Raw genomic sequence first — 231,902 nt, forward strand, 5'->3', positions numbered from 1 at the left:
TATTTAGTGTAATAGTGTTCTAGCATTTTATGAACAGTAAAGTTTTATGAGGAGGTAAGACCAGACACTACCTGACAGTAATCACAGCAGTAGTTTTTGGATCCATCTCCTAAAGCAAAGGAAACAAACATAATTGGGACCTAATTAAAAGCTTTGCACAGCAAAGGAAACCATCAACAAAACAAAAAGACAGCCTGCTGCATGAGAGAAGATATTTGAAAATGATATGACCAATAACGGATTAATGCGTGTGTGTTAGTTGCTCAGCTGTGTCCAACTCTTTGCAGCCCCATGGACTGTAGCCCGCCAGGTTCCTCTGTCCATGGAATTCTCCAGCAAGAATACCGGAGTGGGTTGGCACACCCTCCTCCAGGGGATCTTCTCAACCCAGAGATCAAAGCCAAGTCTCCTGCATTGTAGGCGGATTGTTTACCTTGTTTACTGTCTGAGCCACAAGGGAAGCCCCAAGGGATTAATATTCAACCTATATATACAGTTCATACAACTCAACATTAAAAAAAAAAAAAAGTTAAAAAATGGGCAGAAGAACTGAACAGTCATTTCTCCAAAGAGGAAATGGTAAGGCCAACAGGCACATGAAAAGATGCTCAACATCACTAATCATCAGGGAAATGCAAATCAAAACCACAGTGAGGTATCACAGCTGTCAGAATGACCATCCTCAAAAAGAACAAAGGAACACTGAAAAATGTTGGCAAGAAAGCCTCCAAGTTTTCTTGACCAAAGACACTGTTGGTGGGGATGCAAATTGGTGTAGCCACTGTGGAAGACAGCCTACCGTATGACCCAGCAATTCCACTCCTGGGTAAACATCTGAAAAGAACCTCACTATCTGAAAGACACATGCACCCCAATGTTTATAGCAGCATTATTTACAATTGTCAAGACATGGTAGCAACCTAAGCGTCCATCAACAGATGAATGGATAGAGAAGATGTGGATGAAACACTCTTCAGCCATAGAACAGAAGGGAACTGCCGTTTGCAGCAACATGGATGGACGTGAAGGGCATTATGTTAAGTGAAATAAGTCAGAGAAAGACAAATACTGTATGATATCATGTGGAATCTAAAAAATACAACAAACAGAAAAAGTGAAAAAGACATAAACTAGTAGTTAACAGTAGGGAGAAGAATGAGGGGCAATAAAGGGGTGGGGGAAAAGGTTATGGGATTATATGAAATCGTGTGTGTCAAACCTGAAAATTGCAAAGCATTATAGAATTTAAAGAATCATTCAATTAAAAATCAAAGGGTACTCTTCTGTAAAAACTGATATTTTGCTTTATATATCAGTATTGGAAATTCTGAAATGAACATAGAAAGCTAGCAGAAGCTGGCAAGGACAGTATTCAATGATAATTAAGCAGGTCAGGTCAAAAATATTAACAAGATTAAAAGTCACATTTTCTAAATTATATCCTGCTGCTAAGTCACTTCAGATGTGTCCGACTCTGTGCAATCCCATAGACGGCAGCCCACCAGGCTCCCCCGTTCCTGGGATTCTCCAGGCAAGAACACTGGAGTGGGTTGCCATTTCCTTCTCCAATGCAGGAAAGTGAAAGTGAAGTTGATCAGTCGTGTCCCACTCTTCGCGACCCCATGGACTGCAGCCTACCAGGCTCCTCCATCCATGGGATTTTCCAGGCAAGAGTACTGCAGTGGGGTGCCATTGCCTTCTCTGAAATTATATCCTTAGGATGAATACAGAGTTGTTCAGTCGCTCAGTCCTGTCTGACTCTTTGCGATGCCATGGACTGCAGCACGCCAGGCTTCCCTGTCCTTCACTGTCTCCCAGAGCTTCCTCAAACTCATGTCCGTTGAGTCAGTGCCATCCAACCATCTCATCCTCTGCTGCCCCCTTCTCCTCCTACCCTCAATCTTTCCCAGCAGCAGAGTCTTTTCCAATGAGTTGACTCTTCCCATCAGGTGGCCAAAGTATTGGAGCTTCAGTCCTTCCAAAATATTCAGAGTTGATTTCCTTTAGGATTGATGCAGTGAGAATAATATAATGAAGAAGGAATGTAGGAAACTGTGAATCCTTTGTAGATCTTAATGATATTTCCTTTTTAAAACCCATATTAGGGGACTTCCCTGGTGGTTCAGTGGTTAAGAACTGCATACTCCCAGTGCAGGGGACACAAGTCCAATCCCTAGTCAGGGAACTAAGATCTCACGTTTGCCTCCCCCACCCCCCCCAAAACAGATAAGGTCCGATTAAGTACTTAATAAAGTTTGTAGGAAAAATGGAAGTTTATTCTGTTTAGTGACTGTTTATTCTACCATCCCAAAAGAATATAGTGTGTTATTTCTTCACATGACACTTTTATTTGGGAAGAACAAAAGCAACTTAGCATATTAACTCTTCAGACAAGCTTAATATTAGTTTTAACAGCTGATCTTTTTATTCTCCTTGGATTTATGTTAATTTTTTTATTGAAGTGTAGTTGATTTACAGTGTTGTGCTAATTTCTGCTGTACTGCAAAGTGGCTCAGTCATACACATACATACATTCTTTATTTTTATATTCTTTTTCCATTATAGTTTATCCCAGGAGTCTGGATCTGGTGCCCTGTGCTAGACAGTAGGACCTTGCCGTTTATCCATTCCGAATGGAATAGTTTGCCTCTGCTAACCCTGAACTCCCAGTCCGTCCCTCCCCGTCCCCTGCCTCCTTGGCAACCACAGGCCTGTTCTCTGTGTCTGTGAGTCTGTTTGGAGATACATTCATTTATGCCATATTTTAGATTCCACATATAAGTAATAGCATGGATTTCTCTGACTTCATACGATCTCTAGTTGCATCCATGCAGCTGCAAATGGCAGTATTTCTCTTTATGGCTGAGTGGCAGTCCATCGTATATATGTGCACTTTCTTTACCCATTCATTTGTCTCTGGACATTTGGGTTGTTCCCATGTGTTGTTGGCTGTTGGGAATAGTTCTGCTCTGAACATAAAGGGGCATGTGTCTTTCGGAATTATAGTTTTGTCCAGGTGTGTGCCCAGAAGTGGATTGCTGGGTCATATGGTAGTTCTATTTTTAGTTTTCTGAGGAACCTCCACACTTTTCCACAGTGACTGCACCAACTTCGATTCCCACCCACAGTGTAGGAAAGGTTGCCTTTTCTCCACATCCTCTCCAGCATTGATATGTAGACTTTTTAATGATGGCCATTCTGACTGGTGTGAGGTGGTACCTCACTGTAGTTTTTATTTATATTTGTCTCATAATTAGTGATGTTGAGCATCTTTTCATGTGTTTCCTGGGCATTGGCATGTCTTCTTTGGAGAAATGCCTAATAAGGTCTTCTGCCACTTTTTGACTAGGTGGTTTTTGTTCTTGTTGAGCTGTATGTGCTGTTTATGTATTTTGGAGATTAAGCCCTTGCCTGTTGCATCATTTGCAAATACTTTCTCCCATTCTTTACGTTGTCTTTTTGTTTTGTTTTTTATGGTTTTCTTTGCTGTGCAAAAGCTTGTAAGTTTCACTAGGTCCCACTGATTTATTTTCATTTTTATTTCTATCACCTCGGGAGACTAACAGCTGATCTTGAGATGCACACATTGCCAGGTTGGAAGGCCCTCCCTGTAGACGGGCTTCCAAACGCACAAGGACTTAGGCAGTGGGGTTATTTTAAAATAGTTACTCCTCAAGGACAGGGAATGTCTGGTCCTTTGCCTTCTTGTGTTCTCCAGGCAAGTACCCCTTTTAGGAATGCTCAGCACTTCCAAAGCCCACCCCCCACTCCATGACCTCAATTTGATAAGCCGCATACTTTCTCTCTCCCTCTGCTTCTGCTCCTTCTTCCCTTGTTGTGAAGTCTGAAGCCTTAGAATCACCACCACAGAGACCTCTTCCTCCCCGGAAGCCAGGCTTGGGTGACTGCTACTCTAGTGTCGTAGGATGCCCCAGACAAGAGTCCACAGTCCGCTCTGAAAGCACAGGGTCCATGGGGGAAGTACCCTCTTCCTCCAGTTACCCACTATTTGGGGTAGCCCACCATTCCTTTCCAGCCTTTGCTGCAGGTGTCTGGAAGGCCCTGGAGTCCTGATGAACCAGGTGGTACACAGACTGGCAGCATTGACTTCACCCGGGAACCCATTTCCAAACTTGCTGAGTCAGAGTCACACATCACCAAGTTTCCCAGATGATTCTTAATGCTCATTAAAGACGAAGAAGAACTTCTGTGGAGGAACCACCCTGGGGCCAGCGAGAGAAGATTCAGGGCTTGGAGAGCTAGGGGGGTAGCCAATTAAGAGATGAGGGTCTTCCCAGCAGTCCTTCTGAGGCTGTTATTCACCCTGATGCCTTTCAGGTTGTGACCCCACACTCTCCAATTCGAGGAGAAACCTGGGGGTTAAAGACCATGAGATGGCTCTGGCGTTCCATGAAGAAGCTTCATAATACCATCCAGTCCAGACAGGGGCAAAGACACCTTCACCAAAATAAAACCTATCTCATTCCTGCACAAGAAATAGGATCAAAGTTAGCTTAAAAAATTTACAACTTCTGACATGTCCCACTTCACAGATGGGAAGCACAGAGCTGCCCTGGCCAATGGCTTCCTGCAACTCAGAAAAAGGTGGCAGATACTGGCTTTGCTACTGGTCAAGGCCTTTGTCTGAAGAAAAAGACGCCTGTCCTAACAGGACTTTAGCCCTCGCTCACCCTTTCGGCTGGATGTCACAGGGAGCAGTTGCCGTGGGCGGAGTTCCTCACGCTGGCCCCCAGCATCATGGCAAGCAGTGACCTGGAAACCCACAGCACAGAAAAGAATTGGCGAGGCAACAGGGTGGCGAGGTAGATGGCTGCTGCCCGCAGATCATGAGTCCCCTTGGACTATGCCAGTCAGGTAAACTGCTTCATTTGCTGATCTTACACTACTTTGTGACAGGACTCAGCCTGTTGTTATTGCGTCAGAATCATCACATGTCCACTTCTTATTTTTAAATGTTAACTTTGTCCTTTTAAAAGCTTTATATTACAGAAAAATTTTTAAAATATTAGCCATCACTTCACGATCCTCACCCCAAAATCAGAATTTTGGTGTATTTTGGGCAAATCTCTGGTGTGTTCTGCAGTTCCGTGGATGTCCCCTGGCCCAGTGAAACATTCCAGGCAGTCAGCAACTTAGGCTCCCATCCCACCTTGTGACACACACATACACCTCCTGGTTGCCAACATGCTTGCTCCCCAGTAGCCCATGCCTCATAAGACCTGCAGACCTGGAGAGAATCACCACTTGGCTTAATTCAGAACCCAGCTCACCATGAACTCTACATTCTTTAAAGGGTGCAGTCCACAGTCATTCCCTCCCTGCCTTGAGTCCAGAGGATGGAATATGGATCCATTTTCCCTTATGTATATATTACGTTACTTAATTTCTTTTTCCTTGACCCTGTGCTTTAAGTCATTTCAACTTTGGGGTCTCAGAAGACCAACAGCCTTCACAGCAAGTACCCAAACTCTCCTTCCAGTTTTACCACCCTGCCTTCTTTGCAACCACCGATCCTCTGTTTCAAGATAGAATTGTTCTTTTTGAACTTAACAACTGTGCCTGGTTTCTCTGGCTTCCAACTGTCATCTCGCTTTAAAAGATTTCATTCTGGGCTCAGGTTACTCAAGTTGCTAGTTCTGCCTGTTGTAGGCAATCCCAGAAGCAGACCTAGTCTTAGCTAGGTCCTGGGGTGACTGTAATGGTAGTATCTGCTGGTGGTGTGATATATGCAGTTTTCTATGTTGCCCAGTGTTGACTTAAAAAATCACAAATTTTGATGACTGCACTTTGCCTTAATATCATGTCATTTACTTAGCCATTTTTACTCAGCCATTTTCCTACTGCTGGAATTTAGGTGGTTTCCAGTATTTTGATTATCTAAATAATACAATGATGAATAACTTGTACAGAGGATTTGGGATTATTTCCTTAAGAAACATTCCTACATATAGATTCACTGACTTAATATTTTTATGGTCCTTGATATATGTTTCTGAAATTGGCACATGAGTTTGAGCAAACTCCAGGAGATAATAAAGGATAGGGAAGCCTGACGTGCTGCAGTCCATGGGGTCACAAAGAGTTGGACACGACTGAGTGACTGAACAACAACAAAATGATGGCAACAACTGAAAGTCCATCAGCAACGTCTAAGTGTACCAGTTCCACAGTACACTGACCAGAGCGTCTTCATTTCATTGTTCAACTGTATTAGATATGGGTTAGCGTTTGGGGAGATAAACACAAAATCCTTGCGGCCACAGTGCTCAGATTCCAGGGCAGAAAAGAGATGTCAACATGATAAGTATCATAAATGTAAGTATTTGTAACATGCCACGTGAAAGAGGAGGGAAGGATGTCCCTGGTGGTACAGTGGATGGGAGTCCGCGTGCGCCAGTGCAGGGGACATGGGTTCGATCTGCAGGAGAGCAGATCCCATAGAACCTGGCAGTTTTCTGGTGGGGTATCTGAATTTTATCACAGAGTCAATGAGAAGCCACAGAAAAGTTTTAAGCAAAATAATTTCATGATTTGTCTTCATTTATTCTGATAAATGAATCTCTGGTATCTATTTAGAAGGGTCAAGGGAACAATTGGCAGGAGTTTGAACTGGAGTAGGGGTGGACCAAAGGCAGAAATCTGGGTAAAAAGTTGTCTCAACATAACCAGATGAAAAATGAGGGGGTCTCAACTACTGAGGTTGCAATAGATGGAAAATAGAAAAACAAAGGAATCTAGCAGGTTGAGTTGACAGGAGCTAGTAAGTGGTGGTGTTTGGGAGGAAAGAGAGGGGATTGGTCAACCCATTCACCAAGACAAGCAAGAGAAGAAGGGTCAAGGAAGAGCATTGTTTGATTTTAGAGTGTAGAAGTTGAGTCCATGCAAGTAGCAAGGAAAAAAAAATAGGGTCGTGATAGAAATTTGGTCATTTGTATAGGAGGTAGCTACAGCTTTCACTATTCTCTCTTACTAATTATCTCACACATCCTTTGCCTTATTTATCTTCCAGGATCTTAATGTTTTTCTGATACATTTGGATGAACTTATTTTATAATAAGGGCCTCCCAGGTGCCACAATGGTAAAGAATCCGCCTGCTAGTGCAGGAGACAGCAGGTTCAATCCCTGGGTAGGGAATATCCCCTGGAGTAGGCAATGGTAACCTACTCCAGTATTTTTGCCTGGAAAATTCCATGGACAGAAGAGCCTGGCTGGCTACAGTCCATGGGAGTGCAAAGAGTCAGACGCAACTGAGCATGCATGCATTTTATAATATTGTCTCTCATACTGGTTGAAAACTAGGTGTCTTTTTAAATTGTTCATTTCTATTTTTAATCCTTTCATATTGAGCAAAAACAAAGATTTGATAAATTATTTTTGTCAATGGGAATAATAAGTAATGTGAGCAGTAAATATGGAGACAGATAGGAAATAACCATCAACATATTTTAACCAAAAAAAGCAGGAGAGATGAAGATTTACAGTATACATTTTACATTTAGCCACAAAAGAGAACAAATCAACATGGAGTGACACCAGTTCAGGGCATAGAACCAAAGGTGTTGCCGGCAAGTTGGATCCTGTATTCTCAATCAAGGGGTGGCACACTGAGATAGGAGTTTATGGAGCAATCAGACAATAACATGACAACCTACAGCTTGCTTCTCTCACCTTACTTCTCTCGTGGTATCATTGGCCCCACACACAGGGGTCCCTGGACCTTCACTTCATTTTTATTCCTCTGCTCCAGTGGGTATATCCCTTTGCTCCTCCAGTGGTGTCTAATGATGTGGAAAGTTTGGATAAGGAGGTAGGACCATGGACTACTTGTATTTTAATAGAAGATTCTTTCCTGAGCAAAGTTTTCATCTAAACATTGTATGTTATATATATATACATATATATGTATTAATGAGAAATAAAAATTTATATGTATCTTGGGCTTCCCTGGTGGCTCAGATTGTAAAGAATCTGTCCGCAATGCAGGAGACTTGCGTTTAATCCCTGGGTCGGGAAGATCCCCTGGAGAAGGAAACAGCAACCCACTCTAGTATTCTTGCCTGGAGAATCCCAAGGACAGAGGAGCCTGGAGAGCTACAGTCTATAGGGTCGCAAAGACTTTACAGATCAAACAAAATTTCAAGATTAGAAACATATATTAACTTCTAGTTCTGTTTAGTAAAAGTTGTAGGACAACATCACTCTAACAATGAGGAGAAGGGATCTAAAGTTAAAAAAAAAATCATGTGTTTTATAAACTCATCAGGCAGCTCAGGTCACAAAGAAACCTAAAGGAACTAAATTCCAGGAAATGATGCGTGCTTCTGAGGACGAAAGAGACCTATGACCACTTTCACTCTCTGCATAGTGACCAGAGCAGGAGGAACCTGCCATAGATGCAGAAGTCAGCCCAAGTTTGCACAAACTTTGATGGCCATGTGTGGCCTGGCACCACGGGCTGAACTCCATTCACCCATCAAATCTGTGCCCATCTACAGGCCTTCACCAAAGTGCCCAAGGGCAAGAAGCTGGAGGCTGAGGGCAGGAAAGGAAATTGAGAAAGATCCTGCTGAAGCATCTGGGCCTGCACATGGCACAATCTGTGACCCTCCAAAGGCTGGGGGCAGGCAGATGAGTGTAGTGGCCTGAAAAACTGGGCGAGGGCAGCAGGATGAAGAGAGGCCCCTAACATAGAGACCCAGGAACAGGACTTAAGGAGAGGGCCCTCCAGGAGCCCCAAGGTGAGCAGCAGGCTGCTGTTTAACTTACAGCACACACATCTGCAGTTCAGGAAGGAGGATACACATGTCTCTCTATGTATATATATATATATATATATATATATATATATATGTGTGTGTGTGTGTGTGTGGGTGTGTGTGTGTGTGTGTGTATGTATATATATATATATATATATATGAAGGATGGGGGCTTTCCAGGTGACTCAGTGGTAAAGAATCCACCTGCAATACAGGAGACCCAGGTTCGATCCCTGGGACAGGACAATCCCTTGGAGAAGGAAATGACAATTCACTCCAGAATTCTTACCTGGAAAGTCTCATGGAGAGAGGAGCCTGGTGGGTACAGTCCATGGGGTTCCTAGAGTCAGACATGACAAAACCACAACCATATACATAGGATATATGTATAAAAGAAATACATACATATAACATCAATAATGTTCAAACTACCATACCATTGCACTCATCTCACATGCTAGTAAAGTAATGCTCAAAATTCTCCAAGCCAGGCTTCAACAGTACTTAAACTGTGAACTGCCAGATGTTCTAGCAGGATTTAGAAAAGGCAGAGGAATCAGAGATCAAATTGCCAACATCCATCGGATCATCAAAAAAGCAAGTGAGTTCCAGAAAAGCATCTATTTCTGCTTTATTGGCTATGCAAGAGCCTTTGACTGTGTGGATCACAACAAACTTCAAGAGATGGGAATACCAGACCACCTGACCTGCCTCCTGAGAAATCCATATGTAGATCAAGAACCAACAGTTAGAACTGGACATGGAACAACAAACTGGTTCCAAATTGGAAAAGGCTGTGTATTATCATCCTGCTTATTTAGCTTATATGCAGAGTACATCATGAGAAATGCCGGGCTGGATCAAGCACAAGCTGGAATCAAGATTTCCGGGAGAAAAATATCAATAACCTCAGATATGCAGATGACACCACACTTATGGAAGAAAGTGAAGATGAACTAAAGAACCTCTTGATGAAAGTGAAAGAGGAGAGTGAAAAAGTTGGCTTAAAACTCAACATTCAGAAAACTAAGATCATGGCATCCAGTCCGATCACTTCATGGCAAACAGATGGGGAACAATTGATACAGTGACAGACTTTATTTTGGGGGGCTCCAAAATCACTGCAGGTGGTGACTGCAGCCATGAAATTAAAAGGCGCTTGCTCCTTGGAAGAAAAGCTATAACCAACCTAGACGGCATATTAAAAAGCAGAGACATTACTGACAAAGGTCCTTCTAGTCAAAGCTATGGTTTTTCCAGTAGTCTTATATGGATTTGAGAGTTGGACCATAAAGAAAGCTGAGTGCCAGGGAATTGATGCTTTTGAACTGTGGAGTTGGAGAAAACTCTTGAGAGTCCCTAGGACTGCAAGGAGATCCAACCAGTCCATCCTAAAGGAAATCAGTCCTGAATATTCATTGGAAGGACTGATGCTGAAGCTGAAACTCCAATACTTTGGTCACCTGATGAGAAGAACTGACTCATTTGAAAAGACTCTGATACTGGGAAAGATTGAAGGCAGGAGGAGAAGGGGACAACAGAGGATGAGATGGTTGGATGGCATCACCGATTTGATGGACATGAGTTTGAGCAAGCTCCGGAAGTTGGTGATGAACAGGGAAGCCTGGCATGCTGCAGTCCATGGGGTTGCAAAGAATCGGATATGACTGAGCAACTGAACACCAATAATATATAACAAGAATAATACATCATGACCAATTGAACAATACTTGAAAATCAATCAGTGTTGGGAATTCCCTGGCGGTCCAGTGGTTAGGACTCTGTGCTTTCATTGCTAGGGTCCAGCTTCGATCCCTGGTTGGGGAACTAAGAAAAATGAAAATAAGTCAGTGTAATTTATAACTCACTGCATTAACAGAATACAGAAGAAAAACCATATGAGCACTAAATATATGCAAAAGGGTATTTAATAAAATTTAACACTCATTCATCATAAAACTCTCCACAAACTAGGAAAATATGGGAACATCCTCAGTATGATAAATGCATCTATTGAAATAAGTACAATTTACATATAATAGCAAAGACTGAATGCTATGCTATGCTATGCTAAGTCACTTCAGTCGTGTCCGACTCTATGTGACCCCATAGACGGCAGCCCACCAGGCTCCCACATCCCTGGGATTCTCCAGGCAAGAACACTGGAGTGGGTTGTCATTTCCCTCTCCAAGCATGAAAGTGAAAAGTGAAAGTGAAGTCGCTCAGTTGTGTCCGACTCTTAGTGACCCCATGGACTGCAGCCCACCAGGCTCCTCCATCCATGGGATTTTCCAGGCAAGAGTACTGGAGTGGGGTGCTATTGCCTTCTCCGAAAGACTGAATACTTGCACCCTAAAACTAGGAACAAGCAAGAATATCCACTATTACCACTCTTTGTTATTTTTGGTTGTTTGTATCTGACTCTTTTGAAACCCCATGAACTGTAGCCCACCAGGCTTCTCTGTCCATGGGATTTTCCAGGCAAGAACACTGGAGTGGGTTGCCATCTCCTTCTTCAGGGGATCTTCCCCACCCCAGAGATTGAACCCCCATCTCCTGCATTGCAGGCAGATTCTTTACCACTGAGCCACTAGGGAAGCCCCTTTGCCATTCCTACCTAACATTATACTGGAAATTTTAGCTGAAGCAATTATTCAAGGAAAAGAAATCATAGGCATGCAGACTGTAAAGCAATAAGTAAACTGTTGTATTCACAAACAAGATGATGTGTATGTTGAAAACTTTGTGAGATATTTTAAAAAAACAACTAATAAATAAGCAGTCACAGGATGCTAGATGAATAAGCCAAAACCATTTTTTTTCCCTACATACTAGAAATGAAAAGCTGAAAAATGAAATTTTAGGAATGCCATTTCCAATAACATGAAAAATATAAGTTGCCTAGGAAATAGATCTGTTCCCGCATGCCTTGCAGTTTCCTCACACGTGAAATGAAGATGACAGGAGCCCTCCCTCATACGATTGTGAGAGTGAAATGAATAGCTGTATTTAAGTACCTAGAATATTGCCAGACAGGTCAAAAGTCTTCTGTAAATGTTAACCAAACTCTCAATGCAAACATCAATTATAGGGTAAATGGGAGATGTGACAGGGACCTTTTATTAATAAATCAGCACTTAATGCGAAATCTTTCTCCCTGCCATCCCTGCCACAAAAAAAGGAATTTGTGACTTACTGACCATGCAATACTGTGTTACAATTGTTAAAAATTTGAATCTTGACCAGGAGTTGGCTATCATGATACTGAATAAGTTATTCCAGCAGGAGGAGCCCTGACCAAGAGTTTTAAAAGCATAGACGCAACGCGCTTTTCTCTCTGCTTTGAGGACCCAGATTTCCACGCCCTCGAATTTGTTCTTCCTTGCTCCCTGTGTCACGTTAAGTGAAATAAAATGCTGTGACAAACTATATTCTTTTTTTCTCCTTAGAAGCAGTACATTGGAATAAATGAAGTAGATTTGGATTTCAGACAATTTCTACTGGAGAAATAAAGCAATTATCTTATATTGGCAAAAAAGCATAATTTCCTATTTTAATAACATTCCACATTTGGATATTACAAACAGTATCTATCTATCTATCTGTCTATCTATCTATCTATCTTTTCCTTCTTTTAAGACCACTGTATAGAAAGCTTTACAAAGGTTTTCTTGTCCTCAGACCTAAATTTACCCTTAAGTTTCCACACTCCCTTTACTATTAAGAAAAAAAAAAAGAGCCCCCCCCAAACACACTCTGGAAAGGTACACCTTCATCACCAAGGGCTATTTTTTGTAGCTGTGTTTTAATTTTTATTAAATTCAAAATATTTTTCCTATTTTATTTTGACTGGTTCTTAACCTATGTTGTCTTTAGAAGTAAGATATTTTTGTTTTTACTGAGGTATATTTGACAGTTAAGAGTTGTATATATATATATGTTTTTGGTGTACAATATGATTTGATAAACCTATATATTGTGAAATAATGCATTCAAGCTAACATATTCAACTCTTCAGATAGTTACCACTTTAGCAAGAGACTTTTTAAATAAGAGCGATCACTACAGGGAAAAGAGAGAGTGTTCCAGGGTAAAATTAATATTTTCTAAACTAATCTCTACATCCTAATATGTGGCAACATACCTAGCTTTGTTCCTAAAGCTCATTGCATGGTGCTAGCATTGCAAGTTCTCACATGTTTTCATTTATCTCATAGTTGCCCTTGAAGAGCCTGATTTAAAATCAAGTCAATGAAAGAGGATATGTCTCACGATTTCAGGTTGCTAAGCAGCAAGTCTACTTTCCATAGCATCTCTTCTTTGGTTCAGGAGATGCTAGAAGGTTAGCAAAAAGTATGTACCATTTAACACAAAAATATATATAATATTTAGTTATAATGATCATATTTAATATACACTATATTGATTATATTCATATATAACAAACAGATCTATTTTTCAATAGAAAAGTTTCTAGGAAAACTATCCCTTCTGTGGACTTTGTGTTGTCTTATTTCTCCAAACCAACTGTCTATTCAATCTTGCAACCTTATTAAGACAAATGATATTTAGAATTCTCCTTTAGAGAAATGTCAATGCATACGTTCTCTCTAATCTCTAAAAATGTTCATATAAGACTTAAGTTTTTCAGGAGTTACCTGGTGGCCTAGTGATTAGGATTCTGGGCTTTCAGTGCCCGTGGACTAAGTTCAATCCCTGATGAGAGAACTGAGATCCCGCAAGTTGTGCAACATGGCCAAAAAAGGAAAAAAGATATGTTTTTCTTAAAACTAATGTCAAAAACAAATATCTTTCTTATTGTCATGCCAATTGATATTCATTATTATCACTGTATGTGTTTAGGGTTGCAAGGCCAGAACACCAGAAGTTGATGACTTCCTGTAGGGTAGCTTGCCTATTACCACATGTACTTAAGTTATAATGATTACTTTGGGATGTGATGAAAACCATTAAAAGATATGGATTTCTCATCTCATATACTTCTTAAAATAATAAAAGATAAAAACAGTACTCATTATTAAAATAGATAAATGTAGAATCTTAGCTACTGTATCTAATCACTCATTTTAAAGATCAGAGAATAAAAAGATAAAACTCATGGTCCGACCACCTTTCTAAGCTGAACCTTCTCTACCACCTCTCACAAGCCTGCCAAGTGATTGCCCAGTCTACTTATTCTTTAATGCCTCCAGTTATTCCTTTACTCAAAATATCCAGAAATAAATACTAGTTAACATGTGAACCATAATGGCAACCCACTCCAGTATTCTTGCCCAGAGAATCCCAGGGACGGCGGAGCCTGGTGGGCTGCCGTCTATGGGGTTGCACAGAGTCGGACACGACTGAAGCGACTTAGCAGCAGCAGCAGCAGCAGCAGCAACGTGTGAACCTTCCCCACAAATACTTAGTGTTATTCTATTCCAAACTATTATAGTTTCCACATGAACACAATATTTTCATGCATCATCTGTCCATCCATTGATTTGTTTGTTCATTCATTCATCCATATGTAACTGATGAACTGTGGTGTTGGAGAAGACTCTTGAGAGTCCCTTGGACTGCAAGGAGATCCAACCAGTCCATCCTAAAGGAAATCAGTCCTGAATATTCATTGGAAGGACTGATGCTGAAGCTGAAACTCCAATACTTAGGCCACCTGATGCAAAGAACCAGCTCATTGGAAAAGACCCTGATGCTGGGAAAGACTGAAGGCAGGAGGAGAAGGGGACGGCAGAGGATGAGATGGTTGGATGGCATCACCGATTCGATGGACATGAGTTTGAGTAGGCTCCGGGAGTTGGTGATAGACAGGGAAGCCTGGCGTGCTGCAGTCCATGGGGTCGCAAAGAGTTAGACATGACTGAGCCACTGAACTGAACTAATTCCTACCTGCTACCATTCCAGGCACTGGAGACAGGCATACAATAGTAAATATGAAATTTTCTCTTTTTTCTGCTAAAGTAAAAAATTTTCTGATACTTACTTAGAGCTTCAACACTTCAAGGTAACCCCGCATCTATTATATGTTAACGTTGTTGTTATTTTAGTCCCTAAGTGGTGTCCAGCTCTTTGAGACCCCATGCATTGTAGCCCACCAGGCTCCTCCATCCTTGGGATGCTCCAGGCAAGAATATTGAAGTGGGTGATTCCTGTCTCCAGGGGATCTTCCCGACCCAGGGATTGAACCCTGGCCTTCTGCATTGGCTGGAGAATTCTTTACCACTCAGCCACCAGGGAAGGTAATGTTAACATTAACTGTAGTATTTAAAGGCTTTAAAAAATGAAATTTATTTTGTACTCCTTTAGCAGTCCCATGTAGGTATTTCTCATTGGCAATCAACTCTCTATCATAAGTGATTCAGAAATCCAGGCTCTTTGCATCTGGTGGCTTTGTTCCCTGGGGCCTCATGTTCTTTGTGTTGAGCTGGCATCCAGGGGAAGAGACAGGATGGAGAAACACACCCATTTCTTAACTGCCTTGGTCAGAAGTGACGCATGTTTACTTCTCACATTCTACTGGTGAGCATCAGGCATATGGCCCCACTTAGGCAGAACGGGGTTCTGGGAAATGTGGTTCCTGGGTGGGAAGAGACTTCCTAGTTGCAGCCCTATCACGTGATAAGGCTTTCGGTGGACAACTAGCCATCTCTGCAACAATATCCCAAACTCTTGCATTATTTTGCAGGTGTGAGTAAGGTTACTGCAGTAAAATCAATGGGGATCACTTACCTATTTCAATGTAATGTTCAATGTAAGATTGCTAGTTCAATCTCTTCTATAGTCTTGTGCTTAAACGGTGAACGCTTCAGTCTTTCGGAGCTTTGGAGGTTATTTTTTGTTTTGGTTGTGCTGGGTCTTCACTGCTGTGCTCCGTCCGGCTCTCTCTGCTTAGGGTGGGTGGGGCTACTTTCCAGTTGCAGTGAGGGGCCTTCTGTCACCACGGCTTCTCTTGCTGCAGAGCACGGGCTTTAGGCTGGGGTACGTGGGTTTAGTAGCCCCATAGCATGTGGAATCTTCCTGGACCAGGGGTTGAACCCCTGTCCCCTGCATTGGCAGGTGGACTCTTAACCACTGGACTACTAGGGAAGTCCTCTAGTTTTTAATATAACAAAAGTTATTTTTTTTAATTTTTATTTATTTATTTATTTTTATAACAAAAGTTATTAAGTATCTAATAAGTGATTCTCATTGGAGCAGTGCTTAATTATATAGGCATGATGATATTTGTATTCATCTGTCTTATTGCTAAACATCAGTTTAATCAGTCTCTGATTCTCCAAATTTGCCATTTTAAATCTAAGCTTTTTACTGAACTAAACTGAAAATGGCTAGCATTTACATAAAAATTATTATTTTACAAAATAGAGACTGTAATGGTTTAAGTTCATAGTCTTAGTCAAGAGATTTGCTTTCCTAAATGTGTGTGAGTTCTCGTATATTCTCACTGTGATTTGGCTGTCTCTTCGGCATCTGCTTTTTTAGAGTGCTGATGATTTCTGTTAACTTCCTGAATGACAGCTTTATCACATTTTTATTCTCTATTCTTTTTTAAGTTCTGTCTCGGGGCTTCAGGGTCTTCATTTGGTAGATAATGTCACTGATCCTGTTTATGGAAACGTGAGCAAAATGGATGTAAAGGTCATTGAAGTCAGACTTCCCTGACAGCCCAGTGGTTAAGAATCCAAGGTACACCGGTTTGATCCCTGGTCCAGGAAGATCCCACATGCCTTGGGGCAACTAAGCCCATGTTCGACAACTACTGAGCTTGTGCTCTAGAGCCCAGGAGCTGGAACTACTGAAGTCTGAATGCCCTAGAGCCTGTGCTTTGCAAAAAGAGAAGTCACCGCAATAAGAAACCCACACACCGCAACGAAGAGTAGCCCACGCTCGCCACAACCAGAGAAAGCTCACGTGCAATAACAAAGACCCAGTGCAGCCAAAAAATAAAATAAAAATAATATATATATTTTTTAAAAGGTCATTGAGGTCCTCAGAGCTAAATGTAAATTACAATGGTTGGGAAGATTGTTTCAGCTGGTAAGAGGAAATTCAACCAAAAACTGTTTATGCAAGAAGGGGATTTATTATCTCAGAGAGTAAGTAAGACTTTTAAAGATGGTGAAAGCTTGTAGAATACATAGTAGGGTTGGAGCTTCAGAGGGTCAAAGCGGCCTCACAGACTCTCTGCCCTACCTTCCTGGCTGTGTGACTGACTCCTCATGGTCACAAGATGGCAGCAGCAGCAGCAGCCACAGTATCCTTGCCCCAAGGAGAAGCCCTCAGACTTTCTCAGGATTTATCCTTTACATTCTTAAGAATTAAGAACTCCAAAGAGCTTTAAAAAATAATAATATGGGTTAGAGCTATCGATGTCTGTGTGTGTGTGTGCTCAGTTGCTCAATCATATCTGATTCCTGGCCACCCCATGGACTGTAGCCCGCCAGGCTCCTCTGTCCAGGGGATTTTCCAGGCAGGAATACTGGAGTGGGTTGCCATTTCCTTCTCCAGGGGAATCTTTCTGACTCAGGGATCAAACCCACATCTCCTGCATTGGCAGGTGGAGTCTTTACCACTGAACCACCTCTATGTTTACCATTCATATAAATTAAAATAGGAATTTAAAAAACATGTATTAGTTCTTAACAATACATCTTTATATGTTGATAAAAATCACACATATTTTATGGAAAAACCAACTATGTTTTCCAAAACAACAACAACAAAATCTTGTAGGAAGAGTGGCATTGTTTTTATTTTTTATGTATTTGCTTTTTTTTTAAAAAAAACAAATCTCTGTAATGTGTTTTTTATTAGAGAACAAGTGGGCTCTCATGTCTGCTTTGGCACCCAATCTGTTGTGGAATCGACATTTCCTGGAACCTCTAGAGAAGACCAGTGTACATTTATGAGAGAATGAGAACAAAAATGTAAATGATGTTTTAGTATTATTAATAAAACAGAGCCCACAGACTCCCTAGAAGAATGTCCTTATATTTCTTTTTAGGAGCTAAGTAGCTGTTTTCAAAGGCTTCCCTAGCAGACTAGCACTCAGGTTTAACTGGCCAGAATGGGATCACTTGCCTATTTCTAAGGGAAGAGAGTAGAATGGTCAAGATTGCCTTAAGAGCAGTGATTCTTCCGTGTGCCTCAGATCACCTGTGGGGTGTCTTACCACACAGGATGCCCAGCCCCCAATGCTAGGGTTTCCATTAGGAAGTTTGAGGTGGATCTAGAAGGTGTGTTTCTGACAACTCGAAGGTGCCACGGTGGCTGACCTGGCATCCACCGTGTGAACCAGTGGCTGAGACCCCGGTGTGGGTGGGCTGAGGCCAGGCTTCTGGGAGCACCGGTCTGTGGAGGACGGGGAGGATGTGGACAGGCTTAACACACGGGGCTCTTGTTAGCGAGCAAGAGGGGAGAAAGGTGGTTGGTTCAACCGTGTTTGCTGTGTTTATATTCTCAGAAGATTTATGGCAGACCTCTGCAGAATAGACAAGTACTTGAACACGGGTCCTGTTAGTGATTTCGTCCTGGCGACCAAGTATATTTTGGATTCATGGTCAAGGGAAGAAAAGGGTGAGTAAGGGAGCAGGGACACAGAAAACGAAAGGATGGGGTGGAGGCAGAAACATGCTTTTAAAATGCTCGTCCCTCTTCTACTGCCTTCCCAGCTTAACAAATGTAATTTGGGTGAATTGGATGTGGAGAAACTAAGGCTCAGGGTTAAAGAAGCCACATGCCAATACTGGAGATGGGAGCTGAATTCCTGGATCAGGAAGATCCCTTGGAGACAGAAAAGGCAACCCTCTTCAGTATGCTTGCCTGAGAAATCCCATGGACAGAGGAGCCTGCGGGCTATAGTCCATAGGGTTGCAAGGAGTCAGACATGACTTAGCGACAAAACACACACATACACACCCTTTGCAAACTCATTTTGGCACTTTATACTTTAACAAGTCCACTGAGGTCTAAAACTACATGCAGCCAAGCCCCCACCCCTGTGCAGCCCGCCCTGTTCTTTCCTTTCATATGGCCCAGTCGAAAGAAATATTCCTGACAGGTTGGTATGAATAGTCCAAACTATAGACAAGTCGCAGGTTAGGACAGGGCCCTATGTCTTTCTATTAACAAATCTGTTCGAATGCGCTATGGAACTTTAGAGTCCAGAAGAACTAGGGACCAACACCGCCAGCCCCTTTTACAAGCTGAGCAGTGAAGGTTGGAGAAGTGGAGAATGAGTTCAAGCTCACTGTCACCAAGTGATGGTATGGAGATAACCCTGGGCCTTGTGACCATGTCTGTTCTTCTCATGTTCTGACTAGTTCTTCCACGTGGTGGCTACAGCAAAAGCCAAAAGAGGATATAACAACCAGGTTATATAGGCCAGAGTAACAGCTAAGTGTTTGAGGTGTCTGATGTTTGCGTGAAGTCACTTCTGCTGTTATATTTCGGATTACAGGATTACCCCCTGGTCATCCACAGTCCCAACACGACAGCCCTCAGCTCCCAGCTCCATGGCTCTCCTCCCCTGCAGTTTCCCAGGGGCAGCCAACCTCCTGAGGTTCGAGTCCAAACTGTCGAGCCCTGGGTGTGCGCGTAGCTGCCCCTGCCCGGCTCCAGGTGTGGCCACGATGCCATCTTCTCTGCTGTCTTGGTGCCTTCACTTTGGAGGCTCCCAGCCATGGGTGGCCTCTCATGGCCTTAATACAGAACCAGGAAAAAGTTGTAAAGGTCACTGACCTGAAATCACTCCTCTTCCTTCCCAGAGACCAATTCTGCATATCAAGAGGTGGGGCAGTTTTAGGACATCACCAGAAAAAAAAGCATCTGCTTGCCTCAGCAGTTGCTTATAGGGCCACTTTGGTGCCTTTGGAAGACCACTGACTCTTCTGCTTATAGAAAAATATTTGTACACAACTACAGTTACCTGCTCGGACAGGGTCTGGTCAGCACTCAGTGCTGCCTGAAGGCCCCTCAGCACTGGTAGGATTGGGAGTGAGAATGAAGCTTCAAGTGCAGGCAAAGTGTGTAGCTCACTCACCTCCTCTCTACTCCTGGATGTGGTGAAAGGGGTGATGATGAAAACTCTCTCTTCCTTTTCAAAGCCATTTTCTCCTGTTGCTCAGTTGCTAAGTTGTGTCTGACTCTTTGAGGCCCCATATTCTGCAGCATGCCAGGACTCCCTGTCCTTCACTGTCTCCCGGAGTTTACTCAAACTCCTGTCCACTGAGTCAATGATGCCATCCAACCATCTCATTCTCTACCACCTGCTTCTCCTCCCGCCCTCAATCTTTCCCAGCATCAGGGTCTTTTCCAATGAGTCGGCTCTTCCCATCTTTTCCTTTCCAGAGTGAGTTAAGCAGTACTTTTGGTCCTAGATGTTGCATCAGGCATTACCTTTGCTCTGGAGCACTTAGTGGGGTGAGGAAGAAAAAGCAGTGAGCCGAGCAGAGGCTCCAGGCTGTGGGGCTGAGAGAAGAGGAGGATCTCACAGTAGCTCCCTGAGTGTCCAGCCCAGCTCCCCAGAGTGAAAGGAGAAGCATGGGCAGGCTCCAGGCCACTTCACAAGGCTGCCACTTCCCTGATGGACCACCCAGTTAGAAGGCTCTTGCTTATCTGAATCAAGTTCTGCTTCCATATTGCACACACATCAGTTCTTGATTTGGACCATGTTTGGTCCAAAGTAGGATCTCAATAAATAATGAAAAAGGACTAGAACTCTCACCACATGATCATACTCACTAGCATAGTCTTCTGTTTCTTTTAGGTTAAACATTCCTATTTTCTTCAACAGCTTTGATAAAACAGTATAACATTATAATGGGCTCCTCAGATGGCTCACTGGTAAAGAATCCACCTGCCAATGCAGGAGCTGAAGGAGATATGGGTTTGATCGCTGGGTCAGGAACATCCTCTGGAGGAGGAGATAGCAACCCACTCCAGCATTCTTGCTGGGATAATCTTAGGGACAGAGGAGCCTGGGGTGCTACAGTCCATAGGGTGGCAAAGAGTCGGACACGACTGAAGCAACTAAGCTCGACTGCGCACATAACATTATAATAGGGCTTCCAGAGTCCTTCCATCCTGGTCACCTTTCACCGGTTGTGCTGCAACTTATCAAGGTCCTTCTCAAAATGTGACTGGTGGGACCCAGGGCAGAGAGAAACAGTCTGGCTGGGCTGACTCTGCAGAGGATAGTGGCCCATGGGTACACCTCCCCTAACTCTGAAGGCTACATTTCCCTAAGGAAGCCGAAGCTAGCACTGGCATTTTGGGCTCTTGGGACATACTGAAAGACAAAAGGCTTGCATCTTATTCTCCAAAGGCTCTAGCTCCTGTGCTATGGACATTTCCTGTCTCCCTCTATCTAGACCCAGGTTCCCATTCCCTGTGCTGAACGTCTTGGTGCAGAAGGGCTTGCAGCAGCAGAAACTCTGGGCTCTGGATTCTGCCCTGGTTAGGAAGGAGGGGAGATGCTGGGTGTAAGGCAGGCAGGAAGGAGGCCTTGAGGGGCGAGCTTCTGGATCTTCAGCATCTGGATGTCTAAGAGCAATGTGATGGGGAGGGAGGGGTGTAGAGAAACAGAGAGGGTGCAGAGACCCACCCAGGCACCCAGTTCTGATTTCTGATCCTTATGTCATCAGGCCCAGCCTTGGACCAGTACAGTTGTGCTCAGCCATCACACTAGCCGTGCTCTCCTTCACGGGTGCACAGCCAAACACTGATGAGTGTAATATATTTACATTGTCACGCAGTTGCCATAGTGATACCAGAGCCTATCAGATCCAGTTTGAGTTTTAAGCTCATTGTGTGACCCAAGTCAGGTACAAGGATAGTGTAACTTTCAAAGAAATGTCATGTATCTCTCAGAGCTTGCAGGTACTTGGTCAGGGTAGTAAGAAGTTTATCTCACACTTGAACCTAGAGCTAAAGGACAGCCAGTTAACAGAGTCACAATCACGAATGTCATAGGAGAGACACTTTCCTTTAGTAATTATCATTCAACAGTTATCAGGGATTGATTTAATTTCTTCAAGTGTGTTGCCGAATTGTCTAATATTTAAAAGTATTTTAAGCACAATAAGATGAGAATTGTTGGACCAGTGGATTCCAAAGGCCATTGGTAGGGTCCCTATTGCCAAATCTCCTTCTTAATTGCCCCCAGTTGCCTCAGATTTTAAATAATTGGTAATTTTTCATAAAAAGTTTGATTTTTGTTAAGCCTAAAATGCTGATTTACAACTGATTCAATAGACCTCTGTAGATTAGCCTTCAAGTTAAAATGTCTTTTTAAAAAATAATTAATTTGGCTGCGCCAGGTCTTTGTTTCGGCCTGCAAACTTAGTTGTAGCACATGGGATCCAGTTCCCCCTGCACTGGGAGTGCAGAGTCTTAGCCACTGAACGAGCAGGGAAGTTCCTCTCAAACGTCTTGAGGAAGCCATTTTCATCCTGAAAAGGCAGAGAGAGGGAATAGGGAAGGGGCTGGTGGAGGGGAGGGCAGGGAGACAAAGGACACCCACCCAGAGTGACAGGGAGCAGAAGGAACAGTAAGAACCAACAAGACGTAGCATTTGGCTTGTGATAAGTATTTAATAAACCTGAGCTATTATTTGGGGTTGAGTACCTATTTTATGTTATCAGGCACTATACCAAGTGCTTTACATAAATTATTTCATTTAATTCTTTCAGCAGCCCTGTGAGGTAGATGCTGTTACTTGAATGTACTGTTAAAGAAACAGTGGTAAGCATATTGTTCTTGTTAACACTTGTTCCTAAGCGGTAGAAGCAGGACTTCTATGAAGATACTTGCTTCGAAGATCATTTATATCGCTGCTCACGCAGTGGCAAACTACAGAGGTGAAAGTGAGGCCTGAGAGCCTTTGCAGTTTTGCTGAGAGCTAGCTGTACCTGTGCCCACAGTACTTGCATAAAAGAGAGTTTGCACATGTGAGCCATAAGGAAAACTATAGTATTATGACGAGTGGTTTCAAGGTTAATATTTTTTTCATTTCGCAGAAGAAAGAACACGCACGTTGTTCAGTCTTAATGGTATGTTAAATCATTGTTAGACTGTTACGTTCATTGCATTTGTTAAGTCAAGAAAGTTCTTCAACTGCATATTTTCGTCTTTACTCCTTTGGCTAATTCTTTAAGGTCTAATAGTCAGGGTAATATTTTTCAAAATTTTCTCCAGGTCCTGATTGCCTGATCCAAGTTAGTGCACACACATGCACGCACACACGTGTATGTGTGTGAGGAAGAGAAACAGACTTTTAAAAAATGTATATATTTTAAATAATTCTGGTTAGAGTCTGTACATTTTGAGAGTAAGGGTCATATTGTATATACTTCCTTTGGTTGCTCCACAGACTTCAGTATAAAATTTAGCCCTCAGTTGAAGCATAATACTCATTTCACTGAATGAGTATTATCTTTTATGTTAAAGGTATTCTAAGACTTAAATGTAGCTTTACTTCTGAAAGGTTTCAAAATTAATTTTAGGGATGTTACAAAATGTGTATGCTCATACTTCTCTTGAACACATTTTACTTATGTGCATATGATCGTGGGGCAAATATTGTTTAAAAATTAACTTTTAAAAATTTAAAACAATCTAGGCAGCACTTGCCAACATTTGTGAAATCATAGGCACGGAATTTCAGAATTTAAAGACTCTAGCCCAACCCTTCTTTTCTTTCTGACAACCAGAAAATCACAGACGCCAGAATTCTTAAAGCTGAAGCTGATTTGAAAAATTTGGCAAATAGGCAAAAATCGAAGAAAGCGGCAAGGCTTGTAAAGATTGGCTGCTACATTTAATTATACAGGGCATGTTCAGACACGACTGAGCAGACTATGCACGCAAGCAAGCTTCAAATAAAGAAAGAAAAGATGCCACTATCGTCTTTTTTTTTTTTTTTTTTAAGCTACACATACGTGAACAGTCACCCAACCATCAACGCTATTTCTGGGTACGTGATGGAAAATGAAGGACAGGTGTATCAAGTTTGTGTTCCTAGCAGGACATCAATTTAAGAGGGGGGGAAAGGCTCTGGATGCGTTTTCTCTGTGCGAGTTAAAATGAAGCTATCGTCTTTTCCCCATAAGACTCACTGAAAAAAAGAGATACAATGTCTCCGAAATCATCACCATCAAAGGCACTTCAGTGACTGTTTTCACGGAGACAGACGGTGGCTCCCTGCAAGAAGCAACGTGCGCTTTCTAGAGACTTTCAACTCCAGACCGAGTGTGACATCCACGTCCGGCTCAAATGAAGTTGAGACGGCACCCGAACCTATTCGGTTCCCGGCTTAGGAAGGATTCCCTCAAGGGAGCGCGGTTCAGACTGGACTAGGTCCCCGCTGTTTTCACTGCTGCCCAGGCGGTGAGACGGCTGCCGGAGGGACGCGGGCTGCGGGATCTGCGCGTGTGACACGTGCGTGGGGCTTGAGTGTGCGGGCCGGTGGGCTGTTCGGGGGTGCGTGTGTGAGCTGAGGGAGCGCCCGTGAGTGTGAGGGGCGGGGGCCGGCGAGTCTGCGGAGACGGGGGCTCCGCGCGTTGGCGGTAGGCGGCCGAAGAGCGCGAGGCCAGGCCGGCGAGGCCGGCGGCGCCCCTCGGCCCGGAGCCGGCGGGCGTCAACGGTCGGGACGCGGGTCCCCGGCGGTGAGGGGCGCGAGGGGGGCGCGCGAGGGCGCGAGGCCGGCCGGGGGGCGGCGCCTGCCAGCCGCCCGGGTCACGTGGCGCGGTCACGTGGCGCGGAGCCGGGCCCAGCGGCGGCGGCGGCGGCGGCAACGGCGGCAACGGCTGCTGAGGGAGGCGGAGACTCGGCGGAGACGCTGAGGGGAGGCGGCTGGCGGCGGCGGCGGCGGCGGCGGCGGCGCGGGGCTGCTGGAGGCGGAGAGGCGCGGAGGAGCGCGGGGCCGCCGCCACCGGCGCCTGGAGGTGAGGCGGGCGCCGGGCTGTTGTCACCGCCGTCCCGGCCCCGGGCGCTGCCGCCCTCGAGAGGAGGAGGCGGCGGCGGCGGGCCCCGAGCGCCGGCCGGAGCGCCCTCGGGAGCCGGGGCGGGCGCTCGGGGCCCCCGGCCTGGCCCCTCTGCCGGGGCGCCTCGGGCGGGAGGGCCGGGGCGCGGCGGGCGGGCCCCCGCCGTGGGCTCTCCGGAGGGCGCGGTGAGAAGACGGTGGCCGACACCCGGGCTCCGGGCGGCGCTGGCTGCCGTTTAGCGGTTTGAGCCTTTGTTTCAGTTGTCTCAGAAAAATGGGGCGATAGAGGAGCTGGGTGCGCGCGCGCGTGAGTGTGTGTGGTGTGTGTGTGTGTGTGTGTGGTGTGTGTGTGTGTGTAAATCAGGAGGCGTTTGGCTTGGAGCCATTTTTCCCCCTCTTAATTGTGGAGACAGAAAACCCCTTAAAACGGTTTCCCCCGGGGACACGGTGCTGCCCCTCTTCCTCCCCGGAGCCTGAACCGAGTGGATTTCCCTCCCGGCCTCTTGCCCACCTTTCACCCCCGCCCCCCACCTCCGTGGAGCCCCCCGAGCGAGCGGGGGAGTCTGCAAAGCGGCCCGGTCACCTGTCGTGGCAGCTGCATGGAAAGGCTGGCGCGTGTGCTGTCTGGTCGGTGCCGTTTCCTCTGGCAAATCACGGGGATTCCGCTCCGAACGCCAACCCTTCTTCCCCTCTTGCCTGCGCTAAAAACAAAGTGCAGGATGCCGCCTCTGAAGTTTGACCCGTCTGGACCGTTAGTAGGGAGAGGTGTCTTACTTTTCCTCGTCATACCTCTTCAAGGTTGGAAAGGTGAGGTTCTTCTCGCCTTGTGGAAGGAAATTAGGGTGACACAGCCCTGTCGGGGGCGGATGTGACTTACCTGCTAAAGGGCCGTGGTGATCAGAAAGTCTTGAAACACTTCTTGTGGACAGTCAACTCCCCTTACAGGGAGCTCGGCCATGGGTTTCTCCCCCTTGAGGGCTCTCCTCTTTGTATTTTGCGGTAGTGCAGCAGCACCTTAAGGATACCTAGTTGGGCAGGTTCTTTAAAAAAAAAAAAAAAAAAGCAGGGAAAATAATTTGTTATTGAGGTTTTGCAGAATGTGAAAATTCACCTGGGGGTCCCTTAGCGTTGTGTCTCAGGTATCCATTCCTTGGAGTTGAGTTCTTGCAGGCAGGGCCACTGGGAGTGGCGCTGTGGCCCTGGAGGATGCTCACCTCTGGAGCCAGGGAGCTCGGTTTGCTGGGGTTTGGAGTTGGGATTGATGTGAAGAGACAGGGCACCTTGGCACCTAGCTGCTGCAAACAAGAGGCGGCCTCCTGGACTGCCGATCTGGCCGGGTGGTTTGGAAGCTGATCTGAACACGGTACAGTGATAGCCACTGCTTGTGTTGAGGGGATCTCAGCCATCCCTTCTTATTTCTTGATAGTTTGCTGTTGTGCACGTAAGTATATGAATAAATCTGTATGGCAAAATCTAGTGTTTAGTTCCTGAATTATAGCATAGTACTTAATTTGTGTGAGAGTGGCCGGAGGATGTGAATTTCCTTGGAGAATAAGTGCTCTATTTTAGTAAGGGCTGTGAAAGTAGCAGTGTTTCCATGTGCTGGGGGAAGTGTTGACCTCTAGAGTTAGAAGTATGTAATTCTGAGTTACGGATATAGGCAGATATATAGGGGGATTTTTTTTTTTTAAAACACAGTGGAGCTTTATACCTGGGAGAAGAGTAGAGAGCCAGTTACTTCCTGTGACTGAGAAATAGTAATGAATTTACTACTATTTATTTTAGAACTGACTTCATTTAGAAAAGATGTATCATATTGAACTTCCTAGTTTTCATATGGAGCTGTGCGAGTGGCAGTTTGATTATTTATGTTTTACCCACCACAACTCCATACTTTGGCCACCTGATTCCAAGAACTGACTCATTGGAAAAGACCCCAATGCCGGGAAAGATTGAAAGCAAAAGGATAAGGGGGTGGCATTGGATGAGATGGCTAGATAGCATCACTGACTCAGTGGACCTGAGCAAACTCCAGGAGATAGTGAAGGGCAGGGGAGCCTGGCGTGCTGCAGTCCATGTGGTGGCAAAGAGTCAGAGATGACTTGATGAGCAACACCACCAAAACTCTGGAAAAAAGGTTTTGTTTTTTTTTTTAATCCATGAAAGGATACATGGTTCATGAAACCTGTTTTACACTGAACCATCCAACATTAATGCTGAGATTTCCCAGTAAGGAAAGAACAGTGACAACACAGCAGCCTTCTTTCAGGATGCATTTCAACGCTCTTGCTGTGGTGGTCTTGAGGACTGAATGAGAAGCTCAGGTGGTCTTTTGATCTTGCCGAAGGTTCACTGAATATCTGGATTTCTAAAAAGTTTTTCGAGTGCCTACCGTGCACAGGGCTAGGCTTGGACATTGTTCTTCATCTGTTTCACTGCATTTACAATATCAGTTATAGACTCCTTCCTGTTCTCTTCTGTAGATGGAGAAAGACTGAAGATAGATTGACCCAGCTGTGCATGTGGTTTATCACATGCTTTAAAAAACTCAGTAAAACTTCTGCTATGAAATGTCTTGATTTAGTTATTTCATTGGTTCCTAGTTAGGACCCTGGGAAGTATTATCAGTATTACCAAAAGCTTTCGCCAAATTGTACATTTGCCCTTAGTGAGACTGCAGGGATTATGTAATTCAAACATCAAATGTCTTTTAATCTGGCTGGGATAAAGTTAATTTAGTTAACTAAACTTTTAAACATATTAAACATTCTAAGTTTTTTGTGATGAAATATGCATAATGTAAAATTTACTATGTTAAGCATTTTAAAATGTAAGATCAGTGACATTAAGTACATTCACCTTGTTGTGCAGCCATCACCACCAGCATCTCCAGAACTTACTCATCTTCCTGAACTGAAACTTGTATCCATTAACTTCCCATCATAGTCTGTCCTCCTCCTCCCCCTACTCCTGAACACCACCCTTGTACTTTCTTTCTCTAAGTGTTTGACTACTTTAGGTCCTTTATATAATTGGGATCATCAGTAATTGTCCCTTTGTGACTGGCTTATTTCACTTTACATGTTCTCAGGGTTCATCCACTACTTCCTTTTTAAGGCTGAATAATATTGCATTGTGTGTGTATGTGTGTGTGTGTGTGTGTGTGTGTGTGTATTACATTTTGTTTATAAACATTCTAAATTTTAACACTGAACGTTAGCAACCAAGGTGCTTTCATGATGATCCAAGAGCTCTCACTGAAAATTATAGATACCTTTGTTTAATGAAAACAAAATCAGATTAGTTGTTTTTCTAGTGCTCAGTACCTTTAAAAATATAGGAACAGTGGGGGATAAAGCTAAGATGTACATTATATCCTTGGTGGGTCCTGTAATTTCCCTTCCACGTGTATAGTGACATATGGTGTATCTTTCTGAAATTTGCAGCTGATGAAGATGATGTTTTTGTTTCCCACCTAATATAGTGATGATGTATATGGAAGAACATGAAGGACTTGTCCTGAGGTATAGGTTGTATGGTGGTGGTGGTTTAGTTGCTAAGTCATGTCCGACTCTTGAGACCCTGTGGACTGTAGCCCACCAGGCTCCTCTGTCCATAGTATTCTCCTTGCAAGAATACTGGAGTGGGTTGCCATTTCCTTCCCCAAAGGATCTTCCTGACCTAGGAATTGAACCCTGGTCTTCCTGACCTAGGAATCAAACTGACTGAGCCATGAGGGAAGCCCTATAGATTGTATAGTTAGTTAGTGAAATCGCTCAAGTCGTGTCCAACTCTTTAGGACCCCGTGGACTGTAGCCCACCAGGCTCCTCCATCCATGGAATTCTCCAGACAAGAGTACTGGAGTGGGTTGCCATTTCCTTCTCCAGAGGATCTTCCTGACCCAGGGATCGAACCCAGGTCTCCCGTATTAGAGGCAGACGCTTTAACCTCTGAGCCACCAGGGAAGTATAGGAAGATTTATTTCCCTTTATTTACCACTTTCTAGGGCTTCCCAGGTGGCGTTAGTGGTAAAGAACCTGCCTGCCAACGCAGAAGACATAAGAGACCTGGGTTCCATCCCTGGGTTGAGAAGTTTCTCTAGAGGAGGGCATGACAACCCACTAAAGTATTCTTGCCTGGAGAATCCCATGGACAGAGGAGCCTGGCAGGCTACAGTCCATGAGGTCCCAAAGAGTTGGGCATGACTGAAGCGCCTTAGCATACCGCTTTTTAAAATCATGTGTTGGTTCCCTGACATTCTCCAGTGGGGATGGAGGAGGGTTCTGTTCTTTTTTTGCTAAAGATCTTTATGAACTTCTCTGTTTTAACGTATATGATGTGTTTGAGTTCATTTCAATTACTGTCCTTTTGATACTCAAATTGCCGTATCTCTAGTCAGATAGACATATTCAGTTTGGCTCCGAGTCCTTACGACACACCTCCAGTGGTTTGTAGTAGCTTTCTTGCTTTCTGGTGTGACGAAATGTTCCAGGCTTATCCTGTACTCTTCCTGTTCCAAGGGAAGGGAAAGTAAGTGACCAATAAATATATTAAAATGTTCAATTTTACTAGTAATTAAAGAAATTAAAAGCAAAAATAAGGGACTTTCCTGGCACTCCCAATACAGGGGGCACAGGCTCGATCTCTGGTTGGGGAACTGAGATCCCATATTCCACACACTGCAGCCAAAAAAAAAAAAAAAAAAAGGCAAAAATAGATACCATTTGTAATAAACCAAATGTTTCTCCCTCAAATTCTTATGTTGAAATCCTGTCCCCCAGTGTGCTGGTATTTGGAGATGGGGCCTTTGGGAGTTAATTAGGGTTAGGATGGAGCCCTCATGATGGGATTAGTACCCTTATAAGAAGAGACAGACACCCAGAGAGCTCACTAACCCTTTCTGCAACACTTCCTTCCCCACCCCCACCATGTGCAAAAAAGGGGTCATTTGAGCCTATAGCCAGATGGCAGCCACTTAGAAGCCAAGAGGAGTCTCAAATGAAATTTACCTTGGCATCTTCATCTTAGAGTTTTCAGCCTCCAGAATTGTGAGAAATAAGTTTCTGTTGTTTAAGCCACCTCAGACCTGTGGTATTTTTTAATGGCAATCTGAGCCAACTAAGACACCATTTTTCAATGATTGTGTCGGCAATATAATTTAGACTCAATTTAGACCTTAATGGACGTGAAACAATTGGTAAAGCTTAATATAAGGTATTATATTATTATGATTACTTCTGGTTTGCCTCCTCTTGGTAGGTAGTCTTAATATTTGGGCATTTCCCAGTTTGGAATGAGAGTAAAGATGATAGTAATTCTCAGTGCTGGTGAAGATGAAGGAAGTGTGTACTCTTGGTCAGATTTATATGTAGATTTATAAACAGATGCACTCATTCTAAATAGCTACTTAGAGTGTAGAGTGTTAGTCACTCAGTCATATCCTACTCTTTGTGATCCCATGGACTGCAGCCCGCCAGGCTCTTCTGTCCATGGAATTCTCCAGGCAGGAATACTAGAATGGGTAGCCATGCACTTCCCCAGGGGATCTTCCTGACCCAGGGATCGAACCTGGGTCCCCTGCATTGTAGGCAGTCTTTACCATCTGAGCCACAGGGGAAGTCCACAATAGTAACTGTTATGTATCAGAACATAAAATTCGCATTTAACTCAGCAATTCTATATTTGGGAATTTATCCTGAAAAATAATAGGAAATGTTAACAAAGATATGTATATAGTAAGAACTATTTACTGTGTGCAGTTATTTCGTAAGTAATCTGAGTAAAGAACTGATTAGAGTACTTTGCATGCATTGAAAATAATGATATAAGTCTGTATTAACCAGTCTGGAAAGATGCCCATTATAAATAATTGAGTGAAAAAGGGAGGTTACAGAACTGTAGGCATAGAAAATGCTGGACAGCTAGGCTTTGGAGGCCAAGAATCATACCTACAAGAATTTAGGCTCCAGGGACTGCTTAGTGAGCAATCTGTTTCAGGTGCCATGGTCTAGAAGATAGCACCCACTGATTTCATTCTCGTGTCATAAGATTTCATTTTCTTGGAGAGAGAATATGATCGTCCTTGTTAGGTAGTTTGTCAGTTGCTTGAAGTTGACAGCACCACAAAGATGGAACTTGTTTTTAGAGTCCAGGAATCAACAAGGTAGGAAAGCTTCTTGATGAAAGTGAAAGAGGAGAGTGAAAAAGCTGGTTTAAAACTCAACATTCAAAAAACTAAGATCATGGCATCTGGTCCCATCATTTCATTGCAAATAGATGGAGAAACAATGGAAGCAGTGACAGACTTTATTTTCTTGGGCTCCAAAATCACTGCAGATGGTGACTGCAGCCATGAAATTGAAAGATGTTTGCTCCTGGGAAGGAAAGCTATGACAAACCTAGACAGCGTATTAAAAGCAGAGACATCACTTTGCCCACAAAGGTCTGTATAGATAAAGCTGTGGTTTTTCCAGTAGTCATGTATGGATGTGAGAGTTGAACTGTGAAGAAAACTGAGCGCCAAAGAATTGATGCTTTTGCACTGTGGTGTTGGAGAAGTCTTTTGAGAGTCCCTTAGACTGCAGGGAGATCAAACCAGTCAATCCTAAAGGAAAAAAGTCCTGAATATTCATTGGAAGGACTGATGCTGAAGCTGAAACTCCAATATTTTGGCTGCCTGATGCGAAGAACTGAGTCATTGGTAAAGACCTGATGCTGGGAAAAATTGGAGGTAGGAGGAGAAGGGGACGACAGAGGATGAGATGGTTGGATGGCATCACCGACTGGATGGACATGAGTCTGGGCAAAATCAAGGAGTTGGTGATGGACAGGGAAGTCTGGCATGCCACATTCCATGGGGTTGCAAAGAATCGGACAGGACTGAGAGACTTAACTGAATCAAAGATAAGTTGGGGTGCTTTTTTATTAAAGAAAGGGATGATTCCAGGAAGACAAGGAGATAGACACCTGCTTCACATTCAAGTGGAGCTTCCCAGGTGTCACTAGTGGTAAAGAACCTGCCTGCCAATGCAGGAGACACAAGAGACTCAGGTTCGATCCCCTACAAAAGGAAATGGCAGCTCTCTCCATTATTCTTGCCTGGGAGAAATCCTATGGACAGAGGAGCCTAGCAGGCTACAGTCCATGGGGCTACAAGAGTCTGACACGACTTAGTAACTAAACCACCACCACACATTCAGGTAAAATTAAACACATTGTTTGATCAGAAACATTGAATTAATTACTACGTCTGCATAAAAGACTACAAACTCTGATAAACTTGGTCGTTCTTTTCCTTTTAGCTTTTGTTTTTGTCATAACAAGTGGATCAACTCTATTTGATTTCTGTCTTTCATAGAAAATAATAGGTCAAAATTAAAATTTTGGATTATTGGATTTAAAAAATTTATGCTGTTTTCCCTTTAAATGTGGTTAATTCAAGATCAGGTATATTTCTCTGATGTCAGCAAGCAGAAATAGAAGTCTTTGCATTTGTGTGGTGACAAGGATACCCACCTTTCAGAGAAAGAGTATTTTTAGAATAGAATGGAAAAGTAGTGTTTATTGAAAACCTCCAATAGTAATGGAATAGTAGGTTGTAGAGTGTAGAAAATTATTTTGTAGGTGTGCAGAGGTCTGTGCAGATAATATAGCCTTACTTGAACATCTTTCTTACTGTTACTATTTTTAATCAAAAGCACAGTTACAGTCAACATGGAAAGAGCTTTGAGAAAGATAAAACTGTACACACACTACAGTTTAAGATTCACAAGTTCTCACTTTTTAAAAATTAAAGACTTAATTTAGACCTTAATGGATGTGAAAAGATTTGGAAATGCATAATAGAAGTTATTATGTTGTTACAGTTATTTATGCTATTTCTCTTTTGGTAGTCTTAATACTTGGACATTTCCTCCCTGTTTGGAATGGGCATGGTAGAGGTCCTGGGTTAAAGTTTTGGTTGTATGAGATCTGTTCATGTCTGATTAAGACTAAGAAGTTGGCCTTTTTCAGAAATAATTTTTATGACAGCCTCAGCCTTTCCATTTAAGTCTCAGCTGTTGATCCCAAGCTTTTTACTAGTTGGGACACTCAATTCTACAGGCTCTTTGGTATCTGCCTTCTAAAAGTGTTGCTCAGTGTTTTCAAATTCTACTTAGATATAGACAAATGTTACTGGGTTCAGAATTTTTTCATCCAAATTGAATGTTTCTTTGACCAGTTTCTTGCAAATAATAAAGGGAAGATTAGTTTAGACTTCTGAGGCAGTTACACATGATGTGAGTGTGTTAATTTTTAGCCTCTGTCAAGAGAAATCAAGGGTCTTATGTGGAACATACTCTGAGTACTGTGTTGTTGTCCCCATACTTAGCTTTCCTTCATCTTTGGCTTTTGAGAGTATATGATACTGTCCTGGGGAAACACATGGCACTGTCAGTGATAGCCGTGACAAAATAGTGTTGTCAGAGGCCCTCCATGAGGCCCTCCATGAGGTCCTCTCCATGAGGACATGCTGGTTAGTACTGGAATTGTTTTAATATTCCTGAAAAGTTGATCAGTAGTGATGGTACCTTATGCTAAGAATATACAGGCTCATCTTCACCCATAAATTAGTTTCTTAAGCTTCAGACAGCCTCTTAGCTGGATGGGCAAATTCAGCTCCAGCGGATAGAATATCAGAACATGCATGATAAGAAGTTAGGCTAATGCTGTGGATGAAAAGCCTGCACACCCAGAGCTGACATTTCAGCTGACATTTTAGTTACCGTATGTAAATGTTAAAACATCGGAAAATTTGTGTCCGTCTTAACATCTGAAAATTAACATCTGTCACATATAAGAATGCCTTAAAAAAAGTCATACCTGGAATTAACTTACCTGAAAGAAAGGAGTTTAAGGAGGTGGATCATGGGACGGGTAGGTGGGTGAATGTGGCTTAACTCAGGTCACGTTTTCCAGTGCCTACCAATAGTTTGAATCCTTTTCATTTTTGTGCATGCCGTAAAGATGGCAATGAGAAATGAGAAACCCATGGCCCATGAAATGAGCAACCCAGTCTGTGCTTCCTGTGTAGGAGGTTAACTTTTTAGAATTTTCTGATACCTGAATGATGAAATTCTGTAATATTTGAAATGTTTGGAATAAAACACAGCAACTCTTAGTAAAAGATAGCTCACAGTTTGCTTATTCCAGTAGTAATAATTTTTAATACTTTGATGGAGTGAGTGTGTAAGTGGCATACACATTACTTTGATTCCTCACCCAACGGTGATTCTGAGGGATTTGGGAATAAATTAAGTTGTGTCGGATTGGGGTGCTGTCCAGAATCTATCCACTGTGGCTTACTCGAGCATCAGTTCCCAACCTTTTTGAATTCATAGCATCCTGGTTGTGTTTGATTTTGCATCTCCCTCCTCCTGACCATTCTTAAACAGCCATGACAGCCCAGATCTCTGTTATAAGTGGAGGGCAAAGTGCTGATATATGAAGTCCACAAATTATTGCCATAATTCAATTTTATCTAATTATGTCAACCTTTAATTTTAACTCATCAGTACTGAACCTTTTCTGGATGATTAACAAGCTGCGTGATCACAGTGCTGTATGGAATATAATTCTTTAGGTTTTTGATCAACTCATTAATGTTGTTTTGAAAAATTTTGTAATACAGTATAGTAAATAGGGGGTTTCCCAGGTGGCGCTAGTGGTAAAGAATCCGCCAGCCAGTGCAGGATATGTAAGAGACGCAGGTTCGCTCCCTGGGTCGGGAAGATCCCCCGGAGGAGGAAGTGGCAGCCCACTCCAGTGTTCTTGCTTGGAGAATCTCATGGACAGAGGAGCCTAGTGGGCTACAGCCCATAGGGTCATGATGAGTTGGACACAACTGAAGTGACTTAGCATGCAAGCACAAAGTGAATAGGACTTGTATCTTATATGTATTGATGTGCAAGCAAAGGGATAGAGAAACCTTAAGTACCCTCCATTGTAGGTCCCTCCTAGGCTAAAAATGCTTTTCTTTACTGAAGTATGCATAGAAACAGTAATGTTTATGAGGTGCTTTGGAATCAGCTTTCTATGAATTTAGGTTATAAACTTATTGTAAATAAGTAGAGAAGCCTCAGGAGTGTCCCATGGTTCAGAAATGGTGTATTGTTCTTAATTCTGAGAGTCTGGGATACCCCATTCCCTTCCTTTTCTTTGCTGTCTGTGATTTGCAAATGATGGTGGTCTCCACTGATTAATGGTCATAGAAATGGAGACTCCTTGGCTGTCCTTCTCCTGTGTTCAGATGGTGAAGTTTTTCTCTTTTGCGAGACACAGAAAGATGCACATGCTTGGCTTTGGGGAACAGAGCTGTTTCTCTGGTGTATGCAAGACAGCTGGAACTTTGTGGAGGGGAGGTAAGCACTGTCACGGATGGTACCAACAATCACTGGAGGTCAATTTAAGCCAGTTATTTCATCCTTATAATTCTGGGCAGTTATCATCAGTCCTTTTACTCGATGGTAAATGACTAGCACATTTGGTTTGAGTTGAACCTCCTTTGGTGGTGATGAGCAGTAACATGGACCCAAGGTGAAATGTCTGAGGAAGGAGGCATGCTGAGGGGCTTGGATTCATTCATAGATTAGATCATGAATGAGCTTCCAGAAGTTAAGGTTGAGTTTAATTCTTCTCCTCTCTTTGTATCTACCTCGCCTTAAGCACTGTCTTAAGTACTTAGTGTTATTTTGAGAAGTGAACCATCTCATAGCATAGGAAATTCTAGGTAAGTAGGGCAACAGAAAATCTGCAGAAGGTTATATATCAATATATAATATAATTATATCTTATATTGGAGAATATAATCAACTGGGATGCAGACTTTTAGCTAATGGTTTTTTTTTTTTTTGCAAAGAACTCAGCCTTTTATTATATGTGTTCCTAAAGAGGTTTAGTCAAAAAGACCAGCACCCATGTCATGGTCAGACTCTTCAGATTCTTTTCTGGGCTTCTGCTTGCTTGTTCTCACCCAGGGCAGCAGGGGTGGAGGGGGCAGGACCTCCCTCTGGTGGAGCACCAGCTGCTGGTTCAGGCCCACTAGCCTCCGCCTTGCCAGTGAGGTCTCCGATGTTGACACTGGCCAAAGCCTTCGCAAACAGGCCTGGCCAGGAAGGCCCAGTGTTTACACCAGCTGCTTTAACGAGGGCATTGATCTTGCCCTCCATGACCATCACCTCTTTGTTGTGCAGGATGAGGGCCTAGTAGATGCAGGCAAGCTCCAAGACGGAGGCCATGGTGTGGGCGAGTATTGAGGGGGCTGCTGGGCGAGGTGCTGCTCACCGGCTGAAGTGAGGGCTTCACCCCCGCGCAGCCTGAGCTCCCTCCAAAGGATGGAGCATCTTAGCAGCAGCTGTGGAAAGAAGCTCCTGAATTTTTATCTAGTGGTCTTAATCATGGTCACACTGTTATAAGAAAAGTATTTTGTTTCTTGACCTCTATACTGCTTTATGTGTGAAACTTCAGTGTTCTTTTTGCTTAATTTTGATACGATAATATGACTTACATTAATTCTTAATATGATTCTAACTCTGACATAATATAAACTATGCATATGTGAGGACATCATTTTAAAAGAATTTGCTTACTGATTGACTTTTGCCTGACCTCAGTCTTCGTTGCAGTTCGAGGGCCTCTCATTGCAGTGGCTTCTCCTGTTGCTGAGCATGGGCTCTAGGGCATGTGGGCTCAAGTAGTTGTGGCTCATGGGCTTAGAACCCTGCGGCATGTGGGATCTTCCCCGACCAGGGATCAAACCTGTGTCCCCTGCACTGGCAGGTGGATTCTTAACTACTGGACCACCAGGGGAGTCCTGGGGACATCTTGAAAGAAATATATTCTTTCTTCAAATGCTCTAGTCCCGTTCTCTAAATTTAAAAGCACAAAAATAGCAACCACCAAAAGATTACTAAGATAGGTTCTAATGTAAACTGCTGAGTTGTTGTAATATTTTATTTTTAAAAAGATGCTTTTCTTTGAATATGTGAGTCTTTCTAGAAGTCCAGGTACATGGGGCTCCCGGTGGGAAGTGACTGCCTACCTGTGGTGAATGCTTTTCTGATTCCTTTTTTTCTGATTGGCTGGTGCTGAAATTTGAATCTGGTTTTGACCTGTGGAGGTCTTTGCACACCTTAGTCTTCTCTCAGGATTCCCTCTTCTCATTGTGGTTGGACCTATTTTCACTATTAAGGGCACCAAGTAGGTAACCTTAACATATTGGGCTCATAGAAGAAAAGAGTTGTGGATTCTAGAAGGGCACTTTGGTTGGGAGTGGTCTAAGAAGTTAAACGGAGTTCACTGCTTATGGGGAAGGCTGCACTGAAGTTCTGCTTTCTACAGCAGAGCCCCCAGATGTGGGAGGTGGGGTGGTCAGAGGTGGTGGGTGGAATGGGGAAAATATGGGGTTTAAGGAGCCCAGATTCGAGTTTGGACGTACTGATCTGAGTTGTGTGAAAGCAGTTGCAGCAGATGGAGCACTTAGGCATGTGGCCTTTTCTTTCTTTTAATTAAAAAAAATTTACTGTGTTCTGTATATGTATCCCTTTTCTTGTGTATCAATGATTTCCTTTCTTGGTTGCATTTCAGTTCCAACTCTGTTCATAGTACATTTTATGTATAAAAGTTCAAATTGTCTATGTAGTCAAATCTGTCTTTTTTCCATAGTTTCTGCTTTGATCATTTGCTTAGAAAGTCTTTACCTGTGGAGTCCTTTTCTTTCTTTCTTTTATTAAAGCAGTCAGGTGTTTTAAACTTTAAAATAAGCTTTTAACCTTGGATTTACAGAAAAGGTACAAAGATACTTTGTACAGAGTTCCTCAGGCTCTTCACCCAGCTTCTTCTGATGTTACCATCCTATAGAACTATAGAACATTTGCCAAAACGAAGAAGTTAACATCAGTGCAAGTGCATTGTCATTAACTTAAGCTCTAGACTTCTTTGCAGTTGCACCAATGTTTTCACTGATGTCCTTCCCAGGGTACCACGCTGCTTAAGAGGGGAGAGTTTTGAAGAGGCAGGACCACACATGGCAATATGTTCTATGGAGTAGGTGAGCTCCAGACACTGCACTTGTGTGAAATGTGGCAGCTTTATGGTTTACAGAATTCTTTCACACACACATAATTTAGATGGAAACTATTCTTTTTCTAAAGAATTCATTTTTGGCTGTGTGGGGTCTTCGTTGCTGCGTGCGGGTTTTCTCTGGGTGTAGTGAGTGGGGGCTACTCTGGAGCTGCGGTGTGCAGGCTGCAGTAGCTGCAGCACGTGGGCTCCAGAGCCCGGGCTCCGAGGTTGCGGTACCTTGGCTCGGTTACTCTGCAGCATGTGGCATCTTCCTGAATCAGGGACCGAATCCAGGTCGCCCACATATCAGGTGGATTCTCTACCCCTCAGTCACCAGGGAAGCCCGAGGGAAAATATTCTTGATTGTCAGTCTTATTAGACACACCTGCTCCTAGGAAGCATGTGTCTTGGGAGTGTCTTCTGCATTTGTATGGCCATGTGGGCATAGAGGTACCTCTGAAACTGTCCACACTGTTTCCCTGCATGGTACTTCCCTAGAATGTCTTTGCTCTCACACTGTTACCTTGTTATTTTGCCTGGACTGGAGTGAAAAATCATATGTTGTTGATTTTTTTAAGTCTCAGAAAGGCGTCCTCACCATGAGGAATCGAAAGTTCCTCGACATCAAAGTAAGCCCAGAATATCACTCTTTCATCTTCCAGAATTGTGGTGCTAGGCACTGCTGGTCTTCTAACTTTATTGCCCAAATGGTGTTGTATCTAATGAGAAAAAAATGTGGTTGGCATAGACGAACACATGTTTTACTCTTTAGATGGGTTTGAGACTCTGGGGCTTGCTCGCCCATCTCTACGCCACTGTGAGTGGAGACAGATGAATGAAGTCAGAGGTGGGGAGGGCAGACAGGAAATTAGGTGTAGAACACAAGCCGTGTTGGGTGACTCCATGCCCACACTGCCTGATAAAAATAGCATGAGCAGGGAGGCCTTAGATGCCTCTGTACTTGCTATCTATAGGCATCACGACTCACACGCCTTCACGTGAGCTGGGCTGAGCTTTCTCGTGGGCGACCTCTGGCTTCTACGGTGCACTCAAATCAGTCCCCTCTTCTGACTGAAAACACATTTTCCCAGCCTTTTCTGACTTGTGAAACACCACCACCCTGCCTTTCAATTTAGAAAGCAGTGAGAATATGATTGCCATGCATGCTTGGGGAGAAGAAATCAAAGAAAAAGCTGAGAAGAGTACCCTGAGCTGGTTTTCTGCAGACCCCTGACATTCTTGGTAGAGTTGTTCTATTCTATCTCAGCTCTTAGAGAAAATCAGTAGGTCACGTTGGAAAGCCTCCACCCAGGTCACAAGAAAATCAATAGAAATGTAATTTTTAAAGCATATGTCCATTAGTAGATTATACCTGCTTCAGTTTGGCCAGAGTTAGCCTCCCCACACCCTCCCCACCTCAGAATTTTTCTTGGTGGCTTGTTACTTTTTCTATGAGTTTTAGTTACAGTCATTGCTTTTACAAAGCCTTTTTTTTTTTTACATCAGCCGTTTTGTCTGGGCTTCACAGCAACCCTACACATTAGGTTAAGCATGTATTTTTCATTTTATGAGTAAACTGAGGTCTGGGGGAATGCTCATGGCCTTGTAACTGTTAGACAGAAGTCTTGAGACAAGTCCGCACCTGCTGATCGAAAGGCCTGCATCTCTTCTCTTCTGCCCTGTGGCCTCCCCTCCAGACTGTTGGCACTGGTGTTATAGACACAGGTGGGCGAGGCCAGTGGCGGTGTCTTCTTGGTGACAACCGGCATATCTCAGACTGGTAACTAGCTGCCCCTGTCCTTTTTTCCCTTTGTAAGGGATCTGGGGCTTTGTTCAGATACCCTCCCCATCTGCATGACTCTGTCCCGGTACAGGGGTTTGTCCTGGTCTGTGTCAGCTGGTCATGCTGGCCCTGCTCACTGCTGGTGACTGCTGTGGGGATAAGTATGAGACCTAGTTCTGTTCTACCAGGAGGTTCTGGAAACCGTCTCAGTCTTAAAATGACAATGCTAGGAAAGATAGTCCTTTTCTTCTGAGCATGGTCCTGGCTGAATGTGGTGCCTGGAGTCTGAATGTTCAGACTGTGTTGCCTCAGTCTGAATGTGAAGCTGGTGCTGGGGAGAGGACAGAGCCTAGAAGAGAGCAGAGTTCCTGAGTCCAGCCCCTACTGCTTTTGGACTTCTCGTGCGAAATAAATTTCCCTCTTGTCTGTGTGAAGTAAATTTCCCTGTTGTATAAGGCAGCCTGAGTTGAGAGTATCTGTTACTTGTACCGAAAGACACGGTGTTTCATTCATTCATAATTGTGAAGAGAGTTGATCTGGTCAGAAGATCAGAGATTGCTTCCTTGAGGAAAGGCACAGGCCTTGGTGAAAGAGATCCATTTTGTGCTGGGCTTCCCAGATGGCTCCCATGGTAAAGCGTCTGCCTGCAATGCGGGAGATCCAGGTTTGATTCCTGGGTCAGGAAAGTCCCCTGGAGAAGGAAAAGGCAATCCACTCCAGCACTCTTGCTTGGAAAATGCCATGGACGGAGGAGCCTGATAGGCTACAGTCCATGAGGTCGCAAAGAGTCGGACACGACTGAGCAACTTCACTTCACTTGTATCCCATGCTTAAAGGTTTTGGTCTTTATTGCAGGAGCAGAGCCATTGAAGGGTTTCATTACTGGAGAGTGGCAGGAGAACCGCGAGCTATAGTTCATTCAAGCTGCCGCTACTAAAGAAAACCTTGGCTTAACATTCCAAAGAATCCTGTTTGATTTGCTGAGCAGGCAAGGAGCAGTCAGTGGTTAAGGCCCTGGTGATTAGCACATGCGTCCACAAAACACAGAGGAGCGTCTCTGCTTGGGGTCTGATGACGTAAACAATCTACTTTTCCTTTTCTCCCTCCTGCTCGTGTGTGTGTGTGTGTGTGTGTGTGTGTGTGTGTGTGTGTGTGTGTGTGTGTACACATGCTGCATGCAGAGGCAGCTCTCCTGTTTTCTAATTTGGGCATAATTCGTGAACAGTCTCGCATTCTCTTAGTGTTTGATCATTTAAGTTAAAAAAAAATTGCAGCTAAGAAGCCTGTGTTGGAGTTATAAAAACAAGCTGGATGGTTTCATTGTAAATAAAGTGTTAAGGATGTATTAATGTGTCTGAAATTGAACTTTTAGCATCTCCAGAGGTTTTTCTCCAGGTTTGGTGGAGTAAGATCTGCTCTGATTCTCATACATATGGATACATTAGAAAACTGGATTCCATCCCAGTGTAATCAGGCCGGGAACCAGCCTGAACTGCAGAGTGGAACTGCAACGAAAGCTGCAGTCTCCTGTAATCATATTAGGATGCGATGTGGTCCCTCTTTATGTTTATTAATTAGTGGAGTTGTAATGAGACTCCCCCCCTGCTTTTAAGGATGCTGATCAGTGGGCATCTGGGCGGGATTGGAGTTGTGTTTGGGAGCCTTCTGCGTGCAGGTGGGAGGGATCAGTGTTTCAGGTGGTGGCAGGTGAGCTTCCCAGCAAGTTGGCATAATGGGAACAGGACTCTTCTGGGTTGCCATCTGTTTGTGGCTGATAGGAAACCAGCAGTGACTTCTGAGGAGTTTATGTTGAAATACTTAGGAATTAGAAATAGTAAGATCGTGCTGATCAGGTCTTAGGAGGTGGGGGAAATAGACTGTGGAGTGAGTTTTCATCACTCCTCATTTTAGGAGAAAGCGGCCTGGGTTCAGCAGTCCCCACTCCCACCTCCCCCAGACCACAACTCTCTTCTCCCCACCCAGACAACCTCTCAGGTCACTCCAATTCTGTCCTGAGTTGCCCATGGTAAGGGGACACATTATTTACATGCCTGTCGCAGTTAACACCATATGTGGTGTTTGCTACAGGGTGGGGGATTTAGTCTGTCTCTGTGACTCTTGATGTATCATGTTTTTTTGTGGTGGTTTTAAATTGTGGTAAAACATGCACAATGTATTTTACCATTGTAGCTCTTCAGATTGTGGACAGTTCAGTGACAGTCCATTTTCACAGTTGTGTGACTGTCACAATGGGTCATGTTTTCACCAAGTACTTTGATGTACATAAGAAATAGTGGATGTTTCTTCTCTGTTTACAAAATGTATGGGTAAAAACCATCAGTATGCTCTGTCTGATGGGTGTCCCTCTGGTTTTAAGCTGGAGTTTGCTTCCCTTTTGCATGGGAGTTGACTCGATGGGTTAGAGGTATTGTGCCCCTCTTTCTCTGGGTTGGCTTTGCTGTCTGGCAGCTGGGAAGCTCTGCTCTAAGGCACAGTGCTTTGTGATGGTGTTCTCTTGTGAAGCAGGGGTGTGGGGTAGGGAGTAGCTCACTTCCCTTTGAGCCTGGCATTACTTGTTGGTTAACTGGAGGGGCTGACCTCAGGTGGCTTGCTGAGGATGCATGAGGCAGCAGGCAGTCATCTGCTCAGCCACTGCCACCCGTGCAGGTGCTGAGGCGCTGCCTGCCTCCCTCTGACTTGTAGACCTTGCTGGGTTCCCTTTGCCTCCTGCAGGCTTCTATCTTGTCTCTTTGAAAACAGTCAACAGAAAGGACCATGGAGTCTGCTGTCGGTTAGGGGACTCTTGGTTACAAGTTAGAGAGATCTAAGTGAACTCAGTCACACATGAAAGGCGATTGGAAGGATTTCAGGTTGTCTCCTGGAATCTCTGCAGGGCTATAGCTGGGCTACAGACCAGAACCCAGAGACTGGAACGCTCTGTGGATGGGCCTGGGAAGCTTTTGCTTCTTTCTATCCCCATCCTTAGCTTCCCTCAGTGCTTCTGAGCTTTCTGTTTACAGACCGGTGTCCTCTACTCCCCGGTCCATGTGGCAGAGCATGGCTGTCAACACCCCTGTTCTTCATGTCGTGACCAGAGAGTGTTTCTCTGTTGCAGTGTTTTCTGGGAAGAACTGATGAGGGGTCACGGAAAATGGAACCAGGCTGTGAATGCGCCTTTAAACAGAAGAGTAAAACCCCAGATGAAACCAAAACAAAATACTACCACCCCTACTACTCTACCAACAAAAAATTCCAGTAAGTTAAGGAGATGAACCTGATTAATTCTAGAGTTGCCTTTTTTAAAATTAAATTTCTTTTTTAGTGAAATAAATTATAGCCTGTTTTTCTGTCAGCATTGTTTGAACTCAAGAGAAATTGTGGCTGAAGTTTAATTAATGTGGGAGGTATGTTCCTGAAAACCGGAGTATAAATAAAATATTTTAAATTAAATTATATTTTTAATATACAAGGAGAGTCAGTGGTTAAGGCCCTGATCCCCTGATATCAGAAGGGATCCTTTTGTGATTTTTTTTTTTCTAAAATCCAATAATTTTAAACTTGTGAAACTGAATCTTCCTATATCACATTCACTGGATCAAGGTATTCCAGTGGATTATTCATTTTTGCTGTTGTTGTCTTGTTGGGGTCACTGGTTCATTGGCACATCAAGTACTCCACCGATTTCTGAAGTTTTGAACAACAGCAGTCCTCTTTTAGTTGTTAGGTTACACATATAGGTCATCCCCTGTATGAATCTGGGAGCCCTATATGAGTTGGAATTAAGTTGGGATTGAATACGCTTTTGAATTGCAAAGCTGTACACAATAATCGATGCTTTTGAACTGTGGTGTTGGAGAAGACTCTTGAGAGTCCCTTGGACTGCCAGGAGATCCAACCAGTCCATTCTGAAGGAGATCAGCCCTGGGTGTTCTTTGGAGGGAATGATGCTAAAGCTGAAACTCCAGTACTTTGGCCACCTCATGCAAAGAGTTGACTCATTGGAAAAGTCTCTGATGCTGGGAGGGATTGGGGGCAGGAGGAGAAGGGGATGACAGAGGATGAGATGGCTGGATGGCATCACGGACTCGATGGACGTGAGTTTGAGTGAACTCCAGGAGTTGGTGATGGACAGGGAGGCCTGGCGTGCTGCAGTTCAGGGGGTCGCAAAGAGTTGGACATGACTGAGCAGCTGAGCTGAACTGATGCAATAATCCAAGCAGGTTCGAAAGCATCACCTAGTGATTGCAAGACAAAGACAGAGCAGTCTGATAATCCTGAGAGTTGTTCATAGTGCAGTTCGAGGGTTTGGGAATTGGTCATCTTCTCAAGTGTGCAGGATCTGTTGTGTTTGCACATCAGTCACAAAGGTGGTTTATTACCCATTTGACTTATTAGTGTATTTAAAATGAAAACTCGAAACAGTTTTCCCCTCCTTAGAAAACGTGGCTTGTGAGGAAGCTTGAGTATTACTGGCTTTGTGGGGAAGGACATGATGAGCACCTGCATAAATGGTGCTGCAGTAGAAGACCACACCCTCTGGAAGGCTGCTCTGTCTGACATGCCCCTTGCTCTACTGAGTGTCCTACCTTCTGAAGGACATTTATTATTGCTTTAAAAGATTTATAAGCCCCTGGTATTCTAACGCAGTGCTAAAGGAGCCCTGCTGTTGAATGAAAGTTGGGAGTGCTGCGTGTGGGTTATGGGAAACCTTTTATTCTGTATGACCTTTTTCTCCTACACACCATGGGGGATGCCTCTGACATGTCTTATCTGAAATAGAACACGTGCAGCCATCCTTCTCTCTCAGAACTGCAGAGCTGGGATGCTCTGAGGACTGGGGAGACTCAGTGATTTCAGAACAGCAAGTTAGAAGTAATACTGTAAAAACAGAAAAGCATTTACAAGAAGGCCAATTTCATGCGGTGCTTTATGGCAACCCAGAAAGAATCAAATTAGTATCGTAAATTTGACAAGGCACCCCACTTTTTAGTTTATAAAGCACATTACATTCTTCAGAGCATTTTTATAAACGTCGTCATTTTTAATCTTTATAGTGTTGTCAGTAAAGGTGATAAAGAATGGAGCAAATCACCTCTTCGTTCACAGATGGGAGACAGTCTGGGAGCAGCTGCGCACCCCCAACTAACTAGCGCTGCTGACCTGTCCTTTTCACATTTCACTTTTTCTGACCCTCCCCCCCCCAACATTTTGGCTGCACCTCACAGCATGTGGGATCTTAGTTCCCTGACCAGGGATTGAACTTATGCCCCAGCAGTGGAAACTCAAGAGTCCTAACCCATGGGCCACCAGGGAAATCCCTGAAAACATTTTTTATGTTACATTCATATTTGATCATTATAAGGAACTTTGAGGGAGGGAAGGATTAGGTAAACACATGGATTCATTCATCACTTTAAATTGATTCTTATGTGTTTGGTTCTCCCATTTTACTGAATTCTCTTATTAGTACTAATTTCATTCAATTCTGTTTTGCAGATGGAAAATTATATTATTTATAAATAAGGATGATTTTTCCTCTTTCCATTTTTGTATGACTTATTTTCCCTGTCATAATGCACTTCTTGGAATTTGTAGAGTGATACTGAATAACATTGTTGGTGAACATCTTTGGCTTAATCTTCATGTTAGCCAAACTCCCTTTAACACTGTCGATTTTAGTCACTTTCTGCATATTGCCCATTGCTTTTTGGAAAGGGGAACTTGGTATTGAGTGTGTGTGTCACTTACGGCCGCACCAATGTTGAGTGCCCAGAGTGTTGCCACAGCTCTTCCTAACCTATAGTTCTGTCATGTTAACATTAAATTTGAGTTTTGTCATTGGTTATTTCCTCTAAACATTCTGGAGTCCTTGAGAACAGCCAGAGTTGACCTTACACAGCTTTCCCTTCCTATTCTAAAGCAGCTTTGGTATGGAGTGGAAATTACTGTTGTTATCCTGGCGACACAGTTTGGTGGAGAAAGTGTAGGCCTTGGAGTTAGATATCAAATCATAGCTCTGTCACTAATAGCTTGATGATTTTTTTGATAAGCTTAACGTAAACTCTTTGAATCTTGGTTTAATCATTTATGAACTAGGAAGAGGCTTTGAATGTGGAGGAAGGTGCACAGTGGGCTCTTAGTGATGTAGAGGTCACTTCCTGATCCTTGCCTCTTCTCTGCTCAGTGGTTTATTAACATGCTAGGGCCATTCAGCAGGAATTGGCCAAGATTTTGATAGACTTTCATTTTATTCAGAGATAAGTTTTACTCCCCATGCCTCATGATTCTTTGTCCCTGACTTTCCCATTGAAGTCAGAGTGAATGATTATTTTTACATTTTTAAAAATAATTTACTTTATTCCAGTATTTAAATTGCTTAATGGGTGTAATGTAAATAACATTACAACAGCAATGTCTAGCATTTACTGAGCAACTATAACTGTGTGATAAGCGGATAATTAAAGTACTTTGTGTATGTTCATTTAATCTTCCCAGCAGTCCTTTGTCACAGAAGCTCAGACAGGTCTCTGAGCTCAGGAGGGTGACCCAGGCTGTACTTCCTGGCCGTCTGACTCCTGAGCTGTCCTTCTAACTGCTGCTGCCCTGGACTGCCATTGTGGCCTTGAAGGATTTGTTCCCTTTATTCTTTATTCCTAAAGCCCATTCTAGTATGTGTATGTGTAGAAACAAGTCCTCATTTTTGAAAAGGCTACATATTATGAAGTTAGATATCAAGTGGCCAATATAGAGCACTTGTATCTATTGAATATATTAATTCTAATCTGTTAGAAGTCATTAAAACTTTTTCCTTACCTAGGCAGTATAATTTGATTTATCCCCCTTGAAATTGCCATACAGATCTGAACGTCTCTACTTTATGTCTAGAACCGTGGTTTAGTTTTGTCCTAGATTATTATAAAGTGTTTGTTATTGGGATATTAAAAAATAATTATTAAAAATACACATAAATACTTACCATCTTAATCATTTTTAAGCTGCAGTTCAGGGATATTAAATACACTTATAATGTTGTGCAGCTGTGACCACCATTCATCTTTATAACTTTCTTCTTTCTGTAAAATTGAAACTCTATACCTGTTAAACAGTATTCTCCCTGAAGCCCCTGTCAACCACAATCCCACTTCCTCTCTCTTTGACCAACCTAAATAGCTCAAATAAGGAATTGTATAGCACTTGTCTTTTTGGGACTAGCTTTGTGTCACTATCATAGTGTCCTCAATGCTCATCCAAGTTAGAACATGTGTCAGAATTTAAGTGTCTAAGACTGAGTAACATTTCATCATATGTATATACTACATTTTGCTTATCCATTTCTCTACTGATGGACTCTTGCCTCCATGTCGTCATCTGGACTTGCTTGTCAATATGTTTCTTGTCAATAAGTTCTCCATCCTTTGGCTCATGGTTAAGGTCTCTCTCTCGCTTTTTTTTCTTCACTGTTGTGCTATCTCCTTAAGCTCTTACACTGACTTTATGTTGCCAGGATCAGTCATTCAGTCAAGATTCTCTCAGCTCCGCCCCATTGCACTTTGTTGGCCTGCATTATAGCATATCTCTTGTAACACTGACTTTCATGTGTTCCACCCATCCTCTCTGATGACACAGGGAGCAGCTCTGGGCAGGGGCTGGATTTCACAGTGCGAAGTCCCCGCATGGGTATCTTGGGCTTGGGTGGTGGGTGTCCCTTGGCTGCTTTTCTTGTTTCATGTCTCACCTTGGACTCTTGCAGCTAAAATTAACACGTCAGCTATAAATAAAACTGTGGCCACCATAGTTTTTACCATTATATTATTTTCATTATTTATCCACTTTGTCCCCAGAATTTCTCCCTGAAATTCTTGATTCTTCCCTGACAAAACATCTCCTGAGTTAGAGGTAGTTTTTATCCTAGCTTCCATTGTGCCCAAATAGTGGCATCTTTCAAGGCTGCTTCCACTTTTGTCTCAGTTTATGTGCCAGCCTATTATAATCGTAGACTGTAATAGGTTTATTTAATGTAAGCAGTTTGTGATAGTCTCTGTCCTATTTTACTTTGTTTTCACTTGTTGCTTATCATGTGGTAATCACCAAAGTATTTAATCTTCCGCAGGGGGATAGCTGTTCGGTTCCCCTTCCTCAGTGTTGTGTCATGAGGCCTTGATGAGGAGGATGGGAAGAGAAACCTCTAACCCACATATGCTTTGTGTTTTAGCTGAGAGAGAGTTTTGTTTTTCTTAAATTGTATTGCCCTTTAGAAATTTTGAAAGGAAGTTATAATTTAGGTGTAACTATCCTCCCAAAATAAAATAAAAAGTTCTCTTCAGTTGAATTTTTTAAAGTTAGAAAGCTCCGAGAATGTATCTGTGTGGGGAAAGATTCCCACGTTTGGGAATCTAGGATTGTGCTTGAGGTGAAATAAAGCATGTGCGTCAAGCGTTGGAGGGGAAGGTCCTTGAATGAATGAGCAGTGGAGACCTTAAAAGTATTTGCAGAAACAAAAGGTTAGAATCTTTGATTTTTGAAGAGAAACTTAGGAGTGGATTTTAGGAGTAAGATGGCTGAATTCCAAGAGATTAGCTCAAGAGTTGCTGCCCTCTGGGAGGTTACAGTCGGGGGCAGGAGGGGCAAAGCTACACCCACTAGGTTTAATTCAGGGAAGATGCTGAATGTCATATGATAGGATGGTGGGTGTATTTCAGGCACCCAGAAGAGGAGTTTCTGTGTTGGGGGTCATCGGTGGGCTAGTGGTCACCATAGCTTTCACCATTACATTCTTTTCATTATTTCTCTCCTTTGTCCCCAGAAATGACTGTGATCTTATTAATAGCTAAGAACTTCCACTTAGTCAAATAGCTCAGTTGGTAAAGAATCTGCCTGCATTGCAGGAGACCCCGGTTCGATTCCTGGGTTGGGAAGATCCCCTGGAGAAGGAATAGGCTACCCACTCCAGTATTCTTGGGCTTCCCTTGTGGCTCAGCTGGTAAAGAATCTGCCTGCAGTGTGGGAGACCTGGGTTTGATACCTGGGTTGGGAAGATCCCCTGGAGAAGGGAAAGGCTACCCACTCCAGTATTCTGGCCTAGAGAATTCTACGGACTGTATAGTCCATGGGGTTGCAAAGAGTCAGACATGACTGAGTGACTCTCACTTCACTTCACTTTACTTAGTCTGGAAAATAATGATATTAATAGTTCTTACTTGTTAGGTAGGTACTTAATAATGAGCACGGTGAATGCAAACATTCCAGGTCTGGCCAAGGTGGAAGAACCAGCAAAGGAGACAGAGAAAGAACAGTCAAGAGGGAAGAGGAAGGCCGGCAGGGAGTTCCTGCCAAGATCTTACATATGGGGAAGCTGAGACTCTGAGTGGTTAAATGACAAAGCTGTCTGTAAAGTCACGACTGAGGAGTGAGTGATAGAGTGTGCGTTCAGACACCAGCGTCCCCCCTTCTTAAGCTCTTCTGCTTCCCACATTTACAGGTGTTAGCACACCCAGTTACAATTTCAATGTAAAACAAAGAAATGTGACAGTGTAGTTTCTGTAACTTAATCTTCAGTTCAGTTCAGTCACCCAGTTGTGTCTGACTCTTTGTGACCCCGTGGACTGCAGCATGCCAGGCTTCCCTGTCCATCACCAACTCCTGGAGCTTACTCAAACACATGTCTATCGTGTCGGTGATGCCATGCAACCATCTCATTCTCTGTCGCCCTCTTCTCCTTCTGCCCTCAGTCTTTCCCAGCATCAGGGTCTTTTCCAATGAGTCAGCTCTTTGCATCCGGTGGCCAAAATATTGAAGCTTCAGCATCAGTCCTTCCAATGAATATTTGGGACTGATTTCCTTTAGGATTGATAGGTTTGATCTCCTTGCTGTCGAAGGGACTCTCAAGAGTCTTAATCTTAGGGAGATGCATAGCTCTCAGTGTTTTACATTTGTAGACTGAAAAAAAAGCAAAGCCTATAATTTGAGAATTATGATTTATTTGGTGAACAAAACTGAGGACTTAGATCTAGAAGACAGCCTCTCACATAATGTTGAGGGACTACTCTGAAGAGGAAGAGAGGAGCCAGGATATAGAGGGGTTTTTGCGACAAAAACCAAGTGGTCGGACCATCAAAGGATTACTGTTAATTAAGTTAATGAATTCAGCACTTTTCTCTGTATGGGACGATGTCAGAGTCTGGGCTTACTGAAGTCGTTCCTTCAACATGCACCTTAACTATCTAGGGCTGATATCCTGCTTTTCTCCATCTGGGGGTGGTGGCTGCAGTGGCTGCTGGCTTGATGGCTGCAAGCCATTTGTTTGCTGATGTATTAGGCAGGAAGTAGTTTTCATCCACATACTTTTTCTTAGCCAAAAGGCTGAGACGTGATCAGTACATGTTTTAAATATAGAAAAATAGCTTATGGACTTTGATTCATGGGTTTTAGATGCCTGGGGAACTCATTACCTGTGTTTGGGAATCTGGTCCAGCCTTGCCATTTTAATTGAGGAGAGATCAGACACCCTTGTTGAGGGATTTACTCCAGACCTCACTGGAATGGACTTCAGTCTACTGACTTTACTGCACATTGCTTTGGAACACATGTTCTTTTACAGATAGTGTTGTAAATGGAAGTTAAGTAGAGTTGAAGTGAATACATAAGATGCTGTTAATAAAAATGCTCTCATCAGAACCACTGGTGTGACCTCCATGGGGCCCCATCCAGTGTCTTCATCCAGCCTGAACTCCCAGCAGACCTCCTGGCTCCATTGGTAAGACTCCACCCCTTGTCGGTCCCCTCCTCCTCTTGCCTCTTCTTTCTCAGTTTTGGCTCCTCCGCTTGGTGTGGCCTCAGTGTTGCAGTTCCATAGCGTTTGTCACTGGACCCTTTTTTCTCCTTCATCTTTATTCTCTCCCTCATGGACTCACTGTTTTTTTATAGTTAACTCATCTTGATGTAGCTGACTCTGGAATTCATACTTCTAGTCCAGACTTCTCCTCTGAGCTTAGGATTTATGTGTCCAGCTACTTACTTGACCTTGACATTTAGATGTTTCACAGAAACTGCAAACTTAACTTGCCAAATGAAACCTCTGTACCTGTTCATAGCAACCCTGTCCTGTTCTTCAGTTATTGCCACGCCAACTGGGAATCAGCTGTGATGATAACAGTAAGAGCTGACATTTATTGAGAATTTATTATGTGCCAGGTACTTCGTTAAGGGCATTACATGAATTAACTTGAACTGTGTAGTTCTAATGAGAATACCATGAGGCAGGTGACGATAGTGTTACACTGGTCACAGTGAGTGAGATGATTTAGCTCCTAGCGTATACCAGCCATTGTTCTTGAAGCACATTGTAAATACTCAGTGAATTCTCAGATCACCGAGGTGGATACTATACTATCCCTGGTTGACAGATCATGTCAGAAACTGGAACACAGAGAGATGACTTACTTTCCACCACCCTGCAGGTCCTCCGACTAGTGACTGGAGCTGGCCCACTGCCACAACCCCCTGCCTGTGCTTTCTGCTTTGTTTCTGTCCCCCGAGGGCTCTTCCACAAGGCAGCCACACTGGCCTGAGCCTGAAAACCAAAATGTTTTTGTCTGCTGCAGAAAGCTCTTCAGGGGCTCCCTCTGTGCTCAGAGTTAGATGTGTGCTCCTCTCTGTGGCCCTCAAGGGCCCCCATAAACCTTGTCTCTCCTCGTGGTCTCTCCCAGGGCACTCAGCTCTTCTTGAGCAGCAGCAGGACCCGTAATGAACTGGGGAGACCCTTCTTCTGAAGCAACAAAAGCAACATGTTCTTAGTTGACTGTGAAAGAGCACACACGACCCTGATCAGTGACTGCCTCGGCTGCCCCCTGGTCCTCAGTGCACAGTTTACGCAGGCAACAGTGGTGTAGAGGGTGCTGACTTGTGACCCGCATACCTTCCGATCCCCTGCCCACAGCACTGTGGGTCTTTAATTTGGAATTACTGGGAAGTAATGGGTGTAGGGCAGCACTCTCTGCTGACATCCCAAGGCATTTCTGTTGTGCAGATAGGCCCTAAGCTCTTAGGATCTGTAAGTGTCCTTTTGCCTGGCTCCTCCTGGTCCCAGATGCCCCCTTTACAGTTCTTCAGCCAGAGAGGTCAGGGAAAGATGGAGATGGCTTCATGGACATTAAAATGTGCGTGCGTACGTGTGTGTAGGGGAAGTACTGTTGTATTAGCCCAAGTCCATTGTGGGGCATGTGACTTATGGACTAGCCTGTGTGGCAGTGATAATGCTTGATGTCACTTTGTTAGGATTGTGTAGTCAGAGTTCAGTGTGAGAGCTGACGGGAAAGTTTGCAGCAGGGCCACACAGGCAGGAACAGCTCCTCCTCCCTGTCCTCTGCTGCCTTCCTGGTGTGGGGGAGCTCAGGGTGGGCTGGGTCGGATCTCATTGTTCATGTCAGTTTTGTGTTGGGCCTTCTCAGCGAGAGGCAGGGGCTCCCTTCCTCTCATGCTAAATTCATCATCATAGTTGTGGAGTGATGACTTCAAGGGATCTTAAATATGTTGATTGTCAGTTAAGTGGACAGCACTGTATTTGCTTTAGATGAAGTACTAGGGGAAGGGTAGAGTCTGGTTTCACAGCTCATTTCAGACTCTTCAAGGTGTCCGCTCTTGGTGGATTTTATTGACAATGCAGCTTCATTGTCAATAGAGGAAGAGCCATTGTTAAGAAAGAGCCAAGTTCAGCTCCTGATCTTTCCCTTTGTGGCTTTAATATAGTCTTTATCAAGTCTTTATTTAATACATGGCTTAAACTATGGGAAAATATCAGTAAGTTTCAAATGATTTCATCAGTGTTTAACTTCAGATAAACGTTAAAAAAGAAAAGAAACGAAAACTCTCCCCCTCCCAGCCCAGTCGTTTGACACTAGCATGACGAGGACCGTGTCCTGGCCTGTCTCCTTCCCCAGCCTCTGGAATGGTACTGAGGCACACAGCACACAGACTTCTTTTTCTTCCAGAAAGTTCTCAGATGCAGCAGACAACTGTGAACACTGGGTACTTAACTTGGCCTGGGATTAGCTCATGAACTCTTCTACCTAGACAGTCATTCCCTAGAACATAGGCCGTTACTTCAGAACCATGTTTGAAACTGGGTGATATCTCCTTATGAGCAGACTCAGTGTGAGACAGTAACCGTATATGTGGATAGACAGAGATGCCTCATGGCAGATGTATGGGTTTGGCTTTCTCAGAAACTGGGGAGTCGAAATTGATCATTTGGTAAGTGAGAAAATGGCATATTTTTAAAATATATTTTCTCTTCACTTCCTTCTATTGATCAACTTCAGTGCTTGTTGTTGAGAGGTAGGCCTTGGGGTGGATTTTAATTAGAACTGCACAACATTAATCTTGTGATAGCAAGCCTAGTGTAATATGAATGCATTTAAAAAGAAGCCTTACGCATTATAAAATGAATAACTGAAGCTGTGTCAAGTTCTTGGTACTATGCTTTTGTGCCTTTGTATCTTTTTTTGTGTGAGAGTGTTGCTTTTTTATTAATAATACTTTCCACTGGTCATTTATTACTTTATCCTCCCTGGTTACTTAAAATCAGCTTTGTTAATTTGGGGGGGGGGTTCATTTTCTTAGCTTTTTGGGGGTAAGTGGCTGCCTAAATGTAGATTTTGTTTTTCACCGTAAAGATTAGTTTCTTATACAAAGTCTTTAGTGAAGTTAAACACTGCTTCACACCAAAGGAGAAAGCCGTGGTCCTGAGGAGACCTGCGCGACCTGCTTTCCCCTTCAGTGGCTGCCTCAGTGCCTCTGTAGCTTTGAAAATGGTTGGGACAGCCCCTGCTGGCTGTGGGAACAGAGCTGAATGCCCGCTGTCCTCAGGAAGGTGGCCGTAGTCGGGTGACCCTGTATCTGAGGCCCAGGCTGTCGACGGGTTTGCAGGAGACAGTTGTACATCCTAATAGTGTTTGAAAGGTGTGTTCTTAGGTGCAGTACACATTTTAACTGTTTAAATTGGGAGAGGGAAACACTGTCATTTGTCTTCTAAATTGGGAAGTCAAGGATGTGTTTTATTTGTAGTTTCTTCACTGCTTAGCACAGAGGCTGGGGTGTAAGATGCTCAAGTTGTCAACTGAAAAAAAAAATGCACAGCCTAGGAATTGAGAATTATGTTTTATTCGGCCAATTTTCTGAGGACTGAAAGCCCAGAAGACAGCCTGTCATATCACTCTGAGAAACTACTCCCAAGGGTAAGGGAGGAGCCGGGATGTAGAAGAGTTTGTGCGGCAAAAGCCAAGTAGTGGGAACATCAAAAGATGACTGTTGATTCAAGGAAACCAAACCTCCTAAGTTAAGGAATTTCACATTTTTCTATGTATGGGAAGCTGCAAGAGTCTGGGCTCACTGACATTGTTCCTTTGATGTGGAATCATCCCACCTTAGCCATCTGGGGCCAGAACCATCCTGAGTTCCCTCAGGTCTCACTGTCAGGAAGGAGAGGGTTGGGGGGCCTCTAGTGGCTGATAGTTTGATGGCCACAACCTTGGTTTGCTGATACGAAGGCAGCATTCTTAGTCTACAGGTGTTTGTTCACTGAACTAATAGCAGGACAGGTGTATGGATAAATGAATTTAGTTGTTTGTATTTTTAAAATATTTTATTTAGCAGAAACAGCAGCTGTGTTAAATCTGAGAAAAAAAAATAGTCCGCTTTGAATCCTCGGTGCTCCCAAGTGTTTGGGAAGTTGGCTGGGAAGGACATGGATCATTGCATAGGGCCTGCTAGAGCTAGCCGCCTCAGCTCAGGAACCTTCTGGGCAGGATGTTCAGAAACAGGAGAGGGACACAAGCTCCTCATTAGTTTCCATGCATTTTACTGGTGTCTGACTTTGGGGTCCCTGGGTTGAAGTCCTTGCCTTAATTTCCTTATTTATAGAACCAGGCTAAGGAGAGAGGTCTTTTTTTCCCACCCTGGTTTTTAATCCTTTCATCAGCCCAGGGGATGAAAGGGACTGCTGGCGGATCTTCACGAGCCAGGGGCCGGCCGGAGGTGGAGTGTATGTATGCTTTAGTCCCCTTTTCTTAGTCAGGCTAGTCTGATTAAGAGTCAAGTTTTCAGGAAGGCTGGAAAGGACCTATTCTCTCTTAATAGCACATTTCAAACCACAGTACCCTGGCACTCCAAAAACTGCTGTAACCTTTTATTCACGTTTTACTATTTTGTTGTCCAGTCACTAAGTGGTGTCTGAGTCTTTGCGACCCCATGGACTGTGGCACGCCAGGCTTCCTTCACTATCTCCCCAAACTTGCTCAGATTCTTATCCATTGAGTCAGTGATGCTACCAAACCATCTCATCCTCTGCTCCCCTTCTCCTCCTGCCCTCGATCTTTCCCAGCATCAGGGTTTTTTCCAATGAGTGGGCTCTTTGCATCAAGTGGTCAAAGTATTGGAGCTTCAACTTACTATAGGAAGTAACTGTAAATCTTTTACATTTGTGTGAGATTGTTACAGACGTATCTTTTCCATCATCTGATGGCCTTTCTGCAGTGCTTTGATGTTGAAATTTTTTTCAGAATACAGTTAGAGGGGGAAAGTTTCTTTCCTAGGTAATAGTTTCCTCATTTCTGACAATAAGATTTACATAAGCCATCCTGAGTCTCCTTCCGCTCTGGGTGCAGGCATAATTAAGGCCAGGTTTTTTGTGCTCAGTGTCAAACATTTTTGCTGTCTCCTTTTTCTTTCCTGTTTTAAAATTGTTTTATAAGGTGATAATCTTATTTTGTATGCACTTTTTATCAGATGCTTTAAATTCTTTCTGCAGAGATTCGTGCTTTTAATAGATTCATTAAAATAACAATGCATATTCATTATTCATTAAGTACTTGCTTTGACTTTATACTTGTACTACAACCTTCTTTTCCTGCTAACTCCAGTCTGTTTTTCTTTCTTGTTTAGTCCTGGGCCAGGCTTTTCCATGTATTGGTATACAAATACTGTTTTATTTAAGATCTTAAGGTTGCAGTATAAGAACTTGAAGGAAATAGAAATGATCTGTATCTTCCAAAAGCTAAGCGTTTGATGAATGACTGTGAATCCCTTCTGAGCACTTGGGTGATATAAATCATTGCCTGAACCTAAGATTTGTATTCGTTATCTCCAGCTGTGATTATTGCCCTTGATTGAAATGTGGTTTATGGGAGGTTTGGATCATTATCCTTTTTCCTGTTACCCAGTGTCTTCTCTTCTATTTGAGGTAATGCTGCTTTTTGGGAAGAAGTGCTACTCCCCTGATTAGAGAGAATCATATGAAGATGAAAGTTCTGCATTTAATTCTTTCATGTTTTATTTGCACACCTACTCAACAGTACTGTGAATTAACTGATTTTTTCCCCCGACACTTTTCACTTTCATTTGTGTCACTGTGACAACAACTGTGGGAAGCAGGTATATGGGTCCTCTAGAGACACAGATACCTTCCTTGATGAATCTCACTTCAGCTTTTTCTCAGTTTTGAATTCTTTCAGCTGTTTCATATATGGAACATTACGTTACGTGAAAAGCTAGAGTTGTGTGCCCTTAAGTGCTGAGATGTAGTGGTGTGACACTGAATCCTTATCTAGCTGCTTTGAGCATCATTTTTGCTAATTATCACACTTTCCCTTGTATGGTTATTGTTGTAATAAAAAGATAATAAAAAATCTTGAAGCATTATGCCTGGCTACATTCAATAATAATTGAATTAGAATAATAAACATTTCCAAGCCCTTGGTGATGGTCCGCTTATTCCCCAATCTATATAACCAAATTTCTGCGTAAGATATTGCCTTGATATAGAATGTGACAAGGTTTGGCTTGTGCTGTGAATCTTATGATTTGACAGTAGCATAACACAACTGATAATTTATTTCCAATAATGGAACATCCACTTCATTCATCTCATTTCCTGTATGTGGGGCTTCTAACCGTATCTCCTACTTGAATTAACTAGATCTGTGTACTTGAATTATTTTTTATGAATAAAGAATGTAAAAAATCTCAATCTTTATTAAGTAGTACATGTTGAAAGGATAATATTTTGGATATACCTGGTTAAATAAAGCACCTTTTGTAAACTAATTTTCTGTGATGCATGGCACCTGTTTTTCTTTCTGCATGACCACTGGGACTCTCTTTGCAGGGGGGCAGGGGGTTGTGCCCTGTCCTTGCACTGACTTTGTGTCCCTGAGCACAGAATGGAAATGTTGGGGTCCTCCACTGGACCCCAGCCTGAGTCCTGGGATCCCTGGTGAGCTAAGAGGTTAGGACAGTGGTTCTCTCCTGGTAGGGGTACTGGGCCACGTCCAGGAACATGTGGTCGTCACATCCAGGAACATGTGGTCATCACACTGGTAGACTCCAGCATCGAGAAGGTGGGGCGGGGAGCTACTCCACCCCCCACGGCGCCTGGAGAACAGTCAGGCCCTAGTGCCAGTAGTGCTGGGAAGGTCAGAGGTTGAGAAACTCTGGGTGGGAAGCTGCTGGTGGGTGAGTTGGGAGTCTCCGCGTGCCCTGCCTGTGAAGCGGGAGGGCTTGGGCTGGGATCACCATCAGTTCCCTGGAGCAGACCCCTCAGAGAAGTTCTCTGGCCATGGAGCCTGTTCGGGTACAGGGTCTGCACCTGTGAGCTGAATGGGACCCAGGAGGATCTGAGCCTGGTAGTGAGGGCTGGGTGATGAGGGCATGCAAGTTCAGAGCCCTGTCCAGGTGGGATTGGGGATGGTTCTGCAGGGAGGGTGGGAACTGGGGGTGCAGGGCTTTGCCTGGTATCTAGGGCAGGGCTCTGTAGTGGCCAGGCTTTGTTTAGGGTTGCTGAGTAGGGAATGGGGCCAAAGTTTAGCATCCACGGCTGAGACTCACCCAGATAAGCTGGGTCCCCAGCAGGGAGAGGGTCAGGTAGGAGCTGAGGTCAGGGTCTTTCAGGGGCTGAGGGTTAGAGGTCAGGGCTGAGGGTCTGGGTCCTTGGAGGCTGAGGGTCAGGGGTCAGGGCTGAGGATCATGGTCCTTCCAGGGCTGAGGGTCAGGGCTAAGGATCATGGTTCCTTCTGGAGCTGAGGGTCAGAGGTCAGGGCTGAGGATCATGGTCCTTCCAGGGCTGAGGATCTGGGTCCTTGGAGGCTGGGGGTCAGGGGTCCAGGCTAAGGATCACAGTTCCTTCCGAAACTGAGGGTCTGGGTCCTTGGAGGCTGAGGATCAGGGGCCTTCTGGGGCTGGGGGTCAGGGGTCAGGGCTGAAGCTCATGGTCCTTCTGGGGCTGAGGGTCTGGGTCCTGGAAGGCTGAGGGTTAAGGGTCAGGGTTGAGGGTCTGGGTCCTGAGAGGCTGAGGGTCAGGGGTCAAGGCTGAGGATCATGGTCCTTCCAGGGCTGAGGGTCAGGGGTCAGGGCTAAGGGTCTGGGTCCTGCTGGGGCTGAGGGTCAGGGTTCTGGGCTAACGGTCTGGGTCCTGATGGAGCTGGAGTTCATGGTCCTGGAGTTGAAGGTCAGAGGTCAGGGCTGGCCATTCTTGGTGAGGAGCTTCTCTGCCAGCAGGGTGGGGCAGTTCAGCTCTGCTCAGGCCCCAGCAGGCATAGGCATAGGTGCCCGTGTCCTTCAGCCGGAAAGACAGGAAAAGACAGGAACCTCTGCATTCCTGCCCCGCCGCCCAAAAATGTGTTGTTCCCTGTCTTGCCTTGTTCTGCTGGACTACAATTCCCGGCATTGTATTGAATTTTTTAAATTGTTATATATCTGGAGAAGGGAAAGGCACCCGACAGGAAAGGTGGGTTCAAGCCCTGAGTGGGGAAGGCCCCCTGAAGTAGGAAATGTCAACCCACTCCAGTGTTCTTGCCTGGAGAATCCTATGGGCAGAGGAACTAGAATCCATAGGTTTGCAAAGAGTCGGACATGACAGAATTGACTGAGCACGTATATGATGAAGTGAACGCCTGCATTTTGTCCCCTGTAGTCACCACACCCTGGGGCCTACACTTGCCGAGCCGCCCTCACTGCATCTCACGTGGGCCTGTGTGTTTCCTTCGTCTGCTCTGGGTGTCTCCTAGTTGGACCGCTCACCTGATTTCAGCTCTTGCTCACCTTAGGGATGATTTCCAAACCCACAATGGAAGGTGGTAGAGGGCAGAGTGTGGACCACTCCTGGAAATGGAAGCTACCAGATATTCTGGAAGCTGTCCTGCTAGAAACACTTCCTGAAGAAAATGAGAATAAACACCTGTAGAAAATGAAACAAACACCCTTTTATAATCCTTATTATAAGAAAGTGAGAAATCCACAGGTGGGGAAAAAGGTAAAGAAGAGTGAACGTTTCTGAGACAGAGAGAGAGGATCTAAAACTATAGTGGGACATGATAGTGAATGGACTTCTACTCATTCTGGGGACCTAGATTTCAGGAGATGGTTTCAACTGAACCTTGTTGAAGGGCTAGGCTGGGTGCGTGCGTGGGGCAAGAACATCCATTAGCAAAGGAAGGAGATATTTTCTTAGCTCTAAAAAAGAGAGTTCCTTTTGAATCTTGTTGGATTTGGAATTTGAATTTATGCTACCTGCGTAGTTTGGAAAACCCCAGGCTGAGAAGCTCATCTCAGTGCATCTGGGTTGAAGTGCCCAAGGGCTTGGTAGAAGTAAACACAAATCCTCTCTAGAAGAATGCCATCCTCACCCCGCTGATTAAGAACTCTGAAATATGAACAAACAACAAAAACTCGACATCTAAGGAAATGAGCCACCATGAGGGAGAGTCGCCTTGAAGCCCATTGTGTTGTGCCATTTGTCCCTCCGTTCACGCCTCTCGTTTTATCTCGTTTCATTGTACGCTAGGTGCTCTTCTCAGTGCTAAGTTTATAACAGCCAGGTATTCAGTGGGGAAGTGGGTGTTGCTGTTGACTCTAGAACTTGGTACGTTTGCCCCAGAGTCCTGCCCACTTCAGATTTCTGAGTCACTTTGAGGAAACTAGTGCTTTTCCTTTGCCAATTTGAAGTTTGTTATTTTACAAGTGAAAAAACTAAGACCACTGGTTAAGTGACCTGCCCAATATAATGAACCTTGGTTTCCTTGTCTGTAGAATGGAGATAGTACCTAACTCTTGGGTGCTGCCATGATGAAAGGTTAAACCACACGTCATCTGCCACAAATATACCTTTTCTCCTTCTCTGTGCCCATGATAGTCACAGACAGTATGGACTCAGCTCTGATTTTCAGGCAAGACTTTCTACAGAGGTTCAACTCCCAAGAGGTCTTTGTTCAAGCCCATACAAAATCCCACACTTCACTCTTAATCGTTCTCAGATTATTTCATGGTTGTGAGTTAGACAGTGACCTGTTTAAGGTCAGGGACCAGATCTTGTCCAGATTTTTATATTAATTTTGTATTATCAAGTCTTGGGCTAGTTACTTGGTGGTGGTGGTGGTTTAGTTGCTAAGTCATGTTCGACTCTTGTGACCCCATGGACTATAGCCCGCCAGGCTCCTCTGTCCATGGGATTCTCCAGGCAAGAATATTGGAGTGATTTGCTATTTCCTTCTCCAGGGGATCTTCCTGATCCAGGAATCGAACCCAGATCTCCTGCATTGCAGGCAGATTCTTTACTGACTGAGCTACGTGGGGAAATGAATGGTTACTTGGTAGATGTTTTATAATAATTGTTTATTGTTGCTTGATTGAACATGTAGTGCCATTGTTACGAGGAGTTGAAAATATTTCTGTCCAAAATGTCATCATGGTCATAATGTGAGAATGACTCAGTGGTAAAGAATCCGCCTGCCAGTGCAGGAGACGTGGGTTCAATCCCTGGGCCAAGAATATCCCTTGGAGGAGGAAATGACAGCCCACTCCAGTGTTCTTGCCTGGAAAATCCTGTGAACAGAGGAGCCTGGTGGGCTGCAATCCATGGGGTCACAGAGTTGTACACGACTAAGTGACTGAGCGTGCACGCACACATACACACACACACTCTTGAGAGTTTTGACAAAGTAAGAAAATACTTTTGCTGGCTATATGTTTATGATGTAGACATGTATATTCTGCTCTCTGTTCCTGATGGATAAGATGATTCCTACCTGGCTTCATGCTGCAGTGTCCTTTATAGCCCAGGACTGACTGCTCATTCGTGCTTGCCCAGGCATGTGTGTTGGTATTGCTCACCAAGCTGGGACTCTGTCTATGGACTGGAAATTACTGAACACCCATAGCTGCTTCTGTGTAGCCCTGAGCTCGTGTTAGGATTGGAAATGTGTCCCCTTGTCTGAGCACTGGGCCATCAGTCAGCTCTGGTCCCCTGCCTTCCTGCCCTGCCCTCTGCACCAGGATACCACCTCAATGGACTGTCGGGCGTGCTCTGTGTGTCTGCCCTGTCCATCTATTGCCCAAGGGTCGGGCATTCTTGCTCATCATTGGAACCAGGGAGGGAGCACTTGGAAGTTATCCTTCCCATAGAATCCAGCTGAGGCTGGGCCACAGCCAGCATTTCTGCTCTCTCTCAGCTGCTGGCTGCATTCCAGCACCCATTTGAGCCCTTGCTATATGAAAAACATGAAAATGCCAGGGGATTATTTCTGCAGGTAAAAGAGATGGCAGCAGACGCGGAAACAAATGGATTCATCATGCTGTAAAATGATACTTGTTTTCATCTTAGTTTAACAGTGTATAGGTATTCATGAAAAATGAAGAAAAAGAACAAATTGCCTTTATCTATTAAAATCCAGGTCAGTTAGTGTTTTGGAAAGAACTTCAAGTTGTAAGTTTAAAAAAAAAATTACTGAAATTTATGTTAGTATTGAAATAAGCTTTAAAGTTTTAAGTAATCCCAGAGATGTGTTAAGATTCAGATTTATTGTAATCAGTGTCCCTTTCATGGAGATAGAACCACTCTCAGGAGTGTGGGAGATAGAACCACTCTCAGGAGTGTGGGCCTCTGAGTAGAGCTGATGCCACAGTTGTTTTCCAAATTCTTCGCTTGACTCTGACAGTTTCTTCTTTTTTGTATGGGAAGCGGCTGACATTTTATATTTCCTTTCAGGCATGACCAAGAGGGTGTTTTCTCCCCTAACCTAGACTTGTTTATTCTTCTGTATGTACTAGCCCGGAGCTGGTTGGAGCGTCCTGCAGTGTGGTGAGTCTGTGAAACGACCCTGAGTTATTGGTGTTCCTGTCAGCCTCTGTGTGGTGACATCACCTGAGGGGCCTGGGGGATGTTTTTAGCTACTTGGAACTTTGAATCGTAATGGTGTTTATTAGTATTTCAAGAAAAACTAATTATCTAATTGTATTCATGCATTTACTGTCATCCAAGGCTGTAGTGTCTTAGATGACTGTAGCTTAACCTATTAAAAGTCCTAAGTTTCCAGCTCTTTTAATGGAAAAAAAAATAAGCAATTCCTTTCTTATTTAGAGGATTGTTGTTGTTCAGTCACTAAGTCATGTCCAACTCTTTGCGGCCCCATGAACTGTAGCTCGCCAGGCTCTTCTGTCCTCCACAATCTCTTGGAGTTTGCTCAGATTTATGTCTGTTGAGTCAGTGATGCTATCTAATCATCTCATCTTCTGCCGCCCCCTTCTCCTTTTTCCTTCAGTCTTTCCTAGCATCAGGGTCTTTTCCAGTGAGTGGGCTCTTCGGATCAGGTGGCCAAAGTGTTGGAGCTTCAGCATGAGTCCTTCCAATGAATATTCAGGGTTGCATAATAATCATAGTTCTTTTAAATTCCTGGTCTGATAATTCCAGCATCCCTGCCATTTCTGAGTCTGGTTATGATGCTCGCTCTGTCTGTTCAAACTGTGTTTTCTGCCTCTTAGTATGTCTTGTAAGTTTTTGTTCATAGGTGGATATAACATACTGGTTAAAAGGAACTGCTTTAAATAGGCCTTTAGTAATGTGGTGGGTAAGGTGTTGGGTGGGGGAGGTGTTCTGTAGTCCAGTGAGTACGTCTCAACTGTGTGTGCGTGTGTTTGTGAACACAGATTTCTTTTTTATTGTGTTGAACAATGTATAACATGAAACAGCATCTTAACCATTTCTAATGTGCAGTTCTGTATATTAATATATTCACACTCTTGTGAATGAATATATGGCTGTCTGGAGACAACCAGTCTCCAGAACTTCCCCTTGCAAAATGGAAACTCTGCACCTGTTAAACAGTGACTCCCCTGTTCCTGCCTCCCTGGAGCCCCTGGCAGTCACTGTTCTACTTTCTGCTTCTACGGATATGACTGTTTCACATGCGTTGTGTAAATGGAGTACACAGTAGTTGTCTGTTTGTGATTGTCTTATTTCACTTAGCCAGATGTTTCCGAGGTTCATCCATGTTGTGGTGTGTCAGAATTTCTCTCCTTTTTAAGGCCAAATAATGTGCCTTTGTATGTGTATGCCATGTTTTGTTTGTTTATTCATCTGATGATGGACACTTGCTTTGCTCCCACATCTTGGCGATTGTAAATAATGTTGCTGTGAATCTGGGTGTGCAGGCCTCTCTTCAGGATCCTACTTTCAGTTCTCTTGTGTCCATCTGGAAGTAGAATTGCCAGATCATACGATGGTTGTTTTTTTTTTTTGGAAACTTCATATTCCATAGCAGCTATACTATTGTGCAGTCCTGTCAGCAATACGTAAGCATTCCGGTTTCTCCGCATCCCTGTCAGTGTTTTTGTATACTAGTTGTCCTGTTGAGTGTGAGGTGATGTCTCAGTGTGGTTTTGGGTGTGAACAGTTCCCACACTCGCACTCTTTCAGGTTTCTCCAGAGCACTGTGTTCTCTTGGCCTTCGCCATGGTCTTAGCACATGCTGTCCCATTTTGCTTGTGATTCTCCCTTTGCCTCCACCATCTCCTCCATCGTGGACCTGACATCTCCCTTTCCTTCAGGTCGCAGCTGTCAGAACAGCACACACCTCCCCTTTGTGGCTTCTGTCTTTGCCATGAGCATTTGATTAATATCTAACCTGCGTCACTGGGCTTGTTGGCCCCTTGGTGGTAGGACCACATCTCTATTTGCTCACCATTGTGTTTTCAGCACCCAACTTAGTGCCTGATACGTAACAGTAGCAACATTAATTGGAGAAGGCAATGGCACCCCACTCTAGTACTCTTGCCTGGCAAATCCCATGGATGGAGGAGTCTGGTGGGCTGCAGTCCATGGGGTCGCTGAGGGTCAGACACGGCTGAGCGACTTCACTTTCACTTTTCACTTTCATACATTGGAGAAGGAAATGGCGGCCCACTCCAGTGTTCTTGCCTGGAGAATCCCAGGGACAGGGGAGCCTGGTGGGCTGCCGTCTATGGGGTCACACAGAGTTGGACACGACTGAAGTGACTTAGCAGCAGCAGCAACATTAATAATCATCACTAACACTGTGTAGCATTTACTCTGTGCCAGACACTGGTTTTCAAAAGTAAGATACAATTTATATACAGTAAATTCACCTGTTTAGTGTATAGCTCTGTGCATCTTGAGAAGCATAGCGTTGTATAACCACCGTCATATCCACACGCGGAGCAGTTCTGTCACTTCCAAGTTTCCCTGTTCCCCTTCCCCTGCCCTTTTCCTGCATTTCTTTATTTTTTCTTCCAACGTAATTGACATAACGTTGTATAAGTTTAAGGTGTATAGGGATGATGTGATACACTTACATATTGCAGAATGTGTGACTTAACACCTCCATCACCTCTCATAATTGGCATTTCTGTTTCGTGGTGACAGCATTTAAGACTGATTCTTAGCACCTGTCAGGTCTATAATGGAGTGTCGTTACCCGTAACGCCTGTGCTGTCCGTGACATCCCCAGGACTCTGGGTCTGTCTGTGTGGGCCGTTAACCTCTGGACCTTCTTCAAGTATTTTTCTCTGTTCCCCTACCCTCTGCTTAGGTGGAGCAGGTTGGCCAGGGTGGTCTGGAATTGGGTCTGTCTCTGCTCCCAGGTCACTTCTGCTCTTAGAAAATCCTGATTGGTTAGGCCCTGGTTAAATAGTTTTTCAGGAGGGTGAGCCTTGTTAAGAAGAGCAGAGTGCTCTGCTGTATTTCCAGGTGATTCCTTTTCCCCTTCCTCTGCGAGAAGCCAGGACGTTTTTCTTCAAGATTTATTGTGAGGACCTGCTGAGCTCCTGGAGGTAAATGTTACTGAAGTGGGTCCCCCTGAGACTTTTCTCTCTCAGACTTGCTCACTCTGAGCCTCTGACACTTCATCCCTTACAGTTCCAGTTTCCTTGGGGCAGCTTTGACCTCCGCTGTGGGCCCTGCGGAATGTTGGTCCTTCAGGTTCAGTCTCTCCACTTTGAGGCTGGGCCAGAGTTCAAGTACCTGAGAGTGTGACCAGCTGCTTGGTTTGCCCAGGACTGAGGGGTTTCCTGCGATGTGGGATCTTTAGTGCTGAAAGTGACACAGTTCCAGGGAAACTGGGACATTTAGGCACCTAATTTTGATTCCACTGTTTATATCAGCATCAGTCCAGACAATTCTGGACAGATATGTATCTTATGTCTGCATTTGCTGGATAACTCCAGCTTTCTCCTGTATTTGTGTGTGTGTGTGTGTCTGTCTGTCTGCGCCCGCACGTCCATGTATGCCTTCCTCAGAGATCTCTCATGCTTTCCTGTAAGTCCAGCACAAATTTTGTTTGTTGTAATTTACTCAAGATCTAGTTATATAGTAGTGGGCAGGCCCTACAGAGCTGTGACCTGTGATTTCACTTTTTACCTCTGCTGTTGAGAGCACGTTACCATGTCACTCCCTGGTCATCTATAATATAGTTACTGGTGGGTGCATATTTCTCTGCCTTATGTCTTTACCAACATTTACTGAACTAATATCCCATTTTGGACATAGAAGTTAACTCAAAATTTTCTCTTATAAAAATGCTGTGGTGGAAACCCTTATAGCTATATCTTTGTAGAAGATTATTTTCCTTTGATAAATTTCCAGAAGTAGAATTGCTGAATCAAATGGTTTGTCGCATTTTAAGTCTTTTGAATTATATCACCAAATTGTCTCTCATTTCTCTGCATCCACGTGACGCTAGGAATGATTGTTTCTTGGTCCTTGTCACTTTGATAAGTGAGATGCTCTCCCTTTCTGGTGAAGGCACTTGACTTTTGATACCAGGGAGCCCTGTAAATGGTGCCTCAGTATTTTAGCATCTAAGTTTCAGGTGTGGGTTCATCCTCCGAAGTATCTAACTCCTGCTCTCTTTTCAGCTTGTAATCAGTCTGTCTTGCAGTCTCCATGCCCTCCTTTCTCTGTACAGATGGTTCATGTTCTCAGAACTGGCAGTAGAAATCAAGCGCAGAAAGTAAATAGGAGTAACCTTCCCCGAAAATGTCTCTCTTCCCTGTTCTCTGAACACAGCCTCGGACCCCTGCCCTCTCCTCAAATTCTTTCACTCGCCTGGGCTGCAGTGCCTCAGGCTCGCAAAAGGCTCAGATTTGAATGGTTGGTGTTAATGACTGGGTTTATGAAGAGCATTCAGTCAGCATTTATTGCTTCTTTTTTTCTTAGAAGACTGTTTGGGGCGCTACACTGTACCTAAAACTTTATTGAACACTTCACTAAATGCACTACTGGTGGGTACTGCAGGTGAGAGAGAATTGTGGTTTAGTAGGTGTGATGGATTACACAGAAAAACAGCTGTACCACGAGCAGGGAAGACTCTTGCCCTGTGAGTCTGGGCGGTGCTTCTGTGTACTATGAGTATCGAAAGGAGCTAGTGCTGTTTGGACTAAGACAGCTTTTCTGTGGAAGATGTCTCTGAAGTGGACAGTCAACAGGAAAATGTAAGATTGCATCTTGTGAATAAGCCTGGGCCCAAGTGTGCATTCAAGTCTTTAGTTATCATCTCACTAGCATGTTTTGAGAATTAAGAGCTAAAGAATAACAGCAAAATAATAATTTAAAATAATTTAATCATTACTGAACCCCACTGTCTCTGCAGTGGTGCCCTAGGTTTTTCATGCGGCAGCCAAGAGACAAGTGACTGCCGAGGTACCCCTGTCTCCAGCCCTCCCCTCCTGCCCCACAGACTGTTTACCATTGATTTTTTTAAAGAAATGAAGCATAGTTGTTTTATAATATTGTATTAGCTTCAAGTGTACAGCGTAGTGATTCAGTATTTTTATAGATTATGTTCCATATAAAGTTATAATAATATAATGGCTGTATTTCCCTGTGCTGTACATTGTGTTATCCTTATTGCTTGTCTGTTTTATAGATAGGAATTTGTACCACTCAATTCCCTACCCCTGTTTTGTTCCTCCTCCTTCCCTCTCCCCACTGGTAAATGGTCTGTTAGTTATACTGTGAATATGCTTCTGTTTTGTTATATACATTCATTTTTTTTTTAGATTCCACATATAGGTGATAATAGATGGGGAAACAGTGGAAACAGTGGCTGACTTAATTTTGGGGGGCTCTAAAATCACTGCAGATAGTAATTGTAGCCATGAAATTAAAAGATGCTTACTCCTTGGAAGGAAAGTTATAACCAACCTAGATAGCATATTCAAAAGCAGAGACATCACTTTGCCAACAAAGGTCTGTCTAGTCAAGGCTCTGGTTTTTCCAGTGGTCATGTATGGATGTGAGAGCTGGACTATAAAGAAAGCTGAGTGCTGAAGAATTGATGCTTTTGAACTGTGGTGTTGGAGAAGACTCTTGAGGGTCCCTTGGACTGCAAGGAGATCCAACCAGTCCATCCTAAAGGAAAACAGTCCTGGGTGTTCATTAGGACTGATGTTGAAGCTGAAACTCCAATATTTTGGCCACCTAATGCAAAGCACTGACTCATTTGAAAAGACCCTGATGTTGGGAAAGATTGAAGGCAGGAGGAGAAGGGGACGACAGAGGATGAGATGGTTGGATGGCATCACTGACTCAATGGATATGAGTTTGGGTGAACTCTGGTAGTTGGTGATGGACAGGGAGGCCTGGCGTGCTGTGGTTCATGGGGTCCCAGAGTCAGACACGACTGAGCGACTGAACTGAACTGATAGGTGATAATGTATACCGTGTTGGTTTTTCTCTTTCTCACTTACTTCACTAAATGTATCATTCTTTAGGTTCATCTGAGAGTTTACCTTAAAAGCAGTGTTGGAAGGCAAATTTGAACTAAACTCAAGGCAACTATTGAAACTAATTAGTAACCAGTTAGAACTGCCTTGGGCTCCTTTGATACTTGTGGGTTGTGGAAAATTCCCCAGGGAGAAGAGTGACTGTAATTAGAGGCAGGTCACTGTAGTTAAAAAAATGTGGAGTTCAGGCTCCATTGCTGTCTGTGGAAAGGTGACAGCCTAGGAGCCCTGGGGTGGAGGAAGCCACCCGCCCTCCACCCTGCCTGGAGCCAGGTCCGAGGCAGCAGGCAGCTGAGGCAGCAGAGCTGCCATCCAGGGAGTAGAAATTTATTGTTGTTCAGTCCTGTTTGACTCTTTGTGACCCCGTGGACTGTAGCAGGACAGGCTTCCCTGTCCTTCACTATCTCCCGGAGCTTGCTCAGACTCATATCCATTGAGTCGATGATGCCATCCAATCATCTCATCCTCTGTTGTCCTCTTCTTCTCCCTTTTATCTTTCCCAGCATCAGGGTCTTTCCCAAGGAGTCAGTTCTTCGCATCAGGTGGACAAAGTATTGGAGCTTCAGCTTCAGCATCAGTCCTTCCAATGAATATTCAGGACTGATTTCCTTTAGGACTGACTGGTTTGATCTCCTTGCTGTCCAAGGGACTCTCGAGTCTTCTCCAGCACCACAGTTCAAAAGCATCAATTCTTCGGCTCTCAGCTTTATAGTCCAACTCTCACATCCAGACATGGCTACTGGAAAAACCATAACTTTGTCTGTACAGACCTCTGTGGGCAAAGGAATGTCTCTGCTTTTTTAATATGCTGTCTAGGTTTGTCATAGCTTTTCTTCCAGGGAGCAAGCGTCTTTTATGACTGCAGTCACTGTCTGCAGTGATTTTGGAGCCCAAGAAAATAAAATCTGTCACTGTTTCCATTTTTCCCTCATCAATTTACTGTGAAATGATGGGGCCAGATGCCATGATCTTTGTTTTTTGAATGTTGAGTTTTAAGCCAGCTTTTTTACTCTCCTTTTTCACATTTATCAAGAGGTTCTTTTCTAGAAATTGGGGTGTGTTTAATTTATATCACCAGTCAGGAAAACTCATTTTTTTTCCTCTCCTCTTCTTTTCTCAGACCCACAAACAAGTTTATAATCACAAGCTTCAACTTTAGCTTGTTTGGAATATTTCATTCAAAAGTTTCTGCTTTGTTAATTTTATCTTTCTATTTGGGATTCATCTAGCAACATCTGTATGTTTTTTCCCCAAATCTACTTTTTGCTTCTCATTTCAATCTTCTGCTTAACTCCTGTCTTAAAATTTTATACTTTAAAGAAATAGAGCTTTATTCTGCAAATTTCTTATCTCCATTTGTTACTGTTAGTATGTATTTTCTTTGTGGACACTTTCTTAGCTTGAGAACTAGAATAGCATTTTTTTATTCTTTATTGGGATTTTCTAGATTGAGAGAATACTCATTATAACTAAAAAAAACTCCTTAATAATTGAATTGTCTAAAATCCCCATCCTATTGAGCCTTTCTGGTGCTCAGGGACTCCTGCCCACTCTCAGCTGGTGCTCGGCGAGATCCTTAGCTCTGAAGAGCTCTGAACATGTATTCCTGATGCATCTGTGGAGAGAGAAGTACTCCACGCCCACCTGCTCCTCCACCATCTTGTCATCCCCTTTATCTAAAAGCTTCAGAGGACTGATGCCTAATACAGTTCACAGGTGTTAAATCTGTTTATTGTCAGATATACCATCCATGTAGAAAAATACGTCAGACACAGAGGTCGTAAAGAACAATGACAGAGGGAACACCCCCAAACTGCAGCCCCGATCCAGACCTGGACTGTCTGGCTATTGTGCACCTGCCAGACCATGCCTGTGCCCTTCCCTAATCGCAGTTTCCAGCCCCCTCTCCTTTTCTGGTAACTAGTCTACTGCTTTGTATTTGCCTTGCTTTAAAAATTTTACTTGTACTTATGCAGTCTTAAGTGATAAATTAGTTTGGCTGTTTTGAACTTTATGTAAATGAATTCATGTTGTAAGTATTCTTTCATAAGGTCCTTCTGTTCAGCATTGTGCCTGTGAAATTCCCTCCTCTTCTGTGTAGTGCTTATTTACATTGCTGTATAGAATTCTGTTGTTTGAGTATACCACACACGATCCATTTAGGTTTGTTTCAGTGTCTGGCTAATGTAAATGCCGCTGCTGCTATAAATGGCTGTTTATTTATTCCCTGGAGAGTTTGAAGGATCTGTCTGGTGCACATATTCAGGAGAGGAATTGCTGCTTGCAGAGCATTCACGTCTTCAGTAGTACTAGCTAACACCAGCAGTTTTCCAGAGTCATGACAGCCTTATAGCTTTTAATGAATCCATTTCTATCAAAATTGTCTAAATGAAAAACATCTTCCCCAATTTATATTATCTCTGATGTTTAACATTAATTCGGATGATTTAAAAAATAACTGAAAAATGTGTTTTTAATCCCCCCCCCATAGTAAATTTTATCCTTGTTGGTGGAAAGTAGGAATCAGATAAACCAGAATAAACCGTAGTGAGATAATTCTAGTTAGAAAATAGAGTCTCTGACTGGAGACAGGTGGGGCAGCGTGTGTAGCATGGGGCCTCCTGGGTGGTAGGTGTTCAGTTAAGGTTTGTTGGTCAGTTAATCCAGAAGTGCCTATAATTAGTATAGGATTTTTTTTTAAATGATGTACAGTTCTATCCGTAAGTTGTACTTTCCCAAATTCTGGGACTCCTGATTTATCATTAGAACTGGATGGTGTGGAAAGTTAGAGTGTGAAGCATCTTACAAGTTTACTGTCTCCTAGGAGATGGTTGTCAGATTGTTAATTCAATCAGGCACATGTATTATTTGCTCTTAGATTGTAATCTCCTAAAAGCAGGAATAGATTTTTCAGTGATTTAATATAGGAATAGTTTAAAAATAAGCTGCAGTTAACAAAAGCATGTTTGGGCCAGAATTCAGATGTTAGCATTGTTTATGTCTAATGAAAGATTCAGGGGTGGCTCATGGGCCTGTATTAATAGTTTTAAAGTAGAAACATCATAATGCTAAAACTATGCAATCTATTACTGAAAAACTTTGTATGAATAGTTGTTTTTCTCACCTGATTTTAAAAAACGAGGTGAGATATATTAATACATAACGAATCTATCATGTTAATCATTTTTACCTGTACAGTCCAACGACAATGACCTTAATAGAAGTACATGCACATTTTTATGCAACCATTACCACTGGCCAGGTCCAGAAATTTTTCTTCATCTCAAACTGAAAGTCTGTACCCATTAATTAAGAACTCCCCAATCTCCCCTCTCCCAGCCCCTTGCAGCCACCATTCTACTCTGTCTCTGAAATTGACTGCTCTAGATTCTTCATATAAGTGGAATCATACTTATATATATTTGCCCTTATGTGTCTGGTTTATTTCACTTGGCGTAATGTCTTCAAGTTTCATCCATGTTGTAGCATGTTTCAGACACAATTTCTTTTTAAGGCTGAATAACATTGTATGTGTTTCCACATCTTGTTTACTCACGCATCTGTCTGAGGACACTCGGGTTGCCTCCACCTTCAAGCTTTTGTGAATAGTGCTGCTTTGAACATGGATGTACATGTGCAAATATTTGTTTCAAGTCACTGCTTTCAGTTGAATAGTTGCCTTTTAACCTTTTTATACCAAACCCTTTTACTAGTGCTGATTTGAAAATCAGCTTCCCCTAGAAACTGATCAGTTATATCCTTATTTTCTCCTGAGAAAATAAGACAGAAAGAAGGGGAGCATCCCACATCGCCTGTTTCTGTTAATGGTAGCACTAAGACTGGCGCCAGCCTGGGCCTTGCAGGTCATGGGGTTGCAAGGAGTCGGACACAGCTTAGCAGCTGAAAAGCTGAGCTTCCCTGTGGCTCAGTAGTAAAGAATCCACCTGCCAGTGCAGGGGACATGGGCTTGATCCCACATGCTATGGAGCAACTAAGCCCGTGTGCCGCCGCTACTGAGCCGGTGCTCTGGAGCCCAGGAGCTGCAGCACCTGAAGCCTCCAGCCCTAGAGCCTGGGCCCCGTAACAAGAGAAGCCGCCACAGCGGGAAGCTGGCTCACTGGAGAGCAAACCCTGCTTGCTGCAACTACAGAAAAGCCTGAGCAGCAATGAAACCAAAACTAAAGAACTACATGGAGTTAAGAACAGCAAAGAGTTAAAAAATAAAAGATAGGCACCTGCTTTCAGTAATTAGGAGACTATAATTGTGTTCTTTTGTTGTTAGATTTTGATATCCACTATCCGTTTGAGAAATAATAAAGCTGCATGCCATTTTTCTTTAAAATAGCTGCCTTATTTGTCTAGCATATATGGAACTTTTAATTTTAAAAGTTTGGTTTAAAACCATAGCAACATACACAAAATGAAACACTTTGATCTGTGCTTTTACTATGGAAATTTATCCTACATACTGACACTTTATTTCAATAGTTATTTAAGGCTTCCATTCTGGAGAGTTGGGATGTCAGTGATTTTTAACCTTTTTGGTTTTAGGGCCCCTTTGTATCTCAAAAATTTTTGAAGTCCAAAAAGAGCTTTGAGTATGTGGATTTTGGTGCTCATTTGCTTTAGTCGTATCCGACTCTGCAACCCCATGGACCATAGCCTGCCAGGTTCCTCTGTCTATGGGATTCTCCAGGCAAGAATACTCCTCCAATGTGGGTGTGAGCTGCTGATTTACGATATTAGAAACTAAAACAGAAATAAAAAAATTTACTAGCTCATTTAAAAACAAACCTAAAAATTATAAATAATCTATTTTCTATGAAAGAATAGCTGTACTTTCTAACTGAAAACTTTACTGAGAAGAGTAGCAATATTTCACATTTTGGTACAATATCTTCAGTGTCTCAGTTCAGTTCAGTCACTCAGTCGTGTCTGACTCTTTGTGACCCCATGAATTGCAGCACGCCAGGCCTCCCTGTCCATCACCAACTCCCAGAGTTCACCCAAACTCACGTCCATCAAGTCGGTGATGCCATCCAGCCATCTCATCCTCTGTCGTTCCCTTCTCCTCCTGTCCCCAATCCCTCCCAGCATCAGAGTCTTTTTCAATAAGTCAACTCTTCGCATGAGGTGGCCAAAGTACTGGAGTTTCAGCTTTAGCATCATTCCTTCCAAAGAAATCCCAGGGCTGATCTCCTTGCAGTCCAAGGGACTCTCAAGAGTCTTCTCCAACACCACAGTTCAAAAGCATCAATTGTTCAGCGCTCAGCTTACTTTACAGTCCAACTCACATCCATACATGACCACTGGAAAAACCATAGCCTTGACTAGATGGACCTTTGTTAGCAAAGTAATGCCTCTGCTTTTGAATATGCTGTCTAGATTGGTCATAACTTTCCTTCCAAGGATCAAGCGTCTTTTAATTTCATGGCTGCAGTCACCATCTGCAGTGATTTTGGAGCCCCCCAAAATAAAGTCTGACACTTTCCACTGATTCCCCATCTATTTCCCATGAAGTGATGGGACCAGATGCCGTGATCTTCATTTTCTGAATATTGAGCTTTAAGCCAAGTTTTTCACTCTGCTCTTTCACTTTCATCAAGAGGCTTTTTAGTTCCTCTTCACTTTCTGCCATAAGGGTGGTGTCATCTGCATATCTGAGGTTACTGATATTTCTCCTGGCAATCTTGATTCCAGCTTGTGCTTCTTCCAGCCCAGCATTTCTCATGATGTACTCTGCATAGAAGATAAATAAACAGGGTGACAATATACAGCCTTAACGTACTCCTTTTCCTACTTGGAACCAGTCTGTTGTTCCATGTCCAGTTCTAACTGTTGCTTCCTGACCTGCACACAGATTTCTCAAGAGGCAGGTCAGGTGGTCTGGTATTCCCATCTCTCAGAATTTTCCACAGTTTATTGTGATCCACACAGTCAAAGGCTTTGGCATAGTCAATAAAGCAGAAATGGTCTAAACATACTGAAAAGATAGTTATATTCCCATATCTGCATCTGTATTCAATCTGTTGCAATATGCTGTTTTGTTGTAATGTCTAAAGAAAATCTGACCTCACATAGATATGTGGTTGGAAAAGGGAAGAGTATTTTAATAGTCTTCTCAGCTAATCATGGATATTTTTGTTACTCCACTAGAACTCAACAAGTGGTAGTTTCTTAAAGGTTAGTACCAATGTGGAATTTTAAATGTATTAGTGGGCCCAGCACCTAGAGTCCTGGCCTCACTCTTTCCTCGAGAACAAACATCATGAGCTTCAGCGCCCAATCCACCTTCTCCAACTACCGGTCCCTGGGCTCCGTGCAGTCATCGGGCCACCGGGTCTGACTGGCCAGCAGCGTGGCCAGCGTCTATGCAGGCGCCGGGGGCTCGGGCTCCCAGATCTCCGTGTCCTGCACCACCAGTGTCCGGGGCGGCTGGGGGTCCAGGAACCTGGGCGCCGGGATGGCCAGGGGTCTGGTGGGTGTAGGGGGCATCCAGGGCGAGAAGGAGACCATGCAAGACCTGAATGACTGCCTGGCCTCCTACCTGGAGAAGGTGAGCCTGGAGGCGGATAACCGGAGACTGGAGAGCAAAATCCGGGAACACCTGGAGAAGAAGGGACCCCAGGTCAAAGACTGGGGACACTGCCTGAAGATCATTGAGGACCTGAGGGCTCAGATTTTTGCAAATTCTGTGGACAGCGCCCGCATTGTTCTGCAGATTGACAATGCCCGTCTTGCTGCTGATGACTTCAGAGTCAAGTATGAGATGGAACTGGCCATGTGCCAGTCTGTGGAGAGTGACACACATGGGCTCCGCAAGGTCATCGATGACACCAGTGTCACCCGGCTGCAGCTGGAGACTGAGATCGAGGTTCTCGAGGAGCTGCTCTTCATGAAGAAGAACCATGAGGAGGAAGAAAAGGGTCTACAAAACCAAATTGCCAACTCTGGGCTGACCGTGGAGTTGGATGCCCCCAAACCTCAGGACCTTAGCAAGATCATGGCAGACATCCGGGCCCAGTATGACGAGCTGGCTCAGAAGAACCGAGAGGAGCTGAACAAGTGCTGGTCCCGGCAGATTGAGGAGAGCACCGCAGTGGTCACCTCGCAGACCGCGGAGATAGGAGCTGCTGAGATGACCCTCACAGAGCTGAGGCGCACCGTGCAGTCCCTGGAGATCGACCTGGACTCCATGAGAAATCTGAAGGCCAGCTTGGAGAACAGCCTGAGGGAAGTGGAGGCCCGCTACGCCATGCAGATGGAGCAGCTCAACGGAGTCCTCCTGCACCTGGAGTCAGAGCTGGCCCAGACCCGGGCAGAGGGGCAACGCCAGACCCAGGAGTACGAGGCCCTGCTGAATGTCAAGGTCAAGCTGGAGGCTGAGATCAATACCTACCGCCGTCTGCTGGAAGATGGGGAGGATTTCAGTCTTGGTGACGCTCTGGACAGCAGCACCTCCAGGCAAAGCATCCAGAAGACCACCACCCTCAGGCTCGTGGATGGCAAAGTGGTGTCTGAGACCTCAGACACCAAAGTTCTGAGGCACTGAGGCAGCAGAAGCAGGGTCCCCTGGGGGGCAGGAGGTCAATAAAAGTTGAGACATTATTGCAAAAAAAATAAAAATAAAAAATAAATGTATTAGTGACTTTTTCGTACTTGTTTATACTAAAATCCATTTCTCTTTTTTGCACTTTGAATGATTCTGTAAAGCATAATTGTTATCAATATGCATTGGTCATTTGAAAAATGTTGCTTTAAGCTATGTGAATATTCCAAATACTGACACACTATGAAATATGAAGTCTGCTATCAAAAGTTAACCTTTATCAATACCACCTTCTTTTGCTTGCAGAGTGTCTTTAAATCTTGGCATTCTATCAAGCACATGATGATAGATGCTGTTTTTCCCACAATTTTAATTTTAACTTGAAAACTCTACTTTTATTATTGGCAACAAATACCATCAGTGACAGCTCAGTTTGTTCATGTTAAAGAAAAATGTCTGCCAAAGACCCAAGCCTGAATGACCATGATTTGTCAGTCATTCTTTCCAGTAAACATGGTGTTCCATGAAGAAGGCGGTGTGCTCAGCCCATAGCTTAGACTAGCACAAGTGCTTCTCCTCAGTTGCCCCATGGCGCTGCAGTCTGCACAAGGGCTGTGTGAGAGCTCACTGTTTGAAACAGAGAGCTGAACAACCATGGCCTCAAGGGGTGAGATTGAATAATAATCATTTTTACTGCTGCATTAAGAACATCCTTAAACGTGGACGGCATGTTAAAAGGTCTGACGAGCCCTGGTACCGGCTGATGCTGGGCCTTGGTCTGTGCCATTGGGCTGGCGGTTGCCCCCGCTGTTGCTTTTGCACAATTGAAAGAAATTGTGATGCAGTGAAGATTTATAATGTCTTAGTGTTATTTTGAAAGTAATTTTGATGTTATGGACCACCTCCTGTCTGGGGAGGATGTGAGGGAATGGATGGTATACATTGTCGTGTTTAATGTGGGTTAAACATTAGTAATTGCTGGGTCTTGAGAAGGTGCTTTTGCTTTTCCTCTCTGGTGCTCGTCTACAGGCCAGGGGTAGGGACTAAGGGAATATTGTACCATGGTGTTAGGATTTCTGGAGGAAGAACATAGCATTCATTTGAATTTGATAGCATTTGTTTTTACTTTTTCCCCCTTAGGTACAAGTGCTTCCTCAGAGAATTGAATTGTTTTGATTTTAGACACAAAGGAAGTATATGTACTGTGACTCATTTGAATTAGGGTATCTCAAGGAAGTTATTTGTAGCTTCTGCCTTGCCTTGGCCTGCATCCTCTTAGAAACTTCCATTGAGTAACTTGTTTGTGCTAAGTTCTGTGACAGGGATGAAAAGCGTAGGTTCTCAGCCTCTGGGAGTGCCGGGAAGAGAGTCAGGATGAAGCGAGATGAAGGCTGTTGGCGGGTTAGCATGGGGTCTCTGGGAAGCTTCCCAGGAAAGGTGCTGTGTAGTAGGTGTTAGAGGAGATGTGGGCCTGGCTTGGGAAAGGAGCACAGGCCATGGCAACAAGAAGGAGAGGGGACGCAGTCTAGGGATTGGCCAGAGGGTGAGGGCTGAACACAGGCCGGGTGCGGGGGCTGTAACAGAGGAGGACACGTGCCATCAGATCGCGAAGGGTCCTGCTGGCACTTGATCTCATAGGCCAGTGGCTCTGAGAGCTGGTTCCAGACCAGCAGCGTCAGCGTCTCTTGGGAACTTGTTAAAGATGCAGATATCCAGGTCCAGTGTCAGGTATGGGGGTGAGGTAGGGCTGGGCTGTCCATTTCAGCTAGCTCTCTGGGGGTGGCCTGGTGCCGGGGAGGTGAGAGGACAGTCCAGGCTCTTTGAGCAGCCTTGAGTTTTAGAAAGATCACTCTGAGGGTTCTCTGGAAGGTGGGACGGAGGGGGGAAGTTAGGGAGCAAGTCGTCCAGTGTTTCTGTGGATGTGATGTGGAGCCGGACCAAAGGCAGCAGGAAGGAATGGGTTTGCTGGAGATAGATTCTCTGAAACTTTATTGCTAGTAGACAACGTAAAAGCCGACAGCTGGGCTTTGCTCTGTGACCTGCTGGCAGTCATGAATGGAGAGTTTTAAAGGCTCTCGCTGCCTTGTGTCTTCAGGGAAGAGCTTTTACTGAAAGTGAAAACATCCCTTCAGATACTTGCTGGAGCCTCTTCCATCTCCTTTTTGAGGATGTCGCTTAGCTCAAGATGGTGACCTCTGGCCGGGAAGTGCGCACATTCAGGGCTCCCAGTCTCAGAAGGGACAGTGCAGTGTTGTTTCACTCACTCTGCGCAGCCACTGGCAAGCTTAGTAAATGGCACATGGCATCCAGCTCCTTACGGTGCGTGTTGCCTGTGAGTCGGCGTGGAGTGCTCTTTTACTATTGAAATCTTACCAGTGTGTAGCTCCATTTGGTAAACATGTGTGTCCAGAGGGGTCTCTGATTTCAGTTACAGCGATTATTATGTTATTGTATTATGTTTATCTGTTTACTAGTAAAAGTGTGTTAAAACCTTTATTCTTCAGGATTTTAAATTCTTTTTCTGTGTGTCCCATTTTGTCTTACAGATTTGTCAGACTCCAGGGCCTTCAAGCTGTGATTAATCTGATGGTTCATGAAACAACTGGGAAAACAGACGTTTTGTGTGCCGTTTGAAGAGTGTGTGTCTATGTATATTTAAAACTTTCTTTCTATACATACACATTTACACGAGAAGAGAGGCTCATTCTTGTGCTCTCTTGAAGAGTTTTACAACTGATGAAAATTAATTTAAGAATCAGATGGAGCAACTTGACACCACTGGGCTTGGGAGCCCGGGGAGAGAAATACATCACTAATGGCCAGTTTTCCATATGGTCTTCACGGGTAAAGAAAGTTTGCAAAAAGAAGAGAAAAAAAAGCTTGCACAGATCAAGCCTCAAAAATACCTCTCCAGTTTAAAGAAGGAACTAAATGAGAAGGTGACTGAGGGGGAAGTGTGATTTCAAGCCTTGCAGGTGGGAGTGTGCCGTGCTTTTTGCACTTTATTTTTCAGTGGGTCTGGTGATTTGGACAGACGTTAAAATTCAGGACTGAAGGGTGGCTCTCACTGTGTGCTTAGGACTGGAGGAAAGCCAGCCAGGTTGTGATGGGGCAAGTTTGAACAATGAACTGATTTCTTTGCCTTTTTAAAAGTCCAGAAATTTAAATTTATTATTTCCCTTTTCCTTGCCTGTATCTGTAGGATAGTTCCTTAAGGTAGCAATTGAAACTGCTAATCACAAAATAATTATCAAGGCACATCCTTGTAAAGCTTCTTTCCTTGGACTGTACCCGGGGCATTTGGAGACGGTCTTTGAAGGTGGTCAGGAGAGTGCCCTTCAGACAGCACAGTCACTCTTCAGGGAGACAGTGAGAAAAGAACCCGACTCTTGCCTATGTTTCCACTTTAAGGGGTTCTCTCCTGTGTTGAGTCCAGGCATACTTGCATGTAAGAGGGGGACCAATTTATGGACTTAATTCTGGGATTAGTTTTTTCCTTTCAGGATGGAAAAACACGTCATCCTTAGGAGCAGAAAGGGGAGGAGTGACTAGGGGAGGGAGTACGGAGACCTGTAGCCCAGCTGGGCTGCCCTTTGTCAGCACGTGTGTTTAGATTTGCTGGAGGCCCACGTTCCTGTTGAGCCCTGGAACCTCCTGGCTCTGCTAGGGGCAGGGGCTTCCTCGCTTGCCTCTATGGCCCCCAGGGCTGCGTCAGCCTGTGTCGCGGCCCTCCCTGGGGACACAGCCACCTGCTGGGAAGCCCGGTTAGGCTCTGAAGTTGGAGGTTTCTGGCTCTGAACAGCGAGGAAAGAGTTTTTTTTTCCTCCTAAAATTTGGACTGCTGTCTGCACAAACTCCAGTCTGTTTTGCACAGTTTGTGTGCCTTTTTTTCCCTTTATGCAATCTTCTTCAGCTTTAGCAGCAGAAATTGGTGTAGCTGAGAAAGCAAGCCCAAGGGTGGCTTCAGAAGGAAGATGATCCCGTGTGTTCTGCCTCTGTATCTGAACTTTTGAAGGGGACACTCCAGCTCGAGGGATTCTTAAAGCCTTAAGTTACTTGAAATCTGTGTATTTGCAGCCCTTTGTGTCTGGAATCACATTACACTAAACTGGAATCTCAGGCTGAATAAGAAGAACCAAGTGAAAAGAACACTCAGTTTCTTTATCACCACTTGTCGATGATGCTCTTTCTCCAAAGGGTCACCCGGCTCTTCCTCTAAGGACTTGAAAATAAAAATGGACCCCACGTTTTTTTTTAAGCATTATCTTTTCTTAGCAGACTGCCATCATCTTTTATAGAGGAATTTTTCACTATGCATTTGGTGGAGCTTTATAAAATACTGACCTTTTAATTAGAACGAGGTCAGTTTCAATTAAAGGGGGTCGGGCAAAACAGCACAAGCCAACAACAGAAGTAACACCAGTCAGTGAGAGCAATTGGTTTAAATTTTTCGGCATTCAGCCTTGCTCTTTAAGTAAAACGGTTCTTCCAAAAAAAGTATGTATGCAGCGGTGGAGCATGGGCCTGTCCTGTGCAGCGACTCCAACATCCTCTGCCTGTCCTGGAAGGGCCGCGTCCCCAAGAGTGAGAAGGAGAAGCCCGTGTGCCGCAGGCGCTACTATGAGGAGGGCTGGCTGGCCACGGGCAACGGGCGCGGCGTCGTCGGGGTGACCTTCACCTCCAGCCACTGCCGCCGGGACAGAAACACTCCACAGAGAATCAACTTCAACCTGCGGGGCCACAATAGCGAGGTGAGCGGGCTTCTATTTTGCTTTCGGTCTGGTCACGGGTGGTGTTTGTAAGCCCTGCCCGGCATGGACCCCAGGTCCTCAGACTTGCTGCCAGGGGAGACTTCTCAGACTTGAACCCTGTCTTCTGTGTGTGTTCCCAGGGAGACCCTATTCCCGGTGGCCTGTGTAACCTCTCCAGCATCCCTCATTCTTTTGCCGTGGTTGGTGGGGCCCCTCGGCAGGGACCCCAGAGTGGCGTTCTGACCCGGTGTGAGATTGGATGAGATGCTCCTAACCTGTCTGTCACGCTCTGAGCCTTATGGTCACCTTTATCCAGGCAAAGTCCCTGCCCTGGGGTCAGATGGGCCGTGCTGACCATGGACATGGTGCTGTCTCGGTCATGCACAGTTCACATCTGCGTGCTTGGTGGTGGCCTCACACCTAGCGTGTATTCTCATGTCGGAGGTAGATAAAAAAACTAACTGGACGGAAATGAAGGGAGTAATTAATAGGACAAGAGCCACGAGTTTTCACATCTGCTGGCTATAGTATATTGAGGACATTATGCTATGTATACCTGTGTATAGACTCCTTTGGGCTTCTGATAAACATAAATGTGGTCATTATCTTTGAAATTCCTTCAACCAGCATTTAGTGAGCAGTGTGCTTGAAAGAAGTGTACTTACATAGCCTGTTAACCATATTCATGCTGCCCTGTCCACTAGTTTCTTATGAGGAATCCACCTTATATTGTCATTAGGTGGTTTTGGGTAGTTCTAAAGGGAAAGAATATTTTTGAAGGGTCAGTTCAGTTCAGTTGCTCAGTCGTGTCCAACTCTTTGCGACCCCATGAACCGCAGCAGGCCAGGCCTCCCTGTCTATCATCAACTCCCAGAGTCTACCCAAACCCGAATCTACCCAAACCCATATCCATTGTGTCAGTGATGCCATCCAACCATCTCATCCTCTGTCATCCCCTTCTCCTCTTGCCCTCAATCTTTCCCAGCATCAGGGTCTTTTCAAATGAGTCGGCTCTCTGCATCAGGTGGCCAAAGTATTGGAGTTTCAGCTTCAACATCAGTCCCTCCGATGAACACCTGGGACTGGTTGGATCTCCTTGCAGTCCAAGGGACTCTCAAGAGTCTTCTCCAACACCACAGTTCAAAAGCATCAATTCTTCAGCGCTCAGCTTTCTTTATAGTCCAGCTCTCACATCCATGCATGACCACTGGAAAAACCATAGCCTTGACTAGACGGACCTTTGTTAGCAAAGTAATGTCTTTGCTTTCCAATATGCTATCTAAGTTGGTCATAACTTTCCTTCCAAGGATCAGGCGTCTTTTAATTTCATGGCTGCAATCACCATCTGCAGTGATTTTGGAGCCCCCCAAAATAGAGTCTGACACTGTTTCCACTGTTTCCCCATCTGTTTGCCATGAAGTGATGGGACCAGATGCCATGATCTTCGTTTTCTGAATATTGAGCTTTAAGCCAACTTTTTCACCCTCGTCTTTCACTTTGATCCAGAAGCTCTTTAGTTCTTCTTCACTTTCTGCCATAAGGGTGGTGTCATCTCCGTATCTGAGGTTATTGATATTTCTCCTGGCAGTCTTGATTCCAGCTTGTGCTTCCTCCAGCCCAGCATTTCTCATGATGTACTCTGCATATAAGTTAAACAAGCAGGGTGACGATATACAGCCTTGACGTACTCCTTTCCAGTACTCCTTGGAACCAGTCTGTTTTTCCATGTTCAGTTCTAACTATTGCTTCCTGACCTGTATACAGGTTTCTCAAGAAGCAAGTCAGGTGGTCTGGTATTCATATCTCTTTCAGAATTTTCCACAGTTTATCGTGGTCCACACAGTCAAAGGCTTTAGCATGGTCAATAAAGTAGGAATAGATGTTTTTCTGGAATTCTCTTGCTTTTTCCATGATCCAGCTGCTGCTGCTACTGCTGCTAAGTCGCTTCAGTTGTGTCCGACTCTGTGCAACCCCATAGACGGCAGCCCACCAGGCTCCCCCGTCCCTGAGATTCTCCAGGCAAGAACACTGGAGTGGGTTGCCATTTCCTTTTCCAATGCATGAAAGTGAAAAGTGAAAGTGAAGTCGTTCAGTCGTGTCCGACTCTTAGCGACCCCATGGACTGCAGCCTACCAGGCTCCTCCGTCCATGGATTTTCCAGGCAAGAGTACTGGAGTGGAGTGCCATTGCCTTCTCCATATGACCCTGCAATCCCACTCATGGGCATATATCTGGAGAAAAACGTGATCTGAAAGGATACATGCACCCCAGTGTTCACTGCAGCACTGTTTACAAGACATGGAAGCCACCTAAATGTCCACTGACAGAGGAATGGATAAAGATGTGGTATATATATACAATGGAGTATTACTCAGCCATTAATAACAGCAGATGTTGGCAATTTGATCTCTGGTTCCTTTGCCTTTTCTAAAACCAGCTTGAACATCTGGAAATTCACGGTTCACATATTGCTGAAGCCTGGCTTGGAGAATTTTGAGTATTACTTTACTAGCATGTGAGATGAGTGCAATTGTGCGGTAGTTTGAGCATATTTTGGCATTACCTCTCTTTGGGATTGGAATGAAAACTGACCTTTTCCAGTCCTGTGGCTAGCATGTGGTAAAAGTGCATTAACTTTAAGCATACACCCCAGTGATTATTTGCATATGCGATCTGAGGTGTAACCATAAGCCAGATTGGGGTGCAGGGCATTCCCGGGATCCCTTCGCAGGCCCTGCACCCCACTGCGAGGTGACTGAGACTCTGGCTTGTGTCGTCACAGACCAGTCGCGCCTGTGCGTGACCTTGCTGTGCGTGGAGTCATTCCTTTGGCTCTGCGTCTGGCTCCTCTCCCTCAGCGGTGTCTGTGAGGGACGGCCCTGTTGTGTGCTGGGCGTGCGCGCTCGTGCGGCCTTCAGTCTCCCCCTGGAGGAGGGCACCACGGTCTGTTCATTCTGCTGGTGGGCATTGGAATGCTTCCAGTTTCTGGCCGTTTTTGTGAGACGTGCCTGTAACACTCGTGTGTGTGCCTTCTTGTGGATCTCTGCCCTCTTGACGGGTTTCTGGGCCATAGGATGGGCACGCGTTTAGCTTTAGTAGGAATTGCCTGGAACGATTTTCCAAAGTGATTGTGCCATTTGATGCCTCTGTAGTCAATGTATGGAAAGTGTCAGTTGTGTAAGAAACTTAATTTGGATTTGAATTTTTCATATTAAAAAGGTGATTTTATGCAAGGAATTTCTGTTTATAAACAGATGCTTGTGTTCTTCATACACACACACACACCTGTAATTTTGAACTGGATGCTCTCTTAGAAAACATATTTTAGATTCTGCATAACAAATTACCATGGACTTAGTAGTTCCCAGCACCCACTTCTTATCTCACAGTCTGTAGGTCTGCAGTCCTGGCTGGGTCCTCCGTGTAGGGTCTCAAGGATGGGAAGCAGGATGGCAGTAAGGACTGTGAGCTTTTCTGAGGCTGGGGTGGCCCTCAGACTCATTCATTTCTGTTGACAGAAATGAGTTCCTTGCCGTTGTAGGACTGAGGCCCTCAGCCCTGAGAGCTGCCCAGGCTCCTGCCTCGTGGCCCTCTCCACAACATGGCCACCCGTGTCTCCACGGCCGGCAGGAGAGCATCTGCTGTAGCTCCAAGTCTGACTTTGCACCTCTGGAGAGGGCTCATCTCCATGTGAGGGTGTCGTCCAGGGTGTACACACCAGGGACTGCTGCTTTAGAATTCTTTCTACCACCAGAGAGGTGATAAAAATTCCCAGTGGCATGCATATTTCACCACTGAAACTATTTCATGTGGTTTTTCCATTTTGTAATTTTATTTTTCATTTCTATGTTTTTTAAAAAATTGAAGTACAGTTGATTTATAATGTTGTATTAGTTTCTGGTGTACAACACAGTGGTTCAGTTATCCACACATATAATACTTTTTCATTTATTTTCCATTATGATTTATTATAAGATACTGAATATATCTTGGAATATATATGGGAAAAAAAAGATACTAACTATAGTTCCCTGTGCTACTTTCTGTTCTTGATGTTAGAATAGTTCCTGTTTACTGGGCGCCTGCCAAGTAGGGTGACCAGCCATCCTGGTTTCCCAGCGCATGAGGCTCCCTGTGCTAGAATTGGAGAGGTCACGGGCAGACTGCCGTGGTTAGTCACCCACTGCCCAGGGCCAGACTTGGTTCCAGCTGCCTTCCAACCGCAGTTTCTCATGGATGTCTGCAGCAGACTTAGGGGTAGATACTATCATTCCCATTTTACAGGTCAGAAAGCTAAGGTTTATGGACGTTAACTGCTTTGCCTTGGTTCATACAGCTCGTATGGAGGACAGCTGGAATTGGACCCCAGAGTTCTGCCACTCTCCTTCAACATATCTTTATTTTCTTAAAACTTGTGGTATGTGTGATTTCTCAGTCCTTAATCCAGAGTTGTGAAATCTCAGGGTTCTGAAAAGGAAAAGATTTTTCAGGCAAGACCTGAACTGATGTGAGGCTTTTTATTGTCACCACCCTATCATATCAGCTGCAGAAATATTTATATTTTATTATAGGCGTTACCTGGACTCTGCTGGGGTTGTCATGTATTGATGATGTCTGCTGTTTTCAGCATCTAAAATTTCAGAAACTCTGAATTTCAAAACCTACCTAAGCTGCAAGGATTATTCACTGCAGCTGAGTACTGCAATGATTTACTCATTTTGAGTAAATGATTATGGAGCTGCATTTTTCTTTAAGGGAATCATGAAAGGCAACCTCCAAAGACTTTTATCTTTTTTCCTTTTCAGGAAGGATGACATTTTGGTCATCTCTGTCCATTGCTCATTTTCCTTGTCTTCACTGCCCTTCCACACAAGGCGCACAGTCCCCTTGTGCCTGCCCTGACACACAGATACCCTGAAGACTCTAGTGAAGGGCTGTGGTGGGATTTTACTCTTCTTTCTGGCCACGGGATAACTAGATTGCAGACATCAGATGTAGTCGTCGGCTGATTTCACAACTGAAACACTTGGGAAGGTTTTTTTTTTTTCCAGGAAAACAATTTTTTACAGTTATTATTGATGTCATCCAAGTTAGTCACTTATTCTTTATTTAATGAAATTTTCTTCACTTGAGAGTGGACAGGCATTTGTCCATGCTTGGTGGGATTCATTTCCTTATAGGAATACGTCCACTTGAGAACAGTGTTTCCTGGGTTCTTGGATCTTGTTACTTTTTCACCGAGAAGCTTTTTCTGATCCTCTGCCCTCTGCACGCCCCACTTCCCACCCCAGGCTCTTCGCTGTACACTGAACAGACTGCTTGCACTGGTAAGGCTTTATTACAGTTACCTGCTTGTGTGGGTTGGTAAAACTTAACTGAAAATGGTCTGTTCTTGTGGTCTTAATTTCCTCGCCTCCCACTATTTTAAATATCATTCATTCATTTTAATTTCCTCTAACTTGTCAGCCTGCTTCAGTGGGGCTTCTTTCCCCACCACTCCACTGAGGTAGTCATGTTCCCAATGATGCCATGTTGCTGAACCTGTAGGCCACTTTATTGTTCCCGCTCTCTTGGAAGCTTCCCAGGACTCCAGGCTCTCTTGATCTTCCTCCTACCTTTCTGGTCTCTGCTTTCTACCCTTCTTTGCTGGCTCTGCCTTTTTTCTCCTGGTCTTTCAGTGTTGGAGGGCCCCATGCGTGCCCCTGAATTCTAGATCATCTCTCTAGGTTGGCAGGTGCCAGATCTACCTGTACGCTGACGATTCTCAAATTTATGTCTTCCACCTGCATCTCCTTCTGAGAAATTCCAGATTCTGTTCTTCAGTTTGTTGTCTGAGATATAGAATTGGACATCAGTCATTCGGCTTCTCAAACACTAAGTCCTCTCTGAGAGCCTCTTTCTCCACTGCCCCCTCAGCTGCGAAACCTATCTCACCATCTGTTTTCTCCATCTCAGGAGATGGCCCCACAGCCAGCCAGGGGGTCACACGGCCAGCACAGCGCCTCCCTGCCCTTCCTTCCTTGTTCCCATTTGTCAGCAAGGCTTCGCAGTGTCTTCGACGTCTATGTGATGTCCAAGCCATGCCTTCCTCTCTCTTTGCCATCATGCTGGACAAGCCTTTTCACAGATCTTTTGACTTAAACTCTGTTGATAACCCATTGTGGAGGGCTGTGCTTAACAGGGTATCTTTGGTTTCTCAAGTATTGTTAAACTATTCTAAAGAATTTATATCCAGTGTACTTTAGTTATCCTTTCTCTTTCCTGAAAGTACTGCATGACATAGGTACCAAGAGGAGCTGGTATTTATCGAGTGTGTGCTGTGTGCCGGCACCATTTCAACCTGCTGTTGCCATCATCTTCCAGATGAGGAAACTGAGGTGCAGGGGCCTCGAGCAGCTCACCTGCGATGACGCACCTGTGCTAAGTGATGGAGCTGAGACGGCGCCAGAGCCCCTCAGACTCACACTCTTAGCCTCTCAGAAAGTGACTCTTGTTTTCAGTCCTTATTGTCTTCTCCATGCTCAGTGGTTTCAAGACTGGTTTCTGTGGTTCACTCTGCCTTCAGGTTCCAACACAGCGAGTGAGCAGTGCCTGGGGACATCTCTGCTGACCCTGAGGAGGGGAGCATAACCCGGCTGCGCGGGTGCTCACCCAAGCCCTCCGGTGTCCTCCCCGCCAGCTCCCCTCCTCTCACGGTGTCTGAGCCTCGTCCCTGAGCCTCCCCAGGCTTCCTTCTCCTGGGACCTCTCTACAGGCACTCTGTTCTGTGAAGCCAGTTGCCACCCTCCTGCACTTTCTGTCTTCATGTGCTGTGGTCTGGGCTTCTGTGTGTGTTTCCATGCTCCTTGTTTGAAGATGATTTCTAAGAAATGGATTAGGATAATTTTTATTTTGACATGTTTTTAAAAGATTCTTAAAGACATAAGATGCAGATTTATTTTCCCTAGACAAAACCCAGAATATAATTTAATTATATTTTGTTAAGAAAATAGAATTTGTCAAAATAATGGCATTGTTCATTTTTTTGCTCTAGCGATTTGGTTTGTCTATTTTTTTTTCTCTCAATAGGAATAAGTGATCATGCCTGAAAGTAATGTAGACACATGGGAAACTATCCTTTGAGTGTATATTTGCTGAAGAGAATGAGAAAGGGATGAGGGTACAAGACGGTATTTTTTTTGGTAACAGCCTCCTAGGGAAGCAGCTGCAAGCTTTATCATGTCAAAGTGAGAGCGAACAAGAATGAGATTATTATTGAAGTCTGGGAAAGAAATATTTCTTTAACTCTTGGGAATCTGTGTTCATGATTTATTAGTAGCTGAACCTATGGATTCTCAAGCCAGGCAACTTGGGTGTGAGCTGAGCCCCTTTCTGCACGGGTTGGGACACGTGTGTGCCTTCTGTCTGCTGTGTTGTTTGGTCTCCAAGGGAACACACCACCTATCACCTGAAAGGGTGGTGGTGGCCCACAGAGGTGACCCACAGACAGGGCACATAAAAGAGCTCTAGTTTTGTTCTTGTTTAATACTGTTAGATCGTCATCCTTGATGTCTGACCCATCTGCGTTTCCTTCTGAAGGTGGAACAGTGGAGCCACAGCTTCTTTGCTGAGATTGCATGAGTTGGCCTCTCAATTGTAGAATATGGGAATGGAATGTGAGGTGGGAGCAGGTTGAGGGGTTAGGAACAGGATGGGAGGTACCCCAGCTAAGGGGTGGGGGAGGCCAAGCTTGTGGCAACAGTTTTGTTACAGGTGTGGGATTCTGGGACTTGGGGCACCTCATCTGTGTGAGGTTCCATATCTGCAAGGCATCCTTGACTGTCTCAAGCAGAGCTTGCCCGTCCTGTTGACTGCTGTCCGAGTCCACGGGACAACGCAGGAATGGATCCGTGTCCCCTGGCAGTAGGTATCACATTCTGCAGATTTTTGTCTAGTGTTGATCAAAGTCATCTCTCTGGGCTGTGGCCTGGGGTGGCTGGGGAGGGTGCAGGTCAGGAGAGCGAGCCTGGAAACCTGTGCTCTGCATCCCTTTGATGTTTCTAATTGGCTCCATCCACGTGTGCTCAGTCGTTTCTGACTCTTTGCTTCCCACAGACTGTAGCCCACCAGGCTCCTCTGTCCATGGGATTTCCTTCAGGAGTTCTTCCTGTAGGAAAGAATGCTGGAGTGGGTTGCCATTTCCTTCTCCAAGGGATCTTCCTGACCCAGAGATCGAACCCTCGTTTCCTGAAACTCCTGCGTTGGCAGGCAGATCTACTGAGCCACCTGGGAAGCTGGCTCTATCCACATGCTTGACTGCAAACTTCCAAAACAAATCCGCCTACGCATGTTGCTCAAGACTGTACTGCTGGGGGGTTTTATCAGCCTCCTGGCAACCTACATTTGGTTTCTCTTCCTAACTGTTCCTTTTGTGTAGAATTCTTACTGACATTTGTTTTCTTCACTTGGCTTAGTTAGATTTGGTCAAATAAAATATAGAGGAAAGAAACTGTCTCTGTCCCAGGGACCTTTAGTTTTCCTGAAATAATCCTGTCTAAACTCATGTCCAGCCTTCCTTTCTCCTCCTTGTGTATAATCCCTAAAACAGTGTTTCAAGCAAAAGCAAATTTTGTCTGTCTTAGCTTAGTGCTTCTCTTTATTTCCTTCTTATACCTTTAGAGTTAAGGAAGAGTTTGTTAATCAGAAAGTTAAAATAGAAAAATAAATAACCTTGAAAATAACATTGTTGTCAGTAAAGTTTATTTTGTAAACTTCTTAGTATCAGAAGTAAATGTTTAAAGGTTTTGTTTATTCTCTGGTGGTTTAGTTGCTAAGTTATGTCCACTCTTGAGACTCCATGGATTGTAACCCACCAGGCTCCTCTGTCCATGGGATTTCCCAGGCAAAAATACTGGAGTGGGTTGCCATTTCCTTTTTCAGAGGATTTTCCTGACCTGGGGATCAAACCTGCATCTCTTACACTGCAGGTGGTTGCTTTACTGCTGAACCACCAGTGAAACCCCTGTTCATAACATGCTATAAGTTAACTTTTAGGACTTGGAGATTAATTTTATTCATACAGAGTTAGAAAACAGAAGTGTGAAAGCCTTTCTGTTGTCTCACCGTTCTCTTGATATTTTCATGATTTGGGGATTTTATTTTTTTCCCTCTTCAGGAAATTTACTACAGATGGGATTTGTGGCTAATTAGAGAATTACTTAAGCAACATGACCAAAGAGCTCTTCTCTCCAAGGCCTTAAATATTTATTTTCCCTTAATTAAACCTTAAAAAAATCTAATTATCTACTTTATTTCCAAGATCAGAATCACCTTAGGGAAGTCAGAATCTGTAATGTTAATTGACATTTTTCTCAGGTAACAAATACTTGTTTAGGAGATCAACATCTCTTTAAAATTAAAAAATTTATTATATATTAGATCAGCACTGTAAGAGAAATATAACATGAAGCACATGCATAATTTGAAATTTTCTAGTAGCTGTAGTATAAAGTAAAAATAAAAAGTGAAATTAATTTTAATCATATATTTTATGTGTTCAGTATGTCTAAAATATTTCAATACATAATCAGTATAAAAACTATTAATGGGATAATTTGTCTTCTTTTTCATATTACGTCTTTGACATTTGGCACTTCTCAATTTGTATCAGTCACATCTCAAGCACTCAGGAGCCACATGTGGCTAGCAGCTACCATGTTGAGCTGCATTGTTTTGGACAGTAACTGTGGCAGGGCTGCAGGTCTACCCCGGAGAGCTTATTAATGTATGACTTAGAACCATGGATAAAAGGCATTTTAAAACCTTTTTATTTGGAAATAATTTCAAACATACATAAAAGTTGCAAGAAAGTTAAATTCCGTCTTTTCTCAGTTTGACCTGTTGTTTACTTGTGCGTGCTTGTGTGCTGTGTGTGTTTGTGTATTTCCCCTCCCAAACTGTTTGAGAACATATTTCTTGATTTTTTACCCTGATATATTTCAATGTATGAATCCTAAGAATAAGGACATTCTGTCACATAACCACAGTGGTACAGTTAACCGCTTTCAGGAGATTTAACATTGATTCGATGTGTTAACATATTGTTTTTGTTTCTCTTTCGTCAGAATTTTTCCTCTAGTACAGAATCTAGACTCACAGATTGGATCAAACCCACATTGCAGGCAGATTCTTTACTGTCTGAGCCACCAGGGAAGCCACCGTTATGTATGTTTAGACCCCTTTAATCCGGAACAGTTCTTGAGTTTTTCTTTTTTTCCATGTCGTTGACATTTTAGAAGAATATCCTTTCCCCTCTCTCTGCAGTTGGGGTTTTAAAATTCAGGTTAATTGTCCTTAGCTGAGTAACTTGTAAGTGGTACTGGTGGAGGCTCATGGTATCTAGTATCTGTCTCCCTCATTGCTAATGTTAATTTTGCTCACCTGGTCAAAGTGTCGTCCAGCTTCTCTTACTGTGTGGTCACTGTGTTTTTCCCTTGCATTTGACAAGTGTTTTATGGGAGGATATTTAAAACCATGCACATAGCCTTATCAGCATTTTCTCCATTTCTCATCCATTAATGTTCCTAGCTTGAGCCATTTTTTATGGTCATAGTTGCAAAGCCCCCACCTCCCACACCTGGTGTGCATACTGAGGTGTAAATATTCTTAATTGCTTGGATTAATTCCCCTCTGCTCTTCTTCAGTGTGGGTAATTTATGTGAAGCACAGTTGAGTTTGTTTCAGTTTTACTTTGATTTTTGGAGTGTTTCCTCTTTCTGTTCTTATTGATTTTATGTTTTGAATATGTAGAATGTTAATATGCATTCAGACGTGAAAACCACATAAGAACGTCTAGCCGGAGAACTGCACTCCTTCCCTTATCCTGTGCACTCCCTCCGTCTGACTTCATTCTTTTTTACTTTTTCTCTCATCTTACCTAAAGATAAGCTTGTGTGTATGTGTCTATATATATTTATAATGTTTCCTTATTGTCTCTTCTTTCTGTGACAAAAGAGCATGTTATATATTTGGTTTTTTCTCTGTTTTATTGAGATATGATTGGCAATATTGTATTAGTGTTAGGTGTGTATATGTGCTCTTTTGTACCTTTGTGTTTCTGCTTACCAGCATCTAGAAGCGGCTCCATGTCAGCTCATGCAGACTGTCCCAACGGTGCTCCATTGTGTTTGTGTACCAGAGTTTATTTGAACAGTGTCCAAGTTTGCGTGTTCAGAGAGTTTTCTGTAGTTTGTAATTGTAACTAGTTCAGTTCAGTCGCTTAGTTGTGTCTGACTCTTTGCGACCCCATGAATTGCAGCACGCAGGGCCTCCCTGTCCATCACCAACTCCCAGAGTCCACTCAGACTCGCGTCCATCGAGTCAGTGATGCCATCCAGACATCTCATCCTCTGTTGTCCCCTTTTCCTCCTGCCCCTAATCCCTCCCGGCATCAGAATCTTTTCCAATGAGTCAACTCTTCGCATGAGGTAGCCAAAGTACTGGAGTTTCAGCTTTAGCATCATTCCCTCCAAAGAAATCCCAGGGCTGATTTCCTTCAGAATGGACTGGTTGGATCTCCTTGCAGTCCAAGGGACTCTCAAGAGTCTTCTCCAACACCACAGTTCAAAAGCATCAATTCTTCGGCACTCAGCTGCATTAAATAACTTGTGCATGTATATTTTATATTGTTGGAGGTGTATCTTCAGGATGAGTCCTCGGAAGTGGGATTGCCGCTTTGAAGTGTGAAAACATAAGTCGTTAGATGTTGCCAGTCTCCCTCCTGTGGTGTTTGAACCGTTTTGCATTCCCAGCAGCAATATAGGAAAAGACCCCTTTCTCCCACAGCTTCATTAAAACTTGTGCTAATCTGCTAGGGGAGAAGTGGTAACTCAGTGTAGTTTTGATCTGATATCCTTTATTATGAGTGAAGTCAGACATCTTTTAAAATATCTATAGGCCATTTTATGTCTTATAGTTGTCTAGTCACAGTGTCCATTTTTCTATAGGATTTTTGATCACTCTGCTGTCTTTAAATTTTAAAAGGTCTTTGTGTACTGGGGATATTAGTCTTTTATTTGTGATATATATTGCAAATATTTTGCCCAGTTTGTTATTGATCTTTTTAACTTTTCTTATTAAATTTTTTGTCATACAGAAGTTTTAAAAATGTTATCTGGTCAAATTTATCGGTCTTTAATTGCATCTGGATTTTTGAGTCAGTAGCTAGAAAGCCTTTTTATATACCTTGGTTGTAGAGAAATTCACCCATGTTTTCTTTGGGTTCAGGAAGACCCATCACAGTGTACTGGTATTACAGAAGAAGTCAGCACATACTTTGTCCTTGCTGTGTACTCTGTCATCCATGGCTTCCTTGCAGCAGGACAAATGGTAATTATGAACTCTCAGACTTCACAGGCAGTTGGGTTTTGAACTCCTACAAATAGATAAGCTAAAGAACAGAGAGACCATTCGGGATAAGTTAGAATTTCAGTTAGTGACAGAATTGAGACTGTCACTTATTTTCAAAAACTCTTTTGTGTTCTTCCTCTGTTTTGAGTTAGTTCCTAAGACCAATCTACGGTTTCTGAGATTCTTATCTGTTAAGTGGGTCCTTTTGTTAAAGGTGGTTTCTTACTGATTTCATAGGGTGTCTTGCCAAGTCTCCTTGACGTCTTAGAGCTCTGTGTGTCTTAGCACAGGGAAAGGTTACCCGGAGAGCAGTTACGGCCGTGACATTTCTTAGCCGTCCTTTGTGATCCCCCCGAGGAGAGGCTTAAGATATGATCACCTGTATGTGTGCGGGGTGTGTGTGTAGAAATCAGTCCTCACAGCCCTTTCTTGGTAGAGATTTGTATGAGAGGCCCCCTCCGCAGTCCAGAGGCTGGAGAGGGCAGCTTCCCTTTACTACCAAATCGATGAAAATAATGCTGTCGTGATTCCTTTCCTTAACAGTGAAGAAGGAGAACCAGGCCAGGGAGCAGCAGCAAGTAGATGCTGAGGCCTGGGGTCTGAAAGCCCTCTGTGATCCCTGATGGATGGTGTAGTGGGAGGGGCCCTGGGTTCTACTCCGGCTCACAGTCACTCAGGTGTGACTGGCGGCCAATACTTTCTGATTTCTAACTTTCTGTATCTGAAAATCAGGTGGTCTCTAAGAACTTCCCCAATTCCAGGTTCTTAATTCTTCCAGTGTCTTTTAGTTCTACTTTAATCTAGTCCCCAAAACCGTAAGCACTTTTGAGTCCTTTATTCTTTTTTAAATTATTCACTTCCTTCTAAAATTTTCTTTTTTAATATTCTTAGTTTTAAGAGTATTGCTCAGGGACTTCCCTGGTGGTCTAGTGATTCGAAATCCACCTTCCAATGCAGGGGACATGGGTTCAGTCCCTGGCTGGGGAGCTGGGATCACACATGCCAAGGGGCAGCTGAGCCCACACCCCCACAACCTCTGAGCCTGCAATCTCTGGAGCCCACGGGCCACAACTAGAGAGAAGCCTTGGCACTGCAACTAAAGATCCCTCATGCCTCACTAAAGACTAGATGCAACCAAATAAATAAACAAGTATCTTTTTAAAAAAGAGCCAGAGAAATAAGAATTAAATAAAAGAGTATTGGTCTGATAAGTTGATTTGTATTTGACATTTTGTCATTTCTGTTTGAGTGTAAGCTGCATGGGAACAGGGACTTGGCTTTAGCACTCAAAAATAAAAGATCATGTGTTTCTTCTTGGCGTGGCGTGGTTTTCGAAGGGCATTCAATTCTAGGCCTTAACGTTTCAGGTTTATTATCATATACACCAGTAATCTGCCTTTGTTTTAGGGTCCTAGGTTGTACCCTTTCATAACTATGACCAGAGATCATGAAAATTCATTGTTGGGTGCAAAAAGGATGGAATTGTTGCTTAATCCTTGCAGATCCATCCCAGTGCCTTGAAAAACAATGCAAAATGCAGTAATGAATTTATACTGAAGCCACATTCAATATTAGTTCCCCCTACTCCTAGCTTATGTTCTGCTGTTTCACTTGTATAATGGATTTCCTTCATGTCTTAAGAATGGGGAATTTAATTATTACAAAGAAAATCCATTCTCACTTGGTGTGACATTTATAAAAAACATTTGGCCCTATTGTTGAGCAGCTATCTTATTTCTCTTATGTGGAAAAAAAGCCAATTAAATTTTCAAAGACGTGACCCAGAGCCAGATGTTCTCTTGAGGTAGCCCACGTCCCTTTTGTAATGATCAAAAGTATAAAGCAATTCATGTTGCCACGTAACAGTGGTTATCATAGATTTAACTTAATCTGGAAGGAAATGCCAAGACTTTTGTGTAACATAAAATTCATTTAAACTCCATGGGCTTATAATTATTACTATAAATGGAAGTCTTCTCTTCCAGTATAGATTATGTCTGGAAAATAAGCTTTTCATATTTTTTCCTAGTGAAAGTGAGTTGTGGTGACTGTTTTACTGTTGAAATTTTAAAAGATAAAAATACCCATGTAGGGCGTTCCCTGGTAGCTTAGTGGTTAGGATCCTGGGCTTTCACTGTTGGGCCCTAGGACTGATCCCTGGTTTGGGAACTGAGATCCTGCAAACTACAGCAACATGGCCAGAAAAAAAGAGAGAAGAAAAAAAGACATTGTGTGTGTGTGTGTGTGTGTGTGTGTGTGTGTGTGTGTGTGTGTGTAAATACCAGTGTAAAATATTTTGATCCTAAGTTTTTATTCAGTTCATTTGAAAAAATATTAGGCATCTCCTGTGTGCTAGTTGCCATGCTGAATGCTGTGATTATAGATAGCTTTTATTGATTATGATATATTTGGTTGCAGGCACAGGAAACTTACTCTTATTGGCTTAAGGAGGTAGTGAAAGGACTGTGCTAACTCATGGAACCGAGAACATCCAGGGAATATCAGGTGTGAGGAGTGGGCCTGGTGACTCTGTCTCTCTTCTTCTGTGTATATGGGCCTCGCAGGCAGGCTCATTCAACATGGTTGTCCTTGGCAACCTAGTTCTCACTCTGATGGAAAGAGAGACTCTTCTTCCCCAATGAAAGTGTTGAGTTTGACTCTTACACCACCCTTAAGCACAAGCTGGAATCAAGATTGCCGGGAGAAATATCAGTAGTCTCAGATATGCAGATGACACCACCCTTATGGCAGAAAGTGAAGAGAAACTAAAAAGCTTCTTGATGAAGTGAAAGAGGAGAGTGAAAAAATTGGCTTAAAGCTCAACATTCAGAATACGAAGATCATGGCATCCGGTCCCATCACTTCATGGGAAATAGATGGGGAAACAGTGTCAGACTTTATTTTTGGGGGCTCCAAAATCACTGCAGATGGTGATTGCAGCCATGAAATTAAAAGTCGCTTACTCCTTGGAAGGAAAGTTTTGACCAACCTAGATAGCATATTCAAAAGCAGAGACATTACTTTGCCAACAAAGGTCCGTCTAGTCAAGGCTATGGTTTTTCCAGTGGTCATGTATGGATGTGAGTTGGACTGTGAAGAAAGCTGAGTGCTGAAGAATTGATGCTTTTGAACTGTGGTGTTGGAGAAGACTCTTGAGAGTCCCTTGGACTGCAAGGAGATCCAACCAATCCATTCTAAAGGAGATCAGTCCTGGGTGTTCACTGAAAGGACTGATGCTGGAGCTGAAACTCCAATACTTTGGCCACCTCATGCGAAGAGTTGACTCATTGGAAAAGACCCTGATGCTGGGAGGGATTGGGGGCAGGAGGAGAAGGCGATGACAGAGAATGAGATGGCTGGATGGCATCACCGACTCAATGCACATGAGTTTGAGTGAACTCTGGGAGTTGGTGATGGACAGGGAAGCCTGGCGTGCTGCGATTCATGGGGTCGCAGAGGGTCGGACACGACTGAGCAACTGAACTGAACTGAGCTGAATGTGGACCTAATTGTGTGCCGGAACCTGAACCTGTCACTGTGGCCAAAGTGAGGCAGTGCTCTGACTGGCCAGGCCTGAGCCAGGTGGAGGGAGTCAGCCCTTTTCTAGCAGGAGAGTGGAGAGTAGGGAGTGGTGGTTCCAGGGGGAAATGAGGGCTCTGCCTTGGGGCTCCCCAGATGGCGCCTAGTGGTAATAACCCACCTGCCAATGCAGAAGACACAAGAGACGCGGGTTTAGTCCCTGGGTCAGGAAGATACCCTGGAGGAGGGCATGGCAATCCATGCCAGTATTCTTGCTTGGAGAATCCTATGGAAGGGAAACCTGTTCATAGGGTTGCAAAGAGTCAGACAAGACTGAAGACGCACGCATGACCTAGAAGCAAGGGGTGAAAGCAGTCAGCAGTGACCATTTTCTACCTTACAGCCTAGTAGAGCAAGATGGACTTTCAACAACAGAGACCTTGAAGAGTGGTAGTGCTCTGATAGAGGAAACACAGGCTGCCGAGGGAACACCCAGCGGAGCGCTTCAGGATGAATCTTTCTTTAAAGTGTAATGAATAACAAAAGCAGACTTTAAAATTACATGTTTGAAGGACATATATATATATATATATATATATATATATATATATATAATTTGGTGATGGAACATGGCAATTAACCCTGTTTGGGACATTTTCAGGCAGAAAACCTGTTGAGTCGGTGCCTGGCTGGGCCAGGTCTCTGCTGCAAGAAGACTGGCTGAGTGGTGAACTGCCCCCAGGCTGCCAGGGCAGTGACCTCTCATCCAGTGTTCCCTGCCGGTGGTGAACATCCTGCATTTCCATGTGTTGGGGCTGGTTCAGTGTTGTCACAGTGGGACAGCCACCTTGGTTGCACCTTCAGTGAGAGAGAGCCAAGTGAACTACACAGTGAGGTCTGCACAGGGACCTGAATCACTGCCCCTGTGATGGAAGAGGGAACTTGGGGATGGAGGGGTGATTACAGAACACTTCATGGACAGCATGGTTTTGAGATAGGCCATGATTATGCGAAGGTTCCTTCTGACTGTGGGAGACCTGCCTCATTTTGTCTGCTGCTTCCCGTGTGGCAGTCCCTGAGGACTTCTCTTCTCGTGGAGGTATAAGCATTCCTGGGTGGGTGGGCATTCCCCGCACTCACCTGGAAGAACTTCCTGAGAAGGATCACAGAGCTCAGATGGGCAGTCATCCTTACCCTCACTTGGGAGGACTTCCTGAGAGGGATCGAAGAGTTCAGATGGGCGAGCATCCTTACCCTCACATGGAGGACTTCCTGAGAGGATTGCATAGTTCAGGAAACATCAGTTCAGTGGCCAGGTGAGTGTATTTGAGGTCTATCTGCTCCTGGACACTGAAACTCTCTTGGAGTTTGCTCAAACTCATGTCCATTGAGTTGGTGATGCCATCCAACCATCTCATCCTCTGTCATCCCCTTCTCCTCCTGCCCTCAATCTTTCCCAGCGTCAGGGTCTGTTGCAGTGAGTTGGCTCTTTGCATCAGGTGGCCAAAATATTGGAGCTTCAGCCTCAGCATCAGTCCTTCCAGTGAATATTCAGGGTTAATTTCCTTTAGAATTGACTAGTTTGACCTTGCAGTCCACAGGACTCTAGAGTTTTCTCCAGTACCACAGTTTAAAAGCATCAGTTCTTTGGTGCTCAGCCTGCTTTATGGTCTAACTCTCACATCCATACATGACTACTGGAAAAACCGTAGGTTTGACCATATGGACCTTTGTTGGCAAAGTGATGTCTCTGCTTTTAATACGCTGTCTAGGTTTGTCATAACTTTTCTTCCAACAAGAGAAGCCACTGCAATGAGAAGCCCACGTACCTGTGAAGACCCAGCACAGCCAATAAATGTATTTTAAAAAAGAGTTCACCAAGTTTTAAAATAAATGCATATTGGGCTGTTGTGAGGACTAAACAGGACAGTATATATTTGTCTCATTTATGAAGTATCTGGTACAGAGTTTGACCCTGAGAAGATGCTCAATAAATAGTAACTGCTAGATTTCCTGAAATGAACAATGAGATTAAAACTAAGCTGTATGTTTTGGGGCCAAAACTTAAATTTGGAGATACTTCTTCACAGTTAGGGCTTCCCTTGTGATGTAGCTGGTAAAGAATCTACCTGCAATGCAAGAGACCTGAGTTTGATCCCTGGGTTGGGAAGATCCCCTGGAGGAGTAAAAGGCTACCCACTCTAGTATTCTGGCCTAGAGAATTCCATGGACTGTATGGTCCATGGGGTCGCAAAGAGTCAGACACAAGTGACTGACTTTCACTTCACTTCACTTCAAATAAAATCACTTCACTTCTGATAAAATCGTCAGAATAGTGGTTTGCTATGCAAACACATACAACCATGTGTCTGCTGCCAGGCCACTTCCTCTAAGACTGCTGCTCCAAACCAGCCCCAGGTGACAGGGGAGATGGACCCACTGCAGCAGGGGAGGTGGCAGGACTCGCCCAAGGCTCGCTCCCAGCTGACCTGGGAGAGGTAGGAGTCGTGCGCAGGCTGTGCTCACACAGGTGTGTGTACCTTGGAGCTGCTGGCAGGAGGGTTTGCGCTTTGTGCTTGTCTGTGAAGGGGAGGAGCTCTGACTCCAAAGGTGAGGCCTTGTCTTGTCCCATCAAAGGGCTGAGCTAGAATAGTCAGATCATGATTGGAATGGGGCCTAAACTGATGTTGTGATGTAGCCTGTCCACACTTCGGCTGGGTCAGTCATTGTACGTATGCTGCTGCTTTCTGCTGTGTTTCTAACCAAGCAAGACACAAGTCAAGTTATTGCTGAAAACATGGTGAGCCAAAGAGTAAATGCTCTTCACTATTTTTTTTCTTTTTAATCTGTGAAGACAAATAGTTGGACTTGAAAATAATAATAAAATGAAGTACATAGAGAAAATCATAATAAAATTAACTATGTGAATGTTTCTATCACTTCTGTTTGTTTAGCTTTCTGAATATAAAAATGATCTGTCATTTCATACCTGGGCTTCTTTTAGTACTTAAAATCCATTATTTTGAGTTCTAAAGGTTTACAGGCAGAGTATTTTAATGAATTAAGATTGGTCTAGACTTCAAGCTTCTGCTAAAGAAAACCCTGATTCAGTCACTTCTTACCTTCCTTCTTACCTAAAATATAAATTGGCTTCCATTTCTCATGGAAGCTCTTCCCTCATGACTGAATCATTATGATTCATAATTCTCTGATCTCTGCTACATGCTAACTTGGCATTGAACTTTAATGCATGCATATCACAATTTGGATGTAAAATATGATCACAGCTGTAGCAAACATGCAAGATAAAGTGCATTATGAAATTCCAGAATGTAGAAATGTAAGGTAGGTTTTTTTTTTTTTTTTTTCCTTCTGGCAAATAAATTTTTGTTTTACTTTTTTTCTGAAATAAGCCATTACAATAAATTATAGTTTGTTTAGCTTTAAATGAATTGGAAATCCTATTCTTCTGCACTGCAAGGGTAGTTGACATTGATAATATGATCCTAAGACATTGGAGAAGGAAATGGCAACCCACTCCAGTGTTCTTGCCTGGAGAATCCCAGGGACGGAGGAGCCTGGTGGGCTGCCATCTATGGGGTCGCACAGAGTTGGACACGACTGAAGCGACTTAGCAGCAGCAGCAAGACATTAAGATATTCCAGAGTTTTACTGCATTTTAATTGAAAAATAGAGATCTGCTTATATCACATATATGGGCACTTCTCCATTTAAAAAGTAATACATGATCCATTAATATATATGTATCATATATACATATAGCTATAAATATAAAAGTAGTAAATATGTGCATGCATCCCTAATCCAGTCACTTCTTCCCATTCTGCTGCTGACCATGGTCTGAGCTACTGCCCTCTCTGATTCTGGTTACTGCGCTGAGCTAGCTGCTTACCCGCTTCTCCTCTGGGCGTCCCTTCAGTCCACACGTGGCCAGAATCACATTTCCAAGCATTAGATCCCTTCGCCTGTCTGCCTTGGTTAACACCTACTTCCTCCTGCCTCCCTGAGGTGCCGACCTCCCTCTGCAGGCTTAGGGCCTGGCTATACCCAGTTGGGCCCCCACCCATTTAGTGCCGTTTTGCACTCAGATTCTACCTTATTCAAGGTTGCTTCCTTTGATGGGCCTTTCCTGACCCCTGAGTCACAAATTACCCGTTCTCTAGCTTTCTTGCCTATCCTGATCAGATATTTTTCTCAAGGAACATTTGTATTAGATGGGGGAACAGTGGAAACAGTGTCAAACTTTTATTTTGGGGGGCTCCAAAATCACTGCAGATGGTGATTGCAGCCATGAAATTAAAAGATGCTTACTCCTTGGAAGGAAAGTTATGACCAACCTAGATAGCATATTCAAAAGCAGAGACATCACTTTGCCAACAAAGGTCCGTCTAGTCAAGGCTATGGTTTTTCCAGTGGTCATGTAAGGATGTGAGAGTTGGACTGTGAAGAAAACTGAGCGTCGAAGAATTGATGCTTTTGAACTGTGGTGCTGGAGAAGACTCTTGAGAGTCCCTTGGACTGCAAGGAGATCCAACCAATCCATTCTAAAGGAGATCAGTCCTGGGTATTCTTTGGAAGGACTGATGCTGAAGCTGAAACTCTAATACTTTGGCCACCTCATGTGAAGAGTTGACTCATTGGAAAAGACTGATGCTGGGAGGGATTGAAGGCAGGAGGAGAAGGGAACGACAGAGGATGATATGGCTGGATGGCATCACTGACTCAATGGGCATGAGTTTGAGTGAACTCCGGAAGTTGGTGATGGACAGCAAGGCCTGGCGTGCTGCAATTCATGGGGTCACAAAGAGTCGGATACGAACTGAGCAACTGAACTGAACTGAACTGAACCTTTCAGGTTAAGAATCGAGAAGTGGGGACTTCCGTGGTGGTCCAGTGGTTAAGACTTCGCCTTCCAGTACAGGGTTGCAGGTTCGATTCCTGGTCGGGGAGATAAGATCCTACCTGCCTTGTGGCCAAAGAACAAAAGATAAAACAGAGGCAACATAGTAGCAAATTCAATAAAGACTTTAAAAATGGTCCACATCTAAAAAAAGATCTCTAAAAATGATTTTTAACAATAAAGAATCTAGAAGTGTGTTCTAAATGGCTTATTTCATCAAATGCATACTCTCACACCTGGATATTTTTCTTGGTTTGCGCTCTCATTTGAACATTTATGTTTTATACAGTAAACTTAGAGTTCCTTTCATTGCTAAGATGCTGTCTCTAACAGTCAGTCATTTAAACAGCATTTAAACTGAGCTACAAGGGAATCCTCTCAACAGCATAACCCTGGATATAAATGTCATAAATCCTCAGTGCTGAATACATGTATATGCTTGACCCTGTGCTGTGGTCTTACTCCTCCATGTCTGGGGGCTTTCTCAGAACTCGGGGGTATGAACTCATCCTCTGGTACTGAGCCACACATGCTCGCACTTACACAGGCTCCTGGGAGAGGGGAAGGCTGGGTGCTTGGTTAGGCTGGTGCCCTCACTGTCTCAGCCTGCTGCCCAGCCCCTTGGATCCAGGTGTGCTCATGCTGGTGTTTGCACCTGCCTCCTCAGCGCCATGTACGGCCTGTTCTTGAGACCCAGGCTGAGCAGGACTTGGTGTGTCTCAGCTCCGTGTGGAGGAGGCTCAGCAACCTGCTCTGGGAACCACAGCAGTGAAAGTAAGGCTGCTGTTAGCTGAACACTGTGCTGTTTCATTCACAGTGTAGGGTCATGTGTGTTGTATTCTTAGGAGCTGAGGAGGTGCTGGTAGTGTTTCCCGGGAAGAGCCCTTGGTGGACGTGCCTGCTTTATGACTGTGGCCTAGTGTTTATGGACCTGCAGACATAGCTCCCGTGTAACTCAGGGAGTGTTTGCGTTAGTTCAGCCGAGTTTGTCATCTGTGATGATTAAGTAGCATCTTTTCATATGACTGTATTATGATTTGTTTAATCATTTGCTCATTGGGTATACTTAAAAAATATTTTCAAGTTTTTCTTAGAATAAATAGTGTTAACATACTCTTTGTAGAAATTCCTTTGGGATTAGTTTTTGGCACTATAATCTTAAAAGGGGGATTAATAAGATTAATGACTTGGGTAATTTAAAATTTTTGTTGTGTATTTCCAGATTTTTTTCCAGAAGGATTGGCAAGTGATGAATCCTAGATTTTTTAAAAAGAGTTCTGGAAGTGGTAAATCATACAGAGTCATAAATTTTTTTTTTTATAACTAAGGGGTAAAGTAATATGTAATATATATTATGATTTTTGGTTTAATTTCTTCATTTATATATGTTCATGTGCTCAATCATGTCTGACTCTTTGAGACCCCATGGACCACCAGGCTCCTCTGTCCAAGGGATTATTATCCTGATAAGAATTTTGGAGTGGGTTGCCATTTCCTTCTACAGGGGATCTTCTCATCCCAGGGATTGAACCCATGTCTCTTGTGTCTTTTGCACTGGTAGGCAAGTTCTTTTCCACTGTGCCACCTGGGAAGTCTGTCATCATTTATGAATTAGGTTGAAATTTTAAAATAGTATCAGTTTAAAAGCTGCTCAACATCACTCATTATCAGAGAAATGCAAATCAAAACCACAGTGAGGTACCATTTCACGCAATCAGAATGGCTGTAATCCAAAAGTCTACAAGCAATAAATGCTGGAGAGGGTGTGGAGAAAAGGGAACCCTCCTACACTGTTGGTGGGAATGCAAACTAGTACAGCCACTATGTAGAACAGTGTGGAGATTCCTTAAAAACTGCAAATAGAACTGCCTTATGACCCAGCAATCCCACTGCTGGGCATACACACCGAGGAAACCAGAATTGAAAGAGACACGTGTACCCCAATGTTCATCACAGCACTGTTTATAATAGCCAGGGCATGGTAGCAACCTAGATGTCCATCAGCAGATGAATGGATAAGAAAGCTGTGGTACATATACACAATGGAGTATTACTCAGCCATTAAAAAGAATACATTTGAATCAGTTCTAATGAGGTGAATGAAACTGGAGCCGATTATACAGAGTGAAGTAAGCCAGAAAGAAAAACACCAATACAGTATACTAACACATATATATGGAATTTAGAAAGATGGTAATGATAACCCTGTATGCGAGACAGCAAAAGAGACACAGATGTATAGAACAGTCTTTTGGACTCTGTGGGAGAGGGAGAGGGTGGGATGATTTGGGAGAATGGCATTGAAACATGTATAATATCATATAAGAAACTAATCACCAGTCCAGATTCGATGCAGAATACAGGATGCTTGGGGCTGGTGCACTGGGATGACCCAGAGGGATGGTATAGGGAGGGAGGTGGGGAGGGGGGTTCAGGATGGGGAACACGTGTACACCCATGGCAGATTCATGTTGATGCATGGCAAAACCAATACAATGTTGTAAAGTAAAAAATAAAAGTGAAAAAAGTATCAGTTTGCCATCTATATGGACTAATATTAATTCTTTAACTTTTTAGATATAGTGTATTTTATTGCTTTTTTCCACCCATTAAAATATTTTTTTAATTAAAGTCCATTTTATCTTTAATCATATCCTTCATATCTGTAACAGTCACATTGAGCTTTATTTTACAACTAAAATAAGTACATAAACCCCTTTATTCTAAATATTATGACTTAAATAATAAAGGAAAGGCAACTAAGATATTTTTCCGTTAAAAGTGTTCTTTTGTATTTGTGCCAACTTTATTTTTCTAGCAGATTTTACTATCATTTTTTAAAAAATTCATAATCATCAGGGCTGCAGAGAACAGGTTCTAGCTATGGGAAAAAAAAAGACTGGGCCCCAAACCCAATAAGGTTGAGCCAGCCGGAAATTTCTGCATGGAACTGATGTTGCTCTGTGGTGTGTGGTCCGTCTGCCTCCCAGACTGGTTGGCTGCAGTAACGTGTCTGCTGCTGTCACTCCCACTGCCTGTGACTCTGCCAGGAGATTTTATCAAGTTTGAAAATGCTTCAAATCTACATGTTAACTGGGCCCAGGTCTCCATCGTTGCATTTAGAATTCCAGTGAGAATGCTCCAGTGTCTTCCCATTTATCTTTATCTCCCATTAGGATTTTATAATTTTCTTTAAATAGACTGCCTTATGTCTTTCTTTAAGTTAATTCCCCTGAGTTACTCTTAGTGCAAATGATACTACTTTACTCATTTTGGTCCTATAGCAGTATGTACTTTCTTAAAAATTTGAGGCCACAGAATGACAAACATTCAGTATGTATATACATTCAATTCAGTCGCTCAGTCGTGTCTGACTCTTTGTGACCCCATGAATTGCAGCACGCCAGACCTCCGTGTCCATCACCAACTCCCGGAGTTCACTCAGATTGACGTCCGTCGAGTCAGTGATGCCATCCAGCCATCTCGTCCTCGGTCATCCCCTTCTCCTCCTGCCCCCAATCCCTCCCAGCATCAGGGTCTTTTCCAGTGAGTCAACTCTTCGCATGAGGTGGCCAAAGTATTGGAGTTTCAGCTTTAGCATCATTCCTTCCAAAGAAATCCCAGGGCTGATCTCCTTCAGAATGGACTGGTGGATCTCCTTGCAGTCCAAGGGACTCTCAAGAGTCTTCTCCAACATCACAGTTCAAAAGCATCCATTCTTCAGCGCTCAGCCTTCTTCACAGTCCAACTCTCACATCCATACATGACCACTGGAAAACCATAGCCTTGACTAGATGGACCTTAGTCGGCAAAGTAATGCCTCTGCGTTTGAATATGCTATCTAGGTTGGTCATAACTTTTCTTCCAAGGAGTAAGCGTCTTTTAATTTCATGGCTGCAGTCACCATCTGCAGTGATTTTGGAGCCCCCCAAAATAAAGTCTGACACTGTTTCCACTGTTTCCCCATCTATTTCCCATGAAGTGATGGGACTGGATGCCATGATTTTCGTTTTCTGAATGTTGAGCTTTAAGCCAACTTTTTCGCTCTCTTTCACTTTCATCAAGAGGCTTTTTAGTTCCTCTTCACTTTCTGCCATGAGGGTGGTGTCATCTGCATATCTGAGGTATTTCTCCCAGCAATCTTGATTCCAGCTTGTGTTTCTTCCAGTCCAGTGTTTCTCATGATGTACTCTGCATATAAGTTAAATAAATTAGGTTGGTACAAAAGTAATTGCGGTTTTACATTGTTGAACTTTGCTTGGAATTTGCTGTTTGGAATATATTCTTAAATAAATGTGGTTATGTAATATATCATTTTAGTGTGCATTTCTCACTTTTTTTTTTTTTTTTTGCTAGTGACTTATTACTTATTTTAGACTAGGGAAATGATGTTCGACGTAAAGCAGACTTGAGCAGTTTTTTAATATGAGTTCAAAATGGGTCGTAAAGCAGTGGAGACAACTCGCAACATCAACAACGCATTTGGCCCAGGAACTGCTAATGACTGTACAGTGCAGTGGTAGGTTCAAGAAGTTTTGCAGAGATGAAAGCATTGAAGGTGAGTGCAGTGGCTGGCCATTGGAAGTTGACAACGACCAATTGAGATGATCATTGAAACTGATCTTCTTATAACTACACAAGAAGTTGCTGAAGAATTCGACATCAGCCATTCTGTGGTCATTTAGCTTTTAAAGCACACTGGAAAGGTGAAAAAGCTCAATAAGTTGGTGCCTCATGAGCTGGCTGCAAATCAAAAAAGTTGTTTTGAAGTGTCATCTTTTCTTACTCTGTGTAGCAACAAACAAACCATTTTTCAGTGGGATTGTGATGTGCGATGAAAAGTGAACTTTATATGACAACCAGCTCGGTTGTTGGACTGAGAAGAAGCTCCAAAGCACTTCCCAAAACCAAACTTGCACCCAAAAAAAGTCATGGTCACCATTTGGTGGTCTGCTGCCGGTTTGATCCACTACAGCTTTCTGAATCCCAGTGAAACCATTATATCTGAGAAGTATGCTCAGCAGGTCAGTGAGATGCACCGAAAACTGCAATGCCTGCAGCTGGCATTGGTCAACAGGATGGGCCCAATTCTTCACCATGACAACACCTGACCTCACATCGCACAAGTGACACTTCAAAAGTTGAACGAGTGGGTTATGAAGTTTTGCCTCATCCGCTGTATTCACCTGACCTCTGGCCAGCCTACTGTCACTTCTTCAAGTATCTCGACAACTTTTTGCAGGCAAAATGCTTCCATAACCAAGAAGAGGTGGAAAGTGCGTTCCAAGAGTTTATTGAATACTGAAGCATGGATTTTTACACTACAGGAATAAACAAACTGATTTCTTGTTGATAAAAATGTGTTGATTCTAATGGTTCCTATTTTGATTAATAAAGATATGTTTGAGCCTAGTTATAATGTTTTAGTATTCTTGCCTTGAGAACCCCATGAACAGTATGAAAAAGCAAAATGATAGGATACTGAAAGAGGAACTCCCTAGGTCAGTAGGTGCCCAATATGCTACTGGAGATCAGTGGAGAAATAACTCTAGAAAGAATGAAGGGATAGAGCCAAAGCAAAAACAATCCCAGCTGTGGATGTGACTGGTGATAGAAGCAAGGTCCGATGCTGTAAAGAGCAATAGTGTATAGGAACCTGGAATGTCAGCTCCATGAATCAAGGCAGTCAAATTGGAAGTGGTCAAACAGGAGATGGCAAGAGTGAATGTCGACATTCTAGGAATCAGCGAACTAAAATGGACTGGAATGGGTGAATTTAACTCAGATGACCATTATATCTACTACTGTGGGCAGGAATCCCTCAGAAGAAATGGAGTAGCCATCATGGTCAACAAAAGAGTCCAAAATGCAGTACTTGGATGCAGTCTCAAAAATGACAGAATGATCTCTGTTTGTCTCCAAGGCAACCCATTCAGTATCACAGTAATCCAAGTCTATGCCCCAACCAGTAACGCTGAAGAAGCTGAAGTTGAACGGTACTATGAAGACCGACAAGACCTTTTAGAACTAACACCTAAAAAAGATGTCCTTTTCATTATAGGGGACTGAAATGCAAAAGTAGAAGTCAAGAAACACCTGGAGTAACAGGGAAATTTGGCCTTGGAATGCGGAATGAAGCAGGGCAAAGACTAATAGAGTTTTGCCAAGAAAATGCACTGGTCATAGCTAACACCCTCTTCCAACAACACAAGAGAAGACTCTACACATGGACATCCCCAGATGGTCAACACCGAAAGCAGATTGATTATAGTCTTTGCAGCGAAAGATGAAGAAGCTCTATACAGTCAACAAAAACAAGACCAGGAGCTGACTGTGGCTCAGATCATGAACTCATTACCAAATTGAGACTTAAATTGAAGAAAGGGAAAACCACTAGACCATTCAGGAATGACCTAAATCAAATCCGTTATGATTATACAGTGGAAGTGAGAAATAGATTTAAGGGACTAGATCTGATAGAGTGCCTGATGAACTATGGAATGAGGTTCATGACATTGTACAGGAGACAGGGAGCAAGACCATCCCCATGGAAAAGAAATGCAGAAAAGCAAAATGGCTGTCTGGGGAGGCCTTACAAATAGCTGTGAAATGAAGAAGAGAAGCGAAAAGCAAAGGAGAAAAGGAAAGATATAAGCATCTGAATGCAGAATTCCAAAGAACAGTAAGAAGAGATAAGAAAGCCTTCTTCAGCGATCAATGTAAAGAAATAGAGGAAAAGAACAGAACGGGAAAGACTAGAGATCTCTTCAAGAAAATTAGAGATACCAAGGGAACATTTCATGTAAAGATGGGCTCGATAAAGGACAGAAATGGTCTGGACCTAACAGAAGCAGAAGATATTAAGAAGAGGTGGCAAGAATACACAGAAGAACTGTACAAAAAAGATCTTCACGACCTGGATAATCACGATAGTGTGATCACTCATCTAGAGCCAGACATCCTGGAATGTGAAGTCAAGTGAGCCTTAGAAAGCATCACTACGAACAAAGCTAGTGGAGGTGATGGAATTCCAGTGGAGCTGTTTCAAATCCTGAAAGATGATGCTGTGAAAATGCTGCGCTCGATATGCCAGCACATTTGGAAAACTCAGCAGTGGTCACAGGACTGGAAAAGGTCAATTTTCATTCCAGTCCCAAAGAAAGGCAATGCCAAAGAATGCTCAACCTACCGCACAATTGCACTCATCTCACATGCTAGTAAAGTAATGCTCAAAATTCTCCAAGCCAGGCTTCAGCAATACGTGAACCATGATCTTCCAGATGTTCAAGCTGGTTTTAGAAAAGGCAGAGGAACCAGAGATCAAATTGCCAACATCCGCTGGATCATGGAAAAAGCAAGAGAGTTCCAGAAAAACATCTATTTCTGCTTTATGACTATGATATAGCCTTTGACTGTGTGGATCACAATAAACTGTGGAAAATTCTGAGAGAGACGGGAATACCAGACCACCTAAACCTGCCTCTTGAGAAATCTGTATGCAGGTCAGGAAGCAACAGTTAGAACTAGACATGGACCAACAGGCTGGTTCCAAATAGGAAAAGGAGTACATCAAAGTTGTATATTGTCACCCTGCTTATTTAACTTCTCTGCAGAGTACATCATGAGAAATGCTGGACTGGAAGAAACACAAGCTGGAATCAAGATTGCCGGGAGAAATATCAATAACCTCAGATATGCAGATGACACCACCCTCATGGCAGAAAGTGAAGAGGAACTAAAAAGCCTCTTGATGAAAGTGAAAGAGGAGAGTGAAAAAGTTGGCTTAAAGCTCAACATTCAGAAAACGAAGATCATGGGATCCAGTCCCATCACTTCATGGGAAATAGATGGGGAAACAGTGGAAACAGTGTCAGACTTTATTTTGGGGGGCTCCAAAATCACTGCAGATGGTGACTGCAGCCATGAAATTAAAAGACGCTTACTCCTTGGAAGAAGAGTTATGACCAACCTAGATAGCATATTCAAAAGCAGAGGCATTACTTTGCCGAACAAGGTCCGTCTAGTCAAGGCTATGGTTTTCCAGTGGTCATGTATGGATGTGAGAGTTGGACTGTGAAGAAGGCTGAGCGCGAAGAATGGATGCTTTTGAACTGTGATGTTGGAGAAGACTCTTGAGAGTCCCTTGGACTGCAAGGAGATCCAACCAGTCCATTCTGAAGGAGATCAGCCCTGGGATTTCTTTGGAAGGAATGATGCTAAAGCTGAAACTCCAATACTTTGGCCACCTCATGCGAAGAGTTGACTCACTGGAAAAGACCCTGATGCTGGGAGGGATTGGGGGCAGGAGGAGAAGGGGATGACCGAGGACGAGATGGCTGGATGGCATCACTGACTCGATGGACGTGAATCTGAGTGAACTCCGGGAGTTGGTGATGGACAGGGAGGCCTGGCGTGCTGTAATTCATGGGGTCGCAAAGAATCGGACACGACTGAGCGACTGATCTGAACTGATAATGGTTTAAAATTCACGGTCCAAAACTGCAATTATTTTGTACCACCTAAGTATTTTAGTGCGTGCTCTTCATAAATTGAAAGCAGTCTGCTCAGTAAAATTCACAGTATGTTCTCTTTTTTTACTCTTGTCTGAAAGTGCCTTTCCAACTTCCGGGTATACGTTTGTATCTTCTTTGATTAATTCATGTATCTCTTTACTGAGTGCTGTTTGTGGAGAGAAAGGTAGTGAGTGTTGAAGTGCCAGATTGCTTGTTAGTTGATATATTCAGACACAGTGCTATTTTATCTTCTGTCTTTAAAGTTTAGATCCCTGAAAATGCATCATTTTTAAAGTTCCTATAAGCACTAAAATCTCTTTTTCCCCCCCTGGAAATTGAAACACTATGAATTCTCTTAACAATAAAAGTCTCCTAAGTAAAGCCTCATGAGATTCTCTAAAGTGGACTACAGCCACGAAATTAAAAGATGCATGCTCTTGGAAGAAAAGCTATAGCAAACCTAGACAGTGTATTAAAGTGGAGACAGCACTTTACCAGCAAAACTGTAATCAAAGCTACGGTTTTTCCAGTTGTCTTGTATGGATGTGAGAGTTGGACTATAAAGAAGGCTGAGTGCCAAAGAACTGATGGATGCTTTTGAAGTGTGGTGCTTGAGAGTCTCTTGGACTGCAAGGAGATCAAACCAGTCCATCCTAAGGGAAGTCAACCCTGAATATGCATTGGAAGGACTGATGCTGAAGCTGAAGTTCCAATCCTTTGGCCACCTCATGCAAAGAGTCGACTTACTGGAAAAGACCCTGATGCCGGCAAATATTGAGGGCAAGAGGACAAAGAGGGCAACAGAGGATGAGATGGTTGGCATCACTGACTCAATGGACATGAGTTTGAGCAAACTCCAGGAGATAGTGGAGGACAGAGGAACCTGGCGTGCTACAGTCCATGGGGTTGCAGAGTCAGACATGACTTAGTGACTGAACAACAATAAAGTGTGTGTGTGTGTGTGTGTGTGTGTGTGTGTGTGTGGTTTTTTAAATGTGAGCACGTGTTAAGGATGTCAAAGAGTAGCATCCTCTGAATTAGCTGCAGTGGTTGCTGTGGAAGTAGGCTCCAGAGTCTTCAGGGGACTTTTCCATTGACCCAGAAGATGCCATGTCCCTTACTCTGAAGGCCCGTCAGGGTTCTCCACCACCATTCTTTGCTAAGGGGCACCTCTGGAATTTCAGGGGGTAATTATACAATCTCTATACATTATGGATTTCATTAGGTGATTATTATGTCTTCATTTTCCCGCAGTATTTGCATTTCTTCTTGGAAAAAAAAATGTTTAATAATTGTTAGTTGACAGAAAGAGTGAGTGAACTAGTGAGGCTGGAGCTAAAGTGTGAGTAACTTTTAGGTGTTTCAACTTGTTTTAGTTCATCTCTAAGACATCTCGAGAATGTCCAGCCACGTGACAGCATCCTGAGCGAGTACGGCCGTGGGTGCCAGCATTTTATGTTCTCTTACTGTGTTTGCTGACTGGTGTCGCCGTGAACAGATACAGAACTCTGTCATCTTGACAGATTTGGAGTGTGTCTAACAGGCAGGTGTGGTAGTGTAAGTCTTCTCTTGTTTCACAGCTTGTCAAAAAAAAAAAAAATACTTGTTGAGGCCACTTGTCAACATGTGAGTAAAGGGTAAAATGTTTGTCATCAAGATGCTCATTGTCAAGTATAAGTCAAGTTCCTGTTCAGTGAAGGGGTTGGGTAGAGGTGTGTACAGGTGTTGGAAGCTGTAAGGAGAATGTGAGGGGGCTCTTCAGGGACAGTTCAGACCAGAGGAACTGTAAGCAGTTTTGAAGGGTAAACAGAAATTTGTGAGGAGACTCATTCGTCCAGGAGTCAGCATAATAGGGAAGGAAGCAGATGAGGGGCACCTTGTACACCGAGTGAGGGACCCTGCCGTCCTGTTGATGGTGGGGTGCAGCTGAGGGAGTGAAAGCAGGACGTGGCCTGCAGGCACACATGTTCACGAAAGCTCTGTGTGTGCAGGCAGTGTAGGCTCTGAATCACAAGAAAAGAGGGGCTGGGGACTGGCGCTTTGGGCTTTTGCAGGGACCTAGGCACCGAGGGTGCACTCAGGTAACGGCAGTGAGGATGAAGAGGGCAGATTATGCGGTTGCTATGGATGGCAAGTAGGGTGGAACCCAGGATGACTCCCAGATTTATAAATGGGTGGGAATGACTGGGGCAAACAATGTAGACTTCATTTGGGGACATGATGCATTTGAGGATCAGATGAGGGTGAGAGAGGAGCGTGAAAAAGCTGGCTTGAAACTCAGCATTAAAAAAGCTGAGACCAAGCAGCATCAGAAGACTCATGAAAGACACAGGGAACAGACGTGGTCTACTGGATTAACTCAGCTTCACCACTTGACTTTGAGGCTCTCCAGATAAAGATTTTGTTTGATTAGAAATTAGAGCCTTTTGCCTGAGGAGAATATGCTCTGAACCCTCCCCAAACTTGATTGATATACAGCTGACGTATATACTGGGTGTGTAAGGTATATAATATAACAGTTTCCTGTATATGTGTACTGTAAAATAATTACCATGATAAGATTAGTGAACATATGCTTTACCTCACTTTATTAGATTCTTTTTTTTCCTGGTGGTGAGAACTTTTAAGATCTACTCACTTAACAGCTTTCAGATACACAATACGGTTTTACCTGTAGTTGCCATGCTGTGCATCACTTCTAGAACTTACTCTCACTTTGACCACCATCAGGACTGCCCCGCAGTCCCCAAGAATATGCTTTCCTTAATGAAAGGAGGCTGCAGGAGTGGCAGTTGGTGTTAGCAGGCAGGGTTGGCAGAGGGCTGATGGCAGGCTTGAACCTGAGCCATCAGGCAAGTCCTTCGTGCCATCTTCTAACAGGCCTTTGAAATGTAAACCTTAGCTTCTGGTCGGAGGACCACCCCGAGAGCGTTCTCTTTCCCAGGACCCGTATTGGTGTATAAAGCACATCTGAGGTGCAGTGACCACGGTGCGCTCCCACATGCCGGCAGTTCCTCCAGCTCAGTGGAGAAAGCGCTGCGGTTTCTCCTCCTGTTGTTACTGGCCGCAGAGTTCCACCCTCCTCTGTGATCCTGGGCCCAGACGAGAGGATGTCTCCCGGAACCACAGTGTTGCTCTGGCTCGGGGCCTGGCCCTGCCCTGCAGACGCTGCGTGGCCCAGCTCTACCAGGGAGTCCCACGTGCCTGGCCTTTCCCAGTTGCTGGGCTGGTTGGGTAAAGCAGAGAAGAGAGCTTTCACGTCCATCTTTGCTACTTCCTGGGCTCTAAACCTCTTGACTTGTTTCTTTGTAAAACTTAGGACCTCGGTTATGTGCAACATTCAAACAGCATGAGTTTCTGAAGATGCCCTCAGTAAGGAGGTGAAGTTGGGTGTATCCCTTAACACATAGTGTTCACTTCTGGGTGCTGGATCGCGATCGTGTCTGTCCTGCCTACTGCATCGGAATGCCCAGGGCACTAAATAAGAGGGGCTAAGCAAAAATGATCAGGAAATTGTAAAACCCCACGCTAATGTTTGGTTTCATGTTGTTGTGAGTCCAGAGAAGGCTTGATTTCCAGCGTTTCAGCCTTTCCTGTGCCACCCAGAGATCATTTCTCAGAATTTTCTCTTTACAGCCATGTGGGGGTGCGGGCAGCGTGGGGGAGCGGAGGGCGCTTGTGTCTGAGAGACTTCAGCGCTGCTTTTAAATGGAAGACTTCGGGGACTTTCCTGGCTGGCCAGGGCTGAGACTGCGCTTCTACTGCGGGGGCGTAGGTTTGTAGTCTGGTTGGGGAACTAAGATCCCACAGGCTGCATGATGAGGCTGGGGCGTGGGGGTGAAGAAAACAAAACGAAAGACTTTGTTTAAATAGGATGATGCAGTGGTGTGAACTCTCTCTTAGACCAAAGTGATTCTGTGTGTAGATTTAAACATCTTTGTGATCACCGTGTCAGAATTGTTCTCAGAATACTCTATCTTTGTCCTACGAAGGTATTTTACTAGCTTAAACCAATCCAAATCCATTAATCTTCATGATGATGTCACTATTTAATTGAATTGGTCCATTTGGGAAAAACATATCGACTCCCATGGATGTATCCCTTGCTTAGGCAATTAGCACCTGTTTTGCAAAGAGAACATCAGAGGGAAGCCTTTCTCAGTGTCAGTCTAACGAGGATAACACGAGTTTATCTGTTCTTGCTGTGATACGAGTGTCAGTAAAACGAGGCTAGTCAACATGTCCTTAGCACAGGATATGAAAAGGTCTGTGAGAAATGGTTCTGCAGTCACAGGGCTCTCTCTTGACGTCAGGAGACATGCCTTGAGGCTAGGAATACACAAACCGTGAAGAATTCTAGAGTAAGTGGCGCTTTTGAAGTGCTGTGCTCACGGAGGCATTGTCTCTGATGATGCCAGAGAACGCACACGTTCAAATACTGTAGACTTGAGCTGGGACTTGACAGGCCGCGAGGAGTCCCCTTATGGAAGAATGGAAAACGAGATGCCAACCCACATCCCTTGTGAGGGATGCGAGAAGACTGGCAGCTGGCATTGGCCGGGGCCTGGGAGGGCAGGGCCTGGGGCAGGGCCTGGGAGGGCCCGGCAGGAGGCGGTGCTTATGTAATCTGTTGGAGCTGTATTCATTCATACACACACGTTTCTCTTCAGGACAGCTGCTCTGATGTTAAGTTAGGAGTAAGAGATTGTGTGCTTATGTTATAACACTGCTTTCCATAGGAAAATTCTGCCCCAGGTTATTGTTTTAATTGCATAGGTTTATGCCGTGAGCCCTCCCTGCCCTGGTTGACCCAGAGCTAAACTGAGAGAAAGTGGGCCTCTCTCTGTTTACAGAGGAGGTGTGTGCCCGTGGAATTTGGACGAGGTACTCCCTCTTCTTTTAAAAGAAAAAGCATCTTTCTTTGGTAATTATTGCCGTCTTCCTTCCTACATCTATTAAAGGCAGGTAACATGATCTTTAGCTTGTAAATTAAAAATATTTTAAATGCCCAGAGTTAATCCTCTCAGTGAAATAGACATTGGCACAGAAGGCTTCCCTTTACTACGTGGCTCAGTAGTAAAGAATCGGCTTGCCAATGCAGGAGACACGAGTTCAATCCCCAGCTTCCTCCTGATTTTAGAGGTTAACTTGTAGATGAGTCTGTTCCACCTACTTTACAGTTTAGACCATTTCCCAGTCATCGACATACAAGTTTTAGGTGCCTTATTCATTTTGCCTTGAGAATATTCCAGCTCTGCAGTTTTGAAAATTTCTCTGGTAGTTGAAGGATTGGTATGAGATTACTTTTACAGGATTCCACACAGAAGGTCCCAGAGCATCACTGAAATAGCGCTGTTGCATAACTGTCCTGTGTTTAAAAGTAACAGTTGGGTGGCATCAGCTCTTGCTGAGGGCTGCACTCTTCTGGTGGTTTGTACGAACTCTGACCACAGACTGGCTTCCAGTGTGTCTCGCCAAGTGATCCTTTGTAGGAAGCACCACGCTTGTTGCCATGCCATCTGATGCTGTTGTAGCTACTGACAGCACAGCAGACAGGCAGCATTTGGTGTCTGTACAGGGCTGACTTGCCAGCACTGAAGGATTTTCATAGTTGCTTTTACGCTGCTCTGAGGTCTCATTTCCTGAGGTTGAAGATTGTCTGTAACTACCCTGAACCTGTACACAAAAAGTGTCGTCAGACTGAAGAAAGTCAGTTTCAAAGTCACAGACTCTGTGTTAGGGTCAGGATGTGTTTTCTAGCTATGCACTTTTGAAATTGATACTCTTTTTATTGCCTGTTCCTCTTGCTGGCTGTCTGTACAAGTAGAAATAGGCAGATAATTGCTCTAGGATCCAGATGTGGAGATGGTGGGATGACTTAATTAGGGAATGTGTGAATGTATCAAAGATTGTGCATAGGAGCCGATATTTATTTGTGAACTGCTGTTACATCTTTGAGGGCACCTATTTTTTATTCACTTAGAGTACCAGCTAGATTTTTATCTATTGTTAGTTCAGCTTCTATTTCCATTTGAATGAAGGATATGATAATCACATGTGTTTTGTTTTTATTAAGTCAATAAGCAGTTGGTGTTCTTAAAACCCACTTTAATAAATGCATATTAAAACAAAATAATTAGTGTCATATTAAGAGAAACATGCAACTTTATTTAGAGATGCATGGACAGATCGTCTCTTCATTTGCTTGCAAATCAAAGATGATTGAACAACTACTATGAACAACTTACTTTTCAAAATTTCACCTTTTAATATTAGGTGAAAAAAATCATGATTTTGTGTTAAGTATAGAGGAAATGGAACGTATTGCTAAGGGCCAGATCATTTAACCAAGGAAATGCACAGTAAGTTAAATGACTAATAAATAACTTCTTTTGGAATTCCTCCTCTTTATAATTACCCTCCAGGGAAGTCTTCAAATTTAGAAAGAAGAAATAAGAATCTAAACATTGTGAAAAATATTTTGCTTATCTTAATCTTTATTTCACTCAGTCGTGTCTGACTCTTTGCCACCCCATGGACTATATAGTCCATGGAATTCTCCAGACCAGAATACTGGAGTGGGTAGCTGTTCCCTTCTCCAGGTGATCTTCCCAACCCAGGGATGGAACCCAGGTCTTCTGCATTGCAGGTGGATTCTTTATCAGCTGAGCTATCAGGGAAGCAGGAGCTATCAACTTGTGGTTTTATGTGTAACAGGAAGTTAAAATATAAAAGCGTAGAATTGAAAAGTTAAGAGGCAGAGAGTTAGTTTAGAGGAAAGAATATTAAACTGGCAGTTCATTCATACCAGTGTTCTTATTTGTCTCACCCGTTAACTAGTTATGAAACCTAAAGCAAGTTTTTTATTTTCTCTCTCAGCCTCTTTTATTACCTTTCAGTTTTTAAAATAATTTTTGTTGAAGTATATATTCTTTATTAGTTTTTGTGGTGACTATCTGTAGAAGGTAAACTGAGTCTTTATATTTCAGAAAAAATGTCTTTATTTCATTTTCACTCTTTCTTGGTATGGTTTCTGGGTTAACTGGTTTTTTCTCAAAACTTTGAAAATACGAACTTAGTGCTTTCTAGTATTTATTGTATTTAATAATAGTGTAATAATAGTATAATACATATATATAGTATAGTATATATAAAATAGTATAATAATAGTATTTATTACTATTCGGAAGTCTGTTGCTAGTCTATCATTCCCTTGTAACTCTTTCTTTTTCCCATTGTTTTTCAATCTATTTTTCAAGACTTTTTTTCCTTGATGTGTTATAGCCTCAGTACGGTTGATCTAGGAGGTTTATTTCTTGGTACTTACTGTGGGCTTTCAGTATCAGGATTCATGTCTTCAATTCTGGAAGATTTTTAGTGTTAGATCTAATACTGCTTACCTCCATTCCTTCCGACTTCCTATCTGGAAATACTGTGAGGTGTGTTTGTCTGCCTGTTGTATTGCTTCTCTGTATGTTCAGTTCAGTTGCTCAGTCATGTCCAACTCTTTGCCACCCCATGAACCGCAGCATGCCTGGCCTCCCCGTCCATCACCAACTCCTGGAGTTTACCCAAACTCATGTCCATTGAGTCAGTGATGCCATCTAACCATCTCATCCTCTGTCGTCCCCTTCTCCTTCTGCCTTCAATCTTTCCCAACAGCAGGGTCTTTTCAAATGAGTCAGCTTTTTGCGTTAGGTGGCCAAAATATTGGAGTTTCAGCTTCAACATCAGTCCTTCAGTGAACACCCAGGACTGATTTCCTTTAGGATGGACTGGTTGGATCTCCTTGCAATACTTCCTCTCTTTCTACACTAGGAGCAAACTTCAGTTTACTCATTTTTCTTTGTGCCTGGTGTTGAGTTTCACCCATCTATTGAGTTTTTTTAATCAAGACCATATATATATATTTTTTTCATTTCCAGGATTTCCAGTGGATTTTTGTTTTCATATCTCTTCTTGGTCCATTATCTGACTGCTTTTGATTCCACAAATTAGGGGTGGTTATTTTTCTTTTGTATCTCTTTGAAGGTTTTGACACATGTATCTTAGAGTCCTTTTCAGCTTGCCATGTTTTCATTTCTTCAAGATTATCTTTCTCTGATTGTTGAGTACTTGTCAGTCCTTCTTGAAGTTAATTTCCCTCCTGTGTTGGGCTTTCAGTGTAAAAGCCTGTCTAAGTGGGACTCTGTGCCCCTCTTTCTGCACCCCTTCCCCATGTGTTGGTTTTGCTGTTGTCTCAGCCCCACCCCATGCCCCTCACTTAGAACCAGATCTTGACTGATGTGGAGAATAATGCAGACGTGCTTCCTGGGCTGAGTGCTGTCTGCTCTCTCCTGCTGCTCCAGATATCTAGATTTATCACAGCTGTCACCCCAGCAGCGTTCACAGAGGCCTTTTCAGTTTCTTTCCACAGGGAGAGTGTGCTTTGTCCGGCTAGTGTGGTTCAGTGCCATGGCCCTGAACTACTTAGGTCCACCTGCACGCTGGCTGCCGCCAGCAAGCGGATGCCTTTGAGTGCTGGTTCTGCTCCAGGCTTCTCCCTGTTTCTGAACCGGAGCCCTGTGGCTTCAGCCCCTGTTGCCAGCCCGTTGTTGTTCCGTGTATCTTATTTCTCTTGTTTGTAAACGTGACTGGCTGACTTCCTTCCTCAACTCTCCCTCCCTTCTTTCCTCTCTTCCTTTTCAAAAATAATTATATATTGTTGCTATCTTTAAAACCTGAACTTACAAGATATCCTGCCCAGAAATTCTGTGTCTTACTTTCTTCATTTTTACTAAGTAATCTGAAAGGTCCCTTCAAGTTGCAAAAATTCTAACTTCCCCATACACACTAGGCAAGCAGAGAAGTTATCTGTGAAATCAAGGGTTTGGCAAATTCCAGTCAGCCCAGTCACTTTCCTGTCCTTATGGATCTGGGCCAAAGAAGCTCACGAATTATTGATCTCGAAAGATATAAAAAATATTGTCTCTGCAGAAGTGTTTCCGGTCATTATTTTTCATGGCAGACTTTGCTTTTGTAGGAAAAGCAAAGACAAAACCTCTCTAACCCATAGGAGTAATGCCTTGGTTTTTCTTGTTCTGAAGATCACACTGCTGTGGAAATGGAGCTGGCCGCTGTCTCCTTGTCTCTCTCACCACATACATCTCCTTTTCTCTGGCATGACTTCAGAGACTTGGCTCCTTCCAGAAGCAGCTTCATAAGAACTGAGAACTCATTTTTATTTTCTGTTAAGAAGTAATAATAGGTTGTTCAGCAAACTATTTCAGCAGTTCCCAGAGGGGACTTGGGAAAGAATGGAGAGGGGTTGTTGTCAGTTAGAAGGAGGTGGAAAGAAGCTTCTGAAGTCTCTTAATGGATGACTCGTAAAGCTGTTTGTTTGTGTTTTATGAATAATGTTTAATGAAGAACTGCCAAAATTACAGTTAACATTTTTTGAAAAATAAATAACTTAGTTAGGGAGCAACCATATGGTATCTGTTTAAAACTGGAGGTGTAGCATCTATTTAAAAAAACAGACCTACTAAAAGGCTAGACACAAACCAAAACCCCCTTCCACTTTGATAGTCTATGATTTATGATTAACTTTAAAATTATCTCTTTATTTAAAAATTGTGTGTGTGTGTTAGTCGCTCAGTCATGTCTGACTCTTTGTGGCCCTGTGGACTGTAACATCTACTAAATTTAAAGTTGTATCTGTTAAATTGAAAAATTAGATTTAGGAGTTTTAAACTTTTCAAAAAGCATGTTTAATTTGACAAGTGGAAGTTCTGAGGAAATGTAGATGTGATCCCAGCCCGATGGTTCTCTGATCTCTTACTGCTAACCTTCTAAGTAGAAAAATTACAGGTGACTACAGGAGAAGGCAATGGCACCCCACTCCAGTACTCTTGCCTGGAGAATCCCACGGATGGAGGAGCCTGGTAGGCTGCAGTCCATGGGGTCGCGAAGAGTTGGACACGACTTCACTTTCACTTTTCACTTTCATGCATTGGAGAAGGAAATGGCAACCCACTCCAGTGTTCTTGCCTGGAGAATCCCAGGGACGGGGGAGCCTGGTGGGCTGCCGTCTATGGGGTCACACACAGTCGGACACGACTGAAGCGACTTAGCAGCAGCAGCAGGTTTCAGGGAGCCAGGTGAAGGAGTGAAGCCAGAGAGAAAAGTGGGCTGAGGTTCTGCCATTAATTTGGAAGGACGTAGGTAGAACAGAGGGGAGAGACAGGCTCCTGAGTGGGCCCAGGAGAAGGGGGTGGTGCTGCTGTGAGCAGGTGTCCAGGCCACTTTCTGCTGTGGCCCCCACTTCCCTGGCAGACGAGGTGTGACCTGAGCACTGGGGCTGCAAAGCTGGTATCAGCAGTGGCGCTTTGGATCAAGAGGAAGCCTGTGCTGCCCATGAACTTCCTTTGATGGAAATTCTGTTGCCTCTTAATGAGTTTGTCTGTAAAAGAAAAGAAGACTCTAAAATGATTTGAATTTTCTCTGTGAGACCTTGTGATCATTAATGCTAAAATGATTTAGAGCAGAATTGAGTTGTGCTCCTCCTTTAACTGCTTGATTTAGTGTAATGATCTCAGCCCTTCTGAACAGCATCTGATACGCCTTTTGTCTTAAGTTTTAAATCATATCAGGAACCCATCCCTAATAGTTTATGATGACTTTTGTGAATTGGGCTGAGAATGGTTAAAATGCTGTTGGAGAGAGCAGAGTATTGCTTCAGTCCCTGGGTTGGCCAGTCAATTTCTTTCACTTTTCTGAACACAGTTAATTTCTTTCCGTCTTCACCTTGGTCACCCCAGAGGAGTGGATTCTCACATCACTGTCATAAAAACAACTTCAGGGTGGGTGAGTAGGGCATGGCATGTATATCAGTATTATTTTCATGAAAATATATATACACACACAGTCTCTTTTTTAAGTATATAAAAATTACATAGTTGCCCCTTGTGGGACAAGCAGAGAGTTAAAATTTAAAGATGTTTTTCTCTGCATTATTTATACAATACTTAGCAGAGTATTTGTTCACTCAGAGTGGTATAAAGAATCTTTATGATGTGACTCTTGGTCTCTGTATAACCATAATCTTGAAGAAAAATGTGGCATGATGTAGTTTTTATCTGTTTTGAAGGTACTTTTTAGAATTTAATTTTATAGTATCAAAGAGCCATTGAAGGAAATATGGTGCCCGATTGTAAGAAGTGTCTCCCTTTGTATCTTATTAGAATCAATTTTAATAAATAGAGTTTTATTGAAAGGCCATGATTTTAACCTCAAGATAGCCCTTGTTTTATGCAGCTTTTATTTTGTTATAATGGCTTGTTATGAATGTCACTTTACAAGGGAGGAAACAAGTATTCAGAGGCTTTGAATCAGCCTCTGCCATGGGAGGCCTGGGCAAGAGAGGCCCGAGTTCATCTGGGGGCATAACTCTGTTGCGTCTTGTGCTGGGATATCTTCACTTGAGACTTTCCACTTGAGACTTCCAGAGTTGGTAGCTGCGTGAGCATGGTTTTAAAAGCCAAGTACAGAACAGATGGTGCTATACTTTGGTTTTGGAAAAATCATTTATGTATGCTTCTGTATGTGCGTCCCAGGTGGCATAGTGGTGGTGAATCCACCTGCTAGTGGAGGAGATGCAAGAGACATGGGATCAATCTCAGGGTCGGGAAGATGCCCTGGAGGAGGGCATGGAGACCCACCCCAGTATTCTTGCCTGGAGAATCCCATGGACAGAGGAGCCTGGCGGGCTACAGTCCCTGGGGTCACAAGAGTCTGACATGACTGAGTACGTGCGCAAGCACACACACAGACAGTCACACACACACACACTTCTATATACATAGACTATCTTCAGAAGATACTATGTAAGAATTGGTAACCGTGGTTGCCTCTGGTTGTGGTAAATTGTGCTTGGTAACAGGACTCAGTGGAGTCAGGTAATAGCTCTGACCTTAGGGAATTATCATCTAGGCTCAGTTTTCTCTTCTAGAAAATGGGGAATATAGTAGCCATCTGTTAGTTTTAATATCCAGTGTCCATCCTCCCCTCAGGACAGCCCTGCGGGGGCTCCTGCGAGGATTCCAGTGCGGTGAGGGTGGTCTTGTGACCTGGAGCTTGGCCTTATGGTTCCCCATCTATAGCGACTGGCTCGGGAACAGACTCATGACCTTGGCACAATCAGGGAGAGGCAGAGACTTTTGTTAGTGCATCCGAGGATGAAATTCTTGTTCTTTCCCACTGGTCTTGACTGAAAACAAGGTGTGAGCTTTGGAATAGCAGTCATCCACATACTAACCCTAGGAACTAGAGGCAAAGCTGATGAGCACAGATGTGTGAAGCCTGGAGCCACCACGGCAGCCTGTTCTGCCCCGGCTGATGATTAGGATCCCCACATCCTGAGGCCAGTAGATTCACTTTCCAGCTTTAGTTAGTTTCTTGTCATGTATGTGAGAAATCAAGATCCCAGCTGGTATAGGGGAAGAGCATTTAAATTTCAGGATCACTTGTTGATTAAATGATGTGAGTGCCTGCTAAGTCACTTCATGTCCGACTCTTTGGAGCTCTGTGGACCAAAGCCATCCAGGCTGCTCTGTCCATAGAATTCTTCAGGCAAGAATACTGGAATAAGTTGATTGTCCAGGGGATCATCCCGATACAGAGATCGAACTTGTGTTTCTCAAGACACATGTCCATAAAGTGTGGTGCCTAGCACGTGGGCCACTTTTGGAACATCTAGTCACACTTCACTAGTAACATGCTCTGAGGTGGAGTGGAGGCCGCAGGAGAGACTGTAAGAGTATGTTTAGTTCCCAGGCCTGGCAAAGATACATTCCACTTCTGCTCAAGGCCGAATACTTTGCTAAGATAAAACACAAGTCTCTTTGGTCTATCACAGCTGGGAAACACTAGCTCTGCTTGGGTTTCAGAGTTGGTTTGAATTCCGTATTGTTTTCTAATTAAAAAACAAAACAATTTCATTCGATCTGTTTCTTAAAGAAAAAAAGAAATGAAAGCTATATTGGGTGACTTAAGCGAAAAAAACAGGAACTGAACAATAATAGCAACGGTCAAGGACTGATCCGGGCTTCAGAAGACAGCGCCTTGTGACTGCATGAGGACTTTGACTACCAGGCCCTCTAAGGCAGGAAAATCAGAACAAGCAACTACAGGAGTGGAAATGAGTTTTTTTAGGTTGTTAACATTGAACCACAGAACCCATTAGATTATATAATAGCAGAAATACCATTGTTGGTTTTCTGACATCTCAACACTGTCCTAAAAGTGCAGTGTTGCATATTTTTAAAAGATTAAATCAAATTAAAAATCAGTTCCTATTTTGAGAATTTGAGTAGAGTGAGATAATTGGAAAGGCCCTGGAGTGCTTCAGTAATGACTAAGAATCATTGTTCTGAATAACAGAAATGAACCCTGAAATGACAAGCATTTTATACACTCCAGCTAACCTGATTTTAAAAATAAAAGTGTTTCTAATGCATATGTAGCTCATGGCCCCTATTTGCAATAATCTTGACCTACCCCCCTGTAGGGCTTTTATGTGATCATCTCATCCCAGACACCACATTTCTAAAGTGCTTTTTTGTTGCCAGCAAGTTTAATATACACAATATATGGTTTTGTTTTTGCCACTTCACTGCTTTCACATTCTGAAAAGTAGCACACAGCATAGCAAATCAGCTAGAAAACATTAGGCTTAAATATAAAGGATGAGGAAATCCAGCTGGTTGATGATTTAGATTATTTTCATGCAGTGATGATAAAGAAGTTGCTAGCACTCAGCATCAGCAGGCACTGCTAATCGCGAACAGGAGCTGGTCAGCTTGCCACTGCTCAGAGAGAAGGAACCCGAAGGTTAAAACAGGTCATGAGTAGAGTGAGTCCAGTTCTTCCAGACAGAGTTCTTTGATGGCCAGTGTAGAGCCTGTTCATGGTAGTGAGAGGATCACAGCAGCAGGAGGGGTTGGTACTCTCACAGTTCTCGCTGTGTGCCAGGCGCATGCCGAGTGCTCTGCACGCACTCGCCCCCGAGTCCTCCCAGCAGCCTCCAGGCAGCCGTGTGCAGGATGGTGAGGCCGTCTGCTCCGGGCACCCCATTAGCACAGGCACCGCCCGAGTGCTCGTGCTGCCACCACTTCCTGTCCTGCCTCCCAAGTGGATGGTCCCTCTTTTCTTTAAATAAAAAGTTTATTTACCAATTTTTGTTTACATTTGAAGTGTATTTCATGTAAGCAGCATTTAACTGGGTTTCCTTTTTGTAATCCAATCTGATAAACTCTGAATTAAAAAAAAAAAGTTTATTTATTTGGCTGTATCAGGTCTTCATTGCGTCGCGTGGGATGTTTTCATCGTGGTGCCTGGACTCTGTACTCATGGCATGTGGGCTTAGTTGCTCCGTGGCATGTGGGATCTTAGTTCCACAACCAAACGTTGAACCTGCGTGCCCTGCACTGCACAGCAGAGTCTTAACCAGCGGACCACCAGGGAAGAAGTCCCAGGGACAGCGCCTTTGCCGAGCGACAGGTTGAGAAAGCCAAGGTGAGCTCTGAGGAAACTGTTGATCATCCTCCTGATGGCTTTGCACTTGAGCCAGATTTACATGCCGCACCAGGCTGGGCAGTGTGAGAAGTTCTTGAAAAACGGCGTGTTAGGTTCTGCTTACCGTTATGGAGTTCATCTCCCCATAGTAATACTACCTTAATGATATGTGTACTTTTCAAGGAAAGGACATCCAAACCTTGGAGATGGGGATTGAGAACCATACTGGTTCTCTTAAGACTGGGTCTGTTCCATGTGGGCGGCGAGACCAAGAGATCTTACTCAAGGAAAACAGTCTGTGCAGTTGTTCAGAGAAGAGCGTGAGAAAGGCATATTCTCCTTTATTTTGTAAGATACTTCAAACCAGGAAACTGTGAGCCTCTGGGGCGATACATCCTGCTCTGCGGGACTCTTGGTCACCCAGACTGTTCCTGGACTTGCTTTCATAGTATCATTAGGGTACTGTTAATAACATAACAATGCAGAGGCCTGCTTAGATGCAAACTCTGATTAGAAGCAAATAGCAGACATTTCCCAGGAGTGAATTGGCAGTGTGGATGTATTGCAAATATGAGTGGTATTTTGTGGTTTACATTGATTTTCCAAAAATGGAAAGAAATGGGCGAAGAATTATGCAATTCAGAGAAGATACTACCTTGTTAGTCTCCTAGGATCTGCTCTCCAATTTTGGATTCAGTCATGGGAGCTCTGCCGGATAGGAGAGGAAAGCTGACATACAGGCCGAGGAGGAGGCCAGGAGCTGCCCTCCAGCCGCCACTGCTTTAAACAACAGGGTTTATCCCTTCAGTGTTCCACGTCCCTCCACGTATTCCTGGTTTCACTCTCAGTTACTCAGATGTGGTCAAAACTGTTGACAGGAGCATTGCCTTTCCAACAATACTAATAAGAACATAGGAGACATCTTACTATCCCAGCTGTCATTATTATACAAGGATTCCAGGTCTCAGCTGTAAAGCAGTGAATTTATTCATGCGTGTTACCTCCTAGGACTCAGTATTTTTGTTTTAAAATAGATCTGAAATGTAACATTTTCACAAAGTTGCTTATTAAGGATACTTGCTGATGTGTTTACAGAGTTTATCATGGTGTTATTTCTGTCCTTAAAGTTGTCACCTAAACCAGATGTTAAAGACATCAGGTTCTCAGTCATAATTTAAGCAATTAAATGGAAGTTGTTGGCAATTTGGTATGTGTTCCTTTTTCCTCCACTCATCAGACATTTGTTGAATACTTGCCATGTGTCAGTGTTTGGACTGTAAAATGAGTAATGTAAATACCCATACACATTGGAATGTAAAATGTGGTCATCCCCTTAGTGACAAAGTGGTTTGGTGAGGGCACAGGCCCACAGTTCCAAGATAATGGGACAACTGAAAGAAGATGAGGGGCCTGGAGAAGGGAGGGTGGGAGAAGAAAAGGACACAGCCCCTCACCAGTGATGAAGAGACCCTGACTGTAGCATGAAACCCAGGATGCTCAGTTTCCGTCCTTACCTGGTAAGGAGTAGACTAGCATACACTGTGCAGTTGTGTCATGAACAAAAGCCCATGCTATATCTAAGAGTCCAGAGTAATGGGGCAAAGAACGTGATGGAATGTAATTAACATTTAAAATGTCTTTTAGGGACAGAGAAGAGAGAGATCATTGTGGCCTGGTGGACGTGGGAGGCGGGGCCTGTCCTGAAGACGTGTGGCCGTGGCTGTGTGTGCTGGCTGGGGCTGTAGTTTCAGGTGAGGCAGGAACAAAGCACAGAGGCCAGAATCAGCTGCAGGTTCCCGGGACGTGAGGACCACAGCTGGAACGACAGCTCCCTTCCCAAGCCCTTCTCACCTCCCTGTCGCCAGCTGTTTCAGTTGTCTTCACTGCTGTGTAACAAATCACCCCAAAACTCAGTGGCTTAAAGCAGTAGTAATCATGGATTATCTCTCACAGTTTCTGCGAATCCAGTACTCAGAGCAGCCCCTTCAGGCAGTTTTGCCTCAGGGTCTAATATGAGGTCACAGTCCAGGGGTGAGGGGCTTGGGTTGCAGTCATCAGGAACGCCCTTTACAGCCACCCTACCTCCAGTCTGTTCGTGGTCTCTTCAGCCAAACTTCCCCATGTGGAAAGGCATTCCATCCAGGAGGAAGGGAAGTCTCAGTGGAGGCTGGGTCACTGCCGCTAACTGAGCCTTGACAGTCATATGGGATCAGCTCTGCTGTCACAGGACCACCCCCACCCCCCCGCCCTGATTTAAGAGGCAGGAACTTGGATCCTACATCTCAAAGGGGGCATTTTAGTGTCTGTGTAAGGAGAACATGTGGAACGCAGTATGTTAGTTTGGCCATCTTTGGGGAAATACAGCCTCACAACGACCGGAGCCTGCTTACTGTCTAGGGTTGTCTTGTGGGATGTCAGTGAGACCTCAGGAGGAGTTGGCTGGCAGCCCTGGGAAAACCTTTGTTTTCCATGTATCGATACTTTGTTTCCATATATCAGGAGCAGATATGGCTCTCACTGTATTATGCTTACCCTGCTGGACATGGCTGTTATGCCAGGGGCTGTGGCAGCCATCTTGAGGCCATGAGGGAGGAGCCAAGGTGGTCAGAGGGCTTGGTTCTGGCACCGTCATTTTGGGCTGCTATAACAAAGTGCCCTAGAGTGAGTGGCTTATAAACAGCAGAAACTTGCCACAGTTCTGAAGGCTGGAGGTGTGATATCCCTGTGCCAGCATGGTTGGGTTCTGGTCACCATTCTCTTCCAGGTTTAGACTGCCAGCTTCTCACTGTAACCTCACATTTTGGAAAGTGGGTAAGGTTCTTTGGGGTGAGATTTTGGGGTCATTTTTATAAGGGCATGAATCCCATTCATGATGTTCTACTCTCATGGCCTAATCACCTCTGAAAGTCCCCGCCTTCTAATACCGTCTCTCTTGGGGTTAGGATTCCAACATAAGCTTTTTGGAGAAACACATTCAGTTCATTGTAGGAACTTTAGACAGTCATGGACCAGTAACAGCACCTGTTTGTCTTTAGGCTTCTGTTAAATGGGAGAGAAAAACTCCTATATGCCTGAGACACTGTTTCTGAAGTTTCTATTGCTTCTACCTAAATGCCCTTCTAATGAGATAGTATGTGATATTGTATAATATGGGGTTGGAGAGGTAATAAGGTTTTTTTTTTTTTTTACACCTGCGTGAGAGTAGTTGACATTTTAATAGGCAGTGGGAAGCCATTTGAGCTTCTTGTACAGAGTTTGAAATCCATCTGTTGATGAAGTATGTATCAGTGTCTACTACAGGCCCAGCAGTGTCTTAGGCACCATGGGAGATTAAAAAAGCACAAAATAAAATCACTGTTGCTAAGTAATGTACAGTTCACTTGAAAAGAGAAAAGCAAGTGGGTAATACTGATACACATATATGTATATGACTTTTAATGGGCCAGGTATTATGCTAAGGATATAATATGACTTCTTGAATTTAAACTCAGAAATATTATATGAGGAAGGTACTCTGATCTCCTTTCTCAAGTAGATGAGGAAAAGATGCTTAGAAAGGTTGAGTAACTTGCCTACGTTTAATTGTAAGATTTTCTCTTGTTTTAAATGTGAAAGGAATTTGCCCTGGAAGTACAGAGTTCTCAAATCTTCACTTGGTGTTCCTCTAGCTTCTGTTCTGAGCCTCTGCACTTGTGCCAGATGCTGTGCTGGGTGCCGAGAACACGGAGGTGAACACGATGGGACCTGTGCCTTTGATGAGCCAAATGGAACAGGAGGCTGACTTGCACGGAACCACAATTGCGAATGGGTCGCACATCTATCAAGGACCTCCCGTGAACTAGGACATTTCACTCTGTTCTTTTCTAATGCATCAAGTTAAGTCCTGTAATGGCTGTTTATTGTGGCATAACAAACCATTTCAAAACTCAGTATGGAAAACAACAGCTGTTTGTTTAGGTCAAGATTCTGTGGGTAAGCAGTTGGCTGGGCTGAGGAAGGTAGTTCTCCTGGGCTGGACCGGACTCGTCATACTAGTCATGTATCTGTGGTCAGCCTCCAGTTAGCTAGGCAGCTCTGTTCTGAGGACTGGCAAGCTGTCTGTTGGAACTACCAGGGCAACCAGGCCACATGTCCTCCTTCATCCAGCAGGCATCCAGGCTAGCCTGGGCTTTCTTTCATGGCAGCTGGGCAGGATTCCAACAGAAAGCAGGGTATGCAGGGTCTCTGGAGGCCTAAGCAGAGGCCTCTCTTCTGCAGTTTTCTGCTGGCCAGAGTCACAGAGCAAGCCCAGATTCAGTGGGTGGGGACATAGGCTCTTCCTCATGCCCTCCAGTAGTGGAAGCATGGAGTCTTAACCACTGGACCACCAGGAAAGCCCTTAACTGGAAATTTGGACCTGGAGAAGTCAGGGCTCAAGAAAGAGCTTTTGAAATCATCGTCCCAGGGTGATACGAGGAACCATGAGAATGATTTTGCTCTGAGAGGGAGGAGCAGAAATCTGAATGCTGTCTGAGAGGTAGGCCGGCCTTAGGAGGACCAGGGTGGATCAGGGAGACAGTGAGGGCTGCCAGAGTTTTCTAGGAGGGAGACCAGGCTGGTGGCATGTGCGGTGATGATGAGAGTGGATTCTGGTAGAGGTGACAGGATCTACCAGTGAATCACATTTGAGGTAAGATAAAAGAGAAGACTCAAAGCTTTCTGGCGGATCTGAAGGATAGAGTTGCATTTACTGGGGGTGGTAAAGATCAAGTACCACATTTGGGGCAAGAATCTAAGACTTTTGCTTTGAACTTCAGCTTGAGGTGCCTTGGATGTCAGTCTCAGTGGTGAGGTCAGGTGGCAGGGAGTTGGGTCTCACAGTGACTGCTGAGTCTGGTTGGTAGGGTAGAGGGAGATTTTGGCAAAGTTCATGAGCTCTTTCCTTACGTTCTAAATGGCAGTAGTACTGTTTCTTTAAAATAACTTACCTCAGATATTCTGAACACAATTATTTTTCTGGCATATAATGCAAATTCTTCATTCCCTGAATGTAGTACACATAATGACAAAGTAATTTAATTGTGAAAATGTGACTTTTAGTATCAGAACTACATGCTTGTTTCACACTTTTGTATCTTTTTCTTAGTTGGCAGTGGTTGATCCCTTGTCAGGCTGTGCATTTTAGTGTTAACAGATCATTAAGCTGGTTGTCTGAGATGGGTGAGGTGGCATTGTCACCCCGACTAGGACGAGAAGTTGACTCCATGGCCATCTGGCTTCAGACCTGAACCTGCCCTTGTTGGCTGTGGCTGAAGAACTCTGGGAGCACGATGTTCTGGACCTTGTTGCTTTGGAATATAGTCAAGGGCTCACCTTATACATGTTTGGAGAGCATGTAACATGAAGAGTCTGCAAAATTAAATGATCTGCTTGGAATATTTTCCAGCGGTAGCTTTAACAATTCTGAAATTAATTCCAGATTCTCCCTCTCAGCGCCCAGCCCCAAAGTTAGGCTTTTAACTGGGTTAAAAGTTGCTTGACTGTTAACTCTTACAGTAAACAAATGGGTGCTTTCATCTCAAAAGTCCTTGCCCTCGCCTTTCCCAGGTAGCACTAGTTGTAAAGAGCCTGCCTGCCAGTGCAGGACACATAAGAGACGCAGGTTCAATCCCTGGATTGGAAAGATCTGGAGGATCTTTCTGGGTCTTTTCTCCAGGATCCTCCAGGAAAGATCCTCATCTTTCTTGGAGGAGGGCATGGCAACCCACTCCAGTATTCTTGCCTGGAGAATCCCATGGACAGAGGAGCCTGGCAGACTACAGTCCACGGGGTCACACAGAGTCAAACACAACGGAGTGGCTGAGCAGCAGCACACGCTGTAATTCACGCATCGTACATGTCATTTGCTCGGTATATAAAGTTCCGCATTCACTGTTAATTTTTTCCCCTTCTGCTCCACAATAATCTTGTCAACAAATATGGTACCGTATAGCTAAGTTTATGTCGATTAAGGAAAAGCTCACAGCTACTTGTATAATATCTTGATTATAACGGTTGCAGTTGACTAGCTGAAATAGTCACCCCAAACATTATTTTATTTAATCCTAGCCACAGTTGTCAGAGCACTACCCCTAATAATTTTAAGTTTTACTACGAATTTGGTAAGGTTGGTTTCCTAATTAGAATAATAAATTTGGAATTTCAGTGCTCAGACCTTAATGAAACAGTAAATTCTCAAAGATTAACAAAGCAAAACATTGAGGATGTCCAGTCTCTCATGGTGACAAAGTGAAATTTACTAATAGCTTTGTATGCCAGCAGCCCGAGAGAGAGAGAGAGGGAGAGAGAATGACAGCTGTACAAGGTATTCACAGGTGCTGATAAAGACAGTGGAGTAAACTATCTTTTCACTGATTTAATGGATATAAATTTATTTTTAAAAAACAAATGTATTACAGATGTAATTATTTCATGGATAAGAAGGAACACTTATCCCTTCACTACAGTTTAGTGGAGCTACAAAGTTCAGATAGTAAACAAAGAAAGATAGTGCTAAGTCGTGTCCGACTCTTGTGATCCTATGAACTGTAGCCCGCCAGGCTCCTCTGTCCATGGGATTCTCCAGGCAAGAAGACTGGAGTGGGGTATCATTTCCTTCTCCAGGGGATCTTCCCAACCCAGGAATTGAACCCAGGTCTCCCGCATTGCAGACAGATGCTTCACCAACTGAACTACACAGGAAACCCCAAAGTTCAGATAGGGCATTCCTTATTCAGAAGGCAGTGTCTTAGTGCACAGACAGAAGACAGATGCTATGGATTGGAAATCTGATTTAACCATCCATTAGCTGAATGATCTTGGGCAAATTCCTAAACCTCTCTCTGTTTCCCACACCTTTATTTGCAGAATGAGGACCATAATCATTCCTGTCTCACAGGGCTGTTAAGGGGACTAAATGAGTTAAAGCCTGGAATGTACTTAGAATTGTAACTAGCACACAGTGGTAGCTGTTTTTAAAACTTGGAAAATTGAGAAACAATGAATTTATCCTCTATTTCTCCCATCTCAAAGTGATTATAGAAATGAACAAATTTGGAGAAAGTTGTCAAAACAGGAAAATGTAAAAGCCGAGGACAACGTCAGGACGAAACCCCATGCGGTGCAGTTGGAGAGCTGGTCGAGTTCGCTGGGGCTACAGCAGAGAGGGGTGGTGCTGCCCCGTAATAAAGGTGGAGCTGTTTGTGTAGTTCTCTCAGTTAAAGCTCTTAATGCAGGTTCATGGTATTCCACCAAAGCTCAGATCAAAATTTGAAGATCATCTGTCATCTGAAACATCAGAATTGCTCTCTGCCTTATGTATTATATCACTGTCTGCCAGTCACACATGCATCTTTTTTTTTCCTTCTCATGTGTATCTTAAAGTTTAAAGATGTTCTCCAGGACGGCATGCAGTGGTTGATGTCCTCATTTGGAGGGATTGAGATTGGCAGGTGGTTGGTTAACCCAAAGGAGAGAGAGAGAAGTTGGATAAACTAAGGAGTCGATTAAAAAATGATGCATTTTACTTTAAACATTTTCAGTTCAGTTCCGTCGCTCATTTGTGTCCGACTCTTTGCAATCCCATGGGCTACAGCACGCCAGACTTCCCTGTCCATCACCAACTCCTGGAGCTTACTCAAACTCATGTCCGTCAAGTCGGTAATGTCATCTAACCGTCTCATCCTCTGCCGTCCCCTTCTCCTCCTGCCTTCAATCTTTCCCAGCATCAGGGTCTTTTCCAGTGAGTCAGCTCTTCCCATCAGGTGGCCAAGTATTGGAGCTTCAGCTTCAGCATCAGTCCTTTGAATGAATATTCAGGACTGATTTCCTTTAGGATTGACTGGCTGGATCTCCTTTCAGTCCAAGGAACTCTCAAGATTCTTCTCCAACACCATAGTTCAAAAGCATCAATTCTTCAGTGCTCAGCTTTCTTTATGGTCCAACTCTCACATCCATACATGACTGCTGGAAAAACCATAGCTTTGACTAGGTGGACCTTTGTTGGCAAAGTAATGTCTCTACTTTTTAATACACTTTCTAGGTTTGTCATAGCTTTTCTTCCAAGGAGCAAGCGTCTTTTAATTTCATGGCTGTGGTCAATATCTGTAGTGATTTTGGAGCCCCTCAAAATAAATTCTGTCGCTGTTTCCATTGTTTCCCCATCTGTTTGCATGAAGTGATCGGACCGGATGCCATGATCTTAGTTTTTTGAATGTTGAGTTTTCAGCCACCTTTTTCACTCTCTACTTTCACTCTCATCAAGAGGCTGTTTAGTTCCTCTTTGCTTTCTGCCATAGGGTGGTGTCATCTGCATATCTGAGGTTATTGATATTTCTCCTGGAAATCTTGATTCCAGCTTGTGCTTCATCCCACCTGGCATTTCTCATGATGTACTCTGCATATAAGTCAAATAAGCCGGGTGACAATATACTGCCTTGATGTACTCCTTTCCCAATTTGGAACCAGTCTGTTGTTCCATGTTTGGTTCTAACTGTTGCTTCTTGACCTGAATACAGATTTCTCAGGAGGCAGGTCAGGTGGTCTGGTATTCCCATCTCTTGAAGAATTTTCCAATTTGCTGTGATCCACACAGTCAAAGCTTTTGATGTAGTCAATAAAGCAGAACTAGATGTTTTTCTGGAATTCTCTTGCTTTTTCTATGATCCAATGGATCTTGGCAGTTTGATCTCTGGTTCCTCTGCCTTTTCTAAATCCAACTTGAACGTTTGGAAGTTCTCAGTTCAAGTACTGTTGAAGCCTGGCTTGGAGAATTTTGAGCATTACTCCCCTTGTGTGTGAGATGAGTGTAATTCGCCGGTAGTTTGAGCATTCTTTGGCATTGCTTTCTTAAACATTACTTTGACTTAAAGCACAATTTCTGAGCAGCAGATTAACCAGTAGTTTTTCTATATGTTCACTCCATGATGTTTTTTCCCATTGTCCAAGGTACGTGCTGCTTGCCATGAAATACCGCACTACCAGTGTTTTACTCAAGGAAGGTTCTCTTGGGGTGTCAGGCTGTCTTACCACTCGCTCCCCATTTACCCTGAGGCACACACACACACCCCAACTTCTTTTTTTAAAACAGTTTTACTGAGATATAATTTATGTACGGTACAATTTGCCTATTTAAAGCTTTCCTGAACAGTGTAATGATTACAACCCTTTATTGTGAGCCTAACTCGAAAGCCACTTGGAAGGAAACGGTAGGCACACTGTGTAAATGATTGTCTTTAATTGTTGACTGCCTGTCACCCTCAGCTAATTGAACGGAAATGTTTTTAAGTGACCTGCCTTTATTGAATCTTTACAAACTCAACGCAGTTTTCATATTCAAATCATATTCATGAATGTGCATGTGAGCAACTCAGACTCATTGCCTCCAAAAGTAAATTCCACGATCAGTTCTGCTCTCTTCCTTTAATGCATATAACGTAGTTGCTTGGAGAAGATTGTTGCTTTAAGAGATTTAAATATCTCAAATGGTTTAGCCAGAGTAAATACAAATAATGACATCTTTTCTGTTCTCTATTATAGCAGATTGCCAAATTCAATTCATACAGTATAGGACTTAGTAATTTCTGTGCTTAACTAGCAAATAAATAGCCTTGACATTTTGTTTAAATAGAAGATTGGTAATAAAATTGGTCTCATTGTATAAGATTGTTAGAAAAAAATAATACACTTCTTTTCTGATGAATCAAACAAAGCCCTCATCAAAGATATAGTTTTTCTGCACAGGAATAATTATGTTATTTTGGGGGAAAAAACACTCACCTAGAAAATAATTTTTTAAGTTAAAAGAATAGCTTCCTGAAGTTATCAAAGTAAACTCTGTGAATTATGGTCAAAAGTAAAGTAATTGTAAATTATGGTCAGTATCACAATTGAAATCTTACTAAGAACTGCAAAGCACAGGCTAGACTAGACTGGATCAGAGTTTTCCTGAGTTGGTGACAGCAAGAGTGGCAGTTGCCATGGTGATTGCCAGTATTTACTGGGGAGTGAAAGTGAAAGTTGCTCAGTCATGACCTTTGTGACCCCATGGAATTCTCCAGGCTAGAATACTGGAGTGGGGTAGCCTTTCCCTTCTCCAGGGGATCTTCCTGACCAAGGAATTGAACCCAAGTCTCCCGCATTGCAGGCGGATTCTTTACCAGCTGAGCCACCAGGGAAGCCCAAGAATACTGGAATGGGTAGCCCATCCCTTCTCCAGTGGATCATTCTGTCCCAGGGATTGAACCGGGGTCTCCTGCACTGCAGGCGGGTTCTTTACCAGCTGAGATATGAGGCGAGCAGAGGTCTGTTGTCACCCTGTCTGGCATTCAGCAATTCTGATTCAGATCTTAGGTTTGAAGGGGAAGGTCCCAGCTCAAGATGATGCAGTTTGCTGATCTGTGTTTCACGGAGATGCATGAAACCGAAATAAACAGTTTCCTAGTTTTGCCAGCTCTGATAGGTTTTGCTGAAAGTATCTTAGTTTCAGAGGATTTAATTTTCTCACTAAACCCCTCAACTAAAATCAATAAAAGGCATCTTTTCCCTGAGATAAAAGTGAGACAGCATTTTCCCCCCTGAACTTTCTTATCATTCACATAAAAATAAATGTTTTGATTGAGATCAAGAGAAATGGATGTGGAGATTTTATTGTACAAATTATTTCTTAGGTTTTAATTACTATGATTAGTCACAAAATGCTGTAAGGGCTGTAATAACTCTGTGGTGTGCCTCCTTGGAGTTGGCAAACAATGCTTTTGACGGAGTTTCTATTGATGAGTGTGGATCTGGCCAGAAGATGGCCAGAGCCCAGTGGTACCCCTCCACCTCAAGGGTGGAAAGCTCCTTTGATTTAAGGTTACAGTGTCTGTTAGAGAGTATAGCCCAGTTCAGGTTGTTGAACAAAAATTCATGTGCATGTGAATAAACAACCAGGCTAGGTAGTTTTATTTGGTTTTAATGGTGTTGAAACATGTTTAAAACGTAAGTTGTTCGTGTGTATAGTAAGAAATAAAGAAATACATTAAGTAAAATACCATCTCCGATATCTGGGGAAGCAACTGTTGATAACAGTTTGGTATTCTTGTGTGCTTTTTTGTGCACATAAGAATGGGCAAAAAGGCATATAACATGTACATAAGGGACTTCCCTGGTGGGCCAGTGGCTAAGACTCTGCGTTCCCAGTGCAGGGGGCCCAGATTCAGTCTCTGGTCAGGGAACTAGATCCCACATGCTGCAACCAAGAGTTCACATGCCACAACTAAAGATTCCACCTCTTGCAACGAAAATCGAAAATCCTGCGTGCTGCAAGTAAGATCTGATGTTGCGAAATAAATTAATAGGTAATTTTGAACGTGTGCATGATGTCCACAGCTTTTCATAAAACAGTTAAATCCTGGTACACCTGACCAGCAACTCGCTTTTTTCTTTACATAACTTTTCTTCTGTATGACAACTTCTTTGTCAGTATATTTTTTCAAAAACAAAAAGAGAGAAAAAGATTGTTATTCAGATGAATGGATGGCCTATTATTTATTTAATTATTCAGCCATGTATTGGTGGATGTTTGGTTTTTTTCTCCTTATTAATATGTTAGCATCTCCAGCTTAAAGAAGTCTGATTCCATGTGTCACTTACTGCAGTAAGGACTGCTGTTCTCCTGGCAGCAACTGTCTACAAACGTAGTTGTACTGTTGACTTCTTCCTAAAGGTAACTTTATCACAAAGTGATAAAGTTCTGATCATCTGAACAGAAGGTTGACCCTTTCTGTTAGACCTACCAATCTTTATACTTCATTTCATCAACTACATTCTGTAACTGGATGTGTCTCTAGAGACCATCTACAGGGTGTTTAGGAGACAGTTCCTCAGATAAGGAGAAGTCATTGCTATGTTCAACAGATGGAAAGTCGGATCGCAGTAGGGAAGGAGCAAATAGGAGATCTGAGAAGATGGCAGCTTGTGTACCAAGTAACTGAAAAGTCAGATGATAGAGAAGAGAAAAAAATGCCGTTAATGGAATAGTTCTGCGGAAACTAAAAACTCAAGAGTGAAGAGTTTCACTCAGCTAACACGTTTATTTTGTATGGGTACTATGTTTATTAAAAAATAGGAATAAAAAGGAAACCCTTGAAATAATAAAAAACAACATGGACACAACATTCATATCATAAGGATTTCTTTCTTTAAATAGTACAGTGTCTGTATGTATTTATGTCTGGGGGCAGGTAGGAGATGAGCATTGGTATTTATTTCCTTTTGTAAAATTTAAAATGAGAACCATAAGGAGATACTTTATTATGAAGTCGAATATGAATATATCTTGAAAAATTGAATACCAAATATGGCCATTGTATACAGCAAGGTATTCTTTTATTAAGAATAAGCTTTTCTTCTCTGTTTCCTTTTAGTAATTGCATGTTTAAAGTGCATTATGCCCACAGGACAGGGTCGCAGAGGAGTTGTGACGAAAGGCAAATAATCATTAGTGATAGTTTTTAATCAGTTGTACCTTATGAGGGTTTGCTCAGGAAATTTAAACATAAAAAGCAAATTTGGTGAGTATGTGAAAAAATATTCTCTTAGCAACTGCATGTTTCCCCTAAGATAAAATTTTAAAAAGACCAGAAATACTGAATGGCAATTAGAAGGGGGAAAAAGTAGAAGCACCGATAGTTTTTATTTTCTTGGGCTCCAGAATTACTATAGATGGAGACTGCAGCCATGAAACTAAAAGACACTTGCTGCTTGGAAAAAAAGCTGTGATGAACCTAGACAGTGTATTAAAAAGCAGAGACATTACTTTGCTAACAAAAGTCCATGTAGTCAAAGCTATGGTTTTCCTAGTAGTCATGTGTGGATGTGAGAGTTGGACCATAAAGAAAGCTGAGTGCCGAAGAATTGATGCTTTCGAATTGTGGTGTTGGAGAAGACTCTTGAGAGTCCCTTGGACTGCAAAGAGATTCAACCAGTCCATTCTAAAGGAGATCAGTCCTAAATATTCATTGGAAGGACTGATGCTGAAGCTGTAGCTCCAATGCTTTGGCCACCTGATGCAAAGAGCTGACTCATTGGAAAAGACCTTGATGCTGGAAAAGATTGAAGGCAGGAGGAGAAGGGGACGACAGAGGATGAGGTGGTTGGATGGCATCACCAACTCAGTGGACATGAGTTTGAGGAAACTCCGCGAGATGGTGAAGGACAGGGAAGTCTGGCGTGCCGCATCCATGGGGTCACAAAGAGACATGACTGAGCGAGTGAACAGCAACAATTGATTGGCTTCCAAATGTATTTCCATACCTGGTGTAAAAGACATGGGATTATTGGATTAATGAGGACGAGTTAGGAGTGGGAATGGACTGCTTTGATTCGTGTGGTCTGCTTGCTTTCCAGTGGGTACCAGGCTGTCTGTGAGGACTGCAGTTTTATCCTGCCTTTGCCAGCGTAGGATGTCATGTTTCACAGTGACCTTTTGTTGTTATGCTTGTCGGTGGTGCTTGTGAGTAGACACTCATGTTATCTGGAGTGCTTAGGCGTGCTTTCCTGTGTGCTGCACGGAAGCACCGCGAGATGAAGCCTTTCTGCTTCGCCCGCTGTGTGTTCCTGGAGCCTCAGAGAAGTGCCTGGAATGTGGTGGGCACTCAGTGATATGTGCTGAAAGAAATGACATAGTACGCTTAAGTATAGCTCATAGAAATAGGATGGTGAGTCACATAACAGGAGGTTCAGAGGCAAGTGGCTGCAGCCGTTGTTCTGAAAGCCTGAGGCAGTGTCTCTGCCCTTCTCTTGGCCTTTTCCTCATGGTCACAAGATGACTGCTGCAGCTCACTCCACAGTAGTAGAGTTTAGGGTGAGAGAAAGCATGGTAGGGTGGTTTCCGCTGCTTTCTGCTCACATCTCATTGGCCAGTGCTCAGTTATGTCCGGCTCTTTTGCAACGTAAAAGTCTCAGGACATAAGAGCTTGACAGGCTGCTCTGTCCACGGGGTTTTTCAGGCAAGAATACTGGAGTGGGTTGCCATTTCATCCTCGAGGATCTTCTGACCCAACGATCGAAGCCGTGACTCCGGTGTCTCCTGAATTGCAGGCAGATTCTTTACCGCTGAGCGATGTTCTGTGGCCAGTCCTGACTCCAGGGAGAGGGAGCCTTGGAGATGAGCAGAGGCAGACAGGGAAGGGGCCTGTTGGGATTGGATAATGGGTGAGCCCTCCACCCTCCTACACGGCCACCGTGTCTCTCTGTCTACAGTTGTATTTCAGGACCCACTAGGGAAACTGAGAATTTCCTGTTATTTATTTAACATTTTCTATGCCTCTTGAGAAATCTGTATGCAGGTCAGGAAGCAGAGTTAGAACTGGGCATGGAACAACAGACTGGTTCCAAGTGGGAAAAGGAGTGCGTCAAGGCTGTATATTGTCACCCTGCTTATTTAACTTATATGCAGAGTACATCATGAGAAACGTTGGACTGGAAGAAACACAAGTTGGAATCAAGATTTCCAGGAGAAATATCGATAACCTTAGATATGCAGATGATACCACCCTTATGGCAGAAAGTGAAGAGGAGCTAAAAGCCTCTTGATGAAAGTGAAAGAGGAGGGCAAAAAAGTTGACTTAAAGCTCAATATTCAAAAAATGAAGATCACGGCATCTGGTCCCATCACTTCATGGGAAATAGATGGGAAAACATTATTTTTGGGGGCTCCAAAATCACTGCAGATGGTGACTGCAGCCATGAAATTAAAAGACACTTACTCCTTGGAAGAAAAGTTATGAGCAACCTAGATAGCATATTCAAAAGCAGAGACATTACTTTGCCAACAAAGGTCCGTCTAGTCAAGGCTATGGTTTTTCCTGTGGTCATGTATGGATGTGAGAGTTGGACTGTGAAGAAGGCTGAGTGCCGAAGAATTGATGCTTTTGAACTGTGGTGTTGGAGAAAACTCTTGAGAGTCCCTTGGACTGCAAGGAGATCCAACCAGTCCATTCTGAAGGAGATCAACCCTGGGATTTCTTTGGAAGGAATGATGCTTAAGATGAAGCTCCAGTACTTTGGCCACCTCATGCAAAGAGTTGACTCATTGGAAAAGACTCTGATGCTGGGAGGGATTGGGGGCAGGAGGAGAAGGGGACGACCGAGGATGAGATGGCTGGATGGCATCATGGACTCAATGGACGTGAGTCTGAGTGAACTCCGGGAGATGGTGATGGACAGGGAGGCCTGGCGTGCTGCGGTTCATGGGGTCGCAAAGAGTTGGACACGACTGAGCGACTGAACTGAACTGAACTGAACTGAATTCTTTATTGTATGTGATAGACATATTTTTCCTAGTTTGTTTTGGTCTTTTAAATTTACTAATTTCACAGTTTCAGTTAGCATTAGTTACATCTGTTTTTGGTTGCAAGTTGTATAAAATCTGATTTTAACTTTGCCCAGAATACAGAATTTATTGCCTCTCATGACTGAAATGCCCTGGGTTGGTCTGGCTTGGGCATATTTCATCCACACATCAAGTGGCGTCTTCAGCTGTGCTTTTTCCACATGTCGATTGTGTTTGCTCGTCAGATCTTTCATGGGGGTGGTTCTGATAAGCCCCCAGCTTTCATGACCTCAGCAGCTCCTAGCGCCCAGTGAAAGGTGGACCCTCTCCCCCAGGAGCTGTCAGCCAGCAGCCGCAGGCAAGGCCTGGCAGGTGGCATGAGTCCTGATTGCCCCGGCCAGCTGGCGGGGAGGCTCAGTGACAGGCGGTCCTGGCACAAGCACGCAGGGCGGATGGGGCGTCCCCAGACTCAGCGAAACGGGGGTGTCCACTCAGACCTGATGGGCACGCGCGGGGGTTTTCATGTCGGGTTGACTGTTCTTCTTTGACTTTCTCCTGTTGCCTCAAAGGTTGGAAGGTTGTCTACAGTGATGTGACGCCTGCACAGTTCTGCTCTACACTGGATGGCAGAGTGACGTGGGCGAGGGGTACACTGCTGGCTCTGGGCTCAGATGCCCATATCTCACAGCGTGGCCCGGCCTCCAGCAGCTCCGAGGCCTTGAGCAAGTCTTCCTCTGCCTCCGCCCTCTCGTCCCAGGATGGAGGAGACTGGATAGTCGGAGTCCTTCCTAGTGAAGTAACCCTCAAGAGTCCAGTGGGGACATGCGTGTAACACTGTCAGCAGAAGGCCAGGCAAACAGCCGGCCCTGGTGAAGCAGGCCGCCCTTACCACCGCCTCCCCTCCAGCCCTGCCGTCACACCCAGCCCGCTGCTGTCTTCCCTGTCGCCTTGCCCTCATGCTCACTTTGACACTTGTTATGTTCTTGGCAAAAAATTATCCTTATTTTTAGGCAGTTGAGTCAGATGATTAAGAAACATTGACAGAAAGCTTAACTCTGCATGCCTTCTTTGAAACAGGTTCAGGTTTACAAATCAGGTAGCTACTGTGATAATTAGTTTTGCTTTCTTTACATCAGATTCAGTGCTTTAAAAAGGTAGCGTGAAAGAGGTAATGCATACAAAAGGCAGTCGCTGTTCTGAAATGGATCCTTTGAAAATATGCTAAAGGGAACAAATGAATGCATCTTTCCTCATTTTATGTAATCTTGTATATTCAGATTTATAGAAATAATCTGTTTATTTTGGAAAAAAATATACAGCAGGAGGCATATAAAAACCTTCTGTATCCCACGTCCTGAAGGTACCTTGTGGTATCTCCTCGCAGACTGCTTTTTCAACACACATACACGTGCATTGTGATACAACTCAAGATGTTTCACTTCAGTAGTCTAAGTGGGAGAGGTTTGTTTTCTGACTTGTTTTAACTTCCCTGCAAGAAATGTCCATGCCACTGTCCTAAGCCCTCACTTCCAGAATCCTGGAGTAAGCGGCGGAGCTGCCTTCTGTCTGTGACTCGTGGTAGGACAGCTGGAGTGGGCAGGCTTCAGCTGCTTTATCTTTACAGGACATCAACCAGGGGTTGAGAGAGTGGGCCGTGCTGGGATTAGCTGATGTAATTATGAAAAGTGAGACTGTGTTGGCTCTGCAAGAGGGATTTTCAACAATACGATGAACTTCATGTGTTAGCTGACAGCCACGTGGAGAGCAACTGGAGGGAAGTTTAGCCGTGGTCCTGAGAGCATGGATGCTGTCCTGGGACGGCCTTAGAGAAACGTCTGCCTGCAGGGTGGGCACCTGCTTCTGAGAGTAATGAGGCCAGAGCCAGAGGTGCCTCCCAGAGCCTCCCTGTGCTGGCATCCCAACTTGTCCAGGGTCATGCAGGACTGTCCATCTCCTTCACTTCAAGTTAGATGTTTCCATTCATTGGCTTTGGCCAATGAATTATGTGCAAAGCCTCGAACAGCACTGCCTGGTTTTCCCCGGCCCCGCTCTCTCCACTGCTATGGATGCTGGCACTGACACTGGAATCCCCACCAGCCCATCAGCCCCCAGCTTGCCCCCTCGGGTCTGAGGTGTAACCAGGAGACAAGCCCATGGGCTTTGGGACATTCTTTGTGATTGCATTAAGACGTAGACCCCCTTGGCTGATGCGTGGCCTTGGCCCTTGTCCTCATCTGCAGAACCAGCTCACGCAGGGCCCAGGTGGAGCTGTAATACTGCTTCTGTTAGGTTGGCAGTCCTGTCCTTGTTTATGGAGACTAGGTTTAATTTGTTGTATGAAATACACTGATGACTTCCTGCTTTTTCATATATCATGAAATTTTGAACGTTTTGAGTCAGAAAGACACTAGGCGTTGATGAGGGCAGATGGAAACCCAGAAAACTGTCCAGGTTAGCTTCACGCTGGCCTGACTCCCTCGGCTCCAGCAGGCTAGTGGGTCGAGGAGGAGTAAGCGTCTCCTGTACCCATATTCCATTCTCAGCTGGGTCTCCTAACAAGAGAGAGACAAACAAGTGCAAAGCCCGCACATTTGTTTAATGTAAGTGTTACATGAGATGAGAGCCATCGTGAAGAAATGAGCCATGAAGCCGTGCTTAATCCTGGGTGTCTGGTGCTGGTTTGATGAAAGGGGGGTGGTGGGAACATGACAGGACAGAAGGGCCGTGGCTCAGCGCAGGGAACTGGGGTGACCTAGCAAGGCCTGGTCCATCCAGCCCTCTCACGTCCCTCCATCCCTTGGGTTCAGGGAGGCCACCTCCGACTTGAGGATCTGAGGGGCTGCTTTGGGGGAGAAGGATGAGGGCGGGTCAGAGTCCTTTGTGCTCCTGCTGTTTCTCAAGTTCCTTCCTTGTAAACTCTCCAGCATGCAGCGTGTGCCATGCATTTGGGGGATGTGTCCTGACCCTCATCTGGGTGATGACCACGCGGGTGTACCAAGTGCCCCAACCCACAGCCGAGGTCCCACCTCCCTTACTGGGCCCGTGGGCCAACCTTGGGGCACCTGCAGTCTCTGGCTGCTCTGATCTGTGAAGCCAGCCCGTCACCCCTGGTAAATGCCATGTGGGGGAAAGGCTTCACCACTTCTCCATGCCAGGCTTACGGCAGGCAGGCTCCTGTCTTGAATGTAGCTCACCACCTGGTGTGACCGCCCAGGCCTGGAGCCGGTGAAGTTCCCTCGTGGCTCAGTGGAAAAGAATCCACTAGCCAGTGCAGTAGATGTGGGTTCAGTCCCTGGGTTGGGAAGATCCCCTGAAGAAGGAAATGGCAACCCATACCAGTATTCTTGCCTGGAAGATCCCATGGACAAAGGAGCCTGGCGGGCTACAGTCCATGTGGTCACAGAGAGTTGGACACGACTGAGCGACTGACGCGCTGACATAGACACATACATACGTGGTTAGTATCCATATATGTTTACACACACATGGGAGCCATGTGCTGTCAGATCTGTCTGGATCAGCCCTGTACTTTTCTGGCTGGTGAAGACCCATTCTGACTGTAGGAAAAACGTCAGTCCTGCCATTTTCTTGTTTGTGCTTGTGCTGCATAATTAGTTTTATCTTCACCTTTGTTTTCCTTGGAAGTGTCCTTTCAAAGCCGGTCATCCTCTCTGTGAGGCTGGCTTAGTTAAGCTGAGCACATGTTGAACCCGGCCCTGGGTGTGTAGGGCCCCGTACAGCTCCTGCTCCCCACCGGGGCCCGACCTGTCGTATCTCAACTGGGTAACCTTCCCCAGTGTGGGAAAGGGGACCCCACCTTAGTTCATATATTAAATATTATTAATAACATTTTTGTTTGCCATCTCCCCGTATCCCGCATATTGCCTTGGGCACACCCGGGCACCTGCAGCTGGGCTGCCGGGTCAGTGGGAGGTGGTTGTGGGGTTTGCCTGCTGAGCCCTGAGCCAGTCCTGAGACTCCACGGGGGGCAGCGAGGCCTCTGCCATGTGGTCAGGACCACAGCTCTCTTTGCCTCGTGCTGGCACGTTTTCCTTCCAAGGTGGGCTGTGTGCTCTTCTTCACTAGAGTCTTTGGTCAATGGTTTCTGTCCTCTTGAAAAACGACCTCATGTTCAGAATGGTCAGGAGTCAGCCGTGTGACTGCAGTCTCCCCGGGGCTGTTGATCAGGCTTCCACCGGACAACAGGAATTTTCAGCCCTGTAAATGTGAAGACCCAGACTTCTCTTGACTTTGTGTAAAGTTTAACTGCAAATGGCCGCCCTTTTCCAATTCAATCCCTTGCTCTTACCAAAAATTTTACAAAGTCAATCTTACCTTTCCTATTTCTGCTGGAGAAATAAGTTCTGAACACATACAGAGGCCCTCCCTCCCTGTTGCCTTCTCCCTTGTGTGTGTGTATGTGTGTGTCTGCGTGTGTGTGTTTTCCTGCTGCTCAAGCCTCTCACGAGTGCCCTTCCTGAAGCGCCTGGTAGGAGGTGCACCTGGAGCTGAAGCATCTTCCAGTCCCTGGGTGCCATCACTGCCCTGCCTTCAGGGCCCAGGGAGCTCCCAGACCGGTTTTGTGAGACTCTGCCGAGGAGTTCCCAAAAGCCCAACCCAGAATTTCTGATCACCTGGTCTTCCGGAGCCCGAGAATTTGCATTTTCCCACAAATTCCCAGGTGGTTCTGTGCTGCTGAACCTGGGTCAGGACTTTGTGAGCCACTGACCAAGTTTCTCATCTTGCAAACTTACAGAGCATCTCTGGTTTGGTGCCCTCAAAGCAGAGTCTGAGATGGGGTCTGAGTCGTTGCCGCATGGGGGTTGGAACAGTTTACTGAAGGAGGGGCTCTCAGGGGAGAGGGAGTAGGCGGCGTGGGGTGAGCGGGGCCAGACTCGATGAGGGATCCAGCAGCCAGAGACACAGGGTGAAGGGTGCAGTCGCCTCCAGGGCTGTGTGCTTTCTCCCTGCTGAGAGCTGGGCAGAGAGCGAACCTCAGACGCACCCATTTGGGGTGGGCTTTGGGAGACTGCCTAGCCAAGCCAATGGCAGGGAGTGAGGGGGTGCAGGGCACATGGTTCAGGCTGGGACAGGCAGGGCCCTCGGGGCTGGAACAGAGGCCAGAGGCTGGGTTTTTACTGCTCACGAGAACATGGGTGGGATATGACACCCAGGCCACTCTCTGGGCTGAGGATTCCTCACCAGCATTAGAAACCGATATGCTTCTTAATAGCAGCCGCTAATGTGGATGCTGCTCGTGGGGCTTGCCCAGGCCCTGGCCCCAGACTTGCGCATGCGTCGTCTCTAAGAGGAAGGCAGGCAGTTCAGAGATAAAGACAGGCTTTGGGGTCTGACCGACCAGGGTCATTGCTGGCTCTGTCTCCACTTGCTGAGAGACTCGAGGGAAACTGATGAGCACCTCTAAACCGAGTTTCCTCACCTTTGCAGTGGGGATGGTCCTCATCACCCCATAGGGGGTTTGCATGAGGATTAAGGGAGGTGACACGTGTGAAGAACTCAGGAGATGATGGCAAGTCTAGAACCGAACGGTGGTGACTCTTCTCTCCAGTTGCTTTTGCAGCAGTCCTGTTGGTCACGTGCTAACACTTCTGTTTACAGATTGAGCAAACCAAGGCTCAGCAGGTCATGCGGCTCACCAGGGGCTGGCAAGGCATGTGCCCTGTTTTTGGTTAGTAGCACTCATGATGGAATGGAGTTGACTCTTGTCTTTATAGGTTAGTAAAACAGTGGCTGAATTCTTTGACCATTCACGTTGCCTTTGGTAATTGCCTTCACAAAGAATGTTATGTTTGCATCTGCCAAATGTGTAGAATAATGGATCTTCAGCAAGATGGAAAAAAGTTGAACTTTAGTAATGGAAACATAGAACTAAATGCAAATACAGAGTTACTAACTAGGAATTTAGGTTTAAAAAGAACTGAAAGTACATTTCAGGGATTTCAGGCTATTGACTGAGATCTAGTGGTAAGTTATACTGCAGAGGCACGTATGCCCAGAAATGAAACACTGAGAAGTATTTTGAAGGGGAAATCTCAAGTGCCAAATATATTGGGGAATCTATAATTATAATTTTTTGTTTGCAGCTGGCAAAAAGCCCACCCCAATTTTCACTCTAAAAGGGAGTATTGGGCAGAAATCTCTTGCCTTTTGAAAGAATTCTAGATAATTAGTGTTTTTGCAGGGAATGCTAACAGTGCCCTGGCCCTGGGGGTTTGGAGACACCTGAAAATGCCTTTCCTGCAGAGACCTGTGCTAACAAAGCCTCCGCATAGAGCATTCCTAGCACCTCACTGAGCTGGTGGCTGGACAGTTTACTTGCCTGCCCCCTAGTCCTGAGAGCTTCTCAAGCATGTAAGCCAAGTGCCAGACTTGGCTGCCTCTCTAGCTCCAGCGTGGTGCCTGGTGCAGGGCAAATGCTCAATAAATACATGAAGTGCCTCAGGTTCCTCCACTGTGTCCTAGGCATTTTAATTGGGGTGTAAACCCAATGTCATTTGCCTATTAATGCTGCAGTCTGCCACCTCAGTATCTCTTGTAAATAATTGCATTGTTGAAAATGACTTAAATCCTCTTGGTAGTGGTTTTGTATGCAGTTATTAATGCAGAATTTCTATTCTAGCCTTTTAAAGTGTGAAAGTCATACTTCAGTTTGACTTTCAGAAGCTCAGCAGGGCTTTCCCCCCTCGTAAGCTATCTTTATTTTGTGTATTTCTGTGCATTGTGTAACTTAAAGAGTGATGGGGTTTCATTTCCTAACATGGAATCATTGATGGGACAAAATGGTATTCTTGGCTGTGTGCTGAAGTAAGCAAGCAGCAACTAAGGTCTCGGTAAGGCCTCTCAGTTGAGAAGAGAACAGCTGCAGGTAATTTTGGTTCACCTGTTGTTCAACCAGGTTCAGGCTGACCTGTTGTTCAGACAGAGCTCAGTGAATGTGTGCTCACACTTTCATCCTGTGCGCACGTTCTGGGTCTTCGTGTGAAGTGTCCCCCACAACCCAAGAATTAGACGGAGGATATCAGACAATGGCGAGTGCCAGAGCCTGAGCTTTGCTGGGCCCCTCCATTTGAAGGTGCTCTAGGGACCCCTGTGTGGTGGAGCCTTGGGCTGAGGGTGTGGGTGAGGCCTTAGCAGCGTTCAACAGGTAGTGAGTGCTCTAGGCCTAGAGACTCCTCACACAGTCCGAAGCTCTCCTGAGCCTGGGCTCCTCACTTAGCTCAATTAGAGTGCTGTCTTCTAACTTGTACTGTTACGTTGGAGTCACCCTAGTGGTGGAGACTGCACCTCCTCACTGTTCTTATTTTCTTTTTTTTCCAATGAATGTGACTTTATAGTTCTCAGTGACCATCTGGTTTTGTATAAGTGTTTCAATCTGTACCACAATGTGGTTAAAATTAATCTCTCAAAAGCAGTGTGGTATTCAGGATGATTTTTAGGAGCCTGAGTCTTCATGCTGTCTCAGAGAGAAGTCATGGGAAGGCCTTGGATAAAACTTGGATGTATGTTGTTGAACGAGAATGTTCCCTGACTTACTGTGAAGGTTCCCAGGGATGCTCTGAGGACAAGTTAAATAGAATTCTTTTGTGCTGCCTTGAACTTCAAAAGCACAAACATCGTCCAAAACTCAGTTCTGAGTTGACCTCCCACAGATGATTCATTTCTTCCATATGGTGTTATCTTCATAATAACCATGTCTCAGAAAAAGTTGAAATGCAACCAAATGTACAGTGAGATGCATCCAAGGATTTTCTAACGAGAGTATTTAAAATTCTGGTTTCCTTCCCTTTAACTGCGAAGTCAGAGAAAGTTCAGTTAATTTTAATGCGACTGTGGTTTTCAGTATAAAACTGTACTGTTTTCCTTTCTACTTTCATTCTTCACTTAATTTTTGTGATATAAACAATTTTGAAACAATAGCTATAGTCAATGCTATCTGCTAACTGATTAAAAGAAAAAAAATGAGGCAGGGGAGGGGGATAATTTAAGAATTTGAGATTAACACATACACACTACTATAACCAACAAGGACCTGCTATATAGCACAGGGAACTGTACTCGATATCTTATAATGATCTATAAAGGAAAGACTCTGAAAAAGTGCGTATGTATATAATTGAATCACTTTGTCGTACACCTGAAACTAATGCAACATTGTAAGTGAAAGTGAAAGTCGCTCAGTTGTGTCTGACTCTTTTAGACCCCATGGACTATGTAGTCTGTGAAATTCTCCAGGCCAGAATACTGGAGTGGGTAGCCATTCCCTTCTCCAGGGGATCTTCCCAACCCAGTGATCGAACCCAGATCTCCTGTACTGCAGGCAGATTCTTTACCAGCTAAGCCACAAGGGAAGCCCCCAAGTACTGGAGTGGGTAGACTATCCCTTCTCCAGCAGATCTTCCCGACCCAGGAATCAAACCCGGGTCTCACGTGTTGCAGGTGGATTTTTTACCAACTGAGCTATCAGGGAAGCCCAACATTGTAAATCAACTATATTTCAATAAAAAGGCAAAACTAAACACCAGTCTGTAATTCCATCCCTGAGTGCGCTACTTTTCTACTTGGAATCCATTCAAACAACAATCAGGCAGTACCCTCGGCCTGGGACTGTGCCTGGCCCTGAGATACTGAAGGTGGCGGTTCAGTGTGGGGTGGCCGAGCAGGAGGTGGGGAGCAGGTGCAGGGTAATTTGGGCAGGAAAAGCTCCCCATGGGAAGCCAGCTCCTCTGTGGCTCTCGTATGACTCTGGTCCTCGCGTGCGTTCTGTATCTCGAGGCCGAGCGGCCAGCAGCGGCTGGCTTGTGCCCTCGTGCGGCTGTCTGCTGAGAAAGTCAGTAAACTCACTCCTGTGGTGGGTCTCTCATCTAACTGGAAACTGAGTCAGTTCCTGGAGCCCTCAGGAGCCCTCTGGTGGGACAGACCTTCGGGAGGACCCTGAGGGACTCTGATGAAGATGAGTCAGTGGTGTGTTCGGGGGAGGACTCCTGTCACTTTCCTGAGCAAGTCCTGGCTGGTTAACAGGAGCTCTTTACCAAAGAGCTGCTCTTCCCAGGCACCTGGGTCTTGTGATGTGGGGACAGACAGCAGAAGCAGTCTATGAGTTTGTGGTTCAGTTTAAATACAAAATAGTGGAATAGGAAATTCTTTGAAGGCAAGGTAATAATGTGTGCAGAGATTATGACAGGAAATGGAGTTAGTTATTGGGAAGTGATGTGAGAAACTTGCTGTTAGAAAGAGAAGGGTGAATGCACATTTATTTGGATTAAGGTGTCGTGCAGGTCTGTTCACCAGGGAACGGGAGATACGGATCTCAGGGAATGTGCGTCAAATAGTTGAGACAGCGTTTCAAGAAATGTTCATTTTCTGTTTATATACTTCTGTACATTTGAGTTTTACTTAGTGTGTATTTCCCTGATTAGAAAAAAGATTAAAAAGGAAAAATACATATGAGTTTTGACCAAAATGTTGATATTTTAACTTATGGCTGGTGGTCAGGTAATACCCAGGTCAGGTCCTGATGGGCAGCTCAGGTCTCATGGAGACTTGCTGGACCATGGTTAAGTGTTTTGTCTGTTTCAGGCCAAGAGCTGTTTCTCAGAAGGAGAGTCGTTGTCTATGGCAGATGGCAGGGCTGTGCTCTAAACCCCAAGGCCTGCACTGAGATTCTTCCACCAAAGGCTCCAGACAGCACCCCTTTCTGACACTGATGCTTTGGGTACCACTGAATCTGCTGTATCACGTGACCTGGGCCACAGAGCAGATCACACAGTGGCCTGATCTATGAGGAGTTCTCTCTTCTTCTGGACCCCACTCAAAATCATCAGCCTTTTGGGTCACTAGGTAAACAGGCCAGATTGTCACACTCAAATTAGGGGCATGTAGCCTCCAAAATCCAAAGGGGCACAGTGAACTTGACACATGAAATTAACTGTCACTATACATGGAAACTCGGTTTTTATGTAACTCTTGAACTAATTACTTAGAATGCAATATCGCTCATGTTTTAAAAATCATAAGCAAGCACTTAGGAAGAAACTTGTATATTGTGTCAGACTCTGAATCAAATTATGATAACATATTCGCCCAGCTGCACCCCCTCCCATCAACTACGCACCCTCTTACCAGGTGGTATGTCGTGATCCATGTGCTAGATGTTTCTCTTGGGGGGTAAATATATCAGTATTTAAGTTTTGTAGGATGTTGCACTTAGGAGTAGGTATGCCATATTTGTTTAGTACTTGTCCAAATAGAATTCAGGGTGTCAAAGTATTAGAGCTGGAGGGATCTTCAGAAATGGTCTAGGCTGACTTCCTTTTTCAGACACAGTGAAGCTGCAGGGTGTTAGAGAGCAGACTGCCGCTTGGGCTTTCTGTGGTCAGTGAGAAGCTTCCTGGTTCCGGCTGTGGCCTGCTCCCCGGAGCTGAGAGGCCTGCTGTCGGCTGGGGTCAGCATCAGCCTGTCACGGGGTGAGCTGAGGTTCTGTCTTCAGTTGTTAGCCTAGCCGTGTGCCCGGAGCAGTGCTGTTTCCTGACCAAATGCTCGGTGTGCTGGGCTGAGAGATAGGGATTTTAAAGAGCAAGATGCTGAGAATCTGGCCGTCTTAGCTGCTCTGAGAGCTGGAGAGGAACATCTTGAAAATTAATCTACTAGGTTACGTGTATTATAAATCACTAAAATACACACCTGGTTGACAAAGAGTACTAATAATATATAATATATAAAACCTTAGTTCAAATAGCCAAGTTAACTACTTTAATAATTGAATTTCCCTTCAGTGAATTTAGTGGCAGTTTATCACTTGGTAGATGCTTAAGAGCTTAAATCAGCCTTTTTTTTTTCTTTTGAGGCCGTAACATCACTGATGCTAAGGCCTCATTTAACCTTGATCTGTCATCTTGGAGTTGGATGGATGGTAATATGGAGGTCCCCTAGTTGTAGTCCCCCTGCCACACCCCCTTAGATGAGTTGCTCCCAGGTACCCTTGGCAGTTGGCTGCCCCGCCTCTTGTTTCCAGTGTTTCAGGTTCCTTTTGAAGACAGCCCCTTCCACGGATAGGCAGCACTCCTGCTCCTTGTTAGAAAGTTCTCTTTCACGTACTTCTCACGGGCTTCTCATCATTTGTGCTTATGTCTCCTGATTCTGCCCCAAGATTGTTTTTCTAGTTTTCTCAACGGTAAAACACTTCTTTATTTTCTATTGATGATTATTTTTGGCTGTGCTGGGTCTGTGTTGCTGCATGGGATTCCCCTGGCTATGGTGAGCAGGGCCTGCTCTGTGTGTGAGAGGCGCAAGTGTCTCACTGCAGCGGCTTCTCTTGTTGCAGAGCATGGGCTCTAGGGCACTGGGGCCTCAGGAGCTGCGGCAGATGGGCTTAGTTGCTCCACGGCGTGTGGGATCTTCCCAACCCAGGGATTGAACCCATGTCTCCTGCATGGATTGGCAGGCGGATTCTTCACCACTGAGCCAGCAGGGAAGCCCTTCTGAACAATTTTTTGCAGCTCATTTTGGATGGTCAAAAATTCTAGACTAGATATTTCAGCATTCTAATTTTAAAAAACCATTTGAGTATTCTTCACGAATACAATTGTTTCCCTAGCATGAATCAATATTCCCCCCAAAATAGGCTCCTAAAATGATTATGCCTGACTTTCACTTTGTAATTAGGAAGATACAAAGAACCAGGGATGAGTGTGCCTGGTTCCGAGCCCTTCTCTGCCTCCCGCCAGTTGGGTGCTTTGGGCAAAGGAACTTCTCTGAACCTGTTTCCTTTTCTATAAAATGAAGATGGGAATGCCTGCTCCAGGTACCAGGCTGTTTTGAGAATCAGGTGCTTTTGTAGTCTGTCTATGTTCTTCCAGATATAGGAGGTTAACTTCCTTGTTTTAGAATGGAACATTTGAATCATCAGTTCAGTCACTCAGTCATGTCTAGCTCTTTGTGGCCCCATCGACTGCAGCACGCCAGGCTTTCCTGTCCATCACCAACTCCTGGAGCTTGCTCAAACTCATGTCCATCGAGTTAGTGATGCCATCCAACCATCTCATCCTCTGTCATCCCCTTCTCCTTCTACCTTCAATCTTTCCCCAGCGTCTTATTTTCTAATGAGTCAGTTCTTCGCATCAGGTGGCCAAAGTATTAGAGCTTCAGTATTAATCTTTCCAGTGAATATTCAGGACTGATTTCCTTTAGGATTGACTGGCTTGATCTCCTTGCTATCCAAGGGACTCTCAAGAGTCTTCTCTAGCACGACAATTCAAAAGCATCAGTTTTTCTACCAACACCATTTGAAGGGTTCCTGTCTCAAAAGATGAACATCCTTGAGGTGGATTAGCTGACACTAGGGCTTTGTTCTGTCTAAAAATAGTGCCAGGAATAGGAGGTGAAGTGACTTATTGAGGGCATTACAGTACAGCCCAAAGAGCCCTTCCACAGACCTGCATTGCATTTTTACTGGGAATTCCTCCGTAAGTATTTATTGATAAGAATAACTATAAAACAATAGAAATCTTATTTTGGAGAGGGTGACAGGCTGACATTTTGGGGGAATAATCAAAGACCTAAGTCAAAACTTGACTTATATTCTGTTCAGTAGAATGCACACTTCACCTAACATTCTTAATGCTGGAGCTCTTTTGTGCCCAAAGCAAAGAGGAGCCCCATCTTCCTCTAAGAGGGAAGGAAGGCTCTGCCTTGGAACGCCTGGGCAGCTACTCAGCGCCCTCCTGTGTGATCTGGGCGACTGAGAACCCAGCTGGCCCCACTCGCTTGGCAATTCCTCAGCACTCTGGTATGTCCTGACTCTGCCAGGCAGACTGGAGGGATTGGGAGAACAGGAAATAAGCTGCCGGGAGATAAGACGGGCGGCTTGGAATCACAGACGAAAGAGGAAATGAGAAAACTAACTCAGAGAAACAACACTGCCTTTGAAAACTTTATTTTTAAACCAAGAGTCACTGGAAAGATTTCTCTTAATTTAGGGGAGCAACCCACCTATATTCCATTACACCGGTTACACTCCCAGCAAAGTAGTGTGTGGATGGGGGCTGCATTCTGTTAACTGCTGAGTCTCAACTCATCAGGAATTACGAAAAGATGAAGTCGAGTCTGTGAACTTTTTGTTTGTCCAACACCCACTAGTGTTACCACAAGACCAAGACATTTTTAATGTTAGAAATAACTGTAAAATATTTTTTTTGCTTCTGCTCTTTTGTGTCCATGTCATGCTGTGACTATGCAGGCTGTTCTGAAGGAGAGGTTTTACTGATGATGATAACTAAATATGCAACCATATGTGGCAATGCATGTTAAAGGAAAAAGGCGAAAGTATAGAAAATGGGACTCGCCTCTGTTTTCTGAATGATGATGCCTTGTCATCAAAATACTAATCTGTAAGGAAGACTATAGTAGATAGTTCACCGTAGTAGTAATGTTCACCGTATTTAACGTAAATAGTTTAAAAGCGATCACATTCTTATTTGTCACACTGTTCTGAAATGCACGAGTCGCTGTGGGCTTGGATGGTGAGCGTGTCTCGGGGCCAGATTGTGGCACGCTGTGGTGAGCGCTGCTCGGGCCAGGCACCAGTGGGTCTGAAAGAAGTTTATGAAGTTGGCTGCTTGGAAATTCTAGATTTTATGACACATTTGGTACGTTTAAAGACACTTAAGAATTGGATCAGTAATTTAAATATAGAATTTTAAAAATTAGAATAAGTTAAAAGTGGAAGTCTTAGTCTCTCAGTCGTGTCTGACTCTTTGTGGTCCAGGGGACTGTATAGCCCACCAGGCTCCTCTGTCCAAGGGATTTCCCAGGCAAGACTACTCGAACAATTTGCCATTTCCTTCTCCTGGGGTTCTTCTCGACCCAGGGATTGAATTGCGGGCAGATTCTTTACTGCCGAGCCACCAGGGAAGCCCCTTTAGAAACTAGGCTTTAAGATAATGGGTCTGGATTTGTTGCTCCTCACCATCGACCTCCTGTCTGTCATATGTTCCCAGCTCTGTATGTGGAGCAGGATGTGATGTCTGTTCAGTGAACTGAACTCCACACGGACCAGGATTTCTTAACTCCTACCCTCGCAACCTAACAGTTGGTAATAGGCAGTCAGTCAGTATTATTGGCTGTTGTTAAAATGCCTTTGGGAGTTGAAAATAACCTACTTGCAATAGTTTTCAGCCACCATTCAAAGCTATAGCCGAATGAGACTCATAATTTACACGGGGCTGTTTGGCATGCTCGCGGCATTCCTGCGCATCAGTGTTCAGAGGCGAGGGTGCCTCCATCCATCCCTCAGGTGGCCAGGGCTCTGGGGCAGAGGGAGCCTGGATCTGTGGGCACAGGAGGTGGGGGGCAGTGAGGGCAGCACCTGCAGAGCGGCAGCCAGAGTGAGGCAGGCGGTCCTGGCGGAGGGACAGGGTCAGATGGGCCAGCGGCAGGTAGTGGGCAGTGCCTACATCCGTGGAGAGCTTGCATCCGCTTGGCATGGGGGCCACTGACCAGGTTAGATTGGCTGATGATGGCCAGGTCTCAGAGGATTGCAGCCTTTCCTCTCTTTATGCAGAGTTTTTAAAAAGAGCTAAATAAATGAAATCTCAGTCACCAGCACAGGCAGGTCAGGCCACACTCTGGAACCTGCCCCATAGTGACCCCAGGTGCTGGTTTTGTGTCTTCTTGTGACCACTTCATAGCCCCATGTCCTTGCAGGTTTTACTGGGCTCTGTGAGGGCCGATGCCACCAACCACCTAGCAGGGTCCACCTGTAGCTGAGGGAGTGATAGTTGAGAAAGATGAAAATGATTTGTCCAGATTCAGAATTTATCAAATTTAAAAATTAAGTTTTTACATGCATCAGTTTTGAAGTTAATTATTTCTTCATCTTTCCTCTGTGATAAATCACAAGCAACTTATTTCTACTGTGTATTTTTTTCCAAATTGGCGTGTTTAGATGCTGAACTATTTGGAAATAAGGTAGTCTTAGAAAAGACATAGAAAGTTTCACTTTGGGGAAAAAATGAGGTTAAATAGGCCCCACCCTTTCTTCTTTCTATGCTAAATAAAGAGCCCCCGATTCAGATACACAATGAATTTTGAGAAAATTGCTTTCCCACCACACGGGACCATCAGAGGAGTGCTCTGGTGCTGCAGGAGGCAGTCGGGGTACAGGCAGGCCCTGGCTTGCTCTGTTTCCATGGCAGTGGCCGTTTTTCGTGTTGGAGTTTATTATGGTTTGCTCAGATGCCCGCTGTTTGTCAAGAAGCCTTGACACGTGGGCCAGTCCCTGAGACACATCCATCCTTCCCTCTGCTGATCCGCCCCCCAGGCCTCTCCCCGCTCCTCTCATCCTCCTTGAGTCCTTTCTTTGACTGCACTTTCTCTTTAGTTCTGGGTCTGATAACTTCGTGAACAGCTTCCATGCCCACGGGCTCCTTCTCTGCAGTAAATGTCTTCCTGGTCATCTTCCAGGTTGTGCTGGTGAGGTGGAACGAGCCATACCAGAAGCTGGCCACGTGCGATGCGGACGGCGGGATATTCGTGTGGATCCAGTACGAGGGCCGGTGGTCCGTGGAGCTGGTCAATGACCGAGGGGCCCAGGTGAGCAGCGGGAGGTGCCTCCGGGCTGGGCAGAGGAGGGCGAGTGAAGCCAGGGCCTGCTCCTCGAGCTTCCTCTGGAGGGGGAAGGACGGCGCCTCCATATCTTCCAGCGTGCAGCTGTTGTGGGAATCTGCACGTTCCGAGCAGTTGAAATCTGCAAAGTCATTTTGCACCATCAGTGTTGTGCTTCCCTGTTGACTTGGACCCTCTGCAGTGCTCCTGGCGTAGGCGTATCTGCACCCCTGCGAAGGTTTTTCCCCACGTTGTCATCTTCCACATGCTCTCGTGGGGGCACTCCACCCGCCGTTCTCAGCACCTGCTTCTCAGGCCGAGTTTCAGCCCTCGCTCTGTCGGGTTCCAGTTAGGGGGGCCACCAGTGGTCAGCGCTCAGCCCCTCCTTTCCAGTGCCAGTTTGTCTCGACTCAGTGGGGAACTACTGCTCCCGGGACACCCGCTGAGCTGTGCTGTTTCAAACCCCTCGGTGGGTTCCAGTGGCTGATGGCGCCAACCTGGCTCTCTCTCCCCGGGGGCGCGGCTGCACGGAGCTCCTGTCTCGGGTGCATAATGACTCGGGTCCGACCCGAGGATTTGCCAGGCCAGAGTCCTCGCGGGACCTTATTGACGAGGGGTTTCTTAGACTGTTTGACTCTGTAGGGATAGATAGTCTTCACAACTGTCTTTCTGTATGTTTACAAGGAAACGAATTCTTACTGTCTCTCCTCCCAGCTGTTGCTTAAAGAAGCTACGAGCTCACCAACTTTGAGAGATGCAGACCGGTGAAGTGACAGAAAATTGCAGGGAATGAACCTGTTATCAGCAGTTACTGTTAGGCTGAGCAACTTCGTAGATACCATCACAGGAGGCAAACCTACCTCCCAGTAAAAACACAGTGTTCTATTTTTGTGAGTTTATTTATTTGGTAAGGTCAATGTACTAATTTTGACAGGCTCTAAGAAGGCCTTATCAGTGTCCTATATCCCCCTGTGAGAGAAAGAAGGAAGAGATGGCAACCACCCTATGCCTGCTCACTCACCTGAAATAGAGCCACAGATGTGGAGACCTCCATGCCCTGAGGAGTTCACGCCACCTGGAAGGTGGGCCTTGTGGCCACGAGTGTGGGCGCTGGAGTCAGCCTCTCAGTCGTGACTTCTTGTAGGAGACACTTCACTTCTGTACCTCAGTTTGCTCTTCTGTACCCTTGGGACTGTAACAGTATCTGCCTCCAGGGATAACTAGGAGGACTGTGCTCAGTTGCTCAGCCGTGTCCGACTCTTTGCGACCCCATGACTGTAGTCTCCTGCACTGCAGGTGGCTTCTTTACCAACTAAGCTACCAGGGAAGCCCAGAATACTGGAGTGGGCAGCCTGTCCCTTCTCCAGGGGATCTTCCCGACCCAGGAATCGAACCCAGGTCTCCTGCATTACAGGTGGCTTCTTTACCGACTGAGCTGCCAGGGACACCCTACTCGGAGGATTACGTAGGATTAAATACAGAAAATGCTATGACACCATCTGGACATGGTGGTTGACCCCATGAGTTGTGATTGTGCCTGAAGCACTGTGAGGTGCTGACACCCAAAGACCTCAACCCCAGGGCGTACCTGCCCTTAAACAGTCACCAGGAGGTCATCACCAGAGACCAGCTTCAGGCCTTGAGGCAGCAGCTGTTCATGGCTTTCTGTCCAGTGCAGATTTCCCTGAACTTGCCCATGAAGGTCTCTAGAGTGCTGTTGTTCTCCCGTCCATTGAAGTGTGAACTCTTTCCCTAGAGGGGCCCAGCGATCGGGTGAGGTCTGTCTTCAGACCTTGGCTGACATGAGGTCTTCCAAGCACTACTTGGAGAAGGGCAGCAAGGGGGACCTCGGGGTACCACTCAGTACTGGCCTTCCCTCAGTCTCCGCAGGAACCCTGCTGGGCAGATGTTACTCTAAGTTAACGGAGGAAAGGACTTGGGCCACGGAGGCCGAGTAACTCACCCAGGAAAGTTTTTGAACCCAGGGTTGACTCCAAACCTCTGTCTTGTTCCCAGACGATAAACTGTTTTCTCTTTAGCAGAAATGCATGTGTTCATGGTATGTCCATAGAGCTCGGGCTTCACCACCATCAGCCCCAGGGTGCTGCCGAACTGTGTCCTGGTGATGAGGAGTGAGGCTTCTGCCTTCTCTGGTGGTAGCTGTGTGGTCTCTGCCCCAACGCCGTCCCTCGGCTTTTCTTTTCATTGAGAGTTCGCTACAGAAAATTGTTTTAGAAATGAGAGAGGATAACTTCAGAGCTGGAGGTGAATGGGCTTCCGTGGACCAGAGAACATCTGGAAGCACCTAGAATCTCACAAAAGCCTGTACCCTTCAGGTTGATCCAAAGTAACCACTGTATCTTGTGATCTGATCCAGATTTTTATATAGTTTTGCTCTTGGGCCTTCTGATTCTGCAAACCTCAGAACCCACTGAGCAAGTATGGTTAAGCGCCTGCATTTTGGGGAGTTTCAGTTGCTTTTAATTCTGTTGCGGCCACATCTTGTCTGAGAAGCGTCACGCTCTGATGACGATGACTCACTGGTGGAGGGAGCGGAGGGGCTGTGTGCTGGCAGCAGTGTCTGGGGGGAGGAGGTGCGTCCTTGAAGTCTGCCCAGAGAGCCGTGAGACTCTGGAGAAGAAATGACAGGTGATCTTTGTTATATAGCGTGCCTTTCATTGTCACGAAGTAACCAAACATTTGGCAAAAGCCAAGTGAAGCTTTATCACTCCTTTTTTCAGGAAATGATTGTGAGTCCTTTATTTCAGAAATGAGTCTGGAGGCGTGCCTGCATTATGTTATAGTATTAGTCACAGGCCGGCTGTGCCAGGCACAGGTCTCGGGCCGACTGAGGAAAGGCTGCCTTGGGCAGGGGCTGTCAGGCTGCTCGCTCTCTTCGGGGCAGGAATGCGGGCCACCTCTGCATCAGAAAGACTGACAAAGAAGGGCTTTCTGCTTGTTTCCATTATAGCACTGGGGACTCCTTTCCTCTGGTTTTGTTTTCCCAGTTTTGATATAGTCTTATCACTCTGTGCTGACCTAATTTAATACTCTCAATTAGTTTCTATAAACATCCTATATTACCAATTTTTTGTGATTGTAAGATTGCTGGTATCTCAGAGAAGCAACTTATCACTGGCTATACGTTTTAGCCTCTAGTAAGAAGCTGCTCCTTTTATACAAAGATAAATGAGTTAAACCACATGTAAATAAGTAGCGTTATCATTGCAAAATGAAAGGACTTCTAAATTTTATTGCAGAATTAATGTGTCTGTCAAAAATCTTTTTGGTCCTTAAGAAAAACTAAATAATTTAATTGGTTGGAACATAAGGACAGAGAAACCAAAATTCCGAGTTTTCCTAAGCAAACAGCATTTTTTCAGTAACTTCAGATGAGCGGTCAAGAAGTCATCTCACACAGTTCTGCCATGGCCGTGATGGAAACATGCTGGTCACTGACAACCTATAACCCCATCTGGGAAAACAGCAAAAAGCTCATGTTCTATTTTGTGTTTGTTCATTTATTTTATTATTATCTGCAATGTGATAAATCCAGTAGTGCTACAAATTTTAAAGGAGGTGAACATTTCCAAGTATAAGCAACAGGGAAAGTCATAGATACCAACTTCTTTTTAGGTTAGAAAAGATATAAAAGGTAATACAGACTGCTTCCCTGGTAGCTCAGATGGTAAAGAATCTGCCTGCAGTGCAGGAGACACGGGTTTGATCTCTGGGTCGGGAAGATCCCCTGGAGAAGGGAATGGCAACCCACTCCAGTCTTCTTGCCTGGAGAATCCCATGGACAGAGAAGCCTGGTAGCCTACAGTCCATGGGGTCACAAAGAGTCAGACACAATTGAGTGACTAACACACACACAAACTGAAAAAGTAAATTCCGGTGATAGAAACAGGATCAAAATACCACTAATTAGAATAAATGTAAATGTACCGACTTCACCAATCAAGAAGATTCTTGACTGATTGCATTTCTAAAACATAGCCATGTGTTTACTAACCTGAAACTTGACGTGAACTGGTTTAAAAGGATGAAAAAATATTGAGCATATATCCAGAAAAAAAAAGCTGGGGTAGCAAATACTACTTTCAGATAAGATAGACTTAAAGATAGAAAGTAATGTTTAGTTTGTAGAGTGCTACCACATAATGATAAAAGGTGTAGTTTACTAAGATGATATTTTAAATATATATATACTTATTAATAATATCAAAATACATGAAGGAAATTGATAGAACTGAAAGTAAAGATTGATAAATTCGTTGATATACTGAGAGGTTGCAACAACAAAAGGAATCAGCAAGGGTTTAGAAGATCTGAGCAACATAGTTAACGAGCTTGACCTAATGGACATTTGCAGTTTCTGAATTCACCAATTAGAGAACCAAGGATCATTTGAATGTTTGCAAAAATTGATCATGTTCTAAGGTTTCACAGATTTTTTCTTTGAAGGGGCAGATAGTACATATTTTAAGCTTTGTGGACTAGGAATCACACTTTAGGATATTGTGTAAGTACTGTATAACAAGAAAGGAAACTAGAAAAGTTTCTGTTGATAAAATTAAAAGCTTGTTTATGGATGCTAAAATTTGAATTTTATATAATTTTGCATATAACAAAATATTCTTCTCAATTTTTTTCCCTGACCCTTTAAAGCTATAGTTTTTGGACTGTTCAAAAATAGATGGCATGGCAGATTTGGCCCACTGGACATAGTTTGCCACCCTGGATTTTAGGATGTTAATAAAACAAAAACAGATTTTGATTGGTAGGTGTCATGATTACGGACCATAATTTCTGAATGGGTTAGAAGTTAATAACAAAAACGTAAATTTAAGAATTGCTGGAATTCCTTGGTGGTCCAGTGATTAGAACTCAGTGCTTTCACTGCCTGGGCCCAGGTTCAATCCCCCAAAATTTGTTCTTTGGAAACAAATCAATGAAACTGATAAATTGCTGGCAAGACATGAGTAAGAGAAGAAAGATAAAACCTAAAATAATTTCATGAATGAAAAGTTGAACATAACTATAGATAAGGTAGAGATTACAAGATAATCAAAGGTAAATAAAAGATGCGTAGGTAATTCAGTAAGGGGAAGAAAAGTCTTTTTTTAAGTTGAAGTATGATAGCATACAACATTATATTGATTTCAGATGTACAACATAATGATTCAGTATTTGTATCTATTGGGAAATGATCACCACAGTAAGTCTAGTTGACATACTAGGAATAGTCTTTTTGACAAATGGTGCAGAAAAACTGAATATCTGTACTGAAATTTTAAAAAGTAGAACCTTGATTCTTACCATATACCCTGGGCAGAAATTAACTTCTAAATGAAACATAGACATAAATGTAAAAGCACACACTTGTGGAATACCAGACCACTTTACCTATCTCCTGAGAAATCTGTATGCATATCAGGAAGCAACAATTAGAACCAAACTTCAGACAAATGACCGGTTTAGAATTGGGAAAGGAGTAAGACAAGGCTGTATATTGTCACCTTTAACTTCTGTGCAGAGTACATAATGCGAAATGCTGGGCTGGATGAATCTCAAACTGGAATCAAGATTGCCAGAAGTATCAGCAGCCTCAGGTATGCAAATGATACCACCCTAATGACAGAGAGTGAAGAGAAACTAAAGAGCCTCTTGATGAGCATGAAAGAGGAGAGTGAAAAAGCTGGCTTAAAGCTCAACATTGAAAAAACTAAGATCTTGGAATCCAGTCCCATCACTTCATGGCAAATAAAAGGGGAATAAGTGGAAGCAGTGACAGATTAAAAGCAGAGACATCCGTTTGCTGACAAAGGTCCGTATAGTCTAAGCTGTGGTTTTTCCAGTGGTCATGGACATGAGAGTTGGACCATAAAGAAGCCTGAGCACTGCAGAATGATGCTTTCGAACTGTGGTGCTGGAGAAGACTCTTAAGTGTCCCTTGGACAACAAGGAGATCAAACCAGCCAATCCTAAAGGAAATAAACCCGAACATTCATTGGAAGGACTGATGCTGAAGCTGAAGCTCCAGTACTTTGGCCACCTGATGTGAAGAGCTGACTCCTTTGAAAAGACTCTGATGCTGGGAAAGATTGAAGGCATAAGGAAAAGAGGATGGCAGAGAATGAAATTGTAGATAGCATCACTGACTCAATGGACATGAATTTGAGCAAACTCCGGAAGATGAAGGACAGAGGAGCCTGACATGCTTCAGTCCTTGAGGTTGCAGAGAGTCAGACAACTTACCGACTAAATAACACTTCTGGAAAGCTTGGGTTTGCAGTGTTGGGTTATGTAAAGGTTTCTTGGATTGGATACAAAAAACCTGAAACATAAGAGAGAAAACTTGACATTGGACTTCATCAAAATCTAAAACTTTTACTTTTTGAAAGAGATTGTTAAGAAAATGAAAAGGCGAGGTACAGAATGGGAGAAATTACTTGAAGAACATATTTTGATAGAGGATTGTATCTAGAGTTTTTACATCAAAGTAAGGTAAAAGACTCATGTAAATGTGTGTGAATGTATGTGTGTGTATTTACATATGTATGTATGCATTTATAATGAATAGGTAAACATGAATGGATATACAAATATATATGGCAGGGAATGTGAACAGGTAGGTTCCAAAAGATGATGTGCAAATAATCAAGAAGCACATGAAATGGCGCTCAGCATGTTAGTCATTCGGGAATTAAATTAAAATTAAAAACAGTGTCCTACCACTACACACCTAGAATAGCTAAAATAAAAGACTGGCAACATCAAGTGTTGGTGAGGTGTGGACCTACTCGTGCACACTGCTAATGGGAGTGTAAAATGGTTTATCCACTTTGGAAAAGTTTGGTAATTTCTTATGCATTTAAACATACACTTATATTTGACCCAACAATTAATTCCGTTCCTAGGTATTTACTCAAGAAAAAATGAAACCATATGTCTTGCACATGAATCTTCACAGCAGTTTTGTAATAAGCAAATGCTGGAAACAACCCAAATACCCAGCAATTTGGAGAGATGAATAAGTTGTGGCACATTTATGCAATAGAATATTGCTGTCTATAAAAAGGAATGGACTACTGGTGCACACAAGAGTTCAGAATACTCTGAGAGTTATTACTCTCAGTAAAACCAGTCATCAACAGACGTGAGCATACTGTGTGCTTCTGTTCATGCAAAATTCCTAGAATAAACAGCTAGTGACAGAAATTAGATCATTAGTTGTCTCAGACCAAGGGTGAGGGTAGGGAATTGACTGCCAAAGGGAACTTTATTACATATAAATTATAGCTCACTAAAGTTGGTATTTAAAAGAATCGTGAGTACTATCAACAACTACTTGCCAAGAGTTTTGAAAACTTAAACGAAATAGACAAATTTCTGAAAACATTTTGTAATAGAATTGACTGAAGAAGAAATAAAAAAGCTTGAAAACTTGACTGGTGCTAACACTATTAAACAGTGAAGCAATGGTTAAAAATCTTCCCATAAAAAAGTGCAGAGCCATGCTGGGGTCCCGCCCCAGTGGATCCAGGGTGATTCGAAGGTGGGGGGACGGAGTCGGCGTCTTTGGAAAAATACATATTTAATCACAGATATAGAGAGATTAGAAATGGATAGTGTAGTAGGAAGATTAGTGGAGAAAAAGAGGCTGAATAACTTGGATTACGTGGAATAGCATCCATGCTCCAGATGGGAATTCAGCCAGAAAAACGGGAGCAAGAAAGAAGCGACGTGGGGGAATCAGTCTTTCCGGAAACTGATCCATTTTCTTTATTTTTAGGTTTGCTTATATACCTTTTGTTACACATAGGGATGAATTCAGAGTCACGCGGAGGTCAGCAGTCCTGACCTTTATCAAAATCAGGTGCTTCACATAAAAAATTCTTAGGGATTTTACGATCCTTTCTTTCTGATAACCAAAAACCTTATTTCTTCCAAAGGTGTTTTTTCTTAAACCAGGCACCACCCTGCAAGTAAAGTTACATTCCTATAGGATGAGGGTGTAGTGAGTTACAATCAAGAAAGGAATTTATTTAACCCAAGGTTAACATGATTAGTCTTAAAGGTTAATACTTATTTCTCCTACATGCTTAAAGGTTAATACTTATTTCTTCCTATATGCTAGTTATATTCATTATAAGGGTAGGGAACATGGAGATTTAGCAGCAAACATCAGCCCAACAAATGAAAATCCTTTCACCAATGTTCCCCTTAAGATCTATTTGGTCTTAAGATAGTGATAAAGTTACATTTTTACATAACAAGGACACAGTGATTTATAACAAAGCACAGTGATCTATTACAAAAGAGAAAATCCGTTAACTCAAAAAGTCTAGTATTGCTAACATCAAACTACTATATTTCCTTTGCTATATTCCAAATACATTGATTAATATATTCCCAGGTGCCTAAGGATATGGAGGCCTGGCGGCAATCATTGACTCAACAAGAAGAAAAAGCCCTATGCTAATTAAGACTCTCAAAATACTCCAAAACTCTCTGTGCTGCTTATGGTTAATGGGTAGTAAACAGTCATGTGCGTAGTGGCAGGAGTATGGATAATCCTGTCACACAAGCTAGTCTGTCAGCAGAGAGGTTTGACCTGAGACATCCTTGTCCCACCCAGAGCAGGGAATTAGCAGCAATTATTGACACAACAAAATGAAGAACCCTTCACCAATATAATTCCTAACCAACCCACTATACTAATAACTCCTAATTCCCCAAAAGAATATGCCTTTAGTAAGTCTAAAACATCTCGTGCCTCTCAGATTGGGAGGCTGTAAACAATCACATGTGGCGGGACGAACCTATACAGGCAGGCTAGATAACCTTCAGAGCAGTCCGTAAGCTGAAACACTCTTGTCACGCCCAGGAATTTTTATTGCCTTGGAGCTGCACGTTTACTCCTTCTCCAAGAGAAATGGTTATGGGGGAGAGCCCCCTGTAAAGTCAGAGGTGTAGATGAGAGCATAAAACAGACTCTGGTTTTGGGGTAGATGCTCGGGAACAGGGGGTTTCCTGAGGCTTGATCACACCTTTGCGTATGCCAAGCCTCCTTCCTCATGACCTTTGCCATGGGCGGAGTTCCTCACGCTGGCCCCCGCAGAGCCAGATGGTTTCACAGGCATGTTCCACCAGCCTTTTAGGCAATAGGTCAGGCCGGTATATACAAATTCTTCCCAGCCATGGCAAAAAAGGGACTACCGTCCAACTCATACTGAGAGGTCAGCATAACCCTAATAAGTTCAAACAAAGACATTAAAAGAAAAAATCATGAGTTTGACTTACTCCTGTATGTACGTGTGGATATAGAAATTCCAAACACATAAGCAAATCAACTTCAACTTCAAAGGGCAATACTCTACCTCCAGGTTGGGCTTTTTGTAGCTATGCAAGGATGGCATAAAACTGAGAAGTAATTTACTGCAGTAATAGATTAAAAGAGAAAGAAACGTGTGGTCATTTGAATAAATGCATTTGATAGAACTCAACACACAAGTATAAGTAATGTTTTCTGGTTAGATTATTTCTCATTTTGATTGTGGGAATGTTGTTAGCAAGACTGAGAAACATATGATCAGAAACTGAAAGCTTTGCTTTCTTGATAAGTGACCAAGAGACACTGATGGAGAATCTGTTAGTATAAGGGGGAGGCCGTAGACCAAACAGTGTTTAAAAGCAAGGATGCTGGGACACAGTCCTGGGACAGTCTTGGCTCTGCCACTGGCCACTCTGTAAGACCAGGGAGGAATTAAAATGTCCCCTGTGGGAGGTATTATCATGGGCTTGATGAAGTAACGTGTGTGTGAAGCCTTTAGCATGCACTGGCGTATGCTTTCTGAACAGTGTCTTCTATATATTACTGTTAAAATACATACAATATGGTATAGTGTCTGTCTAAGGCCATCTTGATTTTAGCCAAAGGCTCAGGTAATGACTACAAATAGTCTTGTTGAAAGTGCTTTCCCTTTCAGATTACAAGCTAACTCCTTTTGTCTGTGTGTCCCAAAGGTGAGCGATTTCACATGGAGCCACGATGGGACGCAAGCACTTATTTCATATCGAGATGGGTTTGTCCTGGTTGGTTCTGTCAGTGGACAAAGACACTGGTCATCTGAGATCAACTTGGAAAGTCAAATCACCTGTGGCATATGGACGCCTGATGACCAGCAGGTAACAACTCTTGCCCGTGATGTGTCATGTTCAAACCGCATGAGCTGAGGGGGAAAGGCATTAAGTATTAACACAGGGAGAAGGTGGGGAAGAGCCGACTCAAAAGGCTCGTAAAGAGTCTCAAAGGAAAAGAGCACTGAGCTTGCCCAAGTAACAACGGACACAAAAATTTTGTGTGAACCGTAGATTGAGGAAATAATATGCCCCGTCAGTATTGTAAACAGAGTTAATAATTATACAAAATACTCATATAAATGTATTTTAAAGTCTACAGAAAGAGCCAATTAATAAATAGATAATGGGCATAAATTATTCACAAAGGAGGTTCAGCTTGTCAGTAATCATGGTGTTCCCACCATGTATGTATTCTGGGGGAAAAAAGCAAAATTATACAATGAGGGTATATTTTCACTTATTAACAGAAAAAGTGATATAGATGATTTTACTGATCATTCATAAGAGCTTAATCAAATATTCTCATTCATTGCTGATAATAATATGCATTAGATCTTTGAGGAAGCAAAAATTTAATACAATTTTTAAGTGAGTCTTAAAAATTATCATCTGTTTTGATCTAGTAATATGCTTTAGGAATTTATCTAAAACAAAATGGGAAGAAAATAAAAGTTGTAGTCATTAAAGCATTTATAATAGTAAAAGTTTGGCAGTAGTCTGCTAGTATAAAAATGGTTAAGTAAACCATGGTATAACCACTTAAAGGATCATATTGGAGTTCAGTCAGTTAGAGATTGTGGTTATAAAGATGATGTATAATCTAAAAGGGCTCTTGTGATATAGTGTTAAGAAAAAAGCCAGGATATGAAACGGTATGTGTGGTGTGAGTACCACATCATAAAACAGCCAAAGGAAACTACCCATCTTGTAAAAAGAACTGGAAGGAGATTAATCAAAATGTCACAAGGAGGTGGTTACTTTATGCTGATAAGCCTCTGGGGTCATTTTTAAAACCTGATTTCAAATTTTCCTTTAATGTGCCTATTTTATATTCATGATAAAACTATATAATCTAATAAAATTATCTATTAATTATTTACTTATTTTTTTAAGTAAAACCTTTGTAAATATAAAACTTGTGTTTTCCAAGTACAGCAGAATCCATTAAATGCGAGGACATTTCACACTCAAGATTTCAGTTTAATTTTGGTAAAGTATAATATGAAACCATAGATTTGGGGGGAACTTTTTTCAATGAATTGCTTGCCTGTAGTCACTGTGTATTTCATAGTTACAGTTTTTTCAAGTAAAAATGTTGAGTATTTTTTCGTCTTGTCAAAATTTGTGAGAATTACAAAAGGTAGTCTATTCTGAACTTCTGAGTCTCTTCCCTCACCCTCCCCTAGAGGCATCTGATTACCCAGTAGCATGTGTGTTTCCGCGTGAAGTGCTGGGTTTATTTACTGCATCGGTTTATTTCTGTAGGTTTCTACTGTCCCTGCTGTCTGCTCAGAGGCTGCATCCGCAGCCCAGTGAGTGACCTCGCACGCAGGCACTTAACCTCTCCCTGCTTCAGTTTCCTCCTCTGTGACGAGGGGTGTGAATTATTTCCTGCCTCATTCCCAGGGCTTTTGTAATGACCAGTTGAGGGAACACATGTGCAGGCACTTCAGACTATGTCAGAGGAAGTCTCGGCTTCACATTCTTCTCTCGCCTAGAGTGATGGAACTGTAAGGCTCCTGTCTCAGTCCCCCGTGAGCTGTGCCAACCATATGACCCCAGCAGACCCCAGGAGTGTGACAGGCATGGGGCCTGGAGATGTGGGGGACGCAGTGGGTGAGATGCCCGTGGTTGCCGAGGTAGCAGACAGCATGGGCGGGATGGAGTGGAGATGGGCTGCAGCTTCGAAGCCCTGCTGAGGCCATGGACTTGGTTCCCTCAGCCGGTCGGCAGGACCTCAGGGCAGCTTTGCAGGTGGTTGGGCTCCTGTTTTTGTGGGTCTGTATTTAGAGCTAATGGATGAAGTTTCATTTGAGCAAAATGTTCCATTGCCTTTCAAAAAATATTGCCGACCTTGGAAGAATTCAACACAGAGAAGAGATGAATGGATGCTCTGTAGGTCATGTTTGAACTGAAACATTCCTCCCTCTGTCTCGGTCATTCTTTCATATCTCTTGCTTGGTTTCAAAATTATTCATGGAAAAAGAGTATGAAGACAGTGTCGTGTTTGTAATGTAGTTAATAACCTTCTGTCTTTGATGTAAACAGCCTCCAGGATGCCCTCTCCCGCCACATCTTTCTTTTTTATGTTTTTATCGCAGTATAATTGCTTTGCAATGTTATTTCTGCTGGACAACAGTGTGAATCAACCACAAGTATACATATATCCCCTCCCTGTTGAGCCTCCCTCCACCCCCATCCCACCCCTCTGTGTCATCACAGCACCACGCTGAGCCCCCTGTGCTGTGTACAGCAGCTTCCCACTAGCTATCTGTTTTACACATGGTCGTGTATATATGTCATTGTTTTACTCTCTCATCTTGAGACAGTTCTGATTGTGATGGGATTCTAGGCTGCTTCCTGTTAACTCTTTAAAATACAAGCAGTACTGTTTTACAAACAAGTGATTTTGAGATCTAGCTATTTTCCTATTTGTCATATATATGTACATATTTTTTTCAGTTTTTGGGGGGAGTGGTCTGGGTAGGTGGACACTGTGGCTCTTCAGACATAAATGTTTACAGATATGCAGCCAACTCATGTTGAGCCTCGGCCGGGTGTTGCTCACTGTCGGAGCCTTTCAGCTGGCTCTGGAGAACTTGAGGTATGTCTCCATTAGGAAAGGTAGGCGTGTCTCGGGGTGAACGCTGCTGTCCTCAGAGGACACCAAGGATCTGTGCCCACAAGAGCAGGACGGAGGAAAGAGCCTCAGACTTGAAGCTGACAAATTTAGGTTAAATGAAGAAAGAATTTTGTGGTCACAGTTCTGAGCAGAAAAGCACCAGAAGAAAACTCTACCTAGTTTCCGCTGTTCCCAGGAGAACTGCAAGAAAGCAGCTTGCAGAACCAGTCCTCTGGGGCAGGGACCAGGGTTCTGCAGAGGACTTCTCAGGCTGGTGGCCTTGTCCCGTTCTTGTCCCAGTTGCCCCTTCTCTGTCACAGCTCCCTCGAGGGGTATGTGATGGTGTGGGTGTGCTAACCGTGTTTGGCTTCTTTTAAGGGACCTCAGGTGTCAAAGCCATGTGCTGGTGAGGCGAGTTAGCAGCATGTGTTTCCACAGTCAGTGCAGCCCCTGATCAAACAGGGCTTGTTCCGTCCCGGCGTTTGCGGTTTCCCTCCCCAAGCCAGTTGCCCTTCCACTGGACCCAGTCCTGGCCTGCTGGCCTATCCTGCCAGCTCCCCCTGATTTCTTCTCAAACTGCCTGCCCCCGGGCACTGGGGTCTTGGAACATCTTCTCCCCAGGCTCCTCTGTTGGCTGAAGGTCGTCTCCCAGCAGCCCCCTGGGCTCCTGCACTCCTCCCCTCTTGCTGGGCTTCAGCCTCAGCCTCTCCCTTTCTCTCCTGTCCTTGAGGTAATTTCTTCTGCTGCCTCTTGTGCACCTCTAGCTTCCCAGCTCTGTGCTGTGCTCCCGTCTCCCTCTTGTCCTTTGCACCAAGCCCAGGCTGCCCACAGACCACCCTCCCGCCGCCAGAGTCCCACGTAGTCCGTGCTCCGTGTCAGTCTGCACGCCCGCCCTGCGCCTCTGTTGCTGATCCTCTCCACAACCAGGCGGGACTTGTGCTCAACTTTCCTTCTTCCTTTGTCTGCACCCTCTGCTTAGTCACTTAGCCCTATTGAGTCCACCTCCTGAATACTTTATTGCCAGGAATTATTTACTTGTATTGAAAAGTTACAGGTGATTATTCTCAGGCTGACATCAGGGAAGATAGTTAAGGCTCCACGTGCCTAAATTCTGGAGTAGGGCTGGTGGATTTGGGGGCTCCCAAGTTCTTCCCAACTCTCCTTGTCTATAACTTCGTCCCTGGGCTGGTGTCTTCTGTTGTGTCCAGTGGCTGCTTCTGCCAGCCGGGCTGCCTTTTTCTTGGTTCATGTCCCGTGAGGGAATGAGTGGCTGTTCAGTTCTTTGAAGTTACTTGAAGGTTCCCATTGGCCGCAGCAGTGGCTTGCACAGCGTGTGTGTTCCTCCCGGAGTTGGGTGTGGCTCCCTTCCTTGGGCAGGGGAAGGCGGGGGCTCAGGGGGAAGGAGGCGGAGAACACCTGGCGGAGCCCAGGGCAGCCCCATCCCCGTGAGTTTAGAGGTGATGTCATGTGACTCTGGCTCCTCTCTAGCTTCCTTTCCTGTTTGTTTTTACTAACTTTTATTAAAGAGCTGTAGTTCTTAAAAGTCAAATAGTAGTGCTAGGTTTATAATGAATATTTTTTAAAAACACAAGCCACCTTTCAGTTCCTGGTGCCGTCCCTCCCGCTCCCAGGTTCCTGCTCCCGTGGCCACCGCTTTTGCTTGTTTTCCTCCAGATTTCTGATTGGTGGGCTTATTTGCCAGATCTTGATGTTTTTTGGACTTGGGTGTTCTCCACTGACTTCCTACCTGGGAGATGAGGACCTGGCTCTCCCACTGTTCCATGGCTGCCCACACCCCCAACCCCATCCCGTCCGCCCAGCGTGTTCAGTCTTCCTGCTGAGGGCACACATGACTCACTCACAGGGCCAGAAGTAGCATTGCCATACTCATGCAGTCGTTTGCTTTTTCCAGAATTAGTAAAGTTGCCTGACTTATTTGCTTGGTTGTCAGTGTACCAATCACGAATTAATCCTTCCGCTCTCCAAACACTTGAAAGGCTCCTCTGAAGTGTTTCACTACCCCAAGTGGTGCATCCGACTTACTTGTTTCCTGGGCCCTCAGCCTGGACCGGTTGCTCTCAGCCTGTGGCACACCTGGAGCCTGAGCCCCTTCCCTCATCTCCTGTTTATCTGGGACCAGCACCTGTATTTCTGTGGTTTGTCCCTTCATTTTGGTGAAACACGTCTTCAGAGTATTGTGAATTTCAAGATGTGCTTTTTCTCTCTCACCAATTTGGCTGGAAATGGTGGTCACTTTCCAACTCATCCTTTGCCTCCAAGGACTTGTCATAGCTCTGTGATATTTTCTTTTCACTTTCAGGAAATCTTATTATTCAGATGTCCTTTTAGATTGATGATTTGATTTTAATTCTTTTCTCTCCCAGTTTCTTTTCTTTGCCTAATGTAATTTTCTAGGTGATGTGCTGAGCTATATCCTCCAAGTTTTCTTTGACTTTGAAAAATTAATGCTATCACATTTTTAACTTTTTGGAGCTCTATTTTTGTTTTCTTATTAGATTATGATCTGTTCTTTTAATATATATATATATAAAATTTAATTCTTATTTCATGGAGGACAAAACAATGTGAGGATGTTGAGTTTTTGAAGTATTCCTCTGCATTCTTCATTGTCTTTCTTTTCCAGGTTCTTTCTGGTTTGGTTTTGGCTTCTCTTTTTCATATTAGATGCTTTTCTCAAATGTGTAGTGATCCTTGGTTGTCCACTCATATTTGTGATATGGATACTGAAAAGTAAAGCCTGGGGGTGGGGTAGTGAGTGGACCTGTCCTGCTTGGAAGACCCATCTGGACTTCAGAGTCTTGTACTATCTGCTCTACCATGGCAGTGTTGGAGGTTGGCTGCCTGTGGCCCTTACCTGGTAGCTGAACTGGGCTCACTTTTATCATTGAGTTGCTGGGTTTTTCAGCATAGACCCTTGAGCTGTGTCTGCGCCTTCTGTTCCACCCCTTCTGAAAGTAAGATGCGTACTCGTCTGCCTGGGAGGGGAGGAGATGCGGTGGGCTAGCCGTTCCTTTTCAAGACATCAGCCAGTCCACTCTGGGAAGGTGAGGTGGAATCTGCTTTCTCTTGTGCTTTCCACTGCAGGTTTGGGGTTCAGCTGGCTCTGGCTTGTTCTGTCGCTTACCATGCACCTGTCTGCTGTCCACTCTCTTAAGCATTGACTTCTCTGTCTGCTGGCTTACTCTTTCCAGTCCTCTGTGAGAGTTTCACACTCATTACACACAACTGAGTGGGTTTTGGGGAAGGTGCATAGTTATTAATAGTCCATAATATAAAGAGTCCATATTAATAGTCCATCTGCAAGCCCTCATGCATTTCCAGGCTTCTCTCTGCCCAGCTCCCTTCTTCACACTCGCCCTAGTGGACTAGTTTCCTGAGCTCACATTGCTTTTGTTTTTTTTTCTTTTTTTTCACATTGCTTTTCTACCTTCACACAAGCTCTTCCTTCTGCCCTTGCCCCTCTTCTCTCCAGTCAGCTCCCCCTGCCTCGGCACCTAGGTCCAGCCCTGGCCTCGCCTGAGGACTCTCTGTGTCTCCTCCCATCCTCAGGTACCACGCAGACGTGAGAGGAATTCTTGTTTTACCCCACAGAGCCTGCCCTGGGGGGACCCAGCATTCATTTTTCATAACTCTTTTACACAAAGTCTAATTTTTTGTTTTTTTTTTCAAATCTATTGACACTTGTGTGGAATCTTTCATTAGTTAAGGCTGGTTGATTGGGTTTTTTTTAGGTTCTGTGGTTATCCCTTCTTTAGAAAGCAGTTTGGATGAGGATCCTAATAACTGAATTCTTCCTCTTTCTCAAATCCAAAAACAATTCCTAAATGTGATCATTGTTGGTTTAATCCTGATCCACAATATAGAAAATTCAACTCAGTGACAGGTATTAGCTGCTAGGATACTCTACCAAGAAAATCCATGTGGTTCCTTTGAGAAAGTTCTTTGCAAGATTGTGTGTGTGTGTGCTCAGTCGCATCTGACTCTGCGACCCCGGGGACTGCAGCCCACTGGGCTCCTCTGTGCGTGGGATTTCCCAGGCAAGAATACTGGAGTGGGTTGCCATTTCCTTCTCCAAGGGATCTTCCCGACCCAGGGATCGAACCCACATCTCTGCGTCACCTGAATTGGCAGGAGGATTCTTTACCATTGCGCCCCAGAGCCATGGTGTCAGGATTTTCGGAAAATTCAGTGTTCCCACTGCCTGGCATGTGTCCCTGTGGTACTGCCTGACGGCAGGGGGATAGGACTGATGGCGTCTTCACAGATCACCTGCCCTCAGATTCTTTACCTCTTTTCTTCCTGTGTCATGGCTGGCCCCTCTATTTCCAGCTCTTTGATCTCTTCTTTACAATAATGAGAACTCTTTTAATCCTGTGCCAGCAAACTTTTCAGAGTTAATCTGGAATTCTCCTCTTTCCCCAGTGTGCCTAAGAGCCCTATTCATTTTTTTAACTGTTACATGGGAGTTGTAAGTGAATGATGCACCACAGTTACTGTATTGCAGACCTTGGTCTCCATGGTACGGGGGGTACAGCTCACTAGGATACTCAGTGTATGGTGCATAGTTGTTAATAGTTACTCTTCTTGTGTGGAGGAATGAAGTCGGGAACAACAGTTCACCATCTTGGTGACATCCCTCCCAATAAAAACTCATGATGAACATCCTAGAATTACATTTTAGGAAGTCTGTAGCCACAGGAGGGAAACTCTAAGGCTCATTGCCTTCAGTGAGGACACAAGTCAGCATTTTTTAAAAATCATGAAGGCAAGTACTTGCTCTTCATAAAATTCGGAAGTACTGTGATTACTTTGTAGAGTTTATCCAGGCGATGACAGATACAAACTATGATTAAATTATTCAGCCGAGGTTATCCAGTGATGCTCGTGAACTTAGAAAACAGGAGAACAATCCTTTACAATAGAAGGGAGAGAAGTAGAGTTATGAAAACAAATTTTCTGCTTCAAAGGATTTATAGACACAGTCTTACAAGTAGAACCTATTCTTTCAGTATTATGCTTGACCTTCAATTATAAAAAATAGCCACTAGTTTCTCCTTTGGAACGTTCTGTTAGGGAAATATTTATCATATAATTGGAATATTAAAGTGTTTGCTACTGATGTTAATAGTCCTAATACAGGAATACCTCACTTTATATACTAGATTTTAAAATGTAGGTGAACTGAGTTTTATTATTATACTTTAAATTTCCATATAAGAGAATCTTTTCCTATTTAAAAGAATATTCTGTAGAAATTGCCCTTGTTTAGAAGGTAGTTTGGTGTGAAGTGAGAATTCTTCACCTAATACATATTTGACTTTAGATTTCCATGAGTAATGTTTGTTTATATATTAAAAGTTTTTTAAAGGAGGTCTTAAATACTTTAACAGACCTAGTATTTTCTTAGACACTTTAAGCCATGATTTCAAATAAACTTGAAGGCCTCGTTGTGGGGTTGGTACATCCTAAACAGCCCCAAGAGAAGACTTACCATTTTTTAGGTCTTAGCACATGTAGATATGAGAAGGGTGAAATCTTTGCCTCTGGCCTCCATCCTAAGGTTTTGTTGTTTTTGTTCTGTTTAATCTAGGAAGAGAGAAGATTTCTTCCTTTTGCTTTTGAATACAAATTGTAGATAGATCCCAGTTCCTCATAGCAGCTAAAAGCAAGTTTTTCACAAAATGTCCCTCCTGATCCCTGCTGATGTGATCTGTGAGCCACCAGAGTTTTACAACAACTTTAAATGCAGACAGTACCATGATGCGGACAACAACATGAAAAATCACTAAAAGTACCCTTTGTGCCTCTGTGACATCTATGAAATGAAAGCTGGTTTTTCTGTACATAATTTGTAAGGAATATTGATATGACCTTTATTGCTCGTTTGGAGTATAGTCAGGACTTGAGTGATACAGCAGGATTATTCAAGGGAGTATTTCAGTGCAGGATTAGTTTATTTAACTCTAATCATTTTAAAAACAAAACATTTAAATCATCAGTATACACCATCTTTTCAGAAATATTAATTGATGGAAAAGGAACTATTATGATACTAACATGTGCTTAAAGCTTTAATGCATTAGTCAATAGAAAAGAATAACTATTCATTTAATTTTGAAATGTAAGGTTATGAAGTACCAGCATACAAGTCAAGTAGATTTGCTAACTAATTCCTTCAAAGTATTCCAAGTAATAAATGATTCTATAAGGTTTTTTAATTTGATAATTTTTAAAACTGATTATAAAAAATTCAGTAACATCAAAAATAAGAATAAAGAGCATATATTTATCACATTTGCTAATTTTATCCCTTTATTTTTTTTCTGTGCTGTATTTAAGGCAGATCCCAGATCACATGTCCTTTCACCCATACTTCAAAATAAATCTCTTCAAAATGTGGATTTCCTTCCATAACCACAGTGCTGTTATCTGTCACAACCACCTCTTTACTTTGAAGAAGGTTCTTGTCAGATTAAAGTAAATGATTTGTCTGGGGCTTGGATTGACTATGGCTTTAAAGGAGGACATCTGTTGTGTCCAGGAGATGGGTGTCTGTTCTCAAGTATCTCTGTGTCTTGTACTATAGGATCCAAAGTGGTTTGTAAAGGAAACTTTAAAAAGCAACATAAATCTTTACGTTCTCAGCTAAAAATATGATGTTGCCACCATAGTTTTATAAATGAAAAGTAATTTACTGATATCTGACGTATAGGAAATGACTGTCTCATAGATGAGACCCACTCATTAATAGGGGAGAAGCCAGACTTAATAAAACCAAAATAAAAGGAGTCACAATTTGGTATTTGCAAGGAGTTTTTTGTTCACTGTAAGAAAACGTTTTCCTCTGCCAGCTGTGTAAGTGCTGGTTTGAGGGATGAGCCTGCACCTAGTCCCTTCAGTAGTAATTATAGGAACTCTATAGGCCTTAGATTTCCTGTGAAGACTTGGAAGCCATTGTGCTAACTCAGAGAGAAGCACATGGAAATCTCTCTCACACAAGCTCTTGTACTTAAATTATTTATTTTATTACTATTTTTAATCCACAGACTCACTAGAGTAATTACTCAGTGAACCAGTCTTATTCTGGAGAAGAAACCCTCGATGGAGAGTGAACTATAAGCAGGTTAAAGGCCCTGGGGAGTAGAGGTCCTGCCTACTTGTGGAAACATAGCTTTGATGTTAGATTTAATCTGACCAGTGGAAAAAGTGATTCTTCTCCCTCCCTTCCCATTTGATTTTCCCATGACTTTTTAGTGGTGCATGTACTACAAAAGTGCTGTAAAAGGGAAGCTCATCTTTATTTTAAGCCTTGAACTGAACATGTATAGAAATGACTCTTGCCAAAAACATGCAAGGAGGATGTAAGTAATAATTAAGGAAAATAAGGGAAACATACTCAGGAAAGGAAATCAGGAGATGGCTGCCACTCTTTATGGCTATCTTTGTACTACTGTTAATACTGTTTATAAAGTTTTTTGGGTTTTGCTTGTGTGTGTGTGTTCTGGATATCCTATTGAACGCTTCATAGGAGAAAATAATTTTATTTTATTTTTCTTTAGCAAAAATAGGCCAAACTACTGTGTACTATTCTGTGCTATTTTGGTTGAGTGACACTGGCAACTAAGATGTTTAAAAATTAAGTTGCTCTTTGTTATCTCTGAACTCAGATCATTGAAGAATTACTGTATAGAACACTCGGTATAGGTGAATTTAAAATACACTAAATAAAAACTTTCTTGAAATTTTTAAAGTTAAGAATGAAAGATGGGAGGCAGTTATTTGTGTACGCTGGCTGTTGTTGAATACAACATCTAAAGATGATGTTCAACAAGAGTGATGTTAGCTGAATGGCAGAATAACAAGCTCTGGAACCTCCTTTCTTCAACATACATACCAAATCAATAATATACTGATCAATTCCCTTTGTGAGAAATCCAGAAGCTAGTTGAGAGGCTTCTGTACCCCTAATGCGTTATGAAACTGGCCACATCAGAGCTGGTAGAAAAACTTGATTTGCCATAATCACTACCCCTGGCAAAGTGCCATATAATTGGGAGAAAACCCCCAGCTTCAAGCTCTCCCTGGGAAGAGAAGGAAAGAACTGGATCATATGTCTGATATTTTGATTTTTTTCTGGGTGTGGCCTAAGCCACTGGCTTCTATCTTATCTGTCTCAAAGGGCTGATGGAACACCAGGGGCCGCTGAGAAAAAAGATGACAGTTTGAACTAGCATATTCAAGACAGCCCCTTCTCCTGGCCCAGTACAGAGTGAGTTGGTGAGGAAGCCCCAGATTTCAGCTACTACGTTAAAAGCAGAGGGTAGGAAAGAGTTGGACCATGTGTCCAGTGTTCAGATTTCCTTAGGGCTGCCCAGGGGACTGGCTTTTGAATTAGAACACTGACAGAACCCAGCATATTCCATACATCTTGGGGTCACTAAGAACAAAGATGGTGGTTTGCACTAGTATGATGGTTGGAGCAACTTCCAGAATCACTAAACAGGCTGAGTAGTGAGAATCTTCTTTTTTACAAGCCTGAAGTGAAGTGAAGTGATGTCATTCAGTCGTGCCCGACTCTTTGCGACCCCGTGGACTGTAGTTTACAAGGCTCCTCTGTACATGGAATTTTCCAGGCAAGAGTACTGGAGTGGGTTGCCGTTTCCTTCTCCAGGGGATCTTCCCGACCCAGGGATCGAACCCAGGGCTCCTGCATTGCGGGCAGACGCTTTACCGTCTGAGCCACCAGGGAGGCCAAACCTAGTCCATGAAAATTGGAAGAGGTGGTAATTTTTTCTGATGCAGAGACACCAACATAGTCAAGAAAAATTAAGAAACAGGGAAAAAAATTAAGAAACAGGGAAATAAGTCTGAAAGGTATAAGATAACTCTCCAGAAACTGACCCCAGTGAAATGGAGATATAAATTTACCTGACAGAGAATTTAAAATAACAGTCATAAAGATGCTCAGTGAGTTAAAGAGAAAATGCATGAACCAAGTGAGACTTTCAAATGTATTTAAAGTGTTTTTTAAATTAGAAATTAAGTAGCCGATGTGTATGATAACTGAAATGAAAAAATATACTGGAGGCTTTCAGCAGCAGATTAGATGAAGCAGTAGAAATCAGCAGCATACTTGAAGATGGATCATTGGAAATAAATATTTAATCAGAGGAGAAAAAAGAAGTGAAAGCATGAAGAAAACTTGAGAGACTTGTGGGATACCATTACATGGACCAATGTGTGTATTATGGGAGTCTCAGAAGAAAAGAGAGAGAAAGGGGCGGACTGTTTACACAAAGAAGTAATTGCTGAAAACTCCCCAAATCTGGGGAATAGACATACAGATTCAGTGATCCTCATGGTTCCCAAATAATTAGGTGAACTTAGAGAAGTACACGCCAGCATACATCATAATCAGGTCATCAGAAGTCCAAAGACAAAGCAGATTTTAAAATTGGCAAGAATAAGAGCAACTTGTCTCATATAAGGAGACTCCATAAACCTATTGGTGAACTTTTCAGTAGGAACAAAAGGGGATGTGACTATATATTCAAAATGCTAAGTGAAAAAAACTACCAATCAAGAATACCATACCTTGCAAAACTGTACTTCAAAAGTGATAGAGAGATAAAGGCTTTCATAGACACACGAAAGCTAAAGTAGTTCATCACCACTACACCTGCCTTACAACAAATGCTAAAGGGAATTCTTTAAGTTGAAATAAAAGGATGGCAAACAAAAATATGAAAGTAGAAAACTTGCTAATAAAGGTATAGACAAATGCAGACTTTTGTTACTGTAATGGTGATGGATATACCCCTTTTAGTTACAAAAAAGCTTAAAAGATAACTATTAAAAATGACTGTGTCATGTACCCCAATGTTCATCGCAGCACTGTTTATAATAGCCAGGACATGGAAACAACCTAGATGTCCATCAGCAGATGAATGGATAAGAAAGCTGTGGTACATATACACAATGGAGTATTACTCAGCCGTTAAAAAGAATTCATTTGAATCAGTTCTGATGAGATGGATGAAACTGGAGCCGATTATACAGAGTGAAGTAAGCCAGAAAGAAAAACACCAATACAGTATACTAACACATATATATGGAATTTAGGAAGATGGCAATGACGACCCTGTATGCAAGACAGGGAAAGAGACACAGATGTGTATAACGGACTTTTGGACTCAGAGGGAGAGGGAGAGGGTGGGATGATTTGGGAGAATGACATTCTAACATGTATACTATCATGTGAATTGAATCGCCAGTCTATGTCTGACGCAGGATGCAGCATGCTTGGGGCTGGTGCATGGGGATGACCCAGAAAGATGTTATGGGGAGGGGAGGTGGGAGGGGGGTTCATGTTTGGGAATGCATGTAAGAATTAAAGATTTTTAAATTTAAAAACTAAAAAATAAAAAAATAATAAAAAATAAAAAGATTTAATAATGAAAAAAAATGACTGTGTCAGTGCATACACAATGTAAAAATATAGAAATTGTGACATCAGTAAATGCAGTGGAATGAAATAATTAGAAGTAGAGTTTTATGCAACTGTAATTGTTAGGAGTTTAAAATAGACTGACATTAGCTATAATTTATTTCATGTAAGCTCCATGTGAACAAAAAAAATACTTCTAGATGATATGAAAAAGAAAAATCCAAGCATATGAATATAAAAAAAAAATCAATGAAACACGAAGGAAGATAGCAAGAGAGGAAAAGAGGGACAAACGAACTAAAAGATTGACAGAAAACCGTTAACAATATAGTAATAATAAGTCCTTCCCTATTAATAATGACTTTAAATGTAAATGAATTAAACTCCCTAATAAAAAGACACAAAGTAGCTGGTCTGCTGAAAAAAACAAAAACAAGGTCCAACTATATGCTTCCTGTAGGAGACTCACTTCAGGTTGAAGATCATATATAGGCTGAAAGTGAAGAGATGGAAAAAGGTATTCCATGCAAATGATGACCAAAAGGGAACAAAGATGACTGTAATTTTATCACACAGAATAGATGTTAAGGACTGTCACAAGAGATAAGGAAAAACATAAAGGCAAAAGGGTCAACTTACCAGTGAGAAATAACAATTGTAAATATATATGCATACACTAGAAGAGCACCTAAATATATAGAACACTCAATTATTATACAAAGCAAACACTGACTCAAGTGAAAGGAGAAGTACTAGAAATATTAAGGTTGGTGAGAAGGTAATTGCGATTTTGGACCATAAATTTAAAATCATCATAACTAAGCTGAAATGTGTATTAATCAAAATAGGAGCCATTACAATCAACACATTTTTACCAATGAGAAATAAGTTTCTTTATTACTGTAGCATAAAAATCCGTGCTTCAGGATTCAGCAAACTCTTGGAAAGCATTCTCTGCCTCTTGCTGGTTGTGGAAGTATTTTCCCTGGAAAAGGTTGTCAAGATGCTTGAAGTAGTGATAGTAGGTTGTCGAGAGATCAGGTGAATAGAATAAATGAGGCAAAACTTAATAGCCCAATTCATTCAACTTTTGAAGCATTAGTTGTGCGACATGTGGTCGGGTTTTGTCATGGAGAATTGGACTCATTCTGTTGACCAGTGCTGGCTGCAGGCCATGCAGTTTGGTGCGTTTCCATTCGCTGAGCATACTTCTCAGATGTGATGGTTTCACTGGGACTCAGAAAGCTGCAGTGGATCAGACCAGCAGCGGACCACCAAACAATGATCATGACCTTTTTTGGGTGCAAGTTGGCTTTAGGGAGTGCTTTCAAGCTTCTCAGCTAGCCCCTGAGATGGTCATCACTGGTTGTCATGTAAAATGACACATTTCACCACAGGTCACAATCCAGTTGAGAAATAGTTCATGGTGGTTGTGTAAAATAAGAGAAGACAACACTTCAGTACAACAGTTCAGTTCAGTTCAGTCGCTCAGTGGTGTCCAACTCTTTGCGACCCCATGAATCGCAGCACACCAGGCCTCCCTGTCCATCACCATCTCCCGGAGTTCACTCAGACTCACGTCCATTGAGTCCATGATGCCATCCAGCCATCTCATCCTCGGTCGTCCCCTTCTCCTCCTGCCCCCAGTCCCTCCCAGCATCAGAGTCTTTTCCAGTGAGTCAACTCTTCACATGAGGTGTCCAAAGTACTGGAGCTTCAGCTTCAGCATCATTCCTTCCAAAGAAATCCCAGGGTTGACCTCCTTCAGAATGGACTGGTTGGATCTCCTAGCAGTCCAAGGGACTCTCGAGTCTTCTCCAACACCACAGTTCAAAAGCATCCATTTTTCAGCTCTCAGCCTTCTTCACAGTCCAACTCTCACATCCATACACGACCATAGGAAAAATCATAGCCTTGACTAGACGGACCTTAGTCGGCAAAGTAATGTCTCTGCTTTTGAATATGCTATCTAGGTTGGTCATAACTTTTCTTCCAAGGAGTAAGCGTCTTTTAATTTCATGGCTGCAGTCACCATCTGTGGCGATTTTGGAGCCCCAGAAAATAAAGTCTGACACTGTTTCCACTGTTTCCCCATCTATTTGCCATGAAGTGATGGGACCACATGCCATGATCTTCGTTTTCTGAATGTTGAGCTTTAAGCCAACTTTTTCACTCTTCTCTTTCACTTTCATCAAGAGGCTTTTAGCTCCTCTTCACTTTCTGCCATAAGGGTGGTATCATCTGCATATCTGAGGTTATTGATATTTCTCCCGGCAATCTTGATTCCAGCTTGTGGTTCTTCCAGTCCAACGTTTCTCATGATGTACTCTGCATATAAGTTAAATAAGCAGGGTGACAATATGCAGCCTTGACGTACTCCTTTTCCTATTTGGAACCAACAGTATTTTTTTAAATTTTGGGTCAGCTCATGAGGCACCCACTTATGAGCTTATGGACTGTAGCTTGCCAGGCTTGTCTCTCAACGGGATTCTCCAGGCAAGAACACTGAAGTTGGTTGCCATGCCCTTCTCCAGGGATTGAACCCACATTTCTTATAGTTCCTGCACTGGCAAGAGGGTTCTTTACAACTAGCGCCACCTGGGAACCCCTTCACTTTTCCAGTTTGCTTCAAACGCCTAACAACTATAGAATGGTCAACATTGAGTTCTTTAGCGACTTCTTGTGTAGTTGTAAGAGGATCAGCTTCAGTGATTCTCTCAGTTGGTCGTTGTCAACTTCCAATGACCAGCCACTGCTCTCCTCATCTTCAAGGCTCTCATCTCCTTTGCCTAGCTTCTTGACTCACCACTGCATTGTATATTAGTTAGCAGTTCCTGGGCCAGATGTGTTGTTGATATTGTGAGTTGTCTCTGCTGCTTTACTACCCATTTTGAACTCGAATAAGAAAATTGCTCAAATTTGCTTTTTGTCTAATATCATTTCCCTAGTCTAAATAAATATAAAACAAACAGCAAGTCATTAGCAAAAATAAAGTGAAAAATGCACGTTAAGATGATGTATAACATAACCACATTTAAGAATGTATTTTAATATCAAACAGCAAAGTTCAACAATGCAAAACCACAATTACTTCTGCAGCAACCTAAACAGACAGCAATCCAGTAATGTAGGAGACTTCACTGCCACTCTCAATACTGGATAGAACACACAGATGGAAAATCCATAGAGAAACAGTGCCCTTTGACAACACTATAAACCAAGTAGACCTAACAGATATGTTTGTGTTTTTTTATCTCAAAACACTACATCAAGTTTATTTTAATAATAATTATATACATAGTATAATATGTCACAGACTGCTTCCATCAATTCTTTGGTGCTCAGCTTTCTTTACGGTCCAGCTCTCACATCCATACATGAGTACTGGAAAAACCATAGCTTTGACTAGACGGACCTTTGTCAGCAACATAATATCTCTGCTTTTTAATATGCTATTGTTGGATCATATGATAGTTCTATTTTTAACTTTTTAAGGAACCTCCATCAGTGTTCTCCACAGTGGCTATACCAATTCACATTCTGAACAACAGTATAGGAAGGTTCCCTTTTCTCCACACCCTCTCCAGCATTTATTCTTTGTAGATTTAAAAAAATTTTTCTATATTTATTTAGTTATGACTGTGCTGGTGTTCCTTGCTGTGCAAGGTTCTTCTCTAGTTGTGGCGAGCGGGCTGCTCTCTCGCTGCGACGCGTGGGCTTCTCATTGTGGTGGCTTCGCTTGTTGCCGAGCACAGGCTCTGGGACATGCAGCCTTCAGCAGTTACGGCACATGGGTGGCATAGTTGCAGCTCCCAGGCCCTAGAGCACAGGTTCAGTGCTTGGGGCACACGAGCTTAGCTGCTCCACAGTATGTGGGATCTTCCCTGATCAGGGCTTTCACCCATGTCTCCTGCATTGGCAGGCGGATTCTTCGTCACTGAGCCACCAGGGAGGCCCTGTTTGTAGATTTTTTCATGATGGCCTTTCTGACTGGGTGTGAGGTGATACCTCATTATAGTTTTGATTTGCATTTCTCTAAAAGTGATGTTGAATGTCTTTTCATGTGCCTCTTGGCCCTCTGTATGTCTTCCTTGAAGAAACATCTGTTTAGATCCTCTGCCCATTTTTTGATTGGGTTGTTTGGTTTCTTGGATATTGGGCTGCACACACTGTTTGTAAATTTTGGAACATTAATCTGTTGTCAGTTGCATCATTTTCTCCCATTCTGTAGGTTGTCTTTTCATTTTGTTTGTGGTTTCCTTTGCTATGCAAAAGCTTTGTAATTAGGTCCCATTTGTTTATTTTTGTTTTATTTCCATTACCCTAGGAGATGAATTGAAAAAGTTACTACTATCATTTATGTCAGTCAGTGTTCTGCCTATGTTTTCCTCTAAAAGCTTTATAGTATTGGGCCACCATCACCCTGATACCAAAGCCAGACAAAGACACTATAAGGAAAGAAAATTACAGACCAATATCCCTGATGAACATAGATGCAAAAATCCACAACAAAATACTAGCAAACTGAGTGAAACAGCTCATTAATAAAATCTCACACAACAGTCAAGTGGGATTTATCCCTGGGATGCCAAGATGTTCACCATATAAAAATCAATCACTGTAAAATACAGGATAAGAACCATATGGTCATCTCAGTAGATGCAGACAAAGCATTTGACAAGATTCAGCACCCCGCCTCCCTCCTCTTCCCCTCTCCCCTTCTCCCAGTCATGTCTGCACAAGTGGAAGTTGAAATCAGCTCCTTGTCCTGCAGTAGTGATTCCTGGATAAAAATCTGATCTTGCCTCCCTGACTGGTGTCGGCTTCGCGGACCTTCGACAGCAGCCACAGGCGCTGTTGGGCCCACCCCCATCACTGCTCATCCTGACCTCTTCTGTTGAGTCACAAGGTTTTCAGTCTCCTCAGACCAGGAAATCATTTCCTTTTAGCCCTTTTGTTAAGGAAGTTTATTAGTAGCCACAGGAAAAAATGACTGTTTCCACATAATGAGAAATGTATTTAGATATTTATTGAAAGAGTTGGAGCCTTTTGAAACAGGAAATGATTTGAGAACTCATCTAATACAACTTTTTTTAGATTAAGATGAGAACAGTACTCAGGAAGGCAAATGATCAATTCAAAGTGACATAAGTAGTTAGGAATCAAAATAGAACCAGACCCCTAGCAAGCCAACTCCCAATTCTGAGTTCTTTGCAAAGGAAAGCATGTTTTGCCAGTAGACTTAAGATGATCTTCAGCAAACAGGCCCAGCACATTTCATCCAGCTCCAGAGATCTGATAATGGAGCTGTATTCCTGAACCTTTTCTCTCTACTTCATTCCATGTGTACTTAAGTATATTTCAATAGCGTACTCACATGGTATATAATCCTAAATGTTTAAAAGGATATATGATGAAAAGTTCCCTTTCTCCCCACTACCCCCAGCCACCCACTTCTGTCCCTAGAGGTGATTAGTGTTTCCAATTACTTGTGTGTCCTTCCAGAGGTATCCTAGTTAAATGTGTTTTTAAATTACTCCTGTAGTCAGACTGTTCCCCTCCACTCCCCAGAAATAATGTGCAGGTGTCTTAAAAGGATGAATAAACTTTAAAATGGAACCTGAAAGATTTGGGGAAGAATGTTATAGCAGTGAAAATTATTTAATGTTAAAGTCAGTACCTGAGGTGGATAGACTTATCTCCTTCTCTGAAAATCTTTAAACATAGAGTAGGTTCTCTTCTTTATGGGTTAGTTTATAAGCAGTTATCCTGCAGTGAGGAGATGAAACGACTTCAAAATTACATGTTTAGCCCAGAGATACGAATTTTTATTATAGCTGTTTTGGGCTAGATTTCTTTCCCATGTTTATCAGAATAAGTCTTAAAACGCCTGTTTTAGAAATGATTATTAGAATCAATTGTGAAGTTATATTTTATCCTTTTTTTTTTTTGAACCAGGAAATACTCTGTTAATCAGTTGAGCAGTTCTGTCCTTTACAACTGTCTGATGTTAGTGGCTGAAAAATATTAGTCACAAAATGCTCAAATCTGGCCTTGAAGCACATTTGAAAGCTAGTGTTTTGAAGCCGACAGGGAGGTCTTTCAAAACCAAAGTGTTACTTCAGTGCATCTCAGGACAGAAGATTCCTGCCAAGGAGCAAAAGGATGTTACTACACTCCCCTCCCCACCCTCCATGGCCGTGCATGTAGGCACTTGACACCAGCTGCAGGCATCTCTCAGGTATTGTGGATTTGGTTTCAGACCATTGCACTACAGTGAAGCAGATACATTTTTTGGTTTCCCAGTGCATACAAAAATTATGTTTTTACTATACTGTAGTCTATTAAAATTATGCAATAACATTATGTCTAAAAGGAAAAAATGTATATACTTTAATTTTAAAATACTTTATTGCTAAAAAGAAAAATGCTGTCGTCTGAGCAAGTGGTAATCTTTTTGTTGGCAGAGGGCCTTGTCTCAGTTTTGATGGTTGCTGACTGCTCAGGGTGGTGGTTGCTAAATGTGGGGGTGGTTGTGGCCATTTCTTAAAATGAGACAGCAGTGAAGCTTGCCACATTAATTGGCTCTTCCTTGCATGAACCATTTCTCTGTAGCATGCAGTGCTGTGTTTGATAGCTTTCTATACAGAGGAGAACTTTCAAAATCAGTCAGTTCCCACAAACCCTTGCTTTATCAACTAAGTTTATGTCATATTCTAGAGCCTTTGTTGTCATTTAAATAATCAAGTTTACCATCTTACAGGGACTTGGTTTCCCAAAAGAATTACAATAGTCAGTATCAAAGGTCACTGGTCTCAGATCACCATGACAAATATAATAATGAAAAAGTTTGAAATACTGTGAGAATTATCAAAATATTACACAGATACAAATCATATTGGAAAAACAGCACAGACAGACTAGCTTGATGCAGGGTTGCTACAAACCTTTAGTTTAAAAAAAATACAATATATGCAAAGTATAATAAAATAAGGTATGCCTATAGTCAGAATTTGTAATAACTTTGTCATCCTCTCCCCCAGCTTTAAATCACAAAAGCAAATAAATGGGAAAAATCAGCTCCTTTTGTGACTAGTTTGTATGCTACTCGTTGAACTCTACTGCGTTTACATAAGCATATATTTTTATAGTTGAAATTTCCTAACATGGTCTTTATTCAAGTATTTAGATGAGGACCAGTCTTCAGAGATAAAGGTACTGATGATACATCGTCACTGGTTGCAAAACATAAATCTTTTGAATGATTTTCTGTCTTCTTCCTGCGGCTTAGTTCATTTTAAATTGCTGGGGATAATTGTGTTACATTTTAAAATGATTGCATCTAAAAATAGTTTAGAATGGAGAGATTGTATGTGGATACCATAATTTTTTAAAAACATAGCAATGGTATTAAGCACTGCACTGAAGCGGTGTCCCCTGTCCAGAGGGACAACCATCGAACCCAAGGGCTGGCAGATTTCTACCACCTTTGGTTCTTAGTGTACATATTACAGAGGGACCATTATCTCCACCCCTCTGTGAAGCCTGCAATCCAGCAGAAATAGGTGGGAAAATCTGAGACAGAAATTTAAACTATCTATAACTAAAAGTGTTTTGGAGGCCAGTTTTATGGGAAATTTTGAGCATTGATCTAGTTAAAAGAAGAAAAGAAAGAAGCTGTTCATGTGTAGGAAAAAACTTGAGCAAAGGCTAAAGCTTTGGGCAGAAATGCATTTACTGAGAGTCACTGAGTGTCCACTGGTGACTGGCAGCAGGTGAGAGCCTATGGCTGCAGACCTGCCCTCGGAAGCTCATGGTGCCGCAGAAACAGAGTACTGTAGGGACCATGGCTAGAGTGAGGACAAGTCTGTGTGGTGGGTCTCAAAAGCCTTGACACGTGATGTCTGAGCCCCTGTTACATACCAGACCCCGTACTGGACACCAGAGAAAAAGCACAAACCACAGTCTCTGCCAGGAGAGGACCTGCTGTGTGTGTTGCCCAGGGGACAGACGAGGTCATGCACCTCATCAGGGACAGGTTGACTCTGACGCGCCTGGCCTTTAATACATCCAGGGGTCGACAGCTGGCAGGCAGTTGGAGTGTGTGAGTCTGGAGCTTAGGGGAATGGCCTGGACAGGGAGCAAGCCAGGCCATGGACATGACTGTGACCTCCTAGAGAGGGGAAAGGGTCTGGGCCAAGCCTAAAGGAGGAGACCAAGCCTGGGCAAGAGGAGCCAGACCAGTCTGTCCAGAGCCCCAGAACAGGGAGGAGAGGCTGCAGAGAGTGATGCTTTTGCCCATATGTGTATTCATGCTTGTTTAGACTTTGCGATCTTGTTCCTTTGAAGTCCTTGGCTCAGAGAAGCTTTATCTCATTCAAAGTGGTGAGGCATTTAAAGAATTTATAATAGAGGAGATCTTCAGAAATCTGATTTTATATCACGTCAGTGTTCTTCAGTTATCTGACATACTTATTCCAAAACAGAGTAACTTCCTCCATCACTGCTTGACAGCTCAAGCATTAGGGATGCCTTTTTCCTTCTCCCTGATCTTAATAGTGCATTAACTTCCAAAAGATCTGTAGTCAGAGTTGATTAATGTTGGGGAATTTGGAGGCTGGTTCTCTTTGTCCTCTTTTGCTTTAGTGTGATGTTGAACACTGAAAACTCTCTAAGCCACCAGTCCTTCATTCAGGAATTAGATGGTGTCTGTTCTCCAAAATGGAAAAATGTGTTACTCAAACGATGCTTCATTTCCTCCCTCCCTTCACAGAGGCTGCTGTGTGTCCTCTGAGGACAGGCCCTGGGGAGAGCGCAGTGAGAGCAAACACAGTCCATGTCCTGAAAATTCAGCTTAAGTCTAGCATGGGAGCCAGACAGATCAGATAACCACACAGTAAGACGCAAGAATACTGAGGGTCGCCATGCCAGTGGAGACTGGAAACTGCATTGGAAGGGGCCAGGGAGCGTGTTTGCGGTTGAGACACATTTAATTCTGGGGACTTGAGAAGAATAACTGTTTGCTGTTGCCTGCTCATGAGCTATGTTTATGAGAAACAAAGTCATAACTGGTGAAATAACCCCTTCACATTATCCAAGGTATGACACTGCCCTTGAGACATGCTTGAACAAGTGAGTGAGGATGTGGGAAGCGGAGAATAGAAGCCTGCATCCTGGGATGTCGCTTTAGAGGGCTTCCCATACATCTTCTTCCTCTGAAATATGCAAATTGTAGTTGAAGTTATAAGAGGTCAGGTTCCATCTTCATCTGCACTGTGGACTGCTCAGGAGACACCTGCCGTGTCCGCCTCCCCAGCCCGGGTCTCATGAGGTCCTCGTGGGCATGCTAGTGGATACTCATTTTCAGTGTTGGCAGCCAAGAATTCAGCTTTTCCTAAAATGACTTTTACTCTGTTCCTAGTACAACTTATCTCTTTTTCCTGTAAGCAGCATTCAATATGATTCATCACCAGCCCTGAAGGAAAACTGTTTCAGCTTTCTTTTTTTTTTCTTACTTTCCAGTCATTAAAATGTAGCTCATGTTTAAAGGAGTATTTGATGGACAGTTGGTTTATCTCAACAGCTCTGTCAGCTTATTACTGCTTAAATGAAATATATCTTCTTTTGCAGTTAATCTCTCTTAATCATCTGGATTTATGTCCTAAGATTGCCTTCTGATTGTCACTGACTTTAACTCACTCATGTAACCATAAATACTTATTTAATGTCCACTGTACCCAAAGCTCTTGTTAGGTCCCAGGGGTACAACTGTGGACAATCTTTGACCTCCAAAAGCTCAGTGTCAAAATCTTAAAAGCAGAAAGAGGCATGGACCTAAAAAGTCTAAAATAACTTTCCTTTTATGTAAATCCTGGTCTTTCTAGGTAAATAGCCCTGGCTTGACCACTTAATGACTTTGTCAACTTACTTGAGCTCTGTTAAGTTGTTTCTGCATCTATAAAATGGAAATAACTTGCATGGTTCTCACAATGAGTTGCTGACGATTAGAGAATTCTCATTAGACACAAAAGATACAAAGATTTCAGGGCCACCCATCAGAATGACGCCTATCGGGGGGCTTCCAGCAGCTGTGAGCAGCTCCTCTGCCGCTCTGAGGGAGGGCGCCCACCATCCCCCCCACCCCCGCGTCCAGCCTTCCTCTGCCTGCTTGTACCCTATCCTTGGCCGTGTGCCTGCCCACACCCCAGCACACGCCTGAGAATGTGCTCGGGGTGGGTGACTGAGGGGACCCCCAGGAGCAGCCCTCAGTACACAAGGCGTCAGCCCCGTCTCAGCTCTGTGCCAGCAGTGCTGGCGCTTAGCTGGCAGGATTATTCAGACAGTCGATGAGGTAAACTTTGTTAGAATTGTGCTTAGTACAAAGTAAGCACTTAATATATTAATACCATTAATTTACTATAACATTACTACTTAAATACATTAACCCTGATACTATTCTCAGTGAAATGGAACACAAGATAAACGGGCTTACGTACACTTGCATATGATGATCCTCTGATGCTGCTTTTTTTTAGAGAGAGAAAAATAAGAGAATATTATCTTCCTCTTGACCCCCCCTCCTCCAACTGAAAAAAAAAAAAAAACTCACAAAATGTGACACAGTGTTTTTGACATTATTCGAAAGCGTCCACATACCGTATTTATTACAGCACTAGTTCCCTTTCGCTAACAGAGGACTAAAATTCTTCCAGAAAGAGCCAGCTAACAAGCTTTGTGTATCCCTCTGTTGCTTAGCTGGTCTCTTCTTCCAGTTCTTAGGTACTATGTCCTGTGAACACGTAGAGGTGGGAGTGGGGTGGGGCCACAACCGCTGTCCTCTCTGCCTGCCCATCGGAGGTCCCGCTCCTCTGCTGCAGGTACTGTTCGGCACCGCCGACGGGCAGGTGATCGTCATGGACTGCCACGGCCGGATGCTGGCCCACGTCCTGCTGCACGAGTCGGACGGCATCCTCAGCATGTCCTGGAACTACCCCGCCTTCCTGGTGGAGGACAGCAGCGAGAGCGACACCGACTCGGACGACTACTCCCCGCCCCAAGGTGGCCCTGCAGGGAGGGCAGGAAGGAGAAGGATCCCTTCCCGTCGGGCAGGGTTCTCAGCGGAGTGCAGGGCAGAGCTGGCCCGCCCAGTCTCTGACCTGGATGGGACTGTCACCTGCCTCTTTGCCATCCCTTTGCGCAGAACGACTGGTCGGGTGGCTTGGCCCTCCACTGGTTTTCCTAGACGCAGAACGAGACTGATGGCCATTTCTGTGACCCTGGGGTGTTGGGGGGAGGGGGGTGCCTGGTGCCTAGGGAGAAACAGAACTGAAGGTGAAAACTGCTGTGCTGTTCCTACGGCCTAACCCATAGTGCTTTAGATCCATAACATTACTGAAGCCGATGACCCTGGCTATGTGAGGAAAGGATTAGTTGTGCCTGTGACGAAGGCCAGCACGTTGGCCTGGATGCCATGTCCCTACCTGTTTATTTCAGGCAGATTCTTCCCTTGCTCAGTTCAGAAGAACCCACTGCTCTCACCCTACTGCCTCCAAGCCTTACAGTGATGTTAGAGTAGATGACATCTAAGTTTGTGAACATTTGGCCCAGTCATGATAGATGGTTTCAGCCCCTTGGTAGTGATTTCGGGTTCTGCCTCCCCCCACCACCTTGAGCATGCCTGAGGCCCCAGAGTAGAAGCTTTGGGGGTGGGTGCTGGCCTGGCCGTCCCCACTGTCAGCCCTCAGCATGCCCCCTCAGGCTCTGACTCTCCCCCGGGGTCCCATCCTTGCTCCTTTTAAAAAGCCTCTTTTTTTTAAAGTAGATGGTGTGATGAGTAGTGAGTGAGAAGGACTGACTGCCAGTGGCAGTGATCCAATTGGTGTCTTTCAACACTGGGCTCAGCATACTTTTAAAACAGAACTTACTGGGTTGAATGCATACTTGCTCTTCCCCTCTTACTAGGAGAGAAACAGGGTCCAGAGACCAAGGTGATGGAGCAAGTCCAGGTGAAGTCTAAGAGCAGCATTAGTTCCCAGCTGCACTCTAACCAATTCCCCTCCTCAGAAGCACTGGGGCAGTTTGGAGGAGACTGAAACTTGCCTTCAGAGAGAGCAGGGTGTTCCTGGTGACCTTGGGAATTTGAGCACAGAGGTCAGTACCTGCAGCATCTTAAAAGTGAAGCAGAAAACAGTTATTACAAGAGCCTCCACAGCTGGGCTGAGCAGGTGTCAGGCTGACCCACTGCAAGGGGTGGACACAGAGGAGCACCCCTTAGGGCTCCTTCCTTAATATACACACACATACACACACACATCTCCTCACACTCACGCACACTGGGCATCAGCCATAGCCGGTCTGGGCCTCCTCCAGATGTGGGGTCTGTTCTGGTAAAAACAACTCATGGTGGCTGCTTGATGCCTGTAATGTTCAGTGAAGGTACGTCCAGTGTTGAAAGGCAGCTTTTGGTACATTGGACCAGGATTAAGAAAATGTCACGTGACATTAAAGTAATTCACATTTGTACATCACCAGAAACACGCAGGTTGGTAAACTCTCAGCAGGGCACCCTGAGCCCAGGGAGCCCCGCCCGGTGCCCACAGGGCTGCTGTCCCCACCGCCTGTCATCCCAGGCTCCCCCCGTGCCCATGTGGTTAGAGCCTGATGCTGTGCAGCACCGCCTTCCTGGGTGACCTGCCGAGCCCAGGGTCTCGCCTGCACCGTTAGCGGTTTCCAGGCATCCTCAGGGCTGCATGTGCAGGCCTGGGTTCGGGTCATGTGCTTGTCACCTCGTTTTCACCTGGCACTTCTGTTCCCGCAGATGGTCCGGCAGCGTACCCCATCCCGGTGCAGAACATCAAGCCCCTGCTCACCGTCAGCTTCACCTCTGGAGACATCAGCCTGATGAACAGCTACGACGACTTGTCTCCCACCATCATCCAGTCGGGGCTGAAAGGTACGGAGCAGCCCGCCTTGCGAGCTGGGCATCACTCCCAGGCCTGCTGACCACTGGCCTCTGCAGTCCCCTCTGCAGGGCTTAACGGAGTCTGTCCGTGAAGTCTTTTCTCTCGCTCCTCTGCTTGTCTGACCAGTCGATTCCTGTCTAGTCTCATCTTGAGAAAGCACTCCCAACAGTCACTTCGTCCTCACCTCCCCTTCTTGGGAGGAGCGGTCCTCTCAGACGGGGGCTGCTCGCCTCCAGACAACACACAGGAGCCCCCAGGGTTCTGAGGCTTCTTGAGGAGCTGGTGGTTATGACAAACCTGTCAAATTGAGGCATCCGTGTGAAGGTCAGCGGTCAGCGCTGACGGCCTCCTGAGGGGGCAGTAGGAAGTGGTGTCTCAGGAGGAAGTTGGTGTCCATCAGCATTCTGAACGTTGTGAAATGTGCAGTTCAGGAAGTCTGCTGAGGTGGTGGCTCTGAGGAACCCTCCGGAAGAGCAGTCTGCCTCTTCAGGGTCGGATGGTGCAGTGCAGAAGCTCCAGGGCGGCCTCCGGTCCCCATGCTAAAGGGGCCTGCTGTGATCTGAGTGGAGGGGGGCAAACCGGAGCGTTCGCTTTCTTTTTCCTTTTCTCTCTCCCTCCCTGTCTCTGGACACACGTGCACATGTGCAGGCACAGTCACGCACACAGACAGTGCGCACACATCTACTGGCTAATAGATGAGTCATTAATGTGGACATCTCAGGAAGGGACAGGGCCGGGCTTCCCCGATGGCTGCATGCCTGTCATGTGGAGCAGGCCTGGTTTATTTTCAATATCGAGGGGCCCACACTTGTCTCTGCATCCTTTTATGTTCCCGGTTATATAATCTTCAGAACAAGAAATGATATTATTCTTATGAAACTTACTCTTTTTAAAAGAATGATATACCTTTGGGAACTACAGCTGTCTCAATGTAATGTTATAACTGCACCAAAGAAATCCCTGCACATTTGCTCATAAACGTTTGGACTAAGATCTTTACTCAGATGTCGCCATCTAGCAAACGGCCACCTTGAGCCCTTGGGCTTCCCTGTGTTAGCTGCTGAGCATCTTTTGAATGACTTGTGTGTCTGGGCCCGTCCTGTGGGGGTCACCACCCACTTACCTATTAGGAAAAACCTGGATGGGGTTTTGGGCCCACCCAATACTCAAGCTTATTTATACCTGTCTATAAGAAAAAGAAAAACCCTCTATGTACTTTTACTTTTACTTTTACTTTTAGATGCTTTTACTGTCTCCAGTTGTAGAGATTTCACCAAGTTGTGTTTGTCCAGAACTGCTGTCTTCTCCCAGGACTGCTTTTCAGTCTTCCAGGGAAACTGGGGAACTTTGGTGACCTCAGAATGTGCTCAGTGTTGATGACAGAATCGGTGCCGCACGTGAATGAGACAGAGCTGCTGAGCTCACAGGTGGAGCTCAGGAACTGCCGAAATCTAGACCAAGTTCTGAAACCCATCCCTGTCATGGGGGTGCACCTTTCAACTCCAGCCTCTCTGCAGAATCAGCCACGGACTTCCAGAAATCAGGGATCTCTGGATAAGCCAGATCCAGTTTCAGGATCTTGAGGGAAAACAAGCTACGCTATAAATCTTACTGTACCAGCAGCTTGCTTTACCAGCAAGAATAAGTGAATCGCTCACGTTGGAATTAGACACAATGTCTAACAGCCGTTTCTTCTAGGTCCTGAATGGCTCATAGGTGAGCATCACATCTCTGTGACAGTGTGTGTGATGACACTGCCATCCAGCAGAGGGATCATCTTCTCTTCTGAGACCCCACATCACATCACCCAGATGCTGGGTGAAAGTCAAGGCCTTGATACGCACACCTATCCTTTATGCGAACTTCATCTGTCTAGTAGTGCACACAACATTGAATGAATTGAATTTAGGCTTTGCTCTTGATTTGCATTTCACTTGGAGCTTTTGTAAACTCTCTGAGTCCTCTCTGGAAGTCGGGGTCATGGCAGAGGGAAGGACACTCAGGATGGACAGTGGTGGGTTCTCTGATCTGACCTGCACTCTCATAGTTGTGCCCTTCTCATCCTGGAAGTGCCGGTACTGCAGTAGATGCATCGTGTGGTTTTCTCCGGGCTTAGGTGCGCTTCAGGGGAAACAGCAGTCCCCACCCACGGAATGAACGCTCTGAATCCATGGAATGAACACTCCCCACCCACGGAATGAACACTCCCCACCCACGTAATGAACATTTCCCATCCATGTAGTGAACACACCCCACCCATGTTGTGAACACTCCTCTTCCACATAATGAACACTCCCCATCCATGTAATGAACACCCTGAATCCATGTAATGAACACTCCCCACCCACGGAATGAACACTCCCCATCCATGTAATGAACACTCTGAATCCATGTAATGAGCACTCCCCATCCATGTAGTGAACACCCCCCACCCATGTTATGCACACTCCTCTTCCACGTAATAAACACTCCCCATCCATGTAATGAACACTCTGAATCCATGTAATGAACACTCCCTACCCACGTAGTGAATGCTCCCCACCCACGTAGTGAACGCTCCCTTCCCATGTAGTGAGCACTCCCCTCCCATGTACTGAGCACTCCCCTCCCATGTAGTAAGCACTCCCCTCCCATGTAGTGAACACTCCCCACCCATGTAGTGAGTACTCCCCACCCATGTAGTGAGCACTCCCCTCCCATGTAGTGAGTACTCCCCACCCATGTAGTGAACATCTGTGTTCAGAGTCTCTTTTGTCTTCACAAGAGAAACTTGGACACCGTTGTACGTGCTCAGTGGCTCCATTTCTGTTCAGGATGAACACTACCACCCCCACCCACCACCAGCTCATGTTGACTGCCTCCCTCTTTGTCGTTTCAGAGGTGGTGGCCCAGTGGTGCACACAGGGAGACCTCCTGGCAGTTGCTGGTATGGAGCGCCCAAGCCAGCTCAGTGACCTCTCCAGTGGCCCCCTTCTGAAGAGTGCCATGGTCAAGTTCTACAACGTTCGTGGGGAGCACATCTTTACCCTAGACACGCTTGTGCAAGTAAGGACATGTGTCGGACACACGCTTGACACCAGTGTGTTAATTTGCCCCCAACTTCCATTAAGTACTCCTGAACTATTTCTACTCATTGTAATTATCTTTGGCAGACTTTAATCTTTTGTTGACCATGAATTAAATTATACGGTATAAGCCAGAAGAAGTAAGAGGAAAAAAATGTTTTTTCCTTTTAACCAAAATATATCCATTTCTATTCCTAAATGGTGGACTGTGAGTAAGCAGAGTGAGCTAGTGTTTATCATCTTTACAAAGTAAAAATCAGCAACTTACAGAGAAGTAAACGGTTCATCTTCATTTATTTACTCTGATTTTGTTTGTTATGCCAGTAATATACTTTTACATTTAAGCTAAATTGTTGTTAAACAATAAATAGAAAAGCTTAAAGATCTTTAAGAAAGTGGGCACATGTGGGCCCCTTTCTGTTTGTTCTTATTTCCCAGAAATCTGTAGACTGCCTCATTTCTGGTGTGGATCAATTACAGGGGAGACACAATTCTACTCTCATGGAGGTATAGTGGAGATAGGTCTGACAGTGAGTTGATGGGGATGATAATAAACTAGGGACTTACGTTCTAGTCTGACCCAGCTCATCAGAGAGTTAGGTGTGCCAGATTTTAGGAAATTTGTAGTTGTGTGTGTGTTCAGTCATGTCCAACTGTTTGTGGTCCCATGGACTCTTAACCCACCAGGCTCCTCTGTCCATGGGATTCTCCAGGCAAGAATTATTAGACGGGGTTGCCATTGCCTCTTCCAGGGGCTCTTCTCTAGCCAGGGATCAAACCTATGTGTCCTGTGTCTCCTGCATTGGCAGGTGAGGTCTTTACCACTGAGCCACCTGGGAATCCAGATGCCAGCACTAATTATCTAAATACATATATTTTTAATTGTAGTAAAATACACATTTACTGTCTCAACCATTTTTTAAGTGTATTGCGTTATTGTATAACCAGTCTCCAGAACTGTTGCATTGTGTAAAACTGAAACTATGCTTTATTGTTCCTATGAATTCGACTGTTCTACTTACCTCATGTAAGTGGAACCATGCAGTGTCTGTCTTTTTGTGTCTGGCTTATTTCAACCACATTGTAGCCTGTGTCAGAATTTCGTTCCTTTTTAAGGCTGAAGAATATGCTGTTATATGTGTACAACTACATCTTGTTCATCCATTCATCCATCAGCGGATGTCTGGTTTCCTTCCAGCTTTTGGCTATTATGAATAATGCTGCTGTGAACAGGGATATACAAATATCTCTTTGAGATGCTCCTTTCAGTTCTATTGGATAAATGCCCAGAGTCAAATTGCTAGGTTATATGGTAATTCTTTTTCTGACTTTTTGAGGAGCTTCCATACTGTTTCCACAGTGGGTGCTCCAGTTTATACTCCCACTAGAAGTGTACAGAGACCCCCCACGTCCTTGCCAGCTCTTGTTGTTTTCTGGCTTTTTGGTGATAGCCATCCAGATGGTCGTGAGGTGGATCTCACTGTGGTTTTGATTTGTGTATCCCTGATGATTAGTTTGGAGAAGGCAATGGCACCCCACTCCAGTACTCTTGCCTAGAAAATCCCAGGGACGGAGGAGCCTGGTAGGCAGTCCATGGGGTCGCTAAGAGTCAAACACGACTGAGCGACTTCACTTTCGCTTTCATGCATTGGAGAAGGAAATGGCAACCCACTCCAGTGTTCTTGCCTGAAGAATCCCAGGGATGGGGGAGCCTGGTGGGCTGCCATCTACGGGGTTGCACAGAGTTGGACACGACTAAAGCAACTTAGCAGCAGCAGCAGATGATTAGTTACATTGAGCATCTTTTCATGTACTTGTTGACCATGTGTATATCTTCCTTAGAAAAATGTCTTTTCAAGGCCATTGTCCATTTCCTAACTAGATTGTTCTTTTGTTGTTGTTGTTGAGTTGTAGGATTTTTTTAAAAAGATGTTTATTGGTATAAGTTTTATTTATTTATTTATATAGGCTGCATTGCATGGCATGTGGGATCTTAGTTCCCCAACCAGGGATCGAACCTGAGCCCCTTGCAGTGGATGCGCAGATTCTTAACCATTGGACTGCTGGGAGGGTCCCAAATTACAGGATTTAAATGTATGTTTCGACAATGTAAAATCTTTTGTGAGCAGATAAGCATATTTTTTTGTTCATCTGTTCAAGCATCCAGCAAACGTATTTTGCGGGGCTCCTATGCAGCTGGGCCCTGAGCTCAGAGCTCTGAGTGCTGGAGTATAGAAGGTGATGCAGGAGCCAGTCAAGGTAACGAGCTGGAGTCACGCCCCAGCCAGAGAAGGGCAGTGTGGTTTTAAAGTGAGATTCAGCGTTGCCCAGGCCGCCTCTGCAACCCCTAGAGTCAGAAGTGGTACAAGCTGCCTGATACTAGGAATTGGAGAAATTCATGTAGCAGAAAGATGAAGAATGGAAGGAACTTAGGGAACTGGGAAGAACATTACAGAAATGGGCAGCCATGGAGCTGGAGTGGGAAGAAGCTCTGTGACCTGAGAGTGGCCAGAAAAAAGTCATAATCAGGCATTCTCAGAAAGAAGTGATGAGCACAGGGTGGGAAGCTGTGCTTGGATAGGAAATTCAGACTCCTGCTTTAGAAGTGAAGTGATTCCAAGTGAGGAGGCGAACCCGGGAGGCGCTGAAGTGGAGCAGAGTTAAGGCCATTAGCAGGAGGCTAATGTGTGTGGCAAAGTAAATGTAGATATTGGAGTCCCTGTGTGTTTGAGATTGAAGAAGAGGTTGCCTTGCTTACACAGTAACTGTGACCCTACTGCCAGTCTATTTCCTGGAACTTGGCATAGGTGCTCAGTAAGTACGTGTTCAGTGGATTGACGGATAGACAGTTACGGTTTTTTAGTTCTTTCTGTTGAATATTTGACCCGGTAGGCTATGTGCCCTCAATTAGATCTCATGCCAGTTTTCTACCTCTTGGCTAACTAAGAGACAAGTAGGAGAGCTTGGGAACTCGGCAGCCCTTTTTGACTTAAGCTCTTTTATGTCTGTTAGAGCATTTGTGAACTGAAGCGCTGAAACACGCTCCCAGTGCACTGAGCATCGTCCATGATTCTGTCTGACTTAGGGCACCCTTCCCACCAGCCTTGCATCCCCCCTACAGAGACTGTCCTTCCCGGCCATTTCAGCTTGAGGAAATCCATCGTCTCTGTTGTCCACACAGACAACGTCCTTTGGTAAATCTGCCCGAAGACTGCAACCCCTCTTCTCTGTGAACCTTCAAGGTGTTTACTACCTCTGGCACGGGTATTCCACTTTTTCTGTTCACTTGTTTTACTTTCTTAAAGTCAAAGACCACAGTTTCTCTATTTTTCTGATCTTCACTGTGCTTAGAATGCAGTAGAAGCTCAACGACCTTAACCATTTGCAAGAGTTCTCATCAGTTATCACATGAAACTAGCATAGATCCTGAGTTTAAGCCATTTGAGGCTCAGGGATAAGAGACAGACTGGCTCTCTTATCTACCTTTGGAAAAGAGACTCACATAGCGTCCCTGCATTTTAATAAATTGTTGACTCTTTTTTCATTTGAGGGTCTGTTTCAGGCATTGAAAAATTACTTCAGTAATATACAGTTAAATAACGATGCTTTTAAAAACCAAATACAGTATCGATTACGTGTGGCAGCAGCTTAACTGTCGTCTGTAATGATTCTAGAATCACGTGTCTGTACTGTGCTGTGCAAGTTGTCCAAAGGCAGGAACATTTTTATGGCAGGAAGGAAGTTAGGCAGCTTATTGGGCTGTTTATAAAAAGAACTAAATGCAGCTTAGATTGGATAATTTATTTCCAGGTTAATGAGATTATAGGTTATTGCGCACAAAGCCAGTGCCCGGCACAGACTGGTGGCAGCCTCACTTTAAAACGGATTCTCCTGAGTTACTCACAGCAGCAACGCCTGAGGCTGATGCTCTTAGAAGGAAATGCACTCTAATTCATTTTCCTTTCCTTCCTCCCTGTCATATTTTAAAAGTCTAGAGTCCATCTCACCAGCTGCTATCTGTGACCATCTGTATGTAATTGGGGGTTCCCAGGTGGCGCTAGTGGTAAAGAACCTGCCCACCAAAGCAGGAGACGCCAGAGATGAGAGTCAGATCCGTGGGTCAGGAAAAGCCCCTGGAGGAGGGCATGGCAACACACTCCAACATTCTTGCCTTGGAAACCCCATAGACAGAGGAGCCTGGCGGGCTGCAGTCTATCGGGTCACAAAGAGTCAGATACGACTGAACCGGCTCAGTACGCACATACATGATTGCATATCTGATAATCTGACCACAGAGTTTGAAGGTTGGCATCACTGACTATAGTTCAAAGGCTTCAGTAATTCAGATCAGTGTGTTTTTGTTTGGTTTTGTTTGGTTGGCTTGTTGGATTTTGGGGGTTTGTGTGTTTTAGCTTTATGAACTTTTTCTGTATTAAAGGCAGATTGGTAGAATCACCGTACATTCTGTAAGGTTCAGGTATTAATGTAGGATATTTGGGTAAAAAATTAAAAGAGGAGGAAGATAGTGTGGACACTGAAAAGTCAAGTGAGTGATGGTCATTGACTTTCTGTGCTCTTGAAGGAGACTCTTAACAAAAATTGTACTTGCCTCCTTTTGTTGAGAATTAACTCTGCCTATTCTCACAAAGCTGGCATAGGTATGCTTTTCCCATTGTTTGCTGTAAATAGATGAAAAAGTTCCTTCTGGGGTTGTCTGCTTACAAGATTCAAGAATGGTGCATGTTCTTTTAAAACGGAGGTTTGGGTGAATGAGTCCTGAGCCAGCTTTATTACTGTGGCTTAGTTTTTGGTCAGATCATTGTAACTTAATATTCAGAACTGTCCATGGCACCAACCAACACAGTTTTATGGTGACTAGTCACCACCTTGGTCTATTTACAAGTAAACTGTTCTTGAAGCTTTCCTTCTGTGTACATGCCTGTACAAACATTGAATACCTCCTTCTGTCCGGGGCTGTGAAACATTTGAAGTGTATTTCCTCTGAAAGAGATACCCACCTTCTTAGGGGAAGCTTAGGCTTCCTTGGTGACTCAGTGGTAAAAGACAAATAAGTCTGCCTGCCAATGCAGGAGATGTGGGTTCAATCCCTGGGTTGGGAAGACACCCTGGAGAAGGAAATGGCAACCCACTCCAGTATTCTTGCCTGAGAAATCTCATTGACAGAGGAGCCTGGCAGGCTGTAGTCCATGGGGTTGCAGAGTCAGACACGACTGAGCGACTAAAGAACAACAGAAAGGAAGGCAGGTGATTGGGTAACAGGAGACTTCTCTGACATTCCTGGGGTCTGACTCCCCAGCAGGGCCTCATCACCCAGAAACCACATAACTGGGTGGCCACCTTTTCTTTCTCTCAGGCCAGTGTAGCTGGTTTGACCCTTTCGTGGTCTGTTGACTCTAATCCCACTTGAACGGCTTATCTTTAACAAGGGAAGGACATCCTGCTTTTTATTTTTATTCCCCTCTAGTTTTTAGGCGCTTCCCTGATAGCTCAGTTGATAAAGAATCTGCCTGCAGTGCAGGAGATCCCGGTTTGATTCCTGAGTCGGAAAGATCTTCTGGAGAAGGGATAGGCTTCCCATTCCAGTATTCTTGGGCTTCCCTTGTGGCTCAGCTGGTAAAGAATCTGCCTGCAATGTGGGAGACCTGAGTTCGATTCCTGAGTTGGGATGATCCCCTGGAGAAGGGAAAAGCTATGCACTCTAGTATTCTGGCCTGGAGAATTCCATGGACTGTATGGTCCATGGGGTCGCAAAGAGTCAGACATGACTGAGCGACCTTGACTTCAATAAGTTATCAGAGGACCCCATGCAGTGCACACAGATAGTGGAGTAGTGGGAAGCTTTGGGCTCCAGTCACAGGAATCATCCTTGTATCCATCCATGTCCACAGCTCCCTCGGGTCAGGCCTCAGCTGAGACTTCCTCCGGGGACACCTTCTCTGTCCCCCTGCCTGAAATGACCCCTACTCTTCCTTTGGCCCCTTATCTTACTGCTGTTACCTTGCAGCATTGTCACCATCTGACACCATCAGACCATCTGTCCCTGTCACAGAGCCCAAGACCCTCCTGTCTCCCCTCCCTCCTCAGAGCCTCAGACCCATGAAGCAGGGAATTCCTTTTCTTCTGTGTCAATCCCCGGATGCCCAGCATGTGTCCGGCCCACTACATACACTTTACAGGGACTCACTGACGGACTGATGACAGCTCATAGGCGAGTATGATTGGTGGACGCACGGCATGGGTCCTGTGGCAGCAGGAGGTGAGGTCAGGAGCTCGTTGGCGTCTCTGCATGAGCTGTAAGGGGTTGAAACCAGCCGTTGACCCTCCGGGACGCCGTGGCCAGGGAGGCTGAGGGAGCAGACTTCCCCCTCTCCTCACAAGGGGCTGGCGTCTGCCACAGAGAGAGGGCAACCTGACCATCCACAGCTGCTCCCCGAGCTCCCTGTGAACGTCACACATCTCCAGCCAGGGGCCACCTGTGTCTGTCCAGCACATTCACCAGGGCACCAGGTTCCTGCCACACCAGTGCTCCCGAAATGTGTCTTGTCTTGTGCCTCAGATTTACGTGCAAAATACCTACAACAGATTAAGATCTGAATATTATCAACTGCACACCTCTAGCTTTGGTTCTAAAAATAGTCATTTTGTGCAATTTGAGAAAGCGATGAAGCCTACAGATTTGCATCTGAGTTTTTCCCTAGCAGATGACAGCTGTTCAAACGAAAACATCATCTGTGGGAGTCGTGTATATCCAGGTTTGCTGGAAGAGAATATTAGGCAGACACGGTTCTCTTCGGCTGCAGCTGATCCTGGGTGGGGGGGGGTGTGCCTGGAGAAGACATGCCCCGTGTGTGAGGCTGGGTTGGGCAAGACCGAGGAATGCCTGTGCCACCTACAGATGGGGCCCCAGAAATCGCCAAGGGCGAGGCCGCTGGCTGGAGGCACCCCACCCTGCGTCTGTGCCGCCACCTTGACTCCTGTGCTTTCTGAAACAACACAGCACTTGTAGTGAGGGCTCGTAGGCTGGGGCCCCAGTGACCAGCGCAAGAAGGCGAGCACCAGTAGGAAGCGAGCCTTGTAGAGAGGAGGAGGACATGTAAGCACCTGTGCAAGCATACACGAGGTATAAAAGGATTTTGTGGTGTGTGTTAATTTTCTTACTTATTTCCAGCTTTATTAAGATTTATTTGATATGAACACTCTGTGAGTTTAAGGTGTACAGGGTGTGGATTTGATACCCTTATATATTATAGTATGACTAAGCATGATTATGCTACTAAAAGAACTTTTGTCCTGAACTGCACTAATGGGGAGGTAGTTGCTGATGCCAGGAAGTTTAGGGGGTATATTTTTTTCTGTGTTGTCTTCCTTGTCATCATCTGTGATCACATCTTGTCAGTTAACTGTGTTCTCTGTTGGGTCTACCCTCTGTGAGGGATCCTCTTACAAGGAGGCCCATCTTGGAAGTAGTTTGAAGCCCCCAGACTGAGTGCCAGGCCCCCTGGGCCTCCTCCAGGGAACCACGGCCATGGTCCCACACAGCAGCTGCCCGGCCTTGCTGTGATGGCAATGAAAGATGAATTGTCTTCAGCCTTGCATTCTGTTTTGAATTTGAAACCAGAATTAGCTGACCCGGGAGGCTATTTTAAGCTAGTGTCTTCATGTGTTCCTTTTATCTCGACGATTGTCCCTGAAGTGTCGTGAAAGTTCTCTTCCTATCTTTTTCGTATGCAAGATCTGATGTTCCCCGCTTCCGATCCTGGCAGCCCCTCAGGACTCCATTAAATTAGGACTCCATCTGCCTGGATTGGAAGGAGCAGATTCTCTCACTGCTTCTCCATCACAGCCCTCCACCTCTTTCTTTCTTCCTTGACTGATGGAACCCCTGAGCCTTGGATTTCTTTTCCCTGATGCAGCCAGTTTCTGACTCACGTATTTGGCTATCATCCTCCCTTTTCAAAGCAAGTAATGTCCACAGGCCCCTAGAACAGCTGCCAGGAACTGTGTTCCTCTCTCTGCCCTTTCCTGCCCCGTCAGCTCAAGGATAGCTGAGAATCTGTGGATTGTCACTTGTGATAGGTCCCAGAAGCACTGTTATCTTTCGTCTCCTTTAATCCTCACAGCCCCCATTTTACTCATGGAAAAGTACAAGACTTCCAGGGTTATATAATATTCCCCGGGTCACAAGCTTGTGGCTTGAATCTAGTGTTGACCTGACTATCTGAAATGGTCTTTGTCAGGACCAAAGTGATGGGCCATCTGGTCTGCCCCCTCACTACCCCTCCAAGCCTTGGACTGCTGCTGATTACTTCAGGATCCAAGTAGGCAGGGCCTCAGTAAGGAAAAGGGGTTGCTGTACCCCAGGCTAAGTGCATCCCCTGGCAGAAATGTCATTATATGAAGTTCAGTTAGGTTTTTTTGTCACCATATTAATGAGATAATCCATGTGAAAGAATTTCGTAGCACCGTTCTGGTGCTTTGGGCTCTGGCCTGGGGACCTAACTGCTATTCACCAACAGTACTGACTCTTTATCATATGGACTTAATGTTCTCTATTGTGCTTTTTAAAACCAACATGCTGCAGATCTGTGAGATGGCTTTGTTTTGCTCGACACGGGGTGTGTGACCTCGGTTTGCTTTCCCAAGCAAACCTGACTTGCCCTCCCTTCCCTCCCCGGCAGCGCCCCATTGTCTCCATCTGCTGGGGACACCGGGACTCACGGCTGCTGATGGCGTCGGGACCAGCCCTGTACGTGGTGCGCGTGGAGCACCGGGTGTCCAGCCTGCAGCTGCTGTGCCAGCAGGCCATCGCCAGCGCCCTGCGCGAGGACAAGGATGTCAGCAAGCTGGCCCTGCCCCCCCGCCTTTGCTCCTACCTCTCCACTGCCTTCACCCCCACCATCAAGGTGAAGCCCCCCCGCCTCCTCCCTCAGCCTGCCCGCCTGCCCCCAAAGAACCGCGGGGAGGAGGGTGGGCTCAGGGAGGTAGGCGAGCATCTGCAAGCAGAGCGCCAGCCACGCCACGTCCGTAGTCCGCTGTGGTCCTCACCCCATGCGGTCTGCCCCTCACGGCCGTGTCCAAGGCTGGTTGGTCCTGGGTGATGGAACCAAGCCTCCCGTGGCAAAGGTAGCATTCCGAGCCTGACTGCCGGGGCCCTCCCAATGACCAGTCTGTCGGTTCAGTCCTGACTCAGTGGCAGCCGCTGCCGTGATTCCCGTGTGCGAGAGCAGGGCACGTGTTCCTGGAAGTCAGCTAGCTCTTCATCCACGGTTACGGGAGTGGTCAGGATTGAGCCCCATTCGGTCCTAGGGTCTGTTCTCCTCACCCCTGCGCTCAGGAGGCCGACCCCATCAGCACTGGCTGCCAGCTGTAACCTGGCGGTAACCCGGGAGCTAGTCTATTCTCGGAGTGGGTGCACTGTGCTGCCAGTCGCTGTTTAAGGGCAGCTTTCCCTCCTACCCTCTGGGCCTCCCTCTGCTCCTTAGGTTCTTTTCTGTACAATATTCTCTTTTGTTTTCTGTCTTGCTTCTAAGTATCACATTGGCTTGTTGGTTACTTTTTCTCTAAAACATCAGAGTTTTAGAACCTGTTATGATTTCCCCCGCAACCCCCTGAGTTGGTTTACAGTCTTGGTTCTGCAGTAGCGATTCTCAACCCTGGCTGCACGTTCGAGTTACTTGGGGAGTTTTGAGAACATGTCCAAGCCCAGGCCCACCGGCAGGTTCCAGTTCCACTGTCCGAGGTGGGGTCCTGGCTGAGGTCTCCCTGAAAGCTCCTGGGAGAGTCCCATGGGCCCCCAGAGCCATGAGTCCCTGAGCCGCAGCCAGTGCAGTCACCAGTGAGGCCCACACGCTCTTCCTTCCGTGTCCTGCCTCCAGCCCCCAATTCCAGACCCCAACAACATGCGGGACTTCGTCAGCTACCCATCGGCCGGCAGCGAGCGGCTACACTGCACCATGAAGCGCACGGAGGATGACCCGGAGGTGGGCGGCCCGTGCTACACGCTCTACCTGGAGCACCTGGGCGGGCTGGTGCCCATCCTCAAGGGCCGGCGCATCAGCAAGCTGCGGCCCGAGTTCGTCATCATGGACCCACGGACCGACGGCCGATCAGGTGGGGCCCTCCCCCAGGGCGCGGCGGCCTGTGCACAGGTGGGGCCTGTGGATGAAACATGAGCCAGCCTCTGCTGGCTAGGAGCGTCCTTGAAGCCGCTCTATTTCTCTGTTAAAAGTTAAGGCTTCTGTAAATGCTCCTTCTGCCAGGGTTGTGAAAGCGTTCCGTAGGGCTCTGTGGGGTTGGGGCTGTGGTGAGAGGCAGCCAGCAGCTGCCTCTGCAGGTTACTTATCAGGTGTTCACTGAGGACCTTATGTGCTGTGGAGGCGATCAGAAGGCAGTAGTGGGGTGCTGCCTGCCCACCCCCCAGAGGCAACGAGAGAGTTAAAGCTTCTGAACCTCCATCCCACTCCTCAGCCTCCCTCTAGAATGTTACTGCTGCCCTTGGCTCATCCCCCATTAGCTGTGCATTAGCTGACTGCTGAGAGCAGTGTCCACTCATCCATGGAGATCTAGCATGACGGGCCAGCCCATCCTTCCAGGAGCTCCCCCAGACTGGTCTCCGTGGGCGTGCCCAGGTGCTCCCTGCACGGTTCCCCCAGGAGCCTCCCTCCCTTCCCCCCTTTGGACAGCACTCTCCCCTGTGCCTGCCCCCACAGCTATATTTTGGACACACATAGCTTATCTGCTTCCACTGCTCCACAGCTGGAAAGGAGTTTGGCCTCAGTGTGAATTGTACACAGCGTTTCCCCCATGTCTGACTTAGATTTACACGGGACCTTGGACTTTAGATGAGAGTGTTGATGCTGGAATGAGGCAGAAGACTTGGGGGCTGTGGGGACGGGGTGTGTGTATCTTGCATGGGAGAAGGACAAGAATTTGAACAGGGCAGCAGGCTAGGGTGCTGCAGACCGTGTTTGGAGACAAGGCTTTTAGGGGCAATTACGACTGAACGAGGCTGTAAGGGTAGGGTCCTTATCCAGTATGACCGTGGCCTTGGAAGGAGGAGAGTGGTCTCTGGTCTCTCCACACATGCTTGCTGTGTAAGGACATGGTGAGGCAGGACTGTCAGCAGGAAGGGAGAGCGCCCTCGCCAGAACCTGATCCTGCTGGCACCCTGATCCCGGACTTCTGCCCTCCAGACTGAGAAAGTAAATTTCTGTTGTCTAAGCCCATGTGAGGTATTTTTGCCATAAGCTTCGCTCCATAGACACCTTTGCTCTGAGCATTTTCACTGTGAAAAATAAAATAACTCACTGATAGTTTGGTATGACAGCTTGGTTTCAGGTGGTTGAAATGGCAGTAGTATTAGGGGATGGGCCCTTGGGGAGGTGATTAGTGCAGGAGGGCAGGGCCTATATATCATGAGCTCAGTGCCTTGTAAAAAGGGCTGCAGTAAGATTACCGGGCCCTCCTGCCACAGGAGGGCACAGTGAGAAGCCCGCAGTCCACAGCCCCGAAGAGGGCAGGCCTGGAACCCAGCCATGGTGGCCCCCTGACCTGGGACATCCAGCCTCTAAAACGGCAAGATTTTAATTTCTGTTGTTTATAAGCCACCTGGTGTGTGGTATATTATTATAGAAGCCCGAACAAACTAAGACATTAGGAAAAAGCAAGTAGGAGTCCCATAGCGATGGTGAAATCCTGGCCTGCACAAGTAGGTCAGTGTTGAGTGGACGGTGTGTTGCAGAACTTGCTCAGGTCAGTGGACTGGCTCGTTGCTCAGGAACCCATGGAAGCATCCTGTGGGCTCACAGGTTTCTGAATCGTAGCCAAGCTTCCTCTGATTCAGGAATAGTTCATAATTATCTAATTATAGATAAAGCACTACTCGGGGTGGGTGATGGGGCTTGGATGCCCAGCACTAGGGCTTGCTGGGTGCAGGAGTTGTGTTCCCTGGTCTGGGCAGCAGTTTAGGGCTGTGGTGGTGACACAGATGGGGCGTCAGCGGCCTCCCTGCCCGGCTGTTCTGCTCTGCCTCCTGTGGCCTCCGAGAGGCCCCTATCTGCAGATGTCACCTCCATGTGCTCAGAAACCTAGAGACTGGTTTGAATGAACAGATTCATCCTTGAAGATGCAAGTAGCCCTTTTGAACGACCAGATCTCTCATATTCTAGAAATAATTTCATTCGGCTTCTTTATTACTTTGCAAGGTAATGTTCTTGGAGCCCCAAGGGATGAGGAAGTCAGCAAAGGAGAAGGGTATTTTGGGGGAAAAGTCTAACATGAACTCCATCTGCTTTGTGGCTTAGTGACGGCCCACTCCCTGCACATCGCCTTCGGCCTGGGGCCTCCGTCTCTGGCCTGGTGGCCGGCTGGCTCCCAAACAGGCCCATCAGTGGAGTCCACAGCTACCGCTCAGTGTCTGCTGCTGGAGTCCTCTTCCAGCCATTGTTCAGAGCAAGCTGGAACCCACAGGGGGTCTTCCCAGGTCCGGGGGCAATGACAGGGCTGGGAGGGCCCTGAATCGGCAAGCCGCTTGCGTGGCCTGGGTCCCAGGGCTGCTGAGAGCCCATGTGGACCCAGACTGATGCCGGGGGGTCCTGTGGCATGAGAGTACAGCCGATTTGGCTCCAGCTTTCCACATGGTAAATGGGGCCAGGCTGTTTTGTACATTCCAGAGGCGTTATAGTTCATACCCATGTTGATAGCAACTGGAATAGCGTGAAAATGTAGAAGGAAAACTGTCCTGCTCCTTCCTGTTTTAACCTCTAGACTAAAAATGACAGCCTGTGGAGTGAGTCTGTCCTCTGGTTTCTAGTAACGACTACTGCTAGGGGCTAATCGGGGTCACTCCCCTAAATGTTGCTGCTTGCTGTCTCACCAGATGAAATCTACGGAAACAGCTTGATTTCCACCATGATCGACAGCTGCAACTGCTCAGACTCCAGTGACATTGAACTGAGTGATGACTGGGCTGCCAAGAAGTCTCCCAAAATCTCCCGAGCTAGCAAATCACCCAAACTCCCAAGGTAACCTAGACGTGCAGGAGTGTGCTCCCTGCTGTGTGTCTCTGGAGATGTGTCAGGGGTGTGTCTGCAGCAGAGTCCCACTGAAACCAACAGCTGAGGGGCACAGGCAGTGGGTGTGCCCACCTTTCATCCGGAAGGCCTGCCTGCAGCCGTGTTAGCTTCTCTCATCCTCTCCTTTGCAACAGAAAAAAGCGTCCAGGAGGAGGTCTGCTAAGCACGCAGAACTTCCAAGGGTCAGCACCAATGGTAGGTGCCATGGGGGTCACAGCCAGGGAGCTTGTTTTATCTTCCACTTTGAGAAGAGTAAGGAAGAGGCTTTACAGTGTATGCAGCATGTTAAAGAGAACGTCAAATTGTTGTTCAGTCACCCAGTTGTGTCTGACTCTTTGCGACCCCACGGACTGCAGCACGCCAGGCGTCCCTGTCCCTCACCAGCTCCCAGAGTGTGCCCAAGTTCATGTCCGTTGCATCGGTGATACCATCCAGCTGTCTCATCCTCTAACGCCTTCTTTTCCTTATGCCCTCACTCTTTCCCAGCATCAAGGACTTTTCCACTGAGTCAGCTGTTTGCATCAGATGACCAAAATACAGGAGTTTCTGCTTCAGCATCAGTCCTTTCAATGAGTATTCAGGGTTGATTTCCCTTAAGATTGGCTGGTTTGATCTCCTTGCTATCCAAGGGACTCTAAGAAATCTTCCCCAGCACCACAGTTTGAAGGCATCAATTCTTTGGCACTCAGCCTTCTTTACGGTCCAGCTCTCACAACTGTACATGACCACTGGGAAGCCCATAGCCTTGACTATACGGACCTTTGTCGGCAGAGCAATATCTCAGCTTTTCAACACACTGTCTAGGTTTGTCATAGCTTTCCTGCCAAGAAGCAAATGTCTTCTGATTTCATGGCTGCAGTCACCATCTGCAGTGATCTTAGAGCCCACAAAGAGGAAATCGGTCACGACTTCCACCTTTCCCCTTCTATTTGCCATGAAGTAATGGGATCAGATGCCACGATCTTAGTTTTTTTAATATTTATTTTTAAGTTGGCTCTTTCACTCTCCTCTTTCACCCTCGTCAGGAGGCTCTTTAGTTCCTCTTTGCCTTCTACCATCAGAGTGGTATCATCTGCATATCTGAGTTTGTTGATGTTTCTCCCCCCATCTTGATTCTAGCCTACAACTCATCCGGCCCAGCAATCCTCATGATGTGCTCAGTGTTTGGATTGAACAAACAGGGTGACAGCAGACAGCCCTGCCTTACTCCTTTCTCAATCTTGTTTTATCTTCTACTTTGAGAAGAGTAAGGAGGTTTTTACAGTGTATGTAATGTATTAAAGAAAATGTCAATTACATGCCTATACTTCTGTAATGGGAAAGTAGTGAACTAAAAATTAATAACCCTAAAGTTTGTCATAAGGAGTGGCAAAACGCTAAGAGTAGACAGAAGGGCCTATGTTGTTATAGATAAGAAACCCAGCATTCCCCGTCTGAGCTCCCTGACCTGGACACCGATTTCCTTAAAGGGTGCATTGATCATCACTGAGACCCTCCCCTCTAAATATCCTCTAAAGTTCCTGGGTGTTGCAATCTCCAGAGCCGGCCCTCCTTCCTGTCGTCTCCCAGTGAATCCCCCCACCCTGCAGCCAGGCTGGTTGTCCTCAACACAAGAGCTTTAACCAGCTCCGTCTTCCTCAGCCCTAGATGTCTTATTGAGTCCTCAAGCCCATATATGTGAGGCTCCGTGCTTGCCATATTCATCTTTATAATACTGTACTCTCTGGGGCAGATTGGCGTTAAACACATGTCCCCCATGTCATAACCACAGAAACCGAAGGAAAACTTGAGATCTGCTAGTTTAGTTTAAATATAGTGGTGAAATGCTAGGTCAGTCTGTTGAAATCTGAGTATCATGTATTAGGACCTGTGAAGTAGCTGTGGCCTTCAGGTGAGAAATAACTCTTCCCACCCGCCATTTTCCCCAGGATTAATTTTGTCAACCCCTGACAGAATGCATTTCTAAACACACTATTTGTTGTTGTTGGTTAGCTGCTAAGTCGTGTCTGATACTTTTGCAACCCCTTGGACTGCAACCCACCAGGCTCCTCCATCTGTGGGATTTCCCAGGCAAGAATACTAGAGTGGGTTGCCATTGCCTTCTGCAGGGGATCTTCCTGACTCATGAATTAAACCCAGGTCTACTGCACTGCAGGTGGATGCTTTACCACTGAGCCATCTGGGAGGCCCAGTATTTTGTAGAAAGTGAAAGTTAATTCTCAAGTGAAAGCATTAGTTGCTCTGCTGCTGCTGCTCAGTCACTTCAGTCATGTCCAACTCTGTGCAACCCTGTGGACTGCAGCCTTCCAGGCTCTTCCGTCCCTGGGATTCTCCAGGCAAGAACACTGGAGTGGGTTGCCGTTTCATTCTCCAATGCATGGAAGTGAAAAGGGAAAGTGAAGTCACTCAGTCGTGTCTGACCCTCAGCGACCCTGTGGACTGCACCCTTTGGGGCTTCTCCATCCATGGGATTTTCCAGGCAAGAGTACTGGAGTGGGGTGCCATTGCCTTCTCTGGTTAGTTGCTCAGTTGTGTCCAACTCTTTGCGACCCCATGGACTGAGGCCTGCAGGGTTTCTCTGTCCCTGGAATTCTCCAGGCAAGAATACTGGAGTGGGGTGGCCATTCCCTTCTCCAGGGGATCGTCCCAACCCAGGGATCGAACCCAGGTCTCCTGCACTGCTGGCAGATTCTTTACCATCTGAGCCACCAGAGAAGCCTCAAGTAAAAGTTCCTTACAAATGAATCACTTGATCTAACTGCAGTTTATTTTTAAATATATATTATTCCACATACAATTCTGTCCTTCTTTCCTGATGTTCATAAGGCAAAAAAAGCAGGCGGTATGGACTTGATTAAATTAAGGGCCCCGCCCCTGAGAGTGTGACGTCCACAGGGGCTGCTCGAGAGTGAGGAGGTCCAGGGGCCTATGGGTAGGTGCCTGACCCTGGCCTGGTCTCTGCAGGATCAACATCGAGGCCCGGAAGTCCCCCAAGCTGTCGCGCGCTGCTCAGGAGCTCTCCCGCTCTCCTCGCCTGCCCATGCGCAAGCCGTCCATCGGCTCGCCCAGCCTGGCACGGAGGGAGTTCCCCTTTGAAGACATCACTCAGGTATCGGAGCCCTGCTGCCCTTCCCCCTTGCACGTGCATGAGGGCGGCTGAGCCCTGGGGACCGTCTCCATGCCTGGGATGGCAGCCCCTCGGGGCCCTTGTCACCTCCTTGTCCCACTCGGCTTCCCTCCCACCTGGGGATCCCCGTGGCTGCCACGAGAGCCTTCTCGAAGGCAGCTCTGCTTGAGACATCTCCTCACGTCCACCGCAGGACCCCCAACCACTCCTGACCCCTCAGTGACTCCCAGCGTCCCAGGAGCCCAGCCCTGGTCACAGCCCCACGTCTGGCTGGCCTGTCTCCCTCCTGGCCCCCTTCACCCCGGGGCCACTGCCTTGTGGTTGACTGCCTCTTCCACTTTCTGCCTGCATCTCCCTATCAGTGGGCCCACCTTCTTGTCTGCTCCCCGTGGTTTCTGTCTTCAGGTTTCCAGGTATAACCACCTCTGTCCAAAGCCTGCCTTCCCTGGCTTAGCCACAGTAAGGCCAGTGCATCCTGTTTATGCTCCCTTATCCTTTCTCGGCGACTCCCTCGTGTGTGAATAACTACAAGCCTTATCTCCTCCCTAGGGTTATAAGCTGAGGGTATGTGTGTATACAGGTTTTTTTAAACTATAATTGACCTGCAACACTACTGTTAGTTACTAGTGTACAACATAGTGATTTGGTATTTTTATACATTTTAAAATGGTCACTATGATAAGTCTGCTTACTGGCTGTCACCATACAAAGTTATTACAATGTTATTGGCTATATTCTCCATGCTGTACATTTCATCCCTGAAAGTATTTATTTTGTAACTGGAGTTGTAGCTCTCAATCTCCCTCAATTTCACTCATCACCCTCCACCCCGACCCCAGCAACCACCTGTTCGTTCCCCATGAGTCTGTTTCTGGTTTATGTTTGTTCATTTGTTTTGCAGTCCACGCATAAGTGAAGTCATGCAGTGTTTGTCTGACACACTTCACTTAGCATACGGCCTCCAGGTCTGTTCGTGTTATTGCAGATGGCTAATGCTTCACTCTTTCCATGGCTGAGGAATATTTCAGTGTGTGTGTGTTTACCACAGCTTCTTTACCCATTTATCTGTTATTGGGTGGTTAGGTTGCCTCCATGTCTTGGATGCTTTAAATAATACTGCTCTGAACATTAGAAGTGCACATATCTTTTCATATGGTATTTCAATTTTTTAGTTTTTTGAGGAACCTCCATACTGTTTCTCACAGTGGCTGTACCAGCTTAACGTTTCTACCAGCAGTGTTGGAGGGTTCCCTTTCTTGAGCTGGGTTTTATTCATCTTTATTATTGCTTTTGCACCTGTGTGTGTATACATGCACACACACACACACAGCCTATGTATATGTGTGGTTTGGGGCACAGTGATAACTTTTAAAATTTTTTGAAATTTAATCGAATGAGAAAACAGATAATTGGGTGGTCTTGGCACACACAGTTATCAGTACAACTGATGTTTCCAGGAGAAATAAGAACTCAAGGCTAAGAGTGGAGTCAGAGCTTGGTACCCTTGTAGTTCAAGTGACTGGGCAAAAGGAGAGGCGAAGAAAAGTGTGCCGAAGTCACTCTTGTGACCTTTTAACCTCCCCACGCATGGACACACTGGGATCCGTCCACCCCTTGCTCCCGACCCGAGAACCACAGCCCGTGAGCCACCATTTGGAAACAGGGCTGATGTGCTCTCATCACCGTCTGGTCTTGAAAACAGTGGAATGACACAGGGTGAATATTTCCATCAGCAGCCACCACCAGCAGCTTTTAAGCAAAAAGTGTTAGCATTCTTACTTCTTAAGTGATTGATAGAAAATATGGAAACAGATTGTGATTCTTCTTCTTTTTCCCCACAGCACAACTATCTCGCTCAGGTCACGTCTAATATCTGGGGAACCAAATTCAAGATCGTGGGCTTGGCTGCTTTCCTGCCAGCCAACCTCGGTGCAGGTAAGCGCTGCACCCGCTCTGGAGCTCGGGCTCAGGAACCGATTTCAGCCTCCGTGGTGCACAGTGAGCTCTTACAGCACCGGAAGACTAGCTTGTATTTCCCTCCAAAGTTTGACTCAAGCCACCATGGTTTAGTGGAGAATAGAATTATTCTATTCAATTTTTTTCCCTCCAGCGGTGCTTTCATTTTTTTTATACAAGCCCTGGGTGATAAAAATAGCCAAAAGCGCTGATAGGTTTTCTGGTCATTTTGATTTCTGGCCTTTTACTGTGGGCAGATTTTGGTACCAGTGTCCTCAGGTTCTTGAAGCAAAAGAAATTTCTGAGCAAAGTCAAGAAGAGAGCATTAGAGGCTATACGAACAAGTTGGCTGACTGTTAGTGCAGTTCTTAGTGGTAAATCTTTATAGACTTCATTTTCGAGTATCAGTTAAATGTCATGTCTGTTGGAAGCATGAGACATTGGGGAAAATGGAATCGGGAGGACAGAGCCGAGCAGGAACCCAGAGCATCTGGCACTCTCTGTACCCAACTCTAGTGAGTAGCTCCAACTGCTCACATTTATTTGGCCCTTTTATAGAAAGCATGTGGCAGTTCCCTGTAAGTCTCTATCCTGATGTTTAAAGTAAGTCAGACAAGAATTCAGTCCTGAATAAAAGCAGAATTTGATTCCCCAAGCTTGGCATTGCAGTTATCATAACTATTTTCACTAAATTATCCTTCTGATTACAAATGAGGTTTTTTCAAAATAAATTTATCATACCCAGGTCATTCCAAAACAGAATTTGTCTTTAACATGTGAAATGTATGTGGTTCTGTGGACAAACTACTGGCAGAGTGGCTGGGCAATGTGTCATGTAGACTGAGAATTTGCTGCGTCCAGGTGTTTATTGTTCCCACGTCCACTCTGTGTCCCGGTTAGGGGTTGGCGGTCTTGTGCCTGGAAGGGCTCCCCTTGGGCCCTGGGCTCTGCCTACATGAGATCTGTCTTCTGACGGCAGAGCCGCCGTGGCCCCGTCTCCCTTCCCATGAGGGGTTCTGCTGGCGCCTTGGCTGTCCTCTGCCGCATCTCTGTTGACAGTGTGTCCCTCCTCCTCCCCACCAGTAATCTACAAAACCAGCCTCCTGCATCTCCAGCCGCGGCAGATGACCATCTATCTCCCGGAAGTTCGGAAGATTTCCATGGACTACGTTAATTTACCTGTCTTCAACCCGAATGTTTTCAGTGAAGATGAAGATGACTTGCCAGGTGTGTTCACGCATGTCGACCAGTGTGTCACGAGCCCGTACTCTCTGTTAATGGTGGGGGGACAGAGTGGTAAGTGGTTGAGGATTCCAGCATGTCAGCTGTGCCTGCGGACACAGTTCGAAAAAGGTAACAGCTTCCTCAGTCAGGGTGGAAGGTGTGTGAGGTGTCGCGGGAGAAAGGGCATATCCTGTCGCTGGGTTGGGGAGGAAGAAGCCACCAGAGCAAGGACGATTGCAGGGCCGTGATGCCTCATGTTCACAGAGTACTTCACCACCTCGTTACCCTCATGGTTTTCCTCTTGGTCCCATGCCCAGATAAAGAGACGTTATCAGGACCAGTCAGGACTCAGAAATCAGAACTGAAGCCCAGTCTCACCGGCCCTAGGCCAGCCCTCATCCTCTCAGCCCCTGCTTAGAGAATGACATCACTGAGATGACCCTGTGCCCACAAAGCCTGGTTTCTCAAACCTGCCCTGGCTCCAGGGTGGAAAACCTGTGCATTTCAGCCTCTCTCTCTCTCAAGTGCAGTGCAGGGTTCTGTGCATGGAAGCCTGATCTGAGTTAAAATCTGGTACAAGGTTTTAAAATTCCAGTTTACAAATTTGAGATATTTGCAGCATCTCAAATTAATTCAAGTGCTTTCTGGTCAGGGGACTCTATTTTGATTATTACTAGATTAAAATGATTTGTAATTAGTCTGCCAGTTACTTGTCTGTGACTATTCTCAAAAAAGCCTGCCTGCAATTATGTAAATACAGGCTCTGAAAAATCTCTGGTTTCTGAGCCAGAGGAACCCTGCATGGTTCACGGACTTCTGTTCCTGGTCATTCTCAAACAGAGGGGCTCTGCTCCTCCCCATGGAGTGCAGGGCGGGGGCCTCTGATCCCACCTCAGGCCCTGAGCGTGGGGACTCGCTTGACTTCTCTCAGCCTCGGTTTTTACCTGTAAAGCAGTGGTGCTTGCTCATGGTAGCTGCCTCTGGTTCTCTGACAGCTTCTCTCTCTGAGTGGTGAAGCAGATGTTATCAACTCACGCAGTCCTGATGGGCACGGTCTTGGAACTGCAGGAGCCTGCCGTTTGGCAAGGCTGCACACATTTGAGCATATAGCCCATGCCCTGCTGTTCATAGCCTCGGATATAGGTGTGTCTTTTACACTTTCCCCATGTTAGCCTCCGTTCTCCTGGAAGGTGATGGGTAGAGCTCTGTCTGATGCTCAGCTGTGGTCATAATCGTCTGCTGTTCCCTGTGGATGAGGGGCTTACACTCAGTGCTCAGAACATGACAGAGACCCTCCTTCAGTGGGGAAGATGCCTGCCCTCAGAGTTCCGTGCAGAGGGCAGAGCATCTGGAAGAGGAAGTGGAACAGAAAGAGTAGATTTGAGATGGGGCCCGGGTTCAGGCAGCCAGGAGGTCATGCTGTCTCACTAGAGCACCCAGGGGCGGGGAGAGTCTGTTATAGGAGCTGAGGGCAGGCTTGGCTTTTCATGAACCAGCTGGCTTCATGCTACAGTCCTGGTGAAAGGTCAGCCAGCCTCTGCGATTAGCCTGTTAAACTCTGTTTCCTGCTCACACACTAGCAGCACTCACAGGCCTGTGGGAGTCAGCTTGGCACATTCAGTGAACACTGTAGACAGGGTCATTCAGACAGTGGCCTTGAGCACTCAAATGTGTTCTGCGCACATTGTGCAAACGCATACTGTACAAATGAGACACATCTACAGGGTTTATTGAGTGTGGCTCACCTTACATACAATTTGAAATGCTAAAAAGCAGATAAATTAGGAAATGACCCTTCCCCTCATATGCTGGAAGAGTCTTTTCAGTGGTCTTTTCTGCTGCATTTCACATGGTTCTATTTATAGAAGCTTAATTTATATACGAATCTCAGACACACATGTGCTGCAGGACACGTCCTACACTGACCAGCCCATAACTCTGGAGAAATCTACCCCAAAGCCTAGGCATTGAGTCTTCAATGGACTTTGATACTGTACCATTGCCTCCTTCCTGCATGAAACAGTGGCCCCTTTTATCAGTATCACGAGTAATCAGCATCTTTATACACTTAGTTATTTGCCCCAGTGCCATTCAGGTACATGGTATTTATTGAAAAGCTCTGGCAATGCCCTAAGCTTATGGATGACTGTAGGCTGCCCTGAGGAACCCATCAGGTTCATCCTGTGTGATCTTCTAGAAACATTAGAGAAGTTTTGCATAACTTGTGTGAACTGTCTGGCTTTCCCTAAGGAAACACACCTTCCTCTGTAGCCATTGCATTTGGTATGCAGGAGGACTGGATGAGTTGTGCTGACCCAGTTTCATGGCACTGTTTTCTAAGCAGCTCATCTCCCTAATTGCCTTCCAGTGACAGGAGCATCTGGTGTACCCGAAAACAACCCGCCCTGTACCGTGAACATCCCCATCGCCCCTATCCACAGCTCGGCTCAAGCCATGTCCCCCACGCAGAGCATCGGGCTGGTGCAGTCCCTGCTGGCCAACCAGAACGTGCAGCTGGACGTCCTGACCAATCAGACCACAGCCGTGGGCGGTGCCGAGCACGCGAGTGACAGTGCCGCCCAGTACCCCGTGTCCAGCCAGTACCCCGTGTCCAGCCGCTACTCCAGCCCCGGCCAGGTGATCTTCGGAGGCGTGGAGGTGGGCCGCGGCCTCCCCAACCCGCCTCAGCTCTCTCTGCCGCCGCCGGCCCAAGGGGCCATCCAGCTGTCCATGCTGGACCACAGCGACCGAGACCACGAGCATCTGCAGAAGCCAGCCAAGGCCCTGCGGCCGGTGCCCCAGTTGGCCACCGAGGGGGATGCAGTGGTGTTCAGTGCCCCCCAGGAGGTCCAGGTGGCCAAGATGAACCCCCCACCCCCCTACCCCGGAACCATCCCTGCTGCCCCTACCACGGCGGCACCGCCGCCCCCGCTGCCGCCCCCACAGCCCCCGGTGGACACGTGCTTGAAGAAGGGCGACTTCTCTCCATACCCCACAGCGGCACACTACCAGCCACCCCTCGGCTACGAGCGGATCACCACTTTCGACAGCAGCGGCAACGTGGAGGAGGTGTGCCGGCCCCGGACGCGGATGCTCTGCTCACAGAACACCTACACGCTGCCCGGCCCGGGCAGCTCGGCCACGCTGAGGCTCACGGCCACCGAGAAGAAGGTCCCGCAACCCTGTACCAGCGCCACCCTGAACCGCCTGACAGTCCCGCGCTACTCCATCCCCCCGGGGGACCCGCCACCCTACCCTGACCTCGCCGGCCCGCTGGGCCCCAGCCGGGGCGTGGGGCAGAGGCCAGACGCCGGCCTCATCCACGCCACGCTGCGCAGGAACAACCGCGAGGCGGCACTCAGGGCGGCGCAGCTGGCGGAGCCCCCACGGCCGCCACCGCACCCGCCCAAGCCCAAGGGCGCAGCGCCCTTCCCCGCGCGGCCACCGCCCGCGCTCTACACCTGCAGCCAGTGCAGCGGCGCAGGGGGCGCAGCGGGCCGGCCGGACCCCGGGGCGCAGCCAGGCGCCAGCCTGGCACACGCGGCCAGCACCTCTCCGCTGACCTCCCAGTCGTCCTACAGTCTCCTGGGCGCAGCTGAAGGCGCCCGCGAGCGTGCCGACTACGTGAACTCGGCCTTCACGGAGGACGAGGCGCTGGCCCAGCACTGCCCGGCCGACAAGCCGCCGAGGCACCCGGCGCTGGGCGAGGCCGCTGTGGCCGTTAAGCGGCCACCCCCCTACCAGTGGGACCCCGTGCTGGGGGAGGACGTGTGGGTCCCTCAGGAAAGGACAGCCCAGAGCACGGTGCCCAACCCCCTGAAACTGCCCCCTCTGATGGTGGGTCCAAGCCAGCACCTGGACGTGTCCCGAGTGCCCTTCGTCTCCCCCAAGGCTCCCACCAGCCCTGCTGCCACTTTCCAGCCCGGCTATGGGATGGGGGTGCCCTACCCGGCCGGCTACAGCACCTCCCCACTGCCGGGGGTACAGGCTCCCTGCTCGCCAAAAGATGCCCTGGCCCCAGCACAGTTTGCCCAGCAGGAGTCCACTGTGGTTCTGCAGCCCGCCTACCCGCCTAGCCTGGCCTACTGCACCCTTCCCCCCATGTACCCGGGAAGCAGTGCCTGCTCCAGTTTACAGCTGCCCCCTATCGCCTTGCACCCCTGGAACTCCTACAGCGCCTGCCCGCCTGTGCAGACCCCCCAGGGCACTCTCCCCCCCAAGACACACTTGGTGGTGGAGAAGCCCCTGGTGTCCCCCCCGCCCACCGACCTCCAAAGCCACCTGGGGACAGAGGTAATGGTGGAGACCGCAGACAACTTTCAGGAAGTCCTCTCCCTGACGGAGAGCCCGATCCCCCAGCGGACAGAGAAATTCGGGAAGAAGAACCGAAAGCGGCTGGACAGCCGGGCAGAGGAGGGCAGTGTTCAGGCCATCACCGAGGGCAAGGTGAAGAAGGAGGCTCGGACGCTGAGCGACTTTAATTCCCTCATCTCTAGCCCCCGCTTGGGGAGGGAGAAGAAGAAAGTGAAGAGTCAGAAGGACCAGCTGAAGTCGAAGAAGCTGAATAAGACGAATGAGTTCCAGGACAGCTCAGAGAGCGAGCCAGAGCTCTTTATCAGTGGAGATGAGCTGATGAACCAGAGCCAGGGCAGCAAGAAGGGCTGGAAGAGCAAGAGGAGCCTGCGGGCGGCCAGTGAGCTGGAGGAGTTCAAGTGCAGGAAGGCCAGCGAGAAGGAGGACGGCCGGCTGGGCAGCCAGGGCTTCGTGTATGTCATGGCCAACAAGCAGCCGCTCTGGAATGAGGCCACCCAGGTGTACCAGCTGGACTTCGGGGGGCGGGTGACCCAGGAGTCGGCAAAGAACTTCCAGATCGAGCTGGAGGGGCGGCAGGTAAGAAGCCGTGTCCCAGGGTGCAGCCAGAACGCGACCTTCTGGTCGAGACAGATCTCTGGGCTTTGGTCTTTGAGGAGAATCGTTCAGAAGGCCGATGGAAACTGTGGGAAGCAGCTGATGTCTCTTAGGGTGGGGCCACTCGGACCTCTCATTTTCAGTGTGCCCGTCTCTATCTTATTTCTCACCAAAGTAATCCATGTCCTGATTTTTTAAAGTCCGATGGTTCCTACAAGACCCGTGAGGAATGTAGCAGGCACTTGCCCGCTCCCAGACCCTACCCTCCCAGAGGCTTACTCTTCCAGTTCTGTGTGCTTTGCCTGGTGTCTGTCGATGCATTGGCAAAGAACACATTTCTACTTCTGTCTCTTGATTTTTCAGTTTGGAGCGTCATGTACTTATTTCTCTCTAAGCAACTTGAGGGTTCATTTTCTTCACCCTGGTCTCCCCCCAGCACAGGTGAACTTTCCCTTCCCCTTTTCCCAGGTAAATCAGTTGTCGTGGGTCCCTGATTGTGCCTCTAAATATGACTCGTGTCTGAGCCACTATGTTTCATTCACTGTGTAGGCTCATTGCGCTAGACGTAACGATTACCCAGCTTCTGTTTGCTTATTTCTCTGTGTTTCTGTCGTTAAGTCCTTCCCTGACTCTCCAGCAGAACAAGCATCCCCTCTTGGTACACTTGAGCCTTTTTTGTAGTTTCTCAGTTCTTCTGTTCCAGCCTGGAGTTCGTGTGGTCCCACTGCATGGCTGTCATTCCGGACTATCCTTCCCTACTATTCTGGGAACTCTTTTCACTGCTCATTTAAATCTCAACATTGTTAATTCGCTCAACAAATATTGATAGAGTACCTGCTATATGCCTGGCAATCTTCTGGGCCCAGGAGTTGGCAAATTAGGGTCCACAGGCCCACCCAGCCTGCAGCCTCTTTCTGTAAAGTTCTATTGAGACACAGCCACATCCGTCCACTTCAGTACTGTCTACCCTGCTTTTACCCTACAACAGCAATTCAGTAGTTGTGGCAAAGTCCACATGACCTGCGAAGTCTGAAATGTTTATTATCTGCCCCTCCCAGAGAGTTTGCCGACCTCTCTTTTGAGTGCTGAAATTAGAGCACTGAGGAAAGCAAAGGAAAGCTCCCTGTCCTCATGGAGTTTACAAAAATGGGAAAGAGGCAGTGAACAAATAAATGTCATGTCATGTAACAACATCAGCAATGTGGTCTCAGTAAGCCCTGGGATAACCAGAACACAGAGGCCCACGAGGGGACCGGGCATGCTCTCCTGGTCCCTCTCTGAGCAGGGACGTCTGACAGTCACAAGCAGTGGTTCTCTTAAGCCTCTTTCAGCTTGGAGATTCCTTTCTCTGCTGCTCCTTTCTCCTTTCTGTTTGCTTGGTGGAGAAACCCCTTCCTCTGACCCGCGGAGCTCCCCATGCTCCGAATCTTTCTTGTGGCCTCCCCATCGCACAGTTCAACATGGTCCTCCATGCGTTTATTTCCCACTAACTCACAGTTAGGTTATCAGGAGCTTATCAGAGTCGCAAATCTCTCACAGACGTGCTGTCTGCCTCTGTCGGGAGCGGCCCTGAGGGTCTCCTTTAATGTGTCTGCCTCCCCACCCCACCCCACCCCAGGTGATGCAGTTCGGGAGGATCGACGGCAGCGCCTACATCCTGGATTTCCAGTACCCCTTCTCCGCCGTGCAGGCCTTCGCGGTCGCCCTGGCCAACGTGACTCAGCGCCTCAAGTGAGGGGCCTGGTATGGACAGGAGAGAGGCCTGACCTGACAGAGCCCCACGGCCCCGGAGTCCGGGGCCCAGAAGATGAGGGCAGAACTGGAAACATCTCTCAGGCCCAGGAGAGGGCACTGACCTTTCGTTGTTATTTGTTTGGGTTTTTACTATCCTTTATTGTCTTTTTTTTTTTTTTTCCTTCTTTTTAAACAAAAGTAGGATACAGGAGAATGGCATTTGGAACCGAAGGGTGCGAGGCAGCTGGTGGTGCTTGGGAAGCAAGGCTGCTGTGGGAATGGATGTCCTCCTGGGTTTGTTTCTGTCGGCCACAGGCCGGGGGGCCCTTCCAAGGGAAGGTCAGCCGGCCTCCTGCCTGGCTGCTTCTCCGAGACTAGGAGGAGCTCATGTTGTTTTCCTCCTCTACAACGTCCAGCTTTTATTATTCCTCCAACATCACCACTAGCGTAACAAAAAAAACAACCTTTAAAGAAAAACTCAACCGAAGAATCCTGAAGGTACAGGTTCTCTTGGTGGGGCACCGTTTAATTCACACGTTATGTTATTCCCCACCCCCCAAGGTGACTTGATTAATGAAGGGTATTTTGGCAAATGCACTGTGTTTGACTAATAAAAGGAGGCTTTTTCCCCGGGGGTGCTGTTGACAGGTGTAAAAGGATGTGCTCGTGAGCTGACAGGGAAGGATGACAGGAGGAAGGGACTCCTGCGGGTGTGTGCGAGGTCCAAGGGCCACGCTCGTCAGCACGTTTACATTGACGCCTCCATTAGATCCCCAATGTGTCAGAATTCCGTCGGCTCAGCGATCCTTCCGGCTGATCAAGCTCCCCACATGTGGTGGGGGCCACGGTTTCCTGGGCTGCAGGGATGTGTCACTAGAGGCCAAGAAGTGGGGCTTCCCTCCCTCTCCCGCTCTCACCGTGGGATCTGGGAACCCCAGCCGACACAGTATTTTTCCCGTTAGATAACACTGTTCTGTACTTTTTCTTCCTAAAAATGCTGACAGCACTGATTTGAAAGTACTCCTTTCCTCTTTGGGGCTGTATTAAAATTCAGTTGGCTAGAGACGTTTTCCAACAGATTAGAAATGTAACAAAAAATAAAAGATGTTAGGCACTTGCCAGGGTGTGAAAAGATACAGTTATAATCAGTTCTTTGACAAGAGCCCCACCAACTTCTCTAGGGGGAAAAAAATTGTTTATTAACTGTACAGACTGTGTACTGAGATGATAAACCACTGGGAGAACATGGTTAAAGTTACAGAACCTACTGAAGTTCCTTGATTGTTGCTTGCAACAACAAAATTGTTGGAACAATTGCAACAGCAAGAATCCAGAGATTATCTTTCCCCATCTCCCTCTCCTAGGGGACTTGCTGGGCCATATTCAGCCCTGCTCATAACACGACCCAGTTCATGTTTTTAGTTACTCGTATCTGTGAGAGTAGGGCAGGAACACAGGAACTGTCTGCTGGTTTAGGGCCCTAAACATGGATTTTGTTTAAAAAGAAACAAGTGGAAGATACTGCAAAAACATATTTTCAAAATAAAAAAATTGGTTTTTAGTCTTCTGTTTTAGTTTAAAAATTGGGAAGAAAACAGGCCCACTGAAAGATGACATCCCCTTAGCATTTTCTCCAGACCCCGAAGAAACACAGGTGAGGTTTTAAATATGGTGAAGGCCGTCTCCCCGCTATTACCAGAGGTTCCCATATTTTGAAATATTGAGCCTGATTCTTTGGTGGGTAAATTTTTCCGGAAAGAAGTTAGCTGTGTACTCAGAATTACATAATTCTTTTATATGAGTTTGTGTAGCTTAATATGATGTTTCAGTGCTTATTATCAGTTGTGCAATAATGGTTAGAGCCTATTTCTAAATAATTTAAAGCCAGTTCCCTTGTTTTATTGTCCAAGAGTTAATTATTTATCTTGCTTTGATAGTGTTCGTAGAAATTATTCTGTTACTATGTTCTGGTGAGTTATGCCATTTTATTATTTATTTAGAAAAATAGTATGTTTGTAACGACTTATTTGGTGGCAGTATGTTTTGCTGCAAGAAATAAAAAGGATATGGTAGAAGGTTTTTTTTTTGCTGGACAGTTTGTACTTTTTCTAATTAGAAAAGGCTCCTACTCATCCTTTAAAAGTAATTTTTTTTCATTTTGTGTTATCAATTATATACAAAGGAGATTTCTTCAAGATAACAGGTCCTAAAATACTATTTCCCCTTCTGTTGAAAATTTATTTTCAATGAAAATAAGAGGTGAAATGAAGAGAAATCCTTGGAATGAAAATGACAAATACGTGTGAAGAGAAAGTGAGTATTTGTAACAGATAATGAACTAAACCTGCTGAATGCTTAGCTGAGTCCCCAGAAGCCCTTTTTCCTACATGGGGATGAAGGCCTCCACCCTGGATGTTTGGCAGGAATTTGCCTCTGATGAGCAGCCGCCGCCCCAGCCTGAAGGAGAACCACTCACCGATCAGAAACAGGTGGCTGTAGCCATTGTAATGAGGTGTCTCTGCAGTTAATGGTGATGATTTCACTTACTATGAAAATTGCTTTCATTTGGTCAATCTCTATCAAAGTCAGTACTTTAAGCAGTGGAAGTCTTCATACTTAGTGTTTATTAACAGCAACTTACGAATATTAAGATACCTCACTGAATCGCTAAAGTTAAAAACATTAGACCAGTGAATAGTCAACTATAGAATGGGATCCACACCTCTCTGAGGGAAGTGGTATATTAACAAACAGGAAAACCAGCTTTAAACTTGGTTTAACCTTATCAAACCAAAGGCACAGCTTTGAGTATAGTATACCCATTGAATGTATGTGTATCCTAAGAAGAACTCACACCAAGAAAGCAGGAAAATGTCAAAGCGCTCGTGACAGGAGAAGTCAAAGGTTTGCAGTGTTTTCACCCTTGGCTGTTGCTTCCTTATCGTGTGCCCCAAGAGGACACTTAAACGTGTGATCATAGATGAAAGCCAGGAGACTGACCCTCAGATCAAGCCAGCTCTGCCACTGAGTTGGTGGGTGACCTTGGCCCTCTTGTTTATCCATCTGTAAGAGGAAAGGATGGCCTGAACAATCTTCTCAATGCCTGCGAGAGGGCCTGAAATGTACGTGTCCTCATTTCACTTTACAGACTTGGAAGGTAGGTTTCAAAACATGGCCTTTTGTAGATTTTATTTTATTTTATTTTATTTTGGCCTGTATTCATGAGCCACCTACTGAATGTAAACCAGTGCATTTAAAATAATACCTTTGGAAGCTTTACCTCTAAAAGCAAATGAATTTGGAATCATGTTTGTTCTCATAAAATTATGCAAAAGCACCAATTCCAGGAAGGCTTCCCTGGTAGCTCAGTTGGTAAAGAATCTGCCTGCAATGCAGGAGACCTGGGTTTGATTCCTGGGTCAGGAAGATTCCCCAGGAGAAGGGATATGCTACCCACTCCAGTATTCACAGGCTTCCCTGGTGGCTCAGATGGTAAAGAATCCGCCTGCAATGTGGAAGACCTGGGTTTGACCCCTGGGTTGGGAAGATCCCCTGGAGGAGGGTATGGCAACCCACCCCAGTATTCTGGCCTGGAGAATTCCTCGGACAGAGGAGCCCGGCGGGCTACAGTCCGTGGGATCACATGGCTGAGGGAGACTAAGCACAGCAATTCCAGGTAAGACAGAGGAGCCACACATGCGTGTGCCCTGCTTGGTGGGCACCCCTGAGAATGGCCCTAAAACAAGTCACCATTTGCCCTAAAGGGTGGGTAGGAAAAAGACAAAGGAGTGTATGCCTCGTCTGCTTGAGTTACCGAGTGTGCTCTGCAGTGTTGCACGATCTTCGTGTGCAGATTTCTCAAGAAGGAACCCATTGTGTACCCCGTGGGCCATGTATTGCTCGGCCAAGTCAGTGGTTGTGAACAGAGTTGGTTGAGACAAGATGTGTCCAGATGTAGTGCGAGTTGCTGGGATTTTTGTCACAGCACACAACTCAAAACTCCTCACCATTCGTGCGTCTGCCTGTCTCTGGCTGATGAAACTCCGAAGGGTTGTGGTTTCCATTTCTTTGGCTTTGTGTGATTTTCTTGTAACTTGTACCTGTGTTTTCTGTTTATATGTTCTTTTAAGGGGGACGGGGATGGTTCTAAGACCTTGTTTACTGTAGATACAATTTCTTTTGTGTCATAGAAAAGTTTGAGCTTGACTGAAGAAGGCACTGTATTATTTTACCAAGGGGAGTATTGTTTTTGCATTTGTTTATAAATGCATCATTTGAGTACTGTAAATTTGGACACACTTTCTGAGTTTATTACTACTGGCATTTCCTTTTTCCTTTTTTTGTTTGTGTTTTCCTGACGGTTACAGGCACAGTGCAGGTGCACAGGCCCCAGACCAAACCAGACTCCCTGCATGTTCCCACCCCCGCCTGGGGAGTGGTGTGCTGCCTGCTGCGCCGGTTCCTCTCCTGTCGGTGGGTCAGTTGGTTGGTTTCTGAACTCAGCATCCTTTTTTGTTTCACTTTCCAAGCAAGATCTGTTGAGGTTTCCAAATTTCATTCTGATGAGCTCACCCTGGTCTCCTCTCTCCTTAATGTGGTTTGTGTATTTGATTGTGCAGGAGGTATTCTAGAGGGCATTGGTGGTTTGCATTCAAAATGATGTGGTTTGTCTAAATTATTTTCCATCTTTATTATTGAGATGGATCAATCTCCTTATTTTTTTTTCTTGATGATTTGAAGTTGTAAGAGTTGTCAGCTATTGCTTAATAAAATTTTCAGATCCAAAAAAAAAACACAAAAACCATCAGTTCCTTGTGTGCCAAACTCAGGTGTGGTCTTGAGTCATTTGAGAAGAAATCGGTTCTCTCTGTTGGCATGACCCAGGATGACCGTGGCTCCAATTTGACTCCTGGGTTACCGCCACCTGTTACGTGACACCTGAGCCCTTTATTATCATTGTTCCTTCTGAGAGGTCCCAGGTCATGCTGTTTTCCTGTTGAGTTGATTTGAGTTTTTGTTTCTCTTTGCTTTTGTAAAAATAACCAATTCAGGGTGCTTCTGTTAGTACCTACAAGATCTGAGGTGCTAAGTACATTGACACCTTTCTTTTTTACTTTGTAACAAACTTAATAAACCCAGGTTTGGAGCAATTCCACTACAAGTGCTAAGATAACTGTTAATTGTTACTACTACTAATGAGACTTGGTGCACTTCGTGCTTCACCCTGGAATTCCCTCTGACCTTGGGAAGGAGGCAAGGACTGAGGGTCATAGGAGGCTCACCTGTGAATACTGTTCCCATGCGCATTTACAGAGCCACCCATGTGGTTTTTCCAGAGATAAAAAATAGGTATGGTCACTCAAGCTTTAGGAGACAGAACCAAAAACCACTGTCATCTCTAGCAAATTTTAATCATTAATTTCTAAATAATCATAGAATTATAAATCTGTGCTATAAATAGTAATAGTCATACAAACCTAACCTGGATTTTGTATGAGACTCAAAATAGATCTTGTTCTGTTGTGAAAGTTTGTGAGCTTCAAGTTGATATTCCTTGTATCTTCACCACTTAAATCAGGTAGCAAGGAGACCTGATCAGAAAAAAGCTCCTTCCTCCCCTCCCCTGAAACCAAGGGCCCAGGAGCCCCAGGGCCAGGCTCTGTCGTGAGCTGAGAGCCCAAGAGCCTCAGGGCCAGGCTCTGTTGTGAGCTGAGAGCCATGTGTAGGAGTGGGATTACCTTTACCAGCCTGGCTCCTTATCAGCTCTGGGGCCATTCAGTGTGATTGGCCAGAAGTGATTTATTTTAAAGTAAGGATACTTGGCAAATCCCTTTCTTTCTAAAACCTCATCTTGAAAAGGATGCATTCTGTTTTTATTCTGGCATTCAGTATTCTTTTCCTGGTAGTGTGAAGAGTATAGGGAGTCAGTTTAGCTCCCATATCCCGGCCCCCAAAACTCACTGGAGACACACAACTGCCTCGAGATTGCAGTGCAACTGTTACAAGAATGCACAGCTGAATCTCCAGACTCCATTGTAAAGTGGATACCTTTTACCTTCTTTTCTTTCAGAGGAAAATTGAAGCATTGAGAGATTGAAATGATTTCTGGATTCCATAGACAAAAAAATTCCTGAAGTAGAATCGAAGGTTTCTGGATCACATTAATGAATAGACCCAGTTTTAATTCCCAGCTTCTCAGTCGAGTGTTTCATAATCATTTGCCTGTCATGAGCTCTGAGCCACTTGTTCTTAGTCATCTCCCGGGAAAAGAGAGGCAGTGTAGGTGGGCCGCCCTCGCCCACCAGCGGCGTGCTCACCCTCTCCAAAGCTCATCCTCTAGAGTTGTCAGAAGATCAAACAGTTACTCACCCGGCCGTCATGAAGGAGCTGGTCTGCATGGATTTGTTTCTCTGCTTATCTTAGAAACCGTTGCTCGATGCACTAAAGAACACGCAACCATCCATGTGAAGAAGAGGCTTGTTTCTGAAATCTCACTCAAAGTTCCTGTTGGAACCGTAGGTTCAGGCCGCAGCAGGTACACCAGCCTGGAAGCAGAACCCTAGCAGGGAACTGAGTCCCGGGCGAAAATAGTTACATCCCTCTGCTTTCTGTCTTCTGGGGTTCCTGCCTCCACATCACCTCGCTCCTCAGAGTGTGCGTTCCCTGTGCTTTAGAGAATGTGAAAGCCTCTCTCCTGAAACTTTCAGTGCAGTTACCAGACTTGTTCCTTGAAACTTTGCACTTAAGGCAAAGTAAAAGCTGTGGGAAATTAGGAAAAAACTATAGCAGAGAACTTACTGAGTTTATCTTGAGGTGAGATAAGCCTGAGGAATTTATTAAACCTCAGCTATCTCTCAGGACAGCATCTTGGCTGTGTGGAATGTCTGTGCCTTCAATTGATTAATCTGAAATTCAGGTAGCCCCTATGCTGCTTGGCTCTAGTGTGTTCCAGGCACTTGCTGAGCCCCGTGGTCATGCAGCGTTTTTCACTGCATGTGCAACAGTAGCCCCTACCCCCAACACCCCCCAAAATGGGGGAAACTTGGATGATAAAGGCTGGCTGCATCACAGTGTCTCAAACCACTGATCCAGTTGCCTTCTCTTAGTCAAGCGCATTACCTTGGTCATTTCTCCCATCTTCAGCCAACAGGGTGCAGAGAGACCTCATGACTTCCCTTCCAATCTCCTTCAAAGCACAACAAACAGGCCAGTCCTGATGCCATTCCCCATTTGTGCACGGGGAACTGAGGGTCACTGAGCGTCCTTTTAGCCTGGCCTCCAACTCATTCAAACGAACTTGTCATTTCCCCTTTCAAACTAATCAACTCAGAGTTTCCTGCCTCCCGGGTGTCACCTTGAGAGCTGCCCCCACTCCCCCGAACCACCTATGGCATCTTGCATAGACCCAGTAGTAGGTGCAGTCCCATGTATAAGAGGAGCAGTCCTTTAATCCTTGAATCTCATACTTTTCATGTTTGATATCATGGAAATCTGGGCTTTACCAATGTTACTTTTTGTCTCCCTGGTAAGAAGGCGAGCAGCCAGATGCCACAGTGCTTGGGATGCAGACGTGTGATGGATTCCCACTGCGAGGAGAAGGGCTGTCCTCAAGTGATTCATTTCTCTGCGGGAGCCCCAGGGGGTCCTCTGAGTCCCAGGTACATGTTCCCAAAGTACCCGTACTGACTACAGGGGGCCCTCAAGTCCGGGGATTATGGTTTCTTGCCAGTACTGAAGCTTGCCTCCTTTGTTTTCAGTCACGAGAGAAAATATTTTTCTGACAGAAATTGTCTCCATTCATTCTGTGTATCCAGTCGTGTGGGAGAAAGTCCTGTCAGCACCAAATGGTTCATTTGATGGTGCTGATCACACATGGAGTTGGGCTCCCTTCCCCAGCCTTTCCCTTTTTGTTTCCATCAACTCCACCCTGGGTCTGACCATGCTTCCCGGCCCCCCTTGGGGTCCCAAAGAGTCAGATATGGCTGAGTCACTAACACTTTCACTTTCAAGCATATATTTAAAAGCGTAATAATTTTTTGAAATCAGCCAGATACAAGTGCATCTGTTCCAAGAGACTTTTATCTGGAGCCTAGTACTTGTTTTTCAGAGAAGGCAATAGCAACCCACTCCAGTACTCTTGCCTGGGAAATCCCATGGATGGAGGAGCCTGGTAGGCTGCAGACCATGGGGTTGTGAAGAGTTGGACAGGACAAGCATCTGAATGCAGAGTTCCAAAGAATAGCAGGAAGAGATAAGAAAGCCTTCTTCAGCGATCAATGCAAAGAAATAGAGGAAAACAACAGAATGGGAAAGACTAGAGATCTCTTCAAGAAAATTAGAGATACCAAGGGAACATTTCACGCAAAGACGGGCTCGATAAAGGACAGAAATGGTATGGACCTAACAGAAGCAGAAGATATTAAGAAGAGGTGGCAAGAATACACAGAAGAACTGTACAAAAGGATCTTCACGACCCGGATAATCATGATGGTGTGATCACTCATCTAGAGCCAGACATCCTGGAATGTGAAGTCAAGTGGGCCTTAGAAAGCATCACTATGAACAAAGCTAGTGGAGGTGATGGAATTCCAGTGGAGCTGTTTCAAATCCTGAAAGATGATGCAGTGAAAGTGCTGCACTCAATATGCCAGCAAATTTGGAAAACGCAGAAGTGGCCACAGAACTTGAAAAGGTCAGTGTTCATTCCAATCCCAAAGAAAGGCAATGCCAAAGAATGCTCAAACTACCACACAATTGCACTCATCTCACATGCTAGTAAAGTAATGCTCAAAATTCTCCAAGCCAGGCTTCAGCAATACATGAACTGTGAACTTCCTGATGTTCAAGCTGGTTTTAGAAAAGGCAGAGGAACCAGAGATCAAATTGCCAACATTTGCTGGATCATGGAAAAAGCAAGAGAGTTCCAGAAAAACATCTATTTTTGCTTTATTGACTATGCCAAAGCCTTTGACTGTGTGGATCACAATAAACTGTGGAAAGTTCTGAAACAGATGGCAATACCAGACCACCTGACCTGCCTCTTGAGAAACCTGTATGCAGGTCAGGAAGCAACAGTTAGAACTAGACGTGGAACAACAGACTGTTTCCAAAGAGGAAAAGGAGTACATCAAGGCTGTATATTGTCACCCCGCTTATTTAACTTCTCTGCAGAGTACATCATGAGAAACGCTGGGCTGGAAGAAACACAAGCTGGAATCAAGATTGCCAGGAGAAATATCAGTAACCTCAGATATGCAGATGACACCACCCTTATGGCAGAAAGTGAAGAGGAACTAAAAAGCCTCTTGATGAAAGTGAAAGAGGAGAGTGAAAAACTTGGCTTAAAGCTCAACATTCAGAAAACAAAGATCATGGCATCTGGTCCCATCCCTTCAAGGGAAATAGATGGGGAAACAGTGGAAACAGTGTCAGACTTTATTTTGGGGGGCTCCAAAATCACTGCAGATGGTGACTGCAGCCATGAAATTAAAAGACGCTTACTCCTTGGAAGAAAAGTTATGACCAGCCTTGATAGCATATTCAAAAGCAGAGACATTACTTTGCTGACTAAGGTCCATCTAGTCAAGGCTATGGTTTTCCAGTGGTCATGTATGGATGTGAGAGTTGGACTGTGAAGAAAGCTGAGCATTGAAGAATTGATGCTTTTGAACTGTGGTGTTGGAGAAGACTCTTGAGAGTCCCTTGGACTGCAAGGAGATCCAACCAGTCCATTCTGAAGGAGATCAACCCTGGGATTTCTTTGGAAGGAATGATGCTGAAGCTGAAACTCCAGTACTTTGGCCACCTCAAGCGAAGAGTTGACTCATTGGAAAAGACTCTGATGCTGGGAGGGATTGGGGGCAGGAGGAGAAGGGGACGACAGAGGATGAGATGGCTGGAAGGCATCACTGACTCAATGGACCTGAATCTGAGTGAACTCCAGGAGTTGTTGATGGACAGGGAGGCCTGGTGTTCTGTGATTCATGGGGTCGCAAAGAGTCGGACACGACTGAGCAACTGAACTGAACTGAGCAACTTCACTTTCACTTTTCACTTTCATGCACTGGAGAAGGAAATGGCAACCCACTCCAGTATGCTTGCCTGGAGAATCCCAGGGATGGGAGCCTGGTGGGCCGCCGTCTATGGGGTCGTACAGAGTCAGACACGACTGACGTGACTTAGCAGCAGCAGCAGCAACAGCAGCAGCAGTACTTGTTTTTATCTTCAGTACACTATTGGCTCAGACGGTTAAGTGTCTGTCTACAATGCAGGAGACCCGGTTTCGCTCCCTGGGTCGGGAAGATCCCCTGGAGAAGGAAATGGCAACCCACTCCAGTACTAATGCCTGGAAAATCCCATGGACAGAGGAGCCTAGTAGGCTACATGTAGTCCATGGGGTCGCAAAGAGTTGGACACGACTGAGCGACTTCACTTCACTTTAAACCCATGGACGGAGGAGCCTGGTGGGCTGCAGTCCATGGGGTCGTGAAGAGTCGGACACGACTGAGCAACTTCACTTTCACTTTTTTTTCACTTTCACACTATAGAGAGGCTTGCCTGTGGCTCATCTGGTAAAGACTCCGCCTACCTGGGTTCCATCCCTGGGTTGGGGTGATCCCCTGGAGAAGGGAACGGCTACCCACTCCAGTATTCTGGCCTGGATAATTCCATGGACTGTATAGTCTGGAATCACAAAGGGTTGGACACGACAGAGTGATTTTCACTCACGCTTTAGAGACACAGCTAAAACTAATTTAATTAGCTAAGGTCTTCGAACTGACACAACCCAAGGCTGCCTGGCTGTATGTATAGTATCCAGACTAGAGCAGAGGTGGACGGGACACCAACAGCACAGCCCCCTAAAAACAGCAAGTTTTGCAAACCACCATGTGCTCTCCCTCTTCTCAAGCCCCTTGTGGGAGAGTTTGGTCCCAACAGAGAGATGAGGAGAGCAGGTAGAAACTCCCAAGTGACTTTGCTCTAAGCCAGGCAGTGTTGAGAGCCAGCAGCACACCGCAGAGCAGCCAGACCAGCACTGCTCTTAGACAAGGGTGCGTGTAAAACATAAATGACAGAACGAGCACCACCTCCTGGCCAGCGGAAACCCGCCCTCCCGAGGAAACGAGGCCCAGACTGGAGCCCAGGGCAAGGCCGAGAGTCAGCCTCACATTCACCTTCTCTTCATTCCTCCCTGACTGTCAGCTTCCTGAGATGGGCATGATGCTCCAAAGACCTGGGTGCACCTTGTCCAGACCCCTGACTTGGATGTCTTAGAAGTGTCGAGAAGCCCAGTTAAAATTCAGAGGAGGGAAGCCACTCTCAGGACAGCTGATGTTTCATTAGAGCCCGTGCTGCTGGCAGTCAAGACCCACCTGGGTGTAGGGGAAGAGACTTGGTGCACAGAGAAGAACCAGAAAGTACCATATGCCTGGCGTTTTCCACACCTCTTAGGCCATCCTCCTAAGAGAAGAGCTGGTCTTCAAACCTCTCACCTGGG

At 44.8% G+C, this 231,902-nt stretch overlaps 3 protein-coding genes and 1 long non-coding RNA gene across 7 annotated transcripts; 2 read left to right on the forward strand and 2 right to left on the reverse strand.

Annotated features, from left to right (window-relative positions):
- Positions 1–24,619: 24,619 nt before the first annotated feature.
- Positions 24,620–222,484, forward strand: TULP4 (TUB like protein 4). 4 transcript variants are annotated; one of them, XM_060419298.1, is made up of 16 exons: positions 24,620–24,743; positions 61,697–61,789; positions 77,824–80,028; positions 154,736–154,864; positions 164,909–165,070; positions 189,213–189,393; positions 191,153–191,287; positions 194,176–194,342; positions 203,062–203,286; positions 204,259–204,493; positions 207,261–207,405; positions 210,421–210,565; positions 212,425–212,518; positions 213,623–213,766; positions 216,132–218,653; positions 220,290–222,484. In XM_060419298.1, the coding sequence occupies exons 3-16, from the start codon at positions 79,777–79,779 to the stop codon at positions 220,404–220,406; spliced, it is 4,653 nt and encodes a 1,550-aa protein (XP_060275281.1). In that variant the 5' UTR covers positions 24,620–24,743; positions 61,697–61,789; positions 77,824–79,776; the 3' UTR covers positions 220,407–222,484. The 4 variants fall into 4 exon arrangements, with proteins under 4 accessions (XP_060275281.1, XP_027828422.1, XP_060275282.1 ...); XM_027972621.2 differs by lacking the exon at positions 61,697–61,789; XM_060419299.1 differs by lacking the exons at positions 24,620–24,743; positions 61,697–61,789 and adding an exon at positions 24,859–42,921.
- LOC114116165 (large ribosomal subunit protein P1-like) lies at positions 35,756–35,995 on the reverse strand. The gene has a single exon (XM_042253678.1). The coding sequence runs from the start codon at positions 35,993–35,995 to the stop codon at positions 35,756–35,758; it is 240 nt and encodes a 79-aa protein (XP_042109612.1).
- On the forward strand, positions 73,987–75,336 carry LOC105609000 (keratin, type I cytoskeletal 18-like). Its single transcript, XM_042253677.2, is given in 1 exon segment — positions 73,987–75,336. A coding segment is annotated over 1 exon segment (1,284 nt). The 5' UTR covers positions 73,987–73,996; the 3' UTR covers positions 75,281–75,336.
- LOC132660211 (uncharacterized) lies at positions 171,498–189,640 on the reverse strand. Its single transcript, XR_009601540.1, has 2 exons — positions 189,509–189,640; positions 171,498–189,331 (listed from the first exon to the last, which is right to left on the reverse strand). It is a non-coding gene; the product is annotated as an uncharacterized LOC132660211 (long non-coding RNA).
- Positions 222,485–231,902: the final 9,418 nt, after the last annotated feature.

Source organism: Ovis aries, chromosome 8 (assembly GCF_016772045.2).
Source record: "Ovis aries strain OAR_USU_Benz2616 breed Rambouillet chromosome 8, ARS-UI_Ramb_v3.0, whole genome shotgun sequence".
NCBI classification, from domain to species: domain Eukaryota; kingdom Metazoa; phylum Chordata; class Mammalia; order Artiodactyla; family Bovidae; genus Ovis; species Ovis aries.

Coding starts and splice junctions, on each gene's coding strand:
- LOC114116165 (XM_042253678.1), bottom strand. CDS start 35,995: ATGGTCATGGAGGGCAAGATCAATGCCCTCGTTAAAGCAGCTGGTGTA.
- TULP4 (XM_060419298.1), top strand. CDS start 79,777: ATGTATGCAGCGGTGGAGCATGGGCCTGTCCTGTGCAGCGACTCCAAC. Junction 189,394..191,152: donor CGACTACTCCCCGCCCCAAG/GTGGCCCTGCAG, acceptor CTGTTCCCGCAG/ATGGTCCGGCAGCGTACCCC. Junction 212,519..213,622: donor GCCAGCCAACCTCGGTGCAG/GTAAGCGCTGCA, acceptor CCTCCCCACCAG/TAATCTACAAAACCAGCCTC.